The sequence below is a fragment of the Ovis aries genome, chromosome 13 (genome assembly GCF_016772045.2).
Source record: "Ovis aries strain OAR_USU_Benz2616 breed Rambouillet chromosome 13, ARS-UI_Ramb_v3.0, whole genome shotgun sequence".
NCBI lineage: Eukaryota > Metazoa > Chordata > Mammalia > Artiodactyla > Bovidae > Ovis > Ovis aries.
The window spans coordinates 64,268,136-64,554,358 of NC_056066.1; the positions used below are offsets into that span (position 1 = coordinate 64,268,136).

Below are 286,223 nucleotides of genomic sequence, written 5' to 3' on the forward strand. Positions count from 1 at the left end.
TAGCCACAGCCCAGTTCAGTTTATAGAGCATTTCCTGCATTTCAGAAACTTCTCCTGTGCCTCCTCCCATCCTTACTTTCCCTCAAAGGACTACTCTTTCACTTTTATCATCATTAGCTAGTTTTGCCTGTTTTGAACAATGCACAGTTGAAACGGATCTTTGAAATTATTTCTATATATTTTATAGAGTATAGATATGTCTATATGTTTGGTGCTGGTAGCTTGTTGGTATGGAAGATTTATCTTTGTGAGCTCAGCCCAAGACACCTGGCGAGAATCCTGGCCCTGGACCTCTTTGTGTCAAGTGTCGGAGGTTCCAGGATCCTTTGATTTTCTGACTCTAAAATTCTGTGGCATCACCAGGGCTTGAATGGGGTGATGCCCAAGGAGAGCCCCAGAGTGAGGAAGGCAGCTGGAGTGTCAGCACCCCCAACTCCTGATGCGAGTAGGGTGCAAGAGAGGGCTAAGGTGTGAAGTCGGCTTCCTGTGACTCTTCAATGCCAGGATGAAGGAGGCTCCTAACTGGTCTACATTTCCTCTATTTTCTTCCTCTTCAGTCAGGTTATTCCTTTTCACCTGTGGTTTGAGACCTGCTTTTCTTCTTGTGTGATTTCCCCAGGGGACCTGGGAGAACTGGGGATAGAGGGGAGCAGAAAGGGGAAACGACAGCATCTAGGTGCTTGGAGAGGGATGTCTCACTCTCTCTGCTTCTCTTTGTTTTTTTTTTTCTTTATTTTTAAAAATCTTTTGGCCATGCTGCATGACATGTGGGATCTTAGTTTCCCAACCAGGGATCAAACCAGCGGCCCCTGCACTGGAAGCGTGGAGTCTTAACCACTGGACCCCTCGTTCCCCCACCCAGGGAAGTCCCTGCTTCTCTTTTTGACTTGGTCTTGGCCACCACTTTTTGGTGAGACTTGACCAGTGCTTTCCTTTCCCTGGGCCTCAGTTTTCTGGATGTATGGAGAAGGTTGGACCAAATAGTCCCAGGGTGCATCCTGTGGTTCCTGTTCTCTGAGTTTTCTTACTCTTCATTCCTGGACATGTGGACATTTTTCTGAGTATATCAGACTCCCTGAGACTCAGTTCCTCTCCCCCAGCACCTCAGTCTTCCCAAATCTCTCCCTGCCTTGTCCCTACCCCTGTCAGTTTGAATCTCAACCTCCCAGTCTCTGAGTGGAGCGAGTGTCTCTCTCCGCCTTTGTGATCCCTTGACAATGGGAGGTAAAAATAGCCCAGGGGCCGAGCTGGTGGAGATAAAAGGGAATTTGCCTTTTGTGTCCTGTGGCCAGGCTGGGGGGGCTGTGACACGTGGAGATTGCTGACATAGCTCTCCTCCGCTGACCTTGACGGCGGCAATAAAAGGGGGAGCCCAGCTCCCAGCCCTCACCGTGGTGCCGAGGTGGGTGATCAGGGCTGGAGTGGGAGCCCAAGGGAGGGCAGACAGGCTGGTGGGTGAGGGTGCTTGTGGGTTGGCACAAGTCTCTCCATTTCTGTGGGAGAGGATGCTCTGGTGTCTGAGAGGGTGCGTGCATGTGTTGGGGGCTTACCAAAGAATCACCTACTATCAGGTCTTGTGGGTTGGTTGATCACACCCCAGTTTGGGGCCCCTGCCCTCAGTCCCCTCTCCGTGCCATCTTCCAGTGCCTGCTGCCTTGGACCGCCTTGAACCTCCAAGATCTCGGCTGCTGCACCCTCCGCCTCTCAGTGCCACTACCATGATGGATGTGAGTGAACTTGGGGAGTCTGCGCGCTACCTCCGCCAGGGCTACCACGAGCAGATGAAGGTGCACACCGTCCTGTGGGATGGTAAGTGAGGGCAGAGGTGGGCAGAGCCACAGAGAAGCTCTTAAGGACTCAGAACAGGAGTGGGGAGGGGTGGCACTCCCCTCTGGTCTGAAGGAGCCCTCTGGCCTGACAGCTTTAGCCCCAAGAAGAAAATCCCAGGGACTTAGTGTACCTCACTTGTGTGCCTGTGAGCAAGCCTTGGTTTGCTCCTCTGTAAAATGGGACAGTATCGCCTGCCTCCTGTGACTGCAGTCTGCGGCCGGAGCCTGAGGCTTCTGTGACGAGAGTGACTGGTATGTGTGCAGGCTGCCTCCACGTGTCCATAAAACCTGTGCTGGAGTTATTTTTAGTGCTTTCCCTAGAGCCAAACCCTCTGTTTATTAGGAACAGGAATAAAGGCGACTATTTATGACCCAGTTTGCTCATAGGACAATAATAACAATATGCAATGTGTATCAAGCGCTTATTGTGCGCCAGGCCCAGAGCAGATGACTTTCCATGCATCATTGCAACAACTTGGGGAGTTGGTGACCAGGGCCAGGGCCAGCTTCATGGGTGTGCGACCTCTGCAGCTGCACTGGGGGCGTTTTACTCTTTGCTATCACCATCTTGAAATTTTAAATGATTTCTTAACAAGAGGACTTGCATTTTAACACTGGAGCCTACAAGTTATGTAGTTTGTCCTAAGGTACTTGGCTAGTAGGTGACAGGATACCTGAGTCTTTCACTTTCATGATGCCTTTAACTACCATGAAATATGGGCTCCCTGGAGCTCTGGGACCAGCTGCCTGGGCAGGAAGGAGCATAAGACAGACTTACAAGGTGCAGGGCTTGAGTCTTGGGTGAAACAGGGGAGACAGAACTCACTAATATTAAGTGCCTGATACTGAGGATTGCTCCAGAGGGGAACTAAGGCGATGCTCACAATGTGTTGCCTTTGAGGGACAGGCCCAGAGAGAATGAGGGATTTTCCACAGGTCGCAGGGCAAATACAAGAGAAGCATGCATCTGAACTGAAGTGTAATCCAGGGCTGTGGGGGACCCTTACTTCAGTCAGGGGATCCTTTGAGGAGATCTCTAGGGAAACCTCCCAGTGCTTGCTGCCTTTTCAGGAAACAGGGTCTGGAGGGATCTTTCCTGGGTACTCCCGTGTCCTGATAGAGGGGCTCCTGGGAGGCACACAGCTCTAGGGACACGACAGGGGAACCCAGTTGGGCCCCCAACCCCTGGATGTGCATCAGCCTCTTTCAAAGCCCCAATGCTCTCCCGGAAACCCAGGGAAGAAGCGGGTCTGGGTACCTGATGAACAGGAGGCTTACGTGGAGGCTGAGGTCAAGTCGGAAGCCACTGGGGGCAGAGTCAACGTGGAGACCAAAGACCAGAAGGTTTGGCTCCCCCCTTTTCCTGGAATTAGCTCCTCTGCCTCCCCGACGTGTAGCTCCTGGAAGGCATGCTCTGGATGAAAGGGGGTCTGGGGGCGTACAGGGGTGAGAGGCTGAGGTCACTTGGTTCCTGCCCCCACGATATGGCCTTCCTGGCAGGTGCTGACGGTTCGCGAGGCTGAGCTGCAGCCCATGAACCCGCCCCGCTTCGACTTGCTGGAGGACATGGCCATGATGACGCACCTCAACGAGGCATCCGTACTGCACAACCTGCGCCAGCGTTATGCGCGCTGGATGATCTATGTGAGCCGGGAACCGAGGAGGGGCCACGGGTGGGAGGGGCTGTGCGTGGTGGGGGCGGGGCCGTAGCATCGGGGGCGGGGCTAGAACAAGAGCCACAGCTCGGCGGGGTCGGGACCGTGGGGAGGGCGCGGGGCTGTGTGCGGTGGGGCAGCAGGGCTAGAGGTAGGGTAGGGTGATGTCATGGGGCTGAGGGGGCGGGGCCACCGGGTGGTGGGCGGAGCTGGAGGTGGGACAGGAGGTTTGGCTACGGGACTGTAGGGGCGGAGCGGCAGCCGCAGAGTCGCTGGGCAATGGGCTGTGGAGGTGGGGCCGCGGGCTGAGGGCAGGAGGGAGAGCTAGGGCGGGGCCAGGACGGCCACAGGGGTGTGGCGTCGCACCTTAGGCAGCTCATTTTGGGGAATTTTTGCAAAGATCATAGTTTTGCGAGGCTAGAGCTTGAGGACGGGAACTTGGCCTCCGATAACCCATCTATACTGTCTCTCCCCAGACATACTCGGGCCTCTTCTGTGTCACCATCAACCCCTACAAATGGCTCCCTGTCTATACAGCCTCCGTGGTAGCCGCTTACAAGGGAAAGCGCCGCTCGGAGGCCCCGCCCCACATATACGCGGTGGCGGATAACGCCTACAATGACATGCTGCGCAGTAAGGGCTGCCTTGACTCCTCTCCCTGAGTCCTCTCTCTCTCCTGAGACCCCTCCCCCGGCTCCCGGATCCCCTTCCCTCCACTCGCAACTGCCCTCTTTTCCATCCCGCTGGATACTGAAGCATAGTCGTTCTGTCTCTTCAAGTGGGAGGTGGCCTGCCGTCTGAAGGTTCCCACCTGGTCCTTTCCATTTCTGGCTCTGGGTGGCGGAGGGGCTGTCCCAGCGCCAAGGATACCCCAGGTGTTCCACCTGTGGCTGGTCCCTCACTTTGGCTAACTTCTCTGTCTCCTCCCCTTTCTTCCAGACCGTGAGAACCAGTCCATGCTGATCACGTGAGTGTCGGGCTCTGGAGATGGGGTGGGAAATGCTGGCCATCTGGCAGGGAGGGAGTGGAACTAAAATCATTTCCCGAGATTGAATAATCGAATACAAAGGGCAGGGGTTTTACCACCTAGAGCCAGTGTCCCAGGTGAAGCTAAATTATAGCGTTTTCTCTGTCCCTGCTCTGAGCAGATAAGTAGAAAAGGAATGCCAGACTGACCACCCACCCTCATACCCGCTGTTCCTAGGGCTTGGAATCTTCTCTCACCTTGATCTTTTGGGGGTTCTGATTCTGGCTCAAGGAGTGGGGAGGAGATCCCCTTCCCTTTCCTCTTTATTGTTGTTATTGTTTAGTCACTCAGTCATGTCTGACCCTGAGACCCCATGGACTGTAGCCTGTCACACTCCTCAGTCCATGGGATTTCCCAGGCAAGAATACTAGAGTGGGTTGCCATTTCCTCCTGCAGGAGATTTTCCTGACCCAGGGATTGAACCCATATCTCTTGCATTGCAGGAGTCTTCTTTACCACTGAGCCACCAAGAAAGCCCTTCCTCTTTATTACCAGCTTCTTATTTCTGAATCTTATTTATAACCCTTTGTTTGCCTCCTTGAGAAAGTGGTAGAATTCTTACATACCAAGTTTAGGTCCAGCCAAGCCAATATGGACATCGGTTGCACGTGAGTGGGTGTATGTGTGTGAGTGTGCAGCCTGCTGGTTAAGAGTAAGGCCTTTGAAACCAGAAAGACCTGGGTTCAAGTTCTCATGGGTCCGCTTCCTGCTGGTACCCTTGGTCCTCTGAATCTCATCAGTATAAAAAGGACGGTCCTGCTTACCTACTGCAGAGCTATAGGAGTCAGCCGGTGAATGTTTGCACCTGGCACCCAGCAGAAACAGCTACATGACCTCTCTGAGCCACATCCTCTTCTGTATCAAAAGAGGGTGATGATGGCGCCTGCCTTACAGGGTTCCTGAGGCTTCAGTGAACCAGTTCAGGTGAAGCACTTGGCCCAGGGCCTGGCAGTAAGTTAGCGCTCAGTAAACAGTGGCATCATGTGTTTTCTCATCTCACTGGGATGATCTATGCTAGTTTGTTTTGCAAACAATTCAACACCTCTGGGAGTTGACCCATCTCTGAGGAGTTTTGGGTTGGGGGGCTCCTGAGTTGGGAGCTGACTGTGGGGAGGGTGCTGGGGAAGTAGGGTGCTGGGGGGTGGGAGGAATTAGAGTAGCCAGATAGACATTGGTGACTCATGTTTGTGTCGTCCAAGGGGAGAATCGGGGGCCGGTAAGACCGTTAACACCAAGCGGGTCATTCAGTACTTTGCCATCGTCGCTGCCCTGGGAGACGGGCCGGGCAAGAAGGCTGTAAGACTTGCCCACGCGGGCACTGCTCCCTGCTGCTTCTCACTGTTTTTCTTTTCTTTTTTTTTCTCCTTTTCTTCTTTTTTTTTAAAGTTGATTCCCCAGAGCCTCTAGCCCTGCCTGAGCCTCCCACCCTGGTGGCAGACTCTGGCCCGAGCAAGGCTTGACCGGAGAGGCTGCGGCCATTCTCTGTCAGGTGCCGCAGTTCCAGGCTTGCCTCACTGTTCCCATCTGTAATGCAGAGGGGCAGGACCACATTGCTAGTCCTCAACATTTCATGTAATTTTTCCCTTTCATATTTTCACGACCTTCATATTTTCAAAGTTTACCAAGCAGGCTGTTTTTACCAAGAAGTAATAATCAGTTTCTTGGTTTTCATGCTCCAGTTACCTGCTGTCAATCAAACAAGGCAGGTTCAGCCAGAGCCAAGGGCACTTGGCCTTCTCAACAGTCAAGATTAAGGAGCAGTTTTGCACCCTATGATTTCTTTATGGTTTTTGAAATTTTCTGAAACAATGGGGGACCAGTATTTTGGGGTTTTTTATTTGTTTTCGAGGTGCAGTTTTCCTTCCTAGCCCTATGGCCAGCTGTTTAGAGATGTGTGGGCACCGCACACCCACCCCCAAATGGGTTGACTTCTCTTTCCAGAAGCCTAAGGCCTCCACCCACCCAGCCCTCACTCCTGGTCTTGTTGAGCCTTGCTTTTATTCTGGGGCATTTTTCTTTCTTCTTTTTCTTATCTTTTTTTTCCATTTAAAGTTTTTTTTTTTTTCCTTTTTCTTTTTGCCTTTTCCTGTTTTCCCATTTGATTTTCTTGTGTTTTTTTTTTTTTTTTCCAGTTTTGGTTTTTTGTTGTGGTGGTGGTTGTTTTTCTTGTTTGGTTTTGTTTTTGCTGTTGACTTTTTTGGTACTCTTTCCTCCCTCCCCTTCACCTCATTTTCCCAACTCCCAAAATGTCTCTGAAGATGCTACAGAAAGTTGGGGCTTGGTCCAGGAATGGGAATGGAGGGCGGGAGCTGACAGGGATACAGCCAGAATTTGTGAGTCTAGGGGGCACCTGGGCAGAAAGGAGCCCTGCATCGTGGGTTTGAGGTTTGGGGAAGCTGTCAGGCAAGGGAGGTAGAGAGAAAGGCTGGCCCACAGGGGCCATGGGTGTTGTAGCTTAAAAACCCTATCAACCTGCCCCCCCTCTGCCCCAAATTTGATCACATCTATCAGAAGGAGCCCTGTTCAAAAGCCCTGGAGCTGAGTGTGTGGGGTGGAGCTCAGGGGAGGGCTCCTGCCATCTCTCTCCTGCCCTTGTCTCCCCAGCAACAGCTCAGGGGGATTTTGAAGTCTTGGGCTCCCTGGAGGTGAGTGAATCACCAAAGTCTCGTGGCATGGGACAGGTGGCATGGCACCTGTCACTCCAGAATCCACTCCTTCCTTTCCCACCTTTTTTTCCCAGGCTGCTGGGATCCAGGGCAGGGAAGAGATAAAAAGGTAGATGGAGGGAAGATGAGGCTAGGAGAGCAAGTGGGGAGGAGTCCTTTGGTTTAGCAAGTCCCTCTAGATGAGAGATAGGTGGCTTTGGGCGTCATGGGAAGCAGGATGCCTCTGACTTACTGTGTCATCTTGAGCAGATCACTTTCCAGCTCTGAGTCTTAGGTTCCTCATTTGCAAACTAGGGCTAATAATATGCACCTGGCGGGGCTATTTTGAATAATACTCGATATATAGTTGTACAGTGAAAATGCATCCAATTATAATAGAAAGGAGAAGTGTGAAGAAGGGCCATCACAGAGGGGGGTCAAGGGTCAGAAGGTTTGGGCAGGAAGAGTCTCTTCTAGCCTCAGAGAATCAGGGAAGACTTCCTAGAGGAAGGGGCTTTTGAGTTGGGCTCTAAAGGGGAGTAGATTGTAGTCAGGAACCTCTGGGGCTTGGGGCAGTGTCAATTCTGGGGTTGTGGGAAATGAAGGGATATGGAGGAGGCCAGAGACAGAGCTTTGGGGCACTGTGGGTAGGGGACACCCACACACAGCTCCTGCCTCAAGCCCCTCCCTGACTAGAGCCCTGCCTGCTCCATTTCTTGCATTTCTCCATCTAACAGCCCGTGGAGGGTCAGGCACAGGGAGTGGGGTGACATTTGGGTGACTAACGTTCACTGTCCTGCTAACCCACCCCACTCCCCCACTGCCACACTCCCGCCTGGTGAGACCTCACACCCTCTAACTTTGTCTTCCTTCTCCTCCCAGCAATTTCTGGCCACGAAGACAGGGGTAGGTATGGGGCTGGTATGAGTGGGGCAGGCAATTATTATGAAGTCCTGGGGACCCTCCCTCCCCTTTCCCTTCCCCTTCCCAAGCAGAGGTGGTCTGGTGTGGGCTAAAATCCAGGACCACGGGGTGAGAGACCCCTCATCCTGCCACCAGGGCACCCTCGAGGATCAGATCATCGAGGCTAACCCCGCTATGGAGGCTTTTGGCAATGCCAAGACTCTGCGCAATGACAACTCATCCCGCTTTGTGAGTGGCTTCAGTGGGAGACTGGGTGGGGTTGGGGCAGGAGGGTGGGGAGGCGGGGAGACACAAGGTCTGGGGAGCCCTGGGTGGATGGAGCAGCACTGTCTGGGCCCCCGACTGAGGCTGCTCCTCTGCCCACAGGGCAAGTTCATCCGAATTCACTTTGGTCCTTCTGGGAAGCTGGCATCTGCGGATATTGACAGCTGTGAGTTCAGAAGAGGGTGGGGAAGGAGGAGGATGGGAGAGGCCCAGGCCTGCACCTTCCCACTCAGATTGAGCAAGTCTCATCAAGTCCTTGGGGCTCCTACCTGCCCCAGATGCTGCTCTTTATCCCCAGGCCACTGCCCAGCTCATGCCACCTCACCTCTCACCTGGAACTTACCCACTGCCTCCACATGGTCTCCCAGCCTCCATTCCTCTGCCTGATCTTCTTTCAGCCAGAGTGATCTTTTTTGGCTACTAATCTGACCACATCGCATTCCTGCCTAAAAACCTTCTCCAGATCCCATCACCTTAAGATGGAGACTCTCACCCTTATTTGGCCAGTCAGGCTCCTTGTAATTGGCCCCTCTGCTTCCCACAACCCCAGCCTTTTCTCTGACCCTTCATCCAGCAGACCTGTGCCCCTCCTGCCCAACCTCATCTCTGGACACCTTGAGACACTGTCCTTCCAGGAAGGTCTCCCCCAGTGTGTCTCTGCAGTCATCACCTATCCCTCCTGACCCAGTCTGGCTATGCAGACACTGGGTGCCCAGGTCACATGCACAGAGGGACTCCCCCGCGTTGAGTGCTCCCCATCTTTGGATGCAGGGCCAGATCCTGATGGCCAAGCATAGGCAGGTGGTGATGGGAGGAAACGTCGTAATTTACACCCTGACGGGCCCGTGTGCAAACACACAGAGGCTCTGCTCTCTGCACACACTGGCACATCAGCACGGCTCTGGGGGAAAGCAGCAGTCTGTGGGTGGAGGAATGACAGCCTAGATAAAAGAACAGACAAACCAAGAGCCACACACACGGGATTTCCCCGGTGGTCCAGTTAGGACAGTGAAGACTTGGCACTCGGTGCTGAGGGCCTGGGTTTAGTCTGGTCAGGGAGCTAAAATCCCACAAGTTATGTGGCCAAAAAAAAAGACCTCTACACAGACATACATTAATACATGCACACTGGTGTACAGACACCACATTCCCACACTGTGGCACATGTGCCAATGGAGAGACCTCCTGCAGCGCATGCTGGGTTGGGCGGGGAGGGGCGGGGATGTGCAGACACCCTTGCCCCCGGCCGGCCCCTCCCCCCTGCTCCTCAGCCCTAGTGGGGTGACCCACTCGGGACAGTAGGCCAGCTCCTCCCTCTCCCCCAGATCTCCTGGAGAAGTCACGGGTGATCTTCCAGCTGCCCGGTGAGCGAGGCTACCACGTCTACTACCAGATCCTTTCAGGGAAGAAGCCAGAACTGCAGGGTGAGGGCCAGCAGCCCGACAGGATGGGAGTCAGAGCCCGCAGGTCTGGGTGGCAGTGGGGCTGCCCAGCCCTGTCCCGGGCCCCCTCAGACCAGGCCCTGGGCTGCCTGTTCCCCTGCTGTTCTGGAGTCTGTGACATCCCTTCTTCCCTAGCGACCCAGCACTCCTAGCCACCCACCCCCTTCCTGGGATTTCTGGCTCCTGCCGAGCCCTCCTCCTCGCGCTGGGGAACATGCCCCTCAGCACCGCTGCCCTGGCCAGGTTTTCTCTCCTGCTGTCCTGAGACTAGGGAGGGTCCCCCCAGCACCAAGCAGGGAGCAAGGGCTCCATCTGGGCCTGGCTCACCTCTCTTGCAAGCCCCTCAAGGGTAGAATCTGATCCTTCCTGTACCCGAGCACCCAGCAAGGGGTCTGGGCCAGAGGGGTGGCCATGAGCAAGGGTCAAAAGGTGAGTGAGAAGTAGGGACTGTGGCTCTTTTCCCAGACTCATAAAGAAAGGGACGCCTTGGGCATTGGAGTGGAGGAGAGAAACTCCGGGTACAAAATCTAGAGAGGGCCCTAGAGTCTCCTGCCGCGCGAGCCCCCAGGACCCACCACGCTGCGATCAGGGGAAGGAGGAGAGCTGGTGAACCCAGCCGACACCCCCTTCTCGGCCCCGTGTCCCCCAGACATGCTGCTTCTGTCTATGAACCCCTACGACTACCACTTCTGCAGCCAGGGCGTCATCACTGTGGACAACATGGATGACGGGGAGGAGCTCATGGCCACTGACGTACGTCTGGTGCGAGGGGAGCAGGTCTCTTGGCTCCACTGGACCCTGAGCAGCCCAGAGATCTCTGAGTCTTCCCCTCCCCCACAGCACGCCATGGACATCCTGGGCTTCAGCGTGGAGGAGAAGTGCGCCTGCTATAAGATCGTGGGGGCCCTCCTGCACTTCGGCAACATGAAATTCAAGCAGAAGCAGCGGGAGGAGCAGGCTGAGGCCGACGGCACTGAGAGTGAGGCGCCCTGACCCTGACCTGACCTGGGCATGCTCTTGACCCTGATCCCAACCCTCAGTCCGTGACCGTGATCCCTGAGCCTTGTCCGCAACCTTGGACCTCAGTCTGGCCCTGATTTGTAAACTGTGACTTCTCAACTCCAGCCCCTCCCCCTTCTGAGCTGTACAGTTTGCTGACCCTGAACTTGACCTCTCCCAACCTCCCTCTTCTAACCCTAAGTTGAGACCAGTAGAGCCCCCAAGAACCCCTATTCTTGGCCACCTCCTCATCTCACCTGTGTGTCCTGCCAGGTGCTGACAAGGCTGCCTACCTGATGGGGGTCAGCAGCGGGGACCTCCTCAAAGGCCTTCTGCACCCCCGAGTGCGTGTGGGGAATGAGTACGTGACCAAGGGTCAGAGCGTGGAGCAGGTGAGCTGCTGGCAGGCCGGGGCCCACCCTGGGATGGCTGGGGCAGGGTCCGCCTCTTGCCAGGTCCCAGCCCAGCCTCCCCATGACTCCAGGTGGTATTTGCCGTGGGGGCTCTGGCCAAGGCCACCTATGACCGGCTGTTCCGATGGCTGGTGTCTCGGATCAACCAGACGCTGGACACCAAGCTGCCCCGTCAGTTCTTCATCGGCGTCCTGGACATTGCGGGTTTTGAGATCTTTGAGGTACGGGCAGGCCCATGGCCCCAGGCGCTGTTCTCTCCCGGGGTGGTCGACAATTCTCCCGGGCGGAGGACCATGGGGGTGGGGGCAGGAGCCCTGGGGGTCTGCCTGGAGGCAGGGTGTCCTACACATCCCTGTTCTCTGTGGGCCTCCATGTCCCCATCTACAAGGAGGCCGGCTGAGCCGGGCACTGCCCTCTACAGTTTAACAGCTTCGAACAGCTGTGCATCAACTTCACCAACGAGAAGCTGCAGCAGTTCTTCAACCAGCACATGTTCGTGCTGGAGCAGGAGGAGTACAAGCGGGAGGGCATCGACTGGGTCTTCATTGACTTCGGCCTGGACCTGCAGCCCTGCATCGACCTCATTGAGAAGGTGGGGCCCGGGGCCAGGTCACTCCGGCAAGGGAGTGCCTGTGTGCTTGTGTGTGAACGAGCGTGTGCAGGCATGCATGTGCGTGTGCATTGAAGTGAGCATGTGTATATGAGCATGGCTGTGAGCGCGTGTGTGTAATGTGTATATGAACAGAAATGTATGCAGGCGTGTGACTAGGTGTGTTTGAGATTGAGTGTGATTGTGTGTTGGTGAGCAGGGCGCGTGTGTGAGTATGCATCCCTGTTGCACTGCTGACAATAAGCCCTGGTGCAGACACAGTTTCATTGGACCCTCAGAACTGTCCAGAATTACAGGGCATGGTAGGGTGTGTTTATTTGTTTATAAAACATTACACATATTTTCCTATGGTACAAAGACTAAAGGAAAGAAAAATCAAAGAAAAATGGAAAAATCAGAAATAAAGGGGAAAGAATATTTCCCCCAATCCTACCACAACGTGCGTCCTCTCCATCCTTTATCCTCGGCATCTCTTTTCTCTAATGGACACAGACTCACTTCTCATCCTACCTTTTCTCTGAAAGTGTATTCTGGGTGTGGTGCTTTGTTGAAGAAGACACAGTGGTTCACACAGCAGATGATGCCCATGCATTTCTGTAATCTCCTACCTGTGCACATTCAGGTGGTCGACAATTCTTTGCTATTAAATGAAATGTATTCGAGCAGCAGTGAAAGTATTTGAGTCCCCATTTTGCAGGTTAGAAAACTGAGGCTTAGAGAGGTCTAAGGGCCCCTTAATCACTAAGTGAGGAAGCCAGAGTTTGACATCAACTGTGTTTTTTGACTGCACCATGTGGGAGAGTGTGAGACCACAGATGTCGGGGGTGTGTGGGTACAGGGGTGCTGGTTTGAATTTGCACATTTATAAGCAAAGAGAACAACTCAGGGCTGCGAATTGGTCAGAAGCAGGTTGAAAGCCAAGCCACAAACATTCTTTCTTAGAAGACAGGGCTCCTGGGTGCAGATCCATTCTGCCTCCCTCTGGGCAGATGGTGGCTGAGGTAGGGGGGTCTGGGGAAGCTCCCAGAGAGAGGGGCTCCAGGAATTGGGGGTCCAGTCCAGCCTGGATGGACTGGCTTGATGGAGACCCTTCACACTTGTGCCCTGTCCCCAGCCGCTGGGCATCCTGTCCATCCTGGAGGAGGAGTGCATGTTCCCCAAGGCCTCAGATGCCAGCTTCCGGGCCAAGCTCTATGATAACCATGCGGGGAAGTCGCCCAATTTCCAGCAGCCACGGCCTGACAAGAAGCGCAAGTATCAGGCCCACTTTGAGGTGGTCCACTATGCAGGCGTGGTAAGTGCCTGTTGAAACCCCAGCTCTTGACCTCTCTCCTTCCTTCCTGGGGTTCCCCCACCCCTTGGGTCAGCACCTGTCTGTTCTCTGGCAGGTGCCTTACAGCATTGTGGGCTGGCTGGAGAAAAACAAGGACCCACTGAATGAGACGGTGGTCCCCATCTTCCAGAAGTCGCAGAACAAGCTCTTGGCTACTCTTTACGAGAACTATGCTGGCTCCTGCTCTAGTGAGTACCAAGTGGTGCAAGTCTGCAGGGGACTCACAGAGGGATGTTCTCTGCCCTGAGTGACTGGCCCCATGTCTGTCCTAGCCGAGCCCCCCAAGTCCGGGGTGAAAGAGAAGCGTAAGAAGGCAGCATCTTTCCAGACGGTGTCCCAGCTGCACAAGGTGAGGCCCCGTCTAGGCCCCGTGCAGGCCCCCACCCTGCCGCCCCAACTCGGTCCTGGCTCCCTGCTCTGTCCCCTGCACCCGGGGCGGGCGGCTGTTAAGACTTGCAGTGATGTTTAACTCCTCTCCACGTGAACATCACAGCAAGTCTGTGCTGCTTCCCGTCCCCACGCTGCCTGGGCAGGGTTTAGGGGGGATGGGGTGGGAGCCACGGGGCCTGTGGGAGGGCTGAGGGAGAGGTTGAGGGGCCTGCCTGGTCAAATGGAAGAGGGCCAAGGGTCACAAGGGTCAAAGGGTGGCGCTGCAGAGACCCAGCACTGAGGTGCCCAGTCCTTGGTGGGCTGGTCCATCCTTGACGGGCTGGTCCACTGCGGCTTCCAATCCTGCTTCTCTGCCCTCTTGTGCTTTCTCCCCTCTCCCTCCCCCAGGAGAACCTCAACAAGCTGATGACCAATCTGCGGGCCACACAGCCCCACTTTGTCCGTTGCATCGTCCCCAATGAGAACAAGACCCCAGGTAGTCACCCCAGCGGGGGCTGGTTCCCCATGGGGGACATGGGAGGGAGGGGACGGGGTGGACCAGAGCTGGGTCATCCCTTTCCACAGGGCCTGTGCGGCCTCGAATTCATGAAGGTGTGTCCCCTGACCGCTAGTCTTTTCTTTTAACCTCCACTGTGCCCAGGGGTCATGGACGCCTTCCTGGTGCTGCACCAGCTGCGCTGCAATGGGGTGCTGGAGGGGATCCGGATCTGCCGACAGGGGTTCCCCAACAGGCTGCTCTACACTGACTTCCGGCAGCGGTGGGTGTCTCCTGGCCCCAGCCCTGGCTCCTCCTCAGCTCCCCCTGCCAGCCACCTTCCCTCTTACCTTCCTCCCGGGTGGAGGCAGAAGGCTGGGTGGGGTGGGAAGGGCACCGAGGAGGATGCAGGAGGGCTGGGGAAGGGGCTGGGGGGCATCCCAGTGGGAAATGCTAGTCGGTGAGACCTGAGGGAGTGGGTTTGGGAGAAGCGAACAGGCTCTGGGTAAATATTGCAGGTTCAGCCAGCAGGTTTTGCTAATGAACTGGAAGTGGAAAGAGAATGAAAAAGACAGGGGTGACTTCCAGGTGTTTGGCCTATCAACTGGGGAGTTGGTGGTAGATTTACTAAGAAACCAAGACAGAATTTTAAACTTTTGGTGGTGGGGAGGTAGGTGGACAGTGGATTGAACTCTCCTTGGAACATGTCAGATTTGAAATGTCTCCAGCAGGAAGCCCCGGAGGGAAGTCAGGCAGGCAGAGCCAGGTGTGGATTTGGGAGTTGAACGAGGGTTCACATGGACTGGGCTTTATGTAATGCCTGGCAACGAGGGCTTGGTCAGTGCTGTAGCCTCTCTGCCTTCCCCTTATAGGTTTGACTTCTGTCTGGCTGCAATTGTCCACGGGTCCCTCCCCCTTCAGATGTAACTGGGGCCATCCACGCCGACCATTATACATGTGTGTCTGTAGAAATACGTTACACATGAGTGCACACACACGCGTGAGCACACACATATGAGCACACACACGTGAGAGCACACACACATGTTCTCTCTGTTTTTTCCCTGTAACCATGTCTTGGGGATTGTTCCTTGTTAATAGACATAAGTCTGCATCATCACCCTTTTTTAAAAAAATTAAAACTATTTTTCTAGAGTAGTTTAAGGTTTGCAGCAGAATTGAGGGGAAGGTACAGGAAATTCCCCACAGTCCCGCTGCCCCCGCACATGCACAGCCTCCCCCGTTGTCAATGAACCCTACCAGAGTGGGGCATCTGTTACGGTGGCGTGATAATCAATAAGTGTCTATAGTCACCATTACAGTCCACTCTCGGTATTGTGCCTTCTAGGACTTTGGATAAATGTAATGACAAGTGGCATCATCCATTTTGTTATGGAGTGAAGTATTCTGTAATCTAGGGACCTGTGCTTTGTAATCAGTCCCTTAGTGAGGGGCCTTTTGTGTTTCCAGGGTTTTGCCTTCACTGTGTGGTCACCACAATCTGACCCACATGGCCCTGTACACACGTGCAAGTGTGTCCTTTTAGAAGTGGGCATGCCGGAACCCTTGCTCTTGTTGATCACAATTCTCTCCCAATGCTTCTTCAGTTTGTGACAGGCTGTAACACATCACCTTCTTTACTTTTTTATTGCCTTCTCAAAAAACTGATAAAGTATTAATAATTATAAGTTAAAAATTGTAACAGTGCCATAGGCCTTCTGTAAATACTGCCACCTCTTAAAGAACTACTGAAGCCGTTTAAATATTACCTGAGCTTTTAAAGCAGAGTATGCCCACTCCCCCAGTATCACGAGGCTGTCAAGTGTCACCTGCCAGCTTGTTCAGTGGAGCCTGAACAAGCCTCCGAGAGGCCAGCCTCTCCAGTCCTCTGTTCCCCACCCAGCACTCTCCTCACCAACCCTTCCCCACCCCCTCAGGTACCGCATCCTGAACCCCAGCGCCATCCCGGATGACACCTTCATGGACAGCAGGAAGGCTACAGAGAAGTTGCTGGGCTCGCTGGACATCGACCACACACAGTACCAGTTTGGCCATACCAAGGTCGGGGCACAAGGGAGTTAGGGTCCTGACCCAGTGTGGGCACGCACTCTGCAGGGGGTCATGCAGATGATTGAGGGTTATGCCTACCATGCCCACCCCAGGTGTTCTTCAAGGCTGGGCTCCTAGGCGTCTTGGAGGAGCTTCGCGACCAGCGTCTGGCCAAGGTCCTGACACTGCTGCAGGCGCGGAGCCGGGGCCGCCTGATGCGCCTGGAGTACCAGCGCCTGCTTGGAGGCAGGTGGGTGGGGGCAGGGGGGTGGGACACAGGGTTGGGGGTCAGCCACTGTCCCCCAGCTCACAGAACTTCTAGGCTCTCTGAACCTGGTCATACTGTCCTGTGGGTCAGATTTTGCGTACGGCTGGTTGAGTGTCTCCGAAGGGGCAAGGCTCTGCTGTGTGCCCATTAGCCCCCAGCTACCTGCCACTTCCTCCCCTCAGAAGGTGGGGAAGGAGAGTCCATCTCTGTTCCAGGCCATCCCAGAGTGTGGTCCAGAGTGGGAATAAGGGCATCTCGTGTTTTCTCAGAGTCTTATGTGCCAAGCCCTGGGCAAGATATTTTGTTTGAATGTATCTTGGTTAAGGATGGACTTCTCAGGTGTCCCTGGTAAAGAATCCGCCTGCCAGTGCAGGAGATGCAGGAGACATGCAGGGTTTGGTCCCTGGGTTGGGAAGATCCCCTGGAGAAGGAAATGGCAACCCACTCCAGTATTCTTGCCTGGAGAATCCCCTGGACAGAGGAGCCTGGTGGGCCACAGTCTACGGGGTCACAAAGAGTCGGCATAGGCTGAGCACACATGCAAAGTACAGGACAGTCCTAAAAGGCAGATGACCATCTATGCTCACCAGACGGGTGTCTGAGCCGAGAGAGAGCCGTCAGCTGGCTCATGGGGGAAGATGGGAGGCTGGGATGGGAGCCCAGACTGTCCGACCTTATATGACAGTCAGTGGCTTAACCACCCCTTCAGGACCTTTGCAGGGACCACCAGGCCATTCAGGGTTTGTGAGTTCCAGCCCTGGAGGCAGACCTGCATGCCCTGGGCCTCTCCCTCAACCTCGTCTGTAAAGCAGAGGATTAGGACCTATTTGAGAGGCTATGGGGAAGGTTAACGCCATCGACCACACACTGAAGTGCTTAGTGCAATGTCCAGCCCAGGGGAGGTGCTCAGGAGCATCAGGGCTATTGCTATGAAGGGGCAGCTGTGAATCTGCTGACCTCCTGCGGTCACTTCTCCCCAGGGATGCCCTGTTCACCATCCAGTGGAACATCCGTGCCTTCAACGCTGTCAAGAATTGGTCATGGATGAAGCTCTTTTTCAAGATGAAGCCACTGCTCCGCTCGGCGCAGGCTGAGGAGGAGCTGGCAGCCCTGCGGGCAGAGCTGCGGGGGCTGCGGGGGGCCCTGGCCACCGCCGAGGCCAAGCGCCAGGAGCTGGAGGAGACGCACGTCAGCGTCACCCAGGAGAAGAACGACCTGGCCCTGCAGCTTCAGGCGGTAAGGGGGGAGGGGCGGGTTTTCTTTCTGTGACCTGGTGCCCCTACCCCCAGGCATCCTCAGGGAACCCCAGGCTGCTCCGAGGAAATAGCACAGGCAGACCCACCACGCCCCCTGCCCCTTGCCCGGCCAAGGCCAACCTGGCCTGTGCTGGGTGCTCAGGCTTTACCTGGGTCCTTTTTGCTATTCTGGAGGCTCACGGGCTCATACCTGCGTGCGGCCTCCTCATACTCAACCTCCCTACCCAGTCTGTGCATGTGCCCCAGTGCTCCCACACCCTGGGCCCCCATGGCTTCCTGCTAAAGCCTCTGTGGAGCCCCATCTCCCCAGCTCTCTCCTCCGCTCCCTCCCTGAGACAGTGCCAGGGTCCCTTCTCTGGTTAAGGGCCACGGGAACCCAGGCAGCAGGTAACAGTAACAACCAGAGGGCACAGATCAAGGGTCCAGATCCTCCCCCAAGTCCATGCAGCCTTTCCTTCCTTCGGCAAATACCTTGAGTGTCAGGCCCCACAGAAGCTCTGGAGATACACTGGTGGGGAGACAGACGGGCCTGTGCTCACAAACCCACCCGCTAGAGCAGGAGATGGTTATCCGGTCAGGTGGTGAGGAAACAGCATGGTGGCTGAGAACCTGAGCCCTCCGTGGCCCCGCAGGGCCCTCCCCAGCCCTACTTCAGTGAGGGTGGACCTGGCCGTTGGCTGTTCTTCTTGAGCCCTTGTTTGGGTCTTTCTCTGGGTCGCCCTGCAGCCTAAGGTTCCCCTCTTGTCCCCCGGTCCATCCCTCCACTTGTGCCCTCATTCCACCACACTTGCTTGCCTTCAGGGCCCAGAACAGGTCATTGGCATGGCATTCCTTGGTCCCAGAACCCAACTGAACCTGTGTCAGGCCTTGGCACGGACAAATGAGCTTTCTGTCCAGGACCTGGCCTGGGGTCCCTCGGCTGTCCTGACTCTGTGCCATTCCCGTGTGCCCCTCCAGGAGCAGGAAAACCTGGCGGATGCCGAGGAGCGCTGCCACTTGCTCATCAAGTCCAAGGTGCAGTTGGAAGCGAAGGTGAAGGAACTGAGCGAGCGGCTGGAGGACGAGGAGGAAGTGAACGCAGACCTGGCTGCCCGCCGCCGCAAGCTGGAGGACGAGTGCACGGAGCTCAAGAAGGACATTGATGACCTGGAGCTGACGCTGGCCAAGGCAGAGAAGGAGAAGCAAGCCACGGAGAATAAGGTGTGGGTGCAGGCCGGGGTTGGGTGGGGCAGAGCTGTGGGGCCAGGCACCTCCAAGTCCCACACCTGTGTGGCCCTGGGCAGGTCTCATCCTCTCTGTGAGCCTCAGTTTCCTCCTCTGTCAAATGGGGCTAATAGCAGCACTTCCCTAATTAGGGCAGGTGAGGATTCAGTGTGTAACTAGTCTGTGCGAGCACTCACCACTGAGCCTCGCACATAGTAGGTGCTCAGCAGATGCTAGCGATCGTCATCCACCAGCTCCATGTGCCCCAGGTGCCTTCCCTTGTTGAACCCTCCCGAGAGCCCGTGTGGATCACACTCTGGGGGGACTGACTCCATTATACAGGAGGGGAAAGTGAGGCTCTGGAGAAGGGTGAGCTGCTTATTCAGGTTCTCACAGGTGCTTCCCGAGGAAGCCAGGACTAGGGAACAGCTGCTTAAACACCCCTGACTCCCCAAATAGCTGACATCTGTTGATCTCTCAGTGCCGGCCAGACACTGGGGAAGGGCTCAGTAATCCCTCGAGGAGGAAGCTACAACCATCCCTGAAGGATAAAGAAATTGAGGCTCGGAATGAACTGACTTGCCTGAGGTTCCTTGGCTGGAAGGGGCAGCTGCTCAGGGCAGAATTGGGGGAGGCAGCCCCACGGTGACCTTGGCTCCAACACAGGTGAAGAATCTGACAGAGGAGATGGCGGCGCTGGATGAGTCTGTGGTCCGGCTGACCAAGGAGAAGAAGGCCTTGCAGGAGGCCCACCAGCAGGCCCTGGGTGACCTGCAGGCTGAGGAGGACCGTGTGAGCGCGCTGGCCAAGGCCAAGGTCCGGCTGGAGCAGCAGGTGGAAGACGTGAGTTGGGGCCACAGCAGGGGGCTGCACGGAGGGGCTAGGCTGGCCAGGACAGGGGGGGAGCCCACCCACCCTATCCTGCCCCACAGCTGGAATGCTCCTTGGAGCAAGAGAAGAAGCTGCGCATGGACACGGAGCGGGCCAAACGCAAGCTCGAGGGGGACCTGAAGCTGACGCAGGAGTCGGTGGCAGACGCTGCCCAGGACAAGCAACAGCTGGAGGAGAAGCTCAAGAAGTAAGTGTGGGGAGGACCCAGGCCCGCCCTCCTGGGCACGGGGGCCTCCTGAGCCTGCAGCCCGCCTCTCGTCACCCCCGGGACTCTAGTCAGTGTTGCACCACAGCAGAGGTTGAACCGTAGGGTGAAGGGAGCTCACCTAGGGCCAGGCTCTAGGGCCGGGGCTTGAGAGGGAACACCGGGGAGGTCTTGAGGGCTACTCCAGGCACAGTGCCAGCGTGTGTGCTGGAGGCGGTATCCAGGGGCCCCAGGCAGGTGGGCAGCAGTTAGGACCTGGGCCAGCTCATGCCCACCCTCTCCTCCAGGAAGGACTCTGAGCTGAGTCAGCTGAACCTGCGGGTGGAGGATGAGCAGCTCCTCGGAGCCCAGCTGCAGAAGAAGATCAAGGAGCTGCAGGTGCATGAGGGACAGAGGTGGGCAAGGACCGGGTCAGGGGCCCATGGAGGTGACCCTGACGCCTGCCCGTCCCCAGGCTCGGGCCGAGGAGCTGGAAGAGGAGCTGGAGGCCGAGCGGGCGGCTCGGGCCCGTGTGGAGAAGCAGCGGGCAGAGGCGGCCCGGGAGCTGGAGGAGCTGAGCGAGCGGCTGGAGGAGGCAGGCGGTGCGTCGGCCGGGCAGCGCGAGGGCTGCCGGAAGCGCGAAGCCGAGCTGGGCCGGCTGCGGCGGGAGCTGGAGGAGGCGGCCCTGCGGCACGAGGCCACGGTGTCGGCCCTGCGGCGCAAGCAGGCGGACAGCGCGGCCGAGCTGGGCGAGCAGGTGGACAGCCTGCAGCGGGTGCGGCAGAAGCTGGAAAAGGAGAAGAGCGAGCTCCGCATGGAGGTGGACGACCTGAGCGCCAACGTGGAGACCCTGGCCCGTGGCAAGGTGTCAGCCTCCTTCCTGACCCCGACCTCTGACCCGCCACTAGCAGCCCACCCTCACCGAACCCCTCCCGACTGCAGCAGCTCACCCCACCCTCTGAGCCCCAAGCACCCCCTGCCTATCTGACACCACACTAGTGCTGACCCTGCATCTGATCCTGATCCCCGGCCCATTCACCCGGCACCCAGCCCGAAACCCCCCACCAGTTCTGACAAACCTTACCTCCTAAACTCTGTGCCCTGATGCCAGAGGATTTTGACCCAGTATCCAATTCCAACTTCTCAGTCTTTGACCTTTGAATTCTGACCTCATCCCTATCCTGTTTGGGCCTCCCTGGTGGCTCAGATAGTAAATAATCTGCCTGCAGTGCAGGAGACCTGGGTTTGATCCCTGAGTCGGGAAGATCCCCTAGAGAAGGGAATGGCAACCCAGTCCAGTATTCTTGCCTTAAGAATTCCATGGACAGAGGAGCCTGGTGGTCTACAGTCCATGGGGTCACAAAGAATTGGACATGACTGAGCAAATAACACAGACCTGTCCTGACTGTTCTTGTCCTGAATCCCAGCACCCAACCCTGACCCCTGACCTTTGTACCACCTAATCTTAACATCTGACCTGTGACCTCTGTCCCCAGCTGACTTCAGACTCTGGTATCCTAACCTCATCTTGACCCACTGGCCTTCGGACTAGTTCAGCCTGCTCACTTCTGACACCCATGTTTTAAGCCATAGTCCAGCACTAGAATTTCTGACCCTGAACTTGGGGTTCTGTTCTCCCTTTGATTCCTGAGCACACGTCTAGCCTTCCAGTTCCTGGCTCCAGTCTCTCTGATTGGCAGCCCTAGATCCTGCCTTGTGAGTCTCTGACTTGTTCTGATCCCTGACCCCGGCTCCCAGGCCAGTGCTGAGAAGCTGTGCCGGGCATATGAGGATCAGCTGAGCGAGGCCAAGATCAAGGTGGAGGAGCTACAGCGGCAGCTGGCAGACGCGAGCACCCAGCGTGGGCGACTGCAAACCGAGAGTGGTGAGGGGCGGGGCTCGGCCCGGCCACGGCGGGGCCTCCGTGCTGCCCACCCGCCTTCACCTGACCTGCTGGCTCTCCTTTGGCCTGCAGGGGAGCTGAGCCGCTTGCTGGAGGAGAAGGAGTCTCTGATTAGCCAGCTGAGCCGCGGGAAGGCCTTGGCCACCCAGAGCCTGGAGGAACTGCGGCGGCAGCTGGAGGAAGAGAGCAAGGTGGGCCAGCCGTGGGCAGCCACAGAATGGCGGGGGCGGGGGCACAGGGCCACCGGCCGGCTCCACGCTGAGGTCACCGGGCTCTCTGCAGGCCAAGAGCGCACTGGCCCATGCCGTGCAGGCTCTGCGGCATGACTGTGACCTCCTGCGGGAGCAGCACGAGGAGGAGGCTGAAGCCCAGGCGGAGCTGCAGAGGCTGCTGTCCAAGGCCAACGCCGAGGTGGCCCAGTGGAGGAGCAAGTACGAGGCAGATGCCATCCAGAGGACCGAGGAACTGGAGGAGGCCAAGTGAGTGCCCTGCTGGCCTGGCCAGCACCACCTCAGGGCGGGGTAGGGTCAGGGAGGATGCGGGGCTCAGCTACGAGCCCACATCCCATCTGCTCCCGGGGCCCAGAAAGAAGCTGGCGCTGCGACTGCAGGAGGCAGAGGAGGGGGTTGAGGCTGCTCACGCCAAGTGCTCATCGCTGGAGAAGGCCAAGCTGCGGCTGCAGACTGAGTCGGAGGACGTGACCCTGGAGCTGGAGCGGGCGACCTCTGCAGCCGCGGCGCTGGACAAGAAGCAGCGGCACTTGGAGCGGGCGCTGGAGGAGCGGCGGCGGCAGGAGGAGGAGATGCAGCGGGAGCTGGAGGCGGCCCAGAGGGAGGCCCGCAGCCTGGGCACCGAGCTCTTCCGGCTGCGGCACAGCCATGAGGAGGCCCTGGAGGCCCTGGAGACGCTCAGGCGGGAGAACAAGAACCTGCAGGGTATGGCCTGCCACGGGGTCAGAGCCGCCCTGGGGTCACTGGGAGTTCCGAGTCACACAGGCAGGGTGCCCTGGCAGGGGCACCCTGGAATTACAGGGGGGTGAAGTGATGTGGCTGCAGCATGGGTGGTGGGGTGGCCCCTCAGTGCCCTGTCCTCTCTGCAGAGGAGATCAGTGACCTCACAGACCAGGTCGGCCTCAGTGGGAAGAGCGTCCAGGAGCTGGAGAAAGCCAAGAAGGCGCTGGAAGGGGAGAAGAGCGAGCTCCAGGCAGCGCTGGAGGAGGCCGAGGTCAGGGGTGGGGCGATGCTGACCCGCTGGCTCCTCTGGCCTCCCCTCTCAACACACGTTCGTGGACCTCCTGGCTCGTGGCTTGCTCTGTACCCCAGGGGGCCCTGGAGCTGGAGGAGACCAAAACTCTGCGGATCCAGCTGGAACTTTCCCAGGTCAAGGCTGAGGTGGACCGGAAGCTGGCGGAGAAAGATGAGGAGTGTACTAACCTGAGGTGCGGGGGGCTGGCCCTCCTCTCCAGGCCGACAGCCTCTCCCGTCCCAACCGCCTGAGAGCAGAGGGCAGGAGGTGTTGGCTGAGCCCCAGCGTGCACACGGATTGGCATGACACCTAGTCCCCCACCCCAGGACTTTCTTAGGGGGGAGGAGTAGGTTATTGTCCAAAGTTCAGAGGTGAACCGAGGAGAGGCCAGAGGACTTGCCCAAGGTTACACAGTAGAGGCAGAGCCAGGGTTCAGTCCGTGTCTGTCTGCTCCGGAGCCTCACTCTTGCCTGTGAAGTTGCTCTGATGGGCAACAGGCAGTCACGAGGGGCTTGAAACCAGGGAGAGACCGGTCACTTAGTTTGGTTTGCATCTCCAGCGTTCCTTTTGCGCCTGTCAGCAGGTGCGGTGCCCAGGCCCCTGCTCCTCACAGGTCACCACGACTCCTTCCGTCCCTCCCAACCATAGGCGCAACCACCAGCGGGCAGTGGAGTCCCTGCAGGCCTCCCTGGATGCGGAGACTCGGGCCCGCAATGAGGCACTGCGGCTCAAAAAGAAGATGGAGGGCGACCTCAACGACCTGGAGCTGCAGCTGGGCCACGCCACCCGCCAGGCCACAGAGGCGCAGGCCGCCACGCGGCTGCTGCAGGCCCAGCTCAAGGAGGAGCAGGCGGGGCGGGACGAGGAGCAGCGGCTGGCTGCAGAGCTCCGCGAGCAGGCACAGGCCCTGGAGCGGCGGGCCGCCCTGCTGGCTGCGGAGCTGGAAGAGCTGCGAGCAGCCCTGGAGCAGGGTGAGCGCAGCCGGCGGCTGGCGGAACAAGAGCTGCTGGAAGCCACCGAGCGTCTCAACCTCCTGCATTCGCAGGTGGGCACAGAGAGGGTCACCAGAGCGTGTGGGGCGGGGGCCTGCTTGGTGTGGGCCTGCAAGGCCCGACTCTAAAGCTCTGCTTCCCTGCAGAACACAGGTCTCCTGAACCAGAAAAAGAAGCTGGAGGTGGACTTGGCCCAGCTGAGTGGGGAAGTGGAGGAGGCTGCCCAGGAAAGGCGGGAAGCCGAGGAGAAGGCCAAAAAGGCCATCACTGATGTGAGGCTGGGCTGGGGCTAGGGGTGCCAGAGAAGAGTCCAAAGGGACTGTCACCTCCTGACCAGACTGCCGCCTCCCCCGCAGGCAGCCATGATGGCAGAGGAGCTGAAGAAGGAGCAGGACACGAGCACACACCTGGAACGGATGAAGAAGACTCTGGAGCAGACGGTGCGGGAGCTGCAGGCCCGGCTGGAGGAGGCAGAACAAGCCGCCCTCCGGGGTGGGAAGAAGCAGGTGCAGAAGCTGGAGGCCAAGGTGTGTGCGGCCCGCCTCCCGGCCTGCTGCCCTGGCGGGTGGGTCAGCCCTGGGGAGGGCAGGCCAGGGGCACCAGGCCCATCGGCTGGCTGCTTGCAGGTGCGGGAGCTGGAGGCCGAGCTGGACGCGGAGCAGAAGAAGCACGCGGAGGCCCTCAAAGGGGTGCGAAAGCACGAACGCCGGGTCAAGGAGCTCGCATACCAGGTGGGTAACCAGGACCACCTCGAGGGGCGGCCCTAGAGCTGGCCTGCTTCGGGCAAGACCTGAATCCCCTTTGCCTGCCCAGGCTGAAGAGGACAGGAAGAACCTGGCTCGCATGCAGGACCTGGTGGACAAGCTGCAGAGTAAGGTCAAGAGCTACAAACGTCAGTTTGAAGAGGCGGTGAGTGCATGGGGGTCTGGGTCTTTGGGGCCTAGTACCAGTCAGGATGCTGGTGGTCACCTCACTTCTACAGCTGGCCCCAGCCAGTGGGGATGCCAGCAATGGTCAGGCCTGTTCCATCTCTGGGCTATTTCCCCCACGGTGGCTTTGTGTGTTGGCTGGGACAGTGACCCCACTGCCCAGTGGGAAGAAAGACAAGTTTCTAACAGCTCCAGCAAGACACAAGACCTAGTTCTGTCTCTGAGGGGACCTCTCTGCTTTCCTCTTCCAGGCAGGTCTGGCACCCAGGCACCTCTGGAACGAGTGGCTCCATGCCCTTCCTTCCTGCTGTGGGGACTGGGGAGGGGTAGGGAGGGCTGTGGGCAGTGGTGGTGAACAGACTGGAGGACCAGGAGAAGCCGGCCCCTTCTGGGGCAGCTGACCGTCTTAGTGGTCAGAGAGTGAGCAGGCCTGCCTGTGCCAACAGGAGCAGCAGGCCAACACTAACCTAGCCAAGTATCGAAAGGCCCAGCATGAGCTGGACGACGCAGAGGAGCGGGCAGACATGGCAGAAACCCAGGCCAACAAGCTGCGGGCACGCACCCGGGATGCCCTGGGCCCCAAGGTGAGGGGTGGTGTGGGGCACCTTCCCTGCCCTCTGCCCCAGGAGCCGCTCACTCAGGCACCCCTCTCCCTTTAGCACAAGGAATGATGCTGGAGTCCTGGGCTCTGAAGAGGGACACCTGCTCTCTGCCCCACCCTGATCCTGGCCTCTCTTCATCACCTGCTGGAGCGTCACCACCCCAAGCCCTACTCCACCCTGAATAAACCCTGTGGCTGCAGCTCTGACTGGGTTCCTGCTCATTCTTTGGGGTTCAGGAGGGGAGGGGAGCACATGGTCTCACAGACAAAAGTCAGGTCCACATCAGTCATTTAAAATAAATTCTTTAATAGTCTCCATTTAATTGGTTTATTTGTTGTTAATAAATTGGCAACACAAGAAGGGGCCAGGGGTGTGCTCCCAGGCAGGCTCCCGTGCGGGCAGGCTCAGGCAGGAGACGCTGCCTGGGGGTGGGGCGTAGCCACCCTGTGCCCCAGGGGATTGAAGGAGAAAGCCCCCCAACTTCTGGGGGAAACCCCTGGGATGAACACAGTGGCCAATGAGCAAACAGAACCAGAGGAGCTAAAGGAAACCAAGGGAGGGAGGGAGGGAGGGATAGATGGGCAGGCCTGGGGGAAAGAGGCATTCTCTGGTATCCCCCACCCCTGCCCAGGGGCTCAGAAGCCTTTGCCTGGGTCCAAAGGCCAGGGCAAGCTCGGCTCACAGATTGGGGGAAGCGGCCCACATCTCCCTCCCCGCGCCAGGACTGACAGTCAAGAGACCGGCGGGAGCTCAGACAGAGCTGTTTTTAAAAGTCCCCTTAGCTCTAGGTGGGCCAGGGCCCCAGGGTTCTGAACGAAGGGTGGGCACAGTGCCCCTGTCCTCATCATGGCGATCTTGAGGGAACTGAGGCACCCCAATGACCCAGAGCCTCAGAAGCCAGAGGCCAAGGGCTTCTAGATGCTCCCTCCCACCCAGTCTGTACCTGAAGACCCAGGGCAGGTGGAGCAGCAGGGAGGCGGGGGAAGGGTGGGGGCAGGGCGTGAGGCACGCGTACCCCGCTCACCCGCGCTGGCCCAGCAGCCACCCGAGGCCTGGGCCAAGATCACTCCTCGGTGAAGTCCCTGTCTATGTCCATGTAGGGCTCTTCAATGTAGCTGACAAGGGCAGAGGGAGACTGGCGGTCCGGGTTCAACAGGATGGACACGGTCTCTTTCCAGTATGAGAAGCTGATGCAGGAGCTCTGTGCACAGAGAGAGGGGCCACAGAAGTGCCCTGGTAAGGGGTAGAGAGCTGCCTTCCACAGGGCCCTGGTGGGAGTCAGGCGCCCTGGACGCCTGCCCCTCCGAGGAGCCTGGGCCGGTGTGCCGGCACCCCGCCGGCCACCCTCGGGGGCGGGGCACTCACGTTCTCCAGGCAGGTGCTGTCCTTGTCCTTGTGCAGGTAGTGCTGCTGCCAGAAGCGCAGCAGGTTGTGGAAGTTGTTGAGCAGGAAGCCGGGGTACTTCTTGCTGTGCTCCATCCGCTGCAGCAGCCGCAGGTAGAGGGGCAGCCGCTCTTTCCGTCGGGCCAGCATCAGGATCACCAGGCTGGTGTTGAGGCAGCTGACGTTCTCCTACAAAGATCAGGCTGTGCGGGTCAGGCGTGTGCCGGCAGCCCAGGGGCCCTGGTGGACTGGGGCGGGGGGTAAGGGGACAGTGGGCAGGGCGGAGGTGTCCACGGGCCTCACACGGTGCTGCCCTGCATAAAGCCAACAGAGGCCTGCGGAGAGGAACGATGAGGCTCCTGCCCCCAGTGCCTTCCTGGCCCTCACTGTCCCCTTCTCCCACCCCAGAGGTAAGGGGAGCGGCATTATTAATCTAGTCAGTCCATGCCTCCTCCAGAATCAGCTCAGGCATGGCTGCTTCCTGGGAGCCTCAGTCCCTGGGGCAGCTGGGCGCACACATCTCTCTCAGCACTAGACTGGAAGCGTCTTGGTCTGTTTATTCACTGTGCGTCCCCAGCCCAGGATCTTGCCTTAATAAATGTTTGTTAGATGAAGGAACAAAAGAAAACCTCCGAGTGTTACCCCCATTTTAGGAAAGAGAGTGTGAAGCTTGGAGGAGGGCACCTGCACAATTGTTTGTCGAAGGAGATGGGTGTCAAATCAGATCCAACCCCAGGTCTGTGCTGCAGGCGGGGCCTGGAGAGCACTGGACGGGGAGGAGTCAGAACTCACTGCCCACCCAGACTCTGCCCAAACCACTTGTGACCTCGGAGCCTTGCTCCTTCCCCAGGCCCCTTCTGTAAAATGGGGAGCTGATCCCTTATTGGAGCAAGTCCTCAGAATAGCTGGGGGGTCTCCTAGGAATGAAGGGGTGGGTGACAGGAGGTACTTCTAGGGTGAAGGTGGCCCTGGGATGAGGGTAACTTTCCAATCCCCCTTTCCCCGGGGCAGGTCTGTAGGCCTCTCACCTGGGTCAGCGTCTGCACGTGAATGATATTGATGAGGCGGAAGAGGAAGGACATCTGTGTGGGCACCTGGGATATGTAGGCGAGCAGACGGCACTCGGACAGGACCTCCGCAACTGCGGACAGACAGGCAGAGGCGTGAGCAGCAGGCGCAGATGCTGCTCGGTGGCCCTGGGGCCCGACACCCAGGCTTCTAGTCAAGCCCCCCTCGGGTCCCGACTCTGAAGCTGGGAGCCCCCACTGTCAAAACAACTACAGAAAAGCTGGGCTGCGCAGGAAACACAGCTCCAGCTGCTCTGCCACCGTGGCCAAGCCTGCTTTCCCACGAGGGCCCCCGCCAGGTCGTGCCTTCACCTTGTCCTTCAGGCCCCTTGTGGGCCCGTGCTTCCCTGAGGCCCTCCCCAGGCTTCACCACTGGAATCCTCATCCAGGTAATTCCAGGCCAGGAGAGGAAGGGTATGAGTTGTTTTTTGCATTTTGCTGGCAACAATGTTTTGACCTTCATTAAAATGTCACACATGCCCATCAGAGAGAGCCACTGCCCTGCCCCCACCCATGTGGGCGTTTGGCGTAGTGACTCCCAGAAGCTCCTGTCTCCCTGCAAGAGGCTGGGTGTTTGGCACCAGTGCAGCCACAATGGACAAACTCGCTTCGGCACTGGGCCTTTCTTACCTTTCACGTCCACCTGGCTTTCAAATCGGTCCAGTGACAGAGTGACACAGCGCACCAGCATGTTGGAGTCCACCAGCGAGCTGTTGACCTGCTTCAGGAACACCTGGAACTGGAGCAGGGCCAGGCTGATGGGGGCGGCGGGCTCTCGGCTAAACACAGCCAAGGCCCAGGGCGTGTGGTCGCTGCAGGGGACACCCACCTGCCCTGGCCCAGCTGTTGCCAAGAGGAAGACTGAAACTCAGAGGATCTCGGAGCCCTCCCCACCTAATAAGCAGCCCCAGAGAGAGATGAACCAGATCTTCAGATACCACGTCCAGTGTTTTCTGCACCAAAGGGACTGCTGTCATTTTTACTTCAATTAGTCTGGGCTGGGTTTCTACCACATACACCCTGAAAGCTTAACACATCAGGCCACGTCCTGCCCTTCCAGGGCCCATCACGGCACCTGGCACACTGCGTCAGAGTCATTTCCAAGCTCACCTGCTCCCGCCTGCCCACAAGCAGGTGAGACTTTCATCCCTGCATACCTAGGGTCTAGCGCAGAGCAAGGACTAATGAACACTAACTGACATCTGCCCGCTGACCCCGGGACTCTCCAGTATAAAACCAGCACCTGAAGACTGGCAAGGACCAGGGCTCTGACATAACTTCTCGACAAAACAGTAAACTCACGAAGCCCTGGCTTAGACTTACCTTTGCATCAGTGTTGATGTACTTATTGAACCTCTTGAATGCATCAACGTTAAACTTCATCAGTTCCCCAAGGAGGTCAAAGTAACTCTGCAGCACATCCCGTGACTTGCACTCACTGTCCACGATACAGTAGAGGATGTGCTGGGGGTGGGAGAGGACAGAATGGAGGCAGGAAAAGGTGGCTGGTCCCCGGAGGCCCCAGGCCATGCTCATCTGAGCTGCTCACCGCCTGCCTCCCCCAGCCCTGGTATGTAGCTCAGCCCATGTGCTGTTAGCTTCGAGCAAGCAACCAGGTTAATAGAACCTGCTCCCCTGTCTAGATTCTCACTGGAGGATGCTGGTGGCTCCAAGTGCAGGGCCAGGCCTGACACACTTAACCAGGAAGTGGGGCGGGTAGTGGTGAGGGCACTTTGGGGTATGTAGCCACAACCTCTCTTGCTTGCCCAGGTCTGAGCTAAAGTCTTTTCACGATGGCCAAGCTCTCCAGCTCACAGGGAGGGAGCTGTCTCCAGAGGTAATACGTCCCCAGCCTGAGCACTGAGGCCATTCAAGTGAAGCATGGGGTTTAAGGACAGGAGACACATTTTGACCCCATGGTTCATGTTAATAAATGGAAAAGTTTACAATGAGTGAATTTTTACAAGACAGTTAAAGTGTTTCCTTTTCATTTTCTTGAGTTATATATACTGATTTAGATGAATTCTTTACCTTATAGATTTTATTACAATTCATGGGTCAGTTTCTTATTTGTTTTTTTTTTAAACCAATTGTAGCTTTGGACATTTTGCTTTACCCTCTTTTGTAAATTTTGCTTTTTCTGGAGACCATTTTTCAATAAAGGGAAATTAAATAGTCAGCAGCAAAGTATCCTTGGGGTCAAAAAGCCTTGCTGAGCAACTTCACAGACTCCTATAATCCTCCATGGCCACCCCTCAGATCCCTCAATCACCCGGTAAGCACCCATGGGGAACCCAGAGCTGAAAGCTCAGGGGATATACCAGAGAGATGTGCACTGGCATTTGAAGATAGAGAGTCTGGTCTGCTTCTGCCAGCTGTCTAAGTCTCAGGGCAGGAAAGCAATGCATGGGGCTGGGGGAGAAGGGGACACCCGACACCCTGGCTCCTCCAGGCCATTACCTCTAGAAGACCTCGCTTCAGCAGGAACATCTGGTCTGCATAGGAGGTGGTCCCTCGGAGGAAACTCTCCACAGCCCGGGCTTGCCAAAACCTGCGACCCAAATGTTGACCCCTGGCCCAGGTGGCTAAGGCTGCCCTCTTCTGGCCCATGTTCCATTCACAGAGGGGCTGGGAGATGTCTATTGCCCTTTTCACTGATTCAACACACTGAACACTGGGAGATGTTTACCGAACATCTCCCAGGCCTTGGGCCTCATACAGGGCACTGGGAACACGTGGCGAGTCCCCATCCTTAGGGAGCTGACGGCTCAGTGGGGAACAGTCCCCTATGTGGTTCATCTGGAAGGAGTATGTGGGTTCAGAGGACTGCCCCAGGAGTCACGTGTGAAAACATACTCCAGGCTCTGCTCCTTCAGAGGAACAGGAGGACATGGAAGAGAGGGGTCAGAAATGCATGAGGGACCAGACAGGCACGTGGACGGGTCACTGAACTCACTTCTGATGGGCTGTCCTAGAGAAGAAGAGGCTGATATTGACTGAGTGGCCACAGAGGGCAGAGCTTGGATCCGTGAGGGGACGAAGGGACAAGGTAGGCTGAGCTGACAGGGGACCCTTGGGCGTGGAGCCTGCTGACAGCTCACACCCACCCTGATGGAATGCGTCCCTCAGCCGCTGTCCTGTCCACAGCCTCTAAGACAACATGGATGAGTCTAAGGAACCGGGATGCCCTCCCTGTCTGCACCCCCCCGCCCCCTGCCTCCCCACAAGCCCTTCCTTTGCTCCCACAGTCCCCAAGGCAGGTCCTGGCTCTGAGCCCTTCCACACCACATCCCCCACATAGGGGTCTTTCCATGCTTATTTCCTGCAAGCCAGGGGCCTCCATATGGGTAGGGATTGTAGCTCCCATTTCTCCCCGCTTGTCCAGCATCAGCACAGAATAGGCGCTTGCTGAATGCTGGCTCAATTCCTGAAACACACTGCCAGCACACAGCAAAATCTAGTACGTGCTGAGTCAACACCAGGGAGCTGGCAGATTCCCTCTCCCTGACAGTAACCAGCTATGCGGGGTGGAAGCTGGTGACGACAGAAGGCGTTTCCAACAGCTTAAACACTTGGTTTCTGCACCCTCAGGAGTGGGAGGTGCATGTCCAGACCTACCTGAAAGATGACTCAGCTGGCTCCTTCTTCATAACCTGCAGCAGACGTGTTAACAAGCCTCTCTTCCCATCACAGACCAAACTCCTGAAAGAAAACAGAAATCTTGATGGCAGACTGGAGAGGCTGACAGAGGCCAAATTCCAAACGGCAGAAGAACTGTGTCTTCAGACCCTGGGGCTGGGGGTCTTTGCTGACGTAGGTGGGTAAAAAGCAAAACAAAACAAAACATGAGGACATTTCTAAACCGACAGCATGTCCTCCTGCTCCACCTGGGTCCAGAGCACCCTAAGGACTCCTGCAGTCTCAGAACTAAACAGCCAAATGCACTCTCACATCTCAGGGCAGCCTTCTCTGCCCAGGCTTGCTGACAAGTGACCAGAGGCCAAAAACGCATCCAGAGTCATATGGGGCTCAGAACTGCTGCAGGGAGGGCTGCTCGTTACAAAAGTGGGTTTGGATCACCATGACAGAGTCTGAGAGATGGGGCAAAGTCCGTGCCACTGACAGGGTAAGTAAGGCAGGGAGTACCCTGGGCCCCAGGTTTGGCTTCAGGTGGCCATGGACACATACTCAAGTTTCTGGGCCTCTACTTCCCAGTCTAGGAAGCAAAGACAATAAATGAGAAAAGCACTCAGGCTGCATTACGGAGGAGAGAGGAATAGCAGGCAGCGACTCTAGGCCCTTAAACCTTCCCTTCAAATAGAGCAGTCCTGCTGGTCACCTACTACAGGCCTTGTGCTATGTGCTTATTCGCTCAGTCATGTCTGACTCTTTGTGACCCCACTGTAGCCCACCAGGCTCCTTTGTCCATGGGGATTCTCCAGGCAAGAACACTGGAGGGAGTTGCCGTGCCCTCCTCCAGGGGATCTTCCCAACTCAAGGGTCGAACCCGGGTCTCCTGCACTGCAGACAGATGTGGGACTACATTCAATTTCATTTGAACAAAGACTTCTGCTGCTTTTAAACCAAAAACAACAACAGAAGACCAGAGAATTATGACTCCTGTTGCTGCACACAGTCCTCCCTGCCCTGACCCCTGTGAGCCTGAGAACCCCCTGCTCTGCTCCAGAAAGTGAGGCATTACTCGGCTAATGGGTTTTGGCAGAGGGCAGGAAAGGAGGAGGCCAACGAAGCTGAGTGAGCAGGGAGGGGGCAGAGCATTTACGACCTTTGGCAGGTGCCCCTGGTGAGCAGTTCGCTGAGCCCCTGCTCCCCAGTTTGTAAAGTGGGTGACAATGGCACTTCCCTCCGAGGCTGCTAAGGGGCTCCAATGAGACATCGCAGGTGGCGGGAGGACAGAGCCTGGTACAAGGGAGCCCTCGGCATGCCAGTTACACGTGGGTGCAAAAGGACAAGTATGCAGACCCGGGTGCACCTGTCTGTGAGTCCCAGGACATGCAGGCAGCCAGGTGGGCTGTGGGCCCCCCACGCTCACCTGTCAGTGTTGAGGACGGCTTCCACCTCAGGGATGTTGGCCTTGAGAGAGATGGCGCTGAGTTCATTCAGCTCTTGGTTGTTGAGCAGTAGATATTTGTTCCTGAAACAGATGTGTTGGAGGCAGTAATGGACAGGCACTGGGGCCGCCACGTCCACACTGGGCCAGTCTCTTGCTGCCCACTTCCGTTAAGAAGCCCCTGGTAGCCACCCTGAAAACCACCCACCCCGAGGCAGCATTCTGGGGGAGGGCATGGAGCCCACTGCTGTTCGGCTGAGGGAGTCTCCCTGGCCCCAAGGCCCACCCTCTGGAGGCCTGCATGTTCACTAACAAAGCCCCTTTCCTTAGTATGTGTAAGGCCCTTCTTTTGCCACTGAACATTTCTATTTAATTTCTCAAAGGCACTTCCAACTCCATGATGCCCAGACGCCCATCACTTGACTCAAGCCTGGCCCTAGTCCAGCTCTCCCACAAGGAGGCCCAAGTGTGACACTCTTCCTTCCCCCTTCATACCCAGGCCTCTCGTCACCCACGTCACGAGGACAGAACCGGCTTCCTAAACGGTCTCCCACAGGAATCCATCCCACACAAAGTACCCATAAAGATCTTCAGAAAACTGGAACCTGACCCTGCCACTCCTATGAAAAGCACGCCCTCCTTTCCTGCTGCTGCAGAATATACACAATCCAAGCCTGCAAATGTGACCTGTCAAATGACGGAAGCGAGGGACCCAGGTCCTCAGGGAAAAAAGGACACATTCAGGACATACTGGTGCCATTTTTCAGAGAGTTGCCATATTTCTTGGGGCTTAAGGCCTTCAGAGAACCTCTCAGAGAGGATGAGCCCCACCACCCACACAAAAGCTTCAAAGTGAAGGCCCCTGAGGACACGAGTCCTCAGGCATGTTCTATTAGCTTACACAAAGAATCTAAACCAGCACCTAAACATCAGGACCTTGCACATAAATCTTCATTTTTGGCTTCTCTTGGGGGAAAAACTCAGAAACTATACAACAGTGGGCCCTGTTTCCTGTACCCAACAGGTAGTAAGAGCTGAGTAGCACCTGCTTCTGTTTGCTAGCTCACCAATGTCTTCCCAGTGTCAAGGTCAAGGGTCAGCTGCCATTTACCACCCCCCCACCCCCCGCCTGCATTGTTCCCTCATAGCAGAGACTCATTCTCCTACACATCCTCCATCAACGGCTGAAGAGTTAAAAATGAGAGGGCAGAATGTGTTCTAAGGAAAATGGGAGAAAGCACATCTCCTCGTACAGGCAAAGAATATACCGCCTGTTCAACGTATAAATACTCAGCCCACTGTGGCCATCTGAGATTCCTACAGGCCTCTGAGAATAGCCAAGCTGTCTACTCCCGACTCAGAGGGACAGACGGCAGAGAGCTGCATTGACTCCAGGGGTATTAAGGGGCCAGCAACTTCCACACGCACTTCCAAGGTGGCTGTGGAGGTCAAGGGGAAGCTCAGGTGGTGCCTGGCATAAAGGAAGGGCTGGACAAATGGCAGCTCTTATGGAAGTGCAGCCTTGTGGTCACACTGAGGTGGCAGCGGCTCTCATGGCTCCCGGGCCCTCCTCAGCTGAGCTCAGTGATGAGACAAAGGGAGAACAGCAGCAGCAAACCAAGTCTCCTCTTGGGGACAGCTTGTACTTACTCGTGGTGGTCGCTGAAACTCTGGAGGAGCCTCAAAAACTGGATCTTCAAGGTGATGTCCTAAAATACACGTGCATCCTCGATGTTAAGACCACAGTCACAACGTTCAAAGAAAACAAAAGGCTTTGGTGAGAGCCTGGGCATCCTGCTACTTCTCTGAGTCCCTGTCCTGGCGCACAGGTAGGACTCCTCTTTAGTCAGAAAACCTTTTGTCCACATCTGGCCAACAGCGGATTAAGCTAAGGCAGAATCTTTCTGTTAAAAACACTCCAGGATATTGGATACAAAATAACTGAAATTATTTTCAATGTGAGGCTAAGCACATAGGAAAGGAAATTCCACTAGAATTAGAAATGAAGGAAGGACTGAGTTCAGAGCAGTGAACACAAGAGCTGATAGCTGGCAGAGAAGGGAAAATGAGACTTATTTGGGCCAGGGCTTGGGTTTCAACGCTCTGTAGGGACCAGACAGGACCTTGGGCCTATGCAAAGCCTGTGGAGCTGATACGTTTAGTGAAAAAAGGGTTAGAAAAACCTCACCTACCAGGCCCGGGAGTTGGCAAAGAACCCTGTCTCTGCTGGTGGAGGGGAGTCCCCAGGTCCGCAGGACCCTGGGCTCACACTTTCAGAGGGGCAGGGCAGATACTCAATGTGAAAACTTGCCCTGGGACACTGCTCCCTAAAGCACCTGGCAGACAAAAGCCAAATGTTCTATGGGACTACTTCCAGTATCCCCAAGGAAAACAAGCCCCCTGAAGGTGACCTTCTACAAACGGTACAGAACACAAGGCGACACTCCATCCCAAGCTGAGTGTGCAGACGCAGATACAAGTATCAGCACTCTGTTAACAATCCAAAAAAAACCCATAGAAAAGCATGTTATGAGTAACTAAAGAGATGAAATTAGAGAAAACACAACAGAAGAAAATATTTAACATAATCAATAAAAGTCCAAATACTTTTCGACAAAGATCCAGACAAAATGTCTAGAAATGCAAAATATATGAACCCAAATGGATCTGTTGAAAGGTAAATCTGACAAAGCCAAGGAGAAAAACAGCAAACTGGAAGACACGGCACTGAGGGAAGTCCCCAGAATGCAGCAGAGACCAGGCGGGACCCACGGCACTGGCCCCTGGCAGCCGTGTGGCACTGACGCGGTGCTGATGGCCGATGACTTAGACTCCCCGTTCAGGGCTCTTTAGGGCACTGTGATGAAAACCGGGTAGACATGAGCCCTTGACCCTTAAAAAAAAAACAAAAAAACAAAACTTCCTAAAGTCCTTTTTGGAGGCCAACTGCTGCCGTGGTTCTGGGAGGCAAACCTAATATTAGGGATGTCAATTAGGATGGGGTAGAGAACAGAATGAGGAAAAACCTGCTGCCCTGGAGTGGAGTGTGTGGCCCTGCCTGGAGGCGAATGAACAATGGGAAGCTGCTGGAGGGCCTCCAGAGGGATTCCTGGGTAGGTGGAGGGTGGGGGTCAGATCCTTCCCCAAGGTGGCTTCCAGTTATGGGAGTACACGGGCTGTGACTTTTAGTTTCTGCTCTACTCTCAAAGAAGGAGATTTCAAAGGGCCAACGGCAGGTCTTGAAACAACCACTCCTGGCATCTTCCGTCAGGGTCCCTGCTCACCGGGCTACAGTCACAGTTCTGGTTGTGACCGTGGAGCACGAGGGCAGATGCTGAATGCTTCCTCCAGATCAGTTTGTCAAACAAATTATTCAGCCCAGGGATCAGCTTGAACTCTGCAATCATTCTGTGAACCTGGAGGAGTAGGAAGGCAAAAGTATGAAGATAGATGTGAGTTGAAGGTCTATCAAAAGCCCAGGCATATATGTACAAGAAGCCTTCAGGATGAAGAAAGCAATGCTGAGCTTTAAAGCAAACATCTACACTGATTCTCACTATGCACCAACACACTTTCACACTCTCTAGAGACATTAAAAATTGGTAAAATTAGATGCCTCGTGGAAGAACCTTGAATGTTCAGGATCAGAGGGGAGAAAGACTTCACTGATACTTATTTACACCTCAATACAGAACTATGTGAATTACTGACCTATTAAAATAATCCATGTCCCTGTAGTACCTGGCACACAGTAGGAACTCAGTAAATGCTGACTGTGCAAATGGGGACACTGGCTCTCAGGAAGGCAGGGTCTTGAGGCCAGCTGGAAAGGGCCGCTGTGATCAGTTTAACCAAAGACCACAAAGATTCATAGAAACTTGGTACTGGGGAGACTAAGGGAGCAGGGGAACTCACGGTGAAGGGACAGAAAGAAAAGTCAGAGCAGCAGGATTTAAGTCCTGCTCTGATGATGCCTGGAGACTGAGAACATGGCCCTTATATAGGTCTTGGTTTTCACAAATATCAAGTGGGATGGAGGCCACCATCTGCTGTGTAACTTACCAAGTACCTGCAAATTCAAATATGATTATAGAAGTGTCTCGAAAAAGAAAAAGCACTCAACACAGGTGAGACATCGTGACTAGTATTTTTTATATGAAATATATACCACATGGAAGGAAGGAGCCCCAGTGCTGTGGACGGCACAGCAGGATCTCATCCAGTGTCCTGGTTTTAAATGCCAACCACAGGTTGACAATCCCCAAAGTTATACCTCCAGGGCCCATCTTGCCCCTAACTTAGGTGCAGGTAACCCCAGTGCCAATTCTAATAGACACCTAAACTTAACCTGTTCAAACCGAATCCTGCCCCTTCCTCCCTACAGACATCTGTACCCACTCCTTACCCACTAGTCTTAACCATCTCAATAAACAGCAAACCATTCCTCCCACCTGCTTGGAAAGAGATAAGGAAGTCATCTCTACTTCCTCTCTCCACTTAAGTCCATACCTAACTTCTCAGAAAATCTTACCTGTTCTACCTTCAAAACAGATCCAGAACAAAAGCACTGCTCACCACCCCTGCCATCAACACGTGGGTCCTAGCTACTGTCAGCTCTTGCACATAGCAGCCGGGGGATGGTTTTCTGTTTCACTCAGAGTGAATGCCAGAGTCCTTAAGTGGTCTATGAAAGCCAGAGGCAACCTGGCCCCCGGTGACCCCTTAGCCAGCCTCTCCTGACTGCTGGCTCCAGTCCACCCCCAGCTTTCTACTGTTTCACTGAACCATCAGGCCGGTGCCCACCAGGGCCTGCTTCCTTGACCTGGTAGGCCACCTCGGGCGAAGCGGTCAGCATGCCTGGCTCCCTTGCTTTCTTCAGGACACTGCCAGGCCAGATGTCATCTTTTCAGCCAGTCTTTCCCCTTCCACCTTCTCTAAAATTGTTCCTCTCTTGCAAACTTGTAATAACTGCATTGATCTCACAGAGAGCTGTGTGAGAGAACAGTCTCTGACTCAAAACAGTGCTCAGGGACTGCCGAGCTCCCAGCTCCCCCTCAGGCCTCTCGCTATATCCCTAGGAGGTAGAGGGAACGGGAAGGGGCCACTTGTACATCCTGGGGAGAAGCAGGGTGCGCTTCCAGAGCACCCCCCATCCCTCCCTCCTGGAACTGCTTCAAGACTCAGGGAACCTCCGCACAGCAGGACCCCTGGTAGCTGCCCAGCTGTCATAACTTGACTTAGTTCTGGCCCACCACCCCAAGCCCCCATCAGACTGGCAACTCCTCCAGTGCCATCTGCCGGGCAGACACCCACCCTTTATCCTGTGTATTAACAAGGTCGGGTAACATGGCTACGCCACCCACTTCTGCCTGGGGCCTGAGCTCAGTCTAGAAACGTTGCCCCAGTACAGTGCGGTGGGAGGACTATGGGCTCTGGAATCAGACTGCAGGGCTGAGGAACGCGACTCCTCACGCTGCTGGGCCAGGGCCAGGGCCCTGTAGAGGCAGCTGAGCAGGATGGCCGGCGCGCCGCGCCGCGTGCGCCCGGGAGGCACCTCTCCTCTCGCGCGCCTGGGAAGCATCTCGCCGCGCGCGCCCGGGAAGCGCCTCTCCTCTCGCGCGCGCGCGCCTGGGAAGCGCCCGCCCCGGCGCCGCGGCCTGGAGGCGGGCGGGCCTCACCTGGTTGCGCTGGCGCCCCATCAGCAGCACGCACAGCACGTACAGAACCTCCAGCTTGTACATGATCTCGTGCATGATCTTCATCGACTGAGGCAGCTGAGTCCTGGTGGAGCTGTGAGGCGGGCCGTTCTCCTCAGAAGCCCCTGGCGGAGGGAACACAATGGAGGCTGGCACAGCCACCAGGAGACAGGCTTCAGTCACTGCGCGTGAGGAAACACGTTTCTGCTCCTCAGACCTGCTCTGTGAACAGACTTGAGGGGACAGCCTTTAGACTGGGCCCCAAGTCTGTGACGGAGACTCTGAAAGGCAGGCCACCAGGGGCCAGGGGAACTTAGACGCATAGCAAATACGGACTCTGCAATTCCACCCCATCCGCTTTCTGACGCAGCCCACGCAGTACCCTAACCCATTCTCTGCCCTCATTGGCACTCCTCACTCCACCTCCGCCCCCAGAAGGCACCCAGACACGTGTCCAGCAGGAAACTGTCAAATTCTCTTCAGGTCACAAATGACTGAATATGTGGTCATTCTGCCGACATTCCACAAGGGGGCACCGCTGAAGGACTGAAAGGGATCTTTTTAAAAGACTTTTTTCCTCCTATTGCTCAAACAACAGCCATAGGAAGTTTCCTAAGGCAGACGAGGCATCACAATCGATACTAGAGATGGAGCTGAACATGTTACCTACTAGCAGATTTTCATTTCCCCCGATTTCATTATTAGCAATGACAGCAACAGCCATGTAGTACCTATGGGACACGATGTGTGTCACTGTGTTCTGGGCTTTAGATAAACCATTTACCCCACTACCAAAATAGTCTCCGTGAGTCACACAGTGGAGGGTACTCTCAGGAGCGTGGCAGAGCAAAGGGATGAAGACTGAGGGCTGTGGAACAGCAACCTGCTGGCTGTAGGAGCCTGGGCGTGTCACCTCCTCGTTGGGCTTTCAAGGGTTCTGTAAATGGGGAGAACAGGAGTGCTGCAGCGGTCAGCTAGAGATCCTGTGCAGAGTGAAGGAGCCCAGAACCTGCTTCCTGGGAAGCCTCACTCTTGCTGTGCTGTGCTCAGTTGTGTCCGACTCTTTGCAACCCCCAAGACTGTAGGCCGCCAGGCTCTCTGTCCACAGAATTTCCCAGGCAAGAATAATGAAGCATTCTTCCTGGAGTATTTCCTTCTCCAGGGGATCTTCCAGACCCAGGGATCTAACCTACATCTCATGAACTGGCACATGGATTCTTTACCACTGAGTCACCTGGGAAGCCCCGGTCTCACTCTGCGGTCCCTATTATTTTAAATGCTCAGAGTCAGGAGACCTTAGGATTTACTTCCTCTTAGTTTTTCTCATCTTTAAGGTGAAAGGATAAATCAATAACTACTGAGGTCCTTTCATACTCCTACTGAACTGCTGCCCTGGAGCCTTTTGGAAAGGCCAGAAAATCAGTCTGTTACAGAGCAGTGGTGCTAAGATATAGCCAGATGAGGCACTCACAGTTATGATTTCTGTTTGGTTATATCATGCCACAATAACCTAACTTACTCCACCCCATGGACTTGGAACTATTTTTCCAGCCATGTTAACCATCACTAATATATAAGCTGGAAGAGGACCAGTTGCTGAAAGAAGCATGACTGCACCACAAGGCCTAAAGACTTGGAGCCAGACTGTTAGGTGGCTTTGGGAAATCTGTTGACATGCCTGTGCTTCAGCATCCATCCTTATCTATAAAACAGGAGTAACAGCAAGTCTGTGTGCTGTTGCTCAGTCGCATCCAACTCTTTTCAACCCCCTGGACTATAGCCCGCCAGGCTCCTCTGTCGATGGAATTTTCCAGGCAAGAATACTGGAGTGGGTTGCCACCTCCTGCTCCAGGGCATCTTCCTGTCCCAGGGACTGAACCTACATCTCCTGCATCTTCTCTCTTGTGTCTCTTGCACTGGCACAAGGATTCTTTAATATTGCAACACCAGGGAAGCCCAAAGGCAACAGCATCTATCTATTACCAATGTTGCAGAGGTTAAATGACTTAAAATCGTAACAGTATCTATTACCAATGCTGCAAAAATTAAATGACTTAATATGTTAGAAGTGCTTAAAAATTGCCAAGCACATGTACCCTACATACTAATGTGTGTCAAGCAGAAGTAAAACACTCACTCTGGGATTTTCAGTTAATGCTTGCTTGCTACTTGTTTTCTTTCTTGTAATCTGCAAGCTCTTAATGGCAACTAAAGAGGCAGTAGGCAAAAACTAAGAAACATTTACTCAAGAAAATCTAATTGAGAAAATGCTATTTATTGACATATATTTTCTTGCATGTTGGGAGGAAAACCATCATTACTCAGTTTTATGTCTTGGGACTCCTTGGCCCAGCTCCCAGAACAGTCAACTGACTGGTAAAGAGAATCTGATGAGTTATCACGTAGAACCACACCTCTGCTGCACACCTGCTGGGTGCCGTGAAGCCTCTGGTGCCTCAGCGTCCTCATCACCTAGACCAGGAGTTTATGGTGGGGGGCGGGGCACTGCGGGAGAGGGCCTGTGTGGAAGGAGCAGGTGTGGTGGGTGGCACACAAGCCCTCCTCGGTAATGAACCTCTGTGAAGAGATGCAGGCAGCTTGGATTCTTCCGAGTCACTGCCAACTTCTGCTGCCTGGTTTGCAAAGGCCTCATAAGAAACTCTGGGATAAATATTTTCAACACACACAGGCCTCAAAGCAATAGCCAGTGTGCAGGAACAAGACAATTCCCAAGATGAGGATGGGAAAACTCGTTTAAGAGGCCTGGCCTTCCCTCCGCATCTCTGCAGTTCCACAATACTGATTAAAGTGGGCATGACCCTCCATACATCTGTCCTGTACCCTGCAGCACACTAACTTAAAAAAAGTAGCTTTGAGCTATAATTCACATACCATACAATTCATCCCTTTCAAGAATATAACTCACTGGTCTTTAATATATTCACAGAATTGCGCAGCTATCATCACAATCAACATTAGAGCACTTTTATCACCCCACAAAGAAATCTTATTTGCTTTAGCAGCCGCTCCCCTTTTCTCACCAAGCCCCTAGAAACCCAGGCATCCATTAGACTATGTTCTGTCTCTTTCTACAAATCGAATCATGCAACTTGTCATTTTTTTTTTACCAGCACAGTGTTTTCAAGGTTTATTCAGGCTGCAGTATGTATCAGTACTGAATAATAATCTATTATATATCAATTTTTTTAATCCATTCATCAGCTGATATCTGAGTTGTTTCTGTATTTTGGTTATAATAAATCTGCTACTATGACCATCCACGTGTAAGTTTTTGTATAAACATATATTTTCACGTATCCTAGGTGTATACCTAGAAGTGGAATTTCTAGGTCATACAAAAACTATGTTTAACTTTTTGAGTAACTGCCAGACTGTCTTCCACAGTGGCTGCATCAGTTTGCATGCTTACCAACAGAGAATGAGGGTTCTGATTTTTCCACCTCCTTAAGGACACCTGTTACCAGTCTTTTTGATGATAGTCATGCCAGTGGGTATGAAGGGATATCTGATTGTTGGACTGGATTTGCATTTCCCTGATGGCTAATGATGTTGATAATATTCTCATGTGCTTGCTGGTTACTCTTGTATCATCTCTGGAGAAAGTCTATTCAGATCTTTTGCCCATAATTTGAAATGGGTGTCTTTTCATTATTGAGCTGTAGGAGTTCTTTATATCTTCTAGATACAAGTCCCTTATTAGATACATGGTTTGCAAAAATGTTCTCTTCTACCCTCCAAAAGTGTTCACCCATTCTGGCTTTTCCCTTTCTTGATGTTGCTTTTTGAAGCACAGAATATTTTCCTTTTAATGAAGTCCAATTTACCTAGTTCTCATCTGGTTGCCTGTATTAGGCATCATCTAAGAAAGCACTAGGGTTTCCCCGGTGGCTCAGTAGTAAAGACCCCACCTCCCATCGCAGGAGATATAGGTTCGATCTCTGGGTCAGGAGGATCCCCTGTAGAAGGAAATGGCAACCCACTCCAGTATTCTGGCCAAGAAAATCCCACAGACAGAGAAGCCTGATGGGCTACAGTCCACAGGGTCACAAGGGGTCAGACATGACTGAACCACAACAACAACAACAACAAAGAAACCATGACCAAATCCAAAGTCCTAAAGAGTTATCCTTGTTTTCTTCTAAGTGTTCTCAAGGATTAGTTCTTACATTAGGTCTTTGATCTTTTTGAGCTCATTTTTATATATGATGTGAGGTGGCAGGGGAGGGAGGTCCAACGTTATTCTTTTGCATGTGGATATCTAATGGTCCCAGTACCATCTGCTGAAAAGACTACTGTTTCCCCAACCAAATAGTCTTGGCACTCTTGTTGAAAATCAACTGACCATATAAGTGAGCATTTATTTCTCAATTCTCAATTCTATTTCATTGTGTATATCTCTTGAGGTCAGTAGCACAATGTCTTGAATATTATAGCTTTATACTAAGTTGGAAAACTAGGCAATGGAAGTCCTCCACTTTGTTCTTCAAGACTGCCATAGCTATTTGAGGCCTCCTGTATTTCCAAATGAATTTGAGGGCCTACTAGTTCATTTCTGCAAAGAAATCAGTCAGGATTGTAACAAGGACTGTGTTGACTCTTTAGACAGACCTGGAAATCAAGGTGTGAATTACTGCTACTTTAATAATATCAACTCTTCTGATTCATGAACAAATACTTTCTTTACAATTTTTTAGGTTTTCTTTCAGTAATAATTATGTTTCGTAATTTTCAGAGTGTAAGTTTCCTATTTCTTTGTTAAATATGTCACTAAGTATTTTATTCTTTTCTGATGCTTTTTTAAATGAAATTGTTTTAATTTCATTCTTGGTTTGTTCATTGCTACTGTACAGAAATACAACTGATTTCTGTATACCTATCTTGTATGCTGAAACTGTTGAATAAACTTGTTTATTGGTTTAGCAGTTTTTTAGTGGATCCTTAGGTTTTTCTATACAAGAGATCATGTCATCTGTGACTAGAGACAGTTTTACTTCTTCCTTTTATTTCTTTTTCTTGCCTAACTACCTAACCAGAACTTCCAGTACAATGAACAGAAGTGTTAAGAGCAGGTATCTTTGTCTTGTTCTAATCTTAGTAAGGGAAAAGTTATCAGTCTTTGGCCATTAAGTGTTATAATATTGGCTGTGGGCTTTCTTAGATGCCTTTTAACAGGTTGAGTTCTTTTCCATTCCCACTTGGAATGCTCTTATCTTAAAATGGATTTTGTCAAATGCTTTTTCTCCATCTACTGAAATAATCATGTAGTTTTCGTCCCTTTTCCATCAATATGGTATATTAAATTGACTTTCATATACTGAGTCAGCTTTGCATAAATTCCATTTAGTCTATACATACTTGATCAGGTATATAATCCTTTTTTGTTGCTGTATTTGGTTTGCTAGTATTTTTGTTGAGGTGTTTTGCATATATGTTTGTAAGTTACGTTAGTCTGTAATTTCCTTGTGATGTCTCTGGTTTTGTTATCAGGGTAATAGTTTCACAGAATGAATTAAGAAATGTTCTTTCCTCTTCTACTTTATGGAAGTCTGTGATGTACAGGCATTACTTCTTCTTTAAATGGTTGATAGAATTAACCAGTGAAGCCTTTTGAGCCAGGACTTGTTTTTGGGATAGTTTTTCATCACTAATTCAATCTCTTGTTATAGGTCTGTTCAGATTTTCTATTTCTTCTTGAGTCAGTTGCAGGAGTTTGTGTCTTTCTTATAATTTTTCCATTTCAGCTGGGTTATCTAATTTATTAGCATATAGTCGTTTATAGTATTCTCTTATAGTCCTTTTATCTCTGTAAGGTTGGTTATAATATATCCTCTTTCACTCCTGATTTTAGTAATTTGAATCTTGTCTCATTTTTTTTGCTTGATCAGTGCAGCTAAAGAGTTGTCAATTTTGCTGATATTTTCAAAGAATCAGCTCTTGGTTTTGTGGATTTTCTCCACTGTTTTTCTATTCTCTATAAATTTCCAATTCAATCCTATTATTTCTTCCCATCTGTCTGCTCTGGGAATGTGGTTTGCTCTTCTTTGTTCAATGACTTAAAGCAGAAAGTTAGGTTATTTTTTTGAAATCTTATATGTAGGCATTTACAGCCATAAATTTCTAAGCATGTTTTAGTTGAAATTCTATAAATGTTGGTATGTTGTGTCATCATTTTAATTTCATCTCATTCATCTCAAAGTATCTTCTAGTTTTCTTTGTGATTTTATCTTTGAACCATCAATTATTTGGAAGTGGACTGCTTAACTTCCACACATTTGTGAATTTCCCAAATTTCTTTCTACTATTAATTGAAGTATATACTCTACAACTTTAATCCTTTTTTTTAAGTTTCCTGAAATTTTTTTAGGGTTTAGTGCGTATATATATATATGCACTATATATATATATATATTTAGTCTAGTTGGCTTACTGTGTTGCTCAAGTCTTCTATTTCCTTGTTGATCTTCTACATAGTTATCCATTATTGAAACTGGGTTATTAAAGTCTCCAACTATTATGTTGACCTATTTCCTCTCTTCGAATCTGTTTTTGCTTTCTTAACTTATTTTTGGCTCTGTTGTTAGATACATATGTGATTTTAACTGCTAAATCTTGATAGATTTACTATAAAATCTACTTATAAATCTGATAACTTTTTTTTAAAAGTCTCTCTTATAGTACAGCCATTACAGTTTTTAATGGTTATCTTCTGCATGATACACTTCTATCATTTACTTTCAACCTATTTCTATCTTTGAAGAGAAAGTGTGTATCCTGTAGGATGCATATAATGGATAGTTTTAAAAAACCCAACATGGCAATCTGTTTTTTGAATGAATTGTTTAATCTATTCGCATTTAATGTTATTACTGACAAAACTGAATGTACTTCTGCCTTTTACTTTTTGTCTTGTTAAAGCTCACTTGTATTCCCCTAGTTCTTCTTTAACATTTTTTGTATTAAGTAAATATTTTCTAGTGTAACAACGTAATTCCTTTAACTGTATTTCTAAAGTTACTATGTCAGCAGTCACTACAGGGCTTCTTGCCATATACATCTTGACAGACTCTTTTTTAGATTTAAACTAACTCCAGGGCTTTTACAGGTCCCTCTCCTCCCTTTCTGTGCTGTTATTATTATGTATACTACATCGACATATGCTGAAAACCAAACAATACAATGTACTATACAATACATTGTTACACAACATTTTGTAATTATTTCATAAAATTGTATGTCCATTAAAGAAGCCAAGAAAAGAAAGGAGAATAAATATTTATAATTTTCTATAATGACCCTCTTTATTTACCATTTTGATTTTCTTCAGATTCCTGTCAATTCCTGAGTTACTATCTTATAACAATTTCCTTATTCCAACACAACTTTGGTCCCACCCTCTTTCTTTGATCTGTTATTGTCAAATATATTACTTTTCTATTTGTTATAGGTTCAACAATATAATTATAAACACAGTTTTACACAACTGCTTTCGAGATTAGTTAAGGAAAAATATGCACTTATATTGTCTTTTAAATTATTATAATTACCTTTACTGATGCTGCATTTTTTTGGCGTGTGAATCTGAATTACTGGCTGAGGTCACTTGCTTTCAGCCAGTATTTCTCATAAGAGAGATCTGTTAGCAGCAAATTCCCTAAGTTCTTCTTTATCTAGGCAGTTTATCTAGGTGTTTATTTCACCTTCATTAAAAGAAAATTTCTTTAATTGAAGCATAGTTCATTTACAATGTTGTGCCAATCTCTGCTATATAGCAAAGTGACTCAGTTATACGTGTATAGACATTCTTTTTTAAAATATTCTTTTTCCACTATAGTTTATCACAGGGTATTGAATGTAGTTCCATGTGTTATATAGTAGGACCTTTTTGTTTATTCATCTTGTATATAATAGTTTACATCTGTTAATCCCAAACTGCCAGTCCTTCTTCCCCCCCGCTTGTGGTTGGCAACCACAAGTCTGTTCTGTGTCTATGAGTCTGTTTCTGTTTCGTTCATCTGTGTCATGTTTTAGATGTCACATATTAAGTGATATCATACGGTGTTTGTCTTCCACTTTCTGCCTTACTGCACCCAGTATGGTGATCTCTAGTTGCATCCATGTTGCTGCAAATGGCATTATTTGCTCCTGTTTATGACTGAGTAGTATTCCATTATGTGTACATACCACATCTTCTTTATTCATTAGTATATGCTGACGGACATTTGGGTTATTTCCATGTTTTTGTCTACTGTGAACAGCGGTGCATGCACCTGGTTGAATTACAGCTTCATCTGGTTATACGCCTGGTATAGGACTGCTAGACCATACAGTGATTCTTAGTTTTCTGAGGAGCCTCCACCTTGTCTTCAACAGTGGTTGCACCAACTTACATTCCTACCAACAGTGTAGGGGAGTTCCCTTTCTTTCACAACTTTTAAAGCATTTGTTTATAGACTTTAATGACTGCCAATCTGACCAGTATGAGGTGGGACCTCACTGAACTTTTGATTTGCATCCCCTTAATATTAAGTGATGTTGAGCATCTCTTCATGGGCCTACTGGCTATCTGTCATGTCTGCTTTGGAGAAATGTCTATTAAAGTCTTCTGCCCATCGTTTGTGTATTTTGGAGATTAAGCCCTTGTCTGTTGCATCATTTGCAAATATTTTCTCCCCTTCCACAGGTTGTCTTTTTGTCATTGTTGTTTTTTATGGTTTCCTTTGCTATGCAAAATCTTGTAAGTTCAATTAGGTCTCTTTTGTTTATTTTTGTTTTTATTTTTATTGCCTTAAGGGATGCACCTTCATTTCTGAAAGGTTTTACTGGATATAATTCTTGGCTGAGTTTCTTTCCCAGCACTTTGAGTAGGTCATTTCACTCCCTTCTGGCTGCTATCATTTCTGATGATCTTATTGAGATAATCTTGGGCAGTTCACTTCAGTTCAGTTGCTCAGTCGTGTCCGACTCTTTGCGACCCCATGAATTGCAGCACACCAGGCCTCCCTGTTCATCACCAACTCCCAGAGCTCACTCAGACTCACGTCCATCAAGTCCGTGATGCCATCCAGCCATCTCATCCTGGGTCAGCCCCTTCTCCTCCTGCCCCCAATCTCTCTCAGCATCAGTCTTTTCCAACGAGTCAACTTTTTGCATGAGGTGGCCAAAGTACTGGAGCTTCAGCTTTAGCATCATTCCTTCCAAAGAAATCCCAGGGTTGATCTCCTTCAGAATGGACTGGTTGGATCTCCTGGCAGTCCAAGGGACCCTCAAGAGTCTTCTCCAACACCACAGTTCAAAAGCATCAATTCTTCGGTGCTCAGCCTTCTTCACAGTCCAACTCTTACATCCATACATGACCACAGGAAAAACCATAGCCTTGACTAGACGGACCTTAGTCGGCAAAGTAATGTCTCTGCTTTTGAATATACTATCTAGGTTGGTCATGACTTTTCTTCCAAGGAGTAAGCGTCTTTTAATTTCATGGCTGCAGTCACCATCTGCAGTGATTTTGGAGCCCAAAAAAATAAAGTCTGACACTGTTTGCTCTGTTTCCCCATCTATTTGCCATGAAGTGATGGGACCAGATGCCATGATCTTAGTTTTCTTAATGTTGAGCTTTAAGCCAACTTTTTCGCTCTCCCCTTTCACTTTCATCAAGAGGCTTTTTAGCTCCTCTTCACTTTTAGCCATAAGGGTGGTGTCATAGCCATTTCTTTCTTGCTATTTTCAAGATTTTCTCTGTCTTCCAGCATTTTCATTATGATGTGCCTGGGTATAATTCTTTTATTTACTTGTAGTTCTTTGAACTTCTTGGATGTGTACACATTGATCAAATTTGGGGAGTTTTCAGCAACTACTTTGAATATTATTTTCCTGTTCCTTTCTCTCAGTGAACTTTTCATTCCAGTTATTGTATTTTTCATCTCTGGAACTTCCTTTTGACTTTTTTTTAATCTGCTTATTAATATTCTCTATTTGATGACTCATTGAGCTTCTTTGAGCATAGTTACCTTTAGCTCTTTGACCATAATTATGATGTCTCTGTTAATTCTAACATCTGAGCTCTTCCACAGGCAATTTCTTTTGCCTGCTTTCTCCTATGTATGGGTCATATTTTCCTGTTTCTTTGCATGTCTCAATTTTTGTTAAACATTGGACATGTTAGGTAAATATTATGGCAACTCTTGAGGCTGATTCCCCTTCCTCCTTTCAGGGCATGTTGTTGTTTTCTTGTTTGTTCAGTGACCTGCCCAGCCACTTGTGGTAAAGTCTGTTTCTCTGAGGACTGGTTTGCTGTTTTCTTGTTTATTTGTTTGGTGACCTACCTAGCTACTTGGGGATAAAGTCTACTTCTCTGAGGACTGATCTGTTGCTTTCTTGTCTAGTGACCTGCCTAGCCATTTGTGGTCAAGTCTACGTCTCTGAGGACTGATGAGCCCCTCTGCCAGCCTTGGGCATGTGTCCCTGGATGACAGTGTTTTAGCAGGGCTCTCTTTGTCTGGATCTTTCCCTCATCTCTGTTAAACTTTCTGCCTCATCTGATACGAAACTCAGCTGTCAGGCTCCACTAACTGCTAGCTGACTGCTCTACTGTTTTTGACAAAAGCCTTGAGGCATAAATTGCTCCAGAGTCTGATTCAATTAAATTCAGGCAGGGGTAGTTTTTGAGGCTGAGGTTTCTTGTGACCTCAGCTTTAAGCTCTTCTCAGCCACTTCTTTCCCTGGTTCTCTGGGGGAACTAGCTGGCATATGGTTTGACTTTTAATTCTCAATTAAAAATAAGTCCTTTTATTTTCTTAAAAAATCTACATTGTTTCTGAGAATGACCTTGAGCTCAAACTTCCCAACATTCTGTTCTTACCTATTACCTCTCTGCCTGGCAAAATCTCAGTGCTACTACTCTGAGCAGGATTGATAGCCTCTACTGTCTTCTCAGCTTGCCTCTATGTGGTGGAACCTCTGTTCCACAAGTGAACTGGGGCAAGGTGATAAGGGCCACAGAATTCTTGGCCTACTGGGCCAAGCTTCTGAGCTATGAGTATGGTATGGAGGTGGATGGAAGGAAGGAAACCCTGGCATTATGCTAAGTAAAATAAGTCAGAGAAAGACAAATACTGTATAATACCAATTAAATGTAGAATCTAAAAAAAGCTGAACTCAGAGAAACAGAGTGGTGGTTACTAGTGGTTAGGAGTCGGGAAAATGAGAAGATATTGGTTAAAGAACACAAACTTCCAGTTATAAGATTAATAAGTTCTGGGTGTCCAACAGAGAAGATGGTGATTACAGCTAATAATACCATTATCATATACCTGAATGTTGCTAATACAGTAGATCTTAAATATTCTCACCAGAAAAAAAATGTTAATGGGATAGAGGTGTCAGTAAGGCTATAGTGGTAATCATTTTACAATACATAAATGTATGAAATTAACACACTGGGAAGGGAAAGGAAGGGAGAAGGAAAGGAGCCCCTGCCCTCATGGCTGTATTCATCAAGAATTCAGCCTCTTCCACTTGGAGCTAGAAGGAATGAGAGCCTGTCCCTCCCGGTGAGATTCTGTATCCTTATCTGGGAGCTGAGAGAGCCCTGTCTTTCTGGCCACACCTGGCTAGAGTGGAACTTGCATCAAGCAGAAATTCCAGCGTTACAAGCTCTCAAGGTTCCCAATTTTAGTAGATTTTTCTGGAAGAAATGTTTCCCTACTCGCTGTATGCTGAGAACAACTTTCACAGACTTTACATGGATGTCTGTTGCTGCTGCTGTTGTGTATCCCAGGAATGAAACTGCTCCCTTCACTTTTATCTGCATGATTCCAGTGGGAATTCCTGTGTTTGTACAATTTGACCCCAGAGTCAAATGCTTTGGGCTGAGCACCTCATCTAAAACAGAGCAGTTCACCGAGAAGCTGAAGCTGAGACTAGGAGTCCACACATTTCCAGGCGGCATACTCATCAGAATGGAGAGCGGAGAAGAGTAAAGAAATGTGTAGGAAGAAGCACGGACAGAGAAAGATCCTCTGGGCTGCTAAGAATGTTCTGGTAATGCTTTTCCAGTTGGTCCTTTGGGTTCTGTAATAAAGGTCCTGTCCCTGAAATCAGGTCTGCTTTGAGGGAGCTCCAAGAAATTCTGCCATTTGCTATTAAAATCTGAACAATCATGATTCAGGACCGCCCTGAGGGAGATTCTTTTTTGAGTCAATTTCAACTTATTCTCCTTGGAAAAGAGGTCAAGAATAGCTCTAGGAACCCACAGGAACACTCTCCACCTCTCAGGAGACCTGCCCCGGGTACCTTGATTGTGCTCAGATTCTTCATTAGCCACTCGCATCAGGGCATCTAGCACCAAAGCGTTGTCCAGCCACGTGTACCACTCCTCCAGCTCCTGCAGGAAGCTGGCTGTGCCCGTTGACTCTGATACCTTTCGAGTTGCCAGCTTGCAAAGCCGCTCGACAAAGCCAGGGATGCTGAGGAGGGCCGCTGCCGAGGAAAAACAAGAGAGGAAATATGACCACAGAAACCAGTGCTATAGCTCTCAACAGACAACCAGATCCTCACCTGCATGAGAGGAATGATCTCTTTAGGTGAAAATCCTGGGTTTTTATTTTTTAATTGGAACATAATTACTTTACAATGTTGTGTTAGTTTCTGCTGTACAACAACCTCAATCAGCTCTATGCATACATACATCCCCTCCCTTTTGAGCCTCCCTCCTGCTCCCTGCATCCCACCCAGAGGAATGACTCTTAAGATGACAGCAGTTAGAACTTCCTTTTAAAATGAAATGCCCACCCAAGGTAAAATAGTAATAAAGGTAGAGAAATAAGAGCAATTTTAGCAGGTGCAGGGAGTCAGGCTCTCTCATATCAGTTGGTGGAAATATAAACTGGAATAACCTCTAGACCTTGCCTCTCTTTGAGCTAGAGGTCCATTTCTGTGAATTCACCATAAAGAAATAATTAATTACATATAGATAGCTAGATAGGTATCTGTACAGAGAGGTTCACTGGTGATTCTATAACAGCGAAAGTCACAGATGACTATATGTTCATTAATAGCATACCAATTAAATACAATACATCCACGCAATGGAGCACAATACACAGATACTAAAAACAATGACACGTATGTCTTTATACAGCAACTCTGAAGAGGTGTTTAATTTACTTCTTAAAGAAGTAAATTATCAAACAGTATTGGCTTAAGCCCAATTTCTTTAAATTTTAAAGTTTTCTTCTTTAAAATATGCACATAATGTATATATATATACACACACATATAAAGAATGGAAGGATATATACCAAAGTATTTACTGCGGCTGCTCCTGAGTAGGAAAGGATACGAATACTTCTTTTAAAATTACTTAATTATCTGATTTTCCTATAACACACACACCTTTTTTTTTTTAAGGTAAAGAAAGCAACTTAACCACCCAACTCCTATTTCCACCAGTTCCACTGTCCTCACAATGATGAGTAAGACAGAAATTCTGGTCAGCATAAACAACATAATAAACTTTGAAGGCAGGGAATTCAGGTTCAAATCTTGGCTCCCAAAATTAACGCTCTTTAAAATAAAGCTAATGTCTGTGCCTCTTTGCTTGTGGATATACTAAATCTTGGAAGGACAGAAAAGAGTGGTTGCCAAAAGCAAAGAGAATATGGCCATTGGGAATAGTGTGAGGGGAAGTTTTCAGTGCACACCTCTCTGAATTTGTGATTTTCTGAATCATGAAAATGTAACATTTAATAAAAAATTAACAAATAGATATTTCAAAATATCAACATATTAATATTACATTGGGAGAGTATAATATGGTATTAAGAGTTATGGTTCAAGAATCACCATCTTATAGAAACACTGAAATATATGCAGGTGAAATAACATCTGGGATCTGCTTCAAAATATCCAAAGTAAGGAAGGGAGGAGACATAGACAGGCCATCAGTTGATAATTGTTGAAGGTAGGTAATATGTAAACAGGGATCATTATACTGTTATATACATGTCTCTACTTTTATATGTGTGAAGATTCCCATAACAAAAAATTTAAAATAAATCCTAAAAGAATACAACTTTAAAGAAAAGTCTTTAAAAATAGAATAAATAAAAACAAAATAACTAGTTAGGAGGATTATGTCATGTGAATTTAGTCCCAGCAGAAACTGGCAAATCATCTTAGCCCCCTTTCCATCCTCTACAAATTAGTGACTATAAAATAATGTATGACCTCATTAATAAAGATGAAATAAAACTACATTTAAACTAACTTTTCCTCTAAAAGTTAAACAGAATTATTATACTATATGACTTAGCAATTCCATCCTAAGTTTTCATTCTGTAAGATCTTACAGAAAAATCTGAATGAACTTTTAGGCCAACCCAATACATACCCAAAAGAAGTGAAAGTAGGTGCTTGAACAAATACATGTGTTCAGAGCAGCACTATTCACAGTAGTCAAACGGTGTAAGTAACCCAAATGTCCATCAATAGATACACAAATTGTTATATACACACAAAAAAGAATGAAACACTGACATTCAACAGCACTGATGAACCTCAAAAACATCATGATAAGTGAAAAAGGTATGAGACAAGATACAAAAGGTCACACATTTTTAAAATCCATCTATATGAAAAACCCAGAACAGATGAATCCACAGACAGAAAGCAGATGATGGCCAGTGGTTGGGGGGAACAGAGCTTCCCAGGTGGCGCTAGTGGTAAGAACTTGCCTGCCAATGCAGGAGACCTAAGAGATGCAGGGGTCTGATCCCTGGCTCGGGAAGATCCCTTGGAGGAAGGCAATGACAACCCACTCCAGTATTCTTGCCTGGAGAATCCCACGGACAGAGAAGCCTGGTGGGGTCGCACAGAGCTGGACACAACTAAGGCCACGGGGGTGCAGGGGGAGGGATTAGGGAATAACTGTTGAATGTATTCAGGGTTTCCTGTTGGGTTGAGGAAAATGTTTTGGAACTAGATGGAGGTGGTGGCCGCACAAACTGCAAATGTACTATAAGTCACTGAATTAAGTGGTTAGTTTTTTAATGTAACTCTCACCTCAAGTAATAAAAATATACTGGGATTGAATTTTTTGGTTTTGTCTTTACATTTGTTTCTTTTGAGATACCATTTCTTACTTATCAAGTTTGACAAATATCAAGAAATCTAAAATAGCCCTATACTGGGAAGGGTATACAGGGTGGGAAGATGAACTAGTAATTTCTAGGGAAGGTAAATCTGTTAACATCTATCAACATTTAAAAGGCAAGTATCCAGCACATTAAACTCTATACATAAGGATGTTATTTGTAGGAACAAAGATGAGGGAAACCAAATTTCCATCAACAGTGGACTAATTAAATAAATTGCGGTACGCCCATACAATGGCTATCCACTTGTAAAAAGGAATCAGGTAATTCTACATGTACCGGAATGGGATGCTTTGCAAGATAAAGTTATCTGAAAAGAGTCAGAGGCAGAATGGTGCTTATCTTACATCATCATCAGTACAAACAGAAAGGAGCCAGTCTTCTCCCATTCTCTCCTCCACCCCCGTGGCTGGGCATGTACAGATTATCTCTGGAGGGACCGATGAGAAACTGGTAATACGTCACCAATGGGAGGAGAACAAACTTTCTGCTGTATACCTGCTATTCGTCTTGTAGTTTGTGGAAAAGAAAAAAAAAAAATCTGTAGATTCCCGCCCCCCCAACAAAAAATAAAATAAATGAGTTTGAATTCTAAAAATTTCTAATTATGAAAAATTTCAAAAACATGGACTTTTAGTCACACCTTCTTTCTCCAGGTAAACAGCCCAGTTTTCCTAACTGTTCCTCGGAGGGCAGTTCCTAAGACCTAGTCTACACATCGTGAACACCAAACACAGCCATTCAGATGTGACCTGCCCAGTGTTTAGGATTCTGAGACTGATTCCCACCCCACAGGGTCCTGAGCTTTTGTTAGTCACTCATCTCGGCAATGGCACCCCACTCCAGTACTCTTGCCTGGAAAATCCCATGGACAGAGGAGCCTGGAAGGCTGCAGTCCATGGGTCGCTGAGGGTCGGACACGACTGAGCGACTTCACTTTCCCTTTTCACTTTCACGCATTGGAGAAGGAAATGGCAACCCACTCCAGTGTTCTTGCCTGGAGAATCCCAGGGACGGGGGATCCTGGTGGGCTGCCGTCTCTGGTGTCGCACAGAGTCGGACACGACTGAAGCGACTTAGCAGCGGCAGCAGCAGCATCTCTGATGAATGTTATGGATTCTCTGATGATGAAAGCTGATCAAAGTTATGGATTCTCTTCTCAGAAAAAACTCACTGGCCTCATTTTACTCACCAACTTATGCACAATCTCAGGGGACTGGCACCCCAGCATTGTACAATCTTTGTACTTCTTCACGGCTTTACCAGTAGTCACCACACACACTGCTAATGTTAAACCAGTTGAACATTAAAACATCCACAACTTCCAATAATTTCTGCAAAAGCAGACCTCGTCTCTCTTGTTAAAACATCAGTATTTCCAAAATATTCCTGTAAATTTTTCTGCTGCAGTTGAGGCCCTGCTTTCCAGATCTCTGAGAGGATTCTGAATTCCATTCTAGCTCGTATGCTGTGTAAATCAGCCCCTCTCATCCTGGTGTCACCTATAAATTGATAACTGCCAGGCCTGAGGCTTTATTTACATCTCTGACTAAAATTTGAAAGACTTTTTCCCCACAGATGGATCCATTTGTTCCCATCTGAATCAACAGAAGAGATAACTGGTAGTTTCTGAGCAGCCTATAAAGTGCTCTGACATTTTCATTAACTGAGGGGCAGGAAGATAGCATAAATCATGACTTTGCTGGTCAAGAAAACTATTTCACAGCCGCAGTTTACTAGAAACAAAACAAAAACTTTTTGACAACATCCTACACGCTTCAGCCTTCCATACTATAATGGAATGAATTGTGTTCCCCCACCCCAATTCTTATGTTGAAGCCCTAATCCACAACATGACTGTATCTGGAGACAGAGTCTTTAGGGAGGTAATCAAATGAGGTCATAAAATGAGGTCCTAATCTGACAGGAATGGTATCCTTATTTAAGAGGATGAGACACCAGAGCTCTCTGTGCATGTGCAGAGAGAAGGTCACCCTGAAGGCGTGAGAAGGTGGCCATCTGCAAGTCAGGAAGAGAGGCCTGATGGCACTTGCATCTTGGACCTGTAGCCTCCAAAACTGTGAGAAGCTAATTTCTGTTGTTTGAGCCACTCAGTCTGTGCTATCCTGTTATGGTAGCCAATGCTGACTCTTATGTACACCTCTACTTCCTTAAACAACTAAAAGCAGAGCTACCAGTCAGATCCTGCAATCCCACTCCTGGGCATATATTTTGGTGGTTTAGCCACTAAGTTGTGTCTGACTCTTGCTACCCCACAGACTGTAGCCTGCCAGGCTCCTCTGTCCATGGGATTCTCCAGGCAAGAATACTGGAAAGGGTTGCCATTTTCTTCTTCAGGGTATCTTCCCAACCCAGGAATCAAACCTGGGTCTCCTGCCCTGCAGGCAGATTCTTTACCAACTGAGCTACAAGGGAAGCCCTGCATATACCTGGAGAATACCATCACCCAAAAAGATACACACGCCACAACATTCATCACAGCACTATTTATAACAGCCAGAACATGGAAGCAACCCAAATGTCCACTGATGGATGAATGGATAGAGATGTGGTATTACAATGGAGTATTACTCAGCCATGAAAAATGAAATAGTGTCTCCTGAAGCAACACAGAAGGACCTACGGACTGTCATACTGAGTGAAGTAAGCCAGAGAAAGATAGATACCATATAATACCCCTTATATGTGGAATCTAAAAGTAAAAAAAAGGTACAAATAAGCTTATTTACAAAACAGAAATAGAGTCATATATGGAGAAAACAAACTTACAGTTACTAAGGGGGAAGCAGGGGAGGGATAAACTGGAAGGCTGAATTGACATATACACACTACTATATATAAGATAGATAACTAGTAAGAAACTTCTGTATAGCAGAAGTTCTGTATAGGGAACTCTACTCAGAGTTCTGTGATGACCTATATGCGACAAGAATTTCTTAAAAAAGTGGATGTATGTATATGCGTAACTGATTCATTTTGCTGTACAGCAGAAACTAACACATTTTGTATCAACTATACCTCAATAAAAAGAGAGACTGCTGAAATGACAAATGATTTAAGAATATTACATAAACTTAGTTGATAAAGCAACAGCAGGGTTTGAGAAGATTGACTCCAACTTTGAAGTAAGTTCTACTATGAACGGCTTTGCCTGCTACAGAGAAATCATTCATGAAAGAGTCAATCCGCGTGGCAAACTGCTATCTTATTTTAAGAAACTGCCACAGCTACCCAAGCTTCAGCAACCACCACCCTGATCAGTTAGCAGCCCTCAACACTGAGGCAAAGAGATTATAACTCTCTGAAGGCTCAGATAATGGCTAGCACTTTAAGCAATATTTTTAATTAAAGTATGTACTCTTTTTTAGATGTAGTGCTATTATTACACATTTAATAGACTAAGTATACTGTAAACATACTCTTTATATGCACTGGGAAACCAAAAAGTTTGTGTGACTCTATTGCAGTATTTGTTTTATCACAGTGCTGCAGATACTGGAATCGAACTTCCAGTTTCTCTAATGAATGACTGTATATATCCTTCTCTCTGCTTGTGTGTGTGTGTGTATATATACACACACTTGCTAAGTTGCTTCAGTCATGTCTGACTCTTCACATCCCCACGGACTGTAGCTCACCAGGCTCCTCTGTCCATGGGGATTCTCCAGGCAAGAATATTGGAGTGGGCTGCTGTGCCCTCCTCCAGGGGACCTTCCCCATACACAGACACATACACACAAACACACAGCATATAGCATCAGTCAGTGTCAGTTCAGTCGCTCAGTCATGTCCGACTCTTTGAGACCCCATGGACTGTGGCATGCCAGGCTTCCCTGTCCATCATCAACTCCCAGAGCTTGCTCAAACTCATGTCCATTCAGTCAGTGATGCCATCCAACCATCTCATCCTCTGTCATCCCCTTCTCCTGCCTTCAGTCTTTCCCAGCATCAGGGCCTGTTCCAATGAGTCAGTTCTTTGCATCAGGTGGCCAAAGTACTGGAGTTTCAGCTTTAGCATCAGTCCTTCCAATGAATATTCAGGACTGATTTCCTTTAGGATGGACTGGTTGGATCTCCTTGCAGTCCAAGAGACTCTCAAGAGTCTTCACCAACGCCACAGTTCAAAAGCATCAATTGTTCAGTGCTCAGCTTTCTTTATACTTAACTCTCACATGCATACATGTGAACTGGAAAAACCATAGCTTTGACTAGACTGACCTTTGTCAGCAAAGTAATGACCAAAGATTTTTTGCATATAGCATAAAGACCCAGAAAAGGTGTAGCAGAACAAAAGATATATGTACTTTTAATTTTGATAAATAATGGTGCTTCACATTTTTGAAATTCTGGATCTATTAAAAAATCTGATGGCTATGGACTTGGTCCCCCAAAATAACGAACAGATACACACAAATTTTACATACTCTAAGTGGACCCAAGGAGCCCTCATATGTGATTCAAATCTCTAGAAATACTGAAAGAAGATTTAGGAAGGGATCTCAGTGCTACAATGCTACAATGTCAAAATTCTGACAACTTAGAGAGTTTACCTTGGTTAATTTCAGCTGCAGAAGGCCCCAAGCTCAAGCTCTTCTTCTGCTGAGCATTTTTGGCAAGAAGCGTATGCTTGTCATCATTCCCTGTATCCATCTCTGAAATGGTGACAGCCAGAATCCGGCAGAAATTAGCAAGCTGTTGCTGATCAAAATTGGATACTAAGGAACTCAGATTGGGGACTTCATCTAGTCGGATCATTTCCTACAAAAGACACAAACAGAACAATTCCCATGCTCAGTTCATTTGAGATTGAATGTGCCGCTCTGCTGCATTCCCCTAAGAATGGAGCTTGGTATCTAGACCACTTAGGTTCAAATCCCAGCTCCGCAATTAGCAGCTGTGCAACCTTAAGTAAGTCATGGAACTTAAGCCTTTGTTTTCTCATTTGTTAAACGGAACTAATCTACCTCACAGTCTTGGTTTGAGGATTAAACCCTTTGAGCGCCACTATTTGTATTCTTTACCTTTGCTCATATGTCCCATTTTGGCTTAAAAAAAAAGTCTACCATTCAAGTTTTATGAATGAGAAACTGCCACAGATGTTCTCTTTTTAAGACATAAAATATTTTAAACATAGCTGAAGGCCCCTGTGTGTCCCTATCCAGTTGCCTTCACTTCTTTCCCCTCAGAGGTAACCATTACTTTGAACTCTATTTATTTCTACACATGTTCACACTTACAAATATTTCCACAAAAATACATTATTGTTCACAACCTACTATGTATAAAATAAAGATATAACGTATAGCACAGGGAATGCAGCTAGTATTTTATAACTTTAAATGGAGTATAACCTAGGGACTGTCCCAGTGGTCCAAGTGGTTAAAAATCCCTGCAATGTAGGGGATGAGGGTTTGATCCCTGCTCAGGGAACTAAGATCCCACATGCCTAGAGTCACTAAGTCTGCATGCTGCCAACTACTGAGCCTGCATGCCACAGCTAGAGAGTCCATGTGCCACAACAAAAGATCCCATGCGCCAAAACTAAGACCGGATGCAGCCAAATAAATTCTTTAAATAAATCTTAATGGAGTATAATTTTTTAAAAATTTGAATCACTAAGCTGTACACCCAAAACTAATATAATTATACCTCAATGAACAAAAATATATGGTTTTGTTCTGCATGCAGTGGGGTTGACATATTATACCCTATTTTTCACAGTCAACACCGTAATTTAACTTTATTGATACAAGTAAGTCTGGTTTATTCATTTCTCACTGTTTTACCCTATGATTTATTCAATCTTTCTCCTTTTAAAATATGTGTATGTTAAGGTGGACTACAATTTTTCACTATTAAACAAATTTGCAATGAATATTCCCACAGGTGTCTCCTTGTGTACCTGCTTATGTACCCAATTATCAAGAGTAAATGATAGTAGACCTTCTCCCCTTTTCCTGTAGTAGAAGTATTCCCAACGTTTCAGGTTCAGTTTGCTGTCTGCTGTAAATTTTAACAGATAGTCAATATCACCTTAAGGAATTTTCTGTCTACTCCTAGCTTTTATCATGAATGAGTGCTGAGTTTAATGAAATGCTTTTTGTTGTCTGGTTATATTCGCATTTCCTTTCTTTCGTAATAGCCACAAATGTTGCACATACATCACATGAGTTTCTCTCCTTGAAGCAGCCTGACATTCTTCAGAAAACATCTGCTACCCCTCATCCCATACATTCACTCAACTTTCACTGGACTGGGTATTTCTCTATTACTGCACGTATCACATGAACTTGAGGTTTTCTATTCTTGCATCTGATTTCCCGAATAAACTGACACGGTCTTGAGGGTGAGGTGTGTCTTACCTTCTCTCCAGAGCTGCAGTGCATAGAACCTGGTAGTGAGGGTCTCAGTAAGTATGTACTGAACAACTGGATGATTCCTAGAAGCCCTCCTGAATCCTACTCCCACTTCTGGTTGTCTGTGGAGGGGTATTTGAGAACAACTTCTTCCATCTTTGCTTCTCAGTAACAACAGTAACAGTAAATGTTGGCTATTGTTATTATTGAAAACTGGGACTTTCAGCTTAATCAGTTCCTTTGCTGCTGCTGCTGCTAAGTCGCTTCAGTTGTGTCCGACTCTGTGCGACCTCAGAGACGGAAGCACACCAGGCTCCCTCGTCTCTGGGATTCTCCAGGCAAGAACACTGGAGTGGGCTGCCATTTCCTTCTCCAATGCGTGAAAGTGAAAACTGAAAGAGAACTCGCTCAACTCTTAGCAACCCCACAGACTGCAGACTACCAGGCTCCTCCATCCATGGGATTTGCCAAGCAAGAGTACTGCAGTGAGGTGCCACTGCCTTCTCCCTCAGTTCCTCTAGCCCTGGCTAACTTAGGGTGTGGGGTTACAAGCCAGGCCCTCCCACTCTTCAGGTGCACTTCTTTGGGTTACATTTTAATTTTTATTTAATACTTGGTATAATATATGCTACAAAGTAAAACAAAGTGAACAGCTATGTGTGCCTTTTTTATCACATTTCTCTGTCTCTCTACCAGAGGTAACCACTATCCTGAATTTTATTATTGTTTTTTCATTGAAAAAAGTTTTGTATAATTTGAGTTTGCCTATTTTTGAGCTTTGTAAAAATGATATACTATAGACCATCTTCTTTGACTGACTTCTATCAATAATTTCTATGATTTGGCTATGTTGCTGCTTATAGCAACATTCATTGTATAATATCCCATTGTGGGAATAGAGGACATTTATCCATTTTCCTGTTGATGGATCAGAGAGACCTGATTTCAGGCTCTTAATCAATAATGCTATAAATGTTCTTATGTGTTTCTTGATGCACAGGTGCAGAAGTTTTTCTGGGGCAGTGGCTTCCAAACCATTCTGACAATATTCAAGAGTAAAAAATAAAATTTCCATCACAACCTAGCAAATATACATAGGTGAACGCATAAATATGTGTATAAACATGAAACAAAAACTTACACAATACATTTTGATCTTTTCTATTAGCTGGTAGATCCACTGAATTGATTTCACACCCTCGTGGCTTCAATTTAGTGTTTTTATTTCTAAGAATCACTGTTCTGGGGACTTCCCTAGTGGTCCAGTGGTTAAGAATCTGCCTGCCAATGTGAGGGATACAGGTTTGATCCCTGGTCCAGAAGATTCCACATGCCATGGAGCAACTAAAAGCCTTTGTGCCACAACTACTGAGCCTGTGCTCTAGTGCCCACGAGCACTACTACTGAGCCCACGTGCTGAAGCCTGTGCACCCTAGAGCCCATGCTCCAAAAACGAGAGACGCCAATGCAATGAGAAGCCTGTGCATTCCAACTAGAGGGGAGCCCCTGCTCGCTGCAACTAGAGAAAGCCTGCACAGCAATGAAGACCTAGCACAGCCAAAAAATAAATAAATAAAAGAATCACTGTCCTGGAATTGAGCTTCCCCACAAGCGTGCCTGGGCATAGGTTACAGATGTCCTAGGCCACGATACTAATGCCTCAGTCCTCAAGGAAATGCTTCCATAGGTGGGGATCACAGGGAAGGCACATATTCAACTAGAAAACAAAATAGGTTTACTCCACTGATACAAAAAGGAGTCTGCAGTAATGTGTTTGCAGTGATACATATTCTCGTGACAGTTAAGCATCTTCTATTTATGGATCATTTGTCTCTCTTCTGTAAAATGCTTGTTCCTATCACTGCCCATTTTTCTACTGGGCCATTTGTCTCTTCCCTGGTGATGTATAAGAATTCATGATAAATTCTATTGTTGCTTTTGGTCATTTTTGTTGTTTGTCTGGCCATGCCACGAGGCATGTGGGACCTTTGTTCCCTGGCCAGGTATTGAACTCATGCTCCCTGCAGTGGAAGCTCAGAGTCTTCAACCACTGGAGTGCCAGGGAATTCCTCAAGATAAATTCTGAATACCATCTTTTGTTAGTTGAATGAGTTGTAAATATCTTTTCCCAGTTTGTGGCTTGTGTTCCCATTCTCTTTATGGTGTCTATTCTTTCCAGCTAACATCTAGCAGAACTCATCACCATTTTTGGCAACACAGAAAAGTATGAGAGGGGAGAGAGCACACAAGGAACAAGGGGGCCAAGTTATGAAGGAGCAATCCCAGAGACTCATGCTGAGACTGTCAGGGAGTTTGGAGTTTCCACCTTGGAAGCCCCTTCTCACAAACTGGAACATACAATTATTGGAAAAATAACAAAGCCTTTTCATCAAAGGGCACAAAGGGTCTGTCTGGGACCTGCACACATCTCCAGTGTGTTCCTACAGACAATGCGTCACTTGTGCATCTTTGGCCTGGGCAATGACAAGCAGAGCCCAGGGAAAGTGCAGCAGGATGACAGAAGTGAAAGCAGGGATCTCCACAATGCACACGGTGCTCTTTTCACCGCAATAGCAACTCTAAGAGCAATGCTAACTCCCACCTCCTCAGTCGTAAAAGAAAGAAATCTGCCAACTGACACAGACTGGGGGAAGAAAACCAGGTTCTAACAAGCATTATGCCAAAAATCTAATACAGTGCTTTTCTAACATGTCTACAGATGTGTTCTGGGGAGGTCTGTGAGTGCTTGACAACAAGTTTTTAATTTAGTGCTTTCGATTACAGTTTGCCTTTAAAAAAAAAAGCATATTCTGCATCATTTGAAAGTCTGTCTTAAGACCAAGTAGTAGGATTTCAGTGCTCCTATTTGTTATTTCCTATGTTGGTCTCAATTAAAATTAACTGCTGAAGATTAATGAGAAAAAATACAGGTGAATGTAACAAGTGAATGTCAAACATCACAAGAAAGCTTCACAACAGTTCAAATATAGAGAAGTGGTAGCAAAACAGAGTCCCTGCACAGCACACAGCAGAAGAGCTATGGGAAAAAGATCCTGCATCATAATAGAGGGACAATTTTATTTCAGCACAGTAACATTAGCTGACACATTAAATTCATGTCAATTTGTCCTGAGTTTTATGATTAGTTTGATTTCAATCTGTCTTAATTTTTATAGTCACTTAAGACCTGTTATAAGGAGCGTAACCTAGTAAATATATTTAACACACAAAAATAACTTTTTTGTGTGTTAAATATATTTGAGTATTTAAAAATATCTTTAAGTATTTATATGTTTATATATAAATATTCTGTTAGCATATACTATAGTAAATATTATATACTTATAAATATATTTAAGTATTTATAAGGAATATGGTAAAATTCTTCTTTGAAAGAGCTCTTGTATATTACTCATGTTTAAAAATACAACTGTCTGAGACATTCTGCTCCACCCAGTCATGCACCAGCTAGCGGACCCAGCTCACCTTTTTAACACCCAAAATATCTTCAATGAGGGTTGCTGTTTGTAAGAATGTCTTCTTACTCGTCATCAGTGTAAACAGGAAGATCACAAAGTCATTTTTTTCCGCCAAACGCTTTGTAACCCCTTCCGTCTATCAAGGGAGAAGAAAAGACAGAACAGGTTAAAATCACAAAATAAAATATGAAGGGCAAAATACACCCTCCAGACACTGGAAAAGCAATTCCATGCTGTACCAGGAATTGTGGCTGAGACCGTAAATTCCTACAACTATATAAAAAACACTGTGTATGAATGCATTTTTTTTCTGGAGAGGAGTTTTTAAATAATATCCATCATAGGCTCTTAACCTAGTATCTGCCTAGTATTTAAATCAAGCGCTACAAACCAGCACATAGTAGGCCAAGTTTTATTTGGCCAGCAGCACCTTTTAAATTTTGAATTTAAGTCTTTAGACAGGACAATCTTACTCCAGGTTAGTCACAAGTTCCCACTCTAAAACAGGCAAACCTTTCTTGTTTGCTACCTGATCCTTGGAGGCACTGGTGTCTGCAACTTTAAAAGCCCTAGGTTTCCATCTAACCTGGATGTAACTCAACTCAGCACAAGGTTGCACTGTATCATCCTATCTTCTTTATGTTTCTGTTTCTTCTTCTCTCTTCTCTTTCCTTTGTTTCACTTTCTTTCTCGTTCCTTTTTTTTTCCTTCCTTCTTTCCCTGTCTTTCCTTCCCCTTCCTTGCCCTTTATTAAAACTGAACTGTGTTCTACTGGAGTATCATTAACATTAGGTATCATTATTAAGAAACACTCTCGTAAGACTGCCCCATGAGACTATTAACAGCATGGAAGTTGTGAATGATGGAGTCCTTACATCATACATACATCATCTTTTTTTAAATAACAATTTCTTACTGGCTTTAGTTATAAGAGTAATTGTGCACTACCTGAACAATTAGCTTATTTTTATCTTATGGGTCTGTCTGTGCCTACCTGTGCCACTAGCTACATGTGACTACTGAGGACTTGAAGTGTGGCTAGTCTGAACTGAGATGTGCTGTGAGAGTAACAACTACACTGGATTTTCAAAGTTTAAAACAAAAAAAGAATGTATCATGAATAATTACTTATACTGATTACATGTTATCTCACTAATAATTACTCATGTTGATTACATGTTGGAATAGTATTCTTGACATACTCAGTATTAAATAAAATACACTGTTAAAATTAACTTCAACTATTTCCTCCCACTTCTTTTCTTACTTTCAAAAAAACTGGCTATGAGGACATTTAAAACAACCCTTTATCGGAGAAGGCAATGGCACCCCACTCCAGTACTCTTGCCTGGAAAATCCCATGGACGGAGGAGACTGGTAGGCTGCAGTCCATGGGGTCGCTAAGAGTTGGACATGACTGAGCGACTTCACTTTCATGCATTGGAGAAGGAAATGGCGGCCCACTCCAGTGTTCTTGCCTGGAGAATCCCAGGGACGGGGGAGCCTGATGGGCTGCCGTCTATGGGGTTGCATAGAGTCGGATACGACTGAAGTGACTTAGCAGCAGTATTCTGGAGTGATGGGTCATTTCATCTGTTTTTGGAGTATTTTTATATTATACTCTAACATTCTTGAGAGACCAGTATAATACATTTTTATACTTTTAAAAATGTGGTACACAGAAGCAAACACAAAATATTCATAGCCTAAAGTGAAAGTGGAGAGTGAAAAGGTTGGCTTAAAGCTCAACATTAAGAAAATGAAGATCATGGCATCTGATCCCATCACTTCATGGGAAATAGATAGGGAAACAGTGGAAACAGTGTCAGACTTTATTTAGGGGGGGCTCCAAAATCACTGCAGATGGTGACTGCAGCCTTGAAATTAAAAGACACTTACTCCTTGGAAGGAAAGTTATGACCAACCTAGATAGCATATTGAAAAGCAGAGACATTACTTTGCCAACTAAGGTCCGTCTTGTCAAAGCTATGGTTTTTCCAATGGTCATGTATGGATGTGAGAGTTGGGACTGTGAAGAAAGCTGAGTGCCAAAGAATTGATGTGTTTGAACTGTGGTGTTGGAGAAGACTCTTGAGAGTCCCTTGGACTGCAAGGAGATCCAACCAGTCCATTCTGAAGAAGATCAGCCCTGGGATTTCTTTGGAAGGAATGATGCTGAAGCTGAACCTCCAGTACTTTGGCCACCTCATGCGAAGAGTTGACTCATTGGAAAAGACTCTGATGCTGGGAGGGATTGGGGGCAGGAGGAGAAGGGGATGACAGAAGATGAGATGGCTGGATGGCATCACGGACTCAATGGATGTGAGTCTGAGTTAACTCCGGGAGTTGGTGATGGACAGGGAGGCCTGGCGTGTTGCAATTCATAGGGTCGCAAAGAGTCAGACACGACTGAGAGACTGAACTGGGCTGAACTGAATCAGTGACTAAAAATGCAGATTAGGTGCAGGTTCATTACATAACTCCTTTTTTTTTTAAAAAAAAAAGAAAAAACAGGTCCAAATCTTCACGGTTTTAAAATTCTACGTCTTTTACATGTGTTATTTAAACGACCTCTAAATGGTTAATGTACAATGAATACTTTTTTTCTGAAACTGAACCATGAATTCTGACCTCATCAATATGATTATTCTAAACAGAATAAGAGAGTGTTGGGAAGGGCTGTGTGCTGCTTGGAGACCACCACCAGCACATGCCTTCTTGTAGAATCCAGGTGCCCAATCTGTGCAAAATGCTTTTGAAGACTAAGGATTATGGCTGATTTTAAAGTCAGTCAATGGAATTAGAGTTTCTTTTTGTTTTGAAACATCAAAGGGCATTTAAAAAAATAAATGAAACAGTTTGCTTTCAGTCTACAGAGGTAAACTCAAAATTATGACTATCTGCATGCAGTAACACTCCTTTTCAAATATTTTTGAAGAATTTATACATTTTATAAAGCATGTCTTAAAGAGTGTAAGTTTTCTGATACTGGTTTCACAAAAGGACAAATGCTGCTAACAATAACTAACAGTGAATATCTAAGTTCAAGCTAATGTATATGTAACAGGCAATTAAAGTGGCTAATCATAAGCCACAATGCACATTTTCCCTATGAAAAAGTGAACTAGTTTGATCCACATTTCTAGAGTTACTTGGGTAGAAAAACAAAAACAAAAACCACTCTAATTCAGCTCAGAGTTTTGATGAATTTATTGTTCCTAAAATGTAACCAGGTAAATAGTAAAGGATATGTACCACTGAACTATACTATTATTTTAACTTTTCTATAAAAAGATGGCCTGCTGTGTTGGAAGGGATGAATGAGCACTGTTGGACAAATGAGAAAAATGTCACAGAATGTCTCAGTTTCTTCCATAAGTTATACTTTCTTCTTCCATGACACAGGTTTCACTCTATAAAACTTTGTCCCCAAAGGAACTTTAATCTGTTTTGTGCTTTTTCGGCCTGACAGTACTCCTTCTCCATCACTTTTCCAAAGACCTATGGTCTTTAAGATGCACCTGAAGCCTGGACTGGGATGTGGGTCCACCGGTGGGCACGGTGGCTGGGAGCTGGAGAGTGGGGACTGGAGAGCAGTCCCGGGGCCAGGACCCCAGGACCGTGACCTACCACAGAGAGATGGCCTGAGGGAACAGGAAGAAGGAAATTTCTGGCAAGGAGTCCCCCCAGAGGAAAGCTGCACAGCCATGGAGGCAGGGCACCACTGCTGAGTCACACACAGGGGTGCAACTCCTTTTAAATATTTTATTTCGACAGATCAGTAGACTAAGCTCGTTTTAGCCTTTTTTGGTGACAGTAGTCTTTGATGAATCCTTCTGAACTCTGAACTTACTGACAGTTTAGGCCCTTAAACTATTTTTCATTTGTATGCTGGAATCTAGATTGCCAGGAGAAATATCAATAACCTCAGATATGCAGATGACACCACCCTTATGGCAGAAAGTGAAGAGGAACTAAAGAGCCTCTTGATGAAAGTGAAAGAGGAGAGTGAAAAAGTTGGCTTAAAGCTCAACATTCAGAAAATGAAGATCATGGCAACTGGTCCCATCACTTCATGGCAAATAGATGGGGAAACAGTGGAAACATTGTCAGACTTTATTTTTCTGGGCTCCAAAATCACTGCAGATGGTGACTGCAGCCATGAAATTAAAAGACGCTTACTCCTTGGAAGGAAAGTTATGACCAACCTAGACAGCATATTCAAAAGCAGAGACATTACTTTGCCAGCTAAGGTCCGTCTAGTCATGGCTATGGTTTTTCCAGTGGTCATGTATGGATGTGAGAGTTGGACTGTGAAGAAAGCTGAGCGCCGAAGAATTGATGCTTTTGAACTGTGGTGCTGGAGAAGACTCTTGAGAGTCCCTTGGACTGCAAGGAGATCCAACCAGTCCATTCTGAAGGAGATCAGCCCTGAGTGTTCTTTGGAAGGAATGATGCTAAAGCTGAAGCTCTAGTACTTTGGCCACCTCATGTGAAGAGTTGACTCACTGGAAAAGACTCTGATGCTGGGAGGGACTGGGGGCAGGAGGAGAAGGGGACGACAGAGGATGAGATGGCTGGATGGCATCACCAACTCGATGGACGTGGGTTTGGGTGAACTCCGGGAGTTGGTGATGGACAGGGAGGCCTGGTGTGCTGCAATTCATGGGGTCGCAAAGAGTCAGACACGACTGAGTGACTGAGCTGAACTGAACTGAAGACATACCTGCCTTGCTCAGGACCTTAGTTTTTATTTCCTGTATGTTTATAGTTATATCCAAAGCTTACCCCTTTTTAATTATTTTTATTCAAATGGTCTATCATGTATGTTGTCAAGATCTTTGTGGATGCTGATTTTTACCTTAGGATATCAATCCTGAACTAATAAACACGTTATTCCTAAAGGTAAAATAAAAAGAACCTGAGTGTTTAGTGTTATATTTCTATTGCAGAGCACTGTTCTAATAGATGCTTAACTGTGTTAAGCATTGAAACATATTTCCCTATTTGTGTTGGTGGTCGCTAAGACGCTCAAACCCAAATTTGTACCCCAATTCATGGTACAGATGATTTTATGTTCAGCCCAATTCCTGGATTCCTATCTTACAAAAATTAACACTGTATATTGCTTTACAAAGTGCTTTCACATCTGTCATCTCACTTAATCCTCACAATAACCCTATGGTGTTATTAGTATGATTACTAACCACACTCTACTAAGAAATGAAACTGAAACACAGGGAGAATGAATAAGCAAGAAGACAAGAGCCAGAACCCCAAGTCAACTTCTAGCACTAAGTGCTATGCTCTCTCTACCAAACTGCTTCTTCTATTTACCATTCTTTCTCACTCAGTGATCAACCTAGATGAGCGTCCTGCTCAACAAAAGGTGGGCCTTCTGGTTCTTATTCTGTTTTCTAACAATAAAAATGAAGGAGTAGGCACAGTAGAGTTGAAAGAAATCCTAAAAGGTCACAGACACTCTTCCAATGCTTGCATCCATTTAACAAGTATTTGTTCAGTCTCTGCTTGGACTCCTCCAGGGCTAGAGTTCAGTAGCTGTTGAATCAGCCATGGTTCTTAACAATTACTATGAAATTTTGCCACCCCACAATTTCTACCTGTTGGTTCTGGTTCTCCGGCACACTTAAGTCCATAAGTCCAACTCTCCAATGTGTGAAGATAGCTGTCATGTCTACCACCCCCATTCAAATCTTCCTTCCTCAAGCACTGCAGATCTGGTAGGGAGATAAATGAGGTCCCAGTGGCAGGGGTACTTACACAGACACAGGTATTATACAAGATGCTCAAACAGTCCTTGGACATTTCATCACTTACTGAAAGTGAAAGGGGAACAAGTGGTTATTTTTCTCATTGGAAAGACAGTACAACAGAATCAAATTTTTGAACATAAGAACTGTTCCTCATAATCCCAAAATGATTATTTTCCTTTCAGCATACCTCCTTCCAGTCCTTATTCACCCAAGTTTCAGGATGCCTATCAGAACCTATTAACCAATGTGTATATAGCTTTTTGGTCTGATATACTATTATGCTTATCAGGCTCCACAGTCTTCATAATTTCAACCTGTTGTGGTGGTGTTATCACTTAATAAGCCATGTTCCCTTTGTAACTTGCTTAAAATCATATCCAGCTTTTTTTTTTTTTACTTTTGCTATTTAAATAGGCTAGAAATAAACGGAATATACAGCCTTAATTTTATGCTTGTGTTGAACTGGTTCCCTAAAACACATTTCCAAAAACAGAATTGTTAAGAATCCAATAAAACTAAAGTATCAGCACCATGATTGTTGTTATAAATCTCCATTGAAAATTCTATTAGCAGCAAACAAGGAAGTCATTTTTACTCCAGACTCAAAGTGTTCTGTTTTATTGTTTGCGCTAAATAAAAGGCTTTTAATCCCTAACCTACTGACTCTAATAAAGAACTAGTTACTTCTCTGTGAGCAGGAACAGAAGAGTATGACAAAATGGAAAATAAATTTTCATGACCTCAAAAGCAGGAGATAATAAAGCTGAGTATGAACCATGGATAAAGTGTTTTGTTTGGCATCATTTTTTATTTTTAAAAACTGTTTACATTCATTCCCATGCTGCCACAAACTCTAAAATGTTAGGCTTCTCTTCACAATTCCAGTGGGCAGCCCTGCCAAGCTAGAGTGACCAGAGGTCTAACTGACATAATCTTGAGACAGTGGAGATGTCCTATGTCCCTCATCACTGCTTTTCAACCTAAGGGGGCTTTTTGGTTTATTTCATGACTTCAGAGCAGGCTGGAACACCAAATCAGTGTATTTCAGTACTTCTAGACCTTCATTTTCAAAGGGAATTGGAATTCACTCATTCATCAAATATTTATTCAGCATCCACTCTAGAGCAGATACAGAATATACGGAGGTTAGCGGGGGGGGGGGTGGGGGGGGGGGGGGGGGGGGGGAGAGACAAAGCCTCATAGAACTTATAAATTTAGAGGGGAAGAGAGAATAAATAAGCACACCAACAGCTAATTATGCGATGCTACTTGCTACGAGGACCAAGGACGTGAAGAACCAATTTAGACAGGATACAAAGGTACAACATCAAAGATGAATATAAACCCTCTTAACCGCTCCTGCACATATAAACAAGGCCTTCCTTACACACTATGTCATGTTGATTTTGTTTAGAAGAAAAATTTTTCATTAAAAAAAAAAAAACCAACTGACGTTTGTAGTAAACATTCATCATATGTTAACTGATCCCTGGCTTGAAATGTCAAAGTAAGTGTACTTACAATTTTTTAAAAAATTATAAAAGGACTACCTAAAAATAGTATTTGCAACATGTGTAAGTTATAAAGACTAATAATAGGACAATACCCATATACCCACCGCCCAATTCAAGAAATTATGTGCTATCTTAACACTCTGACTTTTCACCATACACATTCTGGTAGTAACGGAACTTTTTACAAAGAGCACGAATAACCTCACAACAACAAAAACAAGACAATAATTTAAAAAAATAAATGATCTTGCCAATTTTTCCCTTACTCTCTCAATTAATGATATGAGAAATAAGAATTTGCAAAGAAAACATAACAGCTGAACCCAAAGACTATTAGAAATTACAAAGATGCAATTCTTTTAGTCCAGTAGTTTTCATACTTTTTGATTTAAAGCACCAGATTTGTATTTTCTACCGAGTATACAATAAGGAGAGCAGTTAGGCAGAGAATGTTCTACAGCTGGATGTAAGGCATGTCCTCAGTGTGAAGGGAAAGAAGAGACACTCCTGGGAATCACCACAATAGCAGGTTAGGAAATGAGCACCAGTAGCTGCTGAGTATACTTACTTTTCAGCTTCTGTCCCCGAATAGAAATTGTAGGCCTCATAAGAATTTCTACAAGGAGCTATTAAAAAAAAAAAAAAAAAAGGGTAAAAATCTTCAAAATTCAAAGCACAACTTATAAAACAATCTTTGCTGTGCTAACTCATGGCCCAAATATCTGTCATGGTACTGCAAGACTCTTTTGTTCCCAACACAGGGAAAAGGCAGTGAAGTTCAGGGTAATGAGCACTGTACCAAGAGTCAGGAAACCTGGGTTCTAGTCACAGCTCAGCCACCTATTCTCCATGTAAACTTGGGCAAGTCAGGGCCCCACCATGGTCTCAACTCTCATTTCAAAAGAATGTTAGATTAGTTAACCTCTGGGATCCAATATGGCTTCAATTTTTTAAAAGCTGCAGAAGAACATTATAACAATGATTACTCTTGCTTTAGAATATTTATGTTCTTTTATAAACACAAGTTTATAAAAAGAATCACAAAAGATACACCATAAACTGTTAACACTGATTTCCACAGGGGGCTGGAGAGGATATGCATTCACTTATCATTTTACATACCTTTAGTACAACATATCACTGTTTAAGGGCTTCCCTGGTGGCTCAGACAGTAAAGAATCTGCCTGCAATGTGGGAGACCTAGGTTCGACTCCTGGATCAGGAAGATCCCCTGAGAAGGGAATGGCAACCCACTCCAGTATTCTTGGCTAGAGAGTCCCGTGGACAGAGGAGACTGGTGGGCTATATATAGCTCATGAGGTTGCAAAGAGTCAGACATAACTGAGTGTCTAACATTTTCACGTCATAACTGTTTAAACTGTTTATAATAAATATGCAGTTAAAAGGTCATTCTGGAAAAAAAAAACCACACATTTTGTTGAAAGAGAGTTTATAAGGACAAAAGGGTCAATCCAGTGGAAAAGATAGAACAATAACAAACATATATGCATCTAACAACAGAGTCTCAAAATACACGATGCAAAAACTGACAGAACTGAAGGAAACAGACAAGTCAAAACCAGTAGTTGGACAATACAATACTCCACTCTCAATAATAGAGAGAAAATGAGGTATCACCAAACAGAAGATGTGAACACGATAAACCAGTCAGCTCTAACAGATGGCTATAAACTTCTGCCCAGCAAGAGCAGAAAACATGTTCTACTAAAGCACACATGGAATACACACTCATACACAGAAGAATACTACTCAGCTATAAAAAAGAACAAAAATTTGCCATTTGCAGCAATATGAACAGACTTGGAGGACATTATGCTAAACGAAATAAAACAGAGAAAGACAAACACTATATGAGTATCACTTGTATGTGCAATCTAAAAAATAAAACAAAAGAGCGACTATAGTAAAAAAAGAAGCAAGCTCACAGATACAGAGAACAAACCAGTAGTTACCAGTTGCGGGGAGGGGCAACATAAAAGTGGGGGAAGTACAAATACTGAGTGTAACACAGGCTACATGAATGTATTATAAAACAGGGGGAAGATAGCCAATATTTATAATAACTGAAACTGGAGCATAACCTTTAAAAACTGTGAATCACTATGCTGTACATCTGTAACTTATATAACATTGTATAGCAACTGTACTTCAGTAAAAATGCAAAAAATTTATCTTAAAACGAAAAAAAAAGGAATTATCTCAAACCAATAGCCTAATCTTTTACTTCAATTCAGTGGAAAAAAGAGGTGTAAGCCAACCCCAAAGCAAGCAAAAGAAAAGAAACAATAAGGATTAGAATGGAAACTAATTTAGCAGAGAATAGAAAATAACAGAGAATATCAAGGATATCACCACTGACCTTATGGAAAAGAAAAACTACCTTCCTCCTGATGAATATTTTTAACTATTATATGTAATGTCACACTAAGAATTTTTGTATACAAAGCTTTATCTCATTTTGACTTATGTCCTCAGAAGAGATTCACATAAACACAAACAGAGCAAAATCGTAGCGATCTTTAAGATTTTGAGATGTACGATACAAAAGCTTTTCAAAGAGATGCCCTGCCTTTCAGTCATCCCAGGAAAGTATGAGGTGCTCATCCTGCATACATTATTATATTTAAAACATGATGTACTATGTCAATGAACAAATTAAAAGTCCTTGAATGCCAAGCATGGATTATACCTGGCCCACAGACGTAATCCATGTGGTCCACATCTACTAAAAAACTGTGATTCTACTTACGAATCTAGATTTCCTACATCCCTGAGGGCAAAGGTCAACAGAAATGGAAGTCATTTCCCCATAAAAGCAGGCATGCACTCTCCAGTTCATCTCAGTCCCTGCAGTCATTTAATTTATGTAGATCATCTTACTCTGGGCCTGCTTCACTATATACCTACTTGATCCTACAGGCATCTAACTTTACAAACTCTAGGATACACTTTCCAGTGTTACATTAGCAGTTTGTTCAAGTTGACAAGGAATGGTCTAGCCACCACTTCACTTCAGCTAAGCATTAGGCAGCATGTTGAAAAGGGAATTACTTTGGAGCCTTCCTGGGGATTGGCAGCGGGAGAAATACAGAACTTTGAAAGGTACTTTTAGAAGCAAGATGACAAGAGTATTCAGCAAGAAGAAATGCACGCAAATAATGGTTAGTGAAGAACAAAATAATCCAAGCAAAAGCCTCTATCTGTAAACAGACTGAGATTCTTGGAGAAGCTAACCTAACTCAAAGCAGGGAAGAAAAACTCCACAAAATCAAGAACTAATGGTCCGGAGATGTCCTAAGATGGGACGTGCACCTCCAACAGAAAAGCCTCGTTCCCACTGCAAATAAGACACCAGGCTAAAGACTCCTATCTTCTTTTTCCTCCCAGGAACACACTGGTTTCTATTAAGCAAATTCTTTGATGAACGATTCAGAAGTAAAGGCCCTTCAAACTGGCCAGTAAGTAAATGCGACAGGACCGCTAGGATTGCTAAAGAGGGAATGGTGGGCAACAGTCGAAGGAATACAGTCTATGACTCATGCTATGGATGTAAATGTTCAACACTCAAATTTTGCTTTGGGGGAAATGGCATCTTTTGAAATGTTTTTTCAAATTGAAGTAATAATATGATAGCAAACACTCTCTTCCAACAACACAAGAGGAGACTCTACACATGGACATCACCAGATGGTCAATACCGAAAACAGACTGATTATATTCTTTGCAGCCAAAGATGGAGAAGTTCTATACAGCCAGCAAAAACAAGACCAGGAGATGACTGTGCCTCAGACATGAACTCCTTATTGCCAAAATCAGACTGAAACTGAAGAAAGTAGGGAAAACCACTAGACCATTCAGGTATGACCTAAATCAAATCCCTTATGATTATACAGTGGAAGTGAGAACTAGATTTAAAGGACTAGATCTGATAGACAGAGTGCCTGATGAACTATGGACAGAGGTTCATGACATTGTACAGGAGACAGGAATCAAGACCATCCCCCAGAAAAAGAAAGGCAAAAAAGCAAAATGGCTATCTGAGGAGGCCTTACAAATAGCTGTGAAAAGAAGGGAAGCGAAAAACAAAGGAGAAAAGGAAAGATACATCCATTTGAATGCAGAGTTCCAAAGAATAGCAAGGAGAGATAAGAAAGCCTTCTTCAGTGACCAGTGCAAAGAAATAAGAGGAAAACAATAGAATGGGAAAGACTAGAGATCTCTTCAAGAAAACCAGAGATTCCAAGGGAACATTCCATGCAAAGATGGGCTCAATAAAGGACAGAAATGGTATGGACCTAACAGAAGCAGAAGATATTAAGAAGAGGTGGCAAGAATACACAGAAGAACTGTACAAAAAAGAGCTTCACAACCCAGATAATCACAATGGTTTGATCATTCATCTAGAACCAGACATCCTGGAATCTGAAGTCAAGTGGGCCTTAGGAAGCATCACTACGAATGAACCTAGCGGAGGTGATGGAATTCCAGTTGAGCTATTTCAATCCTAAACGATGATGATATGAAAGTGCTGAAGTCAATATGCCAGCAAATTCAGAAAACTCAGCAGTGGCCGGCCACAGGACTGGAAAAGGTCAATTTTCATTCCAGTCCCAAACAAAGGCAATGCCAAAGAATGCTCAAACTACCACACAATTGCACTCATCTCACACACTAGTCAAGTAATGCTCAAAATTCTCCAAGCCAGGCTTCAACAATATGTTAACAGTAAACTTCTAGATGTCCAAGCTGGTTTTAGAAAAGGCAAAGGAACCAGAGATCAAATTGCCAACATCCACTGGATCATCGAAAAAGCAACAGAGTTCCAGAAAAACATTCCAGAAAAACACCTATTTCTGCTTTATTGACTATGCCAAAGCCTTTGACTGTGTGGATCACAATAAACTGGAAAATTCTGAAAGAGATGGGAATACCAGACCACCTGAACTGCCTCTTGAGAAATCTGTACGCAGGTCAGGAAGCAACAGTTAGAATTGGACATGGAACAACAGACTGGTTCCAAACAAGAAAAGGAGTACATCAAGGCTGTATATTGTTACTCTGCTTACTTAACTTACATGCAGAGTACATCATGAGCAATGCTGGGCTCTGAATGAAGCACAAGCTGGAATCAACATTGCCAGGAGAAATATCAATAACCTCAGATATGCAGATGACACCACCCTTACGGCAGAAAGTGAACTAAAGAGCCTCTTGATGAAAGTGAAAGAGGAGAGGGAAAAGTTGGCTTAAAGCTCAACATTCAGAAAACTAAGATCATGACATCTGGTCCCATCACTTCATAGCAAATAGATGGGGAAACAGTGGCAGACTTTATTTTAGGGGGCTCCAAAATCACTGCAGATGGTGACTGCAGCCATGAAATTAAAAGACGCTTACCCCTTGGAAGCAAAGCTATGGCCAACCTAGACAGTATATTAAAAAGCAGAGATATTACTTTGTCAATAAAGGTCTGTCTAGTCAAGGCTATGGTCTTTCCAGTAATCATGTATGGATGTGAGAGTTGGACTATAAAGAAAGCTGAGCACTGAAGAACTGATGCTTTTGAACCGTGGTGTTGGAGAAGACTCTTGAGAGTCTCAGGGACTGTAAGGAGATAGAACCAGTCCATCCTAACGGAAATCAGTCCTGAATATTCATTGGAAGGACTGAAGTTGAAGCTGAAACTCCAATACTTTGGCCACCTGATATGAAGAGCTGACTCATTTGAAAAGACCCTGATGCTGGGAAAGATTGAAGGTGGGTGGAGAAGGGGACGACAGAGGATAAAATGGTTGGATGGCATCACTGACTCAATGGACATGAGTTTGAGTAAACTCTGGGAGTTGGTGATGGACAGGGAGGCCTGGCGTGCTGCAGTCCATGGGGTCGCAAGAGTTGGAAATGACTGAGTGACTGAACTGAACTGAAAAACATGATAGAGCAAACAGTATAAATTGTAAACACACAGCTCCAGTTTTTACAAAGTGCATCTCATTCCAACACAATCAACACCCAGATCAAGATACAACACAACCACAACACCCTGAAAGCCTCCCTCATGCTCCCAGTAACAGGGGAAAGGACAGCTATCTGAGAGAAAAGCAGCAGGACCCCAGTACCCTCACTCATTACATAAAGATAAATTTCAAGTGGTGCAAAAATTAATCATACATAATAAAAACTTTGACGTATTAGATGGAAGTAAAGACATAGTTTATAATTCAACAATGGGCAAAGAAAAACTCTGAACCCATGAATGGAAAGACTGATCAGTTTGACAACTTAAAAAGTAAACCTAAAGAGTTCCACATTAAAATGTATCATAAACAAAGTCAAAATACAATTTTCAAACTAGGGAAAAAAATAGAACACTTATGACAAGGGACCTTTAAAAACTGAGTATTTACAAGTTACTATAACCTGCACATTAGTGTCTCCTGAAAATCACACTAAATCTTAATGCCCACTGTGACAGCATTAGGAGGCGGGGCCTTTGGGGGTGATTAGGTGTGAGGGGAGAGCGCCCACGAATGGTGTCACACCTTATGAAAGAGGCTCCAGAGATTCCCCAGCCCCTTCATCATGTGTGGACTCAGGGAGAAGCTGGCAGTTTGCAACCCAGAAGAGGATCTTCACGAGACACCAAATCTGCCAGTGCCATGAATTTGGACTTCCCAGCCTCTAAAACTTTGAGAAATAAATCTGTTGTTCATAAACTACTCAATTTGTGGATTTTGCTATAGCAGCCTGAACTAAGACAAAAATCAATAAGAGAAGGTGAATCAATTAGAAATCAATATTTCTAATAAACAAATAGGAAAAAAAAGGAACTACTTATAAACACATGAAAAGATATTCAATTCCATTCACAGAAAGAGATAAATTTTTAAAACTATACAGAGACTATATAAAGGGCTCTCAGAATTCATAATAACAATATTTTCCAAAGAAGACAAACAAATGACTTAGAAGCACATAAAATAATGTTCAATAGCATTAGGCAACAGGAAAACGCAAATCAAAACCACAATGAAGTAACATTTCACACCCAGTAGGATGGCTATAATCAAAAGTAGAGAGAATAGCCAGTGTTAAAGAGGATGTGGAAAAATTAGAACCCTTGTGCATTGCTGGTGGGTATGTAAAATGGTGCAGCTGCTTTGGAAAACAGTCTGATAAATCCTCAAAGGATTAAATACAAGAGCTACTATATGACCCATCAACCCCACTTCTAGGTATACACCCAAGATTAATGGAAAGATATTTCTACACACAAACTTGTACACAAACGTTAAGAGCAGCATTATTTGTAATAGTCGAAAGGTAGAAATAGCCCAAGTGTCCACTAACTGAAAAATGAACATACAAAATGTGGTATATCCACACAGTAGAGTATTATTCAACCATAAAATAGAATAAAGTGCTGAAACGTGCTATAACGGGGATGGACCTTGAAAACATGAAACGAAGTGAAACATACCAATAACAAAAGATCACATATTATGTGACTCTGTTCATATGAAATGTCCAAGACAAGGTTATCTATAAAGACAAAGTGGAGTAACAGTTGCCTATGATGGGGCTGGTGGCTGGAGGAGTGGGAGAGTGATAGCTTAAACATATGGAGTTTCTTTTCTGGGTGATAAAAATGTTCTCGAGTGACTGTGGTGGTTTCACATATCTACAAATACACTAAAAACTACTAAATTGTACACTTTAAATGGGTGAATTATATGATGTGAACTGTATCTCAGTAAAACTTAAAAAAGCTATGAAGAAACATCATTTTTCTCATACCTGCTTAGCAAATATTTAAAATACTTAAAACATATTGCTTAGTGAAGGAGGCTACTATGTGTTGGCAACATTCTATTTCATGGTTTGGGTGGCAAAGGTGAACTTATCTTCTCACAGTCACTGACATACTTCACTGTATGCAAGTTATACCTCAATAACAAAGTCCATAAAAATACACATACACACACCGTGTTGGTGATGGAGTGGATAAAAAGGCAATCTTCTTCTTTGTTACTGGGGATATAATTGATAAAAGTCTTTTAGGTACATAAAATTGGTAAGTTTATAAACAATAAAAGACACATGCTTTGATCCTAAAAGTATACAGTACTCACATGTACAAAAACTTTCACTGCAACCTTGTTTGTTATACGAAAGGTGCTGAGAAAGCTAAATGTCCATCAACTAAGTCCTGGGTAAATAATGGTATAATCATACGGGGGATACTATATAGCTGTTAATAATAATGAGGCAGATTTACACATATTAAAATGAATCTACCCCCAAGTTATAGAATCACATGAAAAAAGCAAGCAAGGTACCTGTATATATGATATGCTACTTCTATGTGGGGAGAATATAAACCTAAGGTGGGGGCAGTCAGGGTAACTATTTACACACACACACACACACACACACACATATATATATCACATCTCTGGAAGGACAAAGAAGAAACTAGTAATCACAGCTGAACTAGGAAACATTAACTTTGTGCCTTAAAAAAGTTGATATTATTATCAATTCCCATAAATCAACTCTTTCAATGTAAAAGCTATGGTATTTCAACACAGGTGAATATCATGGAGCTTCTAAAGGAGAAAATTCTGAAATGCTTGCTATAAATTCTAAAACGCTTCCTAATTCCCATTTCGAAAGTTCCCAAGCCATAGCCATTAAATAGCAGTAGTAATAATAAACAATGACTTACATCAACACCTCCAAACAAGTCAAAAATATAAGTATTTGGATAAGTGGTTTCTTGGGTAAGTTTCCTCTCTTCAGTAACAAATGCCATAGCCTCCATGGAGAGAAGAGGAGAAATTTCCTAGTGAAAAAGGATACCAAGAGACACTGAGTTTTACTATCCAACACAAACCAGACACCAAAATAACAGTTTGCATTTTAGTCACAACTTGAATTCCCATGAGGCCAAAAACAGCCTCCACAATGAACAACAACAAAAAAAGAGCCAACTTACAGAAAAGCTGATATGATAAAAGTTGTTGTAATCATAGTAGAAGTTAACTTATTAAATACTTATATGTACCAGGCATGGTTCTTCATAAGTTACCTCTTTTAATCCTCACAACTCTATGATGCAACAGTAATGTACTGGCCCAATTTTACAGATAAGGAAACTAAGACACAAAGAAGTTGTCAGTGTCAAACAGGGTAATGTGACAGAGTCAGGACTTAAACCTAGGATGTCTGGCTCCTGAGTCTGTGCTTACAAAAGAAAGCATACCTATTGTGGGTCAAACAGGAGAAAGAATAGGAAGAATACAGGGTCCTACTCACCATGCTCTCTTCTTAAGAACCTCAAGGGAAGACGGAACCTACTGGACTAGAGCAGTCGTTCTCATACAGTGGTGAGCATCCAATCACCTGAAGGACATGTTAGAACCCAGGCTGCTGGGTCCCACCTGCAGTTTCTGATTTAATAGGTCTGGGCTGAGGCCTGAGAATGTGCATTTATCCTAAGTACCCAAGTGATGTTGATGTTGGTCCAAGTACCACTCATCAAGAGAAAGCAGAACTCTCTCTTACAGATAACCTATTACATGACAAGCACCGGATTTATATACTTAAGTCCATTTAATCCTTAAAATAATTCAATGAAGTGAGTATAGTTTGACCCATTTTACAGGTTAAAAAACAAAAATCACAAGTTGTACAAGGTCACATAATTAGTGGGAGAACTACTGCCTCTGGGTTTCATTTCTCTCATTTATAAAACTAGAATGTAATTCTGCAGGCAACACTGTACAATGGAAGCTGGTTTCAGGAGTAGGACAAATCTGGGCTCATCATAATGATAACCACATGACGGCGGGTGGATTATGCTGAGTCTGTTTTCTCAACTGAGAAAGGAAATGGAGAAGACATCTGGATTTTCCTGCTCAGTATCTCCTTTTCTCTTCTTCAGGTAACAGCCCTACTTCTGTGGAAGACTACGAGGCCACACACAGATGTCAAGATAAGAAATAGACTGCCTAACTCTATTTGGCCCCTGAATTCACATCTTTGCTTTCTGAAGATGTGAGACAATAAATAATCTTTTTCGCTAATCTGAGTGGGTTACTGTTACATGCAATCCAAGTATTTTGGACTAATCTACTAATACCACCCATCTCACAGAGTTATCATGAAAATTAAATATGCCTGGTACATAGTAAATTTCACGTATTTGTTGAATGCATAAAGAAACGATGATCACATAGCAAGCACTCACAAATATGAATTTCCCTCTTTCATCTACCTCATATCTCAGAGATTTTGCAGGAATCAAATGAAATAATGTATAATCCTTCACAAAATGTTTTCAAGCAAGCGTAAGACATTGTAATTATTTCTATCCTAAATCAAACTGTGAGAAGATCAAGAACACAAACGTCTTTTTATAAATTTTTACTTGGGAATGATTTTCAATTTACAGAAAAAGCTGTGTAGACAAAACATCTCTTCCGAAAGGTAAAGATTAAACTTATCTGGCCCTATTAATATTTATAAATGATTTATGCGAAATAATAAACAGAACTTCACATATGAAAAACATATTTTATTATGATCAAATATAACTTGAATAGATTTTAGCTACATTAGAGCCAGTAATCTAAATTCAAAGTTGGACCTGCTTTCCCAGTATGAAGTTTGACCTACTAAATCAGAAATTCTACTGGCAGGGCCCACCATTAACAAGGCTTCCGGGTGACTCTGATACACACTCCAGATTGAGAACTGACTGCCCTGGATGTCTCTGCACTCTTTCCAAGTCTCTTTACCTTCAGATGTCGGTCATACTTATCAACAACCGCAAGGCCACTTCCTTGAAGTCTCACCAAAACGGGACCTTTTAAATCCCATTGAAAAAGAATATATCCCAATCCCAGGGCAAGGCCTCCTTACTTAGGCAAGTACTAGGACAAAACAAGTGAGAATAAAACCCAGAAGTATACACACCGGGAACTTAATGGTGATTATCTCTGGGTGGTGGGATTATAGGTGATTTTTACTTTCTTCTTTGCACTTTTTCTGAACTTCCCAAATTTTCTACAGCTTACTCAATAAATACAGGCTATTTTAAAAAGCAGACTGAAGAAGAGGAATAACCCAGATGTCTAGTATCACCTGGAAGCCCTGAATGCAGCCCCTCCAACGCCCCTAACAGTTACCTTGAGGATGTTTTGGCATTCAACGAAGTCACTGTGGAGGTGGCTGGTCGCATACAGCTTAAGGAGCAGCTGAGGAATTCCACTCCATTTGGACTGTTTGTCCCTTTCCGTCAAAAAAGTTTCAGTGAACTGTAAGTCCAAAGGAAACAAAAAAAAAAGAGGAAACTATTACTGGTGAGGAAAGAACTACTAGAACATTCAGCAAAGGAGAGCAGCTGGCTCCCAAACCCACCCAGGACAAGTCAGTCAAAGGTCTTTCTAGAAACCTTCAGAAGTTCCCCAACAGCCTGTAAGGCCCAAGTCCAGCTCCTCGTTTATGATACACCCCCTTCCTATTCTATCACCGACTTTTCTCTCTTAACTTCTTCTTTGCCCAATGCACACTCCAGGCTCCAAATGTATGTGTTTTCTCTCTATGCTTTGCATGTGTTTATTCCCCCATACATGGCTCTGTATAGACATACAGGTATGCCACCTGTACGGGGAGAAAATAAACCTAAGGTGGGAGCAAGAGGGATAATTATTCACACACACACATATACAGGTTTCAACTGCATGGGTCCACTTACATGAGAAATTTTTTCAATAGTTAACATTACAGTACTACACAATCCATGGCTGGTTGAATCCACAGATGCAGGGGAACTGTGGGTACAGAGGGCTGACTCTTAAGTTTTACAATAATTTTGACTGTGAAGGGGCCCCTATGCCCCTGTGCTGTTCAAGGGTGGACTCTATGCCACAGAACATTTCTGGGCGTCTTTCCTACCTGGAAAGCTCCTCCTCCTCCCTGTCTCTTCTACCTAGAAAGTTCCTTCCCCTTCAAAATGCAAGCCAAAAAGACAGAAACTTTCCTTGACAGGACTTCCTCTCTCTCCTTTCTAAGAGGGTCTGGGACCTTATCTAACATTTATCATACGGTATCATAATTACTGGTTCATTTGTCCTAAACACCGCCCGCCGCTAGAGAGCAGGTGCCAGGCTGTGTTTACTGTGCACGCCTTCTTTCTCTCAAAGAACGCCAGGCACGGAGCAGGGGCTCAGGAAGCGTCTGAAGGCATGAGCAATAGCCTAGTCTAATGACAGGTTCATTAATCACGGCAATGTCTATTCTGGGGATATGGCATTATCGGTGCCAGAAGTGAATTATTTTCATGTAGACTTGTCCCTCAATTAGATCAAAAGCTCCCTGCAGCCTACAAAGGACATGCAGGTCTTCAGTAACTGCTTGGCCTATCCTAATACACATCAGTACTCTGATCTTGGACAAGTCCCATTCATTACTCTTCCTGAGCTTGTTTTCTTAGATTGTGAAAATAAAATAATTCAAGGGTCATGAAAGATAATGAAATGTTTCTGAGTATTTGTATTAGGGTGAACCATAGGAAATTACCATTTCTGTAGGTCTAAATGATTATCAGAAATGTTATATTCTTCAAGCAAACTCAAATTAAGGCAAACCCCGAAACAATGGGGAAAAAAAACACCTTTCCCTTCCTTGAAAGGAAAAAGACAGAAAACAACAATGGCTTCATGGGACTAGGCAAAAGCAGTGCTTATAAGTTTATAGCTATAAACATTTATATTAAAAAGCAGAGCAATTTCAGATTACCTTATCTTCCATCATGAGAAACTAGGGGAAAAATGGAGTAAACCCAACCCAAAGCAAGCATGAGGAAATTAAAAAGATCCTTGCAAAAATAAGTGATATAGAGAAAAAGAAAAATAACAGGAAAAAAATCAACAAAATCAAATTTGGTTCTTCGAAAAAACCAACAATATTGAAAACAGTTACACTGACTAACTTACATTGACTCAAATTACTATATATTCAGGAATGAAAGAGGAAACAACTACCAATTTTAAGGAGATAAAAAGGTTTACATGGAAATACTAGGAGCAACTATATGCCAACAAACTACATAAATTAGATGAAACGTACAAATTCTCAGAAGGACACAAATAACAGAAACTAACTTAAGAAGAAACAGAAAATCTGATATACCTAAAACAATTAAAGAGATCAAATTAGTGATTTAATACAAAAGGAAGAAAACGAGGGAAGGATGAAGGAAGGAAACGACCCATAAAGAAAAGCCCAAGTGCAGATGCTTCACTAGTAAATTCTACTGAACATTTAAACAGAAATTGGCAAATTCTTCACAAACTCTTCCACAAAACAGAAGGAACACTTCGCAACTCATTCTATGAGGCTAGTATTACCCTGATACCAAAACCAAAGACATTAAAAGAATACCTAGAAATAAACTTAATCAAGGAGGTGAAAGACCTATACTCTGAAAACTATAAAACAATGATGAAGAAAATTAAGGATGATAATAGAAATGGAAAGATATCCTGTGTGCTTGGATTAGAAAACTAGTTAAAATGTCCATACACTCAAAGCAATCTACAGATTTAATGCAATCCCTATCAAACTAGCCATGGCATTTTTCACAGAACTAGAACAAATTCCTAAAATGTATATGGAACCACAAAAGATCCAGAACTGCCACAACCATCCTGGAAAATAAAAAGAAGAACAAAGCTTGTGGTATCACGCTCCCTGATTCAGACTATACTACAAAACTACAGGAGCCAAAACTGCACAGTCCTGGCACATGGACGCAGACACACAGATCAACGGAAGGAAACAGAAAGCCCAGAAAGAAACCCACCACTTATGGTCAATTAATTTACAGCAAAACCAACAAGAATATACAACAGTGAAAAGGCAGCCTCTTTAATAAGCAGTGTTGGGAAAACTGTACAGCTGTATGTAAAACAATGAAATGCGTAACAACATTGCAAATCAACTATACTTCAATAAAATAAATTTTTTAAAAAAGAAATCTAAACATTTTTTCACACAGTATAAAAAATAAATTCAAAATAGGTTGAAGACCTAAATGTAAGACCAGAAACCATAACTCTTAGAAGAGAACAGAGGCAGAACACTCTCTGACATAAATCATTGCAGTATGTTTTTTGTATCTGTCTCCTCAGGCAAAAGAAACAAATACAAATAAATGGGACCTGATTAAACCTAAAAGCCTTTGCACAGCAAAGGAAGCCATCAACAAAATGAAAAGGCAGAACCTACTGAATGACAGAAAATACTTGCAAATGATATAAATAAGGGATTAATATCTAAAACATATACAGCTCACACAACTCAAATCAAAACTACAAAAAACTAATTAGCACAAATTAGCATAACATTATAAATCAACTATACTTCAACAGAAAAAATTGAGGAAAAAAATATAAACAACCCAATTTAAAAATAGGCATAAGACCCAAACGGACATTTTTTTCAAAGGAGACCAATACACACACTTAGAGCTAATAAGTGAGTTTGGCAAGCTTTCAGGATACAAAATGAATATATAAAAATCACCTGAATTTCTGTGCATCTGCAATGAACAATCCAAAAGTGAAAATAAGAAAGCAATCCCATTTGTAACAGCATCAAAAAGAATACTTATGAATAAATGTAACAAAATATAAGATCTATACAATAAAACACAAAACATCGTCGAAAGAAATTACAGAAGTAAAGAATGCCTAAATAAATGGAAAGCCATTCATGCTCAGAGATTGGAAGACTTAACATTTCTAATATGACAATATTCTCCATATTGATGAGATGGTTGGATGGCATAACTGACTCAATGGACCTGAGTCTGAATAAACTCCGGGAGTTGGTGATGGACAGGGAGGCCTGTTGTGCTGCAGTCTATGAGGTCCCAAGGAGTTGGCCACAACTGAGTGACTGAACCGAATCGATCAAAATTCCAGATGGCTTCACTGCAGAAACTGACACTACATTTAATAGCTACTCTCTATACATTCTTTGCAAGTATACAGAACATTTACAAAATGCACAGCTGCTGGGCCATGGGACAAATTTTAACACGTATCTAAATGAATCAAAACACAAACTATGTTCTCTGACTGCAGTGCAATCACTGTAAAATCTGTAACAGAAAGATAATTATAAAACCCTGATGTTCATAAATTAAAAAGTATACCTCTTAAAAATGCATAGGTCAAAGAAGAAATCCAAGGAGAAATTTGAAAGTATTCTGAAATAAATGACAATGAAAATACTACAGATCAAAATTTGTGGGGTCCAACTAAAGCTATGACTAGTGGCCAGGATAAACTTGATACCAAAACCTGGTGAAAGGAAAATTATAGGCCATTCTCATTCATAAACACAGAAGGAAAAAAAGCCTAATAAGAAAATTAGGACTCAAATTTAGCAATCTATAAAAAGGATGAAGTTTTGAATCAGAAATTCAGATTTGGTTTAATATTTGAAAAGTTTACTCAGTGTAATTCATCATATTAATAACACAAAGGTAAACAATTATATTAACATCTCAATGCAGAAATAGCATTTTGATAGAATTCAACACAGAAATTCAGAAAAGAAATGAACTAATAAGAGTATCTACAGAAAATATTCAACAAACATCATACTTAATGGTTAAGTGTTTAAGGCTCTCCCTCTTAAATCAGTAACATGCCACTTCATTCACTGTAAAGGAACATCCCAAACAGCAGTTAGGTAAGAAAAAAAAGTTGTAAGATAGGAAGGGATAAAATAAAAGCTTCATTTGCAGATACACTTGCAGATGACTGTACACATACACAATCCAAAATAATCTAAAGTATTAAAATACAGGAGCAGTATAAACGCTGCAGCAATACAAAAACCAATCCTGTTTTTATATTACAGCTACAGCTAGAAAACATGGCTTTAAAAATGCTATTTACAATACCACCAAATCATATCAAATGCCAAGGAATGAATCTAACAAAGAACACTACATAGAAAACTGTAAAATAGCATCAAGAGAGATTAAGGAAGATTATATCAGAAAAAAAGAGATGTAAGGGAAGGAGAGAATGAGTGTGCAGTATTGAATAGACTGAAAGCAATCCCAATCAAAATCCTGTTGTAAAAATGTACATACTCATTCAAAAATGTATATGGAAATGGCAAAGGACCAAGAAGAGCCAAGGAATTCTTGAAGAAAAGCAGGAGAAGCTACTCTTCTGACTCAATGTTCTATAACCAAAATCAACACATAAAATTACAGAAAATAAGACAATGTGATATTAGCATAAGGGTAAATGGACAAATCAGAGCAACAGAACAGACATGAAACAGACGTGAAAACAAACATTCCAGAGCACTGGAGGGACAAAAAAGACTCTCCAATAAATAACTGGTTAACTTGATCTCTCTATGGAAAAGCTCACACCACACCCAAAATAAATTCCTAGAACATGTATTTCAATGGCAAAGGCAAAACAGTAAAGCTTCTAGAAGACAAGCAGAGTATCTTCATGACCTTAGAGCAGGTAAAGATTTACTAAATAGAATACAAAAACCATAAGGGAAAACAGTGGTATTAAAATTCAGCACTTCTGTTTACCAAAAGATCTTTTGTGAGACTAAAAAGCCAAGCCACCAAATAAGAGACAATATCTGCCAAATATAACTACAAAGGGCTCATATCCAGCAAATAAAAAGAACTTTATTTTAAATGAAAAACCCCACCAGAAAAATATGTAAAAGATTTAGACAGGTAATCCACAAGACAGAAAGTCCAAATGGCCGATGAACTCCTGAAAAGATGCTTAACTTCACTAGTCATGAGGGAAACACAAACTCAAATCACAAGACGCCACTTCTCACACACTAGAATGACTAAAATTAAAAAGACTGGCAACACCACAGGTGAGTCAGAACATGGAACAGGAGCTCACATATACTGCTGGTGGGACTGTAAATTAGTACAACCATTTAGGAAACTGTTTAGCTGCTAATGCTAAACCTATGTACATCCTATAACCTAGCAATTCTATGTTTAAGTATACACCCCCAAGAAATTGCACAGATACGCTTAAAGAGAGAAGTACAAGAATGTTCACATAAACATTATTCAAAACCACCCAAAACTGGAAAGATCCCAAATACTCAACAAAATTACAAGGAATTAACTGGGGTTTAATACTATATAGCAATGAAAATGAATGAACTACTGGAGAAGGGAATGGCAAACCACTGCAGTATTCTTGCCTTGAGAACCCCATGAACAGTATGAAAAGGCAAAATGATAGGATAGTGAAAGAGGAACTCCCCAGGTTGGCAGATGCCCAGTATGCTACTGGAGGTCAGTGGAGAAATAACTCCAGAGATGGCATCACCGACTTGATGGACATGAGTTTGGGTGAACTCCGGGAGCTGGTGATGGACAGGGAGGCCTGGCGTGCTGCGATTCACAGGGTCGCAAAGAGTCAGACACGACTAAGCGACTGAACTGAACTGAACTGTGGTTTAATACTATACAGCAATGACAATGAATGAACTACAGCTTTACCTGTCATCACAGATGAATTTCACAATGTAGGCTGAAAGAAAGCAGAAGGCAGACATAGTACATACTGTTTGATTCTATGTATGTATGTATGCATGCGCGTGCTCAGGCGTGTCCAACTCTTTGCAACCCCATGGACTATAGCCTACCAGGCTCCTCTGTCCATGGGATTTTCCAGGCAAGAATACTGGAGTGGGTTGTCATTTCCTCCACCAGGGAATCTTCCCAACCCAGGGATGGAACCCGCGTTTCCTGGACTGGCAGGCAGAGTCTCTACCACTGTGTCACCTGGGAAGCCCTGATGCTATTTGTATAAAAACTAGTATGACTAAATGCAAAGTTAGAAGTTAGACTAGCGATTGCATTTGAGGGGAAGAAGAGTAGAGAGAGAGGTTAGTAAGGAGTACAGAGGTGATGCAGTATTTGCTACACAGTAGATAATTTTGAGCTGTTCATTTATCTTTGTGCATTTCAACACAGAAAGTTTTGTAAATGCCTAAAATAATCTTATGTACTGATTATGGAAGGATCTCTAGAATACGTGTGTAAGCAAAAAAAGCTAGAAGCACATAGTATGTATACATACTACACAATAGTATGTATAGTACAGTATCACCTGTGTAAGGAAGACCATAGCGACATATTTGCTTTCCTAAGCTTAGATAGAGGGATCCACCAGAAATCAATAACCAGAGTTGCATCTGGGAGTAGAACTGGAGGGAGATAGCAGAGGTGGCAGCAGGCCATTTTTAAGGCAGACTGACTTTCCTCCCTTTTGTACATGTGTATATGCTACTCAAAACAAATGTTACCTCCGGCAGGGAGGGACTGACATGAAAGGGGCATTAAATATATTAATAACTTCTCAAATTTGGCCATGGGTACATGTTTACTGTGGCAACACACTGGTATTACTTATTACAGCTTTTTAAAGGTCAAATATTTAACAATAAACTTAAAAAAAAAAGCCAACTATACACACAATGGCACACTGTGGATGTCCAATAAATGTTAGTTACGTTCCCCACCCTAATCCCAAATATCTAAACTTATCTCCCACTGATCTCCCACAGGAGCACTTCACTTTCTCTTCTGTCTTCTAATGGCCAGTTATAGGGACTTTCTCAATGGTGTTCCTGAGAAATATCTATGCTACTGTTAAAAGTCTACTGATTCTTCAGAACCAACTCACATCTCACTTATTCTATGAAGTTCTCATAGAACTTCAACCATAGCCCAAACTTCAAAGCAACCATAGCCCAAACTTCAAAGGAGAGAAAATGTCTTTTAAAAATAGGAAGATCCTAAGAGAACACTCAGTGAAATCGTTTTGCAGAGGGGTTAGTCAGGTGATAGACATGACTTCATTATAGTTGTTACATGTTTTAATGTACATCTACCAAAGTGTACCCACAATGAATGAGAAAACTTTCATCAATGCATATTATAGCTAAAATTACAGAAGACAAGCTCTTAGGAGGTAAGGAGTGGGAATATAGGTCATGCACAAAGGATGGGGAATGAGAACAGAACCTTTCAACAGTTACACCAAGTGCTTAAAGATAATGGAATAATATGCCATTAAAACTTTAAGGGAAAATAACTTCTAACTTAGAATTATATACCCAGCTAAACTAAATACTCAAGTATAAGAAAAAAAGGACATTTTCAGACATACAAACTTAAAAGAAAGTTACCTCCCATGTTTGCTTTCTTAGGTGGCTACTAGAGAATGTACTCCAAGAAAAAGGAACACAGAATTCAGAAAACAGAGATCCAAAACATGAGAAAAAGAAATAAAATGTCCTGAATTTGGTGAAGAGAAACCCCCCAAATTCAGCTATACAGCTATTCTAGCAAGTAATTAGTCCAAGCTGAAGCAGGCCAGAGGGTTCCAAGAAGAATTTCTTTTTAAAAGAAAAAAGTAGGAGTTTTAGAACTTGGTAGTAAATTGTAATAAAAAGTAAAGCAAATTTTATAAGGATGATTACAGTGAAAGAAACCAGACTCAAAAGTCTACATATGGAATGATTCCATTTCTGTGACAGTCAGTAAAACAGCATGATAGGATAGACAACAGATGAGCAGTTGCCAAGGGATGGTGGTGGGGAAGGGTAGACTACTACAGGGGAACTTTCTGAATCTTAACTACAGAGGTGGTCACACAACTATGTGTGTTTGTCAAAACTTACAGAACTATACACTGAAAGGGTGAATTCTACTATACCGAGGTCTCAATTTAAAAAGTAGGGGAAGAAAGGGGAGCTTTTAACTAAGAAAAACACATTATACAGAATATAATTGTTGCATACTATATGGCTCTGCCGTAAACAATTATATCTTATCACTATCATCATAAAGAAAATACCAACGGCCAAAACTGACATAACCACATTAGGAGAATCACAGAGACCAAACATGTGGCACAGGGTGCTGTGAATTAAACCCTAATCCTCTACAAGAGGAAGAGAATAGATAACCTTTAAAACTGTACAGTCAAGTATTAGCCTTATGTCATTTAGAATACTGGCTTTCCTGTTTCGTGGACTCTTCGCCTGCAAAAGAAAACAGCCACAGTGTGGGCAGGGACTGCCTGGGGAGAGTGGAACTTGGGGTGAAGAGTGGGTGCACTGCGGTTATTTTTTACAAGGTTTGTGATACCCAGAGATTCTCCAAATCACATTCAAAATACTCAACTTCACATGGAATTTCTTTTACTACTACCAGTTTGTCTTACAAGGCATTTACTCTCATTTAAAAATAATCATCTGGATTTTGTTTTCCTTGTGAACATCTGAGTAGTATGATGAAAAGAGCCACCATCCAGGCATCTTCAAAGCTGAATTTTTGGCAGGTGTTGTATGGGTTTTTTCTCTTGGAGTACTTGTGGTTTGACAGTTTATAGGAGTGATAATCTCTTACATCATGCTGCCTAAGCTGTCAACCTATTTAGTAAATGTGACACTTCCAGACATTTACAGTTTTTGTTGACTTATTTTTGTCTTTAGTGCTTTTCTTTTTAAATAAATGTTGAACTCCATAAACATAAAATGTATATTTTATTTGTTCAGTTCTAAGTGTAAGATATCAAATGCCTCGAAATAAATTAAGTGCAAGTAAATAGCCTTCTTCAAGATTAATGAAGATTAAATACCTTTAATTAATGAAGATAAAAGACATTGTTAGATTATTCTGGTAATATTAACCAATGAATGCTTGCATCCATTTTAATGGGATCTGTTATGTTTTAATATAATTAAAAGTGAATTTTATGGTTTGTGAATATAAAAAGCTGTTTAAATATTATCCATATTTTTAAAAGAATTTATCCTACTGGGGGGTTTTCAATATCAAATTATTCTTGACAGGCAAAGAAGACAGTATTTGATTTGAACCTCTAGGTTTTAAATGTTAATGCTTAGAACAAGGCTGAAAGAGGCAGTACCAATTGAAAATTTTTTTTTAAAAAAAGAGGGGGTCAATACATATGAGGTAAATAACACTCAGGTAGAATTTAAATATACCAATAATTACGAAGGAAGTGATGACTGGAATTTGGGAAACAAACAGGATGCCATAACCCAGCCTATCATTAGATTTCCAAACTGAAGTGGTATCTCTACGTGTGGTGGGTCATGACCTGTTGAGTTGCCTTGCCTAGTCTACCCCTTTCCCACAATTCCCACTGACCATGGAGGGTCCTGTGCACCCCAGGGAAGGAAACTGGATTTGATACCAACTGCCATGGGATGCCACTGGAGGGTTTTAGGCAAGGGATTATAAGACCTGACTTGTTTTGGGGATCAAATGTGCTGATAAATCTGGACAGGCTCTGTAAACACTAAAGCATCATACCAGCGTATTTTATTACCCCGACAGAGGGCAAACTGAAAGGGGGAGATGAGAATAAGGCACACTAAAATCCCAATAGGACAGGCCCACTTTAAATCATTCAGCCCGGAGTCTTCTCCCAGGCTCCTCTTAAGCTCCATTTGGGACCTGAGGAAGATCAGATTTGGTGGGCTGTATTTGCCATATTAAGTTTTTGAGGTGCCCATTAGATGTCTGTGGAGATGCTGAGAAAGTATTTGGATATATCCAACTGGAACTAAAGGGGGGAACCAAGATGGAAATACAGATTTAGGATCTATCAGAATATAGTTTTGCTAAAAACAATACTTGCTAATCTTTATAGCATGCCTACTATATTTTAGACACTACTTTAAGTGCTTTACATGTATAAATGCTCTTGGTCCTTACCACAGCCTTACCAAGCTAGAACCCATGATTATCTCTATTTTATAAATGAAGAAACTGAGGCAAAAAGAAATTAAACTACTTGTTCAAAGACACACAGCAAGTATGCACCAGAGCTGGGATTCAAATCTAAGTAATCTGACTCCAGAACTCTTTAAAGCCATGGGACTGTGTGGGATATACCAAGAAACAGCACTGAGAAAGACAAAGCCCTCAGATACAGTATTTCAAGTCAAACAATTTCCTGAGTCCTGAGGATCAAATGACTGGTGCTGTTTCAGGCTCTGCAGACACATAAAAAAATAAAACACAGTCTTTCAAGAGGCCCAGTCTCAGATCTATGAGCTGATGACAACGATTTACTGAGCACCTACTATATGCCCTATACTGGGCAAGCTTTTTAGATACATTATTCTACTAACTTCTCCCCCAACAGCACTAAGAAGATGTTACCACTGCCATTTTAGAAAGAATGAAACTGAGGTTAAGAGAGGTTATATAATATAACCTACCAATAAATGACAGAACTAGGCTTCAATACAGGTCCATCTTACTTCAAAATCTGGTTTTTCCCAAGGAGTTCCTGTTACATGCTACAACACGGATGAACCTTGAAGACATTGTACTAAGTTAAATAAGCCAGGCACAAAAAGACAAACAATGCATGATTCCACTTATATGAGGTATTTAAAATAATCAAATTCATGGAAACAGAAAGTAGTAGAATGGTGGTTACCAGGGGCTGTGAGAAGGGGAAAAGAGTAGTTTAATGGCTCAAGTTTCAGATTTACAAGATGAAAAAATTCTGGAGATCTGCTTCACAACAATGTGACTACTTACTGACTGCACACTTAAAAATGAATGAGTTGGTAAACTTTACATTATGTGTTTAAAACGCAAAGAAGAAAATTTTAACCTGGTCTTTCCAAGTATTCCACAGGCCATAAGAGAATATACTCACTGTGTCATGGAAATACCTGTGAGGAAATCATTCACTCTGCAATGTGGGGGGAGGAAAAAGAGTGAAACAAGGACGAGATCAAAGAAAGCTACTAAGAAGGGACACATATGAAAGATGAAGATCCCCACTTGATCCTCACTATAGTTTTGGAAAGGAACCTCAGCCTCAACTTCTGATATAGCTCCCACACCTGTCTGTATACAACTTGATTACCATACTAATGGTCATAATTAATGTGGTAATCAATTATTACCACAGACTATAAATGGGGCTCAAGAACATTCCAGCACCTTCTATCCGATGAGTTCCTCCAGTCTCCTTCCACTCCAAGCCATCCAGCATTGGGTACAAATATGTGTAAAGAACTTAATTCTCTTTCATTCATTGAGTTAAAGAACTTTGGTGGTTCTCTATTGCTCTCAGAACACAGAAGATTATCAAGAAGAGTGCTTGGGAGCAAATTGCCTAATCTTTCTGAGCCTAAGTTTCTTCATCTGTGTTAAGAGATGAGTCCTGACACTTGATTCAAAAGACTTGAGAATGAAATAAAGACACAGTATAACTTGCACAATGCTTGATCCAAAGTATGTACTCAGTAAAGGTGAGTTGAGTTCCCTTTCTGCCCACTCCTACCTACTCAGGTCAGTAAGAGTCTTTGGGTTAAAGGACAGAGCAAGTATTTCCAGGATCTTAAGGCAGATAGAGAAGAATGCAAAGGGAAAAAAGTTGCTCATCTATGGTTATCTTATGGCAAGGAAAATACTGCTCACCCAGAACTGCTTCTTCATCTGTAACCCTATACAAACACACACACACACATATATGTGTATATATATATATATGTCCTTTTAACCATATAATATTAAAATGGCTCAAAACTAAGTTACTATGAAAAATCTCACTCTCATTCTCTCCCTCATCTACCCAATTCCCACTCCACCAACCACTTTATTAGTTTCCTGTACATACTTAAAAGTTTCTTTATGCAAAAGCTGTCCTTAAGTTAAGCTAATGTTTTACAGGAGTGTTTACAAGGTAACTTCTGGGAACAAGGTGAGGGGGAAGGGGAGGAGCAAGCAACCTTGGTCTTACTCATCCTGATTTACTCTAAAGCAGTGTCCTTCATTCATTAAAAAAAAAAAAAAAACTAATCATATAATAGCCACGTAGAGTAAGCTAGATAACAAGTACTGCATTAGTATTAACTGATTACTCTTCAGCTTTTTACTATGCACCAGAAATGCATTTAACGCTTTACACAATTGTCTTTGATCCTCACAACACCTTAACAGGTTGGTTACTAATTATCATCTTCATTTTACAAATGAGGAAACTGAGGCACAGAAAGGTAAACTTGCCCAATCAAGAGACAGCAGGGTTCTGAATCCAGGCCTGACTCCTGGAACCCTAGCTGTTAACCATGACGCTTTACACACGCAACACAGATACAGTCCCTGCACCCGTTGGAGCTCAGCCGAATGTAAGATACAGGCGAGAAAAAGAGAAGACAACAAAGAAATATGTAATTAGAGACTAAGAAAGTGATGTGAACCAAATGAATTCTGGGCTGTAACTGAATAACAATGGGGACCTACTTTAGAAGCGGGGGAGGGGTTATGTCAAGGAAAGGCCTCCGAGAGAATGACATTTATGATGACCTGGGAACCGTTTGGTGGCTGCAATGATGACCCACCGCCCAGTTCAACGCGGAGAAACTCGTGGCCCGTAGAGGCTAAAGCAAACTCGCCCAGGGTCCCCCAGACGTGCAGACGTGGCGCAAGGAAGGGAGGATCCAGGAGCTGGGCCCAGGACTCGTACACGCCATCAGTGCCCGATGCAGCCCAGCCCGGCTCGGTCCCTAACCCGGGGCCTCTAGCCCGCCGCTGCCCACTGCCCCGCCGCGGCTGACAGCGTCGGGACAGCCTTCAGAGAGGCCCAGCGACCGGCCAAGAGGGGTCAGGCCCGTACTGCGGCGGCCTGGAAAGGCCTCTTCCCCGGCCCCCCGCCAGCTCCCGCCCGGTCCACCCCGCCCCGCCCCTCCGGGCCGGCTTCATACCTGCACGGCCCGGGCCAGGCCCCGGCCGGTCAGCTGGCCCTGCCGCAGCTGCAGCAGAATGTTACCCGGCCGCGGCCGGCCGCCCCATCCGCCCCAAGCCGCCACCGTTGCCGCCGCCCGTCGCCCTCGGCCGGCCCCAGACCCAGCAGCCGCCGGCGCCGCCGCCATGTCTCCTCGTCCTACAAACAGGAAGCAAGCGGCCCCGGGGCCGCGGAGATTTCTACGGGGCGGCAGAGGGGTCGCCGCAGCGCCCCCAGTGGGCCGACGGCGGAGGCGCAGGCCGCGTGGCAGGGGCTGTGCGTGCCGCGGGGGCTGCTGGGAAATGTAGTCTTGCTCCCAAGCGGGCAGATGAGAGAGAGGCGTTTCTTGCGCCACTTGTCCTTTGGGCCCCTCGGTCCAGCATTTCACTGAGGTCCCTCCAGGTCGAAGACAAGTCCCTGCGTGCGCAGTCTCCCATTTCTTGCCAATTTGGGGAGGTTAGAGTCAAATGACTAGGAAAAGGTCTTGGGTTCCAGACCAGGAATCAGGCCGCCTGTTCTGATTCCCACCTGCTTCTTTCTGCTGAGACTCGCCACGGACCTCCCCGAGCCTCATTTTCCCGAGTTCATTCAATCGGTAGTTCCTGGGAGCCTATTCAGCCAATACATAGTTCCTTGGAGCCAGCTCTGCGCCCAGCACCGAGCGGTCCCTGGAAAAGCAGTGGTGAGCAGAGAAGATAACTAGGTCCCTGTTTTGGAATGCGAGTTACAGGGGAAGACAGCACATCCCTACTCAGACGCACAGTAGGGTAAGTTGTGTAACTTGGTAGGTTGCTGTGAAGTTAAATGAAATAAGGGAAGGGGAAATGGTTGGTAAATTGTGACATCATATTCACTGTCAGAGGAAACCTGACCTGATTTCTCCCCACCAGGATGTTCTTACTCTACTCTGAGCCCAAATAATCATGCTTTGGGCAAACTTCTGTGGTAGGATCGTGGCGTCTCCTTTTCTTTTTTCGTTCTGGGAGGGGGTCTTGTATTAATAACATAAATGAAAGAGGAATGCTGGGTGTGGTGCAATAAGGAATGGTAGAGATTGTAACTCATAATTTATTGCCCAAACCAGAACATTTTTGAGAATGAAAGAGTGCTATTAATTACAACAGGACAGTAAGCATATAAAGCGGCTGTTTCTGGTAACCTGGGATTGTGGTCATCATCCTCATTCCCATCTGCAGGGAGTGGGCTCTACTCGCCTCCAGCAGGTTGTTGCTGAATTGTCTGGTTTTTTCCAGAAAGGCCAAAAGTCTGAATTTTTATGTGAAATTACCCAATTTTGAAAACCCCATGGGCCAAATAAAACCCTATTTGTGACCCCTGAAACAAGGAGATCAAGATCAGATTCAGGTATGCATGGAAACTTAACATGTGGTAAGGGAGACATTTCAAATCAATGGGGAAAGAAAAAAAAAAAAAAGTTAGGTGTTGAACTTTACACCAAAAGCTAAAATGAATCTCAGACATACTAAAAGCTGTATGTAACAAAATCAAAGTACAGTTTTAAAGCTGGATTGTGCTAATGGTTATACAACCATAAGTTGGCTACAAATCATTAGACTCAAAGTGGGTGAGTTTTATTGTATGTAAATTATACCTCATAAACTTATGAAATGTAAATTATATATGTTAAAAATCAAAGTATAAAAACAGTAGAAGTGAATCTATGGGACTACTTTTATGATTTGGGGGTATGAAAGTTCTTCTCAATCATATAGCCCAGAAGTCATGAAGAGGAAAAGATTGACAAGTTTGACCGTAACAATATTAAAGCCTTCTGTATAAGACACTGTAGTGTTAGTTGCTCGTTCATGTCCAACTCTTTTCGACCCTTTGGACTGTAGCCTGCCAGGCTCCTCTGTCCATGGGATTCTCCAGGCAAGCATACTGGAGTGGGTTGCCATTTCCTTCTCCAGGGGATCTTCCCACCCTGGGGATTGAGCTTAGGTTTCTCACATTGCAGACAGATTCTTTACTGTCTGAGCCACCAGGGAAGCCCCATAAGACAGCAGGCTGCTGCTGATAAGTTGCTTCAGTCGTGTCCAACTCTGTGCGACCCCATAGATGGCAGCCCACCAGGCTCCGCCGTCCCTGGGATTCTCCAAGCAAGAATGCTGGAGTGGGTTGCCATTTCCTTCTCCAGTGCATGAAAGTGAAAGGTGAAAGTGAAGTCACTCGGTCGTGTCCAACTCTTCGCGATCCCATGGACTGCAGCCCACCAGGCTCCCCTGTCCATGGGATTCTCCAGGCAAGAGTACTGGAGAGGGTTGCCATTGCCTTCTCCGTAAGACAGCATAAACAACCATAAAAGGTAAGGGAATATTTTGGGAAACAGTCAGTATCCAGAATGTGTGAGAAACTTACAGTGTGCTCTCAGCCAAAACTTCTCATCCCCTGGAAGCTTTCTTAATGGCTTGCTTTCTCATGTACTCCAGGTTTCTATTCAAGGAGAGACCTTCCCTACCATCCATATAAAAACAGCCCTCGCACTCCTTACTTACGCTCTCCATCTTATTACCTGCTTTGTTTGACCTAACATGGTTTTTCACTTTCTGCACCCCTCCCCCTGCCTAGAGGATAATTCGGGTCTTTGCTCATTGCTGCATTTATATCCCCAGCACATAGAACTTGATACATAGTAGGTGATCAAATATGTTTATTGGCTCAGTAAATTAATGAACAGATGCATTCTTCAGTTCAGTTCAGTCGCTCAGTCATGTCTGACTCTTTGCGATCCCATGAACCGCAGCACACCAGGCCTCAGGCCTCCCTGTCCATCATGAACTCCCAGAGTCCGCCCAAACCCATGTCCATTGAGTTGGTGATGCCATCCAACCATCTTATCCTCTGTCATTCCCTTCTCCTCCTGCCTTCAATCTTTCCCAGCATCAGGGTCTTTTCCAGTGAGTCAGCTCTTCACATCAGGTGGCCAAAGTATTGGAGCTTCAGCTTCAACATCAGTCCTTCCAGTGAAAACCCAGGACTGATCTCCTTTAGGATGAACTGGTTGGGTCTCCTTGCAGTCCAAGCGACTCTCAAGAGTCTTCTCCAACATCACAGTTCAAAAGCATCAATTCTTCAGCACTCAGCTTTCTTTATAGTCCAACTCTCACATCCATACATGACCACAGGAAAAACCATAGCCTTAACTAGGTGGACCTTTGTTGGCAAAGTAATGTCTCTGTTTTTCAATATGCTATCTAGGTTGGTCATAACTTTCCTTTCAAGCAGTAAGCGTCTTTTAATTTCATGGCTGCAATCACCATCTGCAGTGATTTTGGAGCCCAGAAAAATAAAGTCAGCCATTTTTTCCACTGTTTCCCCATCTATTTGCCATGAAGTGATAGGACCGGATGCCATGATCTTCGTTTTCTTAATGTTGAGCTTTAAGCCAACTTTTTCACTCTCCTCTTTCAATTTTATCAAGAGGCTTTTTAGTTCCTCTTCACTTTCTGCCATAAGGGTGGTGTCATCTGCATATCTGAGGTTATTGATATTTCTCCCAGCAATCTTGATTCCAGCTTGTGCTTCCTCTAGCCCAGCTTTTCTCATGATGTACTCTGCATATAAGTTAAATAAGTAGGATGACAATATACAGCCTTGACGCACTCCTTTTCCTATCTGGAACCAGTCTGTTGTTCCATGCCCAGTTCTAACTGTTGCTTTCTGACTTATTGGCTCAGTAAATTAATGAACAGATGCGTTAACACCTACAAAAATCAAGGAAAACCAAACAACCCAATAGGTATGGTGGACTAGACTGTCTCATCTTTGTCACAACTGGGAGACAGGATCCTGACAGATCTTACAGTTCAAATGGCCCTTCAGGTTTCCCTTGGCACTCATCATGCTGAAGGCAAGTCTTCCCATCTCAGCTGTGACCCAACCACAAATGTCACTGTCCGTTCCTAAATTTGTACGTTCCTCAACCCAGCCTGGCCCAGGCATTCCCCAAATCTGTCTATTCACTGAGTCAAAAATGATCACTTCAAGTTCAGTCCCAAGGTCACTACCAACTAGGAAATAAGTTTTCAGAAAGTGAAAGTGAAGTCACTCAGTCATGTCCAACTCTTTGAGAACCCCATGAACTGTAGCCTACCAGGCTCCTTAGTCCGTGGAAATTTTCCAGTGAAGAGTACTGGAGTGTGCTGTTATTTCCTCCTCCAGGGGAATCTTCCCAGCCCAGGGATTGAATCCCCAGGTTTTCAGAAGCCTCTGGGTAAAGGCACTCCCACTTCATCTCTTTTCTGCCAGTCTTTTCCATAGAAACCAGATGAGTGTCTTTCACCACCAGAGGGCGTAGGACCCCTCCCAAAAGAGCCCAGTTGATGTCAATTGGGATCACGGTTAGAAAAACTGAAGCTTCTTAATAGGCTAATTTCCACACCCCACATTAATCCCAAATGGTTTAACCAAACATGCTGATACTACTCAGAGACTATCACTTCTTGTAAATGAGTTACTCAACTGGGCAGATGGATTTTCTGGGGCAATTTTTAAAATTTTTCAACATAGAAAAGTCATTTTAATCAAAGCAACTGGCACAGTTATATTCAGACCATAGAAACAGCTGTTCATATATCGTCCTTTGCTGTTATTTCCAACGATTATATTTTACACATTACATTTCTAATGTACAACTTTTCAAGGATTTGTTTCAAAAATGTTTATTGGGTACGGTTTCACTTGCCAGGCGCTCGGGATACAGTGCTAAATAAAAGAAACAAAATCTCTGCCCTCATGGAGCTTATATGCTTATGTAAGACCCACCCTTTTCTTTTTCGGCGGGCAGGGGGTGGGAATTTACCATTGGCCAAGCAGTTTATTTGCAATGTTTTATTTTCCCTCCAGTTTTTTGGGGGAAATTTTCAAATCTTCAGAAAAGTTGAAAGAATAATACTATGAATACTCAGATATTCTTGCTTAAACTCATCAATTGTTTACATTATTTTATCTTTATTTTTCTCTATCTGCATATATATATATACACATACATATACACATCAAATTTGTTCCCAAACCATTTGAAAGTAAATTACAGATATCATGATACTATACCTCAATACTTTAGCATATTATTTCCCAAGAATATGGACCTGCTTCTAATAACTATGACACCATCACATCACCATCACATTAAAGAAATTTAATGTTATATAATATCACCTTCCATTCAATTGTCTGCAGTTGCCCCCAAGATGTCCTACAGGGTCTTCCTCCCACCACCCCCCCCAACAGGATTCAATCAAGGATCATGCCTTGTTTTTGAATATCATATCTCTTTAGTGTCTTTTAATGTCTAAGAGTCCTCTCATCTGTTCTGTCTTCATGACACTGACAGTTTTTAAGGGTCTGGGCCAATTTTGCTGAATGCCCTACTATCTGGATTTCTTGATTAGATTAGGGTTCAGATTTTCTAGCAAGAATACTATATAGTTGATGGTATCTTTCCCACTGGTTCACATCAGGATGAAATAATATAAATTTATCCCATTGTTAATGATGCCAAGGTTGATCTCTTGGCCTAAGTGGTATTTGCCAAGTGTCTTATTGGAAAGGTACATTTTTCCTTTTGTAATTAATAAGTAATATGTGGCCTCAAGACTGAAGCTATCTTGTTCCCCCCACCAACTTGTTGTTTTAATTGCTAAGTCGTGTCTGACTCTTTTGAGACCCCGTGGATTGTAGCCTGCCAGGCTCCTCTGTCTATGGGATTTCCCAGGCAAGAATACTGGAGTGGGTTGCCATTTTCTTCCCCAGGGGATCTTTGCAACCTAGAGATCGAACCTACATCTCCTGCATTGGCAGGTGGATTCTTTACCACTGAGCCACCTGGGAAGCCCAACCTTTTCCCTAGGATGATAGTAATTAACCTTTCCTCTGTTGTCAAAGGGGCTTCCCTTGTGGCTCAGCTGGTAAAGAATCTGCCTGCAATGCAGGAGACCTGGGTTCCATCCCTGCCTGGGTTGGGAAGATAAGGAAATGGCAACCCACTCCATTATTCTTGCTTGGAGAGTTCCATGGACAGGGGAGCCTGGTGGGCTGCAGTCCATGGGGTTGCAAAGAGTCAGACACAACTGAGCGAGTAACACACACATAACACACACACCCCTGATTCCCATCATTCTTCCAAAGAGTCTGACACAACTGAGTAACACACTCCACCCTGATTCCCACCATTCTTCCACATCCCCTTCATGTTCCAGGCAGACTCGGATCCTTAGAGACCTCCTGGGTGAGAAGACCCAACTCCTGCAAAGCCCACATTTTCTTTAAGACTAAGTGCCTATTCTTTGCGGAACTCTGGAAGCATTTCTGGTCAGACTCTCACAACCTAACCCTTGCTCACCAACATTTTTAGTTTTGTTCTATACTTAGTTCTCGTGGTTTCTTTCAACTTCCTGGTAGACTGCATCTGACAGAAGGATAAAGTAACAAGATTACTTCCCCTCCTCCTAACATACATATAGTTCAAAAGACATTCAAAACCTTATTTCCTGCAATTGTATAATTATCCCTTTTTGAAACTCCTTTTTGGAAAGAATCAAAAAAAAAAAAAAAAAAGAGGTCTCTTTTGAAAAGAAAGAAAAAAATCTAAGTAAAAGCCACTGCCTCTGAGTCTTTCCCATAATTCTTGGGAACTTCTTGACAGGCGACAAATTTGACTTCTCTGGTGAATTCGAGTCTCAAAAACAGGCCAAAGTCCTTGAGTGAAACGATGAATAGTGGATGATTAATACCATTTTTTTATTCTTAAAAAAATTTTTTTTAACTTGGAATAATTTTAGATTTACTAAAGAGTTGCAAGAATAATACTAACAGTTCCCTTACACCCATATCTCATCTTTCTCCAATATTTATATCTTACATAACCATCCTTTTTCTGTTTTTTAAAGCTTCAGTACAAGGAAAAGAAGTCCCAGATTGACTATTGTGCTGCAATCCTAGAAAGCAATCAAATCAAATTAGAAGAACCCCTAAGAAGAAAACAGAACAGATTCCCACCAGGAATTAGTGTCAAAAATTGAGATTCTTCAGCATTCAGAAACTCGTAAGAGGATATAATTACAATTTTATGCCTAGACATTTGAAAATTTAGATGAAATAAAATTTCTAGGAAAAAAATCTATACCAAAATGGACACAAGAAGTAATGGAAAATTGGAATAATCCCATAACTATTAAAGAAATTGAATCTATAATTTAAAAACCTCCCCCCCCCCCTACACACACATACATACACACACACACACAAATTCAGTCCCAAATGACTATGAAATCTACCAACCTTTTCAGGAAGAAATAATACCAGTCATATATAATTTCTTCCAAAAGCCAGATAAAGAAGTAATATTCCCCGACTGTTATTGTGAAGCCAGCATAACATTAATACCAACAATAAGAGATAAGGGGCAATGAAAAGCTCTAATTTTATTTCATTTAATTTGAGCTGCTTTCATTAATAAGGTTTCATCGATTTCTTACAACAATGATGGGGACATCAAATACCCTGATTCTGAAACGTGAGCTTACATCAGAATCACCTGGCCAAGTTGAGCATACAAAGTTGCTTCAGTTGTGTCCACTTCTTTGTGACCCTATGGACTGTAGCCCGCCAGGCTCTTCTGTCTATGGGATTCTCCAGGCAAGAATACTGGAGTGGGTTGCCGTTTCTTCCTCCAAAGGATCTTCCCAAATCAGGGATCAAACTCGTGTCTCTTCAGTTCAGTTCAGTTCAGTTCAGTCACTCAGTCATGTCCGACTCTTTGTGACCCCATGAATCGCAGCACGCCAGGCCTCCCTGTTCATTACCATCTCCCGGAGTTCACTCAGACTCATGTCCATCGAGTCCATGATGCCATCCAGCCACCTCATCCTCGGTCATCCCTTTCTCCTACTGCCCCCAATCCCTCCCAGCATCAGAGTCTTTTCCAATGAGTCAACTCTTCGCATGAGGTGGCCAAAGTACTGGAGTTTCAGCTTTAGCATCATTCCCTCCAAAGAAATCCCAGGGCTGATCTCCTTCAGAATGGACTGGTTGGATCTCCTTGCAGTCCAAGGGACTCTCAAGAGTCTTCTCCAACACCACAGTTCAAAAGCATCAATTCTTCGGCACTCAGCCTTCTTCACAGTCCAACTCTCACATCCATACATGACCACAGGAAAAACCATAGCCTAGACTAGATGGACCTTAGTCGGCAAAGTAATGTCTCTGCTTTTGAATATGCTATCTAGGTTGGTCATAACTTTCCTTCCAAGGAGTAAGCGTCTTTTAATTTCATGGCTGCAGTCACCATCTGCGGTGATTTTGGACCCCGAAAAAATAAAGTCTGACACTGTTTCCACTGTTTCCCCATCTATTTCCCAAGTAAGATGGTAGGTGTTGCAAGAGGGCATCAGAGGGCAGACACACTGAAATCATACTCACAGAAAACTAGTCAATCTAATCACACTAGGACCACAGCCTTGTCTAACTCAATGAAACCAAGCCATGCCCGCAGGGCAACCCAAGACAGGCGGGTCATGGTGGAGAGGTCTGACAGAACCTGGTCCACTGGAGAAGGGAATGGCAAACCACTTCAGTATTCTTGCCTTGAGAACCCCACGAACAGCATGAAAAGGCAAAATGATAGGATACCAAAGAGGAACTCCCCAGGTCATTAGGTGCCCAATATGCTACTGGAGATCAGTGGAGAAGTAACTCCAGAAAGAATGAAGGGATGGAGCCAAAACAAAAACAATACCCAGTTGTGCATGTGACTGGTGATAGAAGCAAGATCCAATGCTGTAACGAGCAATATTGCATAGGAACCTGGAATGTCAGGTCCATGAATCAAGGCAAATTGGAAGTTGTCAAACAAGAGATGGCAAGGGTGAACGTTGACATTCTAGGAATCAGCGAACTAAAATGGACTGGAATGGGTGAATTTAACTCAGATGACCATTATATCTACTACTGCAGGCAGGAATCCCTCAGAAGAAATGGAGTAGCCATCATGGTCAACAAGAGTCCAAAATGCAGTACTTGGATGCAATCTCAAAAACGACAGAATGATCTCTGTTCGTCTCCAAGGCAAACCATTCAATATCACAGTTATCCAAGTCTATGCTCCAACCAGTAATGCTGAAGAAGCTGAAGTTGAACGGTTTTATGAAGGCCTACAAGACCTTTTAGAACTAACACCCCCAAAAGATGTCCTTTTCATTATAGGGGACTGGAATGCAAAAGTAGGAAGCCAAGAAACACCTGGAGTAACAGGCAAATTTGGCCTTGGAATGCAGAATGAAGCAGGGCAATGACTAATAGAGTTTTGCCAAGAAAACGCACTGGTCATAGCAAACACCCTCTTCCAACAACATAAGAGAAGACTCTACACATGGACATCACCAGATGGTCAACACCGAAATCAGATTGATTATATTCTTTGCAGCCAAAGATGGAGAAGCTGTATATAGTCAACAAAAACAAGACCAGGAGCTGACTGTGGCTCAGATCATGAACTCCTTATTACCAAATTCAGACTAAAATTGAAGAAAGTAGGGAAAACCGCTAGACCATTCAGGTATGACCGAAATCGCGTCTCTTACCTCTCCTGTATTGGTAGGCAGATTCTTTACCACTAGCGCCACCTGGGAATCAGCTGGAAGGCTTGTTAAAACACATACTGCTGGCCCTCCCTTTTCTGAATCAGAAGTTCTGGGGTGGAGCCCATGGGTTTACGTTTTTAACAAGTTCTCTGGTGATGCTGCTGCTTCTGCACCAGGGGCCACACTTGAAAACCATGGAACCAGTGGCATGTATTAGGTTGGTACAGAAGTAATTGCAGTTTCGGACCGTGAATTTTAAATCATTATAACGAGGATCAGCTTCAATGTTTGCTGTCAGTTGGTCGTTCTCAATTTCCAACGATTGGCCACTATGCGCCTCAGCTTTAAGGCTCTTGTCTCCTTTGCAAAACTTCTTGAACCACCATTGCACTGTACATTTGTTAGCAGTTTCTGGGCCGAATCCATTGTTGATGTAGCTAGTTGTCTCCACTGCTTTATGACCCATTTTGAACTCGAATAAAAAAGGTTGCTCAAATTTGCTTTTTGTCTTAACATCATTTCTATAGTCCAAAATAAATATAACATAAACTGCAAGTAATGTCATTAGCAAAAAAACAGAAAGTGAGAAATGCAATTAAAATGATGTATAACATAACCACATTTAAGAATGTATTCTAATACCAAACAGCAAAGTTCAACAGTGCAAAACCGCAATTACTTTTGCACCAACCTAATATATTGAAATTTTGCTTGCCATTGCAGTAATATCATTTGAAATGCTTGGATAGGCTTGAAATGTTGGACTGGGTTTCCTAAGAACTTTCTAATTTAATTCACTAAGAATGTTAAAAAAATATGTCAGTCAAATAGGCCAACATTGTTATTCCAAAAAAACAACTTTGAAAAGATTTTCCAAATGAGATTGTTTTTTGGCTAGAAAAATAGGAATTTTATTCTTGTATTCTTGTAATGGACTTCAGACTTTCCATTATGACTACCAACTAACTCTGATATGATAAAATAAGTGGTAGGTCACCTCTAATCCCTGAAGAATTTTTTTCCAAAAATTGGCTATTCTGTTGACTTCCTTTAATAAAATGAACAACTTCCACTGTTTCTGCCAAACATACACATGAATTTCAGCAAAATTTGTTTTCCAAAGATTTACAACCTGTAAGACTATGCCAAATAACATCGTTTTCAGATGCTGCTAACATTTTAAAAATGCCTTTGTCATATTTTAATTCTTCCAGACTAATTTATATTGACCAAAATTGCACTTGTCAATTTTGTAAACATTTTAAATCCAGTTTTGTGTGAAGAGAATAACTAAATACATAACAAGACCCTCCTTAAAATGGCCTTACCACTCATCTCAGGCATAAACTAAGCATTATACAATACCCAACTTGTCTTTCTCAAGTTAGATCACAAAATCAATACCATAATTAACACTACTTTCAAAATTCTGCAAAGATTCAAGGAGAAATCATATTATTGCTAAGATGTATGTTTATTGATTTACCATAAAAACAGTACACCACAAAAAATATACCAGAAGACTAAAAACCTTTAGCACAGGGAAGGAAACCGTCAATAAAACAAAAAGGCTACCTACTGAGTGGGAGAAGGTATTTGCAAATTTCATATCCAATAAGAGGTTAATATCCAAAAGAGACAAAGAATTCATACAACTTAACATCAAAAACAAAACAAAACCTAAGTAACCCAATTTAAAAATGGGCAGAGGATCCAAATAGGTGTTTTTCATACAGATGGCCAACAGGCACATGAAAAGATGCTCAACATCACTGACCAACAGGGAAACGCAAATCAAAACCACAATGAGATATCACCTCTCACCTGTCAGACGGCTATTATCAAAAAGACAACAGATAACAAACGTAGGTGAGGATGTGGAGAAAAGAGAACCCTTTTGCACTACTGGTGGAAATGTGAATTGATGCAGCCACTGTGGAAAACAGTACAGAGACTCCTCAAAAAAGTTAAAAATGGAACTACTATACAATTCAGTGGTTTCACCCCTGGGTATTTATCCAAAGAAAATAAAAACACTAATTAAAAAAGATATGCACTCCTGTGGTCACTGTAGCATTATTTACAACAGCCAAGATATGGAAGCAACCCAAGTGCCTATCAATAGCTGAATGGATAGAGTATGTGGTATAAATATATATTACCCAGCCACAAAAAAGAATGACATATTGCCATTTGTGACAACTTGGATGAACCTAGAAGGTATATGCTAAGTGAAGTAAGTCAGAGAAAGAAAAATGCTCTATGATTTTACTTATATGTGGAATCTAAAAACCGAAACAAAGCAACATAACAAAACAGACACAGTGAGATACAGAGAACAACCAGGTGGCTGCAGAGGGGAAGGGAGTCAGGGGTCGGCGAGGAAAGAGATCAAAGCGATTAAGAGTTCCAGAATTCAAGTTACAAAAGAAATGAGTCAAGGGTATGAAAGGTCCAGTGTGGGGAATACAGTCAATAATTATGGGGACTTCCCTAGCAGTCCAGTGGTTAAGACCTTGTGCTTCAAATGCAGGAGACGTGGGTTCAATCCCTGGTCCAGGAACTAAGAGCCTGCATGCCGTGCAGCAAGGCCAAAATAAGTTTTTTAATAAAATAAATAGTTATGTAATGTCTTTTACAGGGACAGACTGTAACTAGACTTATTGAGGTGACCATTTTGCAATGTCTAAAAATATCGAATTACTATGTTGTGTAACAGGAACTAACACAGTGTACACAGGTCAGTTGTACTTCAAAAAGAAACTCAGAAAAAGAGATCAGATTTATGGTACTAGAGGCAGGGGGAGGGGGCTGGGAATTGGATGAACGTAGTCAAGAGGTATAAACTTTCAGTTATAAGGTAAATAGATACTAGGGATGTAATATACAACATAATAAATATAATTAACACTACTATATATATGAAAGTTAAGAGAATAAATCATAAGGGTTCTCATCATGAGGAAATTTTTTTTTCTATTTCTTTAATTTTGTATCTATATGAGATGATGGATATTCACTAAACTTATTGTGAAAATCATTTCATAATGTTATGTAAATCAAGTCATTATACAGTGTCGTGTGTCAATTTATATCTCAATAAAACTGGAAGAAAGACAAAAGCAAAATATATATATGCCAGAAGAACAGTTTCTTATTTTTTCAGGAGCTTTGTGAGCAGTTTTCCCTTTTGGCACCGAATATACAATCCAATACAATGATAATAAGGATTTCTCATTGATAGCTACATTATGGCTCAGAAAAATCTGTCCCATCACATTATATATACTTTTCTTTTTTTTGAAAATATTCAAGGGACTGATTCAGCATGTCATGTTTCCAAGTATCTTTTTAATACTACTACTACTACTAAGTCACTTCAGTCGTGTCCGACTCTGTGCAACCTCATAGACGGCAGCCCACCAGGCTCCCCCGTCCCTGGGATTCTCCAGGCAAGAACACTGGAGTGGGTTGCCATTTCCTTCTCCAATGCATCTTTTTAATATTGCTGGCTTATTGATGTTTTCATTGGCAAGAGTATCATTACAAATAATGCGTTAGTATATGTCACTTTTGGTTTTGTACATTTGATAAAGTCATATTTTTAAAATACTATCTTACTAAACTTACCCTTTTTTTTGGCTGTCCTGGGTCTTCCCTGATGTGTGGGCTTTTCTCTAGCTGCAGAGAGTGGGGGCTACTCTCTAGATGTGGTGCAATGGCTTCTAATTGCAGTGGCTTTTCTTGTGGAGCACCGGCTCCAGGGCATGCGGGCTCCAGTGGTTGTGGCGCAAGGGCTCCGCAGTTGCAGTTTCCGGAGGCTTCAGAGCACAGTTGTGGCACACAGGTTTAGTTGCTCCAAGGCATGTGGGATCTTCTCAGACCAGGGATCCAACCCGCGTCTCCTGCGCTGGCAAGTGGATTGTTTACCACTGAGCCACCAAGGAAGTCCCTACCCTTTCTTCTTAATGAGACACAAATAAAGCCATTGTCTGCTAACTAATGTTAAGTACTTTCCCCAATATCACTATTCATTCTTCCTACATTTTCACCTTCTCATTCTCAATTTTTGTAGCATGAAAACAGTCCATTTAAGAACAATTTGAAAAAAAAAAAAAAAGAACAATTTGAACTATTTCAGTAAAAATGCTACATTTTTCACGTTTGAGATATTCCTTATTATGAACCGTCTGAAAAAACCACACTGCAAATTCCTAACCAAAACTCAGTTGAAAGTTATGGCAATGTTGCCAAAAATGAAAAATTCTCCCACACTTTCATTCATAACTAACTTCAAATTAGTTTGTGGTAACTTGTTATAGCAGCCCAAATAGACTAAGACACCATGTCCTAGTGGGCATGAAGTGGAATCTCATTGTGGCTTCGATTTGCATTTCCTTAACGACTAATGATGTTAAATATTTTTTCATGTGCTTGTTGGCCATCTGTTTACTTCTTTGGAGAAATGTCTGTCTCCTTTGCCCATTTTTTCATTGCACTGTTTTTACTGTTGAGTTGTAAAAGTTCTTTATATATTCCAGATATGAAACCCTCACCAGCTATTTGATTTGCAAATATTTTCTCCCATTCTGTAGGCTGTCTTTTCATTTTAGTTATAGTATCCTTTGAAGCACAGAGTTTTTAATTTTTAGAAAATCCAATTTATCTGTTTTTGTTTACATGTGCTTTAAGGTGTCTTCTAAGAAGCCACTGCCTAATCCAAGGTCACAAAAATTTATGTTTTCCCCAAAGAATTTTATAGTTTTAGCTCCTATTTAGGTCTTTGATTCACAGAGTTAGTTTTTTATATGGTATTAAATAGTGGTACAAAATCTTTTTTATGCAAGTAGATATCCAGTTGTGCCAGCATAATTTGTTAAAAATGTCCCCCACTGGATTGCCTTGGCACCTTTTTCAAAAATCAGTTGACCATGAAGGTTTATTTCTGTATTCTCAGTTCTATTCCATTAATTTACATGTCTACCCTTATGCCAGCACCACATTTTCTATTGTACCTTTGTAGTAAGTTTTAAAATCATGAGTGAATCCTCCAGCTTTGTTCTTTTTTAAGATTGTATTGACTATTCCAGGTCCCTTGACTTTCTATATAACTTTTAAGATCAGCTTGTCCAATTCTCTAAAAAAGGCAACTGAGTTTTGATAGAGATTCCATTGAATCTGTAGACTAATTTTGGTACAAATGCCATCTTAACAATATTATGTCTTTTAACCCATGAAAATGGAAATATTTTCCCACTTACTTAGGTCTTTAAACTTTTAACAATGTTTTGTAGTTTTCAGTGTACAAATCTTCTTGTATTTCTGTTAAATTTACTCCCAAATAATTTTCTTTTATGCTGTTATAAGTGGAAATGTTTAATTTCATTTCTATATTTTAATTGCAAATATACAGAAGTAAATCGATTTTTGTATATTGATCTTATATCCTGCAACCTTGTTAATCTAATGTTTTTCTCTTATTTGGGAGAAGTATAAAAAGAACAGTTAACTTTAGACTTTAAATTAAAAACATGTACCAGTCGGAATGGTCTCTAGATATAACAGTTAGGCACCTGAGAGGAAAGATCCAGCTCACTCAAATTAGAAAGATGAGAGGAGGGTTTAGTAAAAAGACTATTTACAAAGGTATATGGGCAGAGTATAAGAGAACCTCAAGGGATAGCGTAGTAATCTGGGGCTAGTACTAGCATAGCCATTACCATTACCAAGCCTGAAAGAATAAGGGAATGGAAAGGTTACCATCACCTGAAAAGAAGCTGAGAGAAACAGTGACCTTCAACTGAGAGACTAGCTAGCCTGAAGCACCCCCGCTGGAAAAAAGCCATGGGAATAAATATCATGACCTCATTCTACTTCCTTTTGCCAATCTCCCGCCCAGACACCCCACTGACTGAACCCAAGTAGAAGCCAGGGAAAATGTGAACCCATCGGCGTAGTTCATACAGGACCACAAGAGTAGAGAACAATCCACCCTCGTTGGGGAGAGAAGGTGGAGCGGACCTCCAGAGGAGCAAATGAAGATACCCTCACACGAGGTTATGCCACAGTGATAGACAACCTCATCAGAATCACTCAAAGAAAGTAGGAGGAAGAAAACAATAAAAAATACTGAATCACTATGCTGTACACTTGAAACTAGTATCATACTGTAAATTACATTTCAATAAAAAAATAAAGTACCTGATTAGTAATAAAATGTGAAAGAATTTTTTAAAAAGAAAATAATAAAAGCCAACACTAGAACAGTAGAAAATAAACATAACAATTAACAGTAACAACCAAGTCAAAAGTTTGTTCTTGAAAAACGAATAATAAAATTTAAAATCTCTGGCAAGACTAATCAGGGCACAGGTAAGTAGTATCAGGGATAAGAAAGAACAACTTCATGCTAATAAATTCCTGAAAAATACAATTTTCTTTGGTGATCACTTTGTGATGTATAAAAATATCAAATCATTATGTGGTACTCCTAAAAATATTAAATCACTCTGTTGTACACCTAAATAGTATAATATTGTAAGTCAATTATACTTTAATTTTAAAATTGCCACTCTGTAAATTGGGGAAGAGAATAGGATTTAGGAAAGGACTTTCCTTCTTCTCTCTGGTCTAGATCCAGTATGTTGACTGATGATCAAGGGTATCCCAGAGTGTGGAGGTGAGTTAGCCTTGGCCACAAAGAAGCTCTGAATAATGAGTGGGGTGGGTTGTGGTTCTATGAGCAGCCATAGCTAATGGTAGCTGTTAGTTTCTAGATGCTGTCATCTCCCCAACTTTCAGTCAGATCTTACTAAAAGTTCATACACCACGATGAAGTGGAATTTATCCCAGAAATGGCCCGATATCCATAAATCAGTGTGATACACATATTAACAAATTGAAAAATAGAACCATATGATGATCTCAATAGATGCAGGAAATGTGTTTGACAAAATTCAACACCTCTCTGGCTGCTCTCCCTTTCTAAGACTGCCCACAATCTGTCTGTGGGGTGTGTTTCTCCCAGGGTTTCTCTCGTCTTTTGAGAGGGACTATATCCTGTCTATAGAGTGTGTATCTCTTTCACTTCACTATGGCTCACTCTTGAATTCTTTCCTGTGTGAAGCCAAGGACCTCACTTGGTGGCCTGTCCCAGGAACTTACCCTGAGACCTGGGACATGACCACCCTCTTGTGCGTCATTTTCCTAAAACATCTTTACAAAGGAAGACGAATAAGGTGGTCTTCTCCCTCTCCCCACTTCTCCTTTGATTATAAAAATGTGGCCCACTTAGTTCTTGGGGTAGAGCCCTCTTGCCTGCCTATTTGTTTCCTTCATAGGGTCCTACATTAATAAGTCTATTTCTTGCCTATCAAAAAATATTCAACATCCACTTATGACAAAGACTCTTAAAGTGGATACAGATAGAACATATCTCAACATAATAAAGGCCATATATGACAAATCTATCATCAATATCATACTCAGTGATGAAAAGCTGAAAGCATTTCCTCTAAGATAAGGAAAAAGGCAAGGATGCCCACTCTTGCCACTTTTATTCAACATAGTATCAGAAGTTCTAGCCACAGCAATCAGACAACCAAACAAAGGGAATACAAGTTGGAAAAGAAGTAAAACTGTCACTGTTCACTGATGACATGATATAGAATCTATTTATAGAAAATTATAAAGATACCACCAAAAAACTATTAGAAATAATGTGAACTGTATCATACCATATAAACATAAGACTGCTGCTGCTGCTAAGTCACTTCAGTCATGTCCAACTCTGTGCGACCCCATGGATGGAAGCCCACCAGATTCCCCCGTCCCTGGGATTCTTCAGACAAGAACACTGGAGTAGGTTGCCATTTCCTTCTCCAATGCATGAAAGTGAAAAGTGAAAGGGAAGTCGCTCAGTCGTGTCCAACTCTTCGCGACCCCATGGACTGCAGCCTACCAGGCTCCTCCGTCCATGGGATTTTCCAGGCAAGAGTACTGGAGTGGGGTGCCACTGCCTTCTAGAAACCATAAAACTCCTAGAAGAAAGCATAGTATGCTCTTTGATATTGGTTTTAACAATATTTTTTTGGCTATGTCTCAGGCAAGGGAAACAAAAGCCAAAAAAAAGGCGGGGGGGGGGATTATATAAAATTAAAAAGCTTTTGTACAGAGAAGGAAACTATCAACAAAATGAAAAGGCTGTCTACTGAATGGGAGAAGATATTTGCAAATGATATATCTGAAAAGGGATTAATTATCCAACATCAACTCAACATCAAGAAAACAAACAACCCAATCAAAAGATGGATAGAAGACATAAATAGGCATTTTTCTAAAGAAGACATATCGATAACACACGAACACATGAAAAGATGCTCAGCATCACTAATCATCAGGAAACGCAAATCAAAACACAATGAGATATTCCCTCATACCTGTCAGAATGGCTATCATCAAAAAGACAACAAATAAATGTGAGCGAGGATGTGACGAAAAGGAAACCCCTGTATACTGTTGGTGGGAATGTAAATTGATGTAGCCACTGTGGAAAACAGTATGAAAGATTTCTCAAAAAATTAAAAATAGAACTCCCTTAAGATCTAGCAATTCCATTTCTGGGTATTTATTTGAAGAAAATAAAAATGCTAATTTGAAAAGATATATACATGCTGATATGCATGCCTATACTCAATGCAGCATTACTTAGAATAGTCAAGATACAGAAGCAACCTAAATGTCCATCAACAGATGAATGGATAAAGATGTGGTGTGTGTGTGTATGTGTGTGTGTGTATATATATATATATATATATATACACACACAAGTATCAGTCACACAAAAGAATAAAATCTTGCCCTTTGTAAAAATATGAATGGACCTAGACAGTATTATGCTAAATGAAATGTCAGAAAAAGATAAATACCATGTGATTTCACTTATATGTGGAACCTAAAAACAAAACAAATGAACAAATATAACAGAAACAGACTCATAGACACAGAGAACAAACTGGTGTTTGCCATGGGGGAGGAGGGGTGGGGGGGAGACTAAAATAGATGACAGAAATTAAGAGGTACAAAATTCCAGTTATAAGTAAGTCATGGGGATGTAATATATAGCACAAGGAATACAATCAATAATACTGTAATAACTTAGTATGGTGACAGATGGTAACTAGGCTTTTTGTGGTGATCATTTTATAATGTATAAAAGTATTTACTATATTCTACATACAGTATAGTTCTTATATAGCTCTATATTATATAAGCCTTATGGAATTTATAGAGTATTATAAGTCAGTTATACTTCAATTAAAAAAAATAAAAAATGAAAATATCTCCCCCCACCTCCCAAAAAAGGAATATATTTACAACACCCTCCAGAAAATGGGAACCTTGAAAGGAAAGGAGATTCAAATATCAAGCCCTGGGGTCTTTGAAGCTGGCTAACTTTATGTTCAGCTATTTCTCCAACCATAAGAGAAAAACTAGATTTGCAACTGTTTTTAGTTGTGCACCCTATCTTTGAATGAAATCTCATGAGAAACAACCCAATTTGTAAAATAGAAAACCATGATCATCAAAAGCAGATTTATTGTTACAGTTCAGTTTAAAAAACAAAATATCATCCAGTGGTTATGAGGAATCTAGGAAAACCTGTCCCAGTAATGCCAGCTTCGAGGTAAAAGGCTGACTAGGGCAGCTGAGAAGTGGGATTTTCTGCTTGGCAGGCTTCTTTTCCCTTGCCTGCTCATGGTTTTCAGGGGAGGAGAATGTTCCGGGCCTTGATGGGGGTTCCCATGGCCCTGAGCTCATAGTTTTCTTCTGAAATCTCGACCTTTTCCGTTTGAGAGAGTAAAATTCCCTCATCAAATCTTCTACTTCCCACTGTTCTTCCTTCAGCCTCCGGCAACAGTGCAGGGCAGCGGGGTCGATGGGGTGTGCTTCTGTGTTGAAGATATAACCCCCGGCCCCCAAGACGCACTCCCCGTAGGGGGTGATCACCGCATCGAAGGTGGAGCCGTTGTTGTGGATAAAGTTGTCCGGATCAAACAGCAGGTAGAGGTATTTCACAGTCTCGGCCAAGAAGAAAGACTCCATGCGGTTGTCAAGCTTGTGGTCCCGCAGATCTTTGATCTGCCATGTGGAAGAAGGAAGTAAGTCAGACTAGCATCAGAGCAGGAGAAAGGGTTGGGGGACCCTGTCAGGACTTCCTGCCACTAGGCAGCTACGGATCTTTGAGCAAATCACTTACCATCATCTCTCACCAAGCTTATCACAATTTTCAACAGGGCTTCCTTCTTCCATTCTTACCCTAAAGGATTTGTTGTTGTTGTTTAATTGCTAAGTTGTATCCTACTCTTTGCGACCCTATGGACTGTAGCCTGCCAGGCTCCTCTGTCCATGGGATTTCCCAGGCAAGAATACTGGAGTGCCATTTCCTTCTCCAGGGGATCTTCCCAACTCATGGATTGAACCTGTATCTCCTGCTTGGCAGGCAGATTCTTTACCACTGAACCACCTGGGAAACGCTATGCCTAAGGATATTTTTATCTTAAGTCTTACCTGTCAATCCTCTATGGAAAACCCTCTGTTAACATCCCATTTCCCACAAACTAAAATCAAAGTCCTTATCGTGGCCTAACAGGTGTTTGCTGATCTGGCTCCTGCTCCTTGCTGACCTCATCTTTTTCCTGCTCTTTCTGTGGCTCTTGCAGGTTCAGCCACTCAGCTTTTCTATTCTGTGAACAAGGTCATGCCTGGCCCAGTTCTTTTCAGTGGTGTTCTTGAAGCCTGGAGCCATCTTCCTTCAGGTATCTTACCCCTCCTTCACTTCCTGCAGGTCTCTGCTCAAATGCTGCCTCATCAGAACTGTCTTTCTTGGTCCCCCTACGTGATACAACAATATCCTAGCCCCTTTATCCTATCCTTTTGTGACTCCAAACATTTCTTAATGATGTAAAAATGTAGCATTATTTACATATTGGACATTAAGATGGTTACCAAGTTTTTTGCTCTTGTACACAACTGATTAGGAGTCTTTACAAAGAAAAATTCATACTGAGTTTATAGTCTGGGATGAGTAGGTTTACTTGCTACATTTATTTTAATTTCTAAAATAAGTATTTATTTTAGAATTAGCAATGCATTTTCTTAAACAAAACTAGTTCTCAGTAGACATCTATTTTATACCCCAAAAATGTGACTAAATTATGGACTTGATGTACCAGGAATTATTATTCTTTTGTCCTATTTGCCAAAGGCCAAGGAGTCAGATGCCTATTCCCATCATTCGCCTTGGCAGGGCTCCAAAAGACTTCACTTTCATGGAAATAAGTCAAGAGTTCTAAGGCCCCACTGAGCTCATCCACTTTGGCTTTTCACAAAATACAACATACTAGAAATTAAAGCACATCGTTGCTTTATATTTCTCCTACACATACAGGTCTTCTCTTTAAAAACATGCATCTATGTTTTACTCCTAGAATATAATCAATTATAACTTTTTGAAAAGGAAGAGTTTTTTTGATTTGTTTTTAATTCCATACCCTAAAAAAAACCTCTGTAGGCTTTTTGTTGAATCTCCTTCCAGACTATTTGCTTCAACATCTGGTTTTTACATGTCTGCAACCACTGTTTATTTCTATCTTGCCTGCTTGGGTCCTCTAACAATGTGATATGGCTCTTCTCCTTGACCCTTTCAATCCATTCTCCACAGAGGGGCCAGAGTGATCTAAAATATAGCACATCACTGCTCTGCTGTAAATCCTACCAGGGCTTCTCGTTCCCAGCAGAATGAAATCCCAGCTCTTCCTCATGGCTAATACAAAGCTCTATGTGATCTAGCCCCTGCCTACTTCTGGGAACGTATCTTTTCCCACTTTCCCCCTTGCTCACCCGCCTCCAGCCACAATGGCCTCCTTTCTGTCTCCTAGATAAACAGTCACTGTTTTTCCTACTAAAATGTCAGCTCAGGGGCTTGGTCTTTCTTCATTGCTATAATCCTCAGTCTAGCACAGCACTTGGCCCGTGAAAGACACTCAGCAAATATCTGTGAGACCAGTAAGGCTGTTTCATGAAGGATCCTTGGGTTTGCAAATAAGGCTTATCGTTGTTGTTTTTCAGTCGTATCCAACTCGTCTGCAACCCCATGGACTGTAGCCAGTCAGGCCCCTCGGTCCATGGGATTCTCTAGGCAAGAATACTGGGTTCTCATTTCCTTCTCCAGGAGATCTTCCCAACTCAGGAATTGAACCCGCATCTCCTGTTTGGCAGAGGGATTCTTTACCACTGAGCCACCAGGGAAGCCCGCAAATGAGGCTGTGTGTACGTGTGTGTGCGCATGTGTGCTTAGCTGCTCCATCATGTCCAACTCTTTGTGACCCCATGGACTGCAGGCAGCCAGACTCCTCTGTCTATGGGAATTTTTCCAGGCAAGAAGACAGGAGTGGGTTGCTATTTTCTCCTCCAGGGGATCTTCCTGACCCAGGGACTAAACCCGCATCTCCTGTGTCTTCTGCATTGCAGGCGGATTCTTTACTGCTGAGCCATCAGGCTTCCCTGCAAATAAGGCTATGGGACTATAATTCCCTTCTAAAGTCCATTTTATAGGCCTTTTCACAAAATGTTTCACAAAACAATTCTTTGCAAAGTAGCCTATTCAGATAGCTAGAGGGTCTCTGAAGTAGTGAGAAGGCCAAGGGTAGGGAGTCTAGACCCCTGGGAACGAGTCCTAGCTCCACCTCTACCTGCTCTGTGACCTTTAGCCAGGCTCAGCTTCTGTTCCTCAGCCTCCCTATCTATAAAATAAAGACACTACTTACACCTTTAAGAGTCCTTTCAGTGTTAATATTCCAGAGGCTCTTTAGCGGCAGGGGGAGAGATTTCCCAATTCTTGGGCCCATGGAAATACTTACTGTGGCAAATCCACACTCCACCTTGCTGATTTTCTCGATGGATTCCACAGCATCTCTTCCAAGTTCTAAGAGAGTGGGATCCCCCGTGGCACGGTAGAGGTACATGGCACTCTCAATGAGTTCTGCAAAGTTCAAAGTGGACCCTTCTCAACCAGTGGCTGGGCAGGGAAGGCTGGGAGCCTGCCTGGAGCAGCGAGAGACTCCTCCCTCCTTACTGTGTCCACAGGGTCCCAACAAGGGGGAATGGGGGCAACTCCTTCAAATTGAATCTTCAGAGTCAATCCACCCACAATCTGAGGCTTAGTAGAGACCAGCATTAAAATGGATCATGGATTCCCATCCCAAGGGAGAGACAGGCAGCCAGTTTCTGGGATGGGGAAGGGGGCAAGGGCTGCTGCCCACCTCCCAATATCTATTCCCTCCTTCTTCCTTAGTAACAGAATCGCTAACTTTACTCAAGTACAAGGCTCTCTGGATTAACAACTATTCCCAGCAGGCAGGTGTGGGATTAAGGTCCCTGACACCAAAGAGTACCACATAAGGCCGGAAAATCAGAGAATACATTAAATTTCCTGTTTTTCTTTTGACCACATGGTATGACATCTTAGTTTCCCCACCAGGGATTGAACCCAGGCCCCTTGCAATAGAAGCAAGGAGTCTTAACCACTGGACCACTAGGGAAGTCCCCCCAAAATAAACTTCTATTTTAATTAAGCTACTATTTTTTCTCTGCCACTTACAGCCTAACCTGATCCTAAAGCTTCAAAGAGTATGAGTCTGTCATTATAAGGCCCTTTCCAAGATGGGATGGGCAAAAAGATGAAGGTTAAGATATTCAAGAATCAACTTACAATCTAGCAAAGATGCAGCCATCAGTTCACTGTGCCCAGAACAAGGCAACAGTCTTGCCTTGTTCTACACAATTGGAATCTGACATTCAGACATGAGCCCCATCATAAGATGAATATTAGCCAACTAGCCAACAGGAGCTGGACTGAATGGGACTATTTATCTGGAGAAAAGAAAACCCAGCACAATGTGTTTGTTGCTTTCAGATATCTAGAAGGCTGTTTCGGAAAAGAAAGATGTGACTTCTGGGGTGGGCCTGGTGGGTAGAAGGAAGCTACAGCTCCACAGACTTTGCTACTTCTTCACCTGTCTTTACTTGGATGGGAAAGAACTCTTCTCCTCTCCCTACACCAGCATCTCCTCCTCATGTTCTACTTCCTATTTCCTCCTGACTCCTGATGAGTACTTTTTTCCCTAATGATTTATTACTGTAAATTCTATTTCTGGTTTTTTTTTTTTTTTTTCTGGCCATGGCATGCAGGATCTCAGTTTCCTGACCAGAGATCAAATCTGTGCCCCCATCATGTAAACGCACAGTCTTAACCACTGGACCACCAGGGAAGTCCCTTGGGCATTTTCATGTGTAATTCAAGGAATTAAACACATTGGCTTTTATAGATTTTGTTTCAATAAGAATTATTATTCCATTTCATTTTGGCAGAGTTGAGAAGACATCAGAATTTTATATTCAATTTCTTTTTTTTTAAGCCGTGCCACACAGCATGTGGGATCCTAGTTCCCTGACCTGGGATCAAACCCAGGTTTCCTGCATGGGAAGTACAGAGTCCTAACCACTGGACGGCCAGGGAAGTCCCATCTGTTTCTTATTTTGGGAGAAAATACCGCAGCCAATCTCCCCAGTGTTCTCTTACTTCTCCCTCCCTTTAACCCACAGGCTCGTGGACACTTACTAATCTAATTGCTCATATTCTAAGCATAGATGGGGGTACATTTACTGGTAGATGAACACACTGTGTGTGTTCAGAGATGGAAAAGATGGTGCCCTAGTGGGAAGCCTCCCCTTATGCTTCTCGCAGCCGTCTGGCTCAAGCATCTTGTTTCTTGTTTTCTCTTCCTCACACATAGGCCTGTGTCTGCTAGTGATTGCTTTAATTTCGGGTGTATCTGGTCAACTCTCTAGAAGAGGGTGAGAGCCCAAGGTTTGGACTTGGACTTAGATGAAGGTGAAGGCCTTAAGAGGCTTTTAGGCTAGGTTCTGTGCTCCAACACTGCTGGTCAGAAGCATGCACCAGGGCATCGGCACTGGCCAACCTAATTATAGAAGAGTCCCTCATCTCCCATTTGCTATTGTTTGGGGTAGGAAGAGTGACTGGTCTAAGGCATTTCTGGATTCCTGGCTGCGGTGCCTTCCTTTCTGCTGAGCCTTCCTGCCAGCCTATCCTGCAAACAAAACACATTGCCTCCGTAAGTAGTGAGCCTCCTGTCATTGTTGGTAACCGAACAAAGACACGAGATAACTACATGGTAGGGCCATTGCAGGGGGATATCAATTAGAACAGGAGTCCCCAACCTCTGGGATCTAATGCCCAATGATCTGAGGTGGACCCGATGTAATAATAATAGAATAAAGTGCACAATAAATGTAATACACTTGAATCGTCCCCAAATCATCCCTCCCCCAACCTTGGTCTATGGAAGAATTGTCTTCCACGAAACTGATGCATGGTGCCAAAAAGGTTGGGGCCACTGGATTAGGAGACCTCTCAGGTTCTCTCTATCTTTGAGAATGCACAAGCCTAGGTCTCACATTTAGTCCCAAACTCTGTCTTCATCCTATTTATTAGTTACATGGCATCAATACAATCTGACCATTTTCTCTTTAAGAGAAAAAAAAAAAGCTATGAGAATAAATGCATGAGCAATAGTAAAAACAGAAGCCTCCAAGGAGTCAAAAATGACTAATTTGCTCTTTCCAGTTGCTGTTTTATTGCCATTTCTGTTGCTTCTCCAAGATTCCTACAACAATGATTGAGAAGATTAGCAGGTCAGAGGAGGAAGGAAGTGGGGTAAAGAAGGGCAGAATGGGCAGAAGCCACTAGAAGGCCCATCCCACAGCTAAAAGGCATTCAGGTGGGAAGAGTCAAAAACAATGGGAACATAAGCTATTTTGGGGTGGGGGGGTGACTGTGTGCTGACTCAGCTTCCTTCCTCTGCCCCCCTTTCCTTTCCCCTCCTTGTAATGTTTAACTTTCAGTGAATCAGAAGATCGGAGCTGGAAAAGAACGTAAGAGAGTTATCAAGCGTGTGAGCCCTTCCTTCTCTACGTCTTGAGGACTGAGCTGCAAATGAGGAGGTGGAGGACAAGAGATGATTCACTCCTGAAGTCCATTCCTAAAGTCCCAACATTCCACAGATGCACAGTTTATCTGACCTGACCCATTGACTTATGATTAAGATTGCCTATGCGTCCAAAATCCCAATGGCAGGAACTCAAAAGGCATCAACCTGGCTTTATCCATCTCACTCACTTGTCCAAGTTTGAAAGAGCATAAGATGTAATGAGGAGACCTGGGTTCCAGTCCTAGCTCCTACACCTAACAGCCTTGGGGAAGCCATTGCAACCAACCAGGCTTCCATTTCCTTCTTTGAAAATAAAAGGGATATAGAATTCCTAGCAAGAAGACTACCCAGAGTCACTGGAAGAAGCAGATGGGGGTAAAAAATGGAGCTGTGAGCATTTGTGAGGCATGGAACCTCATAGAGATATTGAGGGCTTGGGGTTCGGAGAATTGGAGGCTGTGAGCTGGCCACGGGCCAGAGATGCTGCTTACCTGGCCGAAGCGGGTAGCCCTCTCGCTTCTCCACTGTATATCCCTGAGGAATGTTGTAGAATTCTGGGAGCCCCCCAAACTGCTTCCAGACGGTGTAGTAGTTGAGGAAGGTCCTCATGGCATTGTCAATGTCCCCAATGAGGCTCTGCAGGAGAGAATTGGTTGTCAGGAAAGCAGCCACGAGGCAGGAAACCCACATACAGAACCTCATACACACCCTCGGGGGAAAGAGGAGGCAAAGGCTTTGGAGCTCAAGACCTGTGATCAAACCCTGAGTTGGCCATTTACTCACTGCGCAACCTCAAATCAGATACTTCTCTGAGTCTCATGTACAATGTGCAATTATAATGTATATTTTATTCTGCTGTAAGGGACACAGGGTGTATACAAAGTCCCCTGCCCACCAGTACGTGCTCAGTCAATACTGGCTACTAATAGTTAAATAGGTAAGTCAGCCATCTGATTTGAAATTCTAATAAGAAAAAGATTGATTATACCAAGTTTCACTCCTACCCTACACCCCAGCAAGTAATCATTTTGCATTAGTTTGTAACATAAGCAAAGGTGTATAAGTATATATTACTTCCCCTACATGAAATACAGCTTACTCAGTATACTCTTCTGTGGTTTCCTTTATTCATTTAACAATACATCTCAATTTTTCCAAGTAAGTACATCTTGCTCCGCCTGTTTATACAGTTGCATAGTATTCCACTGCTTGGAGCACAATTTAATTAGCTCCTTATTGATGGTTGACTTGCTTCCAATCTTCTGCTGTTTGCTATAATAATCAGTGCTACAACAAATAACCCTGTACTTATGTCACCTCAAACATGTGAATGTATCTGTAAGATACATTTCCGGAATTAGGGGCTTCCCTGGTGGCTCAGACGGTAAAGTGTCTGCCTGTAATGTGGGAGACCCGGGTTCGATTCCTGGGTCAGGAAGATCCCCTGGAGAAGGAAATGGCAATCCGCTCCAGCACTCTTGCCCGGAAAATTCCATGGACGGAGGAGCCTGATAGGCTACAGTCCATGGGGTTGCAAAGAGTCGGACACGACTGAGCGACTCTGTCCTTCTGTCCACAGGGAAGCAGCTGACCTTCCTGACATCTCCACTGGATGTCTCAGGAATAGAACAAATAATGTTTTCCAGGCTAAATTCTTGGTTCCCTTACTCTCTCACAAATTTGCCTCTCTATTCTCACCTCTCTCCCTTTTCAGTAATTGGCACTTCCACTGATTCCACTTTGGGGGTCATCCTTGGCTCTTCCTTGTTCCCCAACCCTTACATCCATTCTACCAGCAACACCCATCAATTCCCTCTCTCTGAAACATCAAGATTTTTCTCTACTTATCTCCAGAGCCACCACTTGTTCACTAGCATCTTGCACTGGGATGACCTCAAAGGCCTCCTCACTGACTGGTTCTGACTTGTCTTCTCTAGTCCACTCTCCCCAGTACAGCCAGAGTAACTGTCTTACTCAGAGGCTTATGCTGACCAGACTCAGCATAAGGTCAAGATGCCACCATGGCGCTCAAGGCCCTGTGCAATCTGGCCACTGCTGACTTTCCATTAACTGTTCTTTTCCTTCCTTGGACTGTGGCCATCCTGCTTTTGTCTCTGATAAACACCCGACTCCTTCCTGCCTCCAAGACCTTCACACATCATGTTTCCTCTGCCTGGAACATCACCCCCACCCCTACTTCTTCACATATCAGCTTCAGCATCACCACTTCTGAGAGTCCTCCTTATCTAAAGTAAGTCCCCATCTAATATTCTTTCTTTTAGCCTCTTATTTGTTTCCTTAATTGCAACTTATTATTTTATGAATTTGTTTTAAGTTTTTCTTTGTGTTTCGCTCTCTATGAACTTTGTGAAGGCACCCAAATATCTGTTGAGGATATGAACAAATTTAATGTCCTCCTTTCTTCATCTATAGAACATCACCTCAATGGGCTATGATGGTTCTGTGTAAAATGCCCAACACATAAATCATTCTTTCATAAATATTTATCACCTCTATGTACCAAACTGTCAACTAAATGTTAGCTATTAGTGTTATTATAACCTCACAGAGAAATAACCCCAGAAACCTTTCTCAAAGCAGGAAAAGTGCAACACACAAAGCACACAAATCCTATACAAACTGGGATGGTGAAGTGTGATATATACTCACAAAGGCATATTATTCAGCCTAAAAAAGAAGGAAATTCTGATATACGTTACAAGCATGAAACTTGACATTATGCTAAATGAAATAAGCCAGTCACAAGAAAACAAATACCATGTGATTCCACTGATATGATACCTGGAGTAGTCAATATCATAAAGATAGAAGTTATAATGCTGGTTGTCAAGAGGCTTGGGAAAGACAGAATGGAGAGTTAGTGTTTAAAAGGTGTAGAGTTTTAGTTTTACAAGATGAAAAGAATTATGGGGATGGATGGTGGTCTGCATAACAACATGAATATAAATTCCATTGAACTGTACACTTAAAAGGATTAAGATGGTAAATTTTATGTTGTGTGAATTTTGCCACAATTTAAAAAAAGGAAAAAAAAATACAATCATTTATTTTTCTCTCATTACGAGACATTTGGATCATTTCCAGTTTTTCTTTGTCATAAACTTTGCTGCTAGAAATACCCATGTATGAGTTGCATCTTTCCCTGATCAATTATTTTCTTGGAAAATATGCACAGAAATAAAATCATGCAAAGTCAATAGGTGTGATCAGTTACATGGCTGGCTGGTACAAACAGGTTTTTTAAGGGGAATGTAGTCACAAACGGTTTTAAGGAACTAGATTTCCAGATCCTCAACTTTTCTAAAATGTATCACCAACACAAAGGCAGGCTACCCATTCTGTCTCTTTCACAACTGTCCTTCTACCACTTGACAAAAGCAAGGTGCACCCCTCAACAATCTCCAACCTTACTGCGGAACACTGAACACTCAACTAGGTTAAATTTAAAATATTAGTATAATGAAAAACAAAACCAAAAAATATTAGCTTAGGTGTTAAGAAAAATGAATGACTCTAACCACTGGGTAACAAATCCTTCTGCAAATCAGATGGCTCTGAATTCTTTGCTTTCAAAAAATGGAGAGAGGAACTGGTCAAGTTGTCAGCAGAGACATCATTAAAAATAATTTTTGATGACAGATCATTATGTGATTGTCTTTGAACAATATAATATTGCTACTTCTTCAGGTCAAAAAATGGTTGAATGCTGGCAATTTTATACAGTTCAATCTATTAATGCAATGATTTCAAAGAACTGAATGATACTGCAATTATCAAACTCCTTCCATCTCCATCTACTTATTTATGTGCTCAGGCTCCTCGGCACTTATATCTAAAAAAAAGTGAAAAGCAGGAATAAAATTGATGTGTAACTGTGCCCCGTTTCAGCACATTTGGGTTGCAAAAGAGTCGGACATGACTGAGCAACTAAAACAACAACATTCTTCAGGCACAAATACATGAACTACTTAAAATTTTAAAGAGCCCCAAAAATCTCATTCAGAAATGAACCTCCAATTAAGCTGCTTTCAGGTTAATAATCATCAAAAATTGTAAGCTATAAATGTTGTTTTAATCATTTACATACTAATGATAACTAAATCCAGAAAAAAATAAATACTCAGAGCCTGTGGGCACAGGAAATTTTAAAATATTTTAAATTTCTACATATGAATAAATTTTGTCACAGAGACATATATAGGGTATCCAATCAAATGCTTTCAGCATAAAATTATAATTAGGATAAAATCCTATTGAGGTAGTAGAATGGAAATATGAGTTGGAGGAGAAAAAGGAATGGTATGCTACTATTTACATTCATAAGATTGAAAACATGCAAGGGACACTATAATTTTTTTAAATCCTTTTAGGGGATACTCAAGTAATAAGATTTAAAGATCTTTGAAGAGCTGGACCAATATTCAATATTATCCACAAGTTCTCTCTGAGCTTCTTTCCCCATCTGTAAAATGAAAGGGTTGGCTAAAAGTATATAATGGGGAACTAGTTAAATAAATGATGCTATGTCTGTTCAATGGAATATACGCAACTGTTTAAAAAAGTAAAATTGGGGGGTTCAGGGTTGGGAACTCATGAACACCTGTGGTGGATTCATGTCAATGTATGGCAAAACCAATATAGTATTGTAAAGTAAAAAAAAAAAATTTTTTAATAAATAAATAAGAACTACCATAAAAAATAAAAATTTAAAAAAATAAAATTGATCTATATGTATCAGTAAAGAATGATCTCCAAGACAGTCAGTGAAAAGTAATAAAATACTCCTATTTATATAAAGAAAAAAAGGGGCCATAAATATACACATATCTATGTATGCGGATTTCTGCAAAGAGGTACAGAAAACTGGCAATAAGGGCTGGCTTGGAGAGAGAATCTGAGGGTGGGGGCTTGAGACTTATTTATCACTGTATTCCTCTTTTGGGGGGCATTTCTTTTTATGCTGAAAAAATCTACTACCATCTACGTGTCCAACTCTTTGCGACCCCATGCACTGTAGCTTGCCAGGCTCCTCTGTCCATGGAATTCTCCAAGAATACTAGGGTGGGTAGCCATTCCTTTCTCCAGGGGATCTTCCCAACCCAGGAATCGAATCCAGGTCTCCTGCAATGCAGGCAGATTCTTTACCATCTGAGCCATCAGGGAAGCCCCTACATGTTATAACCTTTTTTTAACTTCTTAAGGCTGAAAAGAAGTTTGTAAAAATATTTTAAATAGAAAGTATTTTAAAATATTTACAGCTTATAAAATATTTTAAATATTTGAGGACACCCACAGGGTGGATTAGATGGGCTCTAGGATCCCTTCCCACTGCGATGCTGTCAGACCATGTAATGGGAAAGCACAATGACGGCAGCAGAGCAGCCCCAGATGCATTCACACCCTTCTTAGGGCAGCTGTCAAGAATGAGGATATGCGACAGAAATGTCCAGTGGAGAAATGGTCATTGCCAATGGCTATGAGCGCCCAGCCCAGAAAAGACACTGTGTACTTTAAATGGTACAACATTCCACAGCAAACTAGAAGTTCAGTTCCTGACACCTGAAAGCTCCCCCTGAAAAACTCAGTCTGGCAGAACTTTTAAATCTGTCTGACTCACTCTAAGCCTCTCTTCTCTCCCCAATCCACCCCTCCAATAAAACGTACTCAAGAACTTTTGATTACACATCAGAATGAGCTTGTTTCACCTGTTCCATAGAAAAAGGACCACCCTCTCTGACTGCTCCTACCTGAAGACCAGGCCAGTAGGCCTCCAGAGACTGGAAGACTGGCATGGACACAGTCCCCTTGTACATCTGCACCCACAGGTACCAGTCATCGAAGCGGGTGTAATTCCGAATGGCTGTGTTATATTCTGCAGAAGAAGTAAGACAACGGACATGTCAACGATGAGGGACACAGAAGGCAGGCTCTGGCAACTGAGGGATGGATTCAAACATTTGAAAGACCCTCGGGTGACCCAGCCTAAAAGTAGACAAGGATGCAAGAAGATAGATGAAGGAATGTGGATTCTGGAGTCGAACTTCCAGGTTCAAGTTTCAGCTCCAGCTCTGCTACTTGCTAGCTGTGACCCTGGGGCAAGTTTTTCCCCTCTTAAGCTTCAGTTTTTGGTTTTTGATTTAATTAAAAATATTTTTATTGGAGTCTAGTTGATTTACAATGTTGCGTTAGTTTCAGGTATACCATAAAGTCAACAGTTATGCTGTTGTTGTTCAGTTGCTAAGCTGTGTCTGACTCTTTGTGATTCCATGAACTGCAGCATGCCAGGCCCCCGTGACCTTCACTATCTTCCGGAGTTTGCTCAAATTCATGGCCATGCGATCTAACCATCTCATCTTCTGCCTCCCTCTTCTCCTTTTGTCTGCAATCGTTCCCAGCATCAAGGTTTTTTCCAGTGAGTTGGCTCTTCGCATCAGGTGACCAAAGCATTGGAGCTTCAGCTTCAATCCTTCCAATAAATATTCAGACTTGATTTCCTTTAAGATTGACTGATTTGATCTCCTTGCGGTCCAAAGGACTCTCAAGAGTCTTCTCCAGCGCCACAATTCGAAGGCACCGATTCTTTAGCACTTGGCCTTCTTTACAGTCCAACTCTCACATCTGTACATGACTACTGGAAAAACAATAGCTTTGACTATATGGACCTTCATCAGCAAAGTGATACCTTTGCTTTTTAATACCCTGTCTAGGCTTGTTATAGCTTTCCTTCCAAGGGACAAGTATCTTTTCATTTCATGGCTGCAGTCACCGTCCGTAGTGATTTTGGAGCCCAAGAAAATAAAATCTGTCACATATACATATATCCATTCTTTTTCAGATTTAAGCCTCAGTCTTATTATCTATAAAGTGACGAAAGTAATGTTATACATCTCATGGGATTATGCACTCGTTTGTTCACTCAGCAGTATTTATTGAGCACCTCTAGGTTTCTGGGTCGGGAAGATCCCCTGGAGAAGGAAATGGCAACCCACTCCAGTATTCTTGCCTGGAAAATCTCATGGACAGAGGAGCCTGGTGGGCTACAGTCCATGGGGTCGCAAGAGTTGGACACAACTTAGGGACTAAACCACCTAGGTTCCAGATATCTAGGGAGTGGCAAACAAATCAAAGTTCAACCCTGAGGGAGCTTGCATTCCAGCAGCAACTTGAACTTGTAACAACCCCTAGAGCGTAAAGCCGTGAGAGTTAGGACTTTGTTTTGTTAACTGCAGGATCCCCAACATGAAGATAGGACATAATAAATATGCACAATAAACATTATCTGGGGACTTCCCTGGTGGTCTGGTGGTTAAGAATCTGCCTTGCAATGCAGGAGACAGACATTTGATCACTGGTCAGGGAACTACGATCCCACATGCCACAGAGCAGCTAGGCCTGAACACCACAGCTAGAGAGTCCATGCGTCTCAGTGAAAGATCCCTCATGATGCAACAAAGATCCTGCAGGCTGAAACTAAGACGCAGTCAAATAAATAAAAAATCTTTTTTTAAAGTAGATATTTAAAATAAAAACAAAACATTATCTGAATGATTGAAATACCAAAAATACATCCAAATAAATAAGACAATTTCAGTGTTGTAAGGATTAAAAGAAATAGTCCATGTTCAGTGCTTGGCACTGCAGTTGACACATCAATGGTACCCTACAAATATTTGCTGAATAAATGAATGGTAGCCATAATTATTACTGCTGCTAAGTCACTTCAGTCATTTCCGACTCTCTGCGACCCCTTAGATGGCAGTCCACCAGGCTTAATTCCACAGTATCACTATTGCTAGTGTCTAAGGGACTGGAGGGTAAAATATTTCTATTCAAAAGACATTCATCTGCTGGCTACTTCCTGCAAAGCACTGTGGGAAGTACAAAGATGAATAAGGCCTGGATGTTGCACTCAGCTGGTAGAGCTGTAACTTGTGATGACAGCTGACGGCCAAAAAAAGATGCTGAAGGTCCTAAATTCTGAGGAAGCATCAAGCTATTTCCTGGCCAAAATGACATTTAAGTTGAGCCGTAAAGGGTGAGCAGAATTTGAACACATAATGGCAGGAAAAAAGGCATTCAAGGCAAAGGAAACACAGTATGTGCAATGGCCAGGAAATAAAAAAAATCCAGGGCCGCCTACAGGCAGGCAGCATGGTTCAGCCGGGCTCTCACAGAACAGCATGAAGAGGTGTGAGGGGCCTCAAGTGGGCAGTGTAAGTCCACGGTAGTTTTGAATGCAGACTCCGGTACTCAGAGCTAATTGTGTAGGCAGGCCCTTGGGAGCAATTGAAAGTTTATAAATAAAAGATATTTCAACAGGGGAAACCAAGAGGAAAAGCCCCCCTTCCCCGCCTTCTTTACCTAGGAACATGGCCATGAGCTTTTTATCCTGAAGCAGGATGGCTCCTTTCACCAGGTACTCAAAGTAGGAGTCCACGCCAGCCCCGATGCCTGCGTCCTGGGCCACCCATTTGCCAGTGAGCACGTCGATATGGTTGCCAACCTAGGAGAAAGACACGTGGTCTCAAAGGAGGGCCCAAGATGAGCAAGGAGATGCACCCCCCTGGCTGCCTGGTGAGATGCAAGGTAGACACACCAGCGCTTCTTGGGAGACATGGATGTGCTTGGGGTACAGGGTTGGAGAGCAAGGCTAGATCACAGCCAGCTCTCCTGCATATCTGTACAATGGAGACGCATCTCATGTACATTTAGGGGGACTTAATTATACAAAACTGGTCAAAAACTGAAAAAAGAACTAGACTTGGAGTGTTCATGCCAAGAACGTGTTCACACCTAGAATGTGCTCACACTTAGTGTCTAGAGTGAGTATGAGCTGGGATATGAGAACATGCTGTTTCCACAGTCTGTCTCAGACGTCTCAGCCTGAGAATCTGCATGCGATTCCAGCATCTAAAGACACAAGGCACACTCTGTACCTGTGTTAATCATTTTGGGCAGGACATCCAAGAAACAGAGCAGTTGCTTGTAAGGAGAGGAACTGGGTAACTAACGGTACTTTCTTGTATTCTTTGACTTGTGAACCACTTAAACATAAATTTTGGGACTGCCTTAATGGTCCAGTGGCTAAGACTCTGTGCTCTCAATGCAGGAGGCCCAGGTTCGGTCTCCGGTCAGGGACCTAGATCCCGCGTGCTGCAACTAAAGATTCCCCATGTTGCAATGAAGATCGACGATCCCATGTGAGGCAAGGAAGACCTGGCACAGCCAGATAAAACAGAAATACACTTTGAAGATTTAAATGAAGAGATATGTTGTCCATATAACTGCAACCCCGATGGATGCTGAGAGCTTCACCTGGTATTCAAAGAAACAGCTAACTCTCCTATTAGTTTGGGCAGATCCATAGTAAGGAAGGGAGGAAGTAGTTGATTTGGAAAGTGAGTTCCTGGAAATTCTGGTAGAGGAGAGGGAAAGTGAGGCAGGGCAGGGAGGCAGCCCAGGAAAGTTGTGCCATCAGGCAAGTTACCACCATGAGAACTGGAGCTCCATCCTGCTGGGCAACTTTGGGACTCAGTATAGAGTGTGAGCCTCAACCCTTGGGTGGGATGGGGAAGTGAGGTGTTTATCGACAAACTCCCATCAGCAGCTGTCACTGATTGAGAACTGCTCCAGGGGAGAATTAAGTTTTGGCTGTTTCAGCCAAGGACAAGCAAAGTAGGATCCAGGTACCAGAAAAAGGCAAAGAGACCTGGGTGATAGCAGCTGGAAGACACGCCAGCGTGTAGGGAAATGGTAAAGGGCTGAGGGGGTGTGGGCAGGCCAGCCACAGAGTCCACCATTGTTCCAGGGCTGGAGGAAAGACGGCCTGTGTTGGACTCACTAAGGGAGTTACTCGAGGTCCCCAAAGTGGCACCCTCTTAAGGAAATGTTAAGGATTCCTCACACAACTTTCACTTTCAAGCTGACTTAGAACCAGAATTTGTCTAAAACTTGCTCCTACCTGAATCATTTTCAGACCACACAGTCTTCATCTGTCATAAAGACTCAGTGAGGAGGTGTAAGTATGTCACGTTACTATGAGGTAACCGTGGACGAGAAAGGTTGAGTGACTTGGCCAGGGTCACACAGTTTCTACAGAGTAAAGCCAGAACTCAACCTCAATTCTGACGAAATCCAGAGCTATTTCCTGGACAGCTCTGGCTCAGTTACTATTAGTTTCATTGGATGGTCCAGTTTAGGAACTGCAATCGACCTCAGAGATGACTGGTCACATTTTTCCTGGGTTAGTAGGTGTGGAGAGGAAAGGGAAGCCCTGGTATCAAATAAGTTTATGAAACATTGTGTTAAGCAAAATTAAACAGATGAATTTATCAGAGGTTTTCATAACCTTTAAGCTGTTTGTGTTCATTACAACTCTTCAAAAAAAGGATACTATTTATAATATTCCCCAAACATAACTGACCAGGAATCTTTTTTTTTTTCATGGAACAGCCATTTGGTATCTCTTTTACTTTCTGGTTCTAGGAAACATAGTTTCACAAAAATATATACAAATGAGGGCCAGACAGGCTGATTATCTGTCACTGAGTGAGTCAGGGCATGAAGCATGCGACCCACTCCCTAGAAATCAGAAGCTCAAGGAGTCAGAGCTCGTCACAGCCCCCCTTCCTGGTAAAGGATGTGCGCTCATGCTCCCCTCCTTGCTGTGCCAAAGCAGGAACTGGAGCTCTCATCTACTTCCCACGTCGTGAGCCTAAGTCTTGGACCACTCCTGAGGTCACCCTTAGTTTCCTTCAGCTGAACTGCAATCTGTTGCTCAGAGCCCCAAGCCGTGTAAGCATGGGCCAAGGAGGCCAACTTGACCTTGATGGGAAGGGTGGTGGCGGGACCTACCAGCCCAATGTCGGACCGGCTCTCCCAGAGGCGCGTCAGGGCCACTCTGGCCACGTCTTCGAACACGGGGTCACCGGTAAGGCTGCTGAGGGTGGCAAACTCCACAATGAAGGTCCCGATGCCCGCCGTACAGGTGACAGGAGTCTCTCCTGGGTTCACGCCGTGAAGCAGGTTCACCGTGCCATACGGCATGCCAGTGGGGGTCTGAAAGGCTGAACGATCACAAAATTAAGACCCCAGACAGGAGCAGCGAGGTGGAGATGGTTGGATACATGCCTAAAGCCTGAAGCTGTGACCAGTGCTTCCTCCTTGTGCCCTAGGTCCACAGCCCACAATCTTTCTGGTACCAGGGACCGTTTCGTGGAAGACAGTTTTCCACAGACTGGGGCAGGGGGATGTTTCAGGCAGTCATGTGAGTGATGGGGGCCGATGGGAAGCGGCAGATGAAGCTTCACTCGCTTGCCCACCACTCACCTCCTGCTGGGTGGCCCGGTTTCTATCAGCTTGCACACCAGTACCGGTCAGCAGCCGGGGGTTTGGGGGACCCCTGCCCTAGGTGATCTGCTAGAGACTGAACGAGGGAAGGATAAGTGTCGCAACTGGAGATGTCAGTGGCCACTTAATCCAGATGCTGCCAAACACCACTCCCCATGCCTCGGGCTCTTGCCTGTGGTGCGGAGGAGAATGAACAGCAGGCTGTGCTCCGGGTTGGCACGCATGCTGACTGTAGCTCGAGCAGCTCTACTTTTACTTATTTTATACTGTGCCTTCAGAGGCTGGGCAGGTACCTTAGTGTCAAGCAGGTAGGACTTAAGCCATAGGCAGTGGTGGAGCTGTTGGCACAATGAGAAAGCCATTCATCTACTTTTTAAAACACCATTCTGACAAATGAACCGTAACTGCAGACTCCAAACAGTCCCAGAGGAGCCGGTTCAGGATTCCTGCTCTAAAGAGTCTTAGGGGCTGTTTTTTTTCTTTCTTTTTTTTTAATTGGTGTATACTGTTACTGCTAAGTCACTTCAGTCGTGTCCGACTCTGTGCGACCCCATAGACGGCAGCCCACCAGGCTCCCCCGTCCCTGGGATTCTCCAGGCAAGAACACTGGAGTGGGTTGCCATTTCCTTCTCCAATGCATGAAAGTGAAAAGTGAAAGTGGAGTCGCTCAGTTGTGTCCGACTCTTTGTGACCCCATGGACTGCAGCCCACCAGGCTCCTCTGCCCATGGGATTTTCCAGGCAAGAGTACTGGAGTGGGGTGCCATTGCCTTCTCCGAAATCGGTGTATAGGTGCTTTACAATGTTGTGTTAGCTTCTACTGTACAACAATGTGAATCAGCTATATGCATACATACATCCCTTCCCTCTTGGGTTTCCCTCCCACTTCCCCTCACCCCACCCCTCCAGGTCATCACAGAACCCTGAGCTGAGCTCCTTGTGCTATATAGCAGCTTAGCATTGACACAGATACACTACCATGTGTAAATCAGATAGCTAGTGGCTATGTTATTTTTTTCTTAAAGGATATAAACCATGAACCTGCTGATTGTAGTCCAATCCTCAATTCATAGGTAGGAAAAGACATGCTTGCAAAGAAGTGACTCAAAGGTCACACAGAGAGCCAAATGGAGCTAAGATGGGAATGACTGTCACACGCCCGCTCCCTGCTCCCTCCCCACAGGCCCAGTGCCCTGCCCACCCCACCCCAGTGCTTTCCGATCCAAGGCAAGGATCTAGACAGCAAGCCAGAGGCAGAGACTTCCCTTCCAGGCTGAAAGGTCAAACAACCCCAGAGCAGCCTGTGCATCACCAAACTGTGAACAAAGCTGACAAAACTTCCAAGAACCACAAGGCCCAGCAACTCTACTGTAGGAGGAGAAACTTGCTATCTGGCAGACATGAATGGAAAGCAAGGAGGATTCAAGTCACCACCAAGAAGGCCCCAAAGAGATAGCTCTTTGGGGAAGAGAAGTCAGGCAGTCTTAAAAAGAGAGGGGAGTGACTAAATCCTGTTTCTCGGCCTGAATGGTAGAGACACGGGTGCCGACTTCATCATGCACTTTGCAATATGTATATTTCTCAATTTAAAAAAATTAATGCAAAAGAAAAGTTTCCTCCAAGGATGAGTCACACAGAACATGAAGCTTTAAGGAAACATGCAGGATGTGAGAGAGCGAGCTTGAGAATGAGCCTGAACTCACTCATTCTCCTCAGCTCATCCCCAAGGATGAGAGGCAAGTCCTGGGTGAAGGGGAGAAGTGACATGGTCAGGAGGCTGGTGGAAAGCACAGCATGATGTGTCTGGGTGTGAACAGCACTCAGAACCTCCACCACACCCTGAAGAGAACACAGTGTCCAGCTGATGCTGCTGAGCCCAGCTACTGCCCCACCGGACAAACACTGTGGCTTGGCCTGCAGCCCTGGACATGGCTTAGCTACAAAACAAGTCCCTCTCGCGTCTCAGTGGTGTTTGAGGTTCTCCAAGAACTTTCTCCATTCTGACCTCATTTAATGTCTCCCCAGAGGGAGGAAGGAATCATGACTGTCATCTGATAGATGGGAAAATTGAACCAAGGAGAGATATGGGTCAAGAGATTGGCTGGCAGAGCCAAATCTGGAGTCTGGGGTTGCAAACGCTCAGACCTGGAATCCTTTCATCCCAGCAGTGTGTGAGCTTGGGAGGGGGCAACAGCACTCACTCAAATAAGGGTAAGAGCCTTGCAGCTGCCAGGCTCCCTGCCCACAGTCATGAAGTCAACTTCTCCATCCTAGTCTAGCCCTCCAAATGCCCAGGACTCCCCTGATTTCCATGGTGGGAGCTGAAAGGTAGAAATGCCAAGTGTCTGGTATAATAATTCAGCCACTCTTTTCTTCAGCAAGAGCAGCAGGACCTCCTGGACTTCCTCTCTGGTCTGTCTTGACATGGGTCTTACCTGGGAGGAGTTTCCGGGCTGCCGCCTCCGCCATCCTCAGGAGAGGCCCTGAGCAGGGCCATCCGGCCTCCACTTCCACCCCAGCCTTCTTTGATAGCAGGTGAGCCGACAGAAGTCCTCCTACCACTACAGATGGCACAAAAAGCAAGTGTCAGACTCCCAAGGACTGGTCTTTCCCTTGTGCAAATTAAACCCAATGCTCTGTTCGGAGGTTCACTGGGAAGCAGGTAGAACTACCAAGGGAAAGAAGAGGTCATAACACCCATATTGGTACAGTGTTAAGGACAAGTCTTTTTTCCTCTTGGTAGGTCACAAAAACAATGACTATCACTCTTAGTCCCTAGCGTATACCAAACAGGACTTCCCAGGTGGCACTAGTGGTAAGGAACCTGCCTGCCAGTGCAGAGGACATAAGAGATGCGGGCTCGACCCTTGGGTCAAGAAGATCCCCTGGAGGAGGACATGGCAACCCACTCCAGTATTCTTGCCTGGAGAACCCCATGGACAGAGGAGCTTGGCAGGCTACAGTTCATAGGGTTGCACAGAGTTGGACACGACTGAAGCAACTTAGCATGCACACACGTACACCAAACACCAGGTATTCTGTGCCCTCTTCAGACAAAGATACTGGGGTTCAGAGGGGTAAAGCGACTTGCCCAGGGTCGCCCGGTCTGCCTGACTCCAAAGCCCATGCTCACTGTACTTGGTCACTGTCTCCCAATCACCAGGAGAAGAAGGGAAAGATACTTATTACCTTCATTTTACTCATTTCTCTATTTCAATTTATTACATAATATTTAGGATTCATGAAAAAGACCTAAAGGTTACATATCTGGAAATATGGTGAAACTGGTGACCTTGGGCTTCAGTTTCCCCCCTTCAAAGGCCAAACAAAGGCAGTGAGATAAAGACATTTTCCTACTAAGAAAAGCTGAGAAAAAATGCACCTGCAGTAAAGGACATTCAAAAGGAAGTTTTTCAGATAAAAGGAAAGGGACCACAGATATAAGGTCTGTGATACAAGAAGGAAAGATGGTTCCAAAGTGGCAAATAGTAATAAATCTAAATCTTCAATTCTATGGAACAATAATAATATATGGTGGCTTAAAAGAAATAATTAAAATATATAACTAAGGTATACAGGTACAGATAATCCTCAGAGCCAGGTTTTATATTATTCAGGAGGAGAATAAAGATCTTCATTAATTTTAGACTATGTTTGTTAAATTTTCCAAGAAAACTAATAAGCATACTTTCTAGATTAGTAAAGAAAAATGGGATGAGGGGGAAAACAACTCAACCTACAAAAGGCAGAAAAAAAGAGGAACTTCCCCAGCAGTCCAGAGGTTAGGACTCCATGCTTCCATTGCATGGGGTGCGGGGGGGTTCAGTCCTGGCCAGGGGAACTAAGACCTCATATGCAACATGGCACAGCCAAAAAAATAAAATTGAAAAGAAAAAGAGAAAGAGTAGAGAGAACAATGGGGCACAGCACAAAGTAATAATATAGAAATAAATGCAAATATATCAGTAGTTACAGTAAATGTAAATGAACTGAATGCTTCAGTTAGAAGAAAAGATTGTCAGAAGGGATCAACATACTAGGTAAATTACAAAAGACAGAGCTAATCATAAAACACAGCAAGATAGAAAATAAAAGAGAAGAAAAAGACATACTGGGCAAACGTCAACCAAAAGAAGGCTGATACAATTACATGCGTATCAGAAACAGAGACTTAAGGACAACCTTAACTTACAGATGACAGTCTGGGCTCAGCAGTTCTGGGACACAGCACTGAGCAAGGCCTCGAACTCAGGTCTGATCCCTACCCCAGGATTTTATACCATGCTGTCCCTCTGTGTCATAGTCTTTTTTTAATTAAAAAAATTATAGATCTGTAATACAAATTTCCTTGCACATAACATGTAAAATAAAGATGAGCAAAATAAGGAGGAAAAAATATAACTGTATCATCCAGAGGTGATGGCTGTTAAGCCACCAATGGTCTAGAAGCTCACTGAAAAGAAGGGCTGTACTACTTTCGTAAGAATCATTGGATCAAAATTCACTGAAATGTGTAAATTTGTGCATTTCAGTGTATGTAAATGTACCTCAACAAAAAGAATGAATCATTAAAAAAAAAAAAGATTCATTGCCACCTGCTAAAAATACTGATTCTAGGACCCAACCCAAAGATTCCAATTCATTAGATTTAGAGTGGAGTCTAGACAGCTGAACTTTTAAAAAGGTCCCAGGTGCTTCTGATCAGCAGCCAGGTTTGGAAACTAATACCCAAGACTCACACTATGTAATACAGCAAGTAGTAAAAACATGCCATGATTTACATTTGCATTCATTAAAATTAAATAAAATTAAAAATTCAGTTCCACAGTTCCAGTAAACACATTTCCCCTGGAGATGGAAATGGCAACCCACTCCAGTATTCTTGCCTGGAAAATCCCATGGATGGAAGAACCTGGCAGGCTACAGTCCATAGAGTCGCAAAGAGTTGGACACAACTGAGCGACTTCACTTTCCCTTTCAAACATGTTTCAGACGTTGCTACTAGACTGGACAATAGAGATATAAAACATTTCCATCATCAGTGCAGAAAGTTCTATGGGTAGCGCATCCTAGGCAATAAGCTATGAGAAGGCAAGGATTGCATCTTTCTTGCTCTTGGCTGAAAGCCTAGTACCAAGTATATGTTAAATATGTGAGTAATCCTGGCATGTTTCTCTTCAGTCTTTTCTCTGTCCCCTGCTCACTTTTATGTCTAAAACTGATGAGGAATCCTGAGATGTCCCTACCCCACCCCAGGAGGGAAGACCTCTGTCAATCTGTTTTGAGTCAAGTGCCCTGGCAAGGCTGGCCCTTAAGATCCTATTTACCACCTCCTGGTTTATATGGAGGCTAAAACTCCACAGTCTCCTTTCTTACAAGGACCCTCGAAGGCACCCCTCACCTCGGATGTTGGTTTCAAACACAGAGGCATTCACGTCAATATCAAAGTCCACATTGTCCTGGAGCACTTCAACCACTCTTTGGAATTCTGAGACATTCCCCAAAATCTGTAGGAAAGAGAGACCTGAGAGTGAGGCTCCCAGGCTTGTAGGCACTACAGATGCTAGATCAGAGTCTAGGATTTTATGCTGATGTGACTCACTTTTTCAACTTAAGACCTACAGTTTCTGTTCTAGAACTGCTGGTAACAGTTCAAAACACTGAGAGCTGGAAATCACACAGAACCAGTATCGAGACATTAATAAATTCTTTGGCACCAATTTAAGAATCCTATGTACTCATTTAAATGAAACCAATACAAAGACTGTAGACCACATAAGGAAATCTTAGTTTGACATTTTCAGTGGATATCTGTTGTTTTTAACCTTGTCACATTCATCCTGGTGGAAAATACTGCAGGTTGGTGGACCCAACACTGATTCCCAATATTCTTTATACTTGTAGCTTCCAGCCATAGAAGCTAGAAATCCGCATACTTGTTTCTCAGCCTCATTTGCCACTAGAGGTGACTGTGTTCTCCAGTCCATTCTGAGTGTTGTAGTCTACTAAGGGCACTTCTCAGAAATGACCTAATAAAAAGAGACAAGACACCGTTGGCTTGGCTTTTACTCTTTTCCTTTCTACTTTGAAAGCAGACTTGATTTCTGGAGCTGTGGCAGCCATCCTAGACCATGAGGTACTAAAGCATGAGAATGAAAGTCAATATACTAACGATGGCAGAAGGGAAGGATACCAAGACCATGGGTTTCTGATGACACAGTTAAGCAGCTGACCCAATGCTAGAAATTATTAATACCTTCAGATTTACTTTTACTTGAGAAAATTAAACCCTTTTTGTTTAAACTGTCAGTCAAATGCAATCCCAATACCTTTTATTTTGATATGACTGCTCCAATTTTCCCTTGAGGAATCACCCTTCTTCCACAGTCACTCTTATAATCTGAAGAAGCTGATTCCATTCCTTCAGCTGCAAAAATGGGCACTTCACCTACACCAGCCAGCATACTAAATCTCTTGGCCGACTGATTAGTTCAGGGATAGATGTGTAACCCAAGCCAGATCACTGAGACTCAGTCATTGCAATTAATGAAAAATAACTAATTCTTTCCACACACAGGTTACTAAACGAGTGGGGTGTGAGTCAGGGTTACCATTGGTTACCCTGTCAGCTTAAGGAGAGCCTGAGAATACAGCCAGCAAAGAAGGCAGAAATAAGAGACTGAGAGAGATTCCTACTGACATTATTTACATTGTCTGGAACGAGCTGGGTCTGGGGCCAGTCTTTACCTGGACTTTTTAGCTATGTGACTCAGTAAATTTCCTTCCTGTCTAAATCTATCACTTGCAATGCAAACAATCCTATCTCGGCATTTAAAGCCCTCTATGATTTAGCCCTAATCTATCCTTTGTGTCTCTCATTGTTCATCTAGCCTTGTCTCATCCACTTGAGTAGAAATGTATCTACTATTCCTTGATTTTCTAACCTCAGACATGCTGTTCCCTCTACCAGAAATCACACCTTGTGTCCTCTCATTTACAAATCCAACTTACCCTCAATTGTCTACATGTTACCTTCTCTAGAAAGTCTTTGAGTCCCCCAGCTGAAATTGACCTCTTCTTCCTTCAAAAGACTCCAGTTAAGTTTCTCCCCACAACTCTGAGGCATCTATTTCTTTCCATGTGATGAGAATCTTTGCACAGGTAGGAGCCTCACTCATTTCTGCACTCCCCCAGAGGGCTGAGCACAGTGCATGAAGCAATTACTCAAAAATATTTGTTAAATGAGTGCATGAATCTTTCTCCACATTATAGCCAGTGATCGTCTCAAAATGGAAATCTAATTTCCTGCCCTCATCTTGAAAAAGGCTTTCCACTGCCCTCAAATTAAAGATCAAAATGAAAGATGAAACTCAAAGGCCCAGGTGAAGAATTCACTTTTCACCCACAGCCAAGCTACCAAAAGAAGGATATTGGTTATGCAATGTTGGAGAGAAAAAGGAATAGATGAGACACTTACCAGCAAGGTATCCAGAGCATCAATCAGAGTCAGAGAAAAACTGTAAAAGGACAAAAATATCAGCTGCTTAGTAACAAAATCAAACACCAGATATCAAGGCCTCAGATCAGATACCCCAGAAACTAATAAATTAGGCACAGCAATGCTTCTGCCAGTCCCACTTGCTGTCACAACAGAGATGCCGTAGTGCAAATCACCAGGAACCTCTGACCCTTTTAAGGCACTTGGGAGGTGGGCAGATGCAGCTGACTGTAGTTAAACGCATCGCCTATATTCTCTGGAATTCTTCTCCACCATAGGGAGGCAGTATAAGATTGCAGCTCACAGCACAGACCTCCCACATCTATGACTTTATCTCACAGTGCACAGAACTGTAGGCTTGAGAATACTTATGGCAGTATTGTTTTTAGAACAGCAAAAAGCTAGAAATAACCCAAATGTACACCAGTTGAAGAGTGAGTAACCAAATCATAATATATTCAAACAATGCAAAACTATGAGGTTGTCAAAAACATTGTTATCAAGAGTTCTATGGGCTAATGTGAAAATATTCAAATTATCTAGTTCAATGAAAAAGACAAGCTACAGAATGCTGCTGCTACTGCTAAGCTGCTTCAGTCATGTCCGACTCTGTGCGACCCCACAGACGGCAGCCCATCAGGCTCCCCCGTCCCTGGGATTCTCCAGGCAAGAACACTGGAGTGGGTCGCCATTTCCTTCTCCAATGCATGAAAGGAAAAGTGAAAGTGAAGTCGCTCAGTCATGTCCAACTCGTAGCGACCCCATGGACTGCAGCCCACTGGGCTCCTCCGTCCATGGGATTTTCCAGGCAAGAGTACTGGAGTGGGGTGCCATTGCCTTCTCCAGCTACAGAATAGATAGCTACAGAATAGGTATAGTCATATGTTCTAACTGGATTTTCAAAGACATATATACAGAAAGCAGATTAGCAGTTTTTTGGGCCACTGGTGGTGGAAGGATTAACTATAAAAGGCCACAGGGGATCTTTTTAGGGTAACAGAAATGGTTCTCTATCCTATGATGGTTGCTACACACTTAAAGTGGGTGCATTTCATGTAAGTTACACCTTAGAAAAGTTAATTTTAAAAGATACATATATACATATCTATACTGCTGCTAAGTCACTTCAGTCTTGTCCGACTCTGTGCGACCCCATAGACGGCAGCCTACCAGGCTCCACCATCCCTGGGATTCCCCAGGCAAGAACACTGGAGTGGGTTCCCATTTCCTTCTCCAATGCATTAAAGTGAAAAGTGAAAGTGAAGTCACTCAGTCATGTCCGACTCTTTGCGACCACATGGACTGCAGCCTACCAGGCTCCTCCATCCATGGGATTTTCCAGGCAAAAGTACTGGAGTGGGGTGCCATTGCCTTCTCCTATAGATACATATCTATATGTTGGTATAAATCAAAAATATTTCTGGAAGGAGCCCCAAGAAAGTTAACAGTGATTGGAGTTCTAGCATATGGGAGATATTTATTTTATTATATGACATTGTACTGCTTAAATTTGCCATTCGCATGCATTACTTTTTCAACTAAAAAACAACCCAACAAATTTCGGGGGCTTCCCGCATAGCTCTGTTGGTAAAGAATCCACCTGCAATGCAGGAGACCCAAGTTTGATTCCTGGTTCGGGAAGATCCGCTGGAGAAGGGATACCTACCCACTCCAGTATCTTGGGCTTCCCTTGTGGCTCAGCTGGGAAAGAATCTGCCTGCAATGCAGGAGACCTAGGTTCGATCCCTGGGTTGGGAAGATCCCCTGGAGAAGGGAAAGGCTACCCACTCCAGTATTCTGGCCTGGAGAATTCCATAGACTGTATAGCCCATGGGGTCCCAAAGAGCTGGACACGACTGAGTGACTTTCATTTTCACTTTACTTAATTTCTCCAGTTCTTAGCATATTCATTTGTAAAATGGAGATAACAGCACTTAACACCTAGGGATGTTAATTACATGAGATGAGGCAAGGAAAATGCTTAGCACAGTGTTTCATCAATGTCAGTTTCACCTAAATGCAATGATTCTTCGCTCACTCAGCAAGGACCAAGACAGAGGATTCCATATCATAGATTTTTTTTCATAGATTTTTATTCTAGTGGAAGTGAGAAACACAAACTAGCAGATAAGTGAAAATGACAGTATCAGAGTGAGAAGTGCTACAAAGAAGATAAAAAAGTGTGTTTGTGAGACTGACTAGTAGGTGATGAGTATTTAAAGGAACTGACACTAAGGTGACAGTTTGAGCTGAAATACCAAGAAGCAGTCAAGGATGGGAGGATAAAGGAGGAAGTGCATTTCAGTTACACTTACCAAGGCTCTTAAGTTTCACCTTTGGGAGAGTTATAGCTCCTCCTGGGCCTGTTTGACCACTTACAACATGAAGGGGTTGGGTCTTCTGACTTCTTGAAGCCCTTCCACACATCATATGGCTCCAGAGACTTGCCCAAGTCCTAACAGCTGATGTCTGTTACTGCTGTGGCCAGAGCCCAGAGATCCAGCCCACTAGGATAACCCAGCCTTTTCCCACCTTGTGATACAAATTTCCAGGAGGCTGGGTGGATCCTGGTGGCATGGGCCTGAATTGAGGGGAATGCAACCCCACCCTGGCTAGGAGGTTTTTCTGGAACCCTGTGAGGAGGCCATGAAGCCACCAGTCCCAGCAGACCCGTGGGCCTAGGACCAGACTGCTAGATCCAGGCCTCCCCCTTGCTCCTCCCCTCGCACTACCTGCCCCAGGTGTCGTGCCCGTCACAGGTGAGAGGTCGCAGCTCATCGTAGGGAAAGGCATTCTCCAGGTAGCTGTCGTAGGCGTGGTAGAACATGGCTTTGACTCGCTCCCTGTGCAGGGTACGAGAAATAAGGCAGAGAGTCACCAAATGAAACCAGGCAGGGGAAAGGACAAGTAACAAGACGGAAAGTGGGAATTATCACCTGGTTTCTGCCAGGAGCCCAGTAGCTGGGTCCCAGCAGGTCAGGATGGGGGTCCCGGGATGGAGGGACTAGGGAAGGGACCAAGTCTGGGCTTCCCATTCCCCAACTATGGAAGGGCAGGGAGCTTGACCCCCCACTTCACCTGTAGTGGGCGGGGTCGGGTGCGGTGCCATCAGGGCCGGGTGCACCATGGTGCAGGGGCAGCAGTGCACACAGGAGGCCAAGCGGGACGAGCAGCCGGAAAAGCATAGAGCTCGAGTCCTGTCAGCGCCGCCGCTGCAGCAGCAGCCACCACCACCCGCTCATCCTGCGAGCCCCAGCGGGTTCTTCCGGGAGTTTGCAGCACTACGCCTGCGTGCCCATGAATCATCCACTCACTTCCGGACTACAAGCCCCAGAATGCAATGGGCGGTGGAACTCAAGCGAAGAGAAGCTTGGGACATATAGTCTCTGAAGCGAAGATCAACGTGTCTTAAAGACAGTGGCTGTTATAGCTACTATCATTAATGAATGTTTTAGCAACAGTATGTTTTAAAGCTTTCTTAAATTTAATTATTTTTATTAACGTATAGTTGATGTATAATATTATATGTTATAGTATGCTGCTGCTGCTAAGTCGCTTCAGTCGTGTCCGACTCTGTGCGACCCCGTAGACGGCAGCCCACCAGGCTCCCCCGTCCCTGGGATTCTCCAGGCAGGAACACTGGAATGGGTTGCCATTCCTTCTCCAATGCATTCAAGTGAAGAGTCAAAGTGAAGTCACTCAGTCATGTCCGACTCTTTGCGACCTCATGGACTGCAGCCTACCAGGCTCCTCTATCCATGGGATTTTCCAGGCAAGAGTAGTGGAGTGGGGTGCCATTGCCTTCTCCATGTTACAGTATAGTGATTCACAATCTTTAAGAGTTATACTCGATTTATAGTTACTATAAAATATCATCTATATCCCCTGTGTTGTAAAATAGATCCTTGTAACTTATTTTATACATAACAGTTTGTACCTCTTAATCCCCTACCCTTAAAACATTGCCCCTCCTCACCTCCCTCTCCCCAATGGTAACCACTAGTTTGTTCTGCATATCTATGAATCTGTTTCTTATTTGTTATAGTCACTAATTTGTTGGGTTTTTAAAAACTATACTTCTATGTATAAGTGATATTATACAGTATTTATCTTTCTTTGACTTAGCATAATGCACTCAAAACTAGTGGAGGTGATGAAATTCCAGTTGAGCTAGTTCAAATCCTGAAAGATGATGCTGTGAAAGTGTTGCACTCAATATGCCAGCAAATTTGGAAAACTCAGCAGTGGCCACAGGACTGGAAAAGGTCAGTTTTCATTCCAATCCCAAAGAAAGGCAATGCAAAAGAATGCTCAAACTACTGCACAATTGCACTCATCTCACACGCTAGTAAAGTAATGCTCAAAATTCTCCAAGCCAGGCTTTAGCAATACGTGAACCGTGAACTTCCAGATGTTCAAGCTGGTTTTAGAAAAGGCAGAGGAACCAGAGATCAAATTGCCAATATCCACTGAATCAGGGAAAAAGCAAGAGAGTTCTAGAAAAACATCTATTTCTGCTTTATTGAGTATGCTAAAGCCTTTGACTGTGTGGATCACAATAAACTGTGGAAAATTCTGAAAGAGATGGGAATACCAGACCACCTAACCTGCCTCTTGAGAAACCTATATGCAAGTCAGGAAGCAGCAGTTAGAACTGGACATGGAACAATAGACTGGTTCCAAATAGGGAAAGGAGTACGTCAAGGCTGTATATTGTCACCCTGCTTATTTAACTTCTATGCAGAGTACATCATGAGAAACACTGGGCTGGAAGAAACACAAGCTGGAATCAAAATTGCTGGGAGAAATATCAATAACAGCGTCTGCCTCCAATGCGGGGAACCCGAGTTTGATCCCTGGGTCGGGAAGATCCCCTGGAGAAGGAAATGGCAACCCACTCTGGTATTCTTGCCTGGAGAATCCCATGGACAGAGGAGCTTGGTAGGCTACAGTCCACAGAGTCACAAAGAGTCGGACATGACTGAGTGACTCCATTTTCACTTTCAGATATGCAGATGACACCACCCTTATGGCAGAAAGTGAAGAGGAACTAAAGAGCCTCTTGATGAAAGTGAAAGAGGAGAGTGAAAAAGTTGGCTTAAAGCTCAACGTTCAGAAAACGAAGATCATGGCATCTGGTCCCATCACTTCATGGGAAATAGATGGGGAAACAGTGGAAACAAGTGTCAGACTTTATTTTTGGGGGCTCCAAAATCACTGCAGATGGTGATTGCAGCCATGAAATTAAAAGACGCTTACTCCTTGGAAGGAAAGTTATGACCAACCTAGATAGCATATTCAAAAGCAGAGATATTACTTTGCCGACTAAGGTCCGTCTAGTCAAGGTTATGGTTTTTCCTGTGGTCATGTATGGATGTGAGAGTTGGACTGTGAAGAAGGCTGAGCATCGAAGAATTGATGCTTTTGAACTGTGGTGTTGGAGAAGACTCTTGCGAGTCCCTTGGACTGCAAGGAGATCCAACCAGTCCATTCTGAAGGAGATCAGTCCTGAGTGTTCACTGGAAGGACTGATGCTAAAGCTGAAACTCCTGTACTTTGGCCACCTCATGCAAAGAGTTGACTCATTGGAAAAGACCCTGATGCTGGGAGGGATTGGGGGCAGGAGAAGAAGGGACAACAGAGGATGAGATGGATGGATGGCATCACTGACTTGATGGACATGAGTTTGAGTGAACTCTGGGAGTTGGTGATGGACAGGGAGGCCTGGAGTGCTGCGATTCATGGGATCACAAAGAGTTCACTTGCCTGAGCGACTGAACTGAATGAATGCCCTCCCAAATCCATCGATGTTGCAAATGGCAAAATTTTCATTCTTTTTTATGACTGAGTAGTATCCCATTAAATAAATATATCAATACCACATCTTCTTTATTCAATCATCTGTCGATTGACACTTAGGTTGCTTCCATATCTTGGTAATTGTAAATAATACTGGTATGAACATTAGGGTGCATGTATCTTTTTCAGTTAGTGTTTTCATTTTTTTCAGATGTATATCCAGAAGTGAAATTGCCAGGTCATATGGTAGTTCTATTTGTGGTCCTATTGATGACAGCCCTTCTTTCAGATGGGAGGTGATAGCTCACTGTGGTTCTGACTTGCATTTCCCTGATGATTAGCAGTTTTGAGCCTCTTTGCGTGTGTCTATTGATAATCTGCATTACCTCTTCGGAGAAATGTCTGTTCAGATCTTCTGCCCATTTTTTAACTGGGTTGTTTGTTTTTTTTTTGATATTGAGTTATATGAGCTGTTTATATATTTTCAATTAACCTATCATTGGTCATATCATTTGCAAACATTTTCTTCCATTCAGTGAAAGTGAAGTCGCTCAGTCGTGTCCGACTCTTTGCGACCCCATGGACTGTAGCCTACCAGATTCCTCCATCCATGGAATTTTCCAGGCAAGAATACTGGAGTGGGTTGCCATTTCCTTCTCCAGGGGATCTTCCCGACCCAGGGATTGAACCTGGGTTTCCTGCATTGCAAGCGGATGCTTTTACCGTCTGAGCCACCAGGAAAGTGACTGCGTTCAGTAGCTTGTCACTTTGTTTTGTCAGTGGTTTCCTTTGCAATGCAAAAGCTTTTGAGTTTGATTAGGTCCCATTTGATTATTTTTGCTTTTATTTCCTTAGCTGCGGCAGACTGATCCAAAAAATAATGCTATGATTTGTGTCAAAGAATGTTATGCCTATGTTTTATTCTAGGAATTTAATGTTTTCAGGTCTTACATTTAGTTCTTTAGTCCATTTAGAGTTTATTTTTGTATGTGGTGTTAGAGAATGTTCTAATTTCATTCTTCTATATCTAGGTGCCCAGTATTCCCAGCACCACTTATTGAAGAGACTGTCTTTTCTCTTTGTATATTTTTGCTTCCTTAGTCATAGGTTAATTGACCATAATGTCTCTGTTTTTGTGCCAATACCATACTATCTTGATTACTGTAGCTTTATGGTGTGATCTGAAGTCAGAGAGCATGATTCTTCCTGCTTTGTTGATCTTTCTCAAGATTGTTTTGGTTATCTAGGGTCTTTTGTATTACCATATAGTTTTTTAAATTATTTGGTCTTGTTCTGTGAAAAATGCCCTGGTAGATTGATACTGTATCAAATTATAGATTTCCTGGGTTAGTATAGCCATTTAAAAATATTATTCTTCCAATTCAAGAACACACTGTATCTTTCCATCTGTTTGTGACATCTTCAAGTTCTTTCTTAGTAACAGCATTTTAAAGGACTTGTTACCAAGACTCTATGCAGTACTTTAAATATATTATCTTCTTAAAAAAACGACCTTATTATGCATGAAAGCAGAGATCTGCAGGGATTTAATATTTATTAGTGGATGCATTTAAAGATGGATAAAGAATGTCCACCCTTTACTATAATTAGACATATTGAGTTTCCCAAACAAGTACTCTGCTAAGTATAAGATACAACTTACTTCCATTTATTTGTCCAAAGCTTACTCCTTGGAAGAACAGTTATGACCAACCTAGACAGCATATTCAAAAGCAGAGACATTGCTTTGCCGACTAAGGTCCATCTAGTCAAGGTTATGGTTTTTCCTGTGGTCATGTATGGATGTGAGAATTGGACTGTGAAGAAGGCTGAGCGCCAAAGAATTGATGCTTTTCAACTGTGGTGTTGGAGAAGACTCTTGAGAGTCCCTTGGACTGCAAGGAGATCCAACCAGTCCATTCTGAAGATCAGCCCTGGGATTTCTTTGGAAGGAATGATGCTAAAGCTGAAACTCCAGTACTCTGGCCACCTCATGCGAAGAGTTGACTCACTGGAAAAGACTCTGATGCTGGGAGGGATTGGGGGCAGGAGCAGAAGGGGACGACAGAGGATGAGATGGCTGGATGGCATCACTGACTCGATGGACGTGAGTCTGAGTGAACTCCAGGAGTTGGTGATGGACAGGGAGGCCTGGCGTGCTGCAATTCATAGGGTCGCAAAGAGTCGGACATGACTGAGCAACTGAAATGAACTGAACTGAACTGAACCTTCATTTATTTGTCCAAATCTGCTACTGTCAAGATTTTCAGAAATCTCTTCAGTTCTGGGAATTCATGAGTTCTTGTCATATCTTTTTTCCCATTTGGGATGTGGTCACATTATCATGGTCTCTAGTCTCTGTCCCAGTGCAGAAGCTTCTCACTCCCAGTCCTCTAGACCAGCTCAGTGGCTGCAGCCCTGTGGGTTATCCTAGGTGAAAATCAGGCACCATAGCTTCAAGAAAGGTGGGACCCATTTTTCCATTTTCCTGCTTGCAAGTTCCCAGAATTTCATCAGCTTTTTAGACCATAGCAACACACTTGACTTTGAACAGTGCAGTATAATCAGGTTTGAAGTGCAACTGGGACTTCAATTCCAACTTTACCAGTTAAGGCCTCTGTAGGTGACCCTAAGCAAGCCCGTCTCCTTCTGTAAACCCAGCTTCATCTTATATAAAATGAAGAATTTAAATAAATGGATCTCTGATGTCTTTTTAAACTGAGCTTTCTGTGATGCTAAAATTGGCCATTCTCTTCTCTTTTCTAAAAAGTGGCACTTTGGTTAAACAAAGACATGTTTGGCTTCCGTTGGTACAGACTCCTTGAAAATATCCCTCAGATGAACTTGCCGAAACATCAGCAGTAGATATGAGAATTAAAACCCTGATTTAACCCAGAGAGCTGGAGGTAGTACAATATAGAAGTTAAAAGTATGGGCTTTAAATCTAAGCAGACCTGAGTGGGAATACTAGCTCCATCACCTTCTCACTCCCAGTCCTCTGGACCAGCACGGTGGCTGCAGCCCTGTGGGTTATCAGGCACCATAGCTTCAAGAAAGGTGGGACCCATTTTTCCATTTTCCTGAGTATGGCTTCACCAGCTTCTCTTCTGAACTTCATTTTACTCATCTGTAGAACAGGAGTAACTTAAGGATCTACCTAATAGGATTTATGAGGATTCAGTGAACCTGTAAAGTACTTGTCACAGTGCCTGGCAGAAGAGATACACAAAACACAGTAGGATGCTTTTGGAAACTCTTCTTGGAAGTACCAGATGGAAGGGGAAGGAGATGGCAGTAAACTGAGACTTGGATAACAACACAGGGGCACGGTATTAGCTTCCTGTGACCATGGTAACAAATTAATTACAATTACCATAAACTGGGTAGCTTAAGGCGACAGAAATGTACTCTCCCACAGTTCTGGAGACCAAATTAGTTTCAGTGGGCCAAAATCAAGATATCAGCAGAGGCACACTCCCCCTGGAGCCTCTAGAGAAGAATCTGCTGCTTGCCTCTTCAGCTTCTCCGGGAGAAGAGAATGTTGCTGGCATTCCTGGCCTGTATCCCTCTAATCTCTGCCTCTATATTCACACCACCTCCTCCTCTGTAGATCTGGATCATATCTCCCTCTGCCTCTGTCTGCCTTTCTAAGGACACTTGTGACTGCATTTGGGGCTGACCTAGATGATACAGTGTAATCTCCCATCTCAAGATCCTTTACTTGATCACATTTGCAAAGACCCTTTTTCCAAATCCAAATAGGGCATACTTACAGATTCCAGGGACTAGGACCTAACTGGGCCTCACTGGTGGTTCAGATAGTAAGGAGACCACCTATAATGCTGGAGACCTGGGTTTGATCCCTAGTTTGGGAAGATCCACTGGAGAAGGGAATGGCTACCTACTCCAATATTCTTGTCTGGAGAATTCCATGGACAGAGGAGCCTACTGGGCTACGATCCATGTGATTGCAGAGTCAGACACAACTGAGCAACTAACACACACACACAGGACCTAATTACCTTTAGGGGACCACTTTTTTTTTTTAGCCTAGCACAGGTATTAAGCATTTTTAAGGTCTGAGCCCTTTCATGCTATGAAACTTGCCCAGGCCTAATTGTTCTTCTCCATATAAGTCCTGTAGCTTATCTTGTCTCCATTCAAAACTCTAGTGTGATTAAATGTTCACAGGGAGAGTGGAATCAGGTTAACTGGATTTGGTAATGATGGGTCTCTCTTTATTAGCATGATTGAAATATTCGTAATTTTTCTTTGTTTTTTTCCTTTTTTATAATATAGATCTTTTTTAAAAAATGTATTTGGCCTTAGTTGCAGCACATGGGATCTTCACTGTGGCATGCAGGATCTTACATTGTGGCCCATGGCTTAGTCGCCCCACTGCATGTGGGATCTTAGCTTCCCAGCCAGGGATGGAAGCTGCATCTCCTGCCTTGAAGGCAGATTCTTAACCACTAGATCACCAGGGAAGTCCCTGTTTTCTTTTTCTTAGCTTGATGAAAATGTATGTTTCCACATTGTCAGAGCAAAACTTTCCCACAGCCTCAAAGCAAAAAAAAGTCATACGATCATGACTTTTATTTTCACAATTTATATAGTGGATTTCATGGTTGTTCATGAGAAAAAAACTTTTTTTTTTTTTAACCTTCTAGAAAGTATTAGGTCTCTTCATTCCGGGCTTTACCTCTCACTCCATGGTTATCATATGAGATTCTGAAAGGTTGTTGTTCACCAGGGAAATGTCAATCTTGAATACTTACTCATGAAAACTCAGAGTAACCTTAATTTCTTGATTCAAAATCTGGAAATTGATAATGCTGTAAAGAATATCTGGGGAGGAAATGGAAGAGTGGTGGAAATTGTAATATGGTGACCAGAACATATTGATTTCTTAATATATATTCTCTTTTCTCCACTATCTTATTCCTCTTTTTTTAAAGTGGGGGTGTATTAACTAGTCCTATTTATTGAGCATCTGCCCCTAACAATCTGAGGTGTTAGGCAATAATTTCTGCCCTCAAGAGCCTGAAGCATAGTGCTGGGCATACAATGAAGATGATAAGGTAGTCAAGCACAGACCTTTCCCTTGAAATGCTTGCAATTTTGATAGAAAGGAAAGACATCTTTTGGAGAATACTTGGAATCATAGAGCATTCAAGTCTTCCTGTGGGTGTTTGGAGGATGGGCAGAGTGTTTTTATTAATATAAGGTCAGTATCCTTGCACTCTGTGTCAAGCGGAACAAGCTGTGGACTCATGGTCAGAAGTCCTTTTTTAGTCACTGTCTCTGTGTGCTCTTGGGCAAGTCGCTTTCCCTTTTGGGGATTCAGTTTCCAAATCTGGAAAATGAGAGAATAAGACTACCTTTCAGTATAAGGAAAATATTATTAACAGATCCATAGAGTTACTGCAAAAAATCAGAAAGCAGAATTCAATACACATTAACTACATAAATTTTCCCCCAGAAACTATAGGAAGACACTCCAAATAAAATAAAATGTGATTATTTACCAACTAAATAATAATGGTAATAATAACAAAGAGGAAACGAGGAGAAGGCAAAAATGTATTGATAAGAATAAGAATTTATATAGCATTTACTATGTCCCAGGCACTGTTCTTGGGATATTAGTCCTCACCTCAATCCTCTGAGACAATACTATTATTAGTACCATTTTAAAGATTTTTAAAATGGAGACATAGATTTTTAAAACTGAAGAGAGGTTTAGTAATAATCAGCGTCTCACACTGAACAAGTAATAGAGCCAAGGTTCAGCGCTAGTCTATATTCTACTACATTGATGAAACTGGTGACAATTGTATAAATAAAAGTCCAAAACAGAATTAAAAAGTCGGGATACATTCACTATTCCCTTTCTTTGTGCTGGAATATAAGGGAAAAAATGTTCAATTCCCTGAAGCTGGAAGCCAAGGCATTTTAGTCCTCATTTGACCCCGTACTCTTCATTACTTTGATCAGGGAAGTATCCGGGAATTCCTTTTCTAGCATCAAGAGGTCATATTGTTCAAGTGGATTCTCCCAACTCCCAGAGCAAAGTTTGCAAACGACATACTTTTGGACTGCCAAGAAATAACTAGTTTATTCCTGGGAAATTTTCCATCTGTTGCTTTGTCGAAATGCTTGAATTCCCCTTATCCCCAGTGTATACACAATTTAGAGCACATCAGAGCCCCAGAACATGTTTTTAATACTCATATTCCATGTGAACAGGGACATGTGGCTAAAAATCTGCCTAGAGAAACCTAGTCATCCTGGTTGTATTAAGGCAAAAGTACAGAACCAAGAAGTGACTACAGATGGTCTCACAGTCTAGTCGGTCCCAGGCTCTGAGCTAGATTACAATATTTGAAATCTCAAGCCCTGATAATGGTATCCATCCCTCAAATGCAACAAAAACAATCTTATACTATAAACTAAAAGAAGGCAATAGCCAAAAGATGGAAGAATGCAAGCAACCATGAATGGATAACTGGATAAACAAAATATGATATAAATACAATGGAATATTATTTAGTGTTAAAAAGGAAAGAACTTCTGACACGTGCTACCTTGGATGAAGCTTAAAGACATGATACTAAGTTAAATAAGTGAGTCACAAGAGAACAAAGTTTTAAAAAATATTTTGATGCTATTTTATGTATTAAAAAAAATTTTGGCTGCACCACACAGCACATGGGATCTCAGTTCCCCAACTAAAAATTGAACCCGTGTCCCTTGGAAGCAAGGAGTCTTAACCACTGCACTACCAGGGAAGTCCCTGAGAACAAATATTGTGTGCCATTATCTATATGAGGTACTAAAGCAGTCAAATTCACAGAGACAGAAGGCAGAAGTATGGTTGGCAGGGGTTGGGGTAAGGGCCATGTGTTGTTGTTTAATAGGTACCAAGTTTCAGTTTAGCAATATGAAAAGAGTTCTGGAGATGGATCGCTGCACAAAAGTGTGACTATACTTAATGCCATTGAACTGTTCACCTAAGATGGTTAGGATGGTAAGTTTTATGTTATACATGGTGGTGGTAGTTTAGTCACTAAGTCATGTCTGACTCTTGTGACCCCATGGACTGTAGCCTGCCAGGCTCCTCTGTCCATGGGATTCTCCAGGCAAGAATACTGGAGTGGGTTGCCATTTCCTTCTCCAATGTTATATATATTTTACCACAATTTTCTAAATTGAAAAATGGACCCCCTAAAAATAGATAGTATCAGTTCAGTTCAGTTCAGTCACTCAGTCGTGTCCGACTCTTTGCGACCCCATGAATCGCAGTACGCCAGGCCTCCCTGTCCCATCACCAACTCCCGGAGTTCACTCAGACTCACGTCCATCGAGTCAGTGATGCCATCCAGCCATCTCATCCTCTGTCATCCCCTTCTCCTTCTGCCCCCAATCCCTTCCAGCATCAGGGTCTTTTCCAGTGAGTCAACTCTTTGCATGAGGTGGCCAAAGTACTGGAGTTTCAGCTTTAGCATCATTCCTTCCAAAGAAATCCCAGGGCTGATCTCCTTTAGAATGGACTGGTTGGATCTCCTTGCAGTCCAAGGGACTCTCAAGAGTCTACTCCAACACCACAGTTCAAAAGTATCAATTCTTCGGCGCTCAGCCTTCTTCACAGTCCAACTCTCACATCCATACATGACCACAGGAAAAACCATAGCCTTGACTAGACGGACCTTAGTCGGCAAAATAATGTCTCTGCTTTTGAATATGCCGTCTAGGTTAGTCATAACTTTTCTTCCAAGGATAGTATAATGGTACTCAAATTTTCTGATTTTTTCCCATGGTGTCTACTTCACTACCTTTTTGGAAATATCCAGTTCTTACCAAAAAAAAATTATCCTGGGAGAAGAGAGGGGTACATTCCTGCTTTACTGATGCCCAAAGCAGATACTTCCTCTGCCTATTTAATGACACATAATTAGCCTGACACCGCCCCAGGCTAAGGGAAGAAATAGCACAGGGCCCTGCAGGGTTCCCCTCTCAGTCTACCAGCAGTGTAGATGCTGGAGAGAAGGAAAAAAGCCTAATGGAACAAAAATTCTTTCCGCTAATATTTACTGGGATCCTTATTATAATAATGGTATCTATTAAACTAAACTTACCAGTGTTAAGAAAAACTATCTAAAACATGTTACTAAACTAAAAAGATGATTAGTGACCTTTTGATGTCATAATAAAATGTTGATGAGCAAATCTACTTAAGAGTCATCTGCCTCAGGGACCTTACTGGCAGTCCATGTGTTAAGACCCTGCTCCCAATGCGGGAGGTAAGGGTTCTACCCCTGGTGGGGGAACTAAGATCCCACACAGCGTACAGTACAGTTAAAAAATAAAAACAAACCAACAAACTTACCAATTAGAAAGAAGTCATTTGCCTCCGAAGATAAATTTAACACTATTTACACAAATGATTGGGGCCAGACATTTCACAATTCTGTGAAGTAATAAGATGAGATGATTTCCTTTTCCGTCTGGTAGAGAAGATGATCCTAAAGGTTATGTTTTTTAACCCCGTAGGACATTAATCCTTTTGTATATAAATTAGCAATCTCATTGCAAAATTTTTCTTTTTCATTGACTACAAAAAAACTTTTTATATTCTATTTTGAACTGGCTTTGTCATCCTGCTAGCCCCCTTACTAATGAGTTAAATGAAATTTTGATCCAAGCTCACTGTCTATTTGTATGAGAATTACGTTTTTAACACGCAGAGAATTGTCCTTTACACTAAGCGTGAGACCCTGGGTTAAGCAATTCACAGACCCATGATATCCAGTTGAGGTAATTTCTTTTTTATCCCCATTTTCCAGATGAAAAACTGATACATGCTAAAAGATTAAATCATTTTCTAAGGGCCAGTTTTGTGCCAGGCATTTTGCTGCTCATAATTTTCTCTCCTTCTGTAGTTGTTCTATTTATTTGTTCATTCATCCAGTAAATATCTATTGAGCACTTACTATGTTCCAGGTACTCTACTAGTCTTGTGTTACAGAAATGTTAAAGTAGTCCCTGCTCTCTTACAGCTTTTGGTGTGGAGGAAAGATGCTTAGACAATTATCATGGAAAGAAGTTAGGGCTATGATGAGGAAAAAGAAAGGCTTATGGTAAAACAGAGGAAATATGCAAGACAGACATGGATGCACGACAGGGAAGGCTTTCTGGAGTAGGTGACATGTACTCAGGTGTTAGGTGGGCCAAAGAAAGGGGTGAGAATTAGTTCAAGATAAAATCTGGTAGTCCAGTGGCTAAAACTCCAAGCTCCCAATGCAGAGGGCCCAGGGTTCAGTCCCTGGTGCCACAACTAAGACCTGGCACGGCCAAATAAATAAATAATTTTTAAAAATAAAAAAAAGAGATAAAGTCTCAATTCCTTAGTGTAGCATGACAGAGTCTTCATCTGACTCCTGCTTACCTCTTCACACCACTTCTCCCTCCCCACCGCCTGGTCTGTTTGGGTCACACTTCAGTCAGTCAGTTCAGTCGCTCAGTCGTGTCTGACTCTTTGCGACTCCATGGACCACAGCACTCCAGGCTTCCCTGTCCATCACCAACTCCCGGAGTTTACTCAAACTCATGTCCATTGAGTCGGTGATGCCATCAAACCATCTTATCTTCTTTTGTCCCCTTCTCCTCCTGCCTTCAATCTTTCCCAGCATCAGGGTCTTTTCCGATAAGTCAGTTCTTTGCATCAGGTGGCCAAACTATTGGAGTTTCAGCTTCAGCATCAGTCCTTCCAATGAATATTCAGGACCGATTTCCTTCAGGATGGACTGATTGAATCTCCTTGCAGTCCAAGGGACTCTCAAGAGTCTTCTCCAACACCACAGTTCAAAAGCATCAATTCTTCGGCGCTGAGCTTTCTTTATAGTCCAACTCTCACATCCATACATGACTACTAGAAAAACCTTAGCCTTGACTAGACGGAACTTTGTTGGCAAAGTAATGTCTCTGCTTTCTAATATGCTGTCTAGGTTGGTCATAACTTTTCTTCCAAGGAGCAAGTGTCTTTCAATTTCATGGCTGCAGTCACCGTCTGCAGTGATTTTGGAGCCCCCCAAAATAGTCTATCACTGTTTCCACTGTTTCCCCATCTATGTGACATGAAGTGATCCTCATTTTTGAATGTTGAGCTTTAAGCCAACTTTTTCACTCTCCTCTTTCACTTTCATCAAGAGGCTCTTTAGTTCTTCTTCGCTTTCTGCCATAAGTGTGGTGTCATCTGCATATCTGAGGTTATCGATATTTCTCCTGGCAATTTTGATGCCAGCTTGTGCTTCACAGCATTTTCATTCCAGGGTTTCTCATGATGTACTCTGCATATAAGTCAAATAAGCAGGGTGACAATATACAGCCTTGACGTACTCTTTTCTCTATTTGGAACCAGACTGTTGTTTCAGCACATCCCAGAGTTGAGAACAGACAGTCCCCTGCAGCAAAAACCCTACTTAAAAGTCAGTTGAAAAAGGTGGCTGTGCAGTGCTTGAGCAGCTGTGAGAGATACCCCACATCCAAGGGCAAAGGAGAAGGCCCAGCAAGACAGTAGGAGGGGCAAATTCACGTTTAGAATCAAATCAAACCCCATACCTGCCAGAGACACTCAGAGGGCTCAAACAAACCTTGTGTGCACCAGGACCCAGAGACCCCACAGAGACTGAGACAGACTGTGTTTGAGTGTCTCCTGTGAGAAATCTGTATGCAGGTCAGGAAGCAACAGTTAGAACTGGACATGGAACAACAGACTGGTTCCAAATAGGAAAAGGAGTACGTCAAGGCTGTATATTGTCACCCTGCTTATTTAACTTCTATGCAGAGTACATCATGAGAAACGCTGGACTGGAAGAAACACAAGCTGGAATCAAGATTGCCGAGAGAAATATCAATAACCTCAGATATGCAGATGACACCACCCTTATGGCACAAAGTGAAGAGGAGCTGAAAAGCCTCTTGATGAAAGTGAAAGAGGAGAGTGAAAAAGTTGGCTTAAAGCTCAACATTCAGAAAATGAAGATCATTGCATCCGCTCCCATCACTTCATGGGAAATAGATGGGGAAACAGTGGAAACAGTGTCAGACTTTTTATTTTTCTGGGCTCCAAAATCACTGCAGATGGTGACTGCAGCCATGAAATTAAAAGATGCTTACTCCTTGGAAGAAAAGTTATGACCAACCTAGATAGTATATTCAAAAGCAGAGACATTACTTTGCCGACTAAGGTCCGTCTAGTCAAGGCTATGGTTTTTCCTGTGGTCATGTATGGATGTGAGAGTTGGACTGTGAAGAAAGCTGAGCACCAAAGAATTGATGCTTTTGAACTGTGGTGTTGGAGAAGACTCTTGAGGGTCCCTTGGACTGCAAGGATATCCAACCAGTCCATTCTGAAGATCAACCCTGGGATTTATGTGGAAGGAATGATACTAAAGCTGAAACTCCAGTATTTTGGCCACCTCATGAGAAGAGTTGACTCACCGGAAAAGACTCTGATGCTGGGAGGGATTGGGGGCAGGAGGAGAAGGGGACGACAGAGGATGAGATGGCTGGATGGCATCACGGACTCGATGGACGTGAGTCTGAGTGAACTCCGGGAGATGGTGATGAACAGGGGGGCCTGACATGCTGCGATTCATGGGATTGCAGAGAGTTGGACACGACTGAGTGACTGAACTGAACTGAACTGTGGAGGTGTGCGTCAGCAGTGGACTGCCACAGGGGTAGGGGCTCTGGGTGCAGCAGACTTGGGCATGGCATAAGCCCTCTTGGAGGAGGTCTCCATTAACTCCACTATAGAGCTGCCAGAACTTACACATCACTGGGAAATAGACTACTGGAGGGCACAAACAGAAACTTGTGTGCACCAGGAGCCAGGAGAAAGGAGCAGTGACCCCACAAGAGACTGACCCAGACTTGCCTGGGAGTGTCCAGGAGTCTCCAGCGGAGGCATGGGTTGGCAGTGGCCAGCGGCAGCCTGCTGCAGGGTCGGGGCACTGAGTGTCGCAGTGCTTTCATGGGACCTTTTGAAGGAGGTCGCCATTACCCTCATTACCTCCACCATAGTTTGGCCCCAGGTCAATAACAGGCAGGGAACACAGCCCCACCCATCAGCAGAAGACTGGATTAAAGATTTACTGAGCCTGGCCCCGCCCATCAGAACCAGATTCTGTCAGTCTCTCCCATCAGGAAGCTTCCATAAGCCTCTTATCCTTCTCCATCAGAGGGAAGACAGACTGAAAACCACAGTCACAGAAAACTAATCAATCTGATCACATGAACCACAGCCTTGTCTAACTCAATGAAACTATGAGCCTTGCCATGTAGGGCCACCCAAGACGGATGTCACGGTGGAGAGTTCTGACACAATGTGATCTACTGGAGAAGGGAATGGCAAACCACTTTAGTATTCTTGCCTTGAGAACCCCATGAACAGTATAAAAAGGCAAAAAGATAGGACACTGAAAGAGGAACTCCCTATGTCAGTAGGTGCCCAATATGCTGCTGGAGATCAGTGGAGAAATAACTCCAGAAAGAATGAAGAGCGGGAGCCAAAGCAAAAGCAACACCCCGTTGTGGATGTGACTGGTGATAGAAGCAAAGTCCAATGCTGTAAAGAGCAATATTGCATAGGAACCTGAAATGTTATATCCATGAATCAAGGCAAATTGGTCATGCTTAAGTTCAGTTCAGTTCAGTCGCTCAGTCTTGTCCGACTCTTTGTGACCCCATGAATCACAGCACGCCAGGCCTCCCTGTCGATCACCAACTCCCGGAGTTTACTCAAACTCATGTCCATCGAGTCGGTGATGCCATCCAGCCATCTCATCCTCTGTCATCCCCTTCTCCTCCTGCCCTCAATCCCTCCCAGCATCAGGGTCTTTTCCAATGAGTCTACCAATTTCTCAAGCATGTTATATTCTTTCTCTTTTTGCATTATTTTCTTTTGCATTTTCTCCTTCTATTTGAGATCAGTTTTCCCACACCTTCTGCCTTCCCCCCACCTCCCATCCTTTACTCACCCTCCAGGACCAGCTTAGGCATCAAGCCCTCAGAGAAGTCTTCTCTAATACCCAGGCTAAATTAGAGGACTCTATCACATAAACTCAATCCCCATCCATGCTCCCCAGCCCTAGTCCTCCATCTCCCTGGCCCTCTCTCTTAACATTTATTACATTGTGTTATCAGTGACTGCCTCTATATCTCTCTCCTCTGCTTGGTAGTCTGCTTCAGGTCCTAGCACACAGTAATTGTTTAATAAATGCCCACTGAATGAAAGAACAAAGCAGCTTAAGAATAGTTTTAGAGGAAACAAAGGAAGATGAGATGGCTCTCAGAAGCCCTTGGAAATAAGAAGTTTCCTGGTAGTCCAGTGGTTAGAAGTCAGCGCTTTCACTGCTGTGGCCCAGTTTAAATCCCTGGATCCCTGGTTGGGGAACTAAGATCCTACAAGCTGATCCCACAAGCAGTGGTGTGGTGAAAAAAAAAAGAAAAAGGAGACTCTTGGAAATAAATCGTGGGTAGTTCAGAGCAAGCAAAGCACAGAAAAAAGAGAGAGAGAGAAGCATAGACTGTAGTGGCAATTGCTATGGACTAAGATAACAAGAAAAATATCCTCAAAACAACTTTATGAGTTAGGTACTATTATTCTCCCTATTTAACAGATGGGCTCAGGGAGACCAAGTGGCATGACCCAAATCCCACAGCTAACAAGTGGCCAAGCTGAGATGTGAGCCCAGGCAGCTCTACCCCAGAACCTATGGCCTCATCCTCGGTGTTACACTTGATACCACCTCTGCTCTGGGTCCTGGGAGGAGGAAGAGGGCTGAGAAGAGTGCACAAAGATCACTCAAGAAGTTTATAGTCCATGAGAGAAGACAAGGGGATAAAAAGTGACAATATAGCAATAATGAAGCTACATAGGGAGGCAGTGTTCCATTGGTTCCATAGCTGGGGGCAAGCTGGAAGGCTTTCAGAAGGAGGTGATATCCAAGGAGAGCTCTGAAGGACTCACTCTCCATTTGGGAAAGTTGAGAAAAACATCAGAATAGTAAAACATATGTTATATTGATAATACCTCATGAAGAACTGTTCAACATTACAAGGTTTGTTTAACACTAGAAATTTAATCCATTTGCCCCATTAACAAATTAAAGATGGAAAATCGTATGATCATTTCATTAGATGATAATAAAGGATTTGAAAAACTCAAAAGATTTATGATAAAAATTCAGCAAATGAAATAAAAAGAACCTTCTTTATGCTATTAAAGGGTCTCTATTTTTTTATACAACAAACATCATAAAAAACTTTCCTTTTTAAAGCCAAGAAAATGACAAGAATACTCATCTATATTTTGTATCATTTCTATTTAACATTGTACTAGAGATCAGAGCCAAAACAAGGTTAAGAAAAAGATATATAAACATTAGGAAGGAGGGAATAAAACTTTCACTATCTACTAGTGATGTGACTATGCGTGTAGAAAATCTAAAAGAATCCCCCAAAATTATTGGAATAAATAAAGCAGTTAATTAAGGTTTCCATATACAAAATCAATGCAACAAAAAAAAAATCAGTATTTTAATTATTTATTTATTTTTGGCTGCACTGAGTCTTTGTTGCTGCAGAGGCTTTCTCTCGTTGCAGCGAGTAGGGGCTACTCTCTAGTTGTAGTGTACAGGATTCTCACTGTGGTGGCTTCCCTCGCTGCAGAGCATAGGGTTTAGGGTGCTCAGGCTCAGTTGCGGCATGTGGCTTGGAGCACAGGCTTTAAGTCTCTAGAGCATGGACTCAGTAGTTGTGGTTCATGGGCTTAGTTGCCCCACAGCATGTGGAATCTTTCTGGACCAGGGTTAACCACTGGACCGTAAGGGAAGTCCCAATATTTCTATATATAGCAATAAACAGTAAGAACATGAAATTTCTTATAAATACCATTGTGGCTCAGCTGGTAAAGAATCCCCTGTAATGTGGGAGACCTGTGTTCGATTCCTGGGTTGGGAAGATCCCCTGGAGATGGGAAAGGCTACCCACTCCAATATTCTGGCCTGGAGAATTCCAGGGACTGTGTAGTCCGTGGGGTCACAAAGGGTCGGGCATGACTGAATGACTTTCACAGCCACCACTGTCAATAACATTTTAAAATATGAAGGACCTAGGGAGGGAATCTAACAAAATATGGGCAAGATGTTTAGAGAGAAACTCATATAACACTGGGAGACCCTAGCAGCGTGCTTGTTCAGTTGCTCAATCATGTCCGACTCTTTCTGACCCCATGGACTGTAGCCTGCCAGGCTCCTCTCTCCATGGAATTTTCCATGCAAGAATACTGGAGTGGGCTGCCATTTCCTACTCCAGGGGATCTTCCCCACCTGGGGATTGAACTCATGTCTCCTGCATCTCCTGCATTGGCAGGTGGATTCTTTATCACTAGGGGTTCTTTGTCACTGGGACACTAACAGAGATATAAATAAATGATGATATATACTCTATCAGATGTTAGATGATTCAATATTGTGAAGATGTCAATTTCCCCAAAGCCATTAACATGTTATATGAATTAATAATAGCAACTAAAATCCCAATGACTTGTTAAAACGATTCCAAAATTTATGTACAGAAGTTCAACAGACACTCTCAAAAAACAAGGTGGGAAGACTTGATTTGCAAGATATGAAGATGTATTCAGTTCAGTTCAGTTCAGTCGCTCAGTCGTGTCCAACTCTCTGCAACCCCATGAATCGCAGCAAGCCAGGCCTCCCTGTCCATCACCATCTCCCGGAGTTCACTCAGACTCACGTCCATCGAGTCCGTGATGCCATCCAGCCATCTCATCCTCTGTCGTCCCCTTCTCCTCCTGCCCTCAATCCCTCCCAGCATCAGAGTCTTTTCCAGTGAGTCAACTCTTTGCATGAGGTGGCCAAAGTACTGGAGCTTCAGCTTTAGCATCATTCCTTCCATAGAAATTCCAGGGTTGATCTCCTTCAGAATGGACTGGTTGGATCTCCTGGCAGTCCAAGGGACTCTCAAGAGTCTTCTCCAACACCACAGTTCAAAAGCATCAATTCTTCAGCGCTCAGCCTTCTTCACAGTCCAACTCTCACATCCATACATGACCACAGGAAAAACCATAGCCTTGACTAGACGGACCTTAGTCGGCCAAGTAATGTCTCTGCTTTTGAATATACTATCTAGGTTGGTCATAACTTTTCTTCCAAGGAGTAAGTGTCTTTTAATTTCATGGTTGCAGTCACCATCTGCAGTGATTTTGGAGCCCAGAAAAATCAAGTCTGACACTGTTTCCACTGTTTCCCCATCTATTTCCCATGAAGTGATGGGACCAGATGCCATGATCTTCGTTTTCTGAATGTTGAGCTTTAAGCCAACTTTTTCGCTCTCCTCTTTCACTTTCATCAAGAGGCTTTTCAGCTCCTCTTCACTTTGTGCCATAAGGGTGGTGTCATCTGCATATCTGAGGTTATTGATATTTCTCTCGGCAATCTTGATTCCAGCTTGTGTTTCTTCCAGCCCAGTGTTTCTCATGATGTACTCTGCATAGAAGTTAAATAAGCAGGGTGACAATATACAGCCTTGACGTACTCCTTTTCCTATTTGGAACCAGTCTGTTGTTCCATGTCCAGTTCTAACTGTTGCTTCCTGACCTGCATACAGATTTCTCAAGAGGCAGGTTAGGTGGTCTGGTATTCCCATCTCTTTCAGAATTTTCCACAGTTTATTGTGATCCACACAGTCAAAGGCTTTGGCATAGTCAATAAAGCAGAAATAGATGCTTTTCTGGAACTCTCTTGCTTTTTCCATGATCCAGCAGATGTTGGCAATTTGATCTCTGGTTCCTCTGCCTTTTCTAAAACCAGCTTGAACATCAGGGAGTTCACGGTTCACGTATTGCTGAAGCCTGGCTTGGAGAATTTTGAGCATTACTTTACTAGCTTGTGAGATGAGTGCAATTATGTGGTAGTTTGAGCATTCTTTTGCATTGCCTTTCTTTGGAATTGGAATGAAAACTGACCTTTTCCAGTCCTGTGGCCACTGCTGAGTTTTCCAAATTTGCTGGCATTTTGAGTGCAGCACTTTCACAGCATCATCTTTCAGGATTTGAAACAGATGTATTATGGATTTGAAGATGTATTATGTTTATACTAATTGAGAGAATGTGGCATTGGGGCAGGGAGAGAAGAATAGGCCATTGAAACAAAAGAAACTAACTGTAAATCACAGATGTCACTGCAAATTAGTAAGGAAGGGCAGACTTTCAAGAAGAGGTGTTGGGACAATTGGCTATCCACATAAAGGAAACTAATCTTGATCTCTATTTCACACCATACACCTAAAGACAAAAGATATAACTATAAAGCTTTTGAAAATAGATAGGAGAATATCTTCATGATCCCAGGGTAGGGAAGGATTTCCCAGACTAACAGAAAAGGTGATAAAATTGATTATTAGAAACTTCTGTTTATCTAAAGACAAGATAAAGTGAAAAGATAACATTTGTGTGTTCTCTGCTCAGGAAACCAAGAGGAGCAGATTTGGCTGAGACTGGAATACATGGAAAGATAAGGCTGGAAAGATGGGCAGGTGCCAAGCCAGGAATGCTAGGCTCTCACCACTTGCTGGGAAGGCAGGAGCTGGAAACATCCTACTTTAGGGGCATCTTTTCATGTTTCCTAAGTTGAGCTGTGCGAGTGTGTACAGGGTGAAATCTTGACTAAGATTTATCTCTATTCCTTTGCCTCTCTTTCAGGAAATCCTATTTAATATCTATCCTCCATTCTTCCTGCTATACAGTCAGTTCTGTTTGCTGCCCCCAAAGCCAATTCCTTTCTTATCTCTTCCACCTACTGAATAAGTACTGTGTTCTGGTACTTTGTATGAGTCATCTCATTTACGCTTTTAGGATGGCTTCATAGTTTAGAAAGCATATTTGGGATACAGGTCATCTGGATTTAAGATCTGTCTTCGCCAGCTGGGTGTCTTCCAGCAGGTCAGTTCACTGTTCTGTGCCTCTATGTCCTCATCTGTGAAATGGGAGTAATGACTGTGCCTTCATAGCTTTCATAGGGCACTAGTGAGAATAAAACACAAGTACTCTACAACGCTTAGCACATAATAAGCTTCAATACATATTATTGTTATTTTTTCACATCCTCAGGGGGAGGTGATCCCTGAAGGAAGCACACTCTCTTGTTATTTGTTGTTATCTGAGTTGGGCCTGTTTGGTTAAGCTGCCTCTCTTTAGTAGCTCACACAGAGGCAGAGGGCTGGTCCTCTGAAGTCCAGCCGGGCACCCTGCCAGTTCCCAGCTCAGCCTAGCTCCTGCGGCCCTGGCAGGGCCTCTCCTCACCCACTGGGGCTGCACCAATGCTGGCCCCCACTCAGCTTCCTGTCTCCCTTATCTTTCCCCTGCAGGTGCTCTCCTCGTTTCCTTCACTTCCCTTCGCTCACAGGACCCTCATTCTTAGGTCTCAGTCAAATCCCAGCGTCTGGCCCCGTGCCCACTCTGCTTGGTGGTTTTCTGCCCCCTCAGCCACCCAGGCCAGACGCAGCAGAGGCTCTGGCTCCAAGCGCAGCATTTCACTTCTCTTACCACTCTCATCCCTGGCTTTAGAAAGGGAATGGGGACACCCCTTGAGCTGCCCCCACTTACCAGCTTCCTCATCCCTTGTTCTTCTTGTGCCCAATCCCATTTCCCATCCTCTTAAGAGTTCCAGTCCCTGCTCTGCACTTCTCAGGTCTGTGACCTTGGACAAGTTCATTACCCTTTCTGTGTTTTAATTATCCAATTTGTCACATGGAGACAATGATCCTGGGGCTACCTACCCCAGAGGAAGCTATAAGGGTCTAACACTTGGTATGAACTTTTGGCATGATGTATATAACATAAATATTCAAGCATGTTGGAAGCATGTGTTCAAAAATATATTGATGGAGAGTTAGCTCCCCCAATTTTTGAGATACTATGTGGCGCTTAAATTCATGAACTTCAGCATCAGAGAGATGTGGTTTCATATTAGAGCTTTTGCTGTATGATCTTAGGTTGGATGGCATCACTGACTCGATGGACATGGGTCTGGGTGGACTCCTGGAGTTGGTGACGGACAGGGAGGCCTGGTGTGCTGCAGTTCATGGGGTCACAAAGAGTCGGACACAACTGAGCAACTGAACTGAACTGAACTTAGGTAAGTCATTTACCCTCTAGAAGCCTCTGTTTCTTTATTTATAAAATGACATTAATAAAACCTACCTGGTAGGGCTGGCATATGAATAATGTGAGATTATTTGTGTAAAGATCTTAAAATTGTTCCTAGCCTCGATAAATGTTACCTATAATAATTGCCATCTCTGCTGCTTAATTTTCAGGGCACTAGTGTGTGAAGAGGGTGCTTGGGAAACAGCTGTGGCTGCTGTTACTGTGTCCACGACAGATCTTAGCTTGGTAAGAAAGACCTCTCTGTAATTAGCTCTGTGTGTATTGGAATGGATCCACTTTTTAAAATTTTTATTTATTTTTTAATTTATGTTTTTGGCCACTTAGCATGTGTATGTTAGTTCCCTCCCTGACCCTCATCCCCTGCATTGTAAGCATGGAGTCTTAAACACTGGACCACCAGGGAAGTTCTGGTATGGATCCACTTTAATAATCCTAGTAACCCAGGCCCTATCTACTTAGATCAAAGACTCACAGCCTTCAATCCCGAATTGGTTCAATCATATACTTTATCCCAAAGTACCCTTCAAGCCCCAAAGGGAGACAAAAGGCAGAGCAAAAGTGCACAAACTCACTGCTAAGTCACTTCAGTCGTGTCCGACTCTGTGCGGCCCCAGAGACGGCAGCCCACCAGGCTCCCCCGTCCCTGGGATTCTCCAGGCAAGAACACTGGAGTGGGTTGCCATTTCCTTCTCCAGTGCATGAAAGTGAAAAGTGAAAAATGAAGCTGCTCAGTCATGTCTGACTCTTGGCAATATCTAATCAAACTGAAGATGTGCATATACCCTACGACTCAGCAATTCCACTCCCAGGTTTGTATCTACAAAAGCTCTCCCACACATGCACAAGAAAATGTTTATAAGAACATTCATGTTGTTTATAATAGCAAAAAGCTAGAAAAGAAAGACTGAAATGTTTAACAACAGGAAAATGGATAAATAAATTGCGATACGTTCACAATCATGGCATGTCATAAAGCAGTGGAAATGAATAAACCAACACATGGCAGCGTGAATGAACCTTATAAATATGTCAGGTGAAAAAGAGCAAACTGCAGAGGAATACAAGCACTTCAATACCACTTACATAAAGCCCAACTTTTGCAGAATTTTTGCAGTAATATTTGCATATATTACTTAAGAGTAAATGCGTATGCCATATAGGAATACAGAAATGTAAGGCTGTAAAAAATAACAAATTCTGATTAGTGGTTACTTTGGTGGTGGGCCATGGGGGAGAGAGATGCATTAGGGAGGAGTATAGAAGGGGCTTCAATTATATTGGTAATATTTTACTCCTTATGCTGAATGCTGGGGGCCTGTGTGTGTATGTGATAAAATTCTTCAGGCGTGAATGACCTCTTCAAGTATGAATAATTTCATACTAATTTTGTATAAATTTATATGCAGAGTACTTATAGGCAGAGCACAACATGAGAAACACTGGGTTGGATGAAGCACAAGCTGAAATCAAGATTGCCAGGAGAAATATCATAACTTCAGATATGCAGATAACACCACCCTTATGGCAGAAAGCAAAGCACTAAAGGGCCTCTTGATGAAAGTGAAAGAGGAGAGTGAAAAAGTTGGCTTAAAACCCAACATTCAGAAAACTAAGATCATGGCATCTGGTCCCATCACTTCATGGGAAATAGATGGGGAAACAGTGGAAACAGTGGCTGACTTTATTTTTGGGGGCTCCAAAATTACTGCAGATGGTGATTGCAGCCATGAAATTGAAAGATGTTTGCTCCTTGGAAGAAAAGTTATGACCAACCTAGGCAGCATATTAAAAAGCAGAGACATTACTTTATCAACAAAGGTCCATCTAGTCAAAGCTTTGGTTTTTCCAATAGTCATGTATGGATGTGAGAGTTGGACTATAAGGAAAGCTGAGTGCCGAAGAATTGATGCTTTTGAACTGTGGTGTTGGAGAAGACTCTTGAGAGTCCCTTGGACTGCAAGGAGATACAAGCAGTCCATCCTGAAGGAAATCAGTCCTGAATATTCATTGGAAGGACTGATGCTGAAACTCCAATACTTTGGCCACCTGATGTGAAGAACTGACTCACTAGAAAAGAGTGACTCCCTCACGCTGGGAAGGATTGAAGGTGGGAGGAGAAGGGGATAACAGAGGATGAGATGGTTGGATGGCATCACTGACTTGATAGACATGTGTTTGAGTAAGCTCTGGGAGTTGGTGATGGACAGGGAAGCCTGGCGTGCTGCAATCTGTGGGGTTGCAAAGAGTCGGACACGACTGAGCAACTGATCTGAACTGATCTGAATTTTGTATAAAAGATGAGACAATATAATTGGCAGTGACTTAAATTCTGCTTTTTCTGAGCCCTAGTTCAGGAAAACAAGGCCCATCTTCTCCTTCAGACTAGATTGTTTTGATAAGCTGCAAAAAATTGTTCTTTCTATGTTGTTTTATAATAGCTGAGAGGTGAGTATGGATATTCCTGTATATTTTCAGCTCAGAAACTGGGAGCCTGGTATGTACCCAAGGTCTGCCCCAATTCTATGACATCAACTCTCCCTCTGAGGAATAGTATGTAAAATAAAAAGTTAAAATCCCCCCATCAGCCCTTTACCTAATCCCATTTCCCAGAGGTACTCTCTACTGATCCCTTGCAGGCATTTTTTTCTATGCATATACAAATACATAGGTACACACATAAAGTTTCTTTTAATATAATAGTTGAATTATATATGGATTACATGGACAGAAGTAAAATTTTAAACTAAAATGGAATTTTATTGGGTTGGCCAAAAAGTTTGTTTGGGTTTTTCTGTAATATCTTACAGAAAAATTTGAATGAACTTTTTGGCCAACCCAATGCTATATGTGGGAGACGTGGGTTCCATCTTTGGGCTGGGAAGATCCCCTGGAGGAGGGCATGGCAACCCACTCCAGTATTCTGGCCTGGAGAATCCCCATAGACAGAGGAGCCTGGTGGGCTACAGTCCATGGGGTCGCAAAGAGTCAGACACGACTGGGCAACTACATACAGCACAGCAATACTATATGTGTTGTTCCACACTTCCTTTTTCCATTTATCAGGGTCTCATGTCAACACATCAGCTCATGGTGATTTGCCGCCTTCTTCTACTACAGTTTGTTACTGAAACATCTATTTTTAATTCAACAAGAGCTACATGATCACATTCTAGATGCAAAATGTTCAAACAATACAGATAGAATGATAAAATCCTTCACAAAATAGAGAAAACCTTTCACAAAACTGCCATCCTTAACACATATACCACACACACACACTCTTTTAATCTCAGGCCCTTCCCTGGAGATAAACCATTGCTCTATTTGATGTATATCCTTCCAGATTCATTTACTCCCACAAAGAAATAGGTTGTTTAGTTGCTGTGTATATGGTTGACACGTAAGTGGTTCTAACCTGTACATAATGTTCCATAACTTACTCTTGATGATTTCTACATCTTATAACTATCTCATTCTGTCCTCCACTAGCTGATGTTTATTATTTATTATGCTATTATTTGCACCGTTCTAGGTATAGAAGCAAATAAGATGGATAGCCTCTATCTTCATGGACCTTACATTCTGATGGGACATTCAGACAATAAACCATGTAAATGAATAAGTAATATAATTTCAGGTAGTGCTAAGTAATATGATGAAGATAGAGTGGGCATTGGTAGTAAGTTCCTTACATATGAATTTGCAAGTTGCAAATGTTCAAAGATCCAAACATGCATGCCAGTCCCTGTATGCCAACTGTTATATCGTACTACTGTACTTTCCAAGGAACTGTACCAGAAGATTAAAATTTTTTTTTTATTTTTTGTGTTTGCTTTATTTGTCTGAAAAGTATTAGAAACCTATTACAGTACAGTACTATATAGCCAATTGTGTTAGTTGGGTACCCAGGCTACCTTCATTGGACTTACAAACACACTCTCAAAACAGAACTCATTTGTGTATAGGGGACTTCCTGTATTTGCTTCCTAGAGTAAGAAATACACTTTATACTGCTACTTAATATCCATCATAGAAACCTACACGCACAAAACCAATACACACACATGTACAGTTCAACAAATATTTCATGAAATAATATTTACCCTGATTAAGGGTGATGCATTGAATATTTTTATACTGTTCTATTTCATTCAAAGGAAAAACCCTGCTAATAATAAACTGCCTAATTGTCTTCATTGCCTACTAATAGTTTGTGACTTCATTTTGAAAAATATTACTGCAAGGAACCAGTTCTCTATTGAGAATTAGATGGTTTATAATTCTCTCCTGTTTCAAACAATGCTGCATGAAGCTGCTTTATCTTCATTTTGTGACTATTTCTGAGAACAAGATCCCTGACTGTATAATTACTATTTACTAAAAATTCCGATAAAATGTAGTCAACATATTGGAAAACTGAATTCTAACCCTGGATCTGTCATCACCATGATGTATACACTTTGGGTAATCTCTGGGCCTCAGTTTCCCCATCAGAAGCATGCTGATCTCAACATCCTAAAATCTGCTCTTAAGTAGATGCCCCACCCGCTGACTCATCGAGGGCAGGACTTCTCTCTGGCCCTTCTCCCCCTTTTCCGCTCACTGTTCCTCGGAAGCGGCCCAGGGAAAAGGGAAAAGGCAGGTCTGGGCGGGAGGGTGTGATGCTGGGTGGGGCAGAGGGAGGGGAAGAGGGAGGCCGGCCCCCCAGTAGGAAATGAGACGGTAAGAATAACACTTTATAAGCCTGCCGCCCTCTTTCTCCTCCCAAGCCCTGGCCACCTTCCAGCCTCCTCCCCTCCCAAACAGTCCTCATTTCTTCTTCCCCTAGGCAGCAGCTGGCGGAGCCCCCAGTCTGCCAGAGCCAAGAGCCCGGGTGGGGTTGAGAGTCTCAGCACAGAATGTTGACAACACTGCTGCCCCTGCTGCCGCTGCTCCTGCCCGGCTGGGCCCTCCGCAGCCAGGAAGCCTCAGATGGTGAGTCAAGGGCATATGTCCTGTCCTGGGATGGTTCCTGGGACTCAGCCTATCTGGGTGCCCGGGCAAGACCAGAGGAGAGTTTATCCCCTAGGTTCTGGGCCTGCAGCCAGCTGGATAGCTCCAGAGGGAAGGCGATCCTGGGGACTGGTTTGTGTCCCCAAGCCAAGGTGAGGAAGTTACAGTTTAGCTTCTGGGAAGGGGGAGATGGAGGAGGCTAGGGGGAAACAACGCTAGACAAATGGGAAAGGGGCTGGTAGAAAGGGTGAGAGAATTAGCCATGGGGAGAGGGGAGAGGTGGGTGGGTGAAGTCTGGAGAGGGAGAGGTCTGAGGGTGATGGTGGATGGAGGTGAGTTTAGGGAAGATGGGAAAAGAGATGAGACGAGAGATAGAAGGAATGAGAGAGACTCTGAGAAGTGATGGGAGTTTGGGGGAAAGACTAGGACTGAGAACTGGGAGGCAGAAGAGGAGACTAGAGATGGTGGAGGAAGACTGGTGAGGGGAAACTCAGGGGAGCGACAAGCTGCAGTCAGTAGGAAAACTCAATGGGGATCAGGCTGTCACAGTGGCTGCACTTAAGCAGAGAAGGGGAGTTTCTACCCTGCATTATAATTGCTCTCCCACCCCCTGCCCCAAAGAGACAGCAAATAACCAGTATTCAATGAGTGCTCACTACACTTAATACGTATATTGACTCATTTAACCTCAACAAAATCTTTGCAAGGTGGGTAATACTATTATCTCCATTTTACAAAGGAGACTGGTCACCTAGCAGGTAAGAACCTTGTCTGGGGATGACCCACACAGATATACTTATTCACATCTACAGATACAGAGCACAACTTCTCAGATGCAGACATGGACAGAGACACCCCCAGATTTACAAACTGGGACTCATTCCCTCCTCAGACATTCTCTGGGCACCAATTCCATGCCAGGCCCTTGGCAGGTGTAGGAGGCAGAGATAATCAGACATGATTCCAGTGCCAAGAGGGATGGAAGTCTGTGTGTTTGAAGACAGTTATGCAGAATCTGGGATCATTGAAATTGACTCACTGTGTATGGGAGGGTAAAGAGGAGAAGCATTAGGAAAACGTCTCTAAGGAGAGGGCAATAGAGCTGGGCCTTAAAGCATGAATAGAAGTTTGCCAAGAGGCAGAGCAACCCTGCCATGCTATTCACATGTCAGCCGAAAGCCAGCATGACAGACTCCAAGTACTGAAGTACTATCTAAGCATAGGGAAGAGACCCAAAGAGCTGGGAGGAGGGAGAGACAGGGGTGGGGGGTGCGGGAACCAGCCTTCGGGAAGCTTTGAATGTCAGGCTAAAGACTTTGGATCGAATCTATAGACAGATAGCTTATAGGGAGACAGTGTAGTCGAGTGGCTAAGAGTGCTGGATTCAGACGCCCTGCATGCTAATCTTAACTCTCCTATGCCACTTGTCTGTTTTCCATATGGATGGGGTTAATAATAGTAGCTACTACATCAACTTAATGGGAGGAAGGCACAAATAAGATAATAGTGCATGTAAAGTATAGTGCCCAGGTCATAATAAGCACTTAATAGCTATTATTCGGAGAAGGCAATGGCAACCCACTCCAGTACTCTTGCCTGGAAAATTCCATGGATGGAGGAGCCTGGTAGGCTGCAGTCCATGGGGTCGCAAAGAGTTGGACATGACTGAGCGACTTCACTTTCACTTTCATGCATTGGAGAAGGCAATGGCAACCCACTCCAGTGTTCTTGCCTGGGGAATCCCAGGGACTGCGGAGCCTGGTGGGCTGCCGTCTATGGGGTCGCACAGAGTCGGACACAACTGAAGCGACTTAGCAGCAGCAGCAGCTATTATTGTCGTTGCTGTTGATTGAGGAGTGTGTCCCTGGAAGATTTTAAGCAGAAGGATGTAATGTTATCTCTGGGCCAGGTGGAGGTCAGATAAAAAGGCATGAGACTAAAGGATGAGTGGAGGGGACGAGGAAATCACTACTCCAGTCCAGATGAGAACGACTAAGGCCTGAAGTAGGGCAGCAGCAGAACAGGCAGAGAATAGGAGATGAAATTGGGTCTTCATGTGAAAATGTGTTAGTCCCTCAGTCGTGTCCGATTCTTTGCAACCCCATGGACTGTAGCCCACCAGGCTCCTCTGTCCTTGGGAATTCCCAGGCAAGAATACTGGAGTGGGTTGCCATTTCCTTCTCCAGGGGATCTTCTGGACCCAGGCATTGAACCCAGGTCTCCCTCATTGCAGGTGTCTGAGCCACCAGGATTTAATAACCAACTGGAAATGGCGGGGGGATGGGGAGGGGGGGGGGGGGGAGGAAGGGGTGAGAGCTTGAAAGGAGGTCAGAGTGGCTCTTCCACTTGTCTGGATTATCCTGAGGCAACTGGCTTCTGCACGTCTAGCCTCAGTTTCCTCACCTGTAAAACAAAGATAATAATAACCCCTGTCCTGCGCTCCTGACAGAGTTACTTGACAGCGTCAAATGGGTGGAAGGGTGGGAGGGCAATTTATGTTTATAAAGGGCCAAGAAGGTGGGCGGCTGAACTCTGGGTGGGGAGTTATTATATCGAGTTACACGCTGACCCCTCCCACGCCGGCCCGGACCAGACGCTCTGACTTCCGCCCCCAGGCCCGTGGGAGCTCCAAATGATCCAGGTCTCCTACTTCCGCAACCCCTCTCAAGTGTGGCACTGGGGCAACGCGACGCTGGGGGGGGTCCTGACGCATGTGCTGGAAGGCCCAGGCCACAACGTCTCGATCCAACAGCTGCAGCCCTTGCAGGAGCCCGACAGCTGGGCACTCACGAAGAGATACCTGAATCGCTACCTGGAGGAGTTCGTGGGCTTGGTGCAGGTGGTGCACCAGGAGCGGGGCGTGACCTGTGAGTGACGCACACGGGGGCGGGGCTGGCGAGGGCGGGCCCTTGAGGTGGGAGGCGTGGCCTGTGGGCGGGCCATAACGAGGGGGGCGGGCTTATGGAAGAACGAGGCGGGGCCGAGTACTGGGATGGGTGTCCCCGCCCGGCGTTGCCTTTGCTGATTTGCTGGGTGGGTGCTTGAGGCTGGAGAAGAGTCGGTATCCTAGCTGACGTACTGTACTTTCCGTCAGGCCCTTTTCCTGCTTGGCAAGACTTCGAGGGGGTCCCTGTTGGGAATCCCTGTCCCTGGTCCACCTTACACCCTGATCTCCGTTTCCCCCTCACACCTGACACCTTTTCCACACTGTCCCCTGATCCTGAATCCCCTACCTACAGTTCCTCTGATCATTCGCTGCTCCCTGGGCTGCGAGTTGCCTCCTGAGGGCTCGGAAGCCCGTGTCTTCTTCGAAGTGGCTGTGAATGGAAGCTCCTTTGTAAATTTCCAGCCGAAGACAGCCTCATGGGTGGCGGAACCTCATGCACCGTCCAGAGTGGTCACCTACACGGTTGACCAGCTAAACAAGTACAATCGAACTCGGTACGAACTGCGGGAATTTCTACAGGACACCTGTGTGCAATACATTCAGAAACACATCACCACGAACAACTTGAAAGGTATGATGGGCTCAGGGAGGGACCTTGGGTGGGTTCCAAGCAAATGGGTGGAACTGAAAGATGGATACCTTGAGCAACAGGAGGCCCAGGGCTGGCGATTTGGGACTGAGTACACACATCTTATGTGAATTGGTAAACTAGCCCCTCCGCTACTTCCATTGGGGAAGAAATCCTTTGGGGAAGAAATCCTTTGGGGTTTGACTAAAACCATGGACTCACTTGTTTGGGGGTATGTTCTTCAAGCTAACTCTTCCCACGTTCAGCAGGAAGCCAAACAGGCCGTTCCTACACTTCACTGGTCCTGGGCGTCCTGGTGGGCTGTTTCATCGTCACTGGAGTGGCTGTAGGCATCTTCCTGTGCACAGGTGGACGGCGGCGGTGTTGATTATCTCCAGCCCTCGCTGGAAAAAGGCTAGACTGATTCAGCTCACTGCAGAACTGTGCAGACTCTCCGTCTGGGACATTATATTCCGGAAGATTTAGAGTGGCAGCTCATTTCTTCTCTGAGATCTGCCCGCCAAGAGTTTGGGGGAAGGAAGGAGAGGAGCCTAGGCAGACAGGGTACTCGACTTGCTAAGAACCAAAGAACTCCTATATTTTGCTGAATTGGTCTAGGAAATGAATGCTTATTTGTATTCGTGGAAAACAGATGATGGAGTTGGGGCAACAGAGGTGGTCTATGGCCCTTCTTTCAAAGACAGAATCTGAGGCATTCAAAACACACGACCAAGTAAAACAAGTCATCCACAACCCAAATAACCAACATTCTGTGCTTTCAGTTATGTTAGTTAGATTTGGGAAGAGACACTGGTGCAATAGAGGTAGTGGTAACCAGAGAAATGATGGAAGTGTGAAATTCAAGTAATATGGGACCAAGGAGTTATTAAGTAATCAATAATAATAACTAATAAAATTCCTTACTTATGTATACAGCATTATTTCCTCTACTTTGCAAAACTTTGGGGAAAGTAGCTCATACCGCCCCCCTCCCACCTTTTCTTAAGAAAGAGAGAACTTCTTTTTAAAAAAAAATACTTATTTGGCTGTGCCAGGTCTTAATTACAACATGTGGGATCTAGTTCCCTAACCAGGGAATTCCTTAACCCTTTGCTTCTACTTCCTCATGTCACACTCGCTATCCAATCCACTGCAATCTGACTTGTCTATAAACTGCTCTAAGATCATCAGTGACCTCTACATGTGAAACCTTCATCTTCCATGACATTTGCAACAATTCACTTTGTGGACTAGGAATTTCTTTTCACCCTAACTTCTGAGATAGCATACTTCTCACTTTTAAAAACTGTTCTGGCCACTCAGTCAGTCCATTTGTATGTGTCAGCTTCCTCAATTCACCTTTGAAATGTTGACTTCCTTAAAAATTCCTTTTTTGGCTCCTTTTGTCCCCCCTTAAACTGTACCATTTCCGGTGACCTATTAACTTCCATGACTTCAAATACTGTCTACATATGGTGGTTTCCGTGGGGAAACATCATGATGTCTTTGAGAGCATGTGCTTTGTCATAAGACAGACTCAAGTTTTACCTCCTTGAGCCAGGCACTTAACTTCCTCACTTCATAAACAAAAGGTATAATAAAATATACAAAAAGGGTGTAATAAATAACCCTTAAGGGTATAACAATACCTACCTCATAGATGCATTATGAGTATTAAATTTTATGTATATATAAGATAAATGGGCTTTCTGGTGGCTCAGCAGTAAAGAAACTGCCTACAGTGCAGAAGTGCGTTTGATTCCTGGGTCGGGAAGATCCCCTGAAGGAGGAAATGACAACCCACTCTAGTTTTCTTGCCTGGGAAATCCCATGGACAAAGGAGCCTGGCAGGTTACAGTTAATGGGGGTCACAAGAGGCAGACTCAACTTAGTGACTAAACCACCACCCTACCACCATATAAGACAATATATGTATACTTAATAAATCTGGCACTTGCTGCTGAGCTCCTGATCCACCCATATTTGCCTTGATTTTTGAAATCATCTCTACCTCAATATTTTGCAGACATTTCAAAGTCAACATGTTCAAAATGAAATTCCTTATCTATCTCCTCAATCCTGTTCTCTCTCATCTGTTGTTTACTCCAGGTTAAACAGAATTACCATCAAATCATATCAATGTAGAGACCTCAGTGTTAACCTTTGTTTACTCCCCTTCATCCCCACCTACAAAATACAGTATCTGTAGAATCCTCTCCTTCCTTTCCACTCTATTGCTTTGTTCACAAGGTCACAATTCATCTCTTTCTCTGGTAGGCACAACAGGTGTCCCACCCAGTTTTGCCTTCAAGGAAAGATGTACTGTTTAGCTATAGAGAATATAATCAGTAGATAACCTCTAAAGGCTCCCGTTCCTTTAGTGTCTGTCTCACTGCAGAGCACAGTCCTGCACAAGGTCATGCCCATCCTGGGAGCATTCTCACCCAGTGACTGAGCAAAGCCAGGGTATAAAGTATAAAGGTTCAGCCATTCTGACCCACTGTATTTCTTTCTAAATTTTGTTTGTTTATGGCTGTGCTGGGTCTTTGTCGTGTGCTCGAGTTCTCTCTAGTTGTGGCAGGTGGGGGCTACCCTTCGTTGCAGTGTATAGGCTTCTCATTGCGATGGCTTCCCTTGTTGTGAAGCACAGGCTCTAGGCTCACAGGCTTCAGTAGTTGCAGCACTTGGGCTCAGTAGTTGCGATTCACAGGCTGCAGAGTGCTGGCCCAGTGGTTGTGACACACGGGCTTACTTGTTCCAGCGCATGTGGAATCTTCTTGGACCAGAGATCAAACTTGTTCCCTGCTTGGCAGGCAGATTCTTAACCAGTGGACCACCAGGGAAGTCACTGAAATACAGGGAAACACCACTGTATTTCTGATGAGCTGTATTTACTCCAGAGCTCCCCACCAGGTTGGAGGAAGGGGAAAAGGCGCTCCTCTTGAATTGTAGCGGGACCCTCGGTGTTCCTCTCAGGTGGAGATGGGTATGTCGGGGAACTTCTTGAGTTGACGCAAGGGTGTTAAGGACCCTTTCGCGGTTCAAGAGTGAAGGTGTGATTTCCCTCGAGACGCTGCAGCGGAAAAGGGCCTCATCTCGCCTGGAGGGGAGAACCTCCTGGTTGTGGCAGGTTCCTCTCGAGTTACGACGGGGACCTCAGGGACCTGCTTGTGTGGCCTCAGGAAAGGCCAGTCTCCATGCCAGTTGGAGGGGTCTCTCGTGATTCCTATCTAGTTGGTGCAAAGAAACCAGCCTGGGTCTTTGTCAGACCTACATTATAGTTTGATTTCTCTTTTCAATCCTATTTCCTGACCCTAGTTAATGTCTTGCACTTCAAATCCTGTCTTGGCATCTGCTTCCCAAAGTTCCAACCTGTGACTGACTCTCTCTGTGTCTGTTTCCAAACAGAAAATTTCTCAGTCTTTTGACTAGACCATGATGATAGACTCTTCCTCATTTTTGTAATGATCTAGTTAAAGAAACCACAGCTGGAGTCACTGCTTTCATCACCACTGCATGGTGTCATCTTAAAGAAATTCTACCCTGTGTCTTACACTATTTGTTCAAGATTCAAAGTCCTGGTGAAAGCATTCAAATGGCCATGCCTGGATCATGTTGCCTTTGCCATAGTTACAAGGGGGTGATGGAGAGGGAAACTTTAAGCATCTTTGGTTTCTCTTGTGGGAGTTGGGACCCTATCTCTCATTAAGAAGACAGGCTTTCAGATGTTGGCAAAACAAAACCCTAAATGTTCCTATATCTCTTATTGTATTTACTCATTTACTTATCAATGCGTTTATTCATCCAGTAAATATTTGTCAGTACAATACTAAGTGATTAAGACATGATCCTTCTTGAGGAGCTCATTGTTTACTTGGCAAGATAAAACATACACAAATAAAAATAATACAAGACAAGGGACTTCCACGGTGGTCCAGTGGTTAAGAATCTGCCTTGCAATGCAGGGGACTTGGGTTCGATCCCTGGTTGGGGAACTAATATCCCACATGCCACGGGGCAACTAAGCCCACAGACTGCAGCTACTGAGCCCACATGCTCTGGAGCCCATGCACCTCGACTAGAGAAAGCCAAGCACCACAGCAAAGACCCAGGGCCAAAAAAAAAAAAAAAAGTGTTGAGATATCCTAATATCTGGAAGAAACATATAAAGATGCTATGGTGTGATTTACATAGTGCTTTATAGTTTTTAAATTCTTTAACTTTCATGTATAGTTTAATACTGCGTAAGATCTCTTAAGAAAGGCAGTCTCCTCATTTTAAATTAGGAAATAGGCTTAGTTAGAAGAGTAAAAAGGAAAGTAAGTAAACAAAGTAAGTGGGAGAGTCAGAATTCAAACCCATGCCTTCACATTCTAGAATTTATGCTTTTTCAACTCTTTCCAAAACAGAGCATCAGAGGAATGTGTGGGGGGAAGGGATGGGTTTTATGGAGGGTAAGATCTGACTGTGCACAGATAGAAAACATAGAGCAGCTTAAATAATGGCTTAGAGTTAGAAAAAAAACAGAGTAGATGTGAGGAAGGATAACCAGCCCAGTGGGGCTAGAGAATAGAGAGTGGAAAATGAGACTCGAGAGTAGGCTGGGGTTTTGTTGTACTGAACCTCTAATACCTGGTGAAGGAGTGTTCTCTAGGTGGAAAAAAAAAAAAAAAAAAACCTGGAAAATTATCACATGTTGTTGGATAGAAAACTGCTGAAGTTTTCTTTCCCCTTTCAGCTGCATTGTACTTATTTATTTATTTCAGACACACCCTGCAGCATGTGGGATCTTAGTTCCCTGAGCAGAGACAGACCCCTGTCCCCTTGCAGTGGGAGCATGGAGTCTTAACCACTGGCCCACCAGGGAAGTTCTCGGCTGCAGGTAGACTAAGACCCATCGACCCTAAGTTTAAGGGCCTGGCATGGACACATCCAGATCAAGACTGTACCAACCCTTCTCCCAAGTGAGGAGGCAAAACGGAAAGGAGAAGGTGGGAAGAAACCAGCCTGGAAGAGTGAAGTCTTGGAGTGTGAGTCAGATGTACTAATGCTCTGAGATGTTACATCATCCATTTCATCAGTGCTGGAGCTGCAGTAGTTCAGGCTTTCACCAACTCTAACTTGAATTGTTAGAATTAGATCTGACTCTCTTTTAGTCCCCTCGAAAAGTTGCCATCAGAATGCTTCTGATAACATGCCAGTCTTCAGTTCAGAATTCTTTAGTTCTTCCATTGTGTATAGGATAAAATCTAAATTCCTTAGTTTGGAGTTTAGGACTCTCCATAAACCAGCACCAACCTATCTTTTCTCTAGTTTCATCTTCAACCCCTCTGTCTCAGTCTGTTCAGACTGGGTGGCTTAAACGAAAAAGCATTTATTTCTCACAGTTCTCAAAGCTAGGAAGTTCAAGACTGAGCTGCTGGCATACTCAGTGTCTGATGAGGGCCTACTTCTTGGTCCACAGGTGCCCATCTTCTTAGTGTCCTCATAAGGTAGAACTGGGGAGGGGGCTCTCTGGAGTCTCTTTTCTAAGGGTACTTATCCCATTCATGACCTAATCACCTCCCAAATGTCCCACCTCCATATACCACCACAATGAGGATTAGGTTTCAACATCTGAATTTGGGAGGGGGAGACACAAACATTCAGTCTACAGTACCCTCCCCCTCTCTCAACCTGCCTTCTATCCTCTTCAAGCCACCCTTGTTTCCCCACCATACCTTGTCCTTTCTGGTCGTGCCATTTCATGCCACGTTCTTTTCTCTCCCTGGCAAATTCCTATCCAGCAATAATAATTGCAGGCTTCAGTACTCCATTTTTAAATAATTACAGAAAATCAATGACACAGAAGACTTGAACAATATAAACCAACTAGACCTAATACACATCTATAGGGTTCTCCATCCTACAACAGCAGAATATATATTCTTCTCAAGTTTACATGGACCATTTTCAAGGACAGATCATGTGTTAGGCCATGAAACAAGTCTCGATAATTTAAAAAGAAAATCATTAAAAGTATGTTCTTTGGGATTAAGTGGAATTAAGTTAGAAATCAATAAAAAGAAAATTTGGCAAATTCATAGATTTGTATGTAAACAACACATTCCTAAATTTTAAAATGGGTCAAAAAAAATTTCGTGAGCTAAACTAGAAAATAGTTTGAGGTGAGTGAAACATCTCAAAACTTATGAGATGTGGCTAGATTAGTTAGAGATGGGGGAAGTGTATAGGTTTAAGTGCCTATATTAAAAAAGAAGGAATAGCTCAAATCAGTAACCTAACGTTCCATCTAAGAAGCTAGAAGAAGAGGAGCAACTTCAACCTAAATCTAGTAGAAGAATGGAATTAATAAGCTTTAGAGTGGATAAGTGAAATAGAGACTATAAAAAATAAAACAAGAGTTGATCTTTGAAAAAATAAACAAATTTGACAAAACTTTTAGCTAGACTTATCAAGAAAAAAGAGAAGATCAAGTTACAAATATTATCACAGAAATTAAAATGATTGTAAGGACTAGTACAAACAACTGTTTGTCAACAAATTAGATAACACTGATGAAACTGACAAATTCCTAAAAAATACAAACAACTGACCCAGACTAAGAAGACATGAAAATGTAAAACTAGACTTATAACAAGCAAAGATGTTGAATTAGCAATTTTTAAACTTCCCACAAAAAAATGCCAGCCCAGGCCCAAATTACTTCACTGGTGAATTCTACCACATTTAAAGAACTAACATTAATCCTTGATAAACTCTTTCAAAAAATAGGAGAGGGAACACTTTCCAGGTCATCCTATGAAGCCAGTATTACTTTGAGACCAAAACCAGATAGAGAATTACAAGACAGCTACAGCTATCTAATTAATAGAGACACAAAAATTCTTAACAAAGTATTAACAAATTGAATCCAACAAAATATAAAAAGGATGACATACCATGATAAAGTAAGATTTATCCCAGGGATAAATGGCTCAATTTATGAAAGTCAGTCTGTGTAATACACCATATCAATAAAATAAAAGACAAAATCAACCCAGTCAGTAGATGAAGAAAGAGCATTTGATAAAATCCAATACCTTGTATGAAAAACACACTTAACAAATTAGAAATAGAAGAGAACTTGTTCAACCTTATAAACATTATCTACAGACAAGCCCACAGTTAACATCATACTTAACTTTTTCCCTAAAATCAGAAACAACAAGAATTTCTGCTCTACCTACTTTTAAAAAATACTATATCAATACTTCAGGTTCTACAGGTAAGAATAAAATCAGGCGAGAAAAAAGGCACCTAGATTGGAAGGGAAGAAATAAAAGTATATCTGTTCAGAAATGACATGATTTTATATGTGGAAAATCTTTAAAAATCTACTAAAAACAGCTATTAGAGCTAATAAACAAGTTTGGCAACATTGCAGAATACAAGATCAATATATAAAAACAAATTGTAATCCTATGCACTAGCAATAAACCATCCAATAATTAATTTAAGAAGAAAAATTCCTTTAGAATAGCATGAAAAAGAATAAAATACTTAAAAATAAATTTAACAAAAAAAGCATAAGATCTTTAAAACAAAAAGTAAAAATCTTTATCGAAAAAAATTAAAGAAGTTCTAAATAAATGAAAAACAGCCTGTATTCCTTGATCAGAGACTTAATATATTAAGGCAGCAATAGTCTCCAAACTAATCTACAGATTCAATGCAGACTCTATTAAAATCTCAACTGCCTTTTTTTTTTTGTAGAAATTGGTAAAATTCATATGGAAGTGCAAGAGACCCAAAATAGCCCACAAAAATATATTGGAAAAAAAAGTTGGGGACTAACACTTCTTGATTTAAAAACTTACTACAAAGCTACAGTGATCCACAGAGTATTTTACTGGCATAACAACAGACATATAGATCAATGGGAAAGGACAGAGACTCCAGAAATAAACCCTTATATCATGGTCAACTGATTTTCTCCAATTTGCTAACATAATTCAATGGAGAAAGAATAATTTTTTCAATAAATGGTGCTGGGATGGCTGGATATCAACATGCAAAAGAATGAAGTCAGAATTCCAACCTTACACTAAAAACACAAATCAACTCAAAATGGATCAAAGTACTAAATATAAGCCATGAAACTCTTAGAAGAAAACGTAAGTGTAAATATTGGCCTAAGATTGGGTGGTGATTTCTTAGCTATAATACAAAACATACAGGCAACAAAGGAAGATAATAGATAAATTGCACTTCATCAAAATAAAATACTTTGGTGCTTCACAACACACTATCAATAAAATGAAAACATATCCCACAGAATAGAGGAACATATTTGTAAATCGTATATCTAATAAGGATCTAGTATTGAGAATATATAAAGAGCTCTTATAACACAAAAATAAAAAGATAATCCAATATAAAAACAGGCAAAAAATTTGAATAAGCATTTCTTAAAAGAATATATGTCAGTGGTCAAAAGCACATGAAAAGATGTTCAACATCATTAATCATTCAGTTCAGTTCAGTCGCTCAGTCGTGTCCGACTCTTTGTGACCCTATGAACCGCAGTGCACCAGGCCTCCCTGTCCATCACCAACTCCCGGAGTTCATCCAAACCCATGTTGGAAACGCAAATTGAGGCTATACTGAGATACCATTTCACACCATCAAGAATGGCTAAAATTTAATGACAGACAATAAACCAGTATTGGTGAGGATGTGGAGAAAGTGGAACCCTCAGATATTGCTGTTGGAAATATAAAATGGTACGCCTACCTCGGAAGTCATTGAACAGTTCCCAAGGAGTTAAACGTACTTTTCAATTGACTCAGCAATTCCATTCCTGGAATGTACTCAAGAGAATTGAAAATATGTCTACACAAATGCTTCTACATAAATGTTCATAGCAGTATTGTTCATAACAGCCAAAGGGTGGAAACAATTCAAATATCTATCAGTTGATGAATGGATAAACAAACTGTGGTGTGTTTCTACAACAGAATATTGCATAGCCATAAACATGAATGAAGTACTGATAATGTGCTACAACAAGGATAAGCCTTGAAAACATTATGATAAATAAAAGAAGCCAGTCACAAAGAAACACATCTTGCATGATTCCATTTACCTGAAATGTCCAGAATAGGAAATCCATAGATATAGAAAATATATTGGTGGTGCTTAGTGTTGGGAGGAGGAGGTGTTGAGAGAAGGTGACTGCTAAAGGATACAGGGTTACTTTCTGGGGTAATTACAATATTCTAAATTTGGACTGTGATGATAGTTGCACAAGATAGAGAAAACACTGAATTGCATTCTTTAAATGGATGAATTTTATGGTATGTGAGTTATATCTCAATGCAGGTGTACCTTGTTTTATTGTGTTTTGCTTTATTACACCCCACAGATGTTGTAGGGTTGTGGGTTTGTGTTTCTTTTTTTTTTTATTGGAGTATAATCATTTTACAATGTTGTGTTGGTTTCTGCCGTACAACAAGGTAAATCAGCTATGCTGCTGCTGCTGCTAAGTCACTTCAGTCATGTCCAACTCTGTGCGACCCCGTAGACGGCAGCCCACCAGGCTCCCCCATCCCTGGGATTCTCCAGGCAAGAACACTGGAGTAGGTTGCCATTTCCTTCTCCAATGCATGAAAGTGAAGTTGCTCAGTGGTGTCCGACTCCATCAGCCATAAGGATACATATATCCCTTCCCTCTTGAGTATCTCTCCCATTCCCTACACCCCCACCTCTAGGTCATCACAAAGCACCAGACTGGGAGTTGTTTTATACAGCAACTTCCCACTAGCTATCTATTTTACATATTGCAGTTTTTTTACAAACTGAAGGTTTGTGGCAACCCTGCATTGAGCAAGTCTACCAGAGGCATTTTTCCAACAGCATTTGCTTACCTCCTGTCTTTGTGTCACATTTTTGTTAATTCTCACAATATTTCAACTTTTTCATCATTATTACATTTGTTATGGTGGTCTGTGATCACTGATCTTTGATGTTACTGTTGTAATTGTTTGGGGGCTCCATGAACTCTGCTTATATAAGATGGCAAACTTATTAAATGTGTGTGCTCCACCAACTGACCGTTCCTCTGTGTCACTCCCTTTCCTTGGGCCTGTCTATTCCCTGAGACACAGCAGTATTGAAATTAGGCCAGTAATAATCCTACAATGGCTTCTAAGTGTTTACATGAAAGGAAAAGTTGTGCATTTCTCACATTAAATCAAAAGTTAGAAATTATCAAGGTTAGTGAGAAAGGCATATTGAAAGCCAAATTAGGCTGAAAGCTAGACCTCTTGTACCAAAAAGTTAACTAAGTTGTGATTACAAAGGAAAAGTTCTTAAAGGAAATTAAAAATGCTACTTCAGTAGCTCATGAATGATAAAGAAGTGAAACAGCCTTATTGCTGATATGGAGAAAGGTTGATCTGGAGAGAGGATCAGACCAGCCACAACATTCCCTTATGTCAAAGTTTCATCCAGAATAAGGCCCTAACTTGCTTCCCTAGGGGCTCAGCTGGTAAAAAAAAAAATCTGCCTGCAATAGGGAGACCTGGGTTCGATCCCTGGGTTGGAAAGATACCCTGGAGAAGGGAAAGACTACCCACTCCAGTATTCAGGCCTGGAGAATTCCATGGACTGTATAGTCAAGGGGGTCGCAAAGAGTTGGACACAACTGAGCAAATTTCACTTTCACTCTTCAATTCTATGAAGCCTGAGAGAGGTGAGGAAGTTAGAGAAGAAAAGTTTGAAGCTAGCAAATGTTAGTTCATGAGGTTGAGGAGAGAAGCCATCTCTGCAACATAAAAGTGCAAGGTAAAGTAAAAATGCTGATGTAGTTGTAGTTCAGTAGCTCTTTGTGACTCCATGGACCACAGCATGCCAGGCTTCCCTGTCCTTCACCATCTCCCAGAGCTCTATCATCCCCTTCTCCTGCCTTCAATCTTTCCCAGCATCAGGGTCTTTTCCGAGTCAGCTCTTCACATCAGATGGCCAAAGTAGTGGAGCTTCAGCTTCAGCATCAGCATCAGTCCTTCCAATGAATATTCAGGGCTGATATAGAAGTTGCAGCAAATTACCCAGATGTAGTGAAAATAAGTAATGAAGGTGGTCACACTAAACAAGTGGGCTTCCCCAGTGGCACTAGTGGTAAAAAGAATCTGCCTTTCAGTGCAGAAGACACCAGAGACACTAGTTCGATCCCTGAGTCAGGAAGATCCCCTGGAGTAGGAAATGGCAACCCACTCCAATATTCCTGCTTGGAGAATTCCATAGACATAGAAAAGCAGCACACACCACACAACAGATTTTCCGTGTAAATGAAACACCCTTTTATTGGAAGATGCCATCTAGGATTTTCATAGCTCAAGAAGAGAAGTCAATACCTGGCTTTAAAGATTCAAAAGGCAGGCTGACTCTCTTGTTAGGTGTTAATCCACCTAGTAACTTTAAGTTGAAGCCACTGGTCATTTACTATCCTAAAAATCTTAGGGCCCTTAAGACTATGCTAAATCTACTTTGCCTGTGCTCTATAAATGGAATAACAAAGCTTGGATGACAGTGCATCTGTTTACAACAGAGCTTACTGAATATTTTAAGCCCACTGTTGAGATCCACTTCTTTGGAATAAAAATTTTAAAAAAGATTCCTTTCAGAATATTACTGCTCATTAATGCAACTGGTCACCCAAGAGCTCTGATGAAGATAGACAGTGAGGTTAATGTTATTTTCATGCCTGCTGACACAACATCCATTCTGTAGCCCATGGATCAAGGAGTCATTACAACTTCAACTTTCTTTATTTAAGAAATACTTTCCGTAAGCCTATAGTTGCCATCGTGGTGATTTCTCTGATGGATCTAGGCTAAGTCAATTAATAACCTTCTAGAAAGGAGTCACCATTCTAGATGCCATTAAAGACATATAAGACAAGGCTGGACTTTTCTGGCAGTCCAGGGGTTAAGAATATGCACTTGCAGTACAGGGGGTGGGGTTCAATCCCTGGTCCAGAAACTAAGATTCCATGCCATTTGGCACAGTCAAAAAAGATACATGTATATTAAGGGGTCAAATAGCAACATTAACAGAAATTTGGAAGAAGTTGATTCCAACCCTCATCAGTGACTTCAAAAAGTTCAAGACTTCAGCAGAGAAAGCAACTGCAGATGGTGTGGAAATAGCAAGAGAATTAGAGGTAGAAATGCAGCCTGAATATGGGACTGAGTTTCTGTAGTCAAGATAGCATGGTACTGGCACAAAAACAGAAATATAGGCCTCTTTCTATCTGTTAAGTTTTCTTTGGAGAAATGTCTATTTAGGTCTTCAGCCCATTTAAAAATATACATATTTATTTATTTATTTGACTGCTCCAGGTCTTAGTTGTGGGGTCTTTAGTTGTGGCATGTGGGATGTAGTTTCCTGATCATGGATTGAACCTGAGCCCCCTGCATTGGGAGCTCAAAGTCTTAGCCACTGGACCACCAGGGAAGTCCCTTCAGCCTGTTTTTTGACTGGGTTGCTTGTTATTTTTGGCATTGAGCTGCATGAGCTATTTGTATATTTCGGAGATTAATCCCTTGTTGGTTGCTTTGTTTGCAAATACGTTCTCCTATTCTGAGGGTTGTCTTTTCATCTTGTTTATGGTTTCTTTTGCTATGCAAAAGCTTTTAAGTTTAATTAGGTCCCATTTATTTATTTTTGTTTTTATTTTCATTGTTCTAGGAGGTGGGTCAAAAAGATCTTGCTGCAATTTACGTCAGAGTGTTCTGCCTATGTTTTCCTCTGGAAGTTTTTGTAATGTCCAGCCTTACATTTAAGTTTTTAACCCATTTTGAGTTTTTGTTATGATGTTAGGGAGTATTCTAATTTCATTCTTTACATATAGTTGTCCAGTTTTACCCAAACTGCTTATTGAAGAGACTTTTTCTCCATTATATATTCTTATCTGCTTTGTCATAGATTAAGTGATCATAGGTGTGTGGGTTTATCTCTGAGCTTTCTGTCCTGTTCCATTGAACTATATTTTTGTTTTTGTGCCAGTATCATACTGTTTTGATTACTGTAGCTTTTTAATATTGTCTGAAGTTAGGAAGCCTGATCCCTCCAGCTCTGTTTTTCTTCCTCAAGATTGCTTTGGCTATTCAGGGTCTTTTGTGTTTCCATACAAATTGTAAGGTTTTTTTGTTCTAATTTTCTGAAAAATGTCATTGGCAATTTGATAGGAAAGGCACTGAATCTCTAGGTTGCTTTGGGTAGTATAGCCATTTTCACAATATTGATTCTTCCAATCCACCAACATAGTACCTCTCTTGATCTGTGTCATCTTTGATTTCTTTCATCAGTATTTTACAGTTTAATTTCTTTTTCTGGTCTTTTATTGCTAGTGTATCAAAATGAAATTAGTAGAAAGAAATAAATCCTAAAAATCAGAGCAGAAATAAATGAAATAGAAACAAAGAAAAGTAGCAAAGATCAGTGAAACTAAAAACTGGTTCTATGAGAAGATAAACAAAATAGATACACTTTTAGCCAGATTCATCAAGAAAAAAAGAGAGAGGGCCCAGATCAATAAAATTAGAAATGAAAAAGGAGAAATTACAACTGACACCGCAGAAACACAAAGGGTCATAAGAGGCTACTACAAGCAACTATATGTCAATAAAATGGATAACCTGGAAGAAATTGACAAATCCTTAGAAAGGTATAAGCTTCTAGGACTGAACCACGAAGAAATGGAAAATATGGACAGACCAATCACAAGTAATAAAACTGAGACTGTGATTAAAAACCTTCCAACAAATAAAAGTCCAGGACCAAACGGCTTCACAGGCAAATTCTATCAAACATTTAGAGAAGAACTAACACCTATCCTTCTCAAAATCTTCCAAAAAACTACAGAAGAAAACTCCCAAGCTCATTTTACAAGGTCACCATCACCCTGATACCAAAACCAGACAATGATATCACACACACACACAAAAAAGAGAAAATTACACACATTGATGAACATAGAAGCAAAAATCCTCAACAAAATAATAGCAACCAGAATCTAACAATACATTAAAAAGATCATACACCATGATCAAGTGGGAGTTATCCCAAGGATATAAGGATTCTTCAATACATGCAAATCAATCAATATGATACACCATGTTAACAAATTGAAGAATAAAAACTATACAGTCATCTCAATAGATGCAGAAAAAGCTTTTGACAAAATTCAACACTATTTATGACAAAAAGTCTCCAGAAAGTGGGCATAGAGGGAACCTACCTCAACATAATAAAGGCCATATATTGAAAATACACAGAAAATATAATTTTCAATGGTGAAAAACTGAAAGTATTTCCTCTAAGATCAGGAACAAGACAAGAATGTCCACTCTTGCCACAATTATTCAACATAGTTTTGGAAGTCCTAGCACAGCAATCAGAGAAGATAAAGATATAAAAGTAATCCAAACTGGAAAAGAAGTAAAGTAATCACTATTTGCAAGTGACATGATACTGTACGTAGAAAATCCTAAAGATGCCACCAGAAATGGCAGTGCTAATCAGTGAATTTGGTAAGGTTCCAAGATACAAAATTAATGAACTGAAATCTCTTGCATTCCTACACCATGTACTCTCATCAGGTCATACACTCTTGACCTGATGGAAAAACTGAAGCTGGGACAAACTAAGCAGCTTGTCCGAGGTTCCACAGTTATCTGGTATGAAAACTGACACTAGAACTTAGGACTTCTGATTTTTGATCCTGAATTAATGCTCCTTTACCATGCTGTGAGAGGTGACAGGAGTCATAAGTTGTAGAGGTAATGGGATTACTTGCAGGGTTTTTCTGAAAGTTCTTGTTCACATCCCGAAGAAGGAGAGGTAAAGCATCAGAAAAACAGTGGGATGAGTAACTCTGACCTTCTAGGGAGATGATATGATTCTCATTTCTAGAAAGTTCTACACAGTAAAGAGTTAATAGAAGGTTTGGCTTCCCTGGTGGCTCAGACGGTAAAGCATCTGTCTACAATGTGGGAGACCTGGGTTCTATCCCTGGGTCAGGAAGTTACCTGGAGAAGGAAATGGCAACCCACTCCAGTACTCTTGCCTAGAAAATCCCATGGATGGAGGAGCCTGGTGTCCATGGGATCGCAAAGAGTCAGACACGACTGAGCGACTTCACTTCACTTTGTTGCCTATGCTTATACATGTGAGTATTTGTTCATAGCTATGTGACCTTGGCTAAGTCACACTCTGCCAAAAGAGAACTTAAATTTCTGAGTTACTTTCCAGCTCTGATAACGAGAATTTTAAGTTCCTAAGTCCAGACAGCTGGCATTTGGGAACTGTAAGAGTTTTAGAAATCCCATTCTTCTTCCTGGAACAACCGCAGAATGTTTGGCTTAGGCCTACCCATCAGTAGCCAGCCTATTGAAGGCCCAATTTGAGTTTACACAATAAGTAAACAAATCTGGAATAAATTTAAACAAGTAATGCCCTCATATATTCTCAAAGCCTCCTTCTGGGTAGTTTGGCTTGCAGTCTTCTCCCTCCTTTTAATTTAATTCAATATGTATGGTTTTATGGATAAATGGAACAGAATAGAGAACCCAGAAATAAAGCCCCTCACCTATGGTCAATAACCTTTGACAAAGGAGGCAAGATGATCCAATGGGGAAAAGGCAGTTTCTTCAGTAAGTAGTGTTTGAAAAGCCGGACTGCTGCATATAAATAAATGAAATTAGAATACTTCCTCATGCCATACACAAAAATAAACTTAAATGGTTTGAAGACTTAAATATTAGAAAAGACACCACAAAACTTCTGTAAGAGGACATAGGCAAAACATTCTCTGACATAAATTGTAGCAATGTGTTCTTAGGTCAGTCTCCCAAGGCAACAGAAATAAAAGTAAAAATAAACAAATGGGGCCTAATCAAGCTAGCAGGCAGGTCTGGTTCAGTCTCCTGTGGGGTCAGTGCGCCTTTCCCCTGAGTCTTGGTACACGTAATATTTTATTTGTGCCCTCCAAGACTGGAGTCTCTGTTTCTCCCAGTCCTGTGGAAGTCCTGTAATCAAGTCCTGCTGGCCTTCCAAGTCAGATTCCCTGGGGATTCCCAGTCCCTTTGCTGGATCCCCAGGATGGAACGGCTGACATGGGGTTCAGAACCTTCTCAACAGTGGAAAAATGTCTTTGATGTTATTGTTCTCCTGTTTGTGGGTAGCTCACCTGGAGGGTATGGGATTTTATTTTATTATGATTGTGCCCCTCCTACCATCCCATTGCAGCAGCTTCTTTGTCTTGGACATGTGGTATCTTTTTTTTGGTGGGTTCCAGTGTCCTCCTATCAATGGTTGTTCAGCAGCTAGTTGCAATTTTGGTGCTCTCCCAGGAGGAGATGAGCACACATCCTTCCATTCCACCATCTTGAACCAAGTGGAGATATGCAACCTTCCAGAAAAAGAATTCAGATTAATGTTGGTAAAGATGATCCAGGATCTTGGGAAAAGAATGGAGAAGATGCAAAAAATGTTTACCAAAGACCTAAAAGAACTAAAGAACAAACAAACAGAGATGAACAATGTACTAGAAGGAATCAACAGCAGGATAACTGAGGCCTAAGAACAGATGTGGGCTTCTCTTGTGGCTCAGCTGGTAAAGAATCCACCTGCAGTATGGGAGACCTGGGTTTGATCTCTGGGTTGGGAAGACCCCCTGAAGAAGGGAACAGCTGCCCACTCCAATATTCTGGCCTGGAGAATTCCATAGACTTGTACAGTCCATGGGGTCACAAAGAGTCAGACATGACTAAGCAACTTTCACTTTCACTTCCAAGAACAGATAAGTAACCTGGAAGATAGAACTGTGGAAATCAGTGCCACAGAACAAAACATTGAAAAAAAGAATGAAAAAAGAAAATGAAGAAAGCCTAAGAGGCCTCTGAGACAACAGAGTCCAATACATGATTGTTTGATGAATGAATAATGAGTGGATTGTGGATGGATATGGTAGCATAAAGGCAAACAGGGTGAAGGAGCACCATATGTTTGGAAAATAATAAATGGTCTGATCTGGCTGCTCTGAATATAGTCTACATAAATGTCTTGGGACATAAAATGGATCATTTAAGTACCAGATTAAGAGCTCCATGCTGGGGCCAGTCTGTGGTGGCCCATTGGTTAAAAATCTGTGCTTCCACTGCAGGGGACGCGGGTTCGATCCCTTGTCGAATGCTGGGCAGCAAAGCCAATTTTAAAAAGAAAGAAGGAAAGAATGCCATGCTAAGAAGTTACACTTAATTCTACAGGCAGTAGGTAATTAGTTCCTCCTCTAGGGAAATCAAAATCACTGCAGATGGTGATTGCAGCCATGAAATTAAAAGACGCTTACTCCTTGGAAGGAAAGGTATGACCAACCTAGATAGCATATTCAAAAGCAGAGATATTACTTTGCCAACTAAGGTCCGTCTAGTCAAGGCTATGGTTTTTCCTGTGGTCATGTATGGATGTGAGAGTTGGACTGTGAAGAAGGCTGAGTGCCGAAGAATTGATGCTTTTGAACTGTGGTGTTGGAGAAGACTCTTGAGAGTCCCTTGGACTGCAAGGAGATCCAACCAGTCCATTCTGAAGGAGATCAGCCCTGGGATTTCTATGGAAGGAATGATGCTGAAGTTGAAACTCCAGTACTTTGGCCACGTCATGAGAAGAGCTGACTCATTTGAAAAGACTCTCATGCTGGGAAAGATTTAGGGCAGGAGGAGAAGGGGACGACAGAGGATGAGATGGCTGGATGGCATCACGGACTCGATGGACGTGAGTCTGAGTGAACTCCGGGAGTTGGTGATGGACAGGGAGGCCTGGCGTGCTGTGATTCATGGGGTTACAAAGAGTCAGACACGACTGAGCGACTGAACTGAACTGAACTAGGGAAATCAAACACGCTTGTTCGTCCTTGTAGCCTTAGTAACTAGAACAGTGCCAGGAATTTAGAAGAAAGACAACAAATGGCTAGATGAATGAATAAATTGAGATTTTTTGAGAAATGAAGTTATGTCATCCAGTCTTCTGCTTAGTTAATAGTAATAATAATTCCTTTTGTATACAGTTTTATCAGTACAGAAACATTTTTATTCTATTATCTCGTTAAAATTTTTGTTGATCTGCCAAATAAGTTTATTAGGAAAGAAGAGCAGGTATTATCCTCATTTCCTGGTGGATGTTATTATTCTCATTTCCTGATGGATGTTGTTATTCTCATTTCCTGGCAGATGTTATTATTCTCACTTGGAGTGTTCGGAATCCAAACTCTGCTTCCTCTGATATCCCCTCGTACAGCTGAAGGGCTGGAGTATGTGGACCTACATGTAACAGCCTCAGCCTCACTCCACACTTACCAGACTCAAGATTTCTGTATATTCCCTCCTCAAATAGATTCAGTTCTACAGTGCAGGGATATTTTACTGATTAATTAATGGAGAGCCTGGTAAAAATTATCATGATGCCATTAGCAGACACTTAATCAAATTCTCCTGTAGATATTTCTGTCCTTTTCCCCAAGATACCAGTCCCGAGCCATCAACTCATCTCCCTTCCTTCTCTTTCCTCTCCAAAGCCCTCTCCACCAAAATAAACCAGCAACAATTCTGTGTGTGTATGTACTTCCCAGGCAATGCTAGTGGTAAAGAACCCGCCTGCCAATGCAAGAGACATAAGAGATGTGGGTTCTATCCCTGGGTTGGGAAGATCCCCTGGAGGGGTGCATGGCAACCCACTCCAGTATTCTTGCCTGGAGAACCCCATGGACAGAGGAGCCTGGTGGGTTACAGTCCATGGGTTTGCAAAGAGTCAGGCACAACTGAAACGACTTAGCATGGATTCCTTTCTACGAAACAGAAATCTTGTCACTTTTTTTCTTTAGTTTTTAAAATTTCCTCAGGCATATCCGTTGGTCTCTCTCTCTTTTCTTTCTTCTTCTTTTTTTGCTGCACCTTGAAGCATGTGGATTCTTAGTTCCCCAATCAGGAACTGAACCAGGGCTCTTAGCAGTGAGACCTTGGAGTCCTCACCACTGGACTTCCAGGAATTCCCTCCCATGGTATCTCATTCCATCCAGTAACAGGTGAAGAGGGAAGGATATTTGATCTGTGGAGCTCTAGAGAACAGATTTTAGAACTTCCCTGGGGGCTCAGAAGGTAAAGAATCTGCCTACAATGCAGGAGACCGAAGTTCAATCCCTGGGTAGGGACAATAACCTGGAAAAGGAAATGACAATTCACTCCAGTATTGTTGCCTGGAGAATTCCATGGACAGAGGAGCCTGGCAGGCTATAGTCCATAGGGTCGCCAAGAGTTGAATAAGAGGAATAAATGTTACTTCAGTGTAACTTTCTAGCAGAGCACTCCAATGAAAGAACTGGCAGCCTCACCCAGTAGGGAGCTCCCTGTCACTAAAAGCCTTCAAACGGGTCAGGTCTAAATTCTGATCTCCAAAATCACATGTGACAGCCCTGCATAGCTTCAAGGACAGTGATCCTATTCCCCCAAGTCTTCTCTAAGTTAAACATCTCTGGTTCCCTCAAGGGTTTCTTACGTGACGTGGCTTTTTAGTATATTGGTATTATTTTTCTGAATTTACCGCAACTTGTCAATTTATTCCAAAAAGACATAGTGTGGAGGAGCTGGGACTGTAATAGAGAACAAAATCAAGCCCCTGTCCTGTAGAACTTACTGTCGACTGCTAGGTAGGAAAGTAAAAGAACATAGATGTGGAGAACAAATGTATGGATACCAAGTGCGGAAGGGGAGCTGGTAGGAGGAACTGGAAGTTTGGGACTGACATATATACACTACTGATACCGTATACTAAATAGATAACTAAGGAGAACGTGTTGTGTAGCACAGGGAACTCTATTTAATGCACTGTGGTGACCTAAATGAGAAGGAAGTCCAAAAGGGAAGGGATTTGTATACACGTATGGCTAACTCACTTTGCTGTATAGCAGAAACTAACACACCATTGTAAAGCAACTATACTCCAATAAAAATTAATTTATAAAAGAAACAGTAAAGGAGGTGAGGGACAGTAGCAAAGGGATAAGGAGTGCCAGGGGTGATGAGTTGCTGTTTTGTATAGCACAGTCAGGACAGACCTCTAAAATCTGACTGTTGAGCTGAGATCTGAAGGAAGAGAGAGAATGAACCATCACATGGCTGTGGGAGCAACAATCTAATCTGACTAGACAGAGCAACTGCCAAAGTCCTGAGGGCTAAGTTTCATTTATTTGTGTGTGTTAGGAAGTGTGTTTATCTGGGGAGCGGGGATATTGCCAAGGAGAAAAGAAGCAGCAGGATCATGAAGGGCCTCGGAGGCCAATTATAACTACTTTTTTTTTTTTTTTAATGCTGAGTGAGATGGGAAGCCATTGGAGGCTTTTGAGAAGAGGAGTGATGTGATCTGACTTTGTTTGAAGAGCGTCACTGTGGCTACCATGGCGAAGAGAGAGCTCAGGGAGCAGAGACACACTCAGGGAGCCCCACGGACACATACACTCTTGTTACGAAGCTATGCTAATAATATGGGTGAAAAACGATGGTGCCGTGGACCAGGGTGTGAAGAGAGATGGTGAAAGTACTCGGATGTTGGACATACTATGAAGACAGAGGTGACAGAATTTACTGACAGATTGGATGCGACATGAGAGAAATAGAGGAATAAAAAAGTGACTCTAAGAAATGCAAATTAAAGCCACAATATGGGGCTTCCCTGGGGGCCCAGTGGTTACGAATCCACCTGCCAATGCAGGGGATACCAGTTCAGTCCCTGGTCCGGCAAGATCTCACAGGCAGCGGGGAAACTAACCCCGGGCACCACGACTACGGAAGCCCTCACGCCCTAGAGCCCGTGTTCCACAACAAGAGATGCCACTGCGGCGAGAAGCCTGCGCACCGCAACTAGAGAAAGCCCGCGCAGCAACGAAGACCCAGCGTGGCCAAAAGTTAATTAATTTATTTAATTTTTATAAAAGACATCACAGAGGAGAAAACCATTTGGGGAACCGTGGGACAATATGTAAGAAAATTGAATTCACAGACGAAGAAAATACCAGATCCAGATGGTTTCACTGGCAAATTCTACCAAACACTTGAGGAAGTGTTTAGTAGACAAAGTGGTAGAGTTCTACACAAACCCTCCCAGAAAAGAGAAAAGGGAGCGACACTGTGCGACTCATTTTATGAGGCCGACATTATCATGACACCAAAATGAAAAAAAAAACAAACAAACAAAAAAAGACATTACAGGGAAACTACAGACCAACATTCCACATGAACATAGACCAAAAGCTCTCAACAGACTACTAGCAAATCATATCCAGAAACATGTAAAAAGGATCATAATTCACTATGAATCAGAGTTTACTCAAGGTAATTCAATGCTGATAGACCATCCAAAAATAAATTAATGTAATTCACCATGGTGACTTAGTTGCTAAGTCATGTCCAACTCTTGCGACCCCATGGACTGCCAGGCTTCTCTGTCCATGGGATTCTCCAGGCAAGAATACTGGAGTGGTTTGTCATTTCCTTCTCCAGGGGATCTCCCTGACCCAGGGATCGAACTCAGGTCTCCTGCAGTGCAAGCAGATTCTTTACCCACTACCACAGTGACAGACTAAAACAGAAAAAAACACGTTAATCTCAACTGATGGAAAGCATTAACAGAATTCAACATGTTTATCATAAAATCTCACAACAAACTAGGAATAGAAGGAAACTTCCCTAACCTAAAAGAAGGACAGTCAGCAAATGGGCATCATCCTTCGAGACTGAATGACTTCTCCCTAAGACTGAGAACAATATTCACTCTTGCCTATTCAATATTATCCAGAAAATTCTAACTAATGCAACAAGGCAAGGAGGAAAAAAGACACATGGATTGGAAAGGAAGAAATGAAACTGTCTCCATTAATAGCCAACGTAATTGTCTATATGGAAAACTCTATTAAATCTACAAAAAAAAGTTCCTAAAACTAGTTAATGAATTTGGCAAAGTCACAGGATACAAAGTCATAATATAAAAATCAATTATATGTTGGACTTCCCTGGTAGTCCAATGGCTAACACTCTGAACTCCAGATGCAGGGGCCTTAGGTTCGATCCCTGGTCAGGGAACTAGATCCCACATGCTACAGTTAAGAGTGTGTATGCCGAAACTGAAGATCCTGCATGCCACAACTATTAATAAGACATGGCACAGCCTAAATAAATAAAATTGAAAAAAATTAATTATATGTCTATATACCGGCAATTGGAAAATTAATTTATTTTTTAAAATATTTATTTGGCTGCACCTTGTCTAAGTTGCAGCACTCTGGATCTTCAATCTTCATTGGGGCATGTAAGATCTTCTTAGTTGTGGTGTGTGGGATCTAGTTCCCTGACCAGGGATTGAACTCAGGCCCCCTGCATTGGGAGTGTGGGGTCTTAGCCACTGGACCACCAGGAAAGTCCCAACAAATTTAAGTAAATAATAATTTTCAGTTGCACCAAAATAATGAAAGTCTTAAGGATAAATACAACAAAATATATGATGGATCTTTATGCTGAAAAACACATCAGTGAAGGAAATCAAAGCAATACAACATGTTCATTGGTTGGAAGCCTCAATTTTGTTAAGACGTCAATAGTTCCCCAATTGACATACAGACTCAACACAATCCTAATCAAAATCCCAGCAGGAGTTTTTGTAAATATCAATAAGCTGATTTTAAAATTTATATGGAAAAGCAAATAAACTAGAAAGCTAAAACAATTTGGGGAAAGTAGAACAGTGGTGGAGAAATACCACTACATTGATAAATGTAGCATAGTCTAGCAAAAGGATAGATGCATAGATCGATAGAACAGAACAGGGAGTCCAGAAACAGACTGACACAAATCCAGTCAGTTGGTTTTTTTACAAAAGTGTGATGGGAAAGATTACCTTTTCAACAAATGATGCTAGAGTAACTGGACTTTCTTATATAAACGTGTGAACCTGACCTGTATCTTACACTTTCTATTTTTTAAATTTAATTGCGATGAATCTTGGACCTAAATGAAAACCTATGAGACTTTTAGAAGAAAGCAAGGGAGAAAAACCTTTGTCACTTTAGACAGAATTCTTAAATGCAAAATTAAAGTTCATTAAAGGAAAACTTGATAAATTGGACTATAGGGCTAAAGACACCATCAGTGTGATCAGGGCTTAAGGGTGGAAGACAGTTTGGACTACAAAGGGTTAATAGATGGGCCTTTTTTTAAAAAGATATTTTTATTTTATGTATTTATTAATTGGATGCATCACAAATTGGAATCAAGATTGCTGGGAGAAATCTCAACGACCTCAGATATTTCAGAAATCTCAACAATCTTCACTGAAGGACAGGGAAGCCTGGCATGCTGCCATCCATGGGATCAAAAAGAGCTAGACATGACTGAGCGGCTGAACAACAAATGTGGAATTCAGGTCTTAGTTCCCCAATCAGGGATCTAACCCGGGCCCCACTGCAGTGGAAGCTTGGTGTCTTAACCACTGGACCACCAGGGTAGTCCCAATACATGGACATTTTTAGGGAATGATGAACCATTTTGTATTTTTACTGTAGTGGTTGGTTTCATGACGGTACCTTTGTCAAAACTCACACAGCTATAAACCAAAAAGTCAACTGTACTGATAATAACTACAATTAAGTTGTATATATGGATACATATACATTTATTATAAGAATGGATGGATGTATATCTTTATGAATTTTTTAAGAAGATTTTCTCATGTTGCTTTCAAGGCACATCTAGCAGATTCTGTATTTGTATAATTATTTTTCTTGAGACCAAGATTTGTTGTTCAGTCGCTCAGTTGTGTCCGACTCTTTGTGACCCCATGGACTGCAGAACGCCAGGCTTCCTTGTCCTTTGCCACCTCCTGGAGCTTGCTCACTCATGTTCATTGAGTCAATGATGTTATGCAACCACCTCATACTCTGTAGGACTGCCTTAATCCTTGTTAACTTTCCATTTTTTCTTATTCCACAGAAGCTAAAGCTTCATCATTTGGAATTTATTCTTTTTAAAAAAATTTTTGTCTGAGAAGCATTGACCAGTGATCAATCTTAACTCCTTGACCGGTGATCATACCTATGCCCCTTGCATTGGAAGCATGGAATCTTAACCACTGGACTGCCAGGGAAGTCCCTAGAATGTATTCTTTTTGAGTTGCTTTTTAATCGCTCAGTTGTGTTCAACTCTTTGCAACCCCATGGACTGCAGCACTCCAGGCTTCCCTGTCCTCCACTATCTCCTGGAGTTTGCACAAATTCATGTCCATTGAGTCCATCCTACCATCTCATCCTCTGTCACCCGCTTCTCCTCCTGCCCTCAGTCTTTCCCAGCATCAGGGTCTTTTCCAATAACTCGGATCTTCACATCAGGTGGCCAAAGTATTGGAGCTTCAGCTTCACCATCCATCCCTCCAACGAGTATTCAGGGTTGATTTCTTTTAGAATTGACTGGTTTGATCTCCTTGCTGTCCGAGGGACTCTCAAGAGTCTTCTCCAACACCACAGTTCGAAAGCATCAATTCTTCGGTGCTCAGCCTTCTTTATGGCCCAACTCTCACATCCATACATGACTGCTGGAAAAACCATAGCTTTGACTATATGACCTTTGTCAGCAAAGTGATGTCTCTGCTTTTTGATACACTGTCTAGGTTTGTCATAGTTTTTCTTCCAAGAAGCAAGTGTCTTTGTCAAATTCCTAAAAAAGTAATTAGTTAATTAATTTCTTTAAAAAGAAAAAGTCCAACTCCTATTATTGGGGGCAATAAAATAAGATACTACCTGCCATGCCGTGTTAGCCAGGGCCCCTTATTGGGTTAACTGGCTGTCGTTGTGGATGGCAATGCGCAGGCGTCTGAGGGGCTGGGACACAGGACAGACGTACTTTGATGAAAGGAAAGGGAAAGAATGGGCTGCAACAGCGCAGTGAGTGATAGGGCACTAGAGGGCAGAGGTGGAAGGGGGCGCAGGCAGTAATCAGAGCAGAGACAGGAGCCTGCCAAGAGCGCACTGTGTTAACTTCACAGCTTTGCCTCCGGTTGGCTCTGGACTCAGGCCAGCCTCTTCCCTGAACTTTCATTCCATCTCTTCTGACTGTCCAGTCTCCACTCACATCTGTTCCAGAGTGTAACCAGATCCTCTTCCTCTGTCTCCGTTTATTCAACAAATATTTATCATAACTGACTCCAATAACACTCTCTTTTGTTTGCACTAAAGCCCTTTTATATCTACTTATCTCTTTTGACCTGTGGGGACAAGAATTAACCTTAATTTCCGAGGAAGAAAATAGAGTCTCAGAAAAGTTCAATCATTTCCTCAGAGTCACCCTTTTCAACAACCAAGGACGAGATGCGTTCCATTAGCTGTACTCTGCTGCCCCCTACTGGGCACATAGCATTAGGCCCAAGACAGGCATAGCTACTACAATTTGTGTTCGTATTTGTTAAATTAACAAAATTAAATTTGGATTTCCCCTGTGGCTCAGATGGTAAAGAATCCACCTGCAATGCCGTAGACCTTGGTTCTATCCCTGGATTGGGAAGATCCCCTGGAGGAGGGAAAGGCTACCCACTCCAGTATTCTGGCCCAGAGAATTGCATGGACCCAGGGTCGCAAACAGTCAACACGACTGAGCAAATTTCACTTTCATTTTGGAGAAGGGAAAGGCTACCCACTCCGGTATTCTGGCCTAGAGAATTCCATGGACTGTATAGTTCATGGGGTCGCAAAGTGTCAGACACTACTGGGCCACTTTCACTTTCTTTCTTTCAACAAATATTTATTGAGATCCTACCATGTGTCAGAAAAAAGGCAGGCATGGTCCTTGTGCTTTTGGAGATTATGACATAAGAGGGGAGAGACTTCCACAAATAATTATATAGTTACAATTTGAATAAGTATTATAAAGTATAAGGTGCTATATGAGGGTATAGAATGGAGGTATGTAGCCTAGTCTGGAGGCTTAGGGGAATCATGCATGAAGTGTAATTCATAGGAATAGGATGTTTATTGGCTATGGAGGAGGTTAAGGAGGTATCAAGGATGCCTTCCAGGCCTCTTGCATGAACTAGGCCGATGCAATACTGTGACTCAGTTGAGGAAGCTTAGCAGAAGATGATATTCTTAATAGGACAAACATGAGTTTGGTTGTTGGGTTTTTTTAACATGAATTCTGTGGGACCTTCAGGTATAAATGTGTAATAAGCAACAGGATTTAGGAATTTGGGGACAAGATCTTAGGCTAGAATAAGAAATCTGGGAGTTGTTGGGATGCAGCTGGTATGGAAAATTGTGGTTAAAGGATGAAATCTCTTAGTAAGAAAAGAGCAGAAAGAGGAGGGGAAGTGGGTTTAGGGGCTGGATTATGGGTCTGCAGAATATTACTCAGTGCCCACTGGAATTCCCTCAAAGTCTTGCTTTTAAGCGAAAGCAACAGAGAAAGACTTGTCAGCACAAATTGCTAGGAATACAAATAACCAAAGGCAACAAGAAACAGAAACGAAACGGAAAGAGAAGAGGGATTATAACTGAAGTGCAAGACTCCTGAATTGAAAAGGTCAAGTGGAAGAGATGGTCCTAGAAAAGGAAACTTAAGGTGAAGGGTAGAGGTAGAAAGGTAAATCAGAGTATGATGGTGCAAAAGCCCTGGGAAGAATGCATTTTAAGAGGGAGACTGCCAACTGCACTGGAAGTTATGAGGAAATCAAGTGAAAATTAAATAAATAAGTTTTTTAAAAAGGAAATCATGTAAGGACTTCCCTGGTGGTCTAGTGGTTAAGAATCCATCTTCCAGTGTAGGGGACACAGGTTCAATCCCTGGTCCAGGAGGATTTCACATGCCACGGGGCAGCTAAGTCTGTGTGCCACAACTACGGAAGCTCAAGCACCATAGGGCTCATGCTCTGCAACAAGAGAAGCCCCTGCAAAGAGAAGCCTGCGCACCTCAAGGCAACTAGAGAGTACTCCTCACTTGCTGCAACTAGAAAAAGCCTGCATGCAGCAACAAAGACCCAGAGAAGCCCAAACTAAATATATTAGTTAATTATTTTTTAAAAAGAAATCAAGTAAAAATTATTTACCTGACCCTCCTGATAAAATTGAAGTCCAGTTGCAGAGGCCCAGAGATTGAGAAGACCAGGCCAGGACCTCCTAGGAAACCCTCCAGAGGCTACCATAATGTGTTGTTTTGAACCGATGGTCTTCATACAATTTCTTTTCCACATACCACTCAACATGATTTTGATAAATGATGTCCCCTATAATGAAAAGATATTTCCCTGATAACTGTCAACAAAATGAGAAGGCAGCCTACTGAGTGGTAAAAGATAGTTGCAAACGATATATCTGGTAAGGGGTTAATAACCAGAATGTAACGAGAACTCATACAACTCAACATCAAAAAAATAAACAATCCAAGTGAAAAATGAACAGGGGACCCAAACAGATGTTTTTCTGAAGAAGACACGTGGATGACCAACAGACACATGAAAAGATACTCAGCATCACTAATTATTGGGAAATACAAATCAAAACCACAATGAGATATTACCTCCCACCTATCAGAATGGCTATCATCAACAAGACAACAAATAAATGTTGATGAGAAAGTGGAGAGAAGGGAATCTTCATGAACTATCGGTAGGAGTGAAATTGGTCCAGCCGCTACAGAAAACAGGATGGAGGTTCTTCAAAAAATTAAAGCTAGAACTACCATGTGACCTGGCAATTTCATTTCTAGGTACTTTTGTGGGGGGAGAAAAAACCCATAAATTAAAAAAGATATACATCCCAATGCTCATAGCAGCATTATTTACAATAGCCAAGATATGGAAGCAACCTAAATATCCATTGACAAATGAACGTTTGAAGAAGATATGGTGTATATATACAATGGAATATTTCTCAGCCGTCAAAAGAATGAAATCTTGCCATTGGCGACAACATGGATAGATAAACCTACAGGGTATTATTCTAAGTGAGTTGTCAGACAGAGAAAGACGAATACCATATGATTTATTTATATATGGAATCTAAAAAACAAAACAAATGGACAAACATAACAAAACAGAAATAGACTCATAGATACAGAGAACAAACAGGTGGTTGCCAGAGAGGAGGGAATATGGTGAGGAAGATTAAGTACAAACTTCCAGTTACGAAATAAATGAGTCACAGAGATGAAATGCACAGCATAAGGAACATAGTAACACTGTTATAACTTTGTATGGTGACAGATAGTACTAGACTTATTGTGGTGACTACTTTGTAATATATAGAAATATCAATCGCTATATTGTATACTGAAACTAATAGGGTTATAGGTCATTACACTAATACTTAAAAAGAAAAGATCTTTCTCAGAAACTGATACTCAGGGAAATGCTGCCCCCTTGTCACTTCCAGGATTTTTTGTTGCCCCAGGCAATAAATGTATTTTTAATTGCCCCAGGCAATTGGTACCACAGTAAGATTCAGATTGGCCCAGGATATGCCTTTCTTATGAAGGCTAGCAGAACTACAATTATGAAGCAAAAGCCAGCTTGAAGCCTCTAGCCCAGAACTTTCTCTGGTAGAATATATACAGAAGTAGAGGATCTGGAAATAAATTCCCTTAAAAATGATGAGTACTTGAGAACCCCATAGGAAGTCCCTATAGCATAGGGGTATCACATACCTCCATTTGAAAGCCAGTGTTACAAAGGATTAAAGGCAATCTGAAACTACTGCCTGGTTCCTGGAACTGACTGATGGGGTCAGTTGGACCTGGTGAAATCAAACCCCTATTTTTAAATGCCTGAAGGGTATAAAAGGAGATGCAGAGATAGGGGTGGGTGACTTGGGGGGGTCCTCCAAAGACTTTCAGTTCCTCCAAAGGCTTCAAGCCCCTTCTTCCCCTTCAGGGGACCATTTGAAACTATCATGGCTCTTAGAATCAAAAGCCAGTCATCGGGGCCTGCTGACCTCAGTGAAATTAGAATCTAATCTGATTTAGCAACATAAAGGCAAAATATAAGCGTGAAACCATATGACTGATAATTTAACACACACCCCCAACTTATCCACTCCTATTCATTCATTCCTCACCTCCTATGTCCAGGCAATGTATGAAGTTCCAGGGTTATGCAAACAAGCATAAGCCAAACCTTTGAGAAGCTTAGAGGGAGAGATTTTGAAACAAATAATCATAATACACTGTGTTAAAGAGTTAATAAAACAGGGACTTCCCTGGATGTGCAGTAGTGAAGACTCAGCGCTTCCAATTCAGGGGGCACAAGTCCCACCTGCAGCCAAAAAGGGGAAAAAAAAAAAAGTTAATAAAACAATCTAGAAGCTTTGGAGTAGCAGTGAAGAAAGAGTGTCTTGGGTGAGAGAGTGCAAGGGAAAATTTCCCCCGTAATTTGAGTTACTTCTTAACAGACAAGACAGGCATCAGATGGTGGTAGAAAGATGGTAGAGGCAGAGGAAACTGCATGCCATTTTGGCAGCCAGTGTCTAAGCTGTCACTCCTGGAGCAAAGCCAGCTTCCTGGATGTGCAATCTCTGTGGTCACACAGGGCCTCACACTGAAAAGGGCCCCCACACTTGTTTTAATGCTCTGCTGTCGTCATCTTGGAATTCATAATGGTTTTTAAACAAGGGGCCCTGAAATTTCCTCTTGTGCCCTGGGCCTGCACATTATGTAGCAAGTCCTGCAAGATAAAGGCAGGGAAATCTGGTAGCACACTGTAGTCCAAACAGCAGATAATGAGAGGAGGTAAATTCATCTTGTCATAACAGTCATATGGGAGCACACTCTTCCTTTCAACACCTACCTAGCACTCCTCTGTTTAGATGTAGCAGTTTCCCCAGTTGGAAAATATTTAGGTTGATTTTGATCATGTGTTTTTGCTCCTGCCCAGGGATCAAATCCTCACACTCTGCCTTGGAAGGGCAGAATCTTAACCACTGGATCTCCAGGGAAGTCCTCATATCATAATATAAATGCCCTCCTTTCAGGTAACAAAGAATGCTGCAATGAATAATTTTATACGTTTGTCTGAGTACATACGTAAGAATTATCCGTCTAGGATAAATTCTCCAAATGAGAATTGATGAGTCAAAAGCACATTCTTATTTTCCAGGTTGAAAAGCATCACTAATTTGTGCTCCAAAGAGAACCTACCAATTTATATTCTTTCTCAAAGTACTTTCACCATGCCCTTTTTAACACTCTGTAATATCCAGCTTTTTGGTGTTTGTAGTCTCACAGGTGAGAAGGCAACAGTTCATTGTTCCAATTTGCCTTTCTCTAGTTACAAATGAAGTTGGACTTTAAAAAGAAGAGCATAAGCCCATGTTTCTGTTCACATGAAGCCCCTTTTATCCTTTGCCATTTCTGAGCTTGGTCATGGATCCTTTTCTTATTGGTTTCTAAAGAGCTGTCTTATGTTAAGAATATTAATAATAAATATTTCACCTTTAACGTATTGGTTTTTTTCTTTTTACTTTACTTCTGATTTTTTTTTTTTTTTGGCGATGAAAATCAAGGACTGAAATTTCAAAACTGATCACCTAAGTGAACTGCTGTTGCTTCTACCACATCATAATATATTTATTTATTATTATTACTATTTTGGCTGTACCACTGGTGGCATGTGAGTTTTTGGTCCTGCCCAGGAATCAAATCTTCACCCTCTGCCTTGGGAGGGCAGAGTCTGAACCCCTGGATCTCCAGGGAAGTCCCCTTATCATAATATAAACACCCTCCTTTCAGGTAATGTCCTTTAGAGACTAATACACTTAGTTTTTCAGAAGTTCAACTTAAATTTATTTATTTATCTAGATAGAAGTTAGATAGAACAGTGAGCAGGTCTGAACATTCCTAGCTTTTCTTTCTTTTTTTTTTTTACTGTAAGTGCTCCTAGCTTTGCTTGTCTGTAACTAAGTTTGCTTTTCTGTCCCCACCTCTGCAGGAGCTACACTTGGTACCTATTTTCCTTTGAAAGAAAGTGATAGTGTTAGTTACTCAGTCATGTCCAACTCTTTGCGACCCCAGGGACTGTAGCCTGCCAGCCTCCTCTGTCCATGGAATTCTCCAGGTGAGAATACTGGAGTGGGTTGCCATGCCTTTCTCCAGGGAATCTTCCTGCCCCAGGGATCGAACCCAGGTCTCCCGTACAGCAGGCAGATTCTTTACCATCTGAGCCACCAGGGAAGCCCATTTATTTATCTACTTATTTATATTTGATGTGGACCATTTTTAAAGTCTTTATTGAATTTGTAATGATATTGATTCTGTTTTATGTTTTGGTTTTTGGCCTTGAGGCATGTGGGATCGTAGCTCCCCACCCAGGGATTGAACCCACACCCTATGCATTGAAAGGTGAAACCTTAACCACTGGACCACTAGGGAAGTCGCTATATGTATATAGTTTTAATAGATAATATACCTACATGGTTAAAGAGTCATAGAAGTATACAGTGAAAATCTTCCTCTCACCATATCCTCAAGCCACATAGTTCCTCTCTAGGAAGGCAATCACTATTATCTGTGCCCTGGGTATCTTTCCATATTTTATTGTAAACAAGGGATTGCACATACACACACACACATATCCACACACACTCTTTTTTCCCCATTATACCCAGTATTCTGCACTTTCCTTCGTTTAACATCTTATTTTGGAAAGAATTTCCTAACAGTTTGTAAAGTACTTCCTCACTTTCTTAAATGACTGAGTGTGTTTTATTGAATGCACATCACTTTGAGGATGTTCCTAAGGGAAAAAAATCTAAGCGGAAAATAACCCGGAGTTATTTGAGGCTGGATTCTGAGACAGAGGTAGAAGATTGAACCAAGACCTCTCTATATCTTGAACAATCAGATCCTTTCCTTCCTCCATGCCTTAATCCCCACTTTCTGCCCATTAAAACTTCACATACTCTTGTCATTGTTTATAAGTTTTAAACACATGTGTGGTAATGGTCAGTGTATATTGCACATGAAACAATTAGTTTTAAACATATTACTTGGTTAGATAGGCTCATCTCAAATGCTGTTTCTTTTGGAAGCCTTGTTGATCTCTGATTTTCCCCAGCCAGAGTGACCTCACCCTCTCTGAAATCTTAGAGGATGTTGTAACTTTTTGTGGTCATTTGACACAGGTTGTGCTCAAGGGCTTCCCAGGTGGCGCTAGTGGTAAAGAACCCGCCTGCCAGTGCAGGAGACGTAAGAGACCTGTGTTCCATCCCCGGGTCTAAAAGATCTCCTGGAGGAGGGCGTGGCAACCCACTCCAATATTCTTGCCTGGAGAATCCCATGGACAGTGGAGGCTGATGGGCTTCAGTCCATGGGGCTGCAAAGAGTCGGGCAGGACTGAGCGACTTTGCACGCCCACATGCATGCTCAAGTCTTAGCTCTTCTACCTGCAGACAGTCTCATTCACCATAGCACCTTTCAGAATAGTAATGCTTAGTAATGTTTATAGAATTTTTAAAGTGATTTGTGAATGTACAAAGGAACAAGGAGTTAAAGACACAAGCTTTAGTGTCAGACACTTGGGTTTTAGTCTTGCTTTTGCCATTTTCCAGGTGTATCATCAGGTAGGTCACTTCTCCTCTCATCCTTTCTTTGAATCTGCCTCACAGGATAATTGTGAAGACTAAGTGATGTAATGAAGATAACTGCTTTGCACATAATTAGCCCTCATTAAATATCAGCTGCTGTACTAGGAATTCAGAGGGAGGAGAGAAATTAGGACTTCCTGAGATGGATCATGCCCTCCAACCTCCCAGCTATACTTCCTTTCAGACTCAAAATCAGAACACCATTCTCCTCTATTTTCTTTCTGTCATTATCTTTTGGGTAAATTTGCCTAGTTTCAGGCCCAGGGCCCTTCAGTACCAAGAACAGCCCAGTGCTGCAGACTGTGGGCATGACTCCACGGTTTTCTTCTTTAGAAGAAGCAGGCATCTCTAAACTGCCGTTGAGCTAACAAGTTACTTTCTTCCTACTCAGTGTTAAAGGGGAAAAATATTCAGTGACACTTGTTAAAGCACTGTAGGGAAGACTTTATTCTCCGAGGGGAACTATCACAATAGATATATGGTCCACTGCAATGGAATTTTGCCCTGGGGGAGAGATATTAGGCTCAACTATGAATGCAGAATGGGCAAGTGGGAATTTGTTGGCAAAGAGCAGGGAATAGAAAATTACTAGAAGATGCTAAGAAACAGCAGGGGTAAGGGGATTCTGGTTAAAGCAACCTAACAGGATTCCTGCTAAAGATAAGCCAGGGTAATCAGACATCACCTGAGAGATAGTGGAGGATAAGGGACCTGATTAAATATTGAGGGTAATCAGATATTGAGGAGAGGGGAGGCTTCTAGTTAAACTGACTTAGCTGGGTTCCTGCTAAAATTAGACATTTATGGGACTTCCCTGGTGGGCCCAGTTGTTAAAACTCCGAAGCTTCCAAAGCAGGGGACAAGGGTTCAATCCCTGGTAGGGGAACTAAGATCCCACATAGCACATGGTACGGCCAAAAAATAGAGAAATAAATGAAATAACAATATTAATAATAAAACAAGTGTTTTTTTTTTTAAAAAAAGAACTATTTTAAAAATAAAATTAGATGTTTACGAAGACATGTACACAGATGGTCCCAGGAAAGGATTTTCTCAAGTTTGAGTCAAGGATTAACTCAAGCTTGGCCAAGCAAAGTATCTTTATCACCAAATGGAAGGCATTCTGATATCTGCAATGAGAAGCCAAGGTGATCTAGAAAAAAAAAGAAAAAGTTCTATGGGAGGGAACACACAGAGCAGAGTGTCTTAAAACTTTAGGAACATTAGTGCAGTTCTCAACTTTTGTACCTTTGTGCCAACAGCCTTATAATCCATCTCCCTCTTATATCAAAGACTATTATGAGGAGAGCACCTAGCACAATGCTGGACAAAAGCAAGCAGCCAATAAGTGCAAGTTCCCCTCTACTCTCTGCCACTCTGGCACCAAGCTTGCACTCCTACAAACCCTCTTCTCCCCTCTAACTGTGGATGAAGCGTCCTGGCTCATAGCCAGCTCTCCACATGTATACGTGTGTGTTCAAGGACGTGGCTTCAGCAATGCTCCCCCTCTCCTGCAGCATCAAATTTTCTCTCTCTACTGGAGCATTCTTTGTCAGCATCTAATCATTATTTCTCCCATATTGATAACAAACAAAAACAGTTGACCCTCTTGTGACTTTACTTACTTCTCCAGCTGCCACATGTTCTCCTTCCGTTTGTAGCAAAGCTTGAAAAAGGTATATATACACACTCAACATTTTCAATTCCTCTTCTATTCTCTTGCACTTACTCCAAATCAGATTTCCATCCCTTACATGCCCCAGAATTGCTCTTCTCAAGATCACTGACTCCTCCACATCAGTTAATACAAGGATCATTTTAAAATGCATATTGTTTTTCGTATTCTGTTCCATTATGGCTTATTGGACATAGTTCCTCATGCTATACAGTAGGTTGTTGCTTATCCATTCTATATATAAGAGTTTGCATCTGCTAATCCCCAGATCCCAATCCACCGCTCCCCTACATCCCTCCCCCTTGATAATCATGAATGTTCTCTATGTCTGGGAGTCTGTTTCCGCTTTGTAAATAAGTTCCTTTGTGTCCTACTTTAGATTTCACATATAAGTGATGTCATAGGGTATTAGTCTTTCTCTTTTAGACTTAACTTCACATAGTATGATAATCTCTAGGTCCATCAATGTTGCTGCCAAAACCATTATTTCATTCCTTTTATGGCTCAGTAGTATTCCATTCTTGGAGAAGGCAATGGCACCCCACTCCAGTACTCTTGCCTGGAAAATCCCACAGATGGAGGAGCCTGGTAGGCTGCAGTCCATGGAGTTGCTAAGAGTCGGACACAACTGAGCGACTTCACTTTGACTTTTCACTTTCATGCATTGGAGAAGGAAATGGCAACCCACTCCAGTGTTCTTGCCTGGAGAATCCCAGAGATGGGGGAGCCTGGTGGGCTGCCGTCTGTGGGGTCGCACAGAGTCGGACACGACTGAAGCGACTTAGCAGCAGCAGCAGTATTCCATTCAATGTACGTACCACATCTTCTTTATCCATTCACCTACTAATGGACATTTAGTTTACTTACATGTCCAATGACTATTTCTTAATCTGCATATGATTAGATCTGTAAGCAACATGTAACACAATTGTTCATTCTTTCTTAAAATATTTTCTTCCAGAGTTTCTCACTCTCCTGGGTTTCTTCTTTTTCAGTGTCTTTTGTTGATTCCTCTTCATTTTGCTATTGTTCAGTTGCTAAGTCGTGTCCAACTCTTTGTAACCCCATGGACTGCAGCACGCCAGGCTCCCCTGTCCTTCATTATGTCCTGCAGTTTGCTCAAATTCATGTTCATTGAGTTGGTAATGCTATCTCATCCTCTGCCACCTCCTTCTCCTTTTGCTTTCATATTTCCCAACATCGGGAAGGACTGATGTTGAAGCTGAAACTCCAATACTTTGGCCACCTGATGTGAAGAGCTGACTCATTTGAAGACCCTGGTGCTGGGAAAGATTGAGAGCAGGAGGAGAAGGGAATGACAGAGGATGAGATGGTTGGATGGCATCACTGACTCAATGGACATGAGTTTGGGTAGGCTCTGGGAGTTGGTGATGGACAGGGAGGCCTAGCGTGCTGCAGTTCATGGGGTTGCAAGGAGTCGGACACGACTGAGTGACTGAACTGAACTGAAGGGTCTTTTAGCTGGCTCCTTGCGTCAGGTGATGGACATACTATTTTATCTGCTTGGTGTCTATTTATGTATCTATCTCCAAAACTGACTATGTTTCTAGAGGAAGCAATTATAACTTAATCTCCTTTATGTCCCCCACCCCAGCTAGCACCCAAATGATATCTCAGAAATATTTGTTGAACAAAAAATTAAGAGAGGAGGTCAAGGAAAGAGAGGGTTCCAGTTTCCCTATAGGGAGCTCTAGCACTGATGAAAATAATGCCTCTTGATAAGGTTATCAATATGTAACTTTTTCCTAACATCTGCTCAATTAATTGTTTAGTTTACAAAGTGTATCCCAAGCGTTTATGTGGTCCTCTGCATGAAGTGGAGAAGTCAGGATCTTTAGTTTTGCTTTACAAATGCGGAAACCAAGGCTCAAAGAGATGAAATGACTTGCCCAAAGATTAGTGACAACAAATCTTTAGTGGCACAACAAATTAGTGACAGCCAATACTGAATCCAGGTTTCTGACTGACTAAGCCCAGTGCTTTTTCCATGAAGAGGGGAAAAGAGAAGTCAGCCCTCTAGTGACCGCATCTTAGAGTGTCACTCTGAAGCCTGCTAAACCCCCTCATGGGCTGGCTTCACAAAGCTCGCTAGACCTTTCCTACTAGGGACCTACCTTAGGGTGACATTTTATAAGCATCCAGCCTCTTCTTTCTTTATCACCAATTACCTACTGCCACTCATGTCCACCACCCTTGGAAGCTGGCTCATGGACCACTGGAGCCCTACATTCTCATTTGCATTTCAATGAGCATTTGGCCTTACGAATAAGGAGATGAATAAGACAGATCTTGTCCTTAGACTCTCAGTCCAGTCTGTTTCCTTTCACTCCTTGAATGTGCTATTTACTCCTTCTGAAATGTACCCGCTCCCAAATCTTCTAACTTTGAGCAGTCTGTTGCTCTTTCCTCAGTGTTTCCATAAGAGTTTGTTCTCATTTCTGTTGTAATTTATCACATAACCAAAATGACTTGCTTATGTCTGTCTCCCTCCTAGACTATGAGCTGTTCAAGCAAATGGTGTGGATGTAGTCTTCCAGCTCTGTAATCTCCCTGACACTACCAACACCTCTCTCTTGCTTTGAAATCCTTCTCTTCCTTCCTTGGTGGCTCAGATGGTAAAGAACTCACCTGCAATGCAGGAGAGCCGGGTTTGATCGCTGGATCGGGAAGATCCCCTGGAGAAGGGAATGGCACCCCTCTCCAGTATTCTTGCCTGGAGAATTCCATGGACAGAGGCTGGCAGGCTACAGTCCATGGAGTTGCAAAGAGTTGGACATGACTGAGCAACTAACACATATGTACTTCACAACCCTGATTCCTCAATCTTTTCTCTTTTCTACTCCTATCCTTCAGATTCAGCTATCATACTAACCTGGATGTTTCCAAAATATCTATTCTCCATCCTCCTCTGAACTCATTGCTGTACCCATCTCAGGGGTCATCTCAACCACAGCAAGCCTAAAACCAAACTCCTTGTTGATTCCCTCAAGCCTGTACCTCCTTATGACAAGTCTGTAAAGATATCATCACCCATCTTTCTGGGTTTGCCATTACTCCAAACTCCTTTCCTTCTCTCCTTTGTTCAGTATCTCTTAAATGTCTTTTTTTATGGCCTCATTCTAAAAGAAAAAAAGAGTTATGCAATCAGATTGCTTTGGCTCTGCCACTTATGAAACATGGTTAGAGATACAAAACATTAAAGGACTTAAACCAGTACTTGATACATGGTAGGCATTCAATAAGTGCTAATTCTGTCTGTTACCATCATTTCCTTGTATTTAGACAGTTCCAGAAATCTCCTGACTAATCTCTCTGCCTCCTCTGGTCATTATTTTGTACGCTGGGAGGGGAACTAATATGCGACACCTACTAGGTGCCAAGCACTTCATCCTTACAGCAACCTTATGCAGTAATATCAGCATCATTTTATAAAAATGGAACAGAGTCAAGATCTGGACATAGATCTGATTCCAAAGCCTGACACCTCCAAATTACAGGTAACCATAAAACACCACTTTCCACACACCATTCTGCTCAAAAAAGCCTTCAATCACCACCACTCCCATTGCCCTTCAGAACATAATCCATTCCCCTAGGATTTACAGTCTTGGACTATTTCCCTACTTCCCAGCACTTTCCTATGGGAAAACCCGTTGCTTCAGAGAAACAGATCTACTGGCCCAACCATATCTTGTACACCCTCACCTTCTTGCCCAATATCCTGCCTTCTCATTCCCCTTCCCTCGTCTAAAGCTGGCCTTTCCTTCAAGGCTTAGCCAGAGTCGCCCCACCTGACCTCGATAATGGCTGTGCTGACTTCACCACCCCATCAAGTCCCCTTTGATCCCTGGAGCAGCTGCATGTATGCTTTTTGACACTTTGATTGCCTCCCGGTTATGTTTTCTCACCAAACTATAAACCTCTCCACTTCAGGGAACCGGCTTCTTTCTTCTTCTTCTTCTTCTTCTAATCCCAAGTAGCCCAGAGCCCTACATATATATATAGAGAGAGAAAGTGTTCGATAGATACGGGTGGTTTGGGATGAAAGATGTCTGGTTAATGTCTCTCGCTCCGGGGGTGAGAGGATGAGCTTCCCCTTATTGCCACCTGCTGTCTCCAGGTCTGCCCCCTGAAATGCTCTTCAGGTTTATTCTCTAGTCTCTCAGCCTCCCTGCCCTCCCTTCTCCACCGCCACCCTCTCAGACCCTCTTCTCCAGGGCTATTTCTTCTGCTCATTCCCTCCAACCTCACCGTTACCCCAGGGCAGCGCCTCACTTCCCTCTGCCAGGCCCAGACCCCCGCCTGCGGTGTCACCCCCGCCTCACCTCAGACCCTCTCCCCCAAGACTCAGCCTTTGGCTTCGGACCCCGAATCCCAGATATCCTCCCCCAGAGCCGTGGCGCGGTTCTGCTTCCAGGATTATTTATTTAGCTTCTTCCCCCTCCCACAGGGCTGCCCCTCGGGCCCCCTCCTCCAGTTCCATCTCTTTGGACCCTGCCTCCGGAGCTGTTCTTTTGGCCTCTGCGACCCGCACCGAGAGCCACTCCTCGGCTCGCGTCCCGAGGCTGGTCCGGAGCCCCCGGCCCCCGCGGGTCCCGCCTGGGTGCTGCCCCCGCGCCCCTGGCCGCCCCCCGCCGGGGCGGGGCGCGCGGAGGCGGGGGCGCGCTGGCGGCCGAGGCGGCGGCGGCGGCGGAGACAGGCGGGCCGGGCGCGTGTCCGCGGCGCGGTGACTCGGCGGCTCCGCAGCGGCTGCAGCGGGAGGACCCGGCCGGAGCCGCCGCCGCCGCCGCCATCGCAGCCGGGCGGCCGGGCCCCGCCGCCGGGATGCCGAAGAGCCGGGGCGGCCGCGCCGCGCCGGGGCCGCCGCCGCCGCTGGGCCTGGCCCCGCGCTGCAGCCGCTGGCGGGCCCCGGGGCGGCTGCTGCTGCTGCTGCCCGCGCTCTGCTGCCTCCCGGGCGCCGCGCGGGCGGCGGCGGCGGCGGGGCCCGGGGACCGGGCGGCGCGGGCGGCCGAGGCGGAGGCGCCCTTCGCCGGGCAGGTGGGGCTGGCGCGCCGGGCCGGGCTGCGGGCTCGGGGCTTCCGGGCAGGGCGGGGGGGGGGGGGCGGTACCGGGGCCGGGGGCGCCGAGGTGGCGCGCCGGGGGTCGACGCCTGGGGTCCGGGCTAGAGACCCAGGGCGGGGGCCGGGGAGGGCCGCGCAGGCCCGCGGGGCCCGGAGCCGCTTCAGCACCGCGGACAGGGGCAGCGGGCGGGGGCGGAGCGGGAGGGTCGGGATTGTTGTGGCGGCGGTGGGGTGTGTGGCCTGCATGACTATGTGTGAGGGAAACCGTACAACGCCTGGGAGTAAATAGTAAGCGCAGCCAGTCTGTTGTGGGTTGGGAGAAGCCGAGGATGTTCGAGGTGGAGACGGGAAGATTGGGGCGGGGGGGGGGGGCGGTGGCGGGGGACCGGGGAAGGACTCGATCACTGTCTTCCTATCTGAAGGGCTGTCACGTGGAGGAAGGATAGACTTGCTCTGCGTGGCCCCGCAGGACAGAACTAGGGCCCACAGGGGCGGGGGTAAGGGTTGCAAGAAGGCAGCTTTCGCTCTATACAGGAACAAGTTTGTAACAATCGGAGCTGCTCGACCAGCTTGGGAGGAGATGAGCTGCTCATCACAGACATGTGCAAGCAAAAGCTCCGGGAGGGGATTGGATGGATGCATGCGTAATACCTGCATGGATACAAGCATAATAATAACAATCATGCCAGCTAGCGTTTACTGAGCACTCACTATGTGCCAGGCCTGGTGCTAAGTTTTATAAGAATTATCTCGTTTAAGCCTCCTAACTATGAGATCATTGTAATTATTTTCATTTTACAGATGAGGATATAGACTCCAAGAACTAAGTAATTTGCCCAAGGTCACACAGCTAGTGAGTGATGGAGTTGGAATTCTAACCTAGGCAGGCTGACTCTAGTCTCCACATTTTTTTTCCCCCACATATTTAACTGTGACATTATCCTGTGTCACACAAGTTGGGGCAGGGGCATTGGACTAGGTAATTTCTTTGGTCTCTTCCAGCCTATAGTAATTCTGATAAGTGAGGTTGAGACAGTAGGTTTGGGGGTGGGGTGGGGTGGGCTGTTTGTTTTTTGATGAAGAATATCAGAGTAATTTCCTCACTTATCATAAGAGATGGATTGTGTTTGTTGAAGCAGTCTGTTCAGAAGAATCTGCCAGAACAAGGATTCTTAACTGGGCACCAGAGTCTGAAATCTTGTATAAAAGTGTGTTTGCATGTGCAAATGTGTTTTTCTTGGAGAGAATCCCTAATTTCTTCAGATTGTGAAGAGGTATATGATTCCCCCAAATCAAAGTGTGTAGAAAGTCTTTAGTCTTGCTGGTAGTTTTCTTCCAAAGGCCTTATAATTGTTGTTGACTCTGAGTGAAAACTTTCCTTAGCCTGTTTGTGTTTTCAGCTTTATTGATGCATTTCATGAGTTTATACCCTATAAAAAGTAGAATTCCTTTAGTCTTCCCTGTCGCACAGGGTAAGATGGAAAGACCCCAGTCTGGGATTTAGGAGGCCTGGGCTTCTAATCCTACCATGGTTTCTGTGACCTTGGGCCATTTCCTTCCTGAACTTTGCCATCTCTAATACAAAAAGAGAGGGGCTTCCCCAGTGGCTCAGCGGTAAAGAATCTGCCTGCAATGTAGGAGACATGGCAGGAGCCAAAGGTTCAACCCCTGGGTCGGGAGAAGGAAATGGCAACCCACTCCAATATTCTTCCCTGGAAAATCCCAAGGACAGAGGAGCCTGGCGGGCTACAGTCCACGGGGCTGCAAAGAGTCAGACACGACTTAGCAGCTCAACAACAACAAAGAGATGGGGCTAAATGATTGCAACTTTGAAACCCGTTTATTCCTGTGATATTTCAAGCATTAAGAACAAGCTCTTTGTTTGAATATGTTAGGATCTGAAGGGAGAGTAGTGCTACCTACTCCTTATTTTTATCAGTTTTATAAAGGCTTTGATTATTCCACCTCTCTTAGGCTTTGTTTTTTCATGCTAAAGTTTCCTGCTTACAATAGACCACCTCTAGAATAGCCACATTCATTCTGAGTCATTTTAGTTGCCCTTTTCTAGCTATCCTAGGGCCCTAACTTTCAATAGATGTCAACCTGATCATTGTCCCCAGATATGGGACCTTCTCATCTTATACAATAGAGAATGATTTCCTCTTTGGTTTTTAGGTCCCCTCCCACTTCTGTGCATCATTTTGTCAGCCTTCCTGACCCCAACATATTAGGACACTGCCTTTAGGAAACAATCCACAGCAGCTCCCTGATCCCTTTCCTGGGCCAAAACTGATAGCCTGGAACACAACACCCTATCCGTGGATTATTCTTACCAGAGCACATTGTTACCTTACATTTCCCCAGGGTGACGTTTATCTGCCATTTTGCATCCCACTCAGTACATTCCTTCAGTGACACGCTCTCTCTCTCTGTCCTTTGGCAGAGCATCCCCCTACCTGAAAGGGCTTAATACGATCTGCAGCCCTGAAATTTTCACTTTGCTCTACTTCTTCTGGATCACTTATAAAAAATTTAAATCAGACAAGTCCTGGCATGGTCTCTTGGGGCCCCCTGCATTTTTAATCTCCCTTCATTTAGAGACGTGACCAGCTCCATCTATTTATTTATATCCACCTGTTCATTTCTTGCCTTCTATTTTCCTGTTGTTTCTTTTCTTCTACTGTTTTCTGTCTCTCTCTGAGTTCTCAGGCTTTGGTTTTAAAAAAAAATCACCCTCAATTTCACAATGACTCCATTTTCCATTTCTAATATATCATCCAAAACTTTCTGTAAGATAATTATATCCACTGCTTCTCTGAATGATTTGCACACTATTATCCTCTCACTGAATCCGAGTGGATCATGTGATTGAAACCTTATAGAAATATTGTTGCTTTTCAGCCAGCACATAACATTGCTTAGTCCTCCCTCTGTCTTTTAAGGTTTCTGGAGTCTGACTTCTCCCTACCTCCTCACTAGAAGCTGCCTTTCCCCCTGTTCAATCCATACACATCTTTACTCCAGACAAGCCCATCTCTTCTTTATCCTAAGACAATCTACCTGTGTTTCGCTGGACATTTACACATGCTGTTTACATCTGTACCTCCCCGCATCTGTCTGTCTCCTTTCTTAAAGTTCCAACTTAAGTTCTGCTCTCTAGGAAACTCTCCCTGACTTCTCTAGGCATTTTCTTCTCTTTTCTAAGAGGAGCACTTTGAGGCAGCTCCAGACAGTTTGTTATTTAAAAAAAAAAAAAAGTAAGCATCATTTAGGGGAAAAAAAAGTTGTGTTCTTAGGCAGGACCTTCCCCAACCAAAGCATTTTATGTTTTTATTTACTTATTTTACCCCCTCACCACCACCACCCCACTTTATGTTTTTAGATTCAGCACAGTCCCCAACTTTTGATGCTCATTGTTGGTGTTTTGTTTGTTTGCTTTTGTTTTTTTTAGTGTGGACCATTTTAAAAGTCTGTATTGAATTTGTTACAATATTGCTTCTGTCTTATGTTTTGGTTTTTTGACAGCAAGGCGTGTGGGATCTTAGTTCCCCAGTCAGGGATGGAACCTGCACCCCGTGCACTGGAAGGTGAAGTCTTAGCCACTGGACCACCAGGGAAGTCCCTCAGTGCTCATTGTTAATTACTCAGTAAGCAACCCATGATTCTGCTCTTTATCCTTTATGCCAAAGAGTTACATGCATCTGAAATGGACACTCAAATCTGAGGGATAAGACCCATTGCCTCCCTATCCTTCCTTCAGTGAAATTAGTGTTATTCCTCTTGACAGTGGTTCTATGATGATACCCTTGAGTTCTTTCACAACTCTTCAGGTAGGCTGTCATCTAGCGGTAGTGGCATACAATAGAGAGGAATTAAGAGGTGGCCATGACCTTAGAGATCACCTAGAAAGCACACAGCAGTACTTAACAGGTATTTCTTGAATTGCTGTAAGTTGCCCAAGGTCACTAAGCCTGAAGTAGAACTTTTCCTTGGTCTCTTGACTTCCTTAGTTGAAAGCAATTTCACTATCCTTGGCTTCAATTTCATATTTTCAACCTTTTATCACCAAAAGACAAAGCCCCCCCCCCCCCCCCCCACCCCCCCGCCCACAATTCATTCAATCTGTTTTCTCCTTTGCTTTCTTGAGTCTTTCTTTTATATTTTGCACTTTGGGTGGTCCCACTGATTCTCTAACTGGCTTCCTGCATTTGGTTTATTTAAAACATCTCTTTCTCGTATTATTAGCTGAGTGCCCCACGAATAGATTTTTGGCCCTCCTAACTTCCAATTTAATTCTGAGGAAGGTCGCTATAGGCAGAAAGTGGTAAACCCATCACCACTGGCCACATGAGCACAGAAAGTGACTCCCGGTCCCAGGGATTAATGGATTCCTGCTCTCTCATCTGGTTTTGAGAGTCTGCTCTGGGCAGATGGAGAAAGTTCTTCAGTTTGCACCTGCAGTCAAGAAAAGTTAGAGCCCTGAGCGAGTCTAGAGGTGCATATGTACGTATGCGTGCTCAGTCATGTCCAATTCTTTGTGACCCCATGGGGTGTAGTCCACCAGGCTCCTCTGTCCATGGAATTTTCCAGGCAAGAATACAGCAGTGGGTTGCCATATCTTCCTCCAGGGGATCTCCCCGACCCAGGGATCGAACTCATGTCTCCTGCATCTTCTGTATTCGCAGAATACCACCTAGCCACCTAAGTCTAGGGATGGGAAGTGCTAACAAATTCCCAAGCCAAAAATTTATTTCAATGTGATCAATAGCCTCCAATATATCTTCATTCTTGTCTGAAAAAATAACTTCTCAGGGATTTCCCTGGTGGTCCAGTGACTAGGACTCCGTTCTCCCACTGCAGAGGGCACGGGTTCAATCCCTGGTTGAGGAATTAAGATCCCGCATGGCACTCAGTGCAGCCAAAAATTAAACAAATAAATAGAAAGTGTCACGCTTTCCCTAAAAGCAGCTATTCAGAAAAAATTTTCACCACAAGGAAGTTCTTCCTTTTGCCTAACTTGAGTCTAATCTGCTGTATCTTTCATTCATTTTCTCTTATTATGACTGTGTTTTTTCCTGTCACTTTAACAGCCTCATATCTTACAGTACTTTGCACTTTCCAGATGCTTTCATGCATGTGGCCCCATCTGATCCTGGCAACAGCACCGTAAGGTAGACAGGGAAGATATCATCCTCATTTTATAGAGGAGCAAATGGAGACTCAGAGAGAGATGTGACTTATCCACACGTTGTCCAGGGACCCATGTGGAGCTAATAAACAATAAACCAAGGGCCAGAAACAGGGTTTTCTGTCCCAGACCTGAGTGTTTTCCCCTCTATACCAAACTGTCCTATTCTGGAATATTGTAATAACCTTTAGCCATTCCAGTCATTGAAGGAGATAGTTTTAGAGAAAATAAAAGTAAATTATAATAGTACCATAGAGGTTAATCTTAGGAAACATCTAGCTTTATGATATGATAGAGTTTAGACTCAAACCCAGAGGAACCAATTCTTAATAAGACTGTAGCCAATGACACCTAGCACAGTGTCTGCCTGGCACATTCTAGATACTTGATAAATATTTTTAAATTGATTATATTGTCTGTGTCCCCCACCAACATCTTTTTTTTTTAAATATTTGTATATGTATGGCTGCATCAGGTCTTCATTGAGGCAGGCAGGCTCAGGATTTGCTGCGTGTAGACCTAGTTGTGCTTTTGCACGTGAGATCTTAGTTCCCTCACCAGGGATCAAATCTGAGTCCCCTGCATTGGAAGGTGAATTCTTAACCACTGGAGTCCCCCAGACCAACTTCTGTTAATAGTGGTTGGAATAGTACAGATGAACCTATTTGCAGGGTAAGAATGAAAATGCAAAAATAGAGAATGGACTTGTGTCCATAGCTGGGGAAGGAGAGGGTGGAAAAGTGGACAAAGTAGCATTGACACATATACGCTACCATGTGCAGAATAAACAGCCGCTGGGAAGCAGCTGTGCAGCACAAGGAGCTCAGCGGGGTCTCTGTGATGACCTGGGAGGATGGGAGGCTCAAGAGGGAGGGATATATATATATATACCTATAGCTGATTCACTTTGTTGTACAGTAAAAACTAACACAGCATTATAAAGCAATTATACCCCAGTTAAAAAAATGAATTTTAAATAAAATTATATTTTAAAAAGTTGTTGGCATGCAAAAGTAAGTACCTTTTTTGAAGAAGGATGAATGTGGGCTAGAAGTTTAAACAAGGTCTGGGCAAGCGCCAAAACAGCAGGAGATGTAGTTGGGGAGGTCAGGGAATGTTCTAGGAAGAAGGTTGTATCAAAGATGAAGCTTTGGGGGAGGACAAGGACAAAGAATGGTGAGTGGGGTAGTCCACGAGACAGAAAACATGAGCCAAGGCTCCACACAAGTGTGGGCATATTTAGGGACTGGTGGAGAATTGGATGTGCTTGAGGCCTTGGCTTATTGCTGTTTCCAGTAAGAATGTTTGAGAAAAGTCTGGAAAGGGAGGCTAAGAGCAGATTGTGAAATTGGCTTTTGTCCAAAGGCTGAGGGGAGTCATAAAAGGTTTCTGAGCAGAGAAGTGACCTGCTCAGAGACTCAGCTGTGTTGAGTGGGTGGAGGCACCAATGCCAAGTGGTGCTGGGTGCTGGCCCCTGCTGGGGCTCTTTTAGCTTTCTTAGCACAACCCAGGTCTGTGTTCCTGTTCTAGTGTGTGGATAAAAGCTGTGCACCCCAGCTCTGACCTTCCCCAGTGGAGTGATTCTGGAACAAATCCTTTGGTTTCACTGGATCTCAGGATTGATTTTGTTCAAGTTCTTCCCTGGTGTTTCTTCATCATTACTTCGTACATTCATTTTTTTAAAAAAATATATGTGTTTATTTATTTATCTGACTGTACTGGGTCTTAGTTGCGGCACATAGGATCTTCAGTCTTCATTGGGGCATGCAGAATCTTTAGTTGTGACATGGTAGGATTTAGTTCCCTGACCAGGGATCAAACCCTGCATTCGGAGTGAGGAGTCTTAACCACTGGACCACCAGGGAAGTCTCATGCATTCATTTTAAAGGGCAATTTGGAACTCGGCTTTGACGATCTATGGGATAACAGCAAAGTCATGTATACAAAAGATAGTATTTTCTCAAAGATCAGACATGTTGTTATAACAAACAAGGTAGAGAAAACCAGGCAGGCACAACTTTGTTAGTAATAATAACTTTAAAACACTTCCGTACAACAAACTCATACACACACCATTCTCTGTGCTCCAAAAGCAATGGACCAGAAAGAGGTATCCTTCCCTTCATCTTCCCCTCGCCCACCTCAGGAGAACCAGCAGCCAGCCTAGCACCTCCACCTCCTGGACCAATCATCCCTGTAACTGCTTCTCTCCACCACCACTGCCTCCACTTTAAACTTCCATCCTGTCTTGTCTGGCTTCCAGAAACTTCCCACCTGATCAGCCTCTCTTGCCCACTTCTAATCCTTCTTCCCGTGGCAGCCAGAGTGACCTTTTAAAAATAAATCTACACAGGGGCCAGTTATATCTGAAGCAAATATGGCAAAGTCAAGATTTAACAAAGCCAATAAGTGATTATCCAAGGATTTAAAAAAAAAAAAAGCTATTTTTATGCCTTTCTGAATGCTTGCAATATTTAACTAAAAAAAATTTTTAAACAAAAACATCTGATATGTGACTTCCACTTTCACTTTGCTAAAAATGGTTTTTAAGGTAAAAGCTAAACTAATATTGCTATACTACAGCCAGTTCTCATCATTCTTATTATGGAAAAATCTCAGACACATGTTGAAAGTATAACAAGCAGGATCATGAAGCCCCTTGCACCCAGCACCAGGCCTCTGAGGCCCTGCATCACCAAATCCTCCCCAGCTCTCTGCTCCCTTTTATGCCAGCTTCTCAGTAACCTCCCTGAGAGGTTAGGTTTCTGTGGTGGCTCAGACGGTAAAGAATCTGCCTGCAGTGCAGGAGACCTGGGTTCAATCCCTGGGTCCGGAAGATCCCCAGGAGAAGGAAAGGGCAACCCACTCCAGTGTTCTTGCCTGGGAAGTCAGGCAAGAGGAGCCTGTCAGGCTACAGCTCATGGGGTCCCAAAGAGTCGGACACAACTGAGTGACTAACAGTTTCAGTTTTCAGTAATCTCTGGCTATCCTGGCCTTCTTTCTCTTTTCCTAATATGCAGGCTTCTTCCCATTCAGGAATTCAATAAGATATTCTTTTCCAGGAGTGCTCATTCTTTGACCTTCACCTTGACCTCTTTCGCTTGTATACAGGTCTCAGCTGAGATGATACATCCTCCAGGAGGTCATCATACTTACTTTTTTAAAATATAATTTTATTTTCTTGACCACAGTGGGTCTTACTTGTGGTAATGAAGGATCCCTGATCTTTGTTGCTGTATGTGGGATCTTTAGTTGTGGCATGTGGGATCTAGTTTCCTGACCAGGGATTGAACCTGGGCGCCCTGCATTGGGAGCACAGAGTCTTAGTCATTGGACCACCAGGGAAGTCCCATGTCACTGGCTTTCTTTCCCAACACCTTCTCCTTTTCCCTTATTCTACTTATCACCATTGAAATGAAGCATTTCGTCTCTGCATGTCTACCTCCCCCTCCAGTAAGCTCCATGAATAAGAGTTCAGTGGGACTGACAGGCATGGAGACCACCGTTTATGATGGACTATGAAAGATGCTGTAAGCAACAGATACACATGGGAACACAGAGGTGGTGGTGGTGGTTTAGTCACTAAGTCATGACTGACTCTTGGGACCCCAAGGACTGTAGCCTGCCAGGCTCCTCTGACCAGGGGATTTTCCAGGCAAGAATACTTGGAGTAGGTTTCCATTTCCTTCTCCAGGGGATCTTCCCCAAGCAGGGATCGAACCCAGGTCTCCTGCATTGAAGGCAAATTCTTTATCAGCTGAGCTACCAAGGAAGCTCTGGAGCACAGAGGAAGTCCATTTAATCCTGGATAGTGCTCCCAGGTGAAGTGGCATTCAGGTTGGCTTTCTAAGAATACCGAATAGATCATCAGAGAGTGAATGTTTGCCTTCTAGGGAGAGGGGGTGAAAAAAAAAAAAACACAGAGAAAGGAACTTGCAGGTTGTGTTCAGGTGATGCAGGTAGGTCAGTAGCTTGAGGAGGGGGCCCATGAGGTGGGCAGTAGGAGGGTGGGGCATACAAGTCAGAGGCTAAGGTGCACTGGCATCAGACTGTGAGGCTCGTGAGTGCTGGGCTGAGGAGCTCGGACTTTAAGACTGGTGGTGAGGAACCAGAGGATCTGCTCCATGCTCAATCTAATTAAGCTAAAGTAATAGAACCTTATATAATTACTTAGAGGTTATCTACTTCAGCTGTCTGCGTTTCAGCTGAGAAACTAAGGCCTGACCACGGTCTTTGTCTACCCTCTTCCCTTGTCTAAACTCATCAATAAGTCAAGCCCAAGAGGACAGAAAACATGGCGGATTTACAGGAAGGCACTGGAAAGGACAAGGAAGACAAGGGCCCTCGCTTCTCAGAGACTGAATGAGTGCATGGCTATACTCCTGGCCTTGGAAGGAGGCCTGCCCAGAACTGGGAAACTCAGACATCCCAGGGCTGACCCAAAACCCCAAGTGTGCCACCTCCCTGGGCAGGGCAACTCTCTGGCTTGTGGTGGCCTCCTGGGAGTGGGCCAAGGACACTGCACAGCGCCAGGGAATTCCCGCTAGTGCACTTACCACCCACTCAAGAGATGGTGGCAGCCAAGAGGCAATGCTGCACCATTAAGGTGTTTGTCAAGAAGCTAAGTTGGGCGTTGTGGGCGATCCTGAGAGCCCTTTTTAGACTGGCTGTAAGTGGGGAAAAAAAACAACACAGCGTTTGGAGACAAACCAGAGCTAGTGTGGAGGGTGTAGCACGGCAGCAGGGATGCTCCTGGGAGGCAGGGCCATTAGGCTATGTTTGCAGCTTCTCCACCAACTTGCTCTGTGATTTTGGATAAGTCATTTCTCCCTCAGCTGAATTTTTCTATCCGGCAAAATAAGCATGTTAAATTAGATAATCTTTAAATTATTTATCAACGACCGCATTTTCTAGATAAACTGCATGGTTAAGCCCTCAAGTCTGAAGTTTTAAAAAATCAGTTATAACTCAGATGGGTTCTTTTCAACAGTGAGAGACTTTATTTGAGGGGGCTCCAAAATCACTGCAGATGGTGACTGCAGCCATGAAATTAAAAGATGCTTGCTCCTTGGAAGAAAAGCTATGTCCAACCTAGACAGCATATTAAAAAGCAGAGATACTATTTTGCCAACAAAGGTTGGTCTAGCCAAAGCTATGGTTTTTCCAGTAGTCATGGATGGATGTGAGAGTTGGACCATAAAGAAGGTTGAGCACCAAAGAATTGATGCTTTCGAACTGTGGTGCTGGGGAAGACTCTTGACATTCCCTTGGACTGAGAGGAGATCCAATCAGTCAATCCTAAAGGAAATCAGTCCTGAATATTCATTAGAAGGACTGATGCTGAAGCTGAAACTCCAATACTTTGGCTACCTGATGCAAAGAACTGACTCATTGGGAAAGACCCTGCTGTTGGGAAAGATTGAAGGCAGGAGGAGAAGGGGACAACAGAGAATGAGATGGTTGGATGGCATCACCGACTCGATGGACATGAGTTTGAACAGGCTTCAGGAGTTGGTGATGGCCAGGGAAGCCTGGCGTGCTGCAGTGCATGGGGTCACAAAGAGTCAGACACAACTGAGCGACTGATCCGAACTGAACAGATGGGTTCAGCGGCAAGGCTGGGACCTCAGTAGTGTGGGCAGAGAAAGAAGCAGGATTTTGGTGGGACAGGAGTTGCAGAGAACTGCCACAGTGATGAGGCTAACCTCTGAGGAGTCACCAAAGAGACACAGTGATTCAGTCTAGCAGCAACGACCAAAGGTGATGGTCCCTGTATTACTGGAGAGGGTAGGAGCAAAAATACAGACAGTGACATTGAGAGACCGCTTCCTGTGTGCTGGGACCTTCTAAAAGCTTTTTTGTTGTTCAGTCACTAAGTCATGTCCAACTCATTGCAATGCCATGAACTGCAGCAGACAGGCTTCCCTGTCCTTCAAGAAATCCAAGATCCTGAGAAAAAGATTCAGGTCCTGGCAATCTCAGTTTAGGACCTGAGTGCCAGGCAGGGAAACTGAGACCAAAACCCACTCATAAGGACTGAGCTAACATAGCAATGAAAAGGAAAGGAAGATCTTAGGGCGGGCTTGATGCCAGTCTGCAACGACACAGTACAATCTCAGTGTTGGGGCTGTAGCTGCTGACGGACTGTTTGCAGATGTCAGGGCTGGCTGGGGAGATAGGCAGATAAAGGACCCAGGGATGTGAACAGAGTTGAGGCACAGAAGGCCAGGGCTGGCTCAAGAGCCAACTTTAGTAGAAGACTTTCCGAAATGGCGACATGCTTCCTGTCCTAGTAGATCAGAGGCAATACTGAACACAACATGCTCGTTCTTCATGGCACAAAGTCATCACTCCCAGCTGTCCTTACTGCAGTGGTTCTCAAACTTCAGTAGGCAATAGAGTCACCTTAGGTGCTCCCTTTAAAAAAATATATATATACATATATATTTATTTTTGGTTGCACTGGGTCTTCTTTGCTGTGTGTAGCCTTTCTCTAGTTGCCATGAGCAGGCTGCTCATTGCAGTAGCTTCTCTTGTTGTGGAGCACGAGCTCTAGAGTGCAGGCTCAGTAGTTGTAGCGCACAGGCTTAGTCTCTTTACAGCATGTGGGATCTTCCCAGACCAGGGATCGAACCTGTGTCCCCTGCGTTGGCAGGCAGATTTTAACTATTGGACTACCAGCGACGTCCCAGGGCTCATATTTTTAAAATGCAGGTTCCCAGTCCCCAGCTTCAGAGGGTCTGATTTTGTAAGTCTAAGTCTGCGCTTGGTAACATGGATTTTTAACAAGCTCCTTGGATGGTGCCATGCTGACAGGCCATGATGTGCAAGGACCGTCCAGTGAGGGAACACAGCCTCGGTGCTTGGGGCTGCAGCGGCGGGGTGAGGGTTTTGGGATTGTCACCTATCAGGGAAATAACAGCCATCATTACTGCTATCTTTTACTGAGCACTTCATACCACGTATTAGTATTGAATATTCACAACCACTCCATGGGGCACGTGCTAAGAACATGGAGCTTGATGTAAGCAGTAAAGAGGCTGAATAATTTGCCAAAGGTCATGTCACAAGTAAACCAGAGAATTAGGATTTGACCCCAATGCCTTGTGTCTTCAGACGGTATGCCCTTAACCATAACCCTAAACATCCCCTCCACCTGCCTCGCTCCTCACTGCTCACCACACCCCACCAGAAGCCTGTTCATGTCCACCTTCTCACATAAGGAAAGCAGCTCTCCTTCTGAGCCCCATTCTAGGAGGCTATTGACTGAATGCCTACTGCTTTCCTTAAAATGAAGAATTTAGGGTTGAAAGAAGCAGTATAGAATATTCCAGAATATTCTATATAAGAATCCCTTTATAATAGTTCTTCACATGGACAGTATTGCCCACCCTTGAGGAAACTCTTAGACCAATGGAGATATTTTTGGTTGTCACAGCTGGGGGGGTGGGGGCTGCTGCTGGCATCTTGTAAAAACTAGGGGTGCTGCTCAGTGTCCTATAATGTACAGGACAGACCCCAACAACAGAATCATCTGGCCCAAAATATCAATACTGCTGAAGTGGAGAAACTCTTCTATAGCAAATTCTGACCAGCGATCATTCATGCTCACCCTGAGTGCTTCAACTTGTTTTCATCCAGTACATAGGTGTCTCTGATGGCCCCGTGCTAGCTGTGGGGATACCGTAATGAAGAAGACAGATTATGGCATCTGCCCTTGGGCACTGTGTAGTCTGGGAGAGGGGACAAGCAATTCCACTGTAATACCATGTGATAAGAATTGTGATGAGGAAGACACTTGTTCCTTGGAAGAAAAGCTATGACAAAGCTAGACAGCATATTAAAAAGCAGAGACATTACTTTGCTGACAAAGGTCCATATGGTCAAAGGTACGGTTTTTCCAGTAGTCATGTATGGATATGAGAGTTGGACCATAAAGAAAGCTGAGCACCAAAGAACTGAAACTTTTGAACTGTGGTGCTGGAGAAGACTCCTGAGTGTCCCTTGGACTGCAAGGAGATCCAATCAGTCAATCTGAAAGGAAATCAATCCTGAATATTCATTGGAAGGATGGATGGTGAAGCTGAAGCTTCAATACTTTGGCCACCTGATGCAAAGAGTTGACTTATTGGAAAAGACCCTGATGATGGGAAAGATTGAAGACACGAGGAGAAGAGGATGACAGAGGATGAGATGGTTGGATGGTATCACTGACTCAATGGACATGAGTTTGAGCAAGGTCTGGGAGATGGTAAAGGACAGGGAAGCCTGGCATGCTGCAGTCCATGGGGCTGCAAAGAATCAGAAACGACTGAGCAACTGAACAACAAGTCGACTTCTAGTGGTCCAGTGGTTAAGAATCTGCCTGCCAATGCAGGAGACATGAGTTTGATCCGCAGTCCAGGAAGATCCCATGTGCCTTGGGGCAGCTAAGCCCACGTGCCATATCTACTAAGCCCGCACCCTAGAGCCTGTGCTCAACTACAAGGGAAGCCACCACAATGAGAAGCCTACACACCACAGCTAGAGAGTAGCCCCTGCTGGCTGCAACTAGAGAAAGCCCATGCACAGCAACAAAGACCCAGCACAGCCAATAAATAAATAACTGAAAAAATTAAAGAAAAAAAAAGAATTGTGATAAGAAGGATGAACACTGACCAGGGATGTAGGTGGAACTCCTGAGTTAAGGGTTCAAAGAAGGCTTCCCCAGAGAAAGAAGAGAGTGATCTAGATAGAAGGAACTATGTATGTCAGAATCCGGAAGCGTTAGAACACAGAATGCTAGGTGGGGAGTGGTAAAAGAGGCTGCAGAGGTTGTCAGGAGCCATATCATGATGCCTCGATTAAAAAAAAAAAAACAATTTATTGAGGTAAAATTGACAGACAAAAAGCTGCACATATTTAATGCATACAACTTCATGAGTTTAGAGATAAGTAAATACCTGTGACATCATCACCACAATCTATGCCATCAACAAATCCATGACTTCCGAAAGTTTCCTCCTGCCCTCTTTATTTCTATCATCAGCATCAGCATCATCGTCATCTTCTGCTAAGAACTAAAGGAGAGGCCCTTTTAGCAAATGTTGTACGTGTATACTACTGTATTGTTAACTGTAGGCACTATGCTGGTCAGTAGGTCTCCAGGATCTAGTCATCTTGTGTAACTGACACTTTGCACTGTTTGACTTACACCTCCAGTCTCCCCCTTCCATGAAAGCTCTTGATGGGAAGCCTTTGAAGCTGCCTCAGGGTATTTGCACTTTCTGTTCCCTCTTCCTGGAATTCCTTTGCCTCCTGCAGTTCCCTTGCTCTCACGTGACTTCCACAGAGACGTTCCCTGACTGTTCTCTATAAAACAGCTGTCCCATACTCACCGTATCCTCACCCTACTTTATTTTTCATAGCACTGACTGTGACATGGTTCATCCGTGAGACTGTAGCTAGAAAGTAAAGAGAGTGTTTTTGTTTGATGTTCTATGCCAGAGCCCAGACCACATGCCTGGGACATGGAGGTCCTTAGTAAGTAGGTCCTCAGTAAAGACTTACTGAATGAAGAGATAGATGGAAACAAATTTGATGTTTAGGAGGCAGAGCCAATAGTTCTTTGGTAAAAGACAATGTGGGCCAAGGAGAGGGAGGAAACCTGGGTCATAAGAAGCTTCTGGTTTGATGCCACAGCCTGGCATAGGAATCTAGCCAAAGGGTATTGAGCATACTGTGATCTGAGATCAGGCATTGCTCTGTAGGAGTGTGAGGTCCAGAAAGTCCTGGAAGGGGAACGGGATGCCTGACTAGTGACCTAATAGTGTGAAATGCCTGGTTTCAGGTAAAACTGAGTTTGAATCCTGCCACTTATTAGCCTTGTGGCTCTGGATAATTATTTAACCTCTCTGAACCTCAGTTTCTTTATCTGCAGATTGGGGATCATAATTCCTACCTTGTGGGATTGTTGCAGTCTGGAGTGCCTGGTACAGTGCCAGGTATATAATAAATGTTCTAATAATAGTAACTGTTGTCATTTTGGGGCCTTCCCTGGTGGCTCAGGGGTAAAGAATCTGCCTGCCAATGCAGGAGACTCAGGTTCGATCCCTGAGTCTGGACGATCCCCTGGAGAAGGAAATGGCAACCCACTCCAGTATTCTTGCCTGGGAAATCTCATGGACAAAGGAGCCTAGTGGGCTACAGTCCATGGCGGGTCACAAAAGAGTCAGACACAACTTAGCAACTAAAACAACAACGTTATTGTGGTTACTATAATTATAGTACAATTTATAATTCCATAAGACGTTACAGAAAAACCCAAATGAACTTTTTGGCCAACTCAATAGAACATCTCTATTAAAAAGCAGTTTATTTTCATGAGTCTGGATCTATGTCCTGTGATCTCCTGTGCTGATCTTAGCTTGGCCCTCTGTGCCAACGAGAATAAATCTCCTTCATCCATAGCCATTTGGCTTTTTAAAGACAGTCCTATCCCCTGCAGCCCTCCCTTCTCCAGCCTAAACATCCCTCATCTTTCCTCGTGGGCTACACTTCCTGTGAATGGCTGCCTCACTTTCCTGACCACTCGTCCTCAGCCATGCTCTAGCTTGTCACTGTCTGTGCATCTACAGGGCTTCCCCAGCGCCTCAACAGTGAAGAATCCACCTGCCGATGCAGGAGACACAGGAGACCCCAGTTTGATCCCTGGGTCGGGAAGATCCGCTAGAGGAGGGCCTGGCAACACACTCCAGCATTCTTGCCTGGAGAATCCCATGGAAAAGAGTCAGACACAAAAGGAACTTAGCATGCACTCACTGCATCTACAACGGCTAGAACTGGACTTGGACCTCCCGTCCATGTTGAGGTCAATCCCTTCTTCCTGTTCCTTTCATCTCACCCTAGATTATGACCTCAGCTGCCCCAGCTCTTTGATCAGGATCTTTGATTGTTTCTCATTCCAGTCCATGCTTCCAATTTTAATACCTTCCTGCCTGTCCCTTCTTTGTAGACTTTGCCTCTGACCTTTTTGATATTACTTTCTCACCCTGTGTGTTCCTGACCAAACACCTGATCTTAATCATTCCCCGGCTCCAGGCCTGTACAATCTGGTTTGCCCAACCAGGTGTGAGGCTCCTGAATACCCCCAGGGGACATCCTGTCTTGGCCCATCCATCTCTCTCCTCCCCAATGGCCATCTCTGTTTGCCAAGAGCAAACGGCAGCACACCAGTTGATCTGCTTCTGGCCGCCTCCTTTGACACTTCTGATCTCACCACCGCCTCTGCTGTCTGCCGCTCCCTTCCCACTCCAGGCCACTTTTTTTTCTCCTTGTTATTCTCCACTCTCTCCTTTGCCTGCCACTGCCGCTCGACGTCTCAGCTTCCGCTTCTCAGCTTAGGCTTCGCCGGAACCAAAATCCCGCCTTCTGGCCAGCGGACCAATCACGCGGTGTTGCCTGTGATCACTGCGTCTCCGGCTCAGCCCAGCTATTTTGGTCTCTGCTCGCACTCTGAGATCTTTCTCACTTTCCTGTGGGTTGACACCTCTTTCAGCACTTAAAGGGTGACAGACGTCGTCTTAGAGTTAGTTAACTGAGCTGTAAAGTTTAGAATTCTGACGTGGCTGGTGGTGGATTAATGGATCCAGGTGTAAAAAGATGAAAGTTAGGTCATTCTGTTTAACACTGAATGGGGCTTCTTTCCTTTAGCGAATTTTATCTTGTTTTGATTGGGGCCATGGAGCCTGTTGCCTCATCAAGCAAAGTCAAACCACAAAAGAAGGAATTTCAGCAAATAGTTTTTTCAGAGCAGAATCGATACCATGGATTGTGCTTAGTGCTTTCGTGTGTATTACTCATTAAACCTCCCTAGATGAAATCCCTTCGTGAGTACACACACAGTACCTCCCGGACCAACTGTTAATTCGTTCATTCATTCACTCATTCTGATTAATTATTATGTCAGGCACTGTGCTAAGTACTGTAGCAGATATAAAAGTAAATACCACAGTCTCTGCTCCTTGGGAACCAATCTAGTGGGGAAAACATATCAACCAACAGGTGTGATACACTGTGCAGGTTGTGTTTAGAGCAGCAGAGAATTAAGCACTGCAGAAGGGAAGGGGGTTGCCCACTAGCTCTGCCAGGGAGAGCCTAGGAAGGTTTTCCAAAGAAGGTGACATTTCAGCTGGACTTTGAAGGATGAGTTTGCTAGCATGCCTAAAGAGAATGGGTTCTGTTGGCAGCAGGAATAGCCTGGAAGTGTGAATGGGGAGAGAGTGTTCTGGATTGGGGGTGACTGCAGTGTAGAAGACTTGCTTCGACATTAGGAACTTCTGCTCAGAGAAGTCAGAGGACTGTCTGTGTCACAGAGCAGGTGACTAGTAGAGACAGGGTTAAACAGCGGAAGTTGTCTCGCCCCTAGTGCATAGTCTTCAGCCTCCCACCTTGTAATACACACACTCTCCCCCCCCCCCCCCCCCCCACACACACACCAGGTCCAGTCTCAACGACCCTGACTTAGAGCTGTCATTTGGCCAGCCCCTTCTGCTCCCATTTCTGCTCTTAGGGGTCCGCCCCTGAGCCTGAGAATTGTCCCCAGTGAACCTGGGAAGGAAGCAGAACCCAGTGAAGGCAGATCCATTCCAGCATTTGTCCATGACCTAGACATTGGCCAAGGTCTGAGAACTTAGATCCTAACTCCTGACCCTGCTGAGCTAGACTCTGTGACCTTCATAATAGCTCCTGGTTGGCTTTGAGATGCTCCTTGCTTGAATTCCCTGGTGGTTCAGATGGTAAAGAATCTGCCTGCAATGCGGGAGACCTGGGTTCAATCCTTGAGTCCAGAAGATCCCCTGGAGAAGGGAATGGCTACCCATTCCAGTATTCTTGCTTGGAGAATCCCAGGAATAGAGGAGCCTAGCGGGCTATAGTCCATGGCGTCGCAAAGAGTCAGACACAGCTGAGAGACGAACACTAACACTTCGCTTGAATATCCAAAAGAGGAGCTGGGTAAACCTGGTTGCCCTTTACCAATTAGGAGCTCCTTTCAATCCCCCCAAATTTTAGAAGAGAGTTTATGCCAAAAATTCTCTGTTCCCTGTCTCCTACAATATCATAGTAATGAGGACAGGAGGGGAGAAAATCATCAAATTCCATACTAGCCTGAAGGCAGATGCTACAAAATATACCCTGTTGACCAGTTTGTTGGAAGCATCTGTCCAAAGTTCCCCAGCCGAGACTTCCCCAGTGATCCAGAGTGGTTAAGAATCCTCCCTCCAATGCATGGGACACAGGTTAAATCCCGATCAGAGAACTAAGATCCCACATGTTGTGAGGCAACTAAGTCTGCGTGTGGGAAACCACAGAGCCCACGTTCTCCAAGGAAGATCTTGAGTGTCACAACTAAGACCCAACACAGCCAAAAATTAATAATTTTTTTGAAAAAAACCTTCCCCTTAGTGTTTTTTTTTTAAAAACAGTTCTCTAGCTATTTCCCAGATACTGTAATTCATCCTAATTGGATTTTAAGAGAATTAACTAATGGAGTCCACAAATAAGAAGGAATTGGATTTTAGACTGGTACCACACCTCTTTTGGGAAGGGTTTGAGGCAGTTTACAGAGTGAAATAATCTTTTTAAGTAAGATCTTTAAGGATAAAACACAACTTAGTGGTCAGAAAAATGAAAAAAGTAACAGCTAATTGCAAGCATCACCGTGTTCCACACTTAAACGTGATAAATTTGACCAAAAGATTCCCAGCAGAAAGGCCAAAAAGGAGAACCACTGGGTTACCTAATATGCATTTGCTGAAACCAGAAAGCACACAGAGTCTCCAGTAGAGACGCCATATTCCTCAAGGTAAAGCTTGATAGAGAGGGATTGTGTTTGGTCTCAGTAAAGCTGAGTGACAGGGCGAAGAGGACGATTCCAGTCAGCTGTCATTTCTCTGCACACACTGCTCTCAGTGCTGTGTAAGAGGTGGTCAGCCCCACAGCTCACCGAGAGCCAGTGGACACGCTGCCCCCCATAGCAGCCTCAAGGCGGCTGTCGGTCCAGGGGGAGGGCAGGATAACCAGATTTTAAAAGGCAGAGAGGGAGTCAAAGACCGTCTTTTCCACCTTGATTTTATGAAAGGTAACAGAAACACCGTCCAAGGGGATAATAAACGAGTCACTTTTGAGTGATTATGTCAGGTACATTCAATCATTTCAGCTTAACAGCAATCTTGTAGAGGAGGGTCATTGTTTACATTTTACAGATAAGGAAAGTGTTCGTTGTTCAGTCGTGTCCAACTCTTTGTGACCCCACGGACTGTAGCCCTCCAGGCTCCTCCAGGAATTTTCCAGGAAAGAAGGCTGGAGTGGGTACCCATGCCCTTCTCCAGGGGATCTTTCTGACTCAGGGATCGAACCCAGGTCTGCTGCATTGCAGGCAGATTCTTTACCATCTGAGTCATCAGGGAAGCCCACAAATAAACTGATGCTCAATTTGCCCAAAGTCACACAGCTGGCAAGTGATGAACTGGGATTCAACCTCAAAATTTTGTGCCTCTTTCCCATGATAGTGCCCTGTTTATTCAATCCAACAATTCTTCAGTGAAGTTTCTGTAAAGAACATAATGTGGCATTCTGGCTGGAAGGGGCTGAGGAATAGAGTACAGGGATTTAATACTTTGATGATGTAACTTACCTGGGAATAGAAATTGGAGCTTGATGAATGGACAGGTAACTTGTCAGTTGCCCTGTCATGTCCATTTCCAGATGTTTTGAGCTTTTTGGCTAATCCGAGACCACAGTCAAGTCACGAGTGATTCTCTGTGATTTGTCCACTTTGTGAACAGATAATTAATAGTGTATCATCTCTCTCCACTCCCCTCCTTTCCAATCCTCTCCACTCATCACCATACTCTTTTTTCCCAAGTTCCCACCATTTTAAATACTGCTCAGAATGTGCCATGCTCTCCAGCACTTCCATATAATTGCACATATCCTTCAAGACCTAGCTCAGGACTTCCCTGGTGGTCCAGTGGTTAAGAATTCACCTGTCAATGTAGGGGACATAGGTTCAATCCCTGGTCCAGGAAGATTCCACATGCCTTGGACTGACTAAGTCCATGTGTCACAACTACTGAGGCCCACGTGCCCTAGCGCCCATGCTCTGCAACAAGAGAAGCCACTGCAATAAGCCCTCACACCACAACTAGAGAGTAGCTCCAGCTCGCTGCAGCCAGAGAAAGCCCATGCACAGCAACAAAGTCCCAGCACAGCCAAAAATTAGTTAATTTTAAAAAGATTGAGATACCGCCACCACCTGGAAGCCTCTCCTGAGTTCCCCTTGCTCCCCATCCCCACCCCTCCGTGTGGATAACATGCCCCCTACTTTGTTCTTCTATGGAACTCTCTACACATCTGATTTTTAGTGCTGTATTTTCATGATGGGTTTATTTGTTGGTCGGTGAGCTCCTTATTCATCTTTGCATTTCCAGAGCCATGCACGGTGCCTACTAGGTAGCCCATGCCCAATAATGTTCATTGAATGGACACAATGATCAACTACTGCGTCAGGGGATCCCTGGGCACCAGATATAGAGATGAGTAAAACATGGACCCTTCCCTGGAGGAGTTCAGAGTCTGATAAATACAGTAATGATTGGAGCCCAATGTTACAAGAGGGCTTCCCTCTCAGTTGGTAAAGAATCTGCCTGCAATGCAGGAGACCCCAGTTCAATTCCTGGGTTGGGAGGATCCCCTGGAGAAGGGATAGGCTACCCACTCCAGTATTCTTGGGCTTCCCTTGTGGCTGGTAAAGAATCTGCCTGCAATGTAGGAGACCTGGGTTTGATCCCTGGATTGAGAAGATCCCCTGGAGAAGGGAATGGATACCCACTCCAGTATTCTGGCCTGGAGAATTCCATGGACAGTCCATGGGGTCACACAGAGTTGGACAAAACTGAAGTGACCTAGCAGCAGCAATATTACAAGAACTATACTGTCTATAACAGGGGATTTAGGGAACACAGAAGAGGAGGAAAGTGCCTGGCTAGGGAGTGAGGTTAAGTCTTCCAGAGGGAGTAATTTATAGGCTTAACCTTAAAATAATGAAAGATTTTTGCCAGGCATACAGGGGGAAAACGTACAAAGGCATGACAGAGATTCAGCACTGGGGGAAGCACAAGAAGTATTGAAACCCTGTGCCAAAATTTAGAATGAAAAACAGGTTGCAGATTTCTGATGAAAGAGTAAGGTTGTTGCTCTCTTGGGGATGTTTTAAGACTTTATTATTCTGACTATTTTGTTCTTAATCAGTCAGATGGATTTCATCACAAGGCAATAAAAATGTGACAGCCTCCTTGGTGAAATAAATAATAACTTATTTATAGTTTCTGGTCTGCCTCCTTCCCAAAATGGCTTGATTTGACTTGTCATAACAGACACAGCCACAATAAGATGTTCATACAGAAACAAAGAAACAAAATTATGAAGACTTCCCTGGTGGTGCAGTGGCTAAGACTCAGCACTCCCGATGCAGTGAGGAATGCAGGGGGCCCAGGTTCAATTCCTGATGGAAGAATAGATCCCACATGTTGCAACTTAGAGTTCACATGCGGCAACTAAAAAAAAAAGAAAGATTCCATAAGCCACAATGAAGATGGAAGATCCCGTGTGCCACAGCTAAGAACTGGTGCAGCCAAATAAGTAAATAATATTTTTCTAAAAGAAACAAAACTGTAGATGGGAAGAGCATTAATACAGTTTCCTAAGGTCTTTTTTCTTCATTTGCTCACTCGGTGTTCAGGATAATCTTCTGAGGATGGGCGGCAGTTTCCATGTGACTTAGAGACCAGCGTGTACATCTACTCTCTACAGGACATGCTTGTGGGTTCCATAGACACATGGATGTTTTCTTCATTTTCCAATTAATGCCACAGATATTTCCCAGGCTTCTGATTTCTAGCTGGTCAATGAAAATACTCTTTACTTTTCCGACCTTCAGATTCATTGTCTGAATTTCTTCATCCAAGCTACTTTCAGATTCTCTTGCCCTTTTAAAGTTTATCTCCTTTTTTACTTAATTACTCCATGCCTAACACTTAGATAAGCACAGGAAAAAGAAGTCCCCCATGATATTATCACAAAGGCTAATCACGTTCATTCCTTTTTCATTAAAAAAATTTTTTTGACATTATTTCAGGCTTTCAAAAAAGTTTTCAAGAATGGGACAAAAAATTCCTAAACACCTTTCACCCAGATTCATCTCTTAACATTCTACCACATTTTTTTCCCCCTCTCTCTCCTCCCTCTCTCTTTCTCTAATTTTTCCCCTGAATCTGTTAAAGAAAATGTTGCTGACTTCATGCATTGCATCCTTATGTAAGCTGAAACACTTCAGTGTATATTTCCTAAAAGCAAAGAATTCTCTTACATAGCTATATCATTATTTTTTATGTGTGCCCTTCTAGACTTTTTTCTATGCTCATATTTATGTAGTTATATTTAAATTAATACACTGGTTTATTTTGTTTCTATTTATTAATTATAGCTTACTTCTTTGGAGGGATTAGCAATGAAGACTTAGATAATCTCATTATTTACAGATAATCTATTATCTACAGATAATTCTACACAAGGTTCCTACGGCAGACTCTGTCTCTAGATACAGCGGGTGTCTGGGGGGCACAGTGTTCATCAAATCACTGTGCTTCAGAGAAGGGACTGCTCTGGTCCTCTTGCATGTCTAGTCATGAGCCAGTGGAAACCACTGAGTACATGGGGAAGAGACGGGGTGCTGGAAAGGCTCGAGGCATTTTAGTCTTTATTCCATAGCCAATAGAGATTCAGCGGAAGCTTGACAGCAGAAGAGTAAGCCAACAAGAGCTGTGCTTTTTGGAGCCTCACTTGACAGCGTCTGCAGGAGGGAGTGAAGGAGACAGAAATCAGAACATGAGTCCTTCAGTCCCTTGGGTAAAATGGTCCCTAGTTTCAAGGGCAAATGAGCCTTCCCCGAATGATGCGTTCTTTTCTTTTGCATGTCTTTCAGAACTGGTTAAAGTCCTACGGCTATCTGCTGCCCTATGACTCACAGTCATCTGCGTTGCACTCAGGGAAGGCCTTAGAGTCAGCAGTCGCCACAATGCAGCAGTTTTACGGGATCCCTGTCACCGGTGTGTTGGATCAGACAACAATCGAGTAAGATTTGCACAGGACATTGTGCCTTTGAACTTTCCAGAGTTACATTTGGGTTCACACTTGTCGTGGCCTCATCTGTATACCCTACCCATTCTGCCTTCCCATCTTCCACTCCTGAGTGTCAGCTGGGAGGGAGTAGCCCAAGGTGCCCTCTCATACGTGAGCTGGGGGTGTGTTCTGCCGCAAACTGGCTGTGTGACCTTGGACAAGACTCTTGACCTTTCTGGGCCTCAGTTTCCTTATCAGCACAGTAAAGGGTTTGGTTATAGGTGGCCTTAAATCTCCTCTGATTCTAATAACTTGTGGGTCTGTGAGTCACCCTTCTGGCATCCCTGAGATGTAGGCATCTCACTAGATACAGGAAATTCTAGAGTAACGATGGCAAGTCTTGTTCCACTTTTCCCATTTATTAAACATTTGCTGAATGTCTGCATGAGCTGGGCAGTGGGCTTGGTCCTTTCATCCCTGTGCTCCCCATTTAGTGAAAAACACCATCAGCTAGCTCTGCTGGTCTAGAACGCAGAAGGAAACACCGAATCTCAGGGAGATACTTAGGAGGCAATGACAAGTAGGCCAAACCACACAGATGGTGTTATACTCAGGGAGAAGATAAAGAGGAGGGAGAGAAGAGTGACGAGGGTGGAGCCCCCAGGAGAAGGAGCCACTTGAGAAGGGGAAGAAGCCCGGCAGGGATGCCATGGTCATTGTGAGGGGCAGGGGGGATGGTCAGCAGGGTCAGCTGCCGCAGTGGTCAAACAGGAGGCTGAAAGGTGTCTGCTGAGTTTAGTAACAGAGAGGGCGTTGAAACCTCCGTGGCATGATGGCAGCAAAGTCATGTGATACAGAGAAGGAGAGGTGAGGAGCGGCGATGGCAAACATAGGAGCAACTTTCAAGAAGCTGAGCAATGGGAGTTTCCTGTTGATCCAGTGGTTAGGATTCCAGGCTTTCACTGCCATGGCCTGGGTTCAATCCCTGGTCGGGAAACTGAGATCCCATAAGCCTGCCCACCCCCTCAAACAAAAAAAATGCTGAAAGTGAAGGAAAGGAGGAAGAGATGTGGCTAGAGAGGGATGAATGTGTATTTAAGATGGGAGAGAGTTGAGTTTTTTTGTCTCTAAGGAATAGCCATGAACGTTATTAAAGTTATTTAAGAAAAGCCGTTACTGACATGTTTACACTGCTGTGTTTAAAACGGATAACTAACGAGGACCTACTACATAGCCGAGGGAAATCTGCTCAGTGTAAATGTGGCAGCCTGGATGGGAGGGGAGTTTGAGGGGGAGAATGGATACGTGTATATGTACAGCTGAGTCCCTTCGCTGTTCACCTGAAACTGCCACGACATTGCTAATCGGCTGTACCCCATTACAAAATCAAAAGATATTTTTTAAAAAGACATAAAAAGGAAAAGAAAAGCCATTACTGCCAGGAAGCCTCGGTCAAGAGCTTGGAAAGAGTTTCCTCACGAGGGAGGGGGGGTGGGGGTAGGGGTCAGGGGAGGGAGGGGGGGTGGGGGTGGGGGGTCGGGGGAGGGAGGGGGGGGGGGGGGGGGGGTCGGGGGAGGGCGGTGGGGGGTACCCGAACTCAGGTGGAAGGACAGAGCAGGGCCTGGGGAGGATGCAGGCAAGTAGGCGGCTGGCAGAGAACAGGAAATCCAGCCAGTGGTGGATCCAGGATCAATCCACCCCTTGGCTGAGTCACTCTTTGAGGTAATCATCTCTCTGGGTCTCAGCTTGCTCATTTACTGAAAGGGTTGGGGGAGAGAGGGGAGAGGATGGAGGGGAAATGTTGGATTTTGACTCTCAGATTCTAGATTCCATTATTCTAAGCCTCAAGCTTTCAAATAAAATTTGGTGAGTCTGGGGTTTTATGATCCCATAGTCCCATACGAGCATTCCTGTGCCTCAGATCCTCTGACTGTGAGGTTGTAAACCCCTGAGACAATACACTTGACGGCTCCTGTGATGCTGTGAGTAAGTGGAAGCCGTGGGCCTGCGGCCTTTCCAAGCCGAGGTTATTTTGAGGCCTTTGCGCAGGCCTCATGGCAGCGCCTCCTGTGGCTGCAGCACTGGTGGCTCTGCTGAGGCACCACCTGGCCCTGGGTTTCGCTCTGTTCCAGAAGCCCCAGGCCCGCTGGACCGGGTTCAGGGAGTGGCAGGTGGCAGCAAGAGGAGGAGGCGGAGGGAGGGGGCTGGCGTTTCCCACTTGCCGCTCTGCTCTGCACCCCCTCTTTGTAGGAAGGAGGGCAGGGTTGGGGACGCTGTTTTGGAGGCAAGGGAAGGGAGAAGGTGCTCACACTTAATCCCAGACCTGAGTGGGGAGCGTGTTTGCAGGGAGAACTTGGAGACCTTCGTTTCAGCTCCAGTTCTGTGACCTCGGGTGTTGCTGCCTCCCTGCCCCACCCCGGGGCTCTTCCAGGTCTAGCTCCACTTTGCTGTAGCAAAGGTGCCTCCTGGGTCTCTTCCTAGGGACTGTCGGTGAAAGGAAGCTAGATCAGCCCCCTCAGAGGATTATTTTTGAGTGTCTGCCTTGGGAAATGTCATACATTATTCACTGCTTCATTCGTTCAACAAACATAGCTCCTCTAGCCCAGCCTAGTGCTAAGCAGAGGGAAAAAGAAAAGAAAAACCCCGACTTTTGTTTGTTCGGGTACATAGTTGATAGTTCATTCATTCATTCAACAGAGTCCCAGCCCTGCCTCACCCTCTGTCCTATTTTGCAAGTTACTGGCGTTATCTCTGTCTCTTCCCTGGTCTGTAAAATCGGGGTCCATCATTTCTGATTACTTCACAGAGTTGCTTTGAGAACCAAATTTGTTTTTTTTATTTTATTTTAACATATATTTATTTGGTTGCGAGGGCCCTGGTTGCAACACGAAGGATCTTTCGTTGGGGTGAGGGGAGATTCTCAGTTGCAGCATGTGGGATCTAGTTCCCTAACCAGGGAACAAAACCAGGCCACCTGCCTTGGGAGCCCAGAGACTTAGCCACTGGACCACCAGGGAGCCCCTCAAATTAATTTTTTTAAAAAGGAGAATGAACACTGAAAATTATACACAGTTATATCAATGCCTGTTACCGTCACTATTTAGTCTTTTATTATTAATTTCTGAGTGTGGGCATTCTAGGTGAGGTCGATACAAAATGAGTGGGACCTGGTTAAGTCCCTCAAGGGGCTTTTAATATTTGGTTAAAATAGTCTCTGTCTCCTTTCCTCTCTATTGCCAAAGGCAACTGCTTTCAACCACTGGAAATGAGGTCAGACAGTTTTCCCCCCGCAGCGATCTCAATCTCTAGTTCAATGAGCTGGTCATTAGGGCGACAAAGGGACATGAGATGCAAGGGTGACCCTTCCAATCAGCCATGATCTTTTAAATCTCCTGCCCGGGCCCCTAGTTCACATCTCCAAAGAAGTCCCAGGCTCACTGTTCCCCAGTGCAACTTAACTGATAACAAATCGTCATCAGGATTTACTTAGCTCCTAGCACAAGGCTAGCTTCTAAGGACAGGATGATGAATATGACTCATTCCTGTCCTCAGAAAATTTACTATTTATTTGAGGCAATAAACTAATAGATTTCAAATCACAGTACAACATAGTTAAGTGCTGTGGATAACTACACTCTAAGCTCTATGGCTGTTCAGCCACTTTTTGAATATCTGGAGTGATATAAAATTTACTGTTTTCCAAGCTGTGCCTTTTTGCCTTGGGCTAGTTCTCATTCATTCATTCAGCCATCACCCTTGAACACCTCCCAAGTCAGGCACTGTGATGGCACTGGGAATACAGGCAAGGTTCCCGCCCTCATGGACCTTAGAATCAGGTAAGAGAGACAAACGATAAACAACAAGCTAATATAAGATGTCATTTCAGGCAGTGATAAAGGACATGAAGCAAAATCAAGCAGAATAAACAGTTAGAGGTGGGATAGTGGGGGGAGGCTATTATTTTAGATAAGGTGGCAGGGAAGCCCTCTTGGAAGGGGTGACGTTTGAGTGGAGACCTTCATAAAGTAAGGGAACAAACCTTCCCTTACTTTATAGGAAGAGCATGGCAAGCAGAGGACACAGCAAATGCAAACACCCTGAACTGGAATGACCTTAGGATGTTCAAGGCACAGCAGGGAGGCCACTGGAGCTGGAGCAGGTGGATGCGAGGAAGGGGATACAGGTGCCTGGTAGAGGGGGTGATCACAGATCATGTAGGGGCCGTGGGCCAAGGCGAGGAGTTTGTTTTGATTGTTTTAAAATATGTAATTACTTGACTGCTCTGAGTCCTAGTCGCGGCACTCGGGATCTTTAATCTCCACTGCGGCATGCAGGATCTTTACTTGCTACACGTGAACTTTTGTAGTATGTGGGATCTAGTTCCCAGACCAGGAACCAAACCTGGGAGCGTGGAGTCTTAACCACTGGACCACCTGGGAAGTCCCAAGGTGAGGAATTTGGATTTTATTCCAGGTGATCGGGAGTTTTAAAGCAAAGAGTGATGTGATCTGATTTCACATACAGAGTATGTCCACAGGCACTCCCTCCTTGAAGGCTCTGCACAAGCTAAGACCAGGGAGAACTGTAATTCCCGTATTGCCAATGAGGAGACTGAGGCTCCCATTGATTCAGTCACTGGCCTGGACTCATGCGATTAGTGGCAGAGTTGGAACTAGCAAGCCCGTGTCTTCTGACTCCGAGTCTATCATGCAGCAGTGCTTCTTCGTATTCAGTTAAGAATGAATGAACAGACGAACAATCGATGGTGTTCCTGTTGGGGACCCCATCAGAGCCAGGGGCCCAGAGTTTAGGTTGAATGTAAAACGCTGCCATTCAGCTTGGGACCAGGGACGCTGCAGTGCCTTCCTAGAGTGTCCAGTGACCACAGTGTCTATGTGGATGTGTGCCCTCTCTCTGCCCAGGTGGATGAAGAAACCCCGGTGTGGTGTTCCAGATCACCCGCACTTGAGCCGAAGGCGGAGACACAAGCGCTATGCCCTGACGGGACAGAAATGGAGGCAGAAACACATCACCTACAGGTGCCTCGCCGCCCCCTCCTCCTCCCTGGCTTCGGCTCCACCCTCACGCGGTCATTTCCCGGCCTGAGTTTCTGAAGTTCACACTGTAGGTGGGTCTGTGATCAGGGCCTGGCTCCGAGAGCCTATGACTTTGTCCTTCTTGTAGCATCCAGTGATTGCTGGGTCTCCAACTTCAGGTTTGTTTGGTCCTTTAGAGGCTCATGAATTATGTTCTGTTTAGATTCCTAGCATTTTCAGTTACGGAAAGTGGGGTATGACTTGTCTGATAACTTTCACCTGGGCTAAAGAACCATGGCTGAACTCATCCTCCCTACCACCGCTTGCCAAACCCCACTCCCTCTCATCTGGATCCCTTTCCCACTTGGCCTGATTGATGGACTTCAGCTGAGATTCCCAGCACAGAGTTCCAGTTGTTTCTTAAGGACTATAAAGAGCTGGGGGGTGAACTGCAACAGTGTTATCCCTTGACTCTCTGGGGAAACCACGGGCAAAGCAGGAGCAGGCTCCAAGTCAGACCAGTGACCACAGGCAGGGATGCTGGAACCCATCACAGGAGATTCAGACATCTGGATTCAGATGGGGTGGATCCAGGGCCAGGCACAGTACAGGCTTGGCTGGGCCCTGGATGGCACCTCTCAAGTCTCTGATTCCATCTCAGGTGGATCCCCTGGTTCAGGAGTAGGCTCTAAGACAGAGATCTTCCGAGTTGAGCTAAGGGCTCTCCTGGGGCTTCTCTAGTGGCTCAGAGAGTAAAAAACTGCCGGCACTGCAGGAGACCCAGGTTCGATCCTGGGGTCAGGAGGATCCCCTGGAGAAGGGGATGGCTACCCACTCCAGTACCCTTTCCTGGAGAATTCCATGGACAGAGGAGCCTGGTGGGCTACAGTCCATAGCATTGCAAAGAGTCGGACATGACTGAGTGACTACCACTTACTAACTTACTAAGGGCTCTCCTGTTCACAAGCGGTAGAGGCCAGAACAGAATCTTTTCAGAAATCTGACAAGAGAAGGAAACTTAAGAAGAATCTGGGTTAGAAACCTCTTAGAGTCCTCCAGAAGAGGTAGAGTAGATTAAGAGAAAGAACTGCCTCTTAGCTGAACTCTGACCTTAACATATCCTGCAACCTCTCTGGGCTTCAGTTTCCTTATCTGTAGAATGAGTGAATAGTCCTTGCCCCAGGTGTTCATGGGACAGCGCAGCCAGAAGTGGTGATGCTCCATCACGGAGAACCATGCAATATGGATACAGTAATCTTACACAACTGATTCAATCAGATGCCACCCTGTGCTAGCTTCTAGGTAGACAAATAGTAGTAGTTGGGGCCAAAGACTTAAAAATTATTTTTAATTGCAGTATAATTGGTTTACAATGTTGTATTAGTTTCTGCTGTACAACAACGTGAATCAGCTGTATGTATACATATCTGGGCTTCCCAGGTGGCTCACTGGGTAAAGAATCGCCTGCAATGCAGGAGACATAGACAGAAACGGTTTCAATCCCCGGGTCGAGAAGAAAGCATGGCAACCCACTCCAGTATTCTTGCTTGGAGAATCCCATGGACAGAGGAGCCTGGCAGACTACAGACCATAGGGTCACAAAGAGTCGGATACAGCTGAAACAACTTGAGCACACACACATATCCCCTCCCTCTTGAGCCTCCCTCATCACACCCTTCTAGGTCAACACAGAGCCCCGAACTGAGCTGCTGCTGCTATATAGAGGCTTCAGCTATGGCAGTGTATGTACATCAATGCTATTCTCTCAATTTGCCCCACCCTCTCCTTCCCTCACCCCCTTTCAAAGCAAGGGATGTTCCACTAAACTCTCTACAGTGTAAGAGTTTTTATAACATTTATAAATGTACATATTTTCTGTATTAGGAGAAAAACTTAAAAATTAGAAAATGCCATGCACCAACTTGATTTTTTTCTACAAATTCAACATTACCTTTTTCAGAGATCAAATACAAAAGCACCAAGTAAAAGGCAGGGTGAGGACCCAGAGCCTTGTCTAACCGGCCTCTTCCTCAATCCCTGGGCTAGCTCAGCAGAATTCTAGGCCCACACAGCTTCTCATGTTCCTTTTAGCTCTGCTAGTCTCTAATTCCCTGTCTGTTCCTCCCTGTGGTTTCTCCCCTCTCTCACCAGCATTCACAACTACACCCCAAAGGTGGGTGAGCTAGACACTCGGAAAGCTATTCGCCAGGCTTTCGATGTGTGGCAGAAGGTGACCCCGCTGACCTTTGAAGAGGTGCCATACCACGAGATCAAAAGTGACCGGAAGGAGGCGGACATCATGATCTTCTTTGCCTCTGGTTTCCATGGCGACAGCTCCCCATTTGATGGAGAAGGGGGATTCCTGGCTCATGCCTATTTCCCTGGTCCAGGGATTGGTGGAGACACTCACTTCGACTCAGACGAGCCGTGGACATTAGGAAATGCCAACCATGATGGTAAGGCCGTGAGGGGACAGGGGATTGCTTGGCTGTCAGGAAAAGAAGCCCTAAGGAGGAGCTTGGAGGATTCCATAGCTGAGTTTCCTGGTTTCCAGAGATTCTTGTCAAACAGCTGAGAACCTAAGAGGGTGGGAACTGTGGTCAACACTTGATCCATTGGAGCAGGGAGACGAGTCAGATCACTTGGTTCATGGTCTAATTGAATGGAGTCAGGAGGAAGTTTAGGCCATGACTAAGAAGATGAAGGAATGGATCAGAGGCTGGAGGAAAAGGTTAAATGGGGATTAAAGCTGAAAGTGGTAGGCTCTGGCCTGACTGATGAAGGCTTCAAAGGCCACGCTGTGGGAAGACATGACTGAGTCACCCTTACGTCGACCTCACAGGTGAATAACAGGCCCTGTAATTACTCCAGCATCTTCTGTGTAGGAGTAATAACGAGACTCCTCAGGTTGCAAGAGTTCCTCATCAGTATTTACTTGTAAGTCACTTGCTTGGTAAGTAGGCAAGTGTACATCATTATGCCTATTTTAAAGATGAGTTTGAGGCTCATATGGCATAGCTAGTAGGTGGCATTGCAGGGGCTCAACTAAAGCTCAACCACCTGGCCATGTGACCTGAGCGAACTGTTCATCCTGTCTCCTCATCTGTCAGATGAGAGGCTGGAGTAGGTGACCTCTTCTGACTCTAATAGAACATGACGCATGTTTCTGAACATTTAAAAAAGACACTGCCAAGGAGACTTCCCTGGCAGTCTAGTGGTTAACAGGGGTACAGGTTCGATCCCTGGTTGGGGAATCGGGATCCCACATGCCACACGGCATGGCCAATTAAATAAATAAATACAAGTTTTTTTTAATGTAAATAATAAAAATATTAAAAAGACACAGTCTCTGCCCTCTAGAAGTCCAGAGTCGAGTGGGATAGACAGATGTGTACAGAAGTCACCCTGTCACAAAGCAGACTATACTGAAGGATGTAGCAGTACCAAGAAAACCAGTAGGGATCTAGAGGGAAGAGGGACAGAGGATTTGATTTGATTCTATTTTAGATTATAATGGGTTAGAATCAGGATGTTAATATTCTAAGGTCTAGTCAAATATTTTCCACATACTATATAATACGTATATGTTATTATTATTATCCCCATTTTACAGATAGGTAAACTGAGGTGTAGAGAAACAGTAAGTAACCTGGTAAGGTCCCTACTAAGGGCCTACAGTTGCTGAATGGGGAAATAAGGCTTCAAACCGGGTGTGTTGACTCCAGAGCACATACTTTTAGCCATCCTGCTGTTTCCATGCCTCTCCCACTGTAGGGCACACCAGAATCACCTAGAAATTTTTTTTTATTAATTCCTGACCTCTTGCTATTCTGGTTCTCTGGTTCTGGGGTCAGGAATTTGCATGTGAGAATTTGCACGTGGTCTCATAAATTCCCCAAGGGCTTCTGAGGTAGGCGTTCAAGGAACACTGTCTTAATCTGCAGTTTCCCTAACTTGCCTGATCATAAGAATCAACTGGGGGTTCTTATTATTAATGTGGATTCCCAGGCCCTTTCCCTGGAGATTCCAATTCTTAAATTTGGGAATCCTTAGTGATTTCTTTGTCCTTGGCAATGCTTCAGGCTGAGAGCAGCCTTTAAACACACGTTTCCTCAGAGGCTGTGTCTGCTGCAGACCACCTCCTTGAAAGCTTTTCATATCATTGCATAGATCAGGGACCCGGACTCGGCCTGCCTGTCGGAGGGTGATCCAGGGGATGGCCTGGCCGATGCTATGAAGCTGCTCATTCCTCCCTGTCCCCTCCCCTCTTGTTTGGCCCTCCTTCCCATCCAGCTCCACTTCCTCTGCCCAGGCGTTCCTTCCCTTGTGTTCTCAATGTGTTTCCCGGCTTTCCAAACACCTATTCTTTATCTCGTTCTTATTCTTGGATAAGTGTCAACCAGTTAGCGGTCTGCGCTCGCTGATAAAGTATAAAGAGAGGAGAACTAACATTTTTGAGCCCCCATTATGTGCCAGGCACTGCTAGCTGATAACGGTCAGGGCCCTGAGAGAGATAAATGAATGATTAAAGACACTCTTCCTCTGCCCTGCCCTTCCCAGCTCTGGGTGTACACTTCTACAATGCTCCTTGCTGGTGGAGACCTTGGGCCAGTCCCCAAATCCAGAGAACTTCTGGGGGTGTATGTGGGGAGGATTGGATGGCCACCATCCTGACACCCTCTTGTCGGTCCCACCCCATCGTGAACGACGATCAACAATTCAGATAGAAATTCCAAAACAGCTCATGTCTTCTTTGGATGGGAGTCAGGACTCTGCTCTGGAAAACCAGGCATGAATTATCCAGAGGCAGTTCATGACCCCAGTAATAGACTGCTAGAAACCAGAGTGCAGCCGTTGCCTAAGGACAGCCTTTGGAAGGAGACGGAAGGAACCAAGATTGATTGAGCACCTGTGTGTTATCTCGTTTAATTTCTGCGTAAATTCAATGAGGGCACTGAGGGCAGCTTCCTGGGAACTTTTTGTTTGGTGGCTTTCTTCTCTATTCTAAATTTCCATTAGGAAAAATTTCACGCTCACAAAGTAGGAAGAATGATAATAGGAGCCCCCAGGCACCAATCAGCCTAATCCGGCAATTATCAACATTACATCTGTACGGGTTCATCTACCTTCCCCCTACCTTGATTTTTTTAAATATATATTTTAAAGAAAAATTTAAATACAATGTCATCGTATCTGTAAATACGCTAGTACTGGACTGGCCAAAAATTTCATGTTTTTCTGTAAGATGTTATGGAAAACCCCATGTGAACTTTTTAGTCAACCCAATACATACCTCTAACAGATTTTTTTTTTTCTTCTTGCTAAAAGACATTTCTTTCTACAGTAGGTCCTTGTTGATTACCTGTTTTAAATATAACACCATGTACATGTCAATCCCAAACTTCCAGTCTATCCCTCTCTCCCACCCTACCCCACTGGCAACCATAAGTTCATACTCTAAGTTCTAAAAGTTTAAAAAAAAAAAAAGTGAAAGTGTTAATCACTCCATCGTGTCCAACTCTGTGACCTCACAGACTATAGCCCACCAGGCTGCTCCGTCCATGGGATTTCCCAGGCAAGAATACTGGAGTGGGTTGCCATTCCCTTCTCCAGGGGATCTTCTCAACCCAGGATAGAACCTGGGTCTCCTGCATTGCTTACCATCTGAGCCACCAGGGGACCCCTTGAGTTCTAACAGATTATTTTTAACACAACCGCAAAATTATGATCAAACCCAACAACATTAATAATGATTTCTTAAAATCCGATACCCAATCTGTTCATTTTCCCAAATCACCTAAAAATGGCTTTTACAGTTGTTCACTTGCATCAGGATCCAAACACCATCCACACATCATTCGTGGTTGACACGTCTCTCAAGGTGCTTTCCATTTACAAGTCACCTCGCTTTTCTCATCCCTGTATCTGTTGAAGAAACTGGGTCATTTGTCCTAAGTATAGGCATTAGACTCAACTAGATTCGGGTTCACTTTTCTTATATATAATTGTTTCTTTTTTATTGGAGTATAGTTGATTTACACTGTCGTGTTAGATCCAAGTTTTCAGCAATGTGAACCAGTTATACGTATATTCACTTTGTTTTTAGATTCTTTTCCCATATAGGCCATTACAGAGAATTGAGTAGAGTTCCCTTTGCTATATGGTCCTTATTAGTTATCTATTTTATATATAGCAGTGTGTACATGTCAATCCCAGTCTCCCCACTCTTACCCCTTGGTAACTGTAAGTTTATTTTCTACATCTGTAACTATTTCTGTTTTGCAGATAAATTCATTTGTACCTATTTTTGAAGATTCTACATATAAGCAATATCATGATACTTGTCTTTCTCTGACTTAGGTGCACTCTTACCATCTCTCTCTTCCCTGTCTGTCCTGAATATCAATAATCAGATGTTTTCTTAAAAAACACACACACACACACACACACCCTGCCTGCCAATACAACAGAGGTGGTTTCGATTCCTGGGTTGGGAAGATCCCCTGAAGGAGGGCAGGGCAACCCACTCCAGTATTCTTGCCTGGAGAGTCCCATGGACAGAGGAGCCTGGTGGGCTACAGTCCATGGGGTCACACAGATTTAGACACGACGGAAGTGACTTAGCAGGTACACACAATAATTAGATCAACAAGCCTGGCTGGATTGACTCTTCTGGAGAGAATGCTCCCCAGGTGGCACTGGTCCTCCCTGTTGCATCACATTTGGGAAGCTCGTGTGCTGCAGGCTGTCCCGCTCCTAGTGATGTGAAGGTTGAATGGTTGGTACAGGTGGGTCAGCCTGACCCAACCATTATAAAATTCACCCAGGGGACTTTATTTTAAAAAAGGATGCCTAAGCCCTAACTGCTCAGTTGTGTCTGACTCTTTGCCACCCCTTGGAATTCTCCAGGCCAGAATACTGGAGTGGGTAGCCTTTCCCTTCTCCAGGGGATCTTTCCAACCCAGGGATTGAACCAGCATCTCCCACATTGCAGGCAGATTCTTTACCAGCTGAGCTTGCTCCTTGGAAGAAAAGTTATGACCAACCTAGACAGCATATTTAAAAGCAGAGACATTACTTTGCCAACAAAGGTCGGTCTAGTCAAAGCTATGGTTTTTCCAGTAGTCATGGATGGATGTGAGAGTTGAACCATAAAAAAAGCTGAGCGTTGAAGAATTGATGCTTTTGAACTGTGGTATTGGAGAAGACTCTTGAGAGTCCCTTGGACAGGAAGGAGATCCAACCAGTCCATCCTAAAGGAAATCAGTCCTGAGTATTCATTGGAAGGACTGATGCTGAAGCTGAAACTCCAACACTTTAGCCACCTGATGCAAAGAACTGACTCACTGGAAAAGACTCTGATGCTGGGAATGACTGAAGGAGCAAGGAGAAGGGGACGACAGAGAATGAGATGGTTGGATGGCATCACCGACTCAATGGACATGAGCTTGAGTAAGCTCCGGGAGTTGGTGATGGACACAGAAGCCTTGCGTGCTGCAGTCCATGGAGTCGCAAAGAGTTGGACACAACTGAGCGACTGAAGTGACCTGAAGCCCTAACCACAAACTTCTTAAACAGAATGTCCTCCACCTGTGCATTTAGAAGGTGCTCCTGGAGAACCTCTCCTGGAATGTGTAGATGATTCTAATTCCCCACCTCTTTGGAGTCTGTGTGAAGGGCAATCTGGCCCACCACCCCTTTAAGCTAAGTTCGAGGAGTCTCCCAGGCACCCCATGTCTTCATCTCTTTCCAATGGATCAAGCAGTGAAGTGAGCAGAGGAGGCTGGGAGGGAGCCCAGCCCTGGGGAAGGTGACAAGACCGGAAGAGTCATAAGGCCAGCCCTTCGCAGCTACTGTAAGAGACTGCTCCTCACCCTGGGAACTAGACTGGCAGGGTGGTAAGGAAAGGATCATTCTGAGTGGTTAAGTTCACACAGGCAGTGGCAGAAGAATAGAGCAGAAAGCCAACAAACCAAAAATTCCCAGCAGGGGAACCTCCCTGGTGGTCAAGTGGCTAAGATTCCATGCTCCCAATGCAGGTTCAATCCCTGGTTGGAGATCTAGATCCCACGTGCCACAACTAAGCAACTAAGATCTGGCATAGCCAAACAAAATAAGCATATATTTAAAAAAATTCCCAGGAGGCTGCACTCACACCCTCACTGATTTTCTGTGGAAATTAAATGAGATAACACACAGGTGCTCAATCAATCTTGGTCCCTTTTGTCTCCTTCCAAAGGTTGTCCCCAGGCAATGGCTGCATTCCCGTTTCTAGCAGTCTATTGCTGGGGTTATGAGCTGCATCTGGAAAGTTTATGCTTGGTTTTCCAGAGCAAAGTTCTGACTCTTGTCCAAAGAAAACATGAGCTGTCTCACAACTAGGACTCTGAATTTTAACAGTCGCCCCAGTTGGTTCTGCTGCAGGTCGTCCAAAGACTGCAGCTGGGAAAATACTGACCATTCAGCATGGTTCTGTCCTGGCAGCTGTCACCTTACCTTTTCAAGAACAGAGCTTTCCCTAGAGGAGCTCACAGTCCTGGGGCAGAAGAGAGTGTGCTCCTGGGTGTGATGGAGGGTGGAAAGAGGTCAGGGCCATCAAGATGGTACGGGTAAACTGCTGGGAGAGGGTAGAGAAGGAAGCACTTGCTGCCAGTTGGGGAAATCAAGGAAGGTTTCCTGGAGGATGTGGTTGAACACTGAAGGAGTATGGTTGTTCCAGGTGGAGGGGACAGCACTGGCAAAAGAATAGAGGCAAAAGGAAATGCTGTCCCATTTTGGAGTTCTTCCCATGTGGTGATAGGGATAAAGAACCCATCTGCCAATACAAGAGGCATAAGAGATGCAGGTTCCATCTTTGGGTCGGGAAGCTCCCCCTGGAGAAGGGCACGGCAGGCAACCCACTCCAGTATTCTTGCCTGGAAAATCCCATGGACAGAGGAGCCTGGCAGGCTGTGGTCTATAGAGTCCCAAAGAGTAGGACACGACTGAAGCGACTTAGCACATACCATTTTGGGGGGGTGCAGGAGTCAGTGAGATGGGACTCACCAAAGCTGGAGGTGCTAAGAGAAGGGAAGGAAGCTGAGATCAGGTATACTGGAATGGCCGAGTAGACTGCTGGGTGCTTGCTAGGAGGCCCAAAGGACCTGAGCGCCCAGCTCAAGGGAACTCTCCCTGTTGAAGAGAGGTCACAGCTCAACGTGACCCTGATAATTAACCGCAATAGTTCTGTGCCTGGAGGTGGTGAGAGCACTTTGTGCATACCTGGCCACTTTAATCTTCACCCCATTTTTATGATGAAGGTACCACTAGTCCCCCTTGTTCTACAGATGAAGAGATTTAAAATGTCACACTGCTAGGACAGGGCAGAGCCAGGACTCCTGGCAGTCTGCCCCCCAGGGACACCACTTCTGACCACGCCACTTCTCTGCCTCTCACCCTCTTGGATGGTGAAGGCCCTAACTGCTTCCTGCTCATTAAGCACGGGGGTCTTCTCCATCCCTCTGCTTTTCCCCTCAAAAGCTCCAGGAGTTCTCCTGCCCCTCTTCTCTCTCCTTCCATCTCCCTGAGTGTCCCCCCAGCTGAACAGTTCTCTCAGGTTTCTGTGGAGTAGTATGCTGGCTCCCCAGCTCTCCTCGGCCATTTTGGTCCCTGGAGCAAATCCACAGGCCCCTTTCCTTCAAGACTTCCTCCTGTTCTCTGCCGAGACCCGGCACAGAGGCTCACAAGGTAATAGACACAGGACCAAGGGTTAGAGGCTGGCCAGGTGCTCAGGCTCTGCTCCCTGGTTGCTAGCTGAGGACACCCTCCCACCTCCCACCCGCCGAGGAAGAGCCCGGTCAAGAGACCGAGGCCCGAACAGCTTGTCCCAGGTCGTGGAACAGGCCAGGAGCAGAGCCAGGACTGGACCCCAGGAAGCAGAGCTGCCTCCCGCTGGCGCTAGCAGCCGCCTTTGTTTGGGATGGAGCTCAGAGATGAGCTCACCCTTCCCTGCTGCCAGAGGGGCCAGGACCTGAGGAAGCAACTGGGGGCGGCCTGGCCTCCTCATGCCAGCTTGCCCTGCCCCAGCAGAAGGCCAGCCCCAGGCTCTTGGCCAACCTTGCCCTGATCTCACCCATCCCCCTTCGCTGAAGGCAATGGTGGCATCAGCAGAGCGGGAGGCGGGCACGTGTGCCCCAGAGGGCTCTTCTTTCTCCCCAAGACCTTAGCCAGGAAGGCCAGTCGCAATCCCCGGCCTCCTCTGGCCCTCAGGGGGCCCTCAGCTGGGTGGCCGTAGGGCAAGTTGACCTCTGACACTGGGGCCGGAGTGGGTGCAAGGACTCCTGAGCACCTCCTGGGCTCCTAGCAGCCTCCCCTGCACTTCAAGGTGGCAGGAATGGGCTGTGACATGCCTTGAAGGTGAAAGGGTTAGTTGCTCAGCCGTGTCCACCCCTTTGCGACACCAGGCACTATAGCCCACCAGGCTCCTCTGTCCATGGGATCTCCCAGGCAAAAATACTGGAGTGGGTTGCCATTCCCTTCTCCAGGGGAATCTTCCAAACCCAGGGATCCAACCCATGTCTCCCACATTGCAGGCAGGTTCTTTACCATCTGTTAGGGCTGGACAGTAGAGGCAGGGCTCAAGGGACATTCAACTGCCAGAGGTCAACACCAGCAGGAGTCTGTAACCGGACATATATGAGTCAGGATTGTTGATATGCCAGCCTGCTCAACTTCCTGCCCCTTGGATTTCTTTCTCAAGGCCAGGGCAACTTCAGGCCCTGCCCAGTCCCAGGCTTGATCAAGACACTCGAGGAAGTTGACTTTAAAAGGATCTGGTTGCTGGAACCCCAATGGCTTCATGCTTCATTTCTGGACAGTGGGCTTGTTCCGGGGACCGAGCTTCTGTCTTTTGAATGGTGACAACTGCTGTCACCTGTCTTATCCTGTCCAATCCTCTCACAGCCCTCCGGGGTAGATATGATCTCCCCGTCGTCCAGATGAGGACACTGAGGTTCGGGAGGTAGACCTTCTGGGCAAGTTCACAAGGCTGTGGGGGGGCGGCCGGTCGAGCTGGAAATGAGCAAGCCCTGCCCTGTTCTGGGGCCCGGCTCACGACCAGTCTGCTGTCTCGCTGCCTCAGCTTCACACTGGGGATCGCACGTCCCACTTTCAGCGCCTGGACCTTGCTGTTTTCACGGGCATCTGAATCCCCGCGTTGATCTTGACCTTAGGACTGAGAGCGGCTGCGAGACCCAAGCCCCGCCTACCCCCCCGGGTCTCTGAAAATGACGGCCAGCCTGCCGCCCCCAGGACTCCCCTCTGCCCGTCCCGCTCCCTCCTCCTGGCACAGGCCCTTTCTTACTTCCAGACAGACCCCTCTGATCTCCCCGCCTCTGGTCTCATCACCCACTGATCCTTCCTCCCACTGCGGAGTGATTACATCATGCCACCACCCCCACTCCTGCTCAAACCCCCTGCGGACCAAGAAACCAATCCGAATTCCTGCGCAGGCATCACAAGCCCTGCCCGCCAGCCGGGCTGACCTCATCTCCCTCTGGCCCTCCCCTCCTGCTTTGTTCCGGAGCCAAGTGGAGTGAAACTGCTTGTCCCTGGACCTTGTTTACAGGCGTTCCCTCTGCCAGGAAGGCCCCCCCACCCCTCTTCCTCTCCTTCCCACTGAACCCATTCTCCGGACTAATTTGTTATCTTTATAGGCTTACCTGAAACTCCACCTCTGTGAAGCTCTCCCTTGAACGTCTTCTTTCCGTGTCAATAACTCCGCCCTCCTCCCCAGAACCCTCACCTGACCCCTGGAGACAGCTACTGAAGCACCTGGAACACGACTTTCATTATTTTCTTTGCTCTGGCCCTACCACTGCCACTGTATGGAAAGTTCTGGAAGGCAGGGACATGTCTTAACTTCTCTGTACGTCCCAGTGTCCGGCACAGGGCCTGAGACAAAGCTTATGCTGGGTGTTGCTGAAGTAATGGATTGACTGCCCCTGACACCTAAGTGGGCGCCCCGAGGACCTCCCCATCTCGCCCTCTGCAGGGAACGACCTCTTCCTGGTGGCTGTGCATGAGCTGGGCCACGCGCTGGGCCTCGAGCACTCCAACGACCCCAGTGCCATCATGGCGCCCTTCTACCAGTACATGGAGACGCGGAACTTCAAGCTGCCTCAGGACGACCTCCAGGGCGTCCAGAAGATCTACGGTGTGTGGAGGGGAGAGGGGCCGCGCTTCCCCCGAGGCTGGGCTGCCACTGCCTGGGCCGAGGGAGGGGTGGGGTTCGGGAGCACTGCGGTCTCGGACCACTGTCTGACTTCTACAGACCTGTGGTGTCTTTGCTTAACCAGAGAGGGCAAGGCTGCTCCTCACCTCCCTTCCTGAACACTTGGGAAACCTAGGGGAGGGCCCGAGCTGCCACTGGGAGGGACAGAAGTGACAAGTGGGCCGTGCATTCCCCCTCCTCCACTTACCTTCCCTCCACGCACCTCCCCTTACCTTCTGCAGTTCCCTCTCAAGGGGTCCCACCTCAAGCCGAGAGAGTCACACGTCCACCCAAGTAATGGCGGTACAACAGGATGAGTATTATCACCAGAGCTTTTTGCTTAAATGAGAAAAAAAGAAACTAGGCTGATACCTTGATGAGATTTGAGGGGCCTGCTACCATGCCCCCCCTGCATGCTGTGTTCACACTGGTGCCGAAGTTCTTGTGCTAGTCAAGGCGGTTGAGACGGGAAGACCCATTTATTAGGGCAGATGCATGTCCATAAAGCATGACCCCCACAGACCCCAGGAAGTGAAGCGTGGGAGGAGGGCTCCGTCTGGGGCCCTGAGAACCTGGCAGAGGAGGTGTCCTCACCCAAAGCCTGGAGGATGGATAGGATCTCCATAGGTGAAGCCACGGAGGACTGGACAGGTGGTGGGGACTGCCAGGTGTTTTGAAAGTAAAATGGACTGTATTTGCTGATAGAGTAGACATGGGGGTGTGGGGACGGATTATGCCAAGGTTTCTGGCGTTTGTAATCACAGAGCAATGGGATTGACTCCTATCACTCAGAGATCTGGGCTGGGATATTGATTTGGGATCTTTGGTGTTCAATATGGTAGCCACTAGGCACATGTGGCTATTTAAATTCATATTAATTAGAATTAAGTAAAATTGAAATTTCAGTTCCTCGGACACAACTGAAGTGACTTAGCAGCAGCAGCAGCAGCCACGCTAATACCTAGTCAGTCATTTCAAGCGCTCAACAGCCGTATGTGGCTAGAGGCTGCTCTACAAAGACAGTCCAGATACAGAATATTTATGTCATCACAGAGCATCCTATGGGACAGCTCTAACATCAGGAGTCTTTACAGCTGTGAACCTAGAAGAGATCACAGAGGGCAGTGATTCTCAACCTGACCTCCCATTGGAATCATCTTGGGACTTGAATTTTAAAAAATACTGTTACCCAGGCTTTGCCCCCAGAGATTGGATTTTAACTGGTCTGGGGTGCCTTCTGAACATCAGGGTTTTCAAAGTTTTCCAGGTAATCCTAATCCTTGCAACCCAAGTTGAGAAGCACCTAGGGACCAAAACAGAGAGATGAGAAGAGGGCCCAGGGCTGTGCTGACCCGTAGAGCAGAGTAGATGAGGAAAGGCTGCCAGGAAAGGAGGCGAAGCCGGAACAGTCCACGGAGGCAGAAGGAAAACCAAGAGAGTGCAGGGTTCTGGAAAAGAGAGAAGAGTGTTTTAAGGAAAGCGTTTCTATGATCTTGGTACTCAAAGTGTGGGCCTCAGACCAGCAACTTTGGCCTCACCTGAGAGCGTGAAGAAATGCAGAATGGCAGGCCCCCCACCCAGATTCTCTTGAACCCCAACCTGCATTTTTATCAAGACCCCTGGATGATTCATGTGGCCATCAAAGCTTAAGACAAGTAACTGTTGGATTTGGCAACATGGAGGTCATGGGTGATCTTGACAGGAGTTTCCACGGGTCACGGGGCAGAAGCCGTACTGGAGCAGAGTGAAGAAAGAGGGGAGCAGGCGGGGAGGGAAGGGGACACTGAGCCAAAGAAGGGACACCTACTCTCTCGTAAGAGGAGAGAAGAAAGAGGTCTCGGCTTTGGGGTGGGGGGGGGAAGATGAGCGTTCTCATTTAACGTTGTCATCTATTTTCTGAAAGATTGGGGCTGTAAACAGTGGGGAGGGGGAAAGGATAGGGGGCAGAAGTGTGACAGGCTTGTCTCACGCTGCCTGGCGACGCGGAGGCAACAGCAGTGGGGCGCGGGGAACGGCTGCCCCCACCCTAAGATGCAGCCCCTCTCTCCAGGACCCCCGGCCGAGCCCCTGGAGCCCACCAGGCCCCTCCCCACGCTGCCGGTGCGCAGGATCCACTCACCGTCCGAGAGGAAGCACGAGCGCCAGCCCAGGCCCCCTCGGCCACCCCTCGGGGACCGGCCAGCCGCACCGGGCGCCAAACCCAACATCTGTGATGGCAACTTCAACACGGTGGCCCTCTTCCGCGGCGAGATGTTTGTGTTTAAGGTAGGACCTTGGTGCTCCGCTCCCGCCCCTTCCCCCACCATGGGTGGGAGACAGCAGCTGCTCTGGGATTAGGCCTTCCGGGGGGGCCCAGATGGACGGGAGCAAGTCCAGCGGCCAGGACACGGCATCTCTTCCTGGCGCTGCTGGGTCACTGGACTGTTTTCAAGAGGGAAGGGGGAAGATGGGTGGGCCTGCCCCCTCCCAGGGGTCAACGCTGCGGGAAAAGTGCTGGAGTCTGGCCTCTGGTCTGTGACTCTGTCACGTCCATCGTCTGGATCTCAGTTTCTGCCCCTGAGAGCTGGGGGAGTCACTTGCTCTAACGAAGGGTGTGTGCAGATCCCACAAGTCGTGGCTGTGACAACACCAGCTTGGAGTAGGGGCTGGTGCAGCCATGGCTGAGTCTGTCTCTGGTCCTGGCAGGGCTGAGAGGATGGTTCTGAGGCGCCCCTGACAGAAAGCTGGCCAGGTTACGTCCCTTGTCCTGCTCGGGTCTCTCTAGCCTTGGGCTGACAGGGTGGCGGCCTGCTCCTGTGTTGCAGTTGGTTGTCAGGGAAGCCGACTCTGGGACAGTGTTTGGGATGCAGGATTTTTTTTTTTTTTAGGTTGTTTTGATATGGACCATTTAAAAGTCTTTGTTGGATTTGTTACAATATTGCTTCTGTTATATGTTTTGGCCTTTTGGCCCCGAGGCACATGGGCTCCTAGTCCCCAGCCAGGGATCGAACCTGTGCCCTCTACATTGCAAGGCGAAGTCTTAACCACTTCTGCTAGGGTAGTCCTGCGATGCAGGATTTTGACTAGGATGCACCTTTGGGACCCACATCTCTGCGAAGGAGGAAAGGGAGGCCTGGCAGGGCAAGAGGAGAAGACATTAATGAGTAGCAACTAGGCCCACTAGAGGGACTTCTCCGGTGACTCAGGTGGTAAAGAATCTGCCTGCGATGCAGGACACCCGAGTTTGATCCCTGGGTTGGGGCGATCCCCCCGGAGAAGGAAATGGCAACCCACTTCCGTATTCTTGCCTGGAGAATCCCATGGACAGGGGAGCCTGGTGGGCTGTAGTCATGGGATCACAGAGACTACTGGGCAACAAGCAATACTAATAGGCCCACTGCAGACCTGGCCACCCCCGCAGAGAGCTCTGGAACTAGAACAGCCTGTGAGAGTTGTCCCACTTGGGCCCCGAATGGCGGGAACTTTATTCAGTCCCTGGACAAAGGAGGCCATGACCTTGGGGGAGCTGTCTGGAGCTGAGGTCATCCCCAGAAAGGCTAACAGGTGAAAACTGCCTGCTGAGCACACTCCCAGCCCCCAGGACGAGAAGCCTCCACTGATGGGGTTCTGGGCAGCGTGTCTCCAGCACTCTGGGGGATTGTGGAGGGCTGCCCCACCCCACCCGCCTTGTGGATTCTCCCCAGCAAGCTTTGAGCTCTGACCAAGAATCAGGCAACAGAGGTCCACCCCAGTCCTGCTCTGACTGTGAGGATCAAAGAAAGTTACTAGGCCTTCCTTAAGACTCTGTCTATCTCAGATCTACTTAACAGGAGTTGTGAAAGTCAAAATAAGGTTTAAAAAGCTGGGTGTGAAAGTGTTTTGTAAGACACCTAAAAAAAGCAAATCTTCTCTAGCTTTTGAACCATCTTTTACGTATCATGTTCATTCTTCTGTACCCTTGGATCCTCAGCTGAATGATTCCTAAGCAAGTCTGGGTTTTATCATTCCCATTGACACATAAGAAAACTGAGGCCCTGGGAAGTTACAGGCCTCGCCCAGAGTGCCTACCAACCAGGACTGCAGTGGGACAAGGTGCCAGTGTGCAGAGGAGGGCTTTTTTCCACACTTGGCCTGTTGAGCTACCATTTAATCAACATCAGCTATGTGCCCTGTACTGTTCTAGGCACTATCATCTTTCCCTTCATTATTACCTGGCTCAGATGGCAAAGAATCTGCCTTGGACACCGGAGACCTGAGTTTGACCCCTGGGTTGGGAAGATCCCCTGGAGGAGGGCATGGCAACCCACTCCAGTATTTTTGCCTAGAGAATCCCATGGACAGAGGAGCCTGGTGGGCTACAGTCCACGGGGTTGCAGAGTCGGACACAACTGATCGACTAAGCACACGACAGTGCAGGTGAGGCTCTTCAAGTATTGAGCCCCAGGTCAAGCAACTGTAAGAGGATGAACCTGAATTCACAGCCAGGGCTTGGGGGAATTTCCACAGCTTGCTTCCCATGGTCCTCGCCCTGCTTGCCAGCTGGAGCCAGCCATGAGGCGGGCACTCCGCCCGGCATCAATGAGCGCCCCCTGCTGCCCAACCTCAGGAAGGGCCCCTCTGATGTCAGTAACTCTCCTCTGCCCTCCTGTGGTCAACTCAGGCACCGCACCATCCTTTCCAGCTCCACGCTGCCTCCTCTTCCCCCTAGGCCTGTCCATCAGCTCTGTCTTGCGACCCCTTGGGCAACAAGAGCCATTGGATGACTTATTGAAGAGAGGTGATGAGCATCCTGGCTTCAGCATTGGGCTCCGAAATTTAGATGCAGTAAATGGACAGACTTCATGGAGTCTTGCAAGGGGGGGACCAGGGGAAGGTGTTGGGTTGTTGCGGCCCGAGACCCAGGGCTGAGATCACTGGGTTCAAAGGCTATGCCTCTTTCTTTCCTCATCTTAACCTCCAGGATCGCTGGTTCTGGCGCCTGCGCAATAACCGGGTGCAGGAAGGCTACCCCATGCAGATTGAGCAGTTCTGGAAGGGCCTGCCCGCCCGCATAGACGCAGCCTATGAAAGGGCGGATGGAAGATTTGTCTTCTTCAAAGGTAACATGGTCTGTGCGGAGGGGTGGGACAGTTTCCTTCTCTTTTCAGGACACCCTTTCTCCACCTTTGAAGAGGCAAGACGGGGCTGGGAGGGTGGGGTGCGGGGGGTGAGGGTGGATCTCCTGCAAAGGTCTTTCTAGCCCTAACACTGACATCTAACTGGATGGACCTCTGCAGGCAGGGCAGTTAAGTCAGGGAGTGACCGCTGAGGGTTTCTATGTGCCAGAGTTGGTGGGGTGACAAGCCTCACCCACACAGGGTAGAGGATGGTGGACAACTGAAGGGCATCCATGCTCCATGGGAGGCCACCGCGTGAGCTCTGTAACAGCCTGGAGGGAGGGGGCCGCACAGGCTGGAGAAATCAGGGAATGCGGGAGGGGAGCTAGCTGTCCAGCTCACCCAGCTTGTGCTGGGTTGTTTCACTTCAGTTATCTTGACTTGGCCAGGCCTCAGAAGGATAAGATACAGCTAGCAAGAAGCGAGGGAAGCATTCCAAGGGGAAGGAAGAGCATGCCCAAAGGAGTAGTTCAAGTCCTTTGGAAAGCCCACTGAATGGCCTTGGAGTGCCGCGCGAGAGCCACACCTGGAAGGGTGGTTTAGGGGAGCGACCCGAGAGCCCTGGCTGCCCAGCCAGACTGTGGTCTCGATCCATTAGGTCAGTGCTAGCATTCACTCTCTGTGAGCAGCAGAGAGCCAGAGGGCAGGCGGCAATCGGGGCAGAGGTAAGAGGCCATTTCTGGAGTTGAGGAGGGCGATGTCTCTAAGGCTTGTGCCGGGAGGAGCAGTGAGGTCAGGAGATGGAAAAGGCCTTGCAAGAGGCTGAGTGCTGAGAGGAGGAGGAAAGAGGACCAAGGATGCCACATTTTTGGGGATGCTGCAGGGCAGAGAGGTGGTGAGGGAGGGAGCCCTCGCGGTGGAGATGAGGAACTCTGGAAGCAGACCTGGAAATTCCCAGAGGTCGGTGGGCAATCAGGGTCTTGGGCCTGGGGCCCAGGTCCACTGGGAGAGCAGCCATGGGCCACAGCCTCAGAGCTGGGTGTCACTGGTAGAAGGTGAGTACTTGTGTGTGTGTGAAGCCAGGAGAGGCTGAGGTCACCCAGAAAGGATTAAGGAGCAAGTCACATGAAACGGAAAGAGGGTGGGGCACAGAGCCGGGGCAGCGTGGGGCGAGTTGCCCAGGACCTGACACCAGATTCCGGCTTCTTGCCCTCTAAGCTCTGCCTGGGCCAAGGGGCCCCAGCCGCCCCCGCCAGGGGGATCAAGCAGGCCTAGGGCTGTTTCCCCTTGACACTGGCTTCATGAATGACTTCAGTCCCAGTAGATGATGGGCAAGTGGATCTAAGCACAATCTCCGGCATTGAATGACTGAGAAAAGCTAATCCTGGGCTCCTCTTGGCCACAGGTGACAAGTACTGGGTGTTTAAGGAGGTGACGGTGGAGCCTGGATACCCCCACAGCCTGGGGGAGCTGGGCAGCTGTCTGCCCCGAGAAGGCATTGACACGGCTCTGCGCTGGGAACCTGTGGGCAAGACCTACTTTTTCAAAGGCGAGCGGTACTGGCGCTACAGCGAGGAGCGGCGGGCCACGGACCCTGGCTACCCCAAGCCCATCACCGTGTGGAAGGGCATCCCCCAGGCTCCCCAAGGGGCCTTCATCAGCAAGGAAGGATGTACGTAAGAACCCGGCCGGGTTTGGGGGGATCTGGTTTAGTGTAGGCCTCATCAGGGCCCGCCCACTGGAGGCGTACTCTCATGATATCTAGGTTTGAAAAATATCATCTGGTGGCAAAGACAACTGCCTCATATCGACCGACATTCACAGTCACTTAATCTTCTCTTAACAGCTGCCAAGTCACAGTTTCTCATGTCCAGGTATCATTCACAACTGAGAGAGGCTTTCATAGACTGACTTCATTCCCTCCGGCAGCATTTCCCAAGCAGAGGTCCTCGGGAGTACTCTAGGAGTGCCTTGAGTTATCAGATCTGAAATGATGGATGTGGTGATCCAAAGGGCTTTTTCACAGGGCTTGAAGATAACAGAGAGAAGCCTTTTTTTTTTTTTCTAATGTATATTTTCTTAGCTTCTCCTGGTGGCAGGCTGACTCAGAGCCTCTCTCCCCACTAGACTAGAAGCTTGTCAAGAAAAAGGACTGAGGGAATGCCATGGTAGTCCAGTGGTTAGGGCTCTGAACTTCAATGCCGAGGGCCTGGGTTCAGTCCCTGGTTGGGGTACTCAGACCCCACAGGCTGTACAGCACAACCAAAAAGAAGAGGAGGAGGAGCTGGGACTTGCCAGGTGCTGAGCGCGAATCCATGAATGCCTGTTGAATTCATCTCCACTGATCTGGTCAAAAGCAGACTCTGGAGCCAACCTGGCTGGTTTCATATCCCACCTCCACTACTCAGTATGAGTTTGGGCATAGCACTTAAGTCTCTTCATCTATAAAATGGGGATAACAATGGTCCCTACTTCACAGAGCTTTGTGAGGATGATCATAAATTACGTAGAGCAGCTGGCCCGTGCCACGTACGTTTCAGCTGTTATCTTTATCATCATCTTGTTGAGGATGTTTCAGTTTTTATGGAATGACAGGCATTCATTCACTCCACAGTAATTACTGAGAGCCAGGTTGTGTGGGAGGGCTGGAGATGGAGCTTGGGATGAGATGTGCATTGCATCTCTGGCTCCCAGCCTAGAGGCAGAAAAACAAGTAAGGTGGCAACAAAGGCAGTAAGAGAAAGCACGTGAGAGAGAGCATCTGAACAGAGGGCCTTGTGATAGAGGGTTGTCAGGAAGGGCTCTCCAAGGCGAAGTCTCTGGTAAGAAAGCCAGGGGCTAATGGGGGGGTGGAGCTGCTATTTGGTGGCTCTCCCGTGTAGCTGATGCTTGATACACGTGGCCTTACTCTTTGGGGGAGCCTCAGAGACAGGTGACATCAGGAACCTTAGCCAATGAAAGTCCCAGCCAGGGTGAGGAGTCGGCCAATGGGAGAACGTGAGTTGCTCTCCTTCAGGACTGGCTCAGCCGATAAGGCTGCTGCAGGGAGCCTTGTGGTGGCTGCCAATCCCTGCTGCCTCCATGCCTTCCATCCCCTCCCCAAGCAGGGTCCCAGTGACCCTGCAATCTGTGTTGTGAAGTCATGTGTGCCAAGCTCCCAAAAAGGCAAGGTAATTACCAAGAGGTGGTGTCCACTGTCGACAAGAGAATTCTGGCTCCTTGTCCCCCTTGGCTCAGGCAGGAGCGGGCACAGCCCTGGAGCTAGCTGTGGAGGCAGCGCTGTCCAAGCCCTGAGTGGGGGCTGCATCTGACCCATGTTGGGGTGGGGGGCCTGAGGGGGTATGGACATAGTACAACAGGGCTGAGACCCCAGGCTGAGAAGGGTCCTTGTCTAGGAAACACAAAACGAACTCACCAGTTCTACCTAAAGCCCCTCAGTGGCTTCCCAGCACCTCTGAGATGACAGAGTGGGCTGGTGCGGATCTGGGTGCCTCTGCAGCTGGGCAGGTCATACTCCCTGATTAGCCACACCCTCTGCAGGGTGTGCCAGGCACTCCAGGTATTCCAACACGCTGTCCCCACCAACGCATGCGCCCACCCCCGCTTTCAGAGCTGCTCGTGGGCTCCTCTTGGGGGGGAGAGGTGGCCCCTCCTCCACACTGCCACAGCCCCTTGCCATTCCCTGCTGGCCCAGAGCAGGTGCAGGAAGTGTCGGGATGGTGATGCTGGGCCGTGTTTCTGCAGATTACACCTACTTCTATAAGGGCCGGGACTACTGGAAGTTTGACAACCAGAAGCTGAGCGTGGAGCCAGGCTACCCGCGCAACATCCTGCGGGACTGGATGGGCTGCAACCAGAAGGAGGCGGAGCGGCGCAAGGAGCGGAGGCTGCCCCAGGACGACGTGGACATCATGGTGACCATCAACGACGTGCCGGGCTCTGTCAACGCAGTGGCCGTGGTTATACCCTGCATCCTGTCCCTCTGCATCCTGGTGCTGGTCTACACCATCTTCCAGTTCAAGAACAAGGCGGGCCCTCAGCCTGTCACCTACTATAAGCAGCCAGTCCAGGAGTGGGTGTGAGCAGCCCAGAGCCCTCTTTGTCCACTCAGTCTGGCTGGCCAGGCCCTTCCTCACCAGGGTCTGGGGGGCAGCTCTGGCCACTGCCCATCGGGGCCAGCAGGGCCCTAGGCCAGGGGTCACGTAGCTGAAGTGGTGGTGCATTGGCCTGGGCTGAACATGGGGCAGGGAGTGATGGCGGCTGTGCCCCAGGGTGGGTGCCTGGCGCCCAGCTGCCAGCCTTCTGTCCTGGGTAACTGCTCCCTACTCCAGGGAACAGGCCAGGCCCCGTCAGGAGGCAGGGCCCATGCCAGGAGGAGGCCCTGTGGTCACTGCGCCCCGTGGGGTCCATGGGGCACTACGGCGCTGTACCTGGCTGGACCCAGCACCTTCTGTGGGAAGCCAGCACAGCCCTCGGCCCCATCTGGGAGATGCCACCAGTCCTGGTCCCCCTTTGCCAACACCTGCTGGTCAGATGTCCCCCCACCCCACCCCCACTGCCCTCCACGGCTACAGGACCCCTGCCGCCGACACAGTGGGCAGCAAGCCTGGGTTTCCCCTGCTGGTCACAGCAGACCCCTCAGGAAACCTGCTCCACACGTCAGGGTCTCCTCTTAGGGTCACGTGCTGCAGGCAGGGCTGTGGCCCAGCTGGGTCTGACAAGGACCCAGCTGTCACATCGTGAATATTTCAGTGTCCTGTCACTATTGTTTAAAGTCCCATTTTGCAAAGGCTGCTTGAGGCTTTAGGTGAATTAGCGGTGACTGTCTTGGCAAGGCCAGCCCTCCCCCCAGCGATAAGGACAAAGGTGCTGTTAAGGCCCCTCCAGTGCCCCAACACCCCAGGAGCTGGGCCCTGGTGATGAAGCTACAGGGTGGGAGCAGGAGCTGATCCCTCTCTGGAGGCTGATTTAAGTTTGTAGCTGTCCTCTACTCTCCCGCCTCTCTCACCATCCCCCAAGTCCCTGCCCTGCTCCAGCCTGTCACCTGTGGCCTGAGAGCTCAGCCTGATGGGTTAGGTGAGACAGAAATGACTCCAGGCCAACACTCTCATGACCCTGGGGGAAGGGGCCCAGGGCAGTCTTCTGAAATGCTCAGAGCCCGCACCCCTAGGTGCCCTGAGACCAACTCAATTTCTCAGCCCAGAAGCAGTGTTTATACCATGAGCTTGGCCCCTGCTAACCCAACTCTCTAGGCCCACCACCCTGCACTGCTCTTTGGAAAAGGGCACCCATAACTGGTAACAGCCCCCAGCCTAGGGGCCCGCCCTTCACTGTCTCTGGCAGGAATTCCTAGGGCTTGGCTTGCCTCACATCAACCCAGGAAGAGGCAGACCTGCTTGTCGCTAAGGAGTCAGAGGCAGGACCAGTGGGCTCAATGATGTCCACAGGCTCTCTGCCAAATCCATGAGGAGATGTCAGTCTTTGGGGGTGCTGGCAGGGCCTCTGAGCTTGCACAGGCCTTGCCCCCCACCCTGTGGCCTCTGAGCTTTGGGTCTGCTTAACCTGTAGCAGACAGGGCCTCTGGGAGCCATCTTGAGCAAAATCTCTTTTGTCCCAGAGACACCTATATGGGTCCACTGTGTTCCATCGTCATCGTTTTTTTTTTTTTTTTTTCCTCTCATTTTGGTCAAGGGCGGGCTCCCTGGGGTGGGTGGGGAACAACTGTGGAGATATTAGTGATTCATAGGTTTGTACAGTGTTTTATACTTTGCAAAGCACTTTATTAGCTCACCTGTCCACTCACATGTAATTCATGTAGTCCTTGGGAGGCCAAGGATAACTCTCACTGTGCCCTCAAACAAAGCACAGAGAGGCTGTTACTTGCCCAGGCCATTTAGTGGGCTTGCTGGGCATTGGGTCCCCACCTGTGGACCCCTCCAGGGTCCAAGATGAGATCAGAAGTGTCTCTTTTATCCATCTTTCCTCGGCCTCCCTTCCCCCTTCCCTGGTCCCTCTCCACTCCTCAGGTTGGTGCTCTCACTTCGCGAAAGCTCTAGGCCCCCCAGGCTCCCCACTGGCTCCTGGTACTACTGAGGTCAGCTGAGAAAGAGCAGGAGATGGAGGCAGGCAGCCCAGGCTGCAGATGTGAGGGACGCAGGGCCAGGCCCAGAGAGGGCTCAGCCTGGAGGTTTCCAGTCATGGATTCTCCTGCCTTGGGGTCATCTGTTTGTCCATCAACCCAGGACAGGGCAGACAGACAGAGGGGCAAAGCACTGGGGACCCCAGAGCCCAGCTTCCCCACAGTCTGGGGAACATCACAGCATTTCAGTGTCAGTCACATTTTAAACTGATCAGCCTTTGTATAATGTTTTTTAAATCATTTCTAAATAAAACAAAAATACAGAGTGTGTCATTTCCCTGGGCTGTCGGAACAGGGATCAGGTTCTGAGTGGCCTGAAGAAGCTTCTGGGAGACAGGATGCTTGGGGTGTCTGGGAGCTGCCCAACGCATCTCATCTGCCAGCCCCCAAAATCAGATGCCCTCTCTCTCCAAAAGGCTGGCCCTGGAGGCCCTCTGTAACTGGGTTCCCAGGGATACAACCGGATAATGCCAGGGTGGCCACCCAAGATGGCACCTCTCCCAGGAGAGGTATGGATGGGCAGGGTCACTGCGGCAAGGTCTTTTCTGAAGTCAAAACACAAGGTGCTATGACCAGGACAAAAGCAAGAGCCCAGTTCTTGGTGATAGCGAAAAATGAGGTGAGGTGAGGTCAGTAGCCTTGGGGTCTTCTTACCAAGAGTCCTGACCTGGTTCTGGAAGCCAGTGACGAGAAGGCTGCCCCAGGACCCAGACGGCCAGAGAAACTGTGGGGTGGGCAAGAACACGAAAATCTGAGCTAGTCTGGGTGCAGGCTAAGGAGCGAACAAATCCAGGGTAGCGGGAGGGGCCAGAGGAAAGACAGCGCCCCCGGGCGAGGCTGCAGAGGCGGCTTCCTTCCAGTTCCCCTCGACTCCCCGACTCTCCGAGCGCCTCCAGGGTGGGCGAAGGTGGGGAGACAAGGGCCCGACCAGGAGAAGCGAACTGGACGACAGGAGGCGGCGGGCGCTAACTGCGGAGGGCGGCGAGTCAGTACCAGGAGGTGCAGGCGATGAGGAAGCGCACGTCGTCCAGCGGCCCCCAGGGGCTGGGCTCTGGCCGGGGCCGAGCAGGGTCCTCCGGCGCCGCAGGCTGGGGTTGGGGATGCGGCTGGGGCTGCGGCGGCTCCGTGGAGCCCTGGCCACCGCTCAGCTGAGCGCCCATGTTCTGCAGGAGGACAGGCCCGTCAGGTGCGGGGCCGGCTGCACACCACCCCTGCCCCGCCCCACCCCTCTGGGGCCCGCCCCTCACCTCGCAACGCCGGAGCCGCGGGTCGGAACCGTCCCAGCGCGGGTCTGCGCTCGCCGCTCGCCAGCGAGGCACCGTCCGGAGGCACTGGCGTCCTGACGTCACGGCGCACGAACCACGCCCCCTAAGCGCCTGGGAAGGTTTCAGGGCGCAGGGGCGGGGCCCAGCATACCCGACCCCACCCACCAACAACCGGCCACGCCTGCCCCCAAGTCCCGGAGCCCCGCCCCACTCGCAACTCGGAGATCCGCCCCAACTACCCACGCCTCTTCAAGCCTGGCGCCACACGCACCGAAGAGTCTGAGGCTGTCCAGGGCACCTAGCAGCCAGGCCAACAACCTCCATCCACCACTGCGGGTCAAGGAGGACAATGCTGCCCTGTGGCCAGGTGCCCCAAAGCCCGTCAGGATCCTCATACTGGCGTACGGGAGAGCTGAAACAGACTTATTCTTTGAAGCCAAAACAATAAGGCTGAAGTCATGTGGGAAACGGTAGTATAATGGAGTGTTTCTTTCTCTTGCCCTGGGATGAAGCTAATGATGGGGGGGCATGTAAAACTAAGGGGTGTGTGCATCCTACTCCACCTTCCCCCTGGAACAATGATGAGGGGGCTGAGTACACGTTGAAATCCCCAAATAACACATTCAGAATGGCCAGAGGAAGTTGTCCTTTAATGGGGTGGCACAGACAACAGAGCTCTCAGCCAGAAGCCATAGGACCTGCCAGCCAGCATGACGTGGCACATTTCTGCAGTAACTATAGATTCAGGAGATGGGCACAGATGAAGAAAGGCTGGGCATACAGCCACGAGTCCAGGTGAGTTCTCTGCCACTGCCCTGCCAGCATTCAGGACAGACTGGGTGGAACACTGAGAGGGAGCCAAAGTCCGAGCCGGGACCAGTATGGAAGGTGACTCAGGTGAGGCTGGAGAGAGAGAAAGGAGTGTTGTCAGTAGGTGTCAGGTGCTTGAGCGTGGAGGGTGAGGGTGCCCTCCACCCTCACCCCAGGACCTCTGCTCCAGCTCTGCCCTGAAGAGCCCCTTGCAGATTCCACCACTGCCACAAGTAACAATCCAGTCCAGGACTCTCAGTGCTTAAAAAGGAACAGTAACTCCTTCTCCACTCAAGCAGGTGAACTCAAAATAACTTATTCAAATTGCTAATCATGATCAGAGCCTCACAGGTCAAGTCCAACAGACCAAATCAGACAAGGGAAGGGTGGGGGATGCTCAGAGAGGGAAGAGACACGACTAGATCACAAATCCTCTAGTGGCAAGACTGGAGCCAGAACATTCTTCCTGGAGGTGATAATCATTTGCATGATTGTAAAAGCCTGCTCACAGCTTATGGGATCTTGGTTCCCTGACCAGAGACTGAACTCAGGCCTTCAGCAGTGAAAGCAGTGAGTCCTAACCACTGGGCTTCCAGGGAACTGCCTGAAGTACACATTTCTCATCCCTTATCTGACACCGTCCTTGTGAGGTCTCATGGGCACCTCAAATTCAACAGGTTCAAAGCCAAAGGAGGCTAATGAGTTTGTCTCTGCTTTATCAATACCCTTTTTTTTTTTTAAAATAGTAACTACAATGCTGACCAGTGCTGCTGCCTGTAGGCAGTTCTGCCTGGCAGTTTCTGAAGTTTTTCCATTAAATACAACATTGGTGTAGTTTTTTTTAGTAGGTAACAATGATCAGGTTGAAGCTGAAACTCCAAAACTTTGGCCACCTGATGCGAAGAACTGACTCACTGGAAAAGACCCTGATGCTGGGAAAGCTTGAAGACAGGAGAAGAAGAGGACGACAGAGGATGAGATGGTTGGATGGCATCACCGACTCGATGGACATGAGTTTGAGCAAGCTCCAGGAGTTGATGATGGACAGGGAAGCCTGGCATGCCGCAGTCCATGGGGTCGCGAAGAGTTGGACACGACTAAGCAACTGAATTGACCTGAATTATCAGGTTACAGAAATTTCTTTCTGTTCTCAGTTGCTAAGAAGTTTCTCTGTTTTGTTCTTTAATTAAATGGTTAATTGTGAAGTACTGTTTTCTTTATGAGGGTCAATGTTCCAAAAGGGGAGGGAGGGTATATTTTACTCATCACCACATCATTATTGTCTGATACATAGTAGGTATTAAAAAATAAAAGTTGTTAAACAAATGACAAAACCACTGGTACCATTTTCCTGCTCAGACCTTTTCAACTGCTTTCCAGTGCTGAGAGCAGTTTGTCAGTGTGGTCTCCAAACTGCCCTCATCAGAATCACCCAGGAAGGATTACTGAAATAACTACACATGGCTGTGTCCTACACCAAACTGAGGCAATCAGGATTTGAAAGATGATGTCAAGAATCCACATTAAGAAGCATCCCAACACAGAACAGAGGTCAAAACACCTACTACAGTCAAAACTTCTTGACAGGGGCATTCAGTCCTCAACCCTGGGGATAAAACCTTTCCCCTTCACACCCTCCACAGTTCCCCACCCTATCTCTGTATATTCAATTACCGGGAAGCCCTGGTGGCTCAGAGGTTAAAGCATCTCCCTGCAATGCGGGTTCGATCCCTGGGGGGGGAAGATCCCCTGGGGAAGGAAATGGCAAACCCACTCCAGTATTCTCGCCTGGAGAATCCCATGAAGGGAGGAGCCTGGTAGGCTACAGTCCATGGGATTGCAAAGAGTCGGACACAACTGAGCTCTTCACTTTCACTTTCACTTATTCCCTAAAGCCCAGGCTGATTGATTTGTCTTTCCTAAAACCTTCCTGGACTCCAGTTAAGTGTCTCATAGGAGCCTCCAGAGCCACAAAAGGCAGGGGAGGGGGTACTAAACATCCAGCACCTGATGCCTTCCAAAGGAGGAGATTCTAGAGCCTAACACTCCAAAATCTCCAGAGTTAGGGCTCAAGAACCCACTTTTGATGACGGTGATTCTGATGCATTCACCACATCTACCCCCAAGTCCCTTAGGCACCAAAGCAGCCTTCCCTTCTTCCCTCAATAAAAAGATCTTTCCTGTCTCAGGCTACTGGCTGGATACAGCAACACACAGGCATATTAAAAACTATAAAAGAAGGTAGTAAGTGTACTCGCTCAGTCGTGTCCGACTCTTTGTGACCCCACGGACTGTCGCCCATCAGGCTCCTCTGTCCATGGCATTCTCCAGGCAAGAATACTGGAGTAAGTTGCCATTTCCTTCTCCAGGGGATCTTCCCAACCCAGGGATCGAACCTGGGTCTTCTGCTTATCCTCTGAGCCACCAGGGAAGCCCTTAAAAGAAGGTGGTCAGCAATAAAGCAAGACAGCCTAGAGAAGGGATACACTGATGTATCCTCAAAGATGGGAATGGGCAGATACTCAGGCAATGCTTGTGGACTGTACCCTGTGCCTACTCAGCACTATGTGGATGTAGCCTCACAGAGGAGAACCTACCAGTATAAACAGTGTGGCTCCCATTATAGCCGGCATCTCCCTCCTGTCCCCTCAACAGAAGAAAGGCCCAGATACCTGTCAATGAGGGAATCCCGCATGCTGGTAGCAATGGTGCTAGGCTGGGCTTCATTCAGCTTGAAGACACTCTCCACCACTGACAGCTCTGTGCTGGTGGTGTCCAGGCCACAGAAGGCACACCAGTCATTCACCACCATCCCAGCAGCGATCACCTCACTGCCTCGGTTCACAGTGCCTGCCTGCCAAAGGATGGTTCAGTGAGGATCATGGTACCAACAGCCCAAGTCATGAGGACTCTCCCCAATCCCTGGTCTCTGACCCACAGTCTCAACCCCAAACTGCAACCAGATTCCCAAATACTGGGCAAAGGGATCTGCTCCAGCAGAAAACAGAGGTCAGAGAACATGACTGCTTACCACAAGGGGGACCTGAAGGAGAGAAGACAGCTCATCCTGGTCCTCAATTGAAGTCTTGGGATGTACCAGCCCTCCCTGGTTGCTGAAGACACAGTAGCTTCCTACCAGCACCTGGTCAGCCACTGTCTGTCTGAAGACTTCCACCTTTAGCACATCAGCCAGGATTTCTTCTGTTTCCTGTTAGCCAAAGGTACTGTGCTCAGCACAGAACAAGCAGATCAAAGTACCCAGGGCCTCCACACCCAGACCCACCCAGGGCGTGACTCCCTAAGCTCATTCCTCTGCTATGCAGCTGCATATGGAAGCTTCACCCAGAAAAAGGAGGGAATACAGTTTGGAGCAGAGTCAAGGCCAGCTACAAAGCCATGCATGCCCTGAAGAGCCAGAGGCTGGTCTCCACATCACCTTCTTTCCCTCTAACCCACAGGCAAGAGTTCAACTGTCAATCTTCTCTCCAGCCCTGGCTGCAAGACTGAATGAGTCAATCTCCCTGATTAATACAGGGTGGATTAATACACTCCCTAGCTTCTTTTCCCTAGCTGGTCACATCACGAAAGGCCTCTATTCACTCTTCCAAGCAGTGCCTGAACTGCAGGAGCCCAGGTGTAAATAGAAGCCACATGAGATACCCCAAATTCCTGCCTGATAGGCAAGAACAGTGGCTAACCACCGACTAGGCTGATATCCTGTGACTCTCGGGCTAAACTGGGCTGCCTCACCCTGTCCAGGTCTGGGTGGACTAAGGCCACGTAGTCGTTGCAGGTGGTGACATTGCCCAGGGCTGAGAGCCGTTCCTCCACCCGCCGGATCTGCACGCTGTCTGGGAGGCAGTTGCGAATGTGCTGTAGCTCCTGGTCAGTGGTGTTGTTGGGCACCAGGAGACCATGCCTGTTCCCTGGAGAGACCCAAATTAGGGCAGGTTGTGCAAGGATGAACTGTAAATTCACAAGACCTGCTGAGCACTGGGGCCTAAAGATACAACCCAGTCCAGGTAGCTTCCCCAGGAAAGCTTTAGATCCAGACCCCAGTCCTCCAAACCACTGAGCCAAGCACCCATGCAACCAGGAGTCCCACTGGGCAGGCCAGAGATGGCCTAGGAGTCTGTCCCAAACATCCTGCCCAATTCACCATCATCCACCAGGGATGACCAGGACCAAAAGGAAGGGCTCTTGGGCATTAGTTGTATATTTTGCTACTTAAAAACAGAGGTAACACTTCATATCTACCAGATGGCTAAATTCTTAAAAAGAACATCAACACCAACGGTTGGCAAAGATATATGGAGCAACCAATAGGAGTGTAAATTGGGCAACAACTTCAGATACTTATGTGACATCATCTATTACACTGGATACCCAGCCATTCCTCTCCCAGATATTATATATCCAACAGAAATACATACATTTGTTCACTAAGAAACATAGCAACACTACTCATAATAGACCAAACTGAAAACTACCCCAAATACCCACTGTCAAAAGGATGAATGAATATACTGTGGTACATTTACACAATACTGAGTACACAGCAACATGAATGAACTATAATTATATTGTGACAACAACGTCTAAACCTCTGCCTAACTCTGCAAGGACACAACTATGAACTTCTAAACTATGAGTTTCTCCCATCCTTTAAAAAAAAGAAAACAAAACAAACCACCAATGATCAGGCTAAGTTCTCTCTTATTATATAAGAACTAGCTTCAAGTCAAAAGATCACCAAGTCCAGAGATAAGAGTGTTCTTCTGCCTGAATAAGAAACACTCAAGAGTCCAAAATCATCAGGCTTACAATAAAAAATAAAGGGAAAACTCCTATCGGAGCAGAACTACAAATAAGGGGTGGCAGTAAAGGAAAACGGAGGCAGTTCAAAGGATGGACCAATGACCAGAGTCAACAGTGCTGATGGATATAGGGGTACCTGGTAAATAGAACTTAAGCTTTAAATAAGTAACTGCACAGGATGCCCCAGAATCTTAGCTTGTCATTTTTTAGAGGTAGAAATGGACCCTCAGAAAGAGGAAGCAATCTACCAGAGTCAGTGGCCAGGGAGGGAGAGATGACAATCCAATTTTGCCTCACGCTAGGTGTGGAACCGGAGGAGTCACCTGGGTTCTTTGATTTTCAGGTTCCTCATCAGTCAAATTAGGCCAGTAATTCCTACCTCCCAGGGTCTTCAGTGAAGGACTGAAACAAGTGTAAAAGTGAAAGCCCTTGACGTTTTGATTACAATGATCCAGAAACCTTTGCCAGAGGTTGTCCCTGATCTGTTGACACTTAGACCGGGTCCGGCACAGAATTGAGAGATTCTGTAGTCGCTGGAAATGATGGATGAAAGCCTAGAAATCCCTGGGTCCTCCGGGTCCCTTCTAGGGGGAAGATTAAAGGTGCTGGGAGGCTCCACTCCCTCCCTCGGCGACTTTCAGCCGGCTTACCCACACACATGCGCCCGATGATGCGGCAGCCGGCGATGGACGCGTGCACTACGGGGATGGTACCAGCAAGTTCGCCCTCGAACACACTGTGGGGACACGGACTCAATGATCACGGGGCTAAGGGGCCCGAACCCTCCTCACTCTGTCGGAGCCCGACTCCAAGGACCTCTACCCGCCACCCACCCACACATTGCCCGCGGGCCCGGGGTTCCCATGGCACCTGTAGAAGTTCTCCGACCCTCCGATGGCCACCAGGCAGTAGGAGTTGGTAAGTTTGGCAAAGCAGCCGATCTCGCAGTTGTTCTCGAACGACGCACGGACCGCCATGAGGCCTAGGGGTTGTGGGACTGGAGTTCAGGGCCTGTGGATCCTCTCCCGGGACCGTGTGCCTCGGCCTCGACGCCGGGTCCGGGTCATCGTCCCCCGGCCTCCATGCGTCAGCCCCACTGCAACCCCGCCCCACTCGGCCCTCAGCCCTCAGGTCCCGCCCACCGCTCCCATCCAGACTCTCTGGTCCCGAATCCTCCGGCCCCCACCCCTCACGACTCCGGGCGCCCCGAGCTGACCCTTCCGGTGTCCAGCGACAACCGCTCACCAGGTAAACGCAACCTCCACACGCGGCAACAGCCCTCCTCTCCCCTCTGTAGGTTTCCGTTTCCGCCTCCACCCTAGGGGATTTCCGACAGAGCGTGGCGCACGCCTCCACGCATGCGGCCACTCTAGCTCCCAACCCCTGCGCGGACTCTATGGTTGCAAGTGATTCGGTCCAGACCCCCTCCTGGCCCCGCCTCCAGCAAGCTTCTCATTCATTCTTTTATTCATTCATTCAATCGGGATCTTTGTAGGAGGAACAACTGACAGAGACTTGTGCTGGTTGGATGTGAGGTATCAGAATGGAGGAGCCAGGAGGTCTCGCAAAAGATGGGTTAATGCTGGAGATATATTTATTGAACTTAAGCCTAGGGAGGAAGAGAAGGTGTGGGGGAGGTGAGGGACAGAGTAAGGTACAGGACAGATTTCCAGGCCGAATCTGGAGCCCAGGGGAGACTGAAGGCCTGAGATGCCTGGGGTGGATGAGGTCATGGAGAAGGTGTCCATTAGGGAGAAATGAGATGTGCCAGAGGCTGGAGGAGGAGGCACAGCCAGGAAGTAAAGGAAATCATTGTACTGAAGAAGGTATTGGAGAGCGGACGGTGGATGAAGCAGAGTGTTGGGGGGCGGCGAGGGGGGGCGTCCAGAGTGGGCAAGGGTCTGGGGGCTGATGGCTTCCACTTGTGCCCTTTGCACAGGCTTGATCACACTCAGCAGGCCAATTTCTGCCCCCACCCCACCCCACCCACAGATGGTGGCAGTCAAGAGACATGCTCTGGTGGACGGATGAACTTGGCCCACACTAAAGTCCCAGGGTCTCTCAGGATGTCACTCTCAGTGAGAGCAGAGAGAAGCTTGGAACCCCTTTCCTACCCTGCTCCCTGCCACCCCCACCCTCCTACAGCCGTTCACTTTCCTCCAGGGAAAGGTCAGAATGGTGCCTTTCCCCTGTCCCTCACCTGCATAGTCGTAACTCGGCCTTCTCAGAATACACCAGGCAGCCTCCGGGTCAGAGCTTGTCTGCTTTTATTGATTTGTATCACAAATACACTCCCAGGCAGGCCGCAACTCAGGAGAGGGACCCACATCTGACAGCCTATACTTCTGGCAACACTAAGCAAGATGATTGTGTGTGTGTGTGTGTGTTAGAGTCTGACTATCTGTGTCCTCTCCGTCCTCTGCAGTTCATCTCAGACCCACTCCCTCAGTCTTCTCCCTGGTCTCTCTTCATTGGGTTCCCTCTCCCAGGAATTCCTCTAAATCTCACCTCCATCCATCCAAGTCCTTCCCACCCTTCAAGGTTTGGCTCAAAAGCTGCCTCCTCTAAGAAATTTTTCACACCACTCCATCATCACCACCACTCTCTGGCCTTCATTCTCTACCACCTTCTGTCACTGGTTAGCCTTTCATTAGAAACACCAATGATTTATGCACTGAATCCTTGTCTTCCAGGGACTGGGAGCCCTGCTGCATGTCAGCACAGGACTGGATACACAGCTTTAGGTAGAAAAAGTTATTGGATGGTACATGCCTGCCCATGAGTGTGTATGTGTGTGTGTGTGTGTGTGTATGTGGTTAAGTGCATATTTATAGTCTGTTGACCCTGAGGGGTCTACAGTGTGCACTGAATGTGTACTGGCTTCATTTAGCCAAGTGACATTTATTAACTATAACTAGGATCCTGAGTGTTCTGGTTTATCACGTGGACTGTGTCTGTGGGTGTGAACCTTGTCAGTGTGCAGTGTACATTGTGCAGGTATTTGGGGCACCTCTATGATATATGGATTTTGTGTGTATGAGGACATGGGAACTATTGATATTGTGTATCCCATCTGTGCAAAAACACAATCTTAAGAAATAAAGATTTGAGCCCCATTAGTTACTTGAACCTGATTCCAAGCAAGTCATCAAACTCAGTAGGTCTCAGCTTTCATATTTATATTATAGGGAAGATGATACCTATGGTCCTAGAATTGTATACCTATCAGAATCTATCTTGTAGGATAGTGTGAGTGAGGATGAATGATGAGAAGTAACCGGTATGGAGGGCCCAGCACACTGACAAGTGGCAGGTGCCTGGTAACTGTAAATTCCATTTTCCTATGTGTGCGCATGTGCGTATATGAACAAGAATCCCGAGCCCCGGGAATGTCTAACCTGGGCTTCTAGATCCCTCTCCCCATACAGTTCCTACCCGAGCTTCCTCCCCAGAGTCTGGGATCTGAACAAATCTGGTCACAGTAGGTGGAAGACAGACATGTCCCTTTCTGGGAGCACAACTAGGTCTCAAAGCGGCTTCGGAGCAACTTGAACTTGGACTTGTTGTACTTAGTGATGAGGTCCAGTTTGCTATGGCCCAGGGTCCGCCGTTTCTCATCCTCAGACAGGCCATTGCTGTTACCATTGCGCTGGCCACCTGCAGGGCCCCCGGAGAGGCTGGGCTCAGGTTCCTGCCTGGCCCCCTGCAACTGATGATACTTGGTGATGAGGTCCAGCTGGCTGTGGCCCAGTGTCCGCCGCTTCTCCTCCCCCAAGTCCACTCCAGCCTTTCGAGCAGGGCTCGGCCTAGGAAGTTCACTGGGCCCAGGCCCCTCACCCCGGAATGGACCAAACTTTGTGATGAGGTCCAGCTGGCTGTGGCCCAGGGTCTGCCGTCGTTCATCTGGACCCTGCTTGCCAGCCCTGGCCGGAGAGTTGGCTTCAGGGGGCACTCTGGAGCCCCCAGCCTGGGGGGACTGCACCAGGAGGTCCAGTTGGCCATGGCTGTGGTTTGCGGACAGCCTCTTGTCCTCTGGGGTCCACCTGCCAACCTTGGGTGAGCCTGACTCAGGGGCTCCCCTGGCACCCTGGGCCTGGGGCAGGAAATCCAGTTGGTTGTATCTCTGATTTGGGGCCAACCTCCTGTCCTCTGGTGCCTGCTCACCAGGCCAAAGAGAGCCTGAGTTGCGGGCCACCCCCAAATCAGGGCCTCCTGCTTCTCGTGCTCTGGGGAAGGGAACAAGGAGATCCAGGTGGCCATGGCTCTGACTCAGAGATGCCTTGTTCTCCTCCAGTGTCTCCAGGGCTGTGCTGGGTACCCAGCGGCCCCGTGAGGGCCTAGGCTCCTGGCTTCCTGCGACCCCATTCTCTGGGAACTGGGGCAGAGCTGAGACACTCCAGGGAAACGGGAGGAGAGGGCGGGAGCAAGCAAGCAGGGGTGACCCCCCTGCCAGGGTCACGGGGCTGGTGCTATTGTGGTTGAGGGCAGGGGAAGACTGGCACCAGGGGGATGCCCCCAGCTTGCTCAGGTTGGCCCTGTAGGGCCCTAGCAGCGGGCCATGGTTAGGGTCTGACAGCTGGCGTTGCAGGGAGGGCTGGCCATCGGCCTCACAGCGGGTAGGGCCGGGGGATGAGGACCCCACACCCACGTCAGTGTGGTCACCGCCTCCTGGCAGAGCGAGGTACGAGTGGCCCATGCGAGGTGAGCGTTTGATGCTGCTGAGGCTGGTGCTGGAGGGTGATGAGGATGTGGTGCTGGGGACTCCTGGCCCAAAAGCCAAGGCCACTGGGGGAGGGCGCGGTGCCCTGGGGGTCGGGGGATCTTCACCTCCACAGAATCCCTCCACAGGCCGGGACTCAGCATAAAGACAGCGAAACTCCCGGTCAAAGTCTTCCACAATGCGGCCCCTCAGCTGCAGCACCATGCTCGTGTGGGCCTGGCTGCAAAGCCAGGTGAAGCTGGGGGCAGAGAGACAGGGTCAGGAGGCAAAGTGCAGGCCCTCGGGACCAGGCAGGAGTCACAACCAGGGGAGGAAGACCAAACCACCACCACCACTACCAGCACCGCGAGGGCCCAAGTGAAGGGCAGAGCTCTGACTCTAGAGTCTGCTGCTCGGCTTAGTGGACTTGGACACACGGCTTCCCGTCACGGCCTTAACTTCCCCATCTGTAAAATGGACCAAGGTCTAGGTTCCCTGAAGTCCCTCCAGTTCCAAGGTGCAAGAGTTATTGGTTGACTAGAAAGTTCATTCAGGTTTTTCCATAGGATGGTACAGGAAAGCCTGAATGAAACTTTTTGGCCAACACCAATATTTTCTAGGCTTCCCTGGTGGCTCAGCAGTAAAGAATCCGCCTGCCAAGACAGGAGATGCGGGTTCAATCCCTGGGTCAGGAAGATTCCCCCAGAGAAGGAAATGGCAACCCACTCCAGTATTCTTGCCTGGAGAAGCCTGTGGACAGAGCAGCCTGGAGGGTACAGTCCATGGGGTCACAAAGAGTCGGATACAACTTAGCAACTAAACAACAACAACAACATTTCCTGTGCTGGAGCATTAAAGTAATCCTTCCACAGAGTGAGTTTCTCCAGGGCCCAGCCCGGGGCTCTCTTGCTCCCCACACTGGCCACTGGGCCCTGCACCATGCCTGACATTAGGCGGCTGCTAAGGCGTGCTGCGATTAATGGGGTCGCAAAGAGTCGGACATGACTGAGCGACTGAACTGAAGTCCATGTTGGAAAGGACGGATGAATGAAGGGCAATTCAAAGCTGCCAGCTCCCAGGCAGCCTCACCAGCCCATGGCCCAGCCCCAGGTGCACCCCCACATCCCGCTCACTCACCTGTAGCTGCCCGCCACCACCTGCTCACAGTCAATGATGACAAACTTCTCTAGGGCCTGCCCCGTGAAGCGGCGCCCTGCCTTGCTGCAGTATGTGTCCCCGCATGTGCTCCGTACACGCATGTTCTGAGCCAAGGAGGGAAGGGGGTTGGGGGTGACCTTGAGAGATCGGGGCTCAAGCCATGTCCAAATCCCACGGAATCTCTGACCGGAAAGAGCTAAGAGAAGCCAGCCCCCCTCCCATTGGCTCCCAGCGCTCATGGACAAGCCCACCCCAGGCCCCGGCTCCTGCCCCATCCCTTGCTGACCGGCAGGTGCCCTCCGTTGAGGCCCATCTTGTAGCACATCTCCAGGAAGTGCCTCAGGTGCTGCTGGGCCAGGAGCAGGTAGACGGGGACACCGCGCCGGCCGGAGGCCTCCATGAGGTCACACAGAAGCTCCATGTCCGTGAATATGTCCATCACGACAGCCACTACCTGTGGAGGCAAGGAGAACTCAGCCCCGCCCGGGGGCAGCGGCCAGATCCCAGGAAACAGGCACTGGACTGCAAAGCAGGAGGCCAGAGCCTGTGAGACCATCTGAACTGGGAGGGCTCTTAGTGGTGACCCAGCCTGGGGGGGTTTGACTTAGAAAGAGGGAGGTTTCACTGTCTTGAAGCCCAGAAGGCTGTTTGAAAGGTTTTGTTTTTTTTTTGTTTTAACTGATTTTTATTGCATGTTTGAAAGTTTTTGTGTGCATTTACCTAAGGACACTTTGTTTATCTGTTGTCAGATTCTCAAAGAGGTCCGTGGATCAGCTGCACTAGTCTGAAGGTCTCCTCTACATAAGTGAGGACTGATGCCCAGAGAGGGGAAGAGTCAGAAGCAGAACCCAGCCCTCAGTTCCCAGGCCAGCACCTCACACTAACCCCCCACTAGCTCCAGCTGTCACTCTGTGACTCTGAGGCTTCCTTGTCATGGACCAGAGCTGCGGGCAGTGACCAGGGTCTTCGGGGCCCTTTGCCAGACCCATCTGTTCCTCTGGGAAGCTGCAGAGGTTGCTGTGACCTTTACCACCCACACCAACTGGGACCAAGTTTTATGCTCATTGTCTGCTGTGAGAACCTCCCCTCCCAGTTCTCCAGGTTGAGAGGCAGCAGGTGCAGAGCAAAGCACTCCAGTTCTGGAGCCAGACAGAACTGGGTTCAAACCTGCAGTCTGCTACTTCCTAGTGACACAGCCTTGGGTGAGTTCCTTCACCTCTGGGTGCCTCGACTTCCTCACCTGTTAAATGGAGGTAAAGATAGCTACCTCTCTGAGTTATGGAGAATCAAACGTGAAAAGCCTCAACATGCAACTGAAGCTCAATAAATGACCCTTTCCTGCTGCTTCCTTAACAAACAAGGACCTTGGGCCACAGGGAGAGGAAGCACTTCCTAAGGTCACCGAGAGTCAGTGACAGCCCAGAGTGGAAGCCTGGCTCCTGGCCCAGAGGAGGAGGGTCTAGATGAGAGGAACCAAAGCATTGAGGGATGCCCTGGTCCATGGCACAGGTCTGGCCAGGAATGATGATGGGGGGTGGTGGGGAGGACAAGCAAGAAAGATCAAAGGGGCAGAAGTGATGACAGCAGCCGCTCACTAATAACCCCATTCCTGCTGCCAATTAGGCCCTGCCCTCCCCTGCCTGGGGCATAGGGAGACTTGTCAGGGAGGCTCTGGAGGTCCCGGTAGGTCCCAGCATCCTGGCCCCTAACATCTGCAGTGGGTTCCCTGCAGGCTGCTCCCCTAGCCAGGGCACTGGGGCTAACCTGCCTTGAACCCTGCCTGGGGTCATCTGATTCATCCCCCTGCCTCCTGAGTCAGTGGTCTGGGCTCCAGGAGTGAGGCTGTGCTAGTCTGTGGCTACAGCACCCCTATCTGCCCTCCCCCGTTTCCCTTTCTCCTGAGCCCCTGCTCCCCATCCCTGAACCCAGCAGCCGCCTCTCCTCCTTCCTTTGGGTGCAGAGCTAAAAGCCCAGCCCTCAAGACCAAGTGGAGGCCCAGGCTCCAGTGCCCCTTCCCCTGATTCAGGCCAGGGGAGACACGGTACACAAGGGGCAAGGCGTGGTTGGGGCCATACGTCAGGGCTGTGCCTCGGTCTTGGGGCCTGAGTCTAGACCTCTTTTGTCTACCTGAGCCCTGGCTCCATTTCACCAATGGACTGGACCTCCCTGAGTAAGTACCATCCCCTCCTTGGCCTCAGTTTCCTCCTCTGTAAGTCAAGGGGGTGGCTCAGATGCTCACCGAGGTTGGGGCTCTTTGTCTTAGGATCATAGATCTTTCTGAGAATCTGATGGAAGCCATGGACCTTCTTCCCCAGAAGAGAGGACTCCTCTCTGCAATGAGCACCCTTTGCACCTGTCTTCTGGGTGTCTGTGGTATCTCTGAGGCCCATCCCCTGTTCTAAGCTTATCCATAGCGTCCCCGAGTGCCAAGGGGTTGTGCTGTGCTGTGCTTCATCGTTCAGTCGTGTCTGACTCTTTTTCGACCCCAAGGACTGTACCCCATCAGGCTCCTCTGCCCATGGAATTTCCCAGGCAAGAATATTGCAGTGGGTTGCCTTTCCCTCCTCCAGGGGACCCTCCCAACCCAGGGATTGAACCCAGGTCTCCTGCATTGCAGGCAGATTCTTTACCATCTGAGCCACCAGGGAAGCCCTCCAAGGGATTACCAAGGTAAATAAAACCTCTAGGAGCTTGTGATCTGTTCGGCACAGAGGTTCTTGTCCCAGTGCTGCCCCAAGCTGCTGGGTGGCCTTGCGTGCTGGTCCCTTTCCGTCCCTGGGCCTCAGTTTGCACATCTGTGAAATGGGTGTCTGAAGAGATGGGGCTCTTACCGTGCGGGCCTGGCTGAAGAGGAAACGCAGAAGGTCTTTGATGCTCTTGGCTTTGTCCCGCTGGAAGTGGACCACAGCCTGCGTAGGGCTGAAGCCCGTGGCATGTGGCACCTCGGGCCAACCCAAGTCCAGGTCCGGAGGGTCTATGTCAGAGGCCAGGGGGAAGTAAGTGCCCGAGGTGACTTCGGAGTGCAGGCTGAGGCGGTCAGGCCCCAAGGCCTCGGGTCCCTGGGCCTCGCCGAGCTCCGGGCCCCCGCGCGCATGGCTGGTCATGTAGTCCATGTCCAGGGCACTCAGGAAGGGCAGCTCCCGCTCCTCGGCGATGACCCGCAGGTAGGCATCCTCGCCCCGCTCCAGGAGGGCGTCGGCGGCCAGCCGGGCTGCCTCGCTGTGCTGCAGCACTAGCGGGGCGCTCTCCCGCCACCAAGGTCGCTTCAGCTCTTCCACCCGGGTCCTCAGCGGCCCCGCCATGCCCTGGGCCTCCGAACACGCCCACCCGCCAGCTCCTCTCACCCTCCAGCGGGCTCCATGGCCTGCACCCTGGGCTGGGCACGGCAGGAAGAAGATCCCAGCGGGCCTGCCTGCCGCCCCGCCTGCCCTGTGTGGCAGGGCCCCGGGTCTGTTGTCACCCTATGTCAGAGCCATGCTCCACCCCTTTGCCCCCGGCCTCAGGAACCTGTCGGGTCAGCCTCACCTGTCTGCCTGCTGTTGGGACTCGCCCGCCCAGAGAAAGGCAGGCCCTCAGCACACTCTCCTTCCCCATCCCCCTCAGCCCCACCCCAGCATCACCTGCTCCTTCCCCTCCAGACTCCTAGCAGTTTCCTCCAAACCCTGACCTTCCAGAGTCCCGGTAAAAAATGCTGTTCCACTCCGGAAAAATTCTGTTCAGATGGCTGTTTCCAACAAGCTCAACTCTGGGAAAGCTCTTGACCTGGTGGGGCCAGACCCTAACTCTAACCCTAACCCTCCTCAGGGGCTGGATATTAAACGATTATGGGCTTCTCTGGTGGCTCAGTGAATAAGAATCTGCCTGCCCATGCAGGGGATATGGGTTCGATCCCTGGTCCAGAAGATTCCACATGCCGTGGAGCAACTAAGCCCGTGAGCCATTAACTACTGAGCCTCCGCTTTAGAGCCCACAAGCAGTAACTACCGAGCCTGTGGGTTGCACCTACTGAAGCCCATGTGCTTAGAGGCATTGCTCCACAGCAGGAGCACAATGAGAAGCCGGAGCACAGCAATTAGAGTAGCCCCTGCTCGCCACAACTCGAGAAAGCCCATGCAAAGCAACGAAGACCCAGCACAGCCAAAAAGAAATAAAACTGAAAAAGTTTAATCGTTATGAGAACATCGTTTGAGAGGATCAGGGCGCACGTTGCATGGCTCGGAGGCAAGCAGGTCTGGAGGCAAGTTTCTGCTTTCTGCCACCATCAAGGGCCAAAGTCCCAGAGCCCTCAGGAGCAGGGTGAGAGGCCTTGTGCTGCAGAAAAGGAGTCAGCAGCAGGCAGCTCACTGGGGGGGCAGGTTGGGCAGGAGTGGTCGCAGCGGTGCCCAGTGCCAGCCCGAGGCACCGCCTTTCTGTGGACGGACGAGGTCCAGTGAGGATGGCCAGGGCGGCAGGAGACCTCAGGCCGTGTCTCGTGACCCTGCTCAGTGCTGGCTGCACTTGCTTCAGCGGTCTGTGGCCATGCCCAGACCGGCCGCAGGCTCCTCTGTGTCCATGGGACACAGGTTTGATCCTTCGTTGCAGGACTAAGATCCCGTGTGCCATGCTGTGCGGCCAAAAAAATAAAAGGAGGTCCTCTTCTGGAGGTGGGGAGGCTGAATGACGGGTGGGGGGGTGAGTAAGCAGAGCCAGACCGTGGGAGGGTAATAAGCTGTCGGGGTAGCCAGGGTAGCAGGGCCTTCATTAGGGCCTTATCTCCAGATCTGTTGAGGGGGGCGCAGGGGCCTTATCTGGGTCCGAGAAGCACTATTGGGAGGGGAGCAGGCACATTTCGGTGCTGTTGAGTTTCTGTGGTTTATCCCTCGGTGTGTACGTATCTACCTGATGATACGTATTTTTGGCTCTTTTTTAAAATTATTTTTAATTAATGTAAAGTTTACCATCTTAAATTTTTTTTTAATTTACTTTTTAAAATTTATTTGACTGCACCAGGGTCTTAGTTGTGGCATGTGGGATCTAGTTCCCTGACCAGGGATCAAACCCAGGGCCTCTGCATTGGGAGCCGGAGTCTTAGCCACTGAACTCCCAGAGAAGTCCCTCATCTTAACTGTTTTTAAGTATGTAGTTCAGTGGTTCCCCCACACTGGTATGCACCTCTCACCACCATCCATTGCCAGAACTTTTTCCATCTTCCACAACTGAAACTCTGTCCCTATAACAGCCTTAGTACCTTCCTCTCTCTCTCTCCCAGCCCCCGACAGCCATCACTCTACTTTCTTTTTTTCTCGTTTTTAATTTTTTTGGCTGCACCAGGTCTTAGCTGTGGCATGTGGGATCTAGTTCCCTGACCAGGGGTCGAACCCAGGCCCCATGTATTGGGAATGCAGCATCTTAGCCACTGGACCAGCAGGGAAGTTCCCCTACCACTCTGCTTTCTAACTCTATGAATTTGACTACTCTAGGTATCTCATGTAAGTGGAATCATACAGTCTTTGTCTTTTTATGACTGGCATATTTCACCTAGCATAACATCCTCAAGGTTCACTGATGTTCGACCATGTGTGACAGAACTTCCTTCTTTTTAAAGGCTGAATAATATTCCATTGTGTGTACATACCACATTGTTTATCCACTCACCCACTGATAGACACTTAAATTGTTTCCACCTTTTGGCTACTGTGAATGCTGCTGCTTGAACATGGGTGTAAAAATTTGGCTCTATATTTTTTTATATATATTTCCCTCCATGCCCACATTTGTATTAGATTCCATTTCTGTAAGTAAAAAACCCACCGAATATTGGCAATTTCACATTTCATATGGCTCAACATATACAGACATGCCTCAGAGATATCATGAGTTCAGACCATTTATTACAGACCACTGTAATGAAGCAAATATCTCAATAAAGTGAATCACACAAATTTTTTGGCTTCCTAGTTCATACAGAAGTTATGTTTATACTGCATTGTAGTCTACTGTGTGCAACAGCAGTATGTCTAAAAAAATACATAATTTTAAAATACTTTATTGCTGGGACTTCCCTGGTGGTCCAGTGGTTAAGACTCAGGGATCCCACTGCAGGGGGTGAAATTTCCATCCCTGGTTGGGGAACTAAGATCCCACTTGCTGCATGACAGGGACACAAAAAATGTTTAAAAATATACTTTATTGCTAAAAAATGCTAACCCTCATCTGAGAACTCCGGGTTGCTACAAAGATTCAGTTGGTAAAAAATGCAATACCTGTAAAGCACAATAAAGCGAAGTGCAATAATGAGGTGTGCCTGTACCCTGTACCTGTGCACGTACACACATTACCTGCTATCTATCTGTGATGTTTGTGCGTCTGCTTGGCTGCCTTAGCTGCACATCAGTGTGTTTACCTACATGCACATCTTGTGTGTGCTCTCATGTGTGGGTGGGGGTGCACTTCTGGGTGTATGAGCATCCGGCAGCGGGGGTGCTCTTTGACCCTAACATTAGACCATGGGCCTAAGTGTCTGCACAAGGGAACTCAGCTGAGAAGGACCAGGATAGGAAGACTGAGCTGAAAAGGGCTCCAAGGGATCCCTGATACCCTGATAATATTGGACTGCCCAAAATGTTCATTTGAGTTTTTCCATTACATCTTATGGAAAACCCCTAATGAACTTATTGGCCAAGCCAATAAAAGCATGTAAATCAAACCAGATTCCCCAGGGCTGCAGAATAACTCACCTTCTCGATGGGCTGAGTGGGTAAAGGGCAGTGGGAGGGTAGACAGGTAGGTCCTAGCCTTGGGGCTGAGCCTGGGGTGGGGACCCAGGGTGACGAGAGCCATGTGGATAGCTAAGCCCAGACCTGGCCGCAGTGTGTCGGGAACAGGCTCCTTAATAACTATTATTAAGAAGAAGAAAAAGATCTTCCTGTCCAGGAGGTGTTCAGGCATCATTCTACCATTCTGGGGGCTATTTAGCCTTATCTGTTCTCACAAGCTGAGTGGCGCCTGAGCAGGTGAATGTCGTTTGGATGGTAGGAGCAGAGGCTGGGCTGCAGCCCTTCAGTTGCAAACAGATCTGATGCCAACATGGCCACACACCTTTACTGGGGCACCTCTGGGTCAGAGAAGACAAGATTCCTGGAAGGAGCAGCCAGGGCTGGGAGGGGAGCCAGAGTATGCCCAAATCTCTTTTAAAAAAATAATTAACTAATTAGGATGTGTTGGGTCTTAGCTGCATCGTGTGGACTCTGTTGCAGCACACGGCTTCTCTAGTTGCAGCACGCGGAGGCTCTAGCTGAGGTGCGTGGACTCAGTAGTTGCAGGGCGAGGGCTTAGTTGCTCTATCATTTGGGATCTTAGTTTCCCCACCAGGGATCAAACACATGTCCCCTGTATTGGAAGGCAGATTCTTTACTATTGGACCACCAGGGAAGTCCCCCAAATCTCTTGAATCAAGGCAAAGCTAAGAGCTAGACACAGGGACAAGTTGTGAGGATTCCCAGAGACTGGCTCGTGCTGGGAATTAGAGGAGAAAGATTTCAAGATGTGTGGAGTGGTGGGCTGAGTGTGCCAGGCTGGAGGACTAGAGGGGCAGGGACAGGTTTGTTGAAGGAACTGGGTGCAGTGGGGGGTGGGGGGATGCAGGGCAGAGTGGCCCAAAGCACCAGAGTCCCAGAAACAAGCCAGATGCTGTGGTTTAGCTGCTCTGAAGCACCACGAAGGTCTCCGGAGGCCACACCGGCTCTGGCACTTAATGGGTGAGCTGAGCACTGAGTCACGGTGGCTTATCTGTAGGATGAAGCCAATACCGTCTCTTTCACCAGGTTGTCGAGAGGAATAAGTGGACTCCCTGTGTCAGGGGCCTGACTGGGAGGAGGATGAGGGGCTCGGGACATGGTGGTTTAGAGTCTTTGCAGCCGTGAAGGGGCAGGGGCTCTGGGAAGGCCTGACAACAAACGAAGCAACATCAGAGGAGCTCCTCCTGGTGAGCCCCTCCAGGCCACAGGCCAGTCCTGAAGGTGAATGTGACCCTGGGCCGTGTCAGTGGACTGTGGTTCTGAGACTTGGCCTCTTATCCCAGCTCACGGGAGGCAAGGTCCTCTCTCCACTGCGCATACGCGGATGCA

The 286,223-nt window shown here is 45.7% G+C and overlaps 8 protein-coding genes and 1 long non-coding RNA gene across 23 annotated transcripts; 4 read left to right on the forward strand and 5 right to left on the reverse strand.

Moving 5' to 3' along the window:
- Positions 1-1,388: 1,388 nt before the first annotated feature.
- On the forward strand, positions 1,389-25,734 carry MYH7B (myosin heavy chain 7B). Of its 6 annotated transcripts, XM_027977119.3 has the most exons (41): positions 1,389-1,809; positions 3,067-3,173; positions 3,330-3,473; positions 3,961-4,117; positions 4,424-4,451; positions 5,711-5,807; positions 8,039-8,062; positions 8,216-8,308; positions 8,447-8,510; positions 9,670-9,768; positions 10,436-10,539; positions 10,627-10,765; positions 11,059-11,177; positions 11,270-11,419; positions 11,620-11,790; positions 12,923-13,102; positions 13,197-13,329; positions 13,414-13,490; positions 13,919-14,006; positions 14,172-14,289; positions 15,944-16,067; positions 16,169-16,305; positions 17,304-17,559; positions 18,537-18,779; positions 19,449-19,625; positions 19,715-19,860; positions 20,166-20,256; positions 20,333-20,722; positions 21,616-21,742; positions 21,833-21,951; positions 22,043-22,239; positions 22,346-22,695; positions 22,860-22,984; positions 23,083-23,198; positions 23,654-24,050; positions 24,144-24,269; positions 24,354-24,524; positions 24,624-24,728; positions 24,811-24,906; positions 25,373-25,510; positions 25,586-25,734. In XM_027977119.3, exons 1-41 carry the CDS (start codon positions 1,719-1,721, stop codon positions 25,595-25,597), a joined length of 5,826 nt encoding a protein of 1,941 aa, XP_027832920.1. In that variant the 5' UTR covers positions 1,389-1,718; the 3' UTR covers positions 25,598-25,734. The 6 variants fall into 6 exon arrangements, with proteins under 6 accessions (XP_027832920.1, XP_042086017.1, XP_042086018.1 ...); XM_042230083.2 differs by lacking the exons at positions 1,389-1,809; positions 3,067-3,173; positions 3,330-3,473; positions 5,711-5,807 and having other exon boundaries at positions 3,822-4,117; XM_042230084.2 differs by lacking the exons at positions 1,389-1,809; positions 3,067-3,173; positions 3,330-3,473; positions 5,711-5,807 and having other exon boundaries at positions 4,102-4,287.
- Positions 25,735-25,814: 80 nt separating this feature from the next.
- On the reverse strand, positions 25,815-96,138 carry TRPC4AP (transient receptor potential cation channel subfamily C member 4 associated protein). Of its 2 annotated transcripts, none has more exons than XM_004014517.5 (19): positions 95,945-96,138; positions 82,276-82,404; positions 79,812-79,928; positions 71,631-71,688; positions 69,556-69,611; positions 63,782-63,910; positions 58,490-58,697; positions 51,058-51,243; positions 38,728-38,870; positions 36,334-36,465; positions 34,700-34,758; positions 33,032-33,133; positions 31,597-31,680; positions 30,439-30,529; positions 29,302-29,442; positions 28,609-28,717; positions 27,940-28,052; positions 26,894-27,100; positions 25,815-26,729 (listed from the first exon to the last, which is right to left on the reverse strand). In XM_004014517.5, the coding sequence occupies exons 1-19, from the start codon at positions 96,110-96,112 to the stop codon at positions 26,592-26,594; spliced, it is 2,370 nt and encodes a 789-aa protein (XP_004014566.4). In that variant the 5' UTR covers positions 96,113-96,138; the 3' UTR covers positions 25,815-26,591. The 2 variants fall into 2 exon arrangements, with proteins under 2 accessions (XP_004014566.4, XP_004014565.4); XM_004014516.5 differs by having other exon boundaries at positions 38,728-38,894.
- Positions 96,139-96,270: 132 nt separating this feature from the next.
- Positions 96,271-106,062, forward strand: LOC121816212 (uncharacterized). 2 transcript variants are annotated; one of them, XR_009596102.1, is made up of 3 exons: positions 96,271-96,731; positions 98,044-98,290; positions 102,876-106,062. It is a non-coding gene; the product is annotated as an uncharacterized LOC121816212 (long non-coding RNA). The 2 variants fall into 2 exon arrangements; XR_006055686.2 differs by lacking the exon at positions 98,044-98,290.
- Positions 106,063-115,146: 9,084 nt separating this feature from the next.
- EDEM2 (ER degradation enhancing alpha-mannosidase like protein 2) lies at positions 115,147-143,770 on the reverse strand. Its single transcript, XM_004014519.5, has 11 exons — positions 143,582-143,770; positions 143,236-143,346; positions 140,483-140,522; positions 138,407-138,512; positions 135,441-135,566; positions 132,512-132,723; positions 130,019-130,160; positions 127,405-127,529; positions 122,128-122,272; positions 118,487-118,608; positions 115,147-115,706 (listed from the first exon to the last, which is right to left on the reverse strand). The coding sequence occupies exons 1-11, from the start codon at positions 143,686-143,688 to the stop codon at positions 115,206-115,208; spliced, it is 1,737 nt and encodes a 578-aa protein (XP_004014568.1). The 5' UTR covers positions 143,689-143,770; the 3' UTR covers positions 115,147-115,205.
- A 26,636-nt stretch (positions 143,771-170,406) lies between these two features.
- PROCR (protein C receptor) lies at positions 170,407-204,625 on the forward strand. Of its 4 annotated transcripts, none has more exons than XM_042230086.2 (4): positions 170,407-170,531; positions 173,165-173,416; positions 173,789-174,067; positions 194,479-204,625. In XM_042230086.2, exons 1-4 carry the CDS (start codon positions 170,456-170,458, stop codon positions 194,523-194,525), a joined length of 654 nt encoding a protein of 217 aa, XP_042086020.1. In that variant the 5' UTR covers positions 170,407-170,455; the 3' UTR covers positions 194,526-204,625. The 4 variants fall into 4 exon arrangements, with proteins under 4 accessions (XP_042086020.1, XP_014955332.2, XP_012044511.2 ...); XM_015099846.4 differs by lacking the exon at positions 194,479-204,625 and adding an exon at positions 174,331-177,968; XM_012189121.5 differs by lacking the exon at positions 194,479-204,625 and adding an exon at positions 174,334-177,893.
- A 7,270-nt stretch (positions 204,626-211,895) lies between these two features.
- Positions 211,896-265,636, forward strand: MMP24 (matrix metallopeptidase 24). Its single transcript, XM_027977120.2, has 10 exons — positions 211,896-211,958; positions 212,968-213,498; positions 236,732-236,880; positions 241,791-241,907; positions 244,056-244,360; positions 253,936-254,097; positions 256,205-256,419; positions 259,094-259,232; positions 260,635-260,901; positions 262,974-265,636. Exons 1-10 carry the CDS (start codon positions 211,896-211,898, stop codon positions 263,309-263,311), a joined length of 2,286 nt encoding a protein of 761 aa, XP_027832921.2. The 3' UTR covers positions 263,312-265,636.
- Positions 265,582-266,688, reverse strand: MMP24OS (MMP24 opposite strand). The gene is made up of 2 exons (XM_027977122.3): positions 266,616-266,688; positions 265,582-266,531 (listed from the first exon to the last, which is right to left on the reverse strand). Exon 2 carries the CDS (start codon positions 266,526-266,528, stop codon positions 266,355-266,357), a length of 174 nt encoding a protein of 57 aa, XP_027832923.1. The 5' UTR covers positions 266,529-266,531; positions 266,616-266,688; the 3' UTR covers positions 265,582-266,354.
- A 576-nt stretch (positions 266,689-267,264) lies between these two features.
- On the reverse strand, positions 267,265-273,573 carry EIF6 (eukaryotic translation initiation factor 6). Of its 5 annotated transcripts, none has more exons than XM_012188071.4 (7): positions 273,507-273,573; positions 273,132-273,243; positions 272,912-272,997; positions 271,194-271,369; positions 270,475-270,651; positions 270,116-270,297; positions 267,265-267,536 (listed from the first exon to the last, which is right to left on the reverse strand). In XM_012188071.4, exons 2-7 carry the CDS (start codon positions 273,236-273,238, stop codon positions 267,527-267,529), a joined length of 738 nt encoding a protein of 245 aa, XP_012043461.1. In that variant the 5' UTR covers positions 273,239-273,243; positions 273,507-273,573; the 3' UTR covers positions 267,265-267,526. The 5 variants fall into 5 exon arrangements, with proteins under 5 accessions (XP_012043461.1, XP_012043462.1, XP_060252810.1 ...); XM_012188072.4 differs by having other exon boundaries at positions 273,478-273,573; XM_060396827.1 differs by having other exon boundaries at positions 267,265-270,297.
- A 938-nt stretch (positions 273,574-274,511) lies between these two features.
- FAM83C (family with sequence similarity 83 member C) lies at positions 274,512-285,992 on the reverse strand. The gene is made up of 6 exons (XM_042230031.1): positions 285,906-285,992; positions 284,835-284,846; positions 280,950-281,579; positions 278,405-278,572; positions 278,098-278,222; positions 274,512-277,219 (listed from the first exon to the last, which is right to left on the reverse strand). Exons 1-6 carry the CDS (start codon positions 285,990-285,992, stop codon positions 275,782-275,784), a joined length of 2,460 nt encoding a protein of 819 aa, XP_042085965.1. The 3' UTR covers positions 274,512-275,781.
- Positions 285,993-286,223: the final 231 nt, after the last annotated feature.

Coding starts and splice junctions, on each gene's coding strand:
- MYH7B (XM_027977119.3), top strand. CDS start 1,719: ATGATGGATGTGAGTGAACTTGGGGAGTCTGCGCGCTACCTCCGCCAG. Junction 14,007..14,171: donor CAATGAGAACAAGACCCCAG/GTAGTCACCCCA, acceptor CACTGTGCCCAG/GGGTCATGGACGCCTTCCTG. Junction 22,240..22,345: donor GAGGAACTGGAGGAGGCCAA/GTGAGTGCCCTG, acceptor CCCGGGGCCCAG/AAAGAAGCTGGCGCTGCGAC.
- TRPC4AP (XM_004014516.5), bottom strand. CDS start 96,112: ATGGCGGCGGCGCCGGCGGCTGCTGGGTCTGGGGCCGGCCGAGGGCGA. Junction 71,689..79,811: donor ACTTGTTTGGAGGTGTTGAT/GTAAGTCATTGT, acceptor TTTTTTTAATAG/CTCCTTGTAGAAATTCTTAT. Junction 38,895..51,057: donor AGAATCTGAGCACAATCAAG/GTACCCGGGGCA, acceptor TGGCTGTGCCAG/CCTCCATTGTGTTCCCTCCG.
- EDEM2 (XM_004014519.5), bottom strand. CDS start 143,688: ATGCTTTTCCGGCTGCTCGTCCCGCTTGGCCTCCTGTGTGCACTGCTG. Junction 135,567..138,406: donor GTTTGAAACCAACATCCGAG/GTGAGGGGTGCC, acceptor TGCCATCTGTAG/TGGTAGGAGGACTTCTGTCG. Junction 130,161..132,511: donor GCCGGTCCGACATTGGGCTG/GTAGGTCCCGCC, acceptor TCTTTCTCCTAG/GTTGGCAACCATATCGACGT.
- PROCR (XM_060397023.1), top strand. CDS start 170,456: ATGTTGACAACACTGCTGCCCCTGCTGCCGCTGCTCCTGCCCGGCTGG. Junction 170,532..173,164: donor CAGCCAGGAAGCCTCAGATG/GTGAGTCAAGGG, acceptor TTCCGCCCCCAG/GCCCGTGGGAGCTCCAAATG. Junction 173,417..173,788: donor CCAGGAGCGGGGCGTGACCT/GTGAGTGACGCA, acceptor CCCTACCTACAG/TTCCTCTGATCATTCGCTGC.
- MMP24 (XM_027977120.2), top strand. CDS start 211,896: ATGGAACAGAGTCAAGATCTGGACATAGATCTGATTCCAAAGCCTGAC. Junction 241,908..244,055: donor CAGAAACACATCACCTACAG/GTGCCTCGCCGC, acceptor CTCTCTCACCAG/CATTCACAACTACACCCCAA. Junction 259,233..260,634: donor AAGATTTGTCTTCTTCAAAG/GTAACATGGTCT, acceptor TCTTGGCCACAG/GTGACAAGTACTGGGTGTTT.
- MMP24OS (XM_027977122.3), bottom strand. CDS start 266,528: ATGGGCGCTCAGCTGAGCGGTGGCCAGGGCTCCACGGAGCCGCCGCAG.
- EIF6 (XM_060396827.1), bottom strand. CDS start 273,238: ATGGCGGTCCGTGCGTCGTTCGAGAACAACTGCGAGATCGGCTGCTTT. Junction 272,998..273,131: donor GGGTCGGAGAACTTCTACAG/GTGCCATGGGAA, acceptor GTGTCCCCACAG/TGTGTTCGAGGGCGAACTTG. Junction 270,652..271,193: donor TCCACCCAGACCTGGACAGG/GTGAGGCAGCCC, acceptor TTTGGCTAACAG/GAAACAGAAGAAATCCTGGC.
- FAM83C (XM_042230031.1), bottom strand. CDS start 285,992: ATGTCCCGAGCCCCTCATCCTCCTCCCAGTCAGGCCCCTGACACAGGG. Junction 278,573..280,949: donor TCTTCAGCCAGGCCCGCACG/GTAAGAGCCCCA, acceptor TTGCCTCCACAG/GTAGTGGCTGTCGTGATGGA. Junction 277,220..278,097: donor GTGGTGGCGGGCAGCTACAG/GTGAGTGAGCGG, acceptor CTCTGCCCCCAG/CTTCACCTGGCTTTGCAGCC.